This window comes from Aquila chrysaetos (genome assembly GCF_900496995.4).
Source record: "Aquila chrysaetos chrysaetos chromosome W unlocalized genomic scaffold, bAquChr1.4 W_unloc_2, whole genome shotgun sequence".
Classification (NCBI taxonomy): domain Eukaryota; kingdom Metazoa; phylum Chordata; class Aves; order Accipitriformes; family Accipitridae; genus Aquila; species Aquila chrysaetos.
In genome coordinates this window covers 3,207,012-3,441,564 of record NW_024470322.1, presented here as the reverse complement: position 1 = coordinate 3,441,564, position 234,553 = coordinate 3,207,012, and the positions used below count along the sequence as shown (strand labels likewise).

At 46.3% G+C, this 234,553-nt stretch overlaps 4 protein-coding genes across 4 annotated transcripts; 1 reads left to right on the top strand and 3 right to left on the bottom strand.

Moving 5' to 3' along the window:
* Positions 1–1,025: 1,025 nt before the first annotated feature.
* On the bottom strand, positions 1,026–6,374 carry LOC121232927 (histidine triad nucleotide-binding protein 1-like). The gene is given in 5 exon segments (XM_041121424.1): positions 1,026–1,368; positions 2,196–2,300; positions 3,733–3,762; positions 3,764–4,026; positions 6,203–6,374. Coding segments are annotated over 5 exon segments (735 nt in total). The 3' UTR covers positions 1,026–1,203.
* A 19,008-nt stretch (positions 6,375–25,382) lies between these two features.
* Positions 25,383–30,740, bottom strand: LOC121232926 (histidine triad nucleotide-binding protein 1-like). Its single transcript, XM_041121423.1, is given in 5 exon segments — positions 25,383–25,725; positions 26,552–26,656; positions 28,090–28,119; positions 28,121–28,383; positions 30,569–30,740. Coding segments are annotated over 5 exon segments (735 nt in total). The 3' UTR covers positions 25,383–25,560.
* Positions 30,741–59,368: 28,628 nt separating this feature from the next.
* Positions 59,369–64,724, bottom strand: LOC121232925 (histidine triad nucleotide-binding protein 1-like). Its single transcript, XM_041121422.1, is given in 5 exon segments — positions 59,369–59,711; positions 60,537–60,641; positions 62,074–62,103; positions 62,105–62,367; positions 64,553–64,724. Coding segments are annotated over 5 exon segments (735 nt in total). The 3' UTR covers positions 59,369–59,546.
* Positions 64,725–97,897: 33,173 nt separating this feature from the next.
* LOC121232966 (CDC42 small effector protein 2-like) lies at positions 97,898–223,169 on the top strand. Its single transcript, XM_041121539.1, has 5 exons — positions 97,898–97,980; positions 165,557–165,863; positions 209,535–209,636; positions 220,692–220,809; positions 221,848–223,169. Exons 2-4 carry the CDS (start codon positions 165,810–165,812, stop codon positions 220,788–220,790), a joined length of 255 nt encoding a protein of 84 aa, XP_040977473.1. The 5' UTR covers positions 97,898–97,980; positions 165,557–165,809; the 3' UTR covers positions 220,791–220,809; positions 221,848–223,169.
* Positions 223,170–234,553: the final 11,384 nt, after the last annotated feature.

The following is a 234,553-nucleotide window of genomic DNA, read 5'->3' as shown; positions in this document are numbered from 1 at the left end:
CCTAAAAGATGAGGGCTCTCAACCTCGAGGAGTTACCTAGGGCGGCATCCCGACCCGAGGGGAGAGTCCCTGACTGCAGACCCGCCGCTCCGAGGAGGACTGACTCAAAATGTCCTCCGGCGGGGCCCCATTTATACCCTTGTCGAATCTGATCTGTGGTTGTTTTATTCCCCATTGGCCAAAAGGTCAACACTTCCACGTACTGACGCGTGTCGGATTGGTCAGTTCGGCTTTCAACCTGCGGCCTCTAGGGTTTGGGGTTTTTTTTCCTCTCCTCCCTGTCCAGAGAAGTTTCGTTTCCTGTCGGGGTGGGCGTACCTGCCACACTGGGATGGAGGTAACTTTCCCCATAGCAGCCCTCATAGTGCTGTGCTTTGTAGTTGTAGCTAGAAGGGTGTTGATAGCACACCAATGTTTTGGCTACTGCTGAGCAGTGCTCCCACAGCACGGAGGCTGTCTCTCCAACCACCCCCACCCCCAAAGTCCAGTAAGCTGGGGGTGGGCAAGAGGTTGGGAGGGGACAGAGCCAGGACAGCTGACCCAAACTGACACAAGAGATATTCCACTGTGCTATGGAAGCACCACAGCTGCCGTTCGGACCGACTCTTTTCTCCTACCATATCCCTCCGCACCAGAAAAGGGATATCAACGGGGCCTTAGCACACAGCCATCGATAAAGCGCTCCAACAGGAGTTGGATGCTTCCACCGCATCGCACTGTGCCGAAACCACCCTTGTACGGCATGCCTGTAGCGTCACATACAGTATTTTCTAAAGTTTTAGCAGCAGCCTACGCTGGCTTTACGTACATTTGCGTACCACTTCCAAAAAGCTAAGAGTTTGCTTCCTGCACGACGCACGAGACGGCTAAGCGGTTCCAGCATCACGCTTCCAATGACTGGGCAAATCATTATCTGTCTATAGAACACTGTTAACAGACTGAAACGTTCCACATACTTACACTCCGGGGAGACACCATTTTAACTTGCAGAACTATTTCCCTCAGTAAGACGCACAAGACAGAGGTGATATCCCCATGCTAAATCTTTATTGTGCAACTGCTGCTCAAAGCTTTTATTACCTTCCACAGACACACGTCACAAAAAATTAGACGTCAACAGCGGCTACTAGACTGACGGGCAACAGACGAAATCCATTCAGTGGCGATTTGTACAGGTGCAGCAACTCTTGCGGTGCAAAAATCTTAGCCAGGCGGCCAGCCCAACTGACGGCCACCCAGAATATGTAGATGTACGTGACAGACAGACTGCCCGCCCTCGGGCCCTTCATCCACAACCATCCGGAATCCATTGGTCAGGCCCAGGTGAGCAGCACGCTTCTTGCCAACAATCATGAAATGCCCAAGAAGCTGGAGAAGGAAGCACAAACCCACAAATAAATAAAATAAAAAGCCACACACAAAGAGGGGAGAGGGCAGGAAGGGAAGGACTGAGAGCAGAGAACCACCCAGAGGAACCAGGTAGCCAATTCCTAGCAATTCAACCGTTGCGCTTCAAATTACCGTCTGTCCGCCCGCCTGCAACTGACATTTTCCAAGCAAAGCTACAAAGACCGATTATGCACACTGTGTGTGTGGGGGGGGGGGGGGGGGAGGGAAGAGCCACGCAGTTTTTTTCAAGCTGGACAGTAACGGACTACAAAACGGCCACAGAAGCTAAGTTTGTCTCCGGGTTAAAGCCCCCATTATATCTTCAGGCAACATAAGCAATTCTGGTGGAAAAGAAACTTTAGGCTGCCTTTTGCGTGGGTTTACAAAGTCTTTGAACTTGACTTTCACAGCCAAGAGCGAAGCATCCAGCACCTCTCAACCAGCTTTGCCCTTCCTCACCCCTGACCTGCCAAAAACCCCAAGCCCTCTTCTCCGTATTAGAGGAAGTACTACTACTCTTACTCTAAACCACGACGACAGGCATCAGACTGCGCTCCAAAACAACGCTGCATTTTGCACCAGAAGTACATACCCAGGGAGGAGCGTTGCTTTATATCGCTACTTTTAGTCAAAAAGCTCAACTCCGTTACAAGCTAGAGGCAAAAGATTATAGCGCCAGAAAACCCACAATAGCCTACTGCGTGTGCCCTATCAAGAGGAAAAGGGGGGATGGGAGAGAGAGTCTAGTAAATTAGGAACTAATTACAGGTACAGTTTAGCCCACAGAAAGCTTCCGCAGTACTTACAGATTCACCAGAACCTTCTGCGTCAGATAACCCGATAATTGGCTCCTCAGGCGTGACTAGGAAAAGCGTCGGAGCTTGGGGCGAAAGATCATGGAACGCGAGGCGCTGGAGGAAGAGTAAACAGTTAAAACGCAATTGGCTTCAGAGAAAGGCAATAGCTTAAGCAAATCAATACGCCCCACTGAACTCGTACAGAAGCAGATTGCCAGATACCCCAAACGCAAGCCGAAACGTTGATTTTTCTTACGCGATATTAATACTTTCTATACACAAAATACAACATATTTACAGAGCCCCCTCCAGAAGTGCACGCAAGATGATGGGGGCAAGGAGACGGGCCAGTACTTCAGATTAGCGACCTCCAGTATGTTTCAATTTGGGCTGATCGTTTCCTAAGCAGTTTTTCTATTCGATGTGGTCCACCACAGAGGCAGGAGACAAACGGCTTAACTGAACCAGCAAAGAGTTTGGTGAAGTGGAAGATCAGCGGCCATTCGTTTTCCACGCGACAGGGAGCTCAAGTATTGAACAAAAGCATAATCACAGGAAGCCTGCAAGCGCCTAGTACGAGCCTGTCTTCTGTATTGCACATAAACCCTACCTTCAAAAGCAGAAGGCATCCCTAACTGTTAATCTTCAGCATTTTAATAACAAAATTATACGGGATACTAACTTAAAGTTAACATCGTGTAGGCAACGGCTGCATTTTTTTCCCCACAGTCTAAGCAGCTCACTCTAGTTCCTAGCACGTTGTGGTGCACCAGCATCCGCGAACCTCGCAAGCATGCTGTTATCACGGTCCCACTTCACCACAGAAACAAGATCTGGGAAGCTTTTGCAGCCCGCAGGATGACCGGTTTCTAGCTTTTTGTTAAGAAAAATAAGAAAAGCTGTAATTCTTTGCTTTAATAATCCAGTTTGGGGGTTCAGAACCAAAGCCTAGCACAGCAGAGCTGTGAAATCTCTATAATGCTGTTACGAGGCACGTCGAGACCTGCATTTCTCCTATGCAGAACTAACTCATCGCGGTCGCTACTCTGGTTTCAAGACTATCATCCCACACGAGGCAGGACCACTCCCATCCCTCGGCAGCAAACTTTGCGCGACTTGCAGTGCCAAAGGGATATCAGGCGGCAGACGTCTGCGGCTGCCACCAAGTGCGTTACCGTCAGAGGCCCTCCTCTACGCACGCGCACGCGCACGCGCGCACGCACACGACGCGGTGGGGCTGGGAACCGAGGCGAGCCGGGCAACACCGGCAACCCGGTACGCGCCGCAGCAGCCGGGGGCGGGGGGGGGGTACCGAAGAAGCGCGACGTTTTAGGGATGGTGCAGTAGAGAGCGCCACAACCCAGAGAGGCCCCGTCCGTCCCCCGTCCCTCCAGCCACCCACCCACCCGCAGCAACGCCGCCACCCGCCCTGCCGCGCTCCCGGGCACCGCGCAACGGGTCCTCGGCTCAGGGTGCCTGCGAGCGCGGGGGGAGGGGGAGGGGGGGAAGGGAAGAGGAACCGCGCACAGAGCAAAGCCGCGGCTACCTCCTCGTCCTCGTAGATGACGTTGGCGGGGAAGCGCCTTGCCGGTGATCTTTCCGAAGACAGTAGTGGCGCCACCGGGCCGGGCGGCCCGCGCCCCAACAATCTCGCCAGCCACGACAGCGCCCGTTGTCGCCCCCGCGCTTCCTCCGCTCGGCCAGGCCCTCCGCGGCGCCCATTGGGCCGCCAGATCGCCGCCGGCCGATCCCGCGTCTCGATTGGCTGTCTCGTCTGTCGTTGCCGCTTGTCCCCGCCCCCTTGGCGGGTCCGCCCTCGTCGACCTGGCGCTTACCGGGGCTCAGGGAGTTTGCGTGCCCCCGGGGCGCGGAGGGATCCGACCGGGGCGCGGAGGGATCCGACCGGGGCGCGGAGGGAGACGACGTCGGGCGAGCCCGCGGAGGGATCTGTGCCGCGTAGTGCTCTGTGCCGCGTAGTGCTGCGACCCTGCGGGCGGGCAACGAGGTCTCAGAAGAGGCTGTTGTAGCTAGAAGTACTATTTCTTGTTATTTATTACCGCATCAAGTCCACCCCAAACGTGCTTGTGGCTTTTTGGTGCTGCTCCCTCCGGTCAAATGACTGCTTTTGCCGGGGCAGGGCAGGGCAGGGCAGGGCAGGGCAGGCCTTAACTTTTCAGAACATTTCGCAGAACCAACAGAAGTTGCTCTAAATTGTTCCCTGAAAGCCCCGCTCCAGTTGCAGACGTTTCTAAGCTGCACGCCTCCTGGGAGAAAATAAAATACAAAGCGTGTGTTCAGCACTGGTGGCTTGAGGGCTGGAGGGCAGATCAAGATAGGATTTGCGCTAAGCTGGGTAGGAGGCTTTTAGAAAAATAGGCAGTGCCCCCAAAGCTGCCCAAGGGTGGCCTGTGGTGCCCTGTGCCCCCGGGGATAGTGAGCAGTTTGATTGGTCGACACAACTGTATTGTAACATACATAAACCCTGCTTTCCTCTATATCGGGCTAAGGATATCCTTAGCCGCCTTTGTGGCAAGGGCACATTGTCGGCTCACGTTCAACTTGGTGTCCACCAGGAGCCCCCCACGTCCTTTTCTGCAAAGCTGCTTTCCAGCCAGTCGGCCTCCAGCGTATACCGGTGCATGGGGTTGTTCCTCCCCAGGTGCAGGACTTGTGTACGTTCAGGTTCCTCAGGTGGTCTCGAACCGGATCGTTTCCTACGATGGGAGGGACTTTGTTCCCCCAGTCCCTGCCTTGAGGTTCAGGGACTTGAGAGATGTGGGAACAGTGGTTGCCAGCGAAAAGGGAGGGAAAAAGTCGTTGAGTACCTCAGCCTTCTCCATGTCGGTTGTCACTAGATCTCCCGTCTTCTTTATCGGAGGGGGGTGGGGGTGGCGTACGTTTTCTTTACTCTTCCTTTTCTGACCAACGCACCTGTAGAAGCCCTCCTTATGATTCTTCACATCCCTTGCCAAATTCAGCTCCAGCTGTGCCTTAGCTTTCCTGATCCCATCCCTACACACCCGGGCAGCATCCCTGTATTCTTCCCAGGATGCGTGTCCCCGCTTCCACTGCCTATGCATTTCCTTCTTGCGCTTCAGCTCGACCAGAGGGTCCTTCCCCAGCCATGCTGGTCTCCTGCCTTCCTTGCCTGGTTTCTTACGCATGGGGATCGAGAGCTCTTGTGCGCTAAGAAAAACGTCCTTAAAGAGCTGCCAGCTCCCTTCTGCTCCTTCTGCACAGTGGCTTCCAACTCAAGACCCTCTTGCCCCGCTTGGTCAGGTGAATCCCATCAGCTCCCAACAGACCCGGCTTCTCACAGGTAGATCCGCGATCATAGAAGCCAAAACCTTGAGCGTGGCAGCAGCTACGCAGCCAGGCATTCACCTGTTCAATTCGTCTCCTCCTTCCTGGACCCCTTCCTCTGACTGGGAGGATAGAGGAGACCACCACCTGTGCTCCCGATCCTTTTAACATTGCTCCGAGGGACATATAGTCTCTTGGGAGGGTTCTAAGTTGCCTCGCCAGACCCTACGTGGAATAGTAGGAGCGGATGATAATCTGCAGGGTTCACCAGGCTCGGCAGCCTCTCAGTGACGCCACGAATGCGAGCTCCTGGTAGGCAGCAGGCTTCTCTAGAGAAATCGTCTGGACAGCAAATGGGTGCTTCGGTGCCTCTCAGTAGGGAATCTCCAATTACTAATACCTTGCGTGCTTTTCTGGCGGCGCTGGTTCTAATGCGGGTGGGTGGTTGGGTCAGCGTTGCATGGTTGGCTCGTTCTGGATCCTGTCCGTTACTCACATGGTCTTCAGTCTCCAACCCCAGAGCATCCTGTCTGTTATGTAGGGACACTTCAGGAGATGGGGGAGGGTTCTTCCTTCTACCCCAAGCACAGACAAGCGTCCAGTCTCCTTCATCTCGTGAGTGCCTTGCATCAGTCAGCTCGAGGTTGGATTCAGGCTTACCTTCCTCTTGCGCAGCCTTAAGGCAGGCTGTCGCTCAGCCCGGGACAGCGTACGATACCACGCGTCGATCCCCTGCTCGCGTTCCCGGATACCGCGCTGCCTGTCGAGCTCCTCTTGTAGCATAGTTACTTGTCCAAGGAGATCTTCCAGCTGGGCACGCTTGCAGCTATGACATCCACCGCTGCCTTCGGGTGCTAGGGGGACTTCCAGGTACTGGAGCTCCATGCGGCCCGAGGTCTAGACAGCTATATCAGTCCTTGGGAGGTCTGTTTGGGGGGAGACGTCAGCACAGGTAGGCTGTAGTGCTTCTGTTTGGGTTGCAGCCGCAGCCTTGCAGTTGCGGCAGGTGGACACCATTTTCTTTCAGCAGGTCACCTCGAAGTCCCAGGACAGAAGAGAAAGGGCGTGTCGTGGTTTAACCCCAGCCAGCAACTAAGCACCACGCAGCCGCTCACTCACTCCCCCCCCACCCAGTGGGATGGCGGAGAAAATCGGGAAAAGAAGCAAATCCACGGGTTGAGATAAGAACAGTTTAATAGAACAGAAAAGAAGAAACGAATAATGATAATGATAACACTAATAAAATGACAACAGCAATAATGAAAGGATTGGAATGTACAAATGATGCGCAGTGTAATTGCTCACCACCCACCGACCGGCACCCAGCTAGTCCCCGAGCGGCGATTCCCCGCCCCCACTTCCCAGTTCCTATACTGGATGGGACGTCACATGGTATGGAATACCCTGTTGGCCACTTTGGGTCAGCTGCCCTGGCTGTGTCCTGTGCCAACTTCTTGTGCCCCTCCAGCTTTCTCGCTGGCTGGGCATGAGAAGCTGAAAAATCCTTGACATTCGTCTAAACACTACTAGCAGCAACTGAAAACATCGGTGTTATCAACAATCTTCTCATACTGAACTCAAAACATAGCACCGTACCAGCTACTAGGAAGACAGTTAACTCTATCCCAGCTGAAACTAGGACAGTATCCACCCCTTATTCTATACCATTGACGTCATGCTCAGTTCCCATACCTTTAGTTACATCCTGGTCAGTCATTATCAGCTTTTCCATCCCTTTGAGACATATGAACAATGATATATATATATGTATACATACACAGAGATATCATCCCTTTAGTTTATGTGTTATGTTCATTAAATGTTCGTTGAGTTTATTTAGTTCCTGACTCTAGGCTCCATCTGTCATACCAGTCTTTCTGGGCAGGAGGAATGGTGCAAAGTCCTCTCAGTCGGTAGAGCAGAGTTGGGCTTCAGTGCAGTGTGACGAGCAGTTGACATTGGACGCAGCAGGAGGATGGTGTGCACCGTTGGATTGTTGCATGCTGGAGTCAGTTCTGGTTCCATCACTACTGTGTTTCATTCAGTTTTATCACAGTTTTTCTTGTTTGATCTAAGTGATTCTTACTATAGTACTATGGATATAGCATATAACAATTATAGTAATGATAACATACAGTAGCAGGGTTATATAGCAACTAATATCATACAGGTTAATTCTGGCTATTCTCACCTAAAATTAAATCCCCTTTAGGCACACATCGAACTTCCCCATCTTTTCGCATCACCCACCAAGTGCACCCAGGCCCTTGAGCAAAAGCAATCCCACGAATGGGTTTACCTTTGCCTGAGGCAGGAGTAACCCAGACTGTCTTCCCTAACATATTTTTTGTGTGCACTACAGGGACTTTATCCCCTTCTACAGTACGTAAAAATTCTGACTGGGCAGGGCCACCCCGATTGGCAGATCCTCTGGTGTTGACTAACCAGGTGGCTTTTGCTAAATGTGTATCCCAATGTTTGAAAGTTCCACCCCCCCATTGCTCTCAATGTAGTCTTTAACAGTCCATTGTATCGCTCAACTTTCCCAGAGGCTGGTGCATGATAGGGGATGTGATACACCCACTCAATGCCATGCTCTTTGGCCCAGGTGTCTATGAGGTTGTTTCGGAAATGAGTCCCGTTGTCTGACTCAATTCTCTCTGGGGTGCCATGTCGCCACAAGACCTGCTTTTCAAGGCCCAAGATAGTGTTCCGGGCGGTGGCATGGGGTACCGAATATGTTTCCAGCCATCCGGTGGTTGTTTCCACCATTGTGAGCACATAGCGCTTGCCTTGGCGAGTTTGTGGGAGTGTGATATAGTCAATCTGCCAGGCTTCCCCAAATTTATATTTCAGCCATCGTCCTCCATACCACAGGGGCTTTAACCGTTTGGCTTGCTTAATTGCAGCACATGTTTCACATTCATGGATAACCTGTGCGATAGTGTCCATGGTCAAGTCCACCCCTCGGTCACGAGCCCATCTATATGTTGCATCTCTTCCCTGATGGCCTGAAGCATCATGGGCCCATCGAGCCATAAATAGCTCACCCTTATGTTGCCAGTCCAGATCCACCTGAGCCACTTCAATCTTGGCAGCCTGATCCACCTGTTGGTTATTTTGATGTTCTTCAGTGGCTCGACTCTTGGGTATGTGAGCATCTACATGACGTACTTTTACAACCAGATTCTCTAGCCGGGACGCGATATCTTGCCACAGTGTGGCAGCCCAAATGGGTTTACCTCTGCGCTGCCAGTTGCTCTGCTTCCATTGCTGTAACCACCCCCACAGGGCATTTGCCACCATCCATGAGTCAGTATAGAGATAGAGCACTGGCCACTTTTCTCTTTCAGCAATGTCTAACGCTAGCTGGATGGCTTTCACCTCTGCAAACTGACTCGATTCACCTTCTCCTTCAGCAGTTTCTGCGACTTGTCGTGTAGGACTCCATACAGCAGCCTTCCACCTCCGATGCTTTCCCACAATGCGACAGGACCCATCAGTGAACAGAGCATATTGCCTCTCATTTTCTGGCAGTTTATTATACAGCGGGGCTTCTTCAGCACGCGTTACCTCCTCCTCTGGCGACATTCCAAAATCTTTGCCTTCTGGCCAGTCCGTGATCACTTCTAAAATTCCTGGGCGACTGGGGTTTCCTATGCGAGCCCGTTGTGTGATCAGTGCAATCCACTTACTCCACGTGGCATCAGTCGCGTGATGTGTAGAGGAGACCCTCCCTTTGAACATCCAGCCCAGCACTGGCAGTCGGGGTGCTAAGAGGAGCTGTGTTTCAGTACCAACCACTTCTGAGGCAGCTCAAACTCCTTCATATGCTGCCAATATCTCTTTTTCAGTTGGAGTATAGCGAGCCTCGGATCCTCTGTATCCTCGACTCCAAAACCCCAGGGGTCAACCTCGGGTCTCCCCGGGTGCTTTCTGCCAGAGGCTCCAGGTAGGGCCATTCTCCCCGGCTGCAGTATAGAGCACATTTTTAACATCTTGTCCTGCCTGGACTGTTCCAAGGGCTACTGCATGAACAATCTCCCGTTTAATTTGTTCAAAGGCTTGCTGTTGCTCAGGGCCCCATTTAAAATCATTCTTCTTCCGGGTCACTTGATAGAGAGGGCTTACAATCAGACTGTAATTTGGAATATGCATTCTCCAAAAACCCACAACACCTAAGAAAGCCTGTGTTTCTTTTTTATTAGTCGGTGGAGACATAGCTGCTATTTTGTTGATCACATCCATTGGGATCTGACGACGTCCATCTTGCCATTTTATTCCTAAAAACTGGATCTCCTGTGCGGGTCCCTTGACCTTACTTTCTTTTATGGCAAAACCGGCTTTCAGAAGGATTTGGATTATTTTCTTCCCTTTCTCAAAGACTTCTTCTGCCGTGTTGCCCCATACAATGATGTCATCAATGTATTGCAGGTGTTCCGGAGCTTCACCTTTTTCCAGTGCAGTCTGGATTAGTCCATGGCAAATGGTGGGGCTGTGTTTCCACCCCTGGGGCAATCGATTCCAAGTGTACTGGACACCCCTCCAAGTAAAGGCAAACTGTGGACGACACTCTGCTGCCAGAGGGATTGAGAAAAACGCATTAGCAATGTCAATTGTGGCATACCACTTGGCTGCCTTTGACTCTAGTTCGTATTGAAGTTCTAGCATATCTGGAACGGCAGCACTCAGCGGTGGCGTAACTTCATTCAGGCCACGATAGTCAACTGTTAGTCTCCACTCCCCGTTAGACTTTCGCACTGGCCATATGGGACTATTAAAGGGTGAGCGAGTTTTGCTGATCACTCCTTGGCTCTCCAGTTGGCGAATCAACTTGTGGATGGGAATCAGAGAGTCTCGGTTGGTGCGATATTGCCGCCGGTGCACCGTCGTGGTAGCAATTGGCACTTGTTGTTCTTCAACCCTCAGCAACCCCACAATCGAAGGGTCTTGAGAGAGACCAGGCAGGGTAGACAGCTGTTCAGTGCCCTCTGTCTCCAATGCAGCTATACCAAAAGCCCATCGATACCCCTTTGGGTCCTTAAAATACCCTCTCCTGAGATAGTCTATGCCAAGGATACACGGAGCCTCCGGACCAGTCACAATGGGGTGTTTCTGCCATTCATTCCCAGTTAGGCTTACTTCAGCTTCCAATACAGTTAACTCTTGGGATCCCCCTGTCACACCAGAAATACAGATGGGTTCTGCCCCTTTATAACTTGATGGCATTAGAGTGCACTGTGCGCCGGTGTCTACTAGAGCCTTGTACTCCTGTGGGTCTAACGTGCCAGGCCATCGAATCCACACAGTCCAATAGACCCGGTTATCCCTTTCCTCCACCTGGCTGGAGGCAGGGCCCCTCTAATTCTGGCCAGAGTATCCGGTATTCACTTCTCGTAAAATTGGCTCAGAAGTCCCTTCAAGAGGATCAGAAATAAGATCAGCCCTTCTACTCTGTTTGGAAACTGGAGCAGCATTTTTCCTAGTAGAATCCCCTTTTGTGGTGGTTTTTCCTCGCAGCTCACGTACCCGTGCATTTAGGACCGAGGTAGGTTTTCCATCCCATTTCCTCATGTCCTCTCCATGATCACATAGGTAAAACCACAGGGCACCTCGCGGTGTGTACCTTCTATATTCTCTCTCTTGGGCAGAGGAGCGCTCACTCCTAATAGCTGAGACATTGGTCCTTACAGGTGGGCAATAGGACATATCCTCTTTGAATTGTTGGAAATCCTCGGACAGCTTCTCCACAGCCGAAATGCAGGCTTGTAGGGAGGAGGAGAGATTTTCTTCGTATTGACGGAGTTGGCGAGCCACTTCATCCACTGTCGGTGCCTCTTCGTCTTTCCAGGTCATTATTGCCAGTGAGTTGGCATAGGACGATGGTGCGCTCCGTACAAATTTCCGCCACATGGGTCGTGTGCATTGGACTTCATCTGGATCTTTGGGTAATTGTGGGTTGTCCGGGTCATGATGAATCGTCTCTAGCACAGCTAATTCCCTCAGATATTGGATACCTTTTTCCATGGTGGTCCACTTGCTTGATTGACATATAACATCTTCCTTAAAGGGGTACCTTTCCTTCACACTTGACAAGAGTCGCCTCCAGAGGCTGATGGCTTGTGTTCCTCTTCCAATTGCCTTGTCAATGCCACCTTCCCTGGCAAGTGATCCCAGCTGCTTGGCTTCCCTACCTTCTAATTCCAAGCTATTAGCCCCATTGTCCCAGCATCGGAGTAGCCAGGTGATAATATGCTCACCTATACGGCGGCCAAAATCTTTTCGCATATCCCGCAGTTCACTCAAGGATAGGGACCGGGTTATTACCTCTGGTTCTGCCTCTTCCTCCTGTTCCCGTGATGACCCTGGTTCACCTTCATCCTTTGCTAAGCGAGCTGATTTTTTTGTATATTTCTTTTTCTGTACGGGGGCAACCGATACTGGTGCAGGTTGATCCGCTGGTTCAGTTGCAGTATCGCTCGCCGGGTTTTGGATAACCGCAGCGTCTGTCGCCAAGGTTTGGGCAGCAGCAGTGCTCGTTGCCGCGGCTGGAGGGGCTGCAGTGCCTGTTGCTGATGTTTGGGTAGCCACAGTTCTCGTTGCCAGGGCTGGAGGGGTCACGGTGCCTGTCACCAAGGTCTGGGTGGCCACAATGCTCATCATTTTGTTGTTAGGTCCAGAGACCTTCTCTTCCCCTTGAGGGTGCTGAGTTGTGTCGAACAGGGCTCGATAGGCATGGGCCAGGCCCCAGCACGTTGCAGTGATTTGTATCTCTCTGGAGCTGCCGGGGTGACAGCATACCTTTTCCAAATATTTTACTAGTTCTTCTGGATTCTGCACTTGTTCAGGGGTGAATTTCCAAAACATTGGAGGTGCCCACTTTTCTAAGTACTTGCCCATACTACCCCACACACCCTGCCACTCATAATTATCCAGCCTCGGGGCAGACCTCTGGGTGATCTTCTTAAATAGTTGTTTAACCTTAAACAAGAGCTGAACCACATTCAGGAGCATGCTAATTCCCAGCAGTAGGGCTAGGACCGTGCTGGTATCAACATCCCAAGAGTATTCAAATTTTTCAAAATTCCCAAACACCATTGTAACTGGACTGAAGGAGAAAGGAGAGGGGAAGAAAGGTATCCCACTCATAGACTGGTTTTCCAAGGAGGAAAGGTAAATGGTATAATTATTAATAGTTTCCCACAGATGGCTCCCGCCGTATAAAGGTGACAATGCTGAGTGCAAATACCGGATTAATTCCACAACTGATGACTTTATCATACCATAAACCAGTGTTATACAACACATCAAAGCGAAAACCTTAATCCACCTCCCACGGATGATAAGCAGCAGAAGAGGGACTACATACAGCAAGCGAGGTGATACATAACAGAACTTTAAAAACCAGAGCAACAACTCTAACACATAAATCAACATAATGACCAGCGACTATTAGACCAATATAATGAATGCTTATAACAATTTTGTTTTAACGAGCTCTGGTCAGGTTTGTCGTTATCTCAACCCTTCGTGCCCCACGTTGGGCGCCAAAATGGACTGTCGTGGTTTAACCCCAGCCAGCAACTAAGCACCACGCAGCCGCTCACTCACTCCCCCCCCACCCAGTGGGATGGGGGAGAAAATCGGGAAAAGAAGCAAATCCACGGGTTGAGATAAGAACAGTTTAATAGAACAGAAAAGAAGAAACGAATAATGATAATGATAACACTAATAAAATGACAACAGCAATAATGAAAGGATTGGAATGTACAAATGATGCGCAGTGTAATTGCTCACCACCCACCGACCGGCACCCAGCTAGTCCCCGAGCGGCGATTCCCCGCCCCCACTTCCCAGTTCCTATACTGGATGGGACGTCACATGGTATGGAATACCCTGTTGGCCAGTTTGGGTCAGCTGCCCTGGCTGTGTCCTGTGCCAACTTCTTGTGCCCCTCCAGCTTTCTCGCTGGCTGGGCATGAGAAGCTGAAAAATCCTTGACATTAGTCTAAACACTACTAGCAGCAACTGAAAACATCAGTGTTATCAACATTCTTCTCATACTGAACTCAAAACATAGCACCGTACCAGCTACTAGGAAGACAGTTAACTCTATCCCAGCTGAAACTAGGACAGGGCGGCAGGTACCGGCAGGGGGGGGAAGGGAGAGAAGGGGCCGCTGCAGTCCCACAGCCTTTTCCATGTCCTGTGTCACCAGGTCCCCCCGCCTCATTCAGCAGAGGGCCCACATTTTTCCATAGCCTTCCTTTTGTCACCTATGTACTTACAGAATCATAGAATCGTTTAGGTTGGAAAAGACCTTTAAGATCATCGAGTCCAACCTTCAACCATGCCCACTAAGTAGAAGCCCTTATAGAAGCCCTTCTTGTTGTCTTTGACCTCCCTTGCCAGATTCAATTCCAGGTGGGAATTCCAGCTTTCCTAACCTCAGCCCTGCGTGCTCGGACAATGTCTCCGTATTCCTCCCAGGTTACCCGTCCTTGCTTCCACCCCCTGCAGGCTTCCTTTTTGTGCTGGAGTTTGGCCAGGAGCTCGTTGCTCATCCACGCAGGCCTCCTGGCATTTTTGCCCGACTTCCTGCTCGTTGGGATGGACCGCTCTTGAGCTTGGAGGAGGTGACCCTCCAGTATTAACCAGCTTTCTTGGGCCCCTCTTCCCTCCAGGGCCTTATCCCACGGGACGCTTCCAAGCAGATCCCTGAAGAGGCTAGAGTCGGCTCTCCTCAAGTCCAGGGACGTGAGCTTGCGTTTTACCCTCCTCCCTCCTCTCGGGATCCTGAACTCCACCATCTCACGGTCACTGCAGCCAAGGCCGCCTTTGACCTTCGCATCCCCAACGAGCCCCTCCTTGTCGGTCAGTAGGAGGTCCAGCAGAGCACCTCTCCTCGTTGGCTCCTCTATCACTTGGGTGAGGAAGTTGTCGTCAATGCACTCCAGGAACCTCCTAGATTGCTTATGCCCTGCTGTGTTGTCCCTCCAGCAGATATCGGGGTGGTTGAAGTCCCCCGTGAGGACCAGGTGTTACGGAGGCACGCACAATCAAATCCAACAGGTGTTAAAGCTCAGATTTATTCTTCAGCAAAAGTTAGTTGGAACTCCGGTAACATTTTATAAAACCACAGGCTCAATGATGTAAAGAGTATTAATACTACACAGCTGACTTAAGAATCCTTAAGATATAAAAATGATGACTCAAAACGCGCATATCGCTCACCTAAAAGATGATGAGGGCTCTCTCCCTCGAGGAATTACCTCGGGCGGTGCCCCGACCCAAGGGGGAGCCCCTGACTGCAGACCCGCTGCTCCGAGGAGGACTGATTCCAACATGTCCTCTGGCGGGACCCCATTTCTACCCCTGTCGAATCTGATCTGTGGTCATTTAATCGCTATTGGCTAAGAAGGTCACCTCTGTGTACCTGGCACGTCTCGATTGGCCAGTTCAAATTTCAACCTGCGGCCTCTAGGGTTTAGGGTTTTTTTTCCTCTTCTCCCTGCCTGGAGAAGTTTTGTTTCCGGCTTGGGAGGTGGGGGGAGTGTACTGCCACACCAGGGCCTGCGAACGCGAGGCTGCTCCCATCTTATCTGTCTGTAGAGGGCCTCATCCGCTTGTTCTTCCTGGTCGGGCGGCCTATAGCAGACACCCACTAGAATGCCACCCTTACCCATCTTCTCTTCAGTCCTTACCCATAAGCTCTCAGTCGGCTCATCAGCCCTCTCCAGGCAGGGCTCCATGCATTCCAGCTGTTGTCTCACATAAAAGGGCCACTGCCCCTCCTCATCTTCCCAGCCCGTCCTTCCTAAAGAGCCCGTAGCCCTCCATTGCAACACTCCAGTCACGCGAGCCATCCCACCACGTCTCCGTGATCCCAACAAGATCGTAGCCCTGCAACTGCACACGCATCTCTGACTCCTCATGCTTATTCCCCATACTGCGTGCGTTAGTGTACAGGCACTTCAGAGAGGCACCCCCAGCATGTTGACTCCCCAGAAGGGGTTTTGGGGATTTCTCCATAATGGTGCCTTGTAGGCACTTCCTTGCTTACATGCAAATGCTGGAGGTGACCCTGCTTAAGCCCCGTTCTGGTGATTTTGTGATCCCTTCCTGTCACATCAACCCCTGCGCTTTGCTCAGTGACCCTGTCCGTCGCTGCCTCGCAGGGCTGCTGGTTACTCTCTCCCTCCCCTCCTCATTCCTAGTTTAAAGCCCTCCTAATGAGGTCAGCTAGCCTACTGGCAAAAATACCTTTGCCCCGCTTAGTGAGGTGGATCCCCTCTCTCCCAAGCAGACGCTGACCCACAAACAGGGGCCCATGGTCATAGAACCCAAAACCCTGTCACCAGCACCAGCTCCGCAGCCAATTCTTGGCCCGCATTATCAGTGCCCTCCTCCTCCCGCCCTTTCCCCTCACCGGCAGGACTGAGGAGAACACCACCTGGGCCCCCATGCCCTTGACTATCGCCCTCAGAGCTCTGGGGTCATTGCTAGGGGAAACCTGGACAGTATCAAAAGCATCATCGGTGCCCAATTCTCAGCTTTGGGTCTCCTTTGCTACTGAAATTTCAGTTACGGAAGACGGATTGGTACCTGCGCTTCAGTCAAATCAACATTCAGTCCTAATCCTTCCCGACAAAAGGGTCAGGAACTACATCTCCAGCCTTACTTATTGTCCTTTTACCCTTCACATCCTCAAGGCATTGCCTTCTCTAAGGCTCTGTTTTAATCAAGTTTAGCAAGACCAAGCTCGCATCTACTCCATGACCTCTTCATAGCTGTTCCTGGGTTTCCAATGCACACACACAAAGAGAATCAACGGGCTCCGCACATTTTCATCCCTTTGCACGCAGGAGTTCCAGTTCTTTATCACTTTTATTACCAAGTGAGAAAGAAAATGGAGTCAAGATCCTTTTTCTCACAAGAACCTCTTATTGCTCAGAAAGAAGGCTTTTTCTCTTGAAATTCCCCCCCTGCCCACCCAAAGTGACTGGATCCCCAGATATTTCCCGACTTTCCCTATCTCCAAAACGTCCTGTTCCTACCCCAGTCACTATCATTCTTTAAACCACCAACCCCCTTCAACTGCTACATGGAGGAATCTGCCTTTTAGGCTTTGCGATGGGTTGATGGGTTGACCTTGGCCGGCTGCCAGAGGCCCACCCAGCTGCTCTCTCACTGCCCCTCCTCAACAGGACAGGGAGAGAAAATAGGATGAAAAAGTTCCTTCAGGAAATATCCACCTGCCGGATCCACGGGCAGCAGGGAAATACCTGCCCCGGACAGCGTTTTGCCCTTTCTTAAATATGTTTCCACAGGGGCGCCACCAGCTTCGCCGAGTTGCTCAGCTTTGGCCTGCGGTGAGCCCGGTGCCTATCTGGCTGGGACCAGCTGTGTCCGGCACAGGGCAGACCCTGGCCTCTTCTCACAGAGGCCACCCCTGCAGGCCGCACCTGGAGCACTGTGTCCACTTCTGGTCCCCACAATTCAAAAAAAGACGCAGACAGACCGGAGAGGGTCCCAAGGAGGGCCACGAAGATGATCAAAGGGCTGGAGAACCTGCCCTATGAGGAAAGACTGAAGGAGTTTGGTCTTTTCTCCCTTGGAGAAGAGAAGGCTCGGGGGGACCTCATCACAGTATTCCAGTACTTAAAGGGTGGCTACAAAGAGGAGGGAGGCTCTCTCTTCACAAGGAGCCACATGGAGAAGACAAGGGGCAATGGGTACAAGCTGCCCCAGGAGAGAGATTTCATCTCGATACAAGACAGACTGACTACTGACTTCTTTTTTTTTTTTTTTTACAGTGAGAACAATCATCCACTGGAACAGCCTCCCCAGGGATGTGGTAGAGTCCCCATCGCTAGAGGTTTTCAAGGTGCGATTGGACAGGGTGCTAGATAATCTCATCTAGGCTCCCTTTCCCACAAAAGGATGGACCAGATGATCTTTCAAGGTCCTTTCCCACCTGGGCTGCTCTAGGATTCTACGATTCTTCAGTGGATCACTGTTTAATAATAACCCTTTGCTCGCTCTGGTTTGGAGCAAAGTATCGGCAACGTTGCCTGCGAGGCGAGACGTGAATTCCACCAGGCGCCACAGGCTTCTAAAACCTATGGTAATCGCCCAGTCTCTCTGAATGTATAAGACTGTCGTGGTTTCAGCCCAGCCGGTAACAAAGCACCATGCAGCCGCTCGCTCACTCCCCCCACCCCGGCCACGGTGGGATTGTTACCGAAATCCGGAATAAAAGTCCTTAACACCAATGTGAAGTTAAGAAGCAGGCACTTCGTTTATTGCAGCGCTGGGGACACGGGGGATTGCTCCTCCAAAGGCGTGTCCAACTTAGTATCAAAATCCATCAGTTTTTATAGACTTTTTATGTCAGGTCATTGTTACATAAGCTCTTTACATAAAAATGCATGCTATGCTCGCTCTTAAATTTAACCTGTATAATGATTGGTCCTTTGATTATATAACCTTATCAATATTCTTATTTAAAAACAATCATTGGTCAGTTACACTTAGCTCTACTGCTTGGAATCTTTGATACTCAAATCGAGATGGGAAGGGTAAGGGGTTTCCAAACAGCATAACTGGTGTCCATGACGGTTTCCTTAGTTTCTTGAAACAAAACATAGAAAGACCAGTAACTTCCTGGTGAGGTTTCTATGGTTAGCTATTTCAAACTTCAACAATATTAAGGTTCCTATAGTCACACATAACACAGTTCCTAAAGTTTCTATGGCTACATTTCAAACTTAACAATCCTATACATTATGCTTCACAATTTTACTTCTTAATCAAACCTAACTCTTCTATGTGATTAAATTTTGATTTCTTTACCAGAATATTTGCAACAGGATGAGGAGAAAATATAAAGGCAGGCTCGTGGGTCGACATAAGGACTGGGAGGGAACACTCCCCACTTATGGTCACGGGGAAAAGACAGGCTCAACTTGGGGAAGAAACAAAATCAATTTAATTTACTACAAATCAAATCAAAACAAGGATATTAGGAAGTAAAACCAAACCTTAGAACACCTTCCCCACACCCCTCCCTCTTTCCCGGCTCAACTCCACTCCCGGTTCTCTCTACCTCCTCCCCCCGGCGGCGCAGGGGAACAGGGGATGGGGGTTGGGGTCAGCTCGCCACACATTGTCTCTGCCGCTCCTTCCTCCTACAGGGGGAGGACTCCTCACTCGTCCCCTGCTCCACCGTGGGGTCCCTCCCACAGGAGACAGTCCTTCACGAACGTCTCCAACGTGAGTCCTTTCCGCGGGCTGCAGTTCTTCCCGAACTTCCCTGGTGTGGGTCCTTTCCGCGGGCGGATCTTCAGTCACACACTGCTCCAGCGCGGGCTTTCCCATGGAGTCACGGCCATCTTCGGGGGCCTCCGCTCCACCGTTCACCTCCATGGGCTGCAGGGGGACAGCCTGCCGTCTCACCGCGGGCTGCAGGGGCATCAACCTCCTCAGGCGGCCCTCCTCCCCCTCCTTCTTCACTGACCTCGGTATCTGCATGGGTGTTCCTCTCGCATTCCAATCCCCCTACTCCCTGCAGGTTCCCCTTCTTAAATACGTTATCCCAGAGGCACTACTGATGTACTTAAGAAATGATATACTTAAGGAGTGATGTACTTAAGAAGACCACAAAGGTCTTGTGAAATAAGATACCCTTTGTATACATAAGGCATGCCGTGCTAACGACTGTGCCCCTGAAGAAGAACTAAAAGACTGATAAGAAGGGAACATCCTACCCCAGGAGGCGCCTAAAAGTTGAAAAATTGCTAATAGCCATGAAGTCAGCAAAAAATCTTTGATAACTGGAGGAAAGGTAAAGGCGGCAGGGGGAGATCACGACCACCGACTCAATTCAAGACCAAAAGACTTACCCCCCCCCACTCTCCTTGAGCATGCGCTGTAGAATAAAAGAACACTGTACCTTTAATTCAAAGCGGGGAAACTTTAACCCAATAGAAACTGTACTAGATAAGCGACTACCAGTAATAGTTTTGGGGAAGAACTTTGAATATGTATAACTGAACCGTATAAATTGCTTGCCCGTTTAGGCATGAGGTGTGCTAGCTTTGTGGATTACCACCTAGCCCCCATCTTTGCGCAAACATGAATTGGAATAAAATACCTCTGCTCTGTGTGTATATTGGCGTTTCACACACCGAGTAAACGCCCCCACTTGTGGGACAACACTACCACCGTCACTGATTGGGTCAGCCTGGGCCGGAGGCGGGTCCGACTTGGAGCCGGGGGAGCTTCTAGCAGCTTCTCACAGGAGCCACCCCTGCGGCCCCCTCCCCCGCGACCAAAAAAAAACCACGCCACACAAACCCATAACAAAGCCATACCTAGCTTCTTCAAAATTCCCCCGCCCCCAGAAGCGGGAACACCTTCTAGATACCTTAGGGAGTTGATGCAGACAGAACAATAGATGTTACCTAGCTCAATCATTCAGTAAGCAAACACTGCACCAGTGCAGTTTCAAGGAAACATCATATGTCAGTTTCCATCTACTTCAGGTAAACCGTTTCCATCTCCTCCCCGGGAAGACTAAATAAAGGTGAAGTCCTCGGGTCACTTACACGCCCGTGTCACCAAACTTCACCCGATCGCTTGGGGATATAGAAGAGATGAAGACGCCTTCCAGTGGGCGTCTCAGATGCCTCAGTAACATAGGGTTCAAGGGCAACAAAGGATCGCCCTGCTTTCCCATGCCCATCTCCCTTTTCTAATGGCTGCTAAAGAAAGATGAAGTTTGCCGTCCCCCTGTGATGTAGTTTTGGTTTGGGTCTGGCTGGGATGGAGGCAACTTTCCCCATAGCAGCCCTCATAGTGCTGTGCTTTGTAGTTGTAGCTAGAAGGGTGTTGATAGCACACCAATGTTTTGGCTACTGCTGAGCAGTGCTCCCACAGCTGACTTATCCCTTCTAGGAATGCATACCATTTCCTAACTGTGGCCTTTTGGGCTACTCCCTCGGGAGGAGGCGACCCATTGAGGCCTGAGTTTAAGAGAGGGAAAGGGCCCTGTACTATAACATCTTGCGATGTGCGCAGCTTTTCAGCCTCCTTAACCGCTCTAGTGAGGGAAAGGACCCCCTTTTTCCCAATCTGAGTATTGTTCAGTCTCCTTAAATGAAGTGGAAGAGAATAATAAAGGCCTAGCTGGTCCTTGCGGTCCCTTTTGAAACACGCCACAGTACGAAGCATGTGCGGCAAATCCTCATTCCACCCTTAACGGGTCTCGCGGGTGCAACGGGCCTAGTCTCTGATAAGCCTTAAGCTCATCTTTCAAAGTGTTAAGGGCTTCCGTATGTTGCAAAGTCCAATCCCATTTCCTATTCTTTTGGAGCAAGTCATAGAGAGGCCGGGCAATCACTGAGAACCCTGGTATATGTTTTCTCCAGTAGCCCAAAGTACCTAGCAGCTGCTGTAATTCCGTTTTATTGCCCGGAGTCTGTCCCTTTTCAAAAGCTGATAAGAGTGTCGTCGGGTACCGCAACTGCTCCAGCTATCCACCATGCCCCCCAGGAATTTAATTTCTTGTCCAGGACCTTGACATTTAGAAGATGGAATGTCTAGCCCATTCTTGACTAACAGATTCCAGGTGGCCTCAGCCACTTGCCCTACCTGTTCCTTGTTATCCCCACCGACTAGGATATCATCTATATATTGATATATGTGAACACCTGATGGCACTTCCACAGCATCAAGAAGCTTGGCTAAAGCATTGTGGGCAATAGTGGGGGAATGCCTCTATCCCTGGGGAGGCCGATTAAAGGTGTATTGTGTCCCCTCCCAAGTGAAGGCAAACTGGGGTTTGTCCTCTTCCCTTAGGGGAATCATAAAAACCATATCCTTGACACCTAAAGCAGCCATCCATGGGTGGGCCGCGGCCTGTATTGCCGTTACTATTGAGGTTATGCTCGGAACAGCAGCAGTTAATGGTGGGGTATTACTGTTCAATCTCCTATAATCAATTGTTAGTCGCCACCTCCCATCCGGTTTACGGACTGGCCAAACAGGAGAATTATAAGGGGAATGTATGCGACTTGTGTCCTGGTTTCGGCTGGGATGGAGTTGATTGTCTTCCTAGTAGCTGGTGCAGTGCTATGTCTTGAGTTCAGTATGAGAAGAATGTTGATAACACTGATGTTTTCAGTTGTTGCTAAGTAGTGTTTAGGCTAAAGTCAAGGATTTTTCAGCTTCTCATGCCCAGACAGCGAGAAGGCTGGAGGGGCACAAGAAGTTGGGACGGGACACAGCCAGGGCAGCTGACCCGAAGTGGCCAACGGGGTATTCCATACCATGTGACGTCCCATCTAGTATATAAACTGGGGGGGTGGGGGCAGGGGATCGCTGCTCAGGGATTAACTGGGCGTCGATCGGCGGGTGGTGAGCAATTGCACTGTGCTTCATTTGTATATTCCAATCCTTTTATTATTACTGCTGTCATTGTATTAGTGTTATCATTATTAGTTTCTTCTCTTCTGTTCTATTAAACCGTTCTTATCTCAACCCACGAGTTTTACTTCTTTTCCCGATTCTCTCCCCCATCCCACTGGGTGTGGGGGGGGAGTGAGTGAGCGGCCGCGTGGTGCTTAGTTGCTGGCTGGGGTTAAAGCACGACAACTTGTGCTCTGTCTCTTCTCAAGATCGGTAATTGCTTCCGAAATACCCCGCTTGGCAGCGGCTGGCAGCGGGTATTGAGAGACACGGGTTACCTTAGATTGCGGTAGTGCAGGAGCAACCTGCAACGTTTTCACGTGGGTAGCCCCTGCCCCTCTGCCCCCAAAGCTCCACACCCTGCCATTGGGTAGGTACCACTGTTTGCCCGCCAGCACATCGAATCCCAGTATATTTCCCTCATAGGGGCTCAAAGCCACTTCCACAGCAGTCATTCTCTTTTCCCCAGGTAGCCAAAGTTGAGTTCGAGCTATGGGACATTTTTCTGCTGCTCCTGTCACTCCCATTATGTTTATAGTCTTTCTCGATGGTTTAATCCCTAGCTCATTAGCTTGTCGTTTGTTTAAAACACTAATTTGGGCTCCCGTATCAATTAAAAATTCTAAACTTATCCGCCTTGGACCCACAGGAATGTGTATATAAGGCTCCTTATCAGCAGACCATTGGCAAGAATTCACCACGCGCATTGGGCGGCCTGAACCCCAGACCGCAACTTCTAGTTTTTTAGCCCTTCCAACTCCCCTCGCAGTGCCGCGAAAGGGTTCAGTTTCTCTTCCCGAGGGGGCGGGGTTGCTGGCGCTTCCCTTTGGTCTCTAGTTTTCCCCTCCAGCAACTCCACCAGCTTCCGGATGCCGTCAGCGGCCTGCCCGTGCAGCACGGCTCGGGGCGCCCCCAGTGCCAGTGCCTTCCGCCAGAGATCATTCCTTCCGGGATCGTAGTTCCGACCCGGCCGACCCCGGGAAGGAGGCTCAGGCTCCCGGGGGGGAGGCCGTTCGGGGCGGCGTTTACGACTGGCTTGCCGGACCCTCCTGTTACCCTCCGCGCCACCGCTCGGCTCCGCCCATCCCATCTCGCGCCCGTGAACTACTATGCTGTGCAGTACTTCCGCCCAGGTCATCCCGTGCGCGGGCGGGTTCTGCTGATTACGCTCAATGGCCCCCTGAATTCTTTCTCTGAGGGACTGGACGTGTATTTTTAAAGCATCCGGCAGCCCTCTAATAAGGGGTCTAAGGGGTGGCGGGGGGCCACCGGTACAGCCATCGCTATCCCTTGCTGCCCTCTGTCGTACATGGCCTGAACACAGGCCGCCTCTTGCGCTCCCTCCGTTACCTCCGACAATCCCTTTACCCGGATAGTAACAGGTTCTCCTCTCTCCTTGGGGTCCACACCCCCAGCCCAATAGGCTACTCGGGACGTTATCGACTGATCACCCGCCGGTCCGTCACTCAAAAACACTCCCGGTCCCCAGAAACCCCTCGCTTTGTCATCACTCAATAGTATCCGATCTCCCCCAGTTCAAGAAACTCTCCACAAATACTCAGTTTTGGTTTCGCCCGGCTTGTGTGAAAACTTAGCTTGTAATTCACTGAGTTTGGGTCCCGTCCACCGTCCAAGGGGTCGTGCGGACAGCGGCTCGGGGGTTCCCACCGTGCGGACCCGTGTGCCTTTCTGTTTTAATAAGGGGTCGCACGTCCCTTTCCTCCAATTCCTCTACCCCTTCAGAGCTGTTTTCATCAGAGTCTCCCCAAATGTCCCCATCCCAATCCTCAGGGTCCGTGCCCGTAATTAACTTTCAGATTTGGGTAACACTGGGGGGCTTTTTTGCTTGCGCGAGCATAATTTCAATCTTTCGTTCTAATAGACGCGTCCGCTCCTTTTCTCGTTTCAATTCCGCCTTCGAACAACCTATTTCCCGTTGCTTTTTAGAATTATCCTTTGCCAGTCTGTCAGAATCATTATTTTGGTTTTGCGCTTGAATCAAGCAGGCGCCTAGGATGGCACACATACTGCCTTCGCCTTTGCCATCTCGACTATTTCCGCGGCATCGTTCTATTCTCTCCACGACCGCTGCCGGGTCGGACCACTTCTCCTTCGCCCATTCCATACCTGGGGGAGAAGGGCTACAGCCGTGCCTCCGTAATAATTCCTCTATTAACATCATCCTGCCGACTACGCCAATTTAATGTTACGGAGGCTCACACCATCAAATCCAACAGGTGTTAAAAATCAGATCTATTCTTCAGTAAAAAAGTTAGTTAGAACCACGATAACATTAGTGAACCACAGGCTCAATGATGTAAGGGGAATTAGTACTACACAGCCGACTTAAGAATTCTTAAGGTCTAAAAATGATGACTCAAAATACGCATATCGCTCACCTAAAAGATGAGGGCTCTCAACCTCGAGGAGTTACCTAGGGCGGCATCCCGACCCGAGGGGAGAGTCCCTGACTGCAGACCCGCCGCTCCGAGGAGGACTGACTCAAAATGTCCTCCGGCGGGGCCCCATTTATACCCTTGTCGAATCTGATCTGTGGTTGTTTTATTCCCCATTGGCCAAAAGGTCAACACTTCCACGTACTGACGCGTGTCGGATTGGTCAGTTCGGCTTTCAACCTGCGGCCTCTAGGGTTTGGGGTTTTTTTTCCTCTCCTCCCTGTCCAGAGAAGTTTCGTTTCCTGTCGGGGTGGGCGTACCTGCCACACTGGGATGGAGGTAACTTTCCCCATAGCAGCCCTCATAGTGCTGTGCTTTGTAGTTGTAGCTAGAAGGGTGTTGATAGCACACCAATGTTTTGGCTACTGCTGAGCAGTGCTCCCACAGCACGGAGGCTGTCTCTCCAACCACCCCCACCCCCAAAGTCCAGTAAGCTGGGGGTGGGCAAGAGGTTGGGAGGGGACAGAGCCAGGACAGCTGACCCAAACTGACACAAGAGATATTCCACTGTGCTATGGAAGCACCACAGCTGCCGTTCGGACCGACTCTTTTCTCCTACCATATCCCTCCGCACCAGAAAAGGGATATCAACGGGGCCTTAGCACACAGCCATCGATAAAGCGCTCCAACAGGAGTTGGATGCTTCCACCGCATCGCACTGTGCCGAAACCACCCTTGTACGGCATGCCTGTAGCGTCACATACAGTATTTTCTAAAGTTTTAGCAGCAGCCTACGCTGGCTTTACGTACATTTGCGTACCACTTCCAAAAAGCTAAGAGTTTGCTTCCTGCACGACGCACGAGACGGCTAAGCGGTTCCAGCATCACGCTTCCAATGACTGGGCAAATCATTATCTGTCTATAGAACACTGTTAACAGACTGAAACGTTCCACATACTTACACTCCGGGGAGACACCATTTTAACTTGCAGAACTATTTCCCTCAGTAAGACGCACAAGACAGAGGTGATATCCCCATGCTAAATCTTTATTGTGCAACTGCTGCTCAAAGCTTTTATTACCTTCCACAGACACACGTCACAAAAAATTAGACGTCAACAGCGGCTACTAGACTGACGGGCAACAGACGAAATCCATTCAGTGGCGATTTGTACAGGTGCAGCAACTCTTGCGGTGCAAAAATCTTAGCCAGGCGGCCAGCCCAACTGACGGCCACCCAGAATATGTAGATGTACGTGACAGACAGACTGCCCGCCCTCGGGCCCTTCATCCACAACCATCCGGAATCCATTGGTCAGGCCCAGGTGAGCAGCACGCTTCTTGCCAACAATCATGAAATGCCCAAGAAGCTGGAGAAGGAAGCACAAACCCACAAATAAATAAAATAAAAAGCCACACACAAAGAGGGGAGAGGGCAGGAAGGGAAGGACTGAGAGCAGAGAACCACCCAGAGGAACCAGGTAGCCAATTCCTAGCAATTCAACCGTTGCGCTTCAAATTACCGTCTGTCCGCCCGCCTGCAACTGACATTTTCCAAGCAAAGCTACAAAGACCGATTATGCACACTGTGTGTGTGTGGGGGGGGGGGGGGGGGGAAGAGCCACGCAATTTTTTTCAAGCTGGACAGTAACGGACTACAAAACGGCCACAGAAGCTAAGTTTGTCTCCGGGTTAAAGCCCCCATTATATCTTCAGGCAACATAAGCAATTCTGGTGGAAAAGAAACTTTAGGCTGCCTTTTGCGTGGGTTTACAAAGTCTTTGAACTTGACTTTCACAGCCAAGAGCGAAGCATCCAGCACCTCTCAACCAGCTTTGCCCTTCCTCACCCCTGACCTGCCAAAAACCCCAAGCCCTCTTCTCCGTATTAGAGGAAGTACTACTACTCTTACTCTAAACCACGACGACAGGCATCAGACTGCGCTCCAAAACAACGCTGCATTTTGCACCAGAAGTACATACCCAGGGAGGAGCGTTGCTTTATATCGCTACTTTTAGTCAAAAAGCTCAACTCCGTTACAAGCTAGAGGCAAAAGATTATAGCGCCAGAAAACCCACAATAGCCTACTGCGTGTGCCCTATCAAGAGGAAAAGGGGGGATGGGAGAGAGAGTCTAGTAAATTAGGAACTAATTACAGGTACAGTTTAGCCCACAGAAAGCTTCCGCAGTACTTACAGATTCACCAGAACCTTCTGCGTCAGATAACCCGATAATTGGCTCCTCAGGCGTGACTAGGAAAAGCGTCGGAGCTTGGGGCGAAAGATCATGGAACGCGAGGCGCTGGAGGAAGAGTAAACAGTTAAAACGCAATTGGCTTCAGAGAAAGGCAATAGCTTAAGCAAATCAATACGCCCCACTGAACTCGTACAGAAGCAGATTGCCAGATACCCCAAACGCAAGCCGAAACGTTGATTTTTCTTACGCGATATTAATACTTTCTATACACAAAATACAACATATTTACAGAGCCCCCTCCAGAAGTGCACGCAAGATGATGGGGGCAAGGAGACGGGCCAGTACTTCAGATTAGCGACCTCCAGTATGTTTCAATTTGGGCTGATCGTTTCCTAAGCAGTTTTTCTATTCGATGTGGTCCACCACAGAGGCAGGAGACAAACGGCTTAACTGAACCAGCAAAGAGTTTGGTGAAGTGGAAGATCAGCGGCCATTCGTTTTCCACGCGACAGGGAGCTCAAGTATTGAACAAAAGCATAATCACAGGAAGCCTGCAAGCGCCTAGTACGAGCCTGTCTTCTGTATTGCACATAAACCCTACCTTCAAAAGCAGAAGGCATCCCTAACTGTTAATCTTCAGCATTTTAATAACAAAATTATACGGGATACTAACTTAAAGTTAACATCGTGTAGGCAACGGCTGCATTTTTTTCCCCACAGTCTAAGCAGCTCACTCTAGTTCCTAGCACGTTGTGGTGCACCAGCATCCGCGAACCTCGCAAGCATGCTGTTATCACGGTCCCACTTCACCACAGAAACAAGATCTGGGAAGCTTTTGCAGCCCGCAGGATGACCGGTTTCTAGCTTTTTGTTAAGAAAAATAAGAAAAGCTGTAATTCTTTGCTTTAATAATCCAGTTTGGGGGTTCAGAACCAAAGCCTAGCACAGCAGAGCTGTGAAATCTCTATAATGCTGTTACGAGGCACGTCGAGACCTGCATTTCTCCTATGCAGAACTAACTCATCGCGGTCGCTACTCTGGTTTCAAGACTATCATCCCACACGAGGCAGGACCACTCCCATCCCTCGGCAGCAAACTTTGCGCGACTTGCAGTGCCAAAGGGATATCAGGCGGCAGACGTCTGCGGCTGCCACCAAGTGCGTTACCGTCAGAGGCCCTCCTCTACGCACGCGCACGCGCACGCGCGCACGCACACGACGCGGTGGGGCTGGGAACCGAGGCGAGCCGGGCAACACCGGCAACCCGGTACGCGCCGCAGCAGCCGGGGGCGGGGGGGGGGGTACCGAAGAAGCGCGACGTTTTAGGGATGGTGCAGTAGAGAGCGCCACAACCCAGAGAGGCCCCGTCCGTCCCCCGTCCCTCCAGCCACCCACCCACCCGCAGCAACGCCGCCACCCGCCCTGCCGCGCTCCCGGGCACCGCGCAACGGGTCCTCGGCTCAGGGTGCCTGCGAGCGCGGGGGGAGGGGGAGGGGGGGAAGGGAAGAGGAACCGCGCACAGAGCAAAGCCGCGGCTACCTCCTCGTCCTCGTAGATGACGTTGGCGGGGAAGCGCCTTGCCGGTGATCTTTCCGAAGACAGTAGTGGCGCCACCGGGCCGGGCGGCCCGCGCCCCAACAATCTCGCCAGCCACGACAGCGCCCGTTGTCGCCCCCGCGCTTCCTCCGCTCGGCCAGGCCCTCCGCGGCGCCCATTGGGCCGCCAGATCGCCGCCGGCCGATCCCGCGTCTCGATTGGCTGTCTCGTCTGTCGTTGCCGCTTGTCCCCGCCCCCTTGGCGGGTCCGCCCTCGTCGACCTGGCGCTTACCGGGGCTCAGGGAGTTTGCGTGCCCCCGGGGCGCGGAGGGATCCGACCGGGGCGCGGAGGGATCCGACCGGGGCGCGGAGGGAGACGACGTCGGGCGAGCCCGCGGAGGGATCTGTGCCGCGTAGTGCTCTGTGCCGCGTAGTGCTGCGACCCTGCGGGCGGGCAACGAGGTCTCAGAAGAGGCTGTTGTAGCTAGAAGTACTATTTCTTGTTATTTATTACCGCATCAAGTCCACCCCAAACGTGCTTGTGGCTTTTTGGTGCTGCTCCCTCCGGTCAAATGACTGCTTTTGCCGGGGCAGGGCAGGGCAGGGCAGGGCAGGGCAGGCCTTAACTTTTCAGAACATTTCGCAGAACCAACAGAAGTTGCTCTAAATTGTTCCCTGAAAGCCCCGCTCCAGTTGCAGACGTTTCTAAGCTGCACGCCTCCTGGGAGAAAATAAAATACAAAGCGTGTGTTCAGCACTGGTGGCTTGAGGGCTGGAGGGCAGATCAAGATAGGATTTGCGCTAAGCTGGGTAGGAGGCTTTTAGAAAAATAGGCAGTGCCCCCAAAGCTGCCCAAGGGTGGCCTGTGGTGCCCTGTGCCCCCGGGGATAGTGAGCAGTTTGATTGGTCGACACAACTGTATTGTAACATACATAAACCCTGCTTTCCTCTATATCGGGCTAAGGATATCCTTAGCCGCCTTTGTGGCAAGGGCACATTGTCGGCTCACGTTCAACTTGGTGTCCACCAGGAGCCCCCCACGTCCTTTTCTGCAAAGCTGCTTTCCAGCCAGTCGGCCTCCAGCGTATACCGGTGCATGGGGTTGTTCCTCCCCAGGTGCAGGACTTGTGTACGTTCAGGTTCCTCAGGTGGTCTCGAACCGGATCGTTTCCTACGATGGGAGGGACTTTGTTCCCCCAGTCCCTGCCTTGAGGTTCAGGGACTTGAGAGATGTGGGAACAGTGGTTGCCAGCGAAAAGGGAGGGAAAAAGTCGTTGAGTACCTCAGCCTTCTCCATGTCGGTTGTCACTAGATCTCCCGTCTTCTTTATCGGAGGGGGGTGGGGGTGGCGTACGTTTTCTTTACTCTTCCTTTTCTGACCAACGCACCTGTAGAAGCCCTCCTTATGATTCTTCACATCCCTTGCCAAATTCAGCTCCAGCTGTGCCTTAGCTTTCCTGATCCCATCCCTACACACCCGGGCAGCATCCCTGTATTCTTCCCAGGATGCGTGTCCCCGCTTCCACTGCCTATGCATTTCCTTCTTGCGCTTCAGCTCGACCAGAGGGTCCTTCCCCAGCCATGCTGGTCTCCTGCCTTCCTTGCCTGGTTTCTTACGCATGGGGATCGAGAGCTCTTGTGCGCTAAGAAAAACGTCCTTAAAGAGCTGCCAGCTCCCTTCTGCTCCTTCTGCACAGTGGCTTCCAACTCTTCCAACTCAAGACCCTCTTGCCCCGCTTGGTCAGGTGAATCCCATCAGCTCCCAACAGACCCGGCTTCTCACAGGTAGATCCACGATCATAGAAGCCAAAACCTTGAGCGTGGCAGCAGCTACGCAGCCAGGCATTCACCTGTTCAATTCGTCTCCTCCTTCCTGGACCCCTTCCTCTGACTGGGAGGATAGAGGAGACCACCACCTGTGCTCCCGATCCTTTTAACATTGCTCCGAGGGACATATAGTCTCTTGGGAGGGTTCTAAGTTGCCTCGCCAGACCCTACGTGGAATAGTAGGAGCGGATGATAATCTGCAGGGTTCACCAGGCTCGGCAGCCTCTCAGTGACGCCACGAATGCGAGCTCCTGGTAGGCAGCAGGCTTCTCTAGAGAAATCGTCTGGACAGCAAATGGGTGCTTCGGTGCCTCTCAGTAGGGAATCTCCAATTACTAATACCTTGCGTGCTTTTCTGGCGGCGCTGGTTCTAATGCGGGTGGGTGGTTGGGTCAGCGTTGCATGGTTGGCTCGTTCTGGATCCTGTCCGTTACTCACATGGTCTTCAGTCTCCAACCCCAGAGCATCCTGTCTGTTATGTAGGGACACTTCAGGAGATGGGGGAGGGTTCTTCCTTCTACCCCAAGCACAGACAAGCGTCCAGTCTCCTTCATCTCGTGAGTGCCTTGCATCAGTCAGCTCGAGGTTGGATTCAGGCTTACCTTCCTCTTGCGCAGCCTTAAGGCAGGCTGTCGCTCAGCCCGGGACAGCGTACGATACCACGCGTCGATCCCCTGCTCGCGTTCCCGGATACCGCGCTGCCTGTCGAGCTCCTCTTGTAGCATAGTTACTTGTCCAAGGAGATCTTCCAGCTGGGCACGCTTGCAGCTATGACATCCACCGCTGCCTTCGGGTGCTAGGGGGACTTCCAGGTACTGGAGCTCCATGCGGCCCGAGGTCTAGACAGCTATATCAGTCCTTGGGAGGTCTGTTTGGGGGGAGACGTCAGCACAGGTAGGCTGTAGTGCTTCTGTTTGGGTTGCAGCCGCAGCCTTGCAGTTGCGGCAGGTGGACACCATTTTCTTTCAGCAGGTCACCTCGAAGTCCCAGGACAGAAGAGAAAGGGCGTGTCGTGGTTTAACCCCAGCCAGCAACTAAGCACCACGCAGCCGCTCACTCACTCCCCCCCCACCCAGTGGGATGGCGGAGAAAATCGGGAAAAGAAGCAAATCCACGGGTTGAGATAAGAACAGTTTAATAGAACAGAAAAGAAGAAACGAATAATGATAATGATAACACTAATAAAATGACAACAGCAATAATGAAAGGATTGGAATGTACAAATGATGCGCAGTGCAATTGCTCACCACCCACCGACCGGCACCCAGCTAGTCCCCGAGCGGCGATTCCCCGCCCCCACTTCCCAGTTCCTATACTGGATGGGACGTCACATGGTATGGAATACCCCGTTGGCCACTTTGGGTCAGCTGCCCTGGCTGTGTCCTGTGCCAACTTCTTGTGCCCCTCCAGCTTTCTCGCTGGCTGGGCATGAGAAGCTGAAAAATCCTTGACATTCGTCTAAACACTACTAGCAGCAACTGAAAACATCGGTGTTATCAACATTCTTCTCATACTGAACTCAAAACATAGCACCGTACCAGCTACTAGGAAGACAGTTAACTCTATCCCAGCTGAAACTAGGACAGTATCCACCCCTTATTCTATACCATTGACGTCATGCTCAGTTCCCATACCTTTAGTTACATCCTGGTCAGTCATTATCAGCTTTTCCATCCCTTTGAGACATATGAACAATGATATATATATATGTATACATACACAGAGATATCATCCCTTTAGTTTATGTGTTATGTTCATTAAATGTTCGTTGAGTTTATTTAGTTCCTGACTCTAGGCTCCATCTGTCATACCAGTCTTTCTGGGCAGGAGGAATGGTGCAAAGTCCTCTCAGTCGGTAGAGCAGAGTTGGGCTTCAGTGCAGTGTGACGAGCAGTTGACATTGGACGCAGCAGGAGGATGGTGTGCACCGTTGGATTGTTGCATGCTGGAGTCAGTTCTGGTTCCATCACTACTGCGTTTCATTCAGTTTTATCACAGTTTTTCTTGCTTGATCTAGGTGATTCTTACTATAGTACTATGGATATAGCATATAACAATTATAGTAATGATAACATACAGTAGCAGGGTTATATAGCAACTAATATCATACAGGTTAATTCTGGCTATTCTCACCTAAAATTAAATCCCCTTGAGGCACACATCGAACTTCCCCATCTTTTCGCATCACCCACCAAGTGCACCCAGGCCCTTGAGCAAAAGCAATCCCACGAATGGGTTTACCTTTGCCTGAGGCAGGAGTAACCCAGACTGTCTTCCCTAACATATTTTTTGTGTGCACTACAGGGACTTTATCCCCTTCTACAGTACGTAAAAATTCTGACTGGGCAGGGCCACCCCGATTGGCAGATCCTCTGGTGTTGACAAACCAGGTGGCTTTTGCTAAATGTGTATCCCAATGTTTGAAAGTTCCACCCCCCCATTGCTCTCAATGTAGTCTTTAACAGTCCATTGTATCGCTCAACTTTCCCAGAGGCTGGTGCATGATAGGGGATGTGATACACCCACTCAATGCCATGCTCTTTGGCCCAGGTGTCTATGAGGTTGTTTCGGAAATGAGTCCCGTTGTCTGACTCAATTCTCTCTGGGGTGCCATGTCGCCACAAGACCTGCTTTTCAAGGCCCAAGATAGTGTTCCGGGCGGTGGCATGGGGTACCGAATATGTTTCCAGCCATCCGGTGGTTGTTTCCACCATTGTGAGCACATAGCGCTTGCCTTGGCGAGTTTGTGGGAGTGTGATATAGTCAATCTGCCAGGCTTCCCCAAATTTATATTTCAGCCATCGTCCTCCATACCACAGGGGCTTTAACCGTTTGGCTTGCTTAATTGCAGCACATGTTTCACATTCATGGATAACCTGTGCGATAGTGTCCATGGTCAAGTCCACCCCTCGGTCACGAGCCCATCTATATGTTGCATCTCTTCCCTGATGGCCTGAAGCATCATGGGCCCATCGAGCCATAAATAGCTCACCCTTATGTTGCCAGTCCAGATCCACCTGAGCCACTTCAATCTTGGCAGCCTGATCCACCTGTTGGTTATTTTGATGTTCTTCAGTGGCTCGACTCTTGGGTATGTGAGCATCTACATGACGTACTTTTACAACCAGATTCTCTAGCCGGGACGCGATATCTTGCCACAGTGTGGCAGCCCAAATGGGTTTACCTCTGCGCTGCCAGTTGCTCTGCTTCCATTGCTGTAACCACCCCCACAGGGCATTTGCCACCATCCATGAGTCAGTATAGAGATAGAGCACTGGCCACTTTTCTCTTTCAGCAATGTCTAACGCTAGCTGGATGGCTTTCACCTCTGCAAACTGACTCGATTCACCTTCTCCTTCAGCAGTTTCTGCGACTTGTCGTGTAGGACTCCATACAGCAGCCTTCCACCTCCGATGCTTTCCCACAATGCGACAGGACCCATCAGTGAACAGAGCATATTGCCTCTCATTTTCTGGCAGTTTATTATACAGCGGGGCTTCTTCAGCACGCGTTACCTCCTCCTCTGGCGACATTCCAAAATCTTTGCCTTCTGGCCAGTCCGTGATCACTTCTAAAATTCCTGGGCGACTGGGGTTTCCTATGCGAGCCCGTTGTGTGATCAGTGCAATCCACTTACTCCACGTGGCATCAGTCGCGTGATGTGTAGAGGAGACCCTCCCTTTGAACATCCAGCCCAGCACTGGCAGTCGGGGTGCTAAGAGGAGCTGTGTTTCAGTACCAACCACTTCTGAGGCAGCTCAAACTCCTTCATATGCTGCCAATATCTCTTTTTCAGTTGGAGTATAGCGAGCCTCGGATCCTCTGTATCCTCGACTCCAAAACCCCAGGGGTCGACCTCGGGTCTCCCCGAGTGCTTTCTGCCAGAGGCTCCAGGTAGGTCCATTCTCCCCGGCTGCAGTATAGAGCACATTTTTAACATCTTGTCCTGCCCGGACTGTTCCAAGGGCTACTGCATGAACAATCTCCCGTTTAATTTGTTCAAAGGCTTGCTGTTGCTCAGGGCCCCATTTAAAATCATTCTTCTTCCGGGTCACTTGATAGAGAGGGCTTACAATCAGACTGTAATTTGGAATATGCATTCTCCAAAAACCCACAACACCTAAGAAAGCCTGTGTTTCCTTTTTATTAGTCGGTGGGGACATAGCTGCTATTTTGTTGATCACATCCATTGGGATCTGACGACGTCCATCTTGCCATTTTATTCCTAAAAACTGGATCTCCTGTGCGGGTCCCTTGACCTTACTTTCTTTTATGGCAAAACCGGCTTTCAGAAGGATTTGGATTATTTTCTTCCCTTTCTCAAAGACTTCTTCTGCCGTGTTGCCCCATACAATGATGTCATCAATGTATTGCAGGTGTTCCGGAGCTTCACCTTTTTCCAGTGCAGTCTGGATTAGTCCATGGCAAATGGTGGGGCTGTGTTTCCACCCCTGGGGCAATCGATTCCAAGTGTACTGGACACCCCTCCAAGTAAAGGCAAACTGTGGACGACACTCTGCTGCCAGAGGGATTGAGAAAAACGCATTAGCAATGTCAATTGTGGCATACCACTTGGCTGCCTTTGACTCTAGTTCGTATTGAAGTTCTAGCATATCTGGAACGGCAGCACTCAGCGGTGGCGTAACTTCATTCAGGCCACGATAGTCAACTGTTAGTCTCCACTCCCCGTTAGACTTTCGCACTGGCCATATGGGACTATTAAAGGGTGAGCGAGTTTTGCTGATCACTCCTTGGCTCTCCAGTTGGCGAATCAACTTGTGGATGGGAATCAGAGAGTCTCGGTTGGTGCGATATTGCCGCCGGTGCACCGTCGTGGTAGCAATTGGCACTTGTTGTTCTTCAACCCTCAGCAACCCCACAATCGAAGGGTCTTGAGAGAGACCAGGCAGGGTAGACAGCTGTTCAGTGCCCTCTGTCTCCAATGCAGCTATACCAAAAGCCCATCGATACCCCTTTGGGTCCTTAAAATACCCTCTCCTGAGATAGTCTATGCCAAGGATACACGGAGCCTCCGGACCAGTCACAATGGGGTGTTTCTGCCATTCATTCCCAGTTAGGCTTACTTCAGCTTCCAATACAGTTAACTCTTGGGATCCCCCTGTCACACCAGAAATACAGATGGGTTCTGCCCCTTTATAACTTGATGGCATTAGAGTGCACTGTGCGCCGGTGTCTACTAGAGCCTTGTACTCCTGTGGGTCTAACGTGCCAGGCCATCGCATCCACACAGTCCAATAGACCCGGTTATCCCTTTCCTCCACCTGGCTGGAGGCAGGGCCCCTCTAATTCTGGCCAGAGTATCCGGTATTCACTTCTCGTAAAATTGGCTCAGAAGTCCCTTCAAGAGGATCAGAAATAAGATCAGCCCTTCTACTCTGTTTGGAAACTGGAGCAGCATTTTTCCTAGTAGAATCCCCTTTTGTGGTGGTTTTTCCTCGCAGCTCACGTACCCGTGCATTTAGGACCGAGGTAGGTTTTCCATCCCATTTCCTCATGTCCTCTCCATGATCACATAGGTAAAACCACAGGGCACCTCGCGGTGTGTACCTTCTATATTGTCTCTCTTGGGCAGAGGAGCGCTCACTCCTAATAGCTGAGACATTGGTCCTTACAGGTGGGCAATAGGACATATCCTCTTTGAATTGTTGGAAATCCTCGGACAGCTTCTCCACAGCCGAAATGCAGGCTTGTAGGGAGGAGGAGAGATTTTCTTCGTATTGACGGAGTTGGCGAGCCACTTCATCCACTGTCGGTGCCTCTTCGTCTTTCCAGGTCATTATTGCCAGTGAGTTGGCATAGGACGATGGTGCGCTCCGTACAAATTTCCGCCACATGGGTCGTGTGCATTGGACTTCATCTGGATCTTTGGGTAATTGTGGGTTGTCCGGGTCATGATGAATCGTCTCTAGCACAGCTAATTCCCTCAGATATTGGATACCTTTTTCCATGGTGGTCCACTTGCTTGATTGACATATAACATCTTCCTTAAAGGGGTACCTTTCCTTCACACTTGACAAGAGTCGCCTCCAGAGGCTGATGGCTTGTGTTCCTCTTCCAATTGCCTTGTCAATGCCACCTTCCCTGGCAAGTGATCCCAGCTGCTTGGCTTCCCTACCTTCTAATTCCAAGCTATTAGCCCCATTGTCCCAGCATCGGAGTAGCCAGGTGATAATATGCTCACCTATACGGCGGCCAAAATCTTTTCGCATATCCCGCAGTTCACTCAAGGATAGGGACCGGGTTATTACCTCTGGTTCTGCCTCTTCCTCCTGTTCCCGTGATGACCCTGGTTCACCTTCATCCTTTGCTAAGCGAGCTGATTTTTTTGTATATTTCTTTTTCTGTACGGGGGCAACCGATACTGGTGCAGGTTGATCCGCTGGTTCAGTTGCAGTATCGCTCGCCGGGTTTTGGATAACCGCAGCGTCTGTCGCCAAGGTTTGGGCAGCAGCAGTGCTCGTTGCCGCGGCTGGAGGGGCTGCAGTGCCTGTTGCTGATGTTTGGGTAGCCACAGTTCTCGTTGCCAGGGCTGGAGGGGTCACGGTGCCTGTCACCAAGGTCTGGGTGGCCACAATGCTCATCATTTTGTTGTTAGGTCCAGAGACCTTCTCTTCCCCTTGAGGGTGCTGAGTTGTGTCGAACAGGGCTCGATAGGCATGGGCCAGGCCCCAGCACGTTGCAGTGATTTGTATCTCTCTGGAGCTGCCGGGGTGACAGCATACCTTTTCCAAATATTTTACTAGTTCTTCTGGATTCTGCACTTGTTCAGGGGTGAATTTCCAAAACATTGGAGGTGCCCACTTTTCTAAGTACTTGCCCATACTACCCCACACACCCTGCCACTCATAATTATCCAGCCTCGGGGCAGACCTCTGGGTGATCTTCTTAAATAGTTGTTTAACCTTAAACAAGAGCTGAACCACATTCAGGAGCATGCTAATTCCCAGCAGTAGGGCTAGGACCGTGCTGGTATCAACATCCCAAGAGTATTCAAATTTTTCAAAATTCCCAAACACCATTGTAACTGGACTGAAGGAGAAAGGAGAGGGGAAGAAAGGTATCCCACTCATAGACTGGTTTTCCAAGGAGGAAAGGTAAATGGTATAATTATTAATAGTTTCCCACAGATGGCTCCCGCCGTATAAAGGTGACAATGCTGAGTGCAAATACCGGATTAATTCCACAACTGATGACTTTATCATACCATAAACCAGTGTTATACAACACATCAAAGCGAAAACCTTAATCCACCTCCCACGGATGATAAGCAGCAGAAGAGGGACTACATACAGCAAGCGAGGTGATACATAACAGAACTTTAAAAACCAGAGCAACAACTCTAACACATAAATCAACATAATGACCAGCGACTATTAGACCAATATAATGAATGCTTATAACAATTTTGTTTTAACGAGCTCTGGTCAGGTTTGTCGTTATCTCAACCCTTCGTGCCCCACGTTGGGCACCAAAATGGACTGTCGTGGTTTAACCCCAGCCAGCAACTAAGCACCACGCAGCCGCTCACTCACTCCCCCCCCACCCAGTGGGATGGGGGAGAAAATCGGGAAAAGAAGCAAATCCATGGGTTGAGATAAGAACAGTTTAATAGAACAGAAAAGAAGAAACGAATAATGATAATGATAACACTAATAAAATGACAACAGCAATAATGAAAGGATTGGAATGTACAAATGATGCGCAGTGTAATTGCTCACCACCCACCGACCGGCACCCAGCTAGTCCCCGAGCGGCGATTCCCCGCCCCCACTTCCCAGTTCCTATACTGGATGGGACGTCACATGGTATGGAATACCCTGTTGGCCACTTTGGGTCAGCTGCCCTGGCTGTGTCCTGTGCCAACTTCTTGTGCCCCTCCAGCTTTCTCGCTGGCTGGGCATGAGAAGCTGAAAAATCCTTGACATTCGTCTAAACACTACTAGCAGCAACTGAAAACATCAGTGTTATCAACATTCTTCTCATACTGAACTCAAAACATAGCACCGTACCAGCTACTAGGAAGACAGTTAACTCTATCCCAGCTGAAACTAGGACAGGGCGGCAGGTACCGGCAGGGGGGGGAAGGGAGAGAAGGGGCCGCTGCAGTCCCACAGCCTTTTCCATGTCCTGTGTCACCAGGTCCCCCCGCCTCATTCAGCAGAGGGCCCACATTTTTCCATAGCCTTCCTTTTGTCACCTATGTACTTACAGAATCATAGAATCGTTTAGGTTGGAAAAGACCTTTAAGATCATCGAGTCCAACCTTCAACCATGCCCACTAAGTAGAAGCCCTTATAGAAGCCCTTCTTGTTGTCTTTGACCTCCCTTGCCAGATTCAATTCCAGGTGGGAATTCCAGCTTTCCTAACCTCAGCCCTGCGTGCTCGGACAATGTCTCCGTATTCCTCCCAGGTTACCCGTCCTTGCTTCCACCCCCTGCAGGCTTCCTTTTTGTGCTGGAGTTTGGCCAGGAGCTCGTTGCTCATCCACGCAGGCCTCCTGGCATTTTTGCCCGACTTCCTGCTCGTTGGGATGGACCGCTCTTGAGCTTGGAGGAGGTGACCCTCCAGTATTAACCAGCTTTCTTGGGCCCCTCTTCCCTCCAGGGCCTTATCCCACGGGACGCTTCCAAGCAGATCCCTGAAGAGGCTAGAGTCGGCTCTCCTCAAGTCCAGGGACGTGAGCTTGCGTTTTACCCTCCTCCCTCCTCTCGGGATCCTGAACTCCACCATCTCACGGTCACTGCAGCCAAGGCCGCCTTTGACCTTCGCATCCCCAACGAGCCCCTCCTTGTCGGTCAGTAGGAGGTCCAGCAGAGCACCTCTCCTCGTTGGCTCCTCTATCACTTGGGTGAGGAAGTTGTCGTCAATGCACTCCAGGAACCTCCTAGATTGCTTATGCCCTGCTGTGTTGTCCCTCCAGCAGATATCGGGGTGGTTGAAGTCCCCCGTGAGGACCAGGTGTTACGGAGGCACGCACAATCAAATCCAACAGGTGTTAAAGCTCAGATTTATTCTTCAGCAAAAGTTAGTTGGAACTCCGGTAACATTTTATAAAACCACAGGCTCAATGATGTAAAGAGTATTAATACTACACAGCTGACTTAAGAATCCTTAAGATATAAAAATGATGACTCAAAACGCGCATATCGCTCACCTAAAAGATGATGAGGGCTCTCTCCCTCGAGGAATTACCTCGGGCGGTGCCCCGACCCAAGGGGGAGCCCCTGACTGCAGACCCGCTGCTCCGAGGAGGACTGATTCCAACATGTCCTCTGGCGGGACCCCATTTCTACCCCTGTCGAATCTGATCTGTGGTCATTTAATCGCTATTGGCTAAGAAGGTCACCTCTGTGTACCTGGCACGTCTCGATTGGCCAGTTCAAATTTCAACCTGCGGCCTCTAGGGTTTAGGGTTTTTTTTTCCTCTTCTCCCTGCCTGGAGAAGTTTTGTTTCCGGCTTGGGAGGTGGGGGGAGTGTACTGCCACACCAGGGCCTGCGAACGCGAGGCTGCTCCCATCTTATCTGTCTGTAGAGGGCCTCATCCGCTTGTTCTTCCTGGTCGGGCGGCCTATAGCAGACACCCACTAGAATGCCACCCTTACCCATCTTCTCTTCAGTCCTTACCCATAAGCTCTCAGTCGGCTCATCAGCCCTCTCCAGGCAGGGCTCCATGCATTCCAGCTGTTGTCTCACATAAAAGGGCCACTGCCCCTCCTCATCTTCCCAGCCCGTCCTTCCTAAAGAGCCCGTAGCCCTCCATTGCAACACTCCAGTCACGCGAGCCATCCCACCACGTCTCCGTGATCCCAACAAGATCGTAGCCCTGCAACTGCACACGCATCTCTGACTCCTCATGCTTATTCCCCATACTGCGTGCGTTAGTGTACAGGCACTTCAGAGAGGCACCCCCAGCATGTTGACTCCCCAGAAGGGGTTTTGGGGATTTCTCCATAATGGTGCCTTGTAGGCACTTCCTTGCTTACATGCAAATGCTGGAGGTGACCCTGCTTAAGCCCCGTTCTGGTGATTTTGTGATCCCTTCCTGTCACATCAACCCCTGCGCTTTGCTCAGTGACCCTGTCCGTCGCTGCCTCGCAGGGCTGCTGGTTACTCTCTCCCTCCCCTCCTCATTCCTAGTTTAAAGCCCTCCTAATGAGGTCAGCTAGCCTACTGGCAAAAATACCTTTGCCCCGCTTAGTGAGGTGGATCCCCTCTCTCCCAAGCAGACGCTGACCCACAAACAGGGGCCCATGGTCATAGAACCCAAAACCCTGTCACCAGCACCAGCTCCGCAGCCAATTCTTGGCCCGCATTATCAGTGCCCTCCTCCTCCCGCCCTTTCCCCTCACCGGCAGGACTGAGGAGAACACCACCTGGGCCCCCATGCCCTTGACTATCGCCCTCAGAGCTCTGGGGTCATTGCTAGGGGAAACCTGGACAGTATCAAAAGCATCATCGGTGCCCAATTCTCAGCTTTGGGTCTCCTTTGCTACTGAAATTTCAGTTACGGAAGACGGATTGGTACCTGCGCTTCAGTCAAATCAACATTCAGTCCTAATCCTTCCCGACAAAAGGGTCAGGAACTACATCTCCAGCCTTACTTATTGTCCTTTTACCCTTCACATCCTCAAGGCATTGCCTTCTCTAAGGCTCTGTTTTAATCAAGTTTAGCAAGACCAAGCTCGCATCTACTCCATGACCTCTTCATAGCTGTTCCTGGGTTTCCAATGCACACACACAAAGAGAATCAACGGGCTCCGCACATTTTCATCCCTTTGCACGCAGGAGTTCCAGTTCTTTATCACTTTTATTACCAAGTGAGAAAGAAAATGGAGTCAAGATCCTTTTTCTCACAAGAACCTCTTATTGCTCAGAAAGAAGGCTTTTTCTCTTGAAATTCCCCCCCCTGCCCACCCAAAGTGACTGGATCCCCAGATATTTCCCGACTTTCCCTATCTCCAAAACGTCCTGTTCCTACCCCAGTCACTATCATTCTTTAAACCACCAACCCCCTTCAACTGCTACATGGAGGAATCTGCCTTTTAGGCTTTGCGATGGGTTGATGGGTTGACCTTGGCCGGCTGCCAGAGGCCCACCCAGCTGCTCTCTCACTGCCCCTCCTCAACAGGACAGGGAGAGAAAATAGGATGAAAAAGTTCCTTCAGGAAATATCCACCTGCCGGATCCACGGGCAGCAGGGAAATACCTGCCCCGGACAGCGTTTTGCCCTTTCTTAAATATGTTTCCACAGGGGCGCCACCAGCTTCGCCGAGTTGCTCAGCTTTGGCCTGCGGTGAGCCCGGTGCCTAGCTGGCTGGGACCAGCTGTGTCCGGCACAGGGCAGACCCTGGCCTCTTCTCACAGAGGCCACCCCTGCAGGCCGCACCTGGAGCACTGTGTCCACTTCTGGTCCCCACAATTCAAAAAAAGACGCAGACAGACCGGAGAGGGTCCCAAGGAGGGCCACGAAGATGATCAAAGGGCTGGAGAACCTGCCCTATGAGGAAAGACTGAAGGAGTTTGGTCTTTTCTCCCTTGGAGAAGAGAAGGCTCGGGGGGACCTCATCACAGTATTCCAGTACTTAAAGGGTGGCTACAAAGAGGAGGGAGGCTCTCTCTTCACAAGGAGCCACATGGAGAAGACAAGGGGCAATGGGTACAAGCTGCCCCAGGAGAGAGATTTCATCTCGATACAAGACAGACTGACTACTGACTTCTTTTTTTTTTTTTTTTACAGTGAGAACAATCATCCACTGGAACAGCCTCCCCAGGGATGTGGTAGAGTCCCCATCGCTAGAGGTTTTCAAGGTGCGATTGGACAGGGTGCTAGATAATCTCATCTAGGCTCCCTTTCCCACAAAAGGATGGACCAGATGATCTTTCAAGGTCCTTTCCCACCTGGGCTGCTCTAGGATTCTACGATTCTTCAGTGGATCACTGTTTAATAATAACCCTTTGCTCGCTCTGGTTTGGAGCAAAGTATCGGCAACGTTGCCTGCGAGGCGAGACGTGAATTCCACCAGGCGCCACAGGCTTCTAAAACCTATGGTAATCGCCCAGTCTCTCTGAATGTATAAGACTGTCGTGGTTTCAGCCCAGCCGGTAACAAAGCACCATGCAGCCGCTCGCTCACTCCCCCCACCCCGGCCACGGTGGGATTGTTACCGAAATCCGGAATAAAAGTCCTTAACACCAATGTGAAGTTAAGAAGCAGGCACTTCGTTTATTGCAGCGCTGGGGACACGGGGGATTGCTCCTCCAAAGGCGTGTCCAACTTAGTATCAAAATCCATCAGTTTTTATAGACTTTTTATGTCAGGTCATTGTTACATAAGCTCTTTACATAAAAATGCATGCTATGCTCGCTCTTAAATTTAACCTGTATAATGATTGGTCCTTTGATTATATAACCTTATCAATATTCTTATTTAAAAACAATCATTGGTCAGTTACACTTAGCTCTACTGCTTGGAATCTTTGATACTCAAATCGAGATGGGAAGGGTAAGGGGTTTCCAAACAGCATAACTGGTGTCCATGACGGTTTCCTTAGTTTCTTGAAACAAAACATAGAAAGACCAGTAACTTCCTGGTGAGGTTTCTATGGTTAGCTATTTCAAACTTCAACAATATTAAGGTTCCTATAGTCACACATAACACAGTTCCTAAAGTTTCTATGGCTACATTTCAAACTTAACAATCCTATTGTCACGGTCCACTCGGTGGACTCGTGATGGTTCGTTTGCTACGATCTCGAAAGTGCAAAATTAAGGTGACCAACACCAAAGGGGATAGCAGTAATCACACAGTATAACTTTATTGTATTGCCTGTGAAGAGGCACGCGATAGTTAGAGATGGGTGAGAGAAAGGAGAAAAGTAAAGTTAAGTTTAGAGAGAGGAGAAAAAAGAGGTTATAGCTACCACCGCTGATCTCAAGACGTCCTAACGGTCCCGGGTCCAGCTAATGCTGCGTCGTCGATCGTCGTGGTCCTTGGTGGGGAAGCTTCAAATTCCCATTGTTCAGAAGTCATCTTTTATGCTTAGTAACACACCTTGCTCCACCTCTGCCTCAGGAGTCTCCGCCCTTCTCAGAATACAATTATCATATCTCCGCCCTTCTCGAGCGAGGCTATCACGCAGGCGCAGGGTCAGTGTCCGAGGCGTGGTAAGTCTTGGAGGCGGGTAGCCTTCGACCAGGAGGTGTGTTTTGGTATTATAATGAAGCAAAGTTCGTCTAGAGTTCATGATTTCTTCATCGATGTTATGGCAACAGGTGCAATCCATCCTTTTTGACAGTAGCTATGCGGTTATCTCTAGCGGTTCTAGCCAGGTACCTTCCAGGAGCCTTGTACCGCACATTCTGTTCTTGGGATTGGCCGCTGCGCTCCAAACAGGCCGTTGTCAGGTAACGTACTGTTCATGTTCCTGATGACAATGTTGAGACAATGCTGATTTTCTGACCGACTCTTACACCACCCTGTGGCTCAACATGGTCGTCAGGACGTCAGGACCGCTTGGTGGTAGCATGATAAAGAAGAGGAAGAAGAAAAGGAAAAGAAAAAGACAGAGAGAGAGAGAGAAAAGGAGAGAAGATAGAAAGGCATCTACAATTTATATCAATTACAATCAAAATTGTTTATATATATAAAAAAAAAGAAAATCAATGAGGTTTCAAAACATCAATTGATTTGGGAATATCCACATTGGATGGAACATCAAGCATATTATATGTGTTCAGTACAGACATCAAATGCGTTAACCGATTCATCATTCTCCAGGCTATGACATACAATACTGCAGACAAAGCTAAACTGATCAAAACCAATGTCAAGAGAACCACGATGGGGTGACACAACTTGTTCAGGATGCCTGTAGCAGTAGGCGACCATCCGAAAAGTGTGTCCCACCATCTATGTTCTGCATCCTTTTGCACTCTTTCTAAAACTCGGTGTATTTCTTTCACATTGTGATGAACAGTTATTAAGGTTTTCTGTCCGTTTTCCCTAATTTTCTCCAAAATCTCAACCAAATCCTTGTGTTGTAATAACTGTTTTACCAAAGTGAGATTCATTCCAATGGGTATAGGCAACAATTCATGAATCAACATATAGTTAGATTGCAAAAGTTGGTGAGATGTGACCGGGGTCGAATAGGAAAAGTCACATCCAACAATCTTAGTAAAATTACAAACACAAAAATTTGAATGGTTTTTAGTCTCCACAACTATCTTATCTACAGATAGAAAATCACAAACAGTCCTCAAACATACACAGCCTTTGCCGATATATATGAGTACTGTTTCAGGGTTTTCATTAGGATGAATCTCAAAGTGGCAAATATTTTGTTCAGTATCTAAACAAATATCTTGTGCCTCAATTGCATTGCCTTCACAAACAAATCCTTGTTGTTCTCGTACAATACAAGATTCCAAATTAACAGTTTGCCATTTTTCATTCACCTTTCGGGCCCATACTCTATGCTCAAAAGGATAGAGTATAGTTCCGTTGTGGTTCAACCCTAATACAATAACGGGATAAATTGGGTATATGGTAGCATTATATATAGTAAGCACAAAAGTTGTAGCTATGTTTGTAACGGGATCATAAGTAAAGTTTACCAGGTTCCACCAGGATTGGAGTTCCTTCTCAAAATCAGTGGCACTGTCCCAAATTATTTTCCGAATTTCAGTGGGGAGAGTGCCTTCTTCCCCTTCTCTTATAATTGAGGCGGCTACCGACTGCATCCATATTTGAGCCTGGATACAACTGAGAGCCAAAGAGACGTTATTTTGGATCACCCCAAGTGCATCAGTAATCAATTCGTGGTCCCTTACATTTACCTTTTCCCATTTTGGTAATATATTTGACAACAGCCACTGGTTAGTCCCCAAAGCCAATAAAGAAGACCGCAAAGGCTGTTGTAATTTAGCCAAATCACTAATTGAGGTAGCCAACTTGTTCATTATTACTTCCGAATCGATGCTATTTAAAACTCCCAATCCTGTACCCAAAACACCGGTTAGGTCTCTCTGTGTTCTTCTCATGGGAAGAGTTCGTTTTTGCAGCCAGGTTGTCCATCCCTCGTAAGAAGTCTTTAGGAAAGGTGAGCAAGCTGGCTGAATGTCTGAAACATTGTTCTGCATAGACAATTCAACTCGTTTGAGAGACCACGCCGGGTTAAACAACATTTGTTGTAGGCCCGTATTTCTGATCACATACGGTCCAATTTCAAAGATTTTTGGGCTGAACACAACAATTGGTTGGGTAGTAGGTATTACAACATCTATTTTAAATCCTCCCCAGTATTTAGTGTTATTTTTACCACACATAACTTTATAAGAGTATTGTACAGCTGTCAAGTTTAACCAACAGTCTAGGTTTTGATTTTTACACAACAAAATAGGGCCATGAGGTCCAATTCCATAACTGTTTGTGGATTCAATGTGAGATTCAGTGATCAGTCTGCATCTTATTGTGATGTTATTTCCTTGTACCACTGTAAAAGAGGGTATAACTTCATCTTTGTCAGTTAGCGTAAAGAGGGTATCTATGCCATCATGTGTAACTACTGCAACAAGCATCCTAGTTACAACATTCATTTTGAATTTAAATGTTAGGCCTGATAGTTCTCCGGTTGGTGGATTAGATCGCCAATTGCACACCACATAAACTGGCTTGGTCAAAGTGAAATTATACCAACAATCTCCTTGTTCCTTAGGACAGGATTTGGTGATTTCAACATTATTGGTACTTGGGTCTAGGGGGTAGTTACCGACATTCTTTTGACGGCAACATGTAATGAGAGAATCCTGTTTGTTACATCCCCATTCTATTGTAGGACAGAGTTTCGCAGTGATGTTGGAACTAGGGTCCAATAGATTTCCAGAGATGGTAATTGAAGAGGCTTTCTCATAAAGAGATCCTTCCACCTTTCTACATCCCACTTGGATTTTTTCTCCAATCATTCCAGTCAGGACACGGACCCAGTCTTTTTTGTCCCATTCCCCCCACTCAAGTGGGTGGTATACTTCAGAATCATGCATTACTACAGTGGCTAAGTTTGGGAGACAGTCTTTGGGATACTGTCCCATACTCCAAGTATACTGGACAATAGCTTGGGACCATGGCCATTCTGTATTCTTTTGGCTACAGATTAGTGGTAAAATACAAAAGAGTACTATCAATCTAGTTAAGTGATTCATAATTCATGCTGTTCTTGGCGTCCCTCGGAGTTCTTCTGCAAAACAAAAAGAAACAAAACTTGCCTCTCTGAGGCAAAAGAGATTAATACTATACAGAAAATTAAAATGATGGAATTATCCAGCGAGTATTTATCCGATGCTCCTTCCCTAGGGCATCGGATGCTACCCATGAGTATACATTCAGTGGGGTTTTTAATACCAGTGGCACACTTCCTACAGTGGGAAGTTCTACTAGGACAGGTTGTCCAGGGAAATGTGCTGGATTCTTAGAATCATCTGGTCCCTTTAATGAGGGAACTAGAGAGGGAGCCTTCGGGCAAAAGGCAGTAATTTTGGGGCATCCATTTACCCCCCATCTGTCATTTACACCTTTGACAGCTTCCCATAGGCGGGTATCCCAATTTCCCTCTTGTGGTTTCAAAAGTCGTTTTAAGAGACCATTTGTTCTTTCTACAATCCCATTGGCCTGTGGATAGTATGGAGTGTGGAAGACCCATTTAATCCCTTCGCTTCGTGCCCAATCCTGTACGATTTTGGCGGTGAAGTGGGAGCCATTGTCAGATTGTATTTCTTGTGGTTTTGGAAAAATTCCAAACCATTCACGCAGTGCTTTCACAGTTTTTTCTCCCGTAGCTTTGTTCAAAGCTTCGGCTTGGACTAGCCCTGATGTTATCTCCACTCCTACCAGCACAAAGCGTTTTCCTCCTGATTTCTTAAAGGGGCCTATATAATCTACCTGCCAAGCATCCCACAAGCCTTTACCGTCTCTTAAATGCAGAGGGTCATCCTCTAAGGGGTGTCTTTCGAGCCGTGTACGGCACTGTTCACAGGCTGATATGCAGGTTTTACATATTTCCCTAGTGACAGGCCAGCCCCGGGCAAGGGCTTCACGATACAAATCTTTAGCTCCTGTATGTTTACGTTTTATATGTAACCATTCTAGCAAACGACCCCAATCTTCTGTGATCTGGTCCTTTTGTACAGGAGCTAGTCTTGCTAATTCATCAGCTTTGTTGTTCCATTCTCCTGCCGAGCCCCCATCTACTTGATGAGAAGCTACCCATCCCACAGCAAAGTTCCCTTGTCTTGCAATGCTCAGGATTTCTTGCCACTTGTCCTTCTGCCACACTGAAATTCTGTTAACCTCCCATTCATTTTGCTCCCAGAAAGGGAGCCATTCAGTACATCCTTTAAACACTGCATAGGAATCAGTATATATATGGACAGGGGAAGCTGTTTGTGCTTCATGCTTGAAAACGCTCCATACTGCAATTAATTCTCCTACCTGGGCACTCCCTTCTCCCTCTGTTATTATCTGTTCTTTAGTAGTAGTGTGGAGGGCTACTGCCCGGTATTTCCACACTTTTCCTTCTCGCTTTGCTGAAGCGTCGGTAAACCAAGCATTCACTGACTGATCGTGGGAGAAAGGAGGGGCTACCTGAATAACTGAGATAGGTTTGTCTTGGCTGCCGTCCCGGCTTTCTGTTTCTTGGATAGCTAAGTTTTTTAAAGCTCCTTCAGTCACTGAGAAAAGGTTACAATAGTGTTCAATCTGGGCATACCACTTTCGTACCGAGGCTCTCTGGGCCACCCCGTCAGGAGGGGGGGTCCCGTTAGTGACTGCTTTTATAACTTTGAACGGGCCTCTTAGCACGATTGGTTGCTGACGTGTAATTTTCTCCACTTCTATGAGAGCCATGCTAACCACAAACAAACCTTTCTCCCATGCAGTATATCTCTTCTCAGCATCCTTAAAGCCACGGGAGTAAAATCCTACAGGGCGGGTTGGACCCTCAGGACCACGTTGCCAAATGTGTACTGACAATCCTGTTGTGGCAAACCCCCATTCTACCTGAAAAGGGTCTGTAGGGTGGATAGGGCCAAGAGCCTGATGAGCTGTTGCTTCAAAAATTAACAATTGCATTGCTTCTTCCTGAGAAGCAGTCCATTCCCATTTGGCCCGTTTTCTCAGCAAATCATAAAGAGGTCTGGCAATGATAGAAAAGTCTGGGATATGTTTTCTCCAGAATACCAATAACCCTAAAGCATGCTGCAAATCCTTTTTTGATTCAGGCATTTTAATCTGATCTAGAGAAGTGAGGGTGTCTGGTGGGATACATGTCATTCCCCCTTTCCACCAAATTCCCAAAAACTTTACTTCTTGTGAGGGTTTTTGGATCTTTTCTGGGGGAATTTGCAAACCCAAGTTCTCCAAATGAGAAATTATGTTCTGTTGGGTTGCCCCCACCTCCTTTTCTTCATCTCCACCCACGAGAATATCATCAATATACTGATAGACAGCTATGCCGTCGGCTTTTGGTATTTTCTCCAGTTCTTGGGCCAAAGCGTGGTGAGCTAGTGTAGGGGAATGTTTGTATCCCTGAGGCAGCCGAGTAAAGGTAAATTGTTGTCCCTCCCAAGTAAAAGCAAAACGATCTCTGTCTTCTGGTCGCAAAGGTATCATGAAAAACATATCTTTAACATCTATGGTTGCCATGATCGGATGAGCTTTCTCCTGAATTGTTATTACCAGTTCAGCCATATTAGGGACTGCGGCAGTCAGAGGCCCTGTGTTAGCATTCAGCCTTCGAAAATCTACTGTGAGCCTCCACTTCCCATTAGGTTTTTTCACCGGCCATACTGGCGAGTTGAAAGGAGAATGGGTATTTATCACCACTCCTTGTTCCCGCATCTCCTGCATGACTGGTTTGATACCTTCCTTTGCTCCCAGGGGGAGGGGATATTGTTTAACACTAGTTACTTTGCTAAATGGCAGAGGGGGTGCAGTTTGAAGTAGCCTGATGTTCAGCTGCGGTGTCCCAAAAGTCCACAACAATCCTTCTGAATCCTCCCACCCCCTTCCTTTAAGGGCATCTATACCTAACAGGTTAGTCGGAATGTTCCCAACCACCATGTCAATAGTGATTGTGCCTTCCTCTCCCGGCAGCATCAGCTTTACCGGAACAACGTTCATAACTTCTGTTGACCCTAGAGCATTCAAGACACAAATGTTTCGCTTAGAGGGAATCACCCCACACCTCTGTGCATCTTCCTCAGTCAGGGCAGAGATCTGTGCACCAGTGTCAATTAAAAAGGTTACGGGTGCACGCTTAGGACCTACAATAGCTGTAATCAATAAATCTCCTCTGTTAGTGTTAGTGAGCTGTCGGATATAAATCCATCCTCCGTTCCCCCGCCCACTGCTAAGGAACGGAGGTTCTAGTTTCCCTGCTGACTTTCCCCATTGCCCGTGCTCTCCGCGGGGGGGGGCTGTGGGCATGACAGGAGAGATTTCTCTATTTGACCCTAAGTGCTGTGGGTGTTGTTTCGGACCATACCACTTTGATATCAGTTTACTCAGTTTATTAAGGGGTAAACCATCCATTACATCTCTGGGAACTCCCTTTTTAATTCCCAAAGCCCACCATTGCTGTCGAGTCAGGGGCTGTCTTCCTCCTCCCCCAGTTTTAGAGTAGGAGTAGTCAGCAGCACTGGCGGAGTCAGTGAGAGCGGTTACAGTTTTACTAACAGATAGGGGTAGATCTTTAGCTCCTACTTGACGGATTCCTTTAGGTTTCTCCTCCAAAGTTCTCACAGGACCGTATTTTCTGCTATAATCTATCAATTCCTGTGCTACATCTCCCCACGTCCACATCCTTTTATGTTTTGAGTGGGAAGAAGCCGAGCTATGATTAAAGGGTGAATCCGTGCCAACATTACTTTCATCTCTTTTGCCTTTAATAAAGCTCTCCAACTTTTCTACAGGGTCTAAAGACGCTATGGTCCTTTGGAGAACAATCCCGGTAGATTTGAGTGATTCTGGGAGTCCCCTTATTAAAGGAGTCATGATTTCAGGATTCACCGGCAACATCATTGGGGATTCACATCCGGGAACTAACTTCCTTTCATGTATCATTTGCAGGCAAGCTGTTTTGTGCACACTTTCTAGCAATTGATCAACTGTGCCTGTGATTGCTAGGGGATCCCCCCTGTCTAAGGGGTTCAGCCCTCCGGCCCAATAGGCAGCCCGCTGGGTTAGGGACCATGGGGCACGTTTATCCCCTGTTGTTAAAAAGACGCCGTGGCCCCAGTAACCACTAGCTTCCCTTTCACTTAACTGAATTTGGTCCCCTCCAGTTAAAGATACACGCCACACATACTCTGTTTCGGATTCTTTGGGAAGGCGCCCATATTCTCTTTTCATTTTGGCCAATTCAGTGGGAGTGTATGGTATCTCTTTAGTTGTAATATGTGGGTCATTATCCTCATCATTTATATAAGTATATTCTGCTTTAATCAAAGGCCTCACTTGGGGGTTTTCCCTGAAGTGTTTCCTTGCTTCCTCTAGTTCCTTTTGGGGGTATACCTGACTTATTTGCCGAATACCTATCTTTTCCATTTTCATTTCTATCTCATTCAATGATTCAACAGACTTTGAAAGTTCTTCTTTCAAGGCATCTTTTAGACAGTGATTTTCTTCCTCCTTTTCCTCTGCTTGCTGTTTGTACAAGCAAATTACTCTTTCTTTCTCTGCTAACTGCTCTTCCAGGTTGGAGGTTGTTTTCTGCAAAAGTTGTACCAAATTTTCAAGGGATTCTATGATTTGTTTTTCCTGGCTACGCCGCTTATAGCGGTCTTCAATTGCTGCGACCAGGCTGGCTCCAAGAACTGCACAGATTATTGCTTTGCCTTTGCCTGACCGTGATCTAGCCTCATTCTGTATAGAAATCACTCGGTCTGTTACACTCTGTAAATTTGCCCAATTGTCTCGAGCCCACTCTTCCCCAGGCGGGGAGGGTCGAGCTCCATACTTTGCCAAGAGTGCATAAAACGAGCCAAGATTTTTTACTGATGGAGAGTTTTGATAACCATTCTTTTCAGTCATTTTTGTTGCAAAGGGCCAAACTCACTTCGGGGAGGTCAAACTTAGTTACACCACACACGCAACAACTGCTGCGTCGCCCTCCTCTTCCCCGAGTGGCTGAAGGGACCAAAACTCACTTCGGGGAGTCAAAACTTAGTTGCTCACAGGTGCAGACTTTCTCTGCTTGTCCCTTCAACTTCCCCGAGTAGTCAACCTCATCTAATGAGGACAGTTCCCCCTTTTGCACTAGGAGATCCTTCACTTGATCCTGATAGACAGAGCCCTCAATTCGAGTTTGGGGTGAAATACACTGAGGTGTGTGCGGTGTGCGGGAATCCCGAATCGCCCCCCTTGCTTTCTGGACACCTCTCACCCTTTCAGGTGTAGGGCCAGGTGCGGCTGGAACGAAACGTTCTTCCCCTGTTACAAACCACACAAAACCTGCACCCCTCTGTCTCTCAGGATCCTGTCCGTGACGCCAGTTTAATGTCACGGTCCACTCGGTGGACTCGTGATGGTTCGTTTGCTACGATCTCGAAAGTGCAAAATTAAGGTGACCAACACCAAAGGGGATAGCAGTAATCACACAGTATAACTTTATTGTATTGCCTGTGAAGAGGCACGCGATAGTTAGAGATGGGTGAGAGAAAGGAGAAAAGTAAAGTTAAGTTTAGAGAGAGGAGAAAAAAGAGGTTATAGCTACCACCGCTGATCTCAAGACGTCCTAACGGTCCCGGGTCCAGCTAATGCTGCGTCGTCGATCGTCGTGGTCCTTGGTGGGGAAGCTTCAAATTCCCATTGTTCAGAAGTCATCTTTTATGCTTAGTAACACACCTTGCTCCACCTCTGCCTCAGGAGTCTCCGCCCTTCTCAGAATACAATTATCATATCTCCGCCCTTCTCGAGCGAGGCTATCACGCAGGCGCAGGGTCAGTGTCCGAGGCGTGGTAAGTCTTGGAGGCGGGTAGCCTTCGACCAGGAGGTGTGTTTTGGTATTATAATGAAGCAAAGTTCGTCTAGAGTTCATGATTTCTTCATCGATGTTATGGCAACAGGTGCAATCCATCCTTTTTGACAGTAGCTATGCGGTTATCTCTAGCGGTTCTAGCCAGGTACCTTCCAGGAGCCTTGTACCGCACATTCTGTTCTTGGGATTGGCCGCTGCGCTCCAAACAGGCCGTTGTCAGGTAACGTACTGTTCATGTTCCTGATGACAATGTTGAGACAATGCTGATTTTCTGACCGACTCTTACACCTATACATTATGCTTCACAATTTTACTTCTTAATCAAACCTAACTCTTCTATGTGATTAAATTTTGATTTCTTTACCAGAATATTTGCAACAGGATGAGGAGAAAATATAAAGGCAGGCTCGTGGGTCGACATAAGGACTGGGAGGGAACACTCCCCACTTATGGTCACGGGGAAAAGACAGGCTCAACTTGGGGAAGAAACAAAATCAATTTAATTTACTACAAATCAAATCAAAACAAGGATATTAGGAAGTAAAACCAAACCTTAGAACACCTTCCCCACACCCCTCCCTCTTTCCCGGCTCAACTCCACTCCCGGTTCTCTCTACCTCCTCCCCCCGGCGGCGCAGGGGAACAGGGGATGGGGGTTGGGGTCAGCTCGCCACACATTGTCTCTGCCGCTCCTTCCTCCTACAGGGGGAGGACTCCTCACTCGTCCCCTGCTCCACCGTGGGGTCCCTCCCACAGGAGACAGTCCTTCACGAACGTCTCCAACGTGAGTCCTTTCCGCGGGCTGCAGTTCTTCCCGAACTTCCCTGGTGTGGGTCCTTTCCGCGGGCGGATCTTCAGTCACACACTGCTCCAGCGCGGGCTTTCCCATGGAGTCACGGCCATCTTCGGGGGCCTCCGCTCCACCGTTCACCTCCATGGGCTGCAGGGGGACAGCCTGCCGTCTCACCGCGGGCTGCAGGGGCATCAACCTCCTCAGGCGGCCCTCCTCCCCCTCCTTCTTCACTGACCTCGGTATCTGCATGGGTGTTCCTCTCGCATTCCAATCCCCCTACTCCCTGCAGGTTCCCCTTCTTAAATACGTTATCCCAGAGGCACTACTGATGTACTTAAGAAATGATATACTTAAGGAGTGATGTACTTAAGAAGACCACAAAGGTCTTGTGAAATAAGATACCCTTTGTATACATAAGGCATGCCGTGCTAACGACTGTGCCCCTGAAGAAGAACTAAAAGACTGATAAGAAGGGAACATCCTACCCCAGGAGGCGCCTAAAAGTTGAAAAATTGCTAATAGCCATGAAGTCAGCAAAAAATCTTTGATAACTGGAGGAAAGGTAAAGGCGGCAGGGGGAGATCACGACCACCGACTCAATTCAAGACCAAAAGACTTACCCCCCCCCACTCTCCTTGAGCATGCGCTGTAGAATAAAAGAACACTGTACCTTTAATTCAAAGCGGGGAAACTTTAACCCAATAGAAACTGTACTAGATAAGCGACTACCAGTAATAGTTTTGGGGAAGAACTTTGAATATGTATAACTGAACCGTATAAATTGCTTGCCCGTTTAGGCATGAGGTGTGCTAGCTTTGTGGATTACCACCTAGCCCCCATCTTTGCGCAAACATGAATTGGAATAAAATACCTCTGCTCTGTGTGTATATTGGCGTTTCACACACCGAGTAAACGCCCCCACTTGTGGGACAACACTACCACCGTCACTGATTGGGTCAGCCTGGGCCGGAGGCGGGTCCGACTTGGAGCCGGGGGAGCTTCTAGCAGCTTCTCACAGGAGCCACCCCTGCGGCCCCCTCCCCCGCGACCAAAAAAAAACCACGCCACACAAACCCATAACAAAGCCATACCTAGCTTCTTCAAAATTCCCCCGCCCCCAGAAGCGGGAACACCTTCTAGATACCTTAGGGAGTTGATGCAGACAGAACAATAGATGTTACCTAGCTCAATCATTCAGTAAGCAAACACTGCACCAGTGCAGTTTCAAGGAAACATCATATGTCAGTTTCCATCTACTTCAGGTAAACCGTTTCCATCTCCTCCCCGGGAAGACTAAATAAAGGTGAAGTCCTCGGGTCACTTACACGCCCGTGTCACCAAACTTCACCCGATCGCTTGGGGATATAGAAGAGATGAAGACGCCTTCCAGTGGGCGTCTCAGATGCCTCAGTAACATAGGGTTCAAGGGCAACAAAGGATCGCCCTGCTTTCCCATGCCCATCTCCCTTTTCTAATGGCTGCTAAAGAAAGATGAAGTTTGCCGTCCCCCTGTGATGTAGTTTTGGTTTGGGTCTGGCTGGGATGGAGGCAACTTTCCCCATAGCAGCCCTCATAGTGCTGTGCTTTGTAGTTGTAGCTAGAAGGGTGTTGATAGCACACCAATGTTTTGGCTACTGCTGAGCAGTGCTCCCACAGCTGACTTATCCCTTCTAGGAATGCATACCATTTCCTAACTGTGGCCTTTTGGGCTACTCCCTCGGGAGGAGGCGACCCATTGAGGCCTGAGTTTAAGAGAGGGAAAGGGCCCTGTACTATAACATCTTGCGATGTGCGCAGCTTTTCAGCCTCCTTAACCGCTCTAGTGAGGGAAAGGACCCCCTTTTTCCCAATCTGAGTATTGTTCAGTCTCCTTAAATGAAGTGGAAGAGAATAATAAAGGCCTAGCTGGTCCTTGCGGTCCCTTTTGAAACACGCCACAGTACGAAGCATGTGCGGCAAATCCTCATTCCACCCTTAACGGGTCTCGCGGGTGCAACGGGCCTAGTCTCTGATAAGCCTTAAGCTCATCTTTCAAAGTGTTAAGGGCTTCCGTATGTTGCAAAGTCCAATCCCATTTCCTATTCTTTTGGAGCAAGTCATAGAGAGGCCGGGCAATCACTGAGAACCCTGGTATATGTTTTCTCCAGTAGCCCAAAGTACCTAGCAGCTGCTGTAATTCCGTTTTATTGCCCGGAGTCTGTCCCTTTTCAAAAGCTGATAAGAGTGTCGTCGGGTACCGCAACTGCTCCAGCTATCCACCATGCCCCCCAGGAATTTAATTTCTTGTCCAGGACCTTGACATTTAGAAGATGGAATGTCTAGCCCATTCTTGACTAACAGATTCCAGGTGGCCTCAGCCACTTGCCCTACCTGTTCCTTGTTATCCCCACCGACTAGGATATCATCTATATATTGATATATGTGAACACCTGATGGCACTTCCACAGCATCAAGAAGCTTGGCTAAAGCATTGTGGGCAATAGTGGGGGAATGCCTCTATCCCTGGGGAGGCCGATTAAAGGTGTATTGTGTCCCCTCCCAAGTGAAGGCAAACTGGGGTTTGTCCTCTTCCCTTAGGGGAATCATAAAAACCATATCCTTGACACCTAAAGCAGCCATCCATGGGTGGGCCGCGGCCTGTATTGCCGTTACTATTGAGGTTATGCTCGGAACAGCAGCAGTTAATGGTGGGGTATTACTGTTCAATCTCCTATAATCAATTGTTAGTCGCCACCTCCCATCCGGTTTACGGACTGGCCAAACAGGAGAATTATAAGGGGAATGTATGCGACTTGTGTCCTGGTTTCGGCTGGGATGGAGTTGATTGTCTTCCTAGTAGCTGGTGCAGTGCTATGTCTTGAGTTCAGTATGAGAAGAATGTTGATAACACTGATGTTTTCAGTTGTTGCTAAGTAGTGTTTAGGCTAAAGTCAAGGATTTTTCAGCTTCTCATGCCCAGACAGCGAGAAGGCTGGAGGGGCACAAGAAGTTGGGACGGGACACAGCCAGGGCAGCTGACCCGAAGTGGCCAACGGGGTATTCCATACCATGTGACGTCCCATCTAGTATATAAACTGGGGGGGTGGGGGCAGGGGATCGCTGCTCAGGGATTAACTGGGCGTCGATCGGCGGGTGGTGAGCAATTGCACTGTGCTTCATTTGTATATTCCAATCCTTTTATTATTACTGCTGTCATTGTATTAGTGTTATCATTATTAGTTTCTTCTCTTCTGTTCTATTAAACCGTTCTTATCTCAACCCACGAGTTTTACTTCTTTTCCCGATTCTCTCCCCCATCCCACTGGGTGTGGGGGGGGAGTGAGTGAGCGGCCGCGTGGTGCTTAGTTGCTGGCTGGGGTTAAAGCACGACAACTTGTGCTCTGTCTCTTCTCAAGATCGGTAATTGCTTCCGAAATACCCCGCTTGGCAGCGGCTGGCAGCGGGTATTGAGAGACACGGGTTACCTTAGATTGCGGTAGTGCAGGAGCAACCTGCAACGTTTTCACGTGGGTAGCCCCTGCCCCTCTGCCCCCAAAGCTCCACACCCTGCCATTGGGTAGGTACCACTGTTTGCCCGCCAGCACATCGAATCCCAGTATATTTCCCTCATAGGGGCTCAAAGCCACTTCCACAGCAGTCATTCTCTTTTCCCCAGGTAGCCAAAGTTGAGTTCGAGCTATGGGACATTTTTCTGCTGCTCCTGTCACTCCCATTATGTTTATAGTCTTTCTCGATGGTTTAATCCCTAGCTCATTAGCTTGTCGTTTGTTTAAAACACTAATTTGGGCTCCCGTATCAATTAAAAATTCTAAACTTATCCGCCTTGGACCCACAGGAATGTGTATATAAGGCTCCTTATCAGCAGACCATTGGCAAGAATTCACCACGCGCATTGGGCGGCCTGAACCCCAGACCGCAACTTCTAGTTTTTTAGCCCTTCCAACTCCCCTCGCAGTGCCGCGAAAGGGTTCAGTTTCTCTTCCCGAGGGGGCGGGGTTGCTGGCGCTTCCCTTTGGTCTCTAGTTTTCCCCTCCAGCAACTCCACCAGCTTCCGGATGCCGTCAGCGGCCTGCCCGTGCAGCACGGCTCGGGGCGCCCCCAGTGCCAGTGCCTTCCGCCAGAGATCATTCCTTCCGGGATCGTAGTTCCGACCCGGCCGACCCCGGGAAGGAGGCTCAGGCTCCCGGGGGGGAGGCCGTTCGGGGCGGCGTTTACGACTGGCTTGCCGGACCCTCCTGTTACCCTCCGCGCCACCGCTCGGCTCCGCCCATCCCATCTCGCGCCCGTGAACTACTATGCTGTGCAGTACTTCCGCCCAGGTCATCCCGTGCGCGGGCGGGTTCTGCTGATTACGCTCAATGGCCCCCTGAATTCTTTCTCTGAGGGACTGGACGTGTATTTTTAAAGCATCCGGCAGCCCTCTAATAAGGGGTCTAAGGGGTGGCGGGGGGCCACCGGTACAGCCATCGCTATCCCTTGCTGCCCTCTGTCGTACATGGCCTGAACACAGGCCGCCTCTTGCGCTCCCTCCGTTACCTCCGACAATCCCTTTACCCGGATAGTAACAGGTTCTCCTCTCTCCTTGGGGTCCACACCCCCAGCCCAATAGGCTACTCGGGACGTTATCGACTGATCACCCGCCGGTCCGTCACTCAAAAACACTCCCGGTCCCCAGAAACCCCTCGCTTTGTCATCACTCAATAGTATCCGATCTCCCCCAGTTCAAGAAACTCTCCACAAATACTCAGTTTTGGTTTCGCCCGGCTTGTGTGAAAACTTAGCTTGTAATTCACTGAGTTTGGGTCCCGTCCACCGTCCAAGGGGTCGTGCGGACAGCGGCTCGGGGGTTCCCACCGTGCGGACCCGTGTGCCTTTCTGTTTTAATAAGGGGTCGCACGTCCCTTTCCTCCAATTCCTCTACCCCTTCAGAGCTGTTTTCATCAGAGTCTCCCCAAATGTCCCCATCCCAATCCTCAGGGTCCGTGCCCGTAATTAACTTTCAGATTTGGGTAACACTGGGGGGCTTTTTTGCTTGCGCGAGCATAATTTCAATCTTTCGTTCTAATAGACGCGTCCGCTCCTTTTCTCGTTTCAATTCCGCCTTCGAACAACCTATTTCCCGTTGCTTTTTAGAATTATCCTTTGCCAGTCTGTCAGAATCATTATTTTGGTTTTGCGCTTGAATCAAGCAGGCGCCTAGGATGGCACACATACTGCCTTCGCCTTTGCCATCTCGACTATTTCCGCGGCATCGTTCTATTCTCTCCACGACCGCTGCCGGGTCGGACCACTTCTCCTTCGCCCATTCCATACCTGGGGGAGAAGGGCTACAGCCGTGCCTCCGTAATAATTCCTCTATTAACATCATCCTGCCGACTACGCCAATTTAATGTTACGGAGGCTCACACCATCAAATCCAACAGGTGTTAAAAATCAGATCTATTCTTCAGTAAAAAAGTTAGTTAGAACCACGATAACATTAGTGAACCACAGGCTCAATGATGTAAGGGGAATTAGTACTACACAGCCGACTTAAGAATTCTTAAGGTCTAAAAATGATGACTCAAAATACGCATATCGCTCACCTAAAAGATGAGGGCTCTCAACCTCGAGGAGTTACCTAGGGCGGCATCCCGACCCGAGGGGAGAGTCCCTGACTGCAGACCCGCCGCTCCGAGGAGGACTGACTCAAAATGTCCTCCGGCGGGGCCCCATTTATACCCTTGTCGAATCTGATCTGTGGTTGTTTTATTCCCCATTGGCCAAAAGGTCAACACTTCCACGTACTGACGCGTGTCGGATTGGTCAGTTCGGCTTTCAACCTGCGGCCTCTAGGGTTTGGGGTTTTTTTCCTCTCCTCCCTGTCCAGAGAAGTTTCGTTTCCTGTCGGGGTGGGCGTACCTGCCACACTGGGATGGAGGTAACTTTCCCCATAGCAGCCCTCATAGTGCTGTGCTTTGTAGTTGTAGCTAGAAGGGTGTTGATAGCACACCAATGTTTTGGCTACTGCTGAGCAGTGCTCCCACAGCACGGAGGCTGTCTCTCCAACCACCCCCACCCCCAAAGTCCAGTAAGCTGGGGGTGGGCAAGAGGTTGGGAGGGGACAGAGCCAGGACAGCTGACCCAAACTGACACAAGAGATATTCCACTGTGCTATGGAAGCACCACAGCTGCCGTTCGGACCGACTCTTTTCTCCTACCATATCCCTCCGCACCAGAAAAGGGATATCAACGGGGCCTTAGCACACAGCCATCGATAAAGCGCTCCAACAGGAGTTGGATGCTTCCACCGCATCGCACTGTGCCGAAACCACCCTTGTACGGCATGCCTGTAGCGTCACATACAGTATTTTCTAAAGTTTTAGCAGCAGCCTACGCTGGCTTTACGTACATTTGCGTACCACTTCCAAAAAGCTAAGAGTTTGCTTCCTGCACGACGCACGAGACGGCTAAGCGGTTCCAGCATCACGCTTCCAATGACTGGGCAAATCATTATCTGTCTATAGAACACTGTTAACAGACTGAAACGTTCCACATACTTACACTCCGGGGAGACACCATTTTAACTTGCAGAACTATTTCCCTCAGTAAGACGCACAAGACAGAGGTGATATCCCCATGCTAAATCTTTATTGTGCAACTGCTGCTCAAAGCTTTTATTACCTTCCACAGACACACGTCACAAAAAATTAGACGTCAACAGCGGCTACTAGACTGACGGGCAACAGACGAAATCCATTCAGTGGCGATTTGTACAGGTGCAGCAACTCTTGCGGTGCAAAAATCTTAGCCAGGCGGCCAGCCCAACTGACGGCCACCCAGAATATGTAGATGTACGTGACAGACAGACTGCCCGCCCTCGGGCCCTTCATCCACAACCATCCGGAATCCATTGGTCAGGCCCAGGTGAGCAGCACGCTTCTTGCCAACAATCATGAAATGCCCAAGAAGCTGGAGAAGGAAGCACAAACCCACAAATAAATAAAATAAAAAGCCACACACAAAGAGGGGAGAGGGCAGGAAGGGAAGGACTGAGAGCAGAGAACCACCCAGAGGAACCAGGTAGCCAATTCCTAGCAATTCAACCGTTGCGCTTCAAATTACCGTCTGTCCGCCCGCCTGCAACTGACATTTTCCAAGCAAAGCTACAAAGACCGATTATGCACACTGTGTGTGTGGGGGGGGGGGGGGGAGGGAAGAGCCACGCAATTTTTTTCAAGCTGGACAGTAACGGACTACAAAACGGCCACAGAAGCTAAGTTTGTCTCCGGGTTAAAGCCCCCATTATATCTTCAGGCAACATAAGCAATTCTGGTGGAAAAGAAACTTTAGGCTGCCTTTTGCGTGGGTTTACAAAGTCTTTGAACTTGACTTTCACAGCCAAGAGCGAAGCATCCAGCACCTCTCAACCAGCTTTGCCCTTCCTCACCCCTGACCTGCCAAAAACCCCAAGCCCTCTTCTCCGTATTAGAGGAAGTACTACTACTCTTACTCTAAACCACGACGACAGGCATCAGACTGCGCTCCAAAACAACGCTGCATTTTGCACCAGAAGTACATACCCAGGGAGGAGCGTTGCTTTATATCGCTACTTTTAGTCAAAAAGCTCAACTCCGTTACAAGCTAGAGGCAAAAGATTATAGCGCCAGAAAACCCACAATAGCCTACTGCGTGTGCCCTATCAAGAGGAAAAGGGGGGATGGGAGAGAGAGTCTAGTAAATTAGGAACTAATTACAGGTACAGTTTAGCCCACAGAAAGCTTCCGCAGTACTTACAGATTCACCAGAACCTTCTGCGTCAGATAACCCGATAATTGGCTCCTCAGGCGTGACTAGGAAAAGCGTCGGAGCTTGGGGCGAAAGATCATGGAACGCGAGGCGCTGGAGGAAGAGTAAACAGTTAAAACGCAATTGCCTTCAGAGAAAGGCAATAGCTTAAGCAAATCAATACGCCCCACTGAACTCGTACAGAAGCAGATTGCCAGATACCCCAAACGCAAGCCGAAACGTTGATTTTTCTTACGCGATATTAATACTTTCTATACACAAAATACAACATATTTACAGAGCCCCCTCCAGAAGTGCACGCAAGATGATGGGGGCAAGGAGACGGGCCAGTACTTCAGATTAGCGACCTCCAGTATGTTTCAATTTGGGCTGATCGTTTCCTAAGCAGTTTTTCTATTCGATGTGGTCCACCACAGAGGCAGGAGACAAACGGCTTAACTGAACCAGCAAAGAGTTTGGTGAAGTGGAAGATCAGCGGCCATTCGTTTTCCACGCGACAGGGAGCTCAAGTATTGAACAAAAGCATAATCACAGGAAGCCTGCAAGCGCCTAGTACGAGCCTGTCTTCTGTATTGCACATAAACCCTACCTTCAAAAGCAGAAGGCATCCCTAACTGTTAATCTTCAGCATTTTAATAACAAAATTATACGGGATACTAACTTAAAGTTAACATCGTGTAGGCAACGGCTGCATTTTTTTCCCCACAGTCTAAGCAGCTCACTCTAGTTCCTAGCACGTTGTGGTGCACCAGCATCCGCGAACCTCGCAAGCATGCTGTTATCACGGTCCCACTTCACCACAGAAACAAGATCTGGGAAGCTTTTGCAGCCCGCAGGATGACCGGTTTCTAGCTTTTTGTTAAGAAAAATAAGAAAAGCTGTAATTCTTTGCTTTAATAATCCAGTTTGGGGGTTCAGAACCAAAGCCTAGCACAGCAGAGCTGTGAAATCTCTATAATGCTGTTACGAGGCACGTCGAGACCTGCATTTCTCCTATGCAGAACTAACTCATCGCGGTCGCTACTCTGGTTTCAAGACTATCATCCCACACGAGGCAGGACCACTCCCATCCCTCGGCAGCAAACTTTGCGCGACTTGCAGTGCCAAAGGGATATCAGGCGGCAGACGTCTGCGGCTGCCACCAAGTGCGTTACCGTCAGAGGCCCTCCTCTACGCACGCGCACGCGCACGCGCGCACGCACACGACGCGGTGGGGCTGGGAACCGAGGCGAGCCGGGCAACACCGGCAACCCGGTACGCGCCGCAGCAGCCGGGGGCGGGGGGGGGGTACCGAAGAAGCGCGACGTTTTAGGGATGGTGCAGTAGAGAGCGCCACAACCCAGAGAGGCCCCGTCCGTCCCCCGTCCCTCCAGCCACCCACCCACCCGCAGCAACGCCGCCACCCGCCCTGCCGCGCTCCCGGGCACCGCGCAACGGGTCCTCGGCTCAGGGTGCCTGCGAGCGCGGGGGGAGGGGGAGGGGGGGAAGGGAAGAGGAACCGCGCACAGAGCAAAGCCGCGGCTACCTCCTCGTCCTCGTAGATGACGTTGGCGGGGAAGCGCCTTGCCGGTGATCTTTCCGAAGACAGTAGTGGCGCCACCGGGCCGGGCGGCCCGCGCCCCAACAATCTCGCCAGCCACGACAGCGCCCGTTGTCGCCCCCGCGCTTCCTCCGCTCGGCCAGGCCCTCCGCGGCGCCCATTGGGCCGCCAGATCGCCGCCGGCCGATCCCGCGTCTCGATTGGCTGTCTCGTCTGTCGTTGCCGCTTGTCCCCGCCCCCTTGGCGGGTCCGCCCTCGTCGACCTGGCGCTTACCGGGGCTCAGGGAGTTTGCGTGCCCCCGGGGCGCGGAGGGATCCGACCGGGGCGCGGAGGGATCCGACCGGGGCGCGGAGGGAGACGACGTCGGGCGAGCCCGCGGAGGGATCTGTGCCGCGTAGTGCTCTGTGCCGCGTAGTGCTGCGACCCTGCGGGCGGGCAACGAGGTCTCAGAAGAGGCTGTTGTAGCTAGAAGTACTATTTCTTGTTATTTATTACCGCATCAAGTCCACCCCAAACGTGCTTGTGGCTTTTTGGTGCTGCTCCCTCCGGTCAAATGACTGCTTTTGCCGGGGCAGGGCAGGGCAGGGCAGGGCAGGGCAGGCCTTAACTTTTCAGAACATTTCGCAGAACCAACAGAAGTTGCTCTAAATTGTTCCCTGAAAGCCCCGCTCCAGTTGCAGACGTTTCTAAGCTGCACGCCTCCTGGGAGAAAATAAAATACAAAGCGTGTGTTCAGCACTGGTGGCTTGAGGGCTGGAGGGCAGATCAAGATAGGATTTGCGCTAAGCTGGGTAGGAGGCTTTTAGAAAAATAGGCAGTGCCCCCAAAGCTGCCCAAGGGTGGCCTGTGGTGCCCTGTGCCCCCGGGGATAGTGAGCAGTTTGATTGGTCGACACAACTGTATTGTAACATACATAAACCCTGCTTTCCTCTATATCGGGCTAAGGATATCCTTAGCCGCCTTTGTGGCAAGGGCACATTGTCGGCTCACGTTCAACTTGGTGTCCACCAGGAGCCCCCCACGTCCTTTTCTGCAAAGCTGCTTTCCAGCCAGTCGGCCTCCAGCGTATACCGGTGCATGGGGTTGTTCCTCCCCAGGTGCAGGACTTGTGTACGTTCAGGTTCCTCAGGTGGTCTCGAACCGGATCGTTTCCTACGATGGGAGGGACTTTGTTCCCCCAGTCCCTGCCTTGAGGTTCAGGGACTTGAGAGATGTGGGAACAGTGGTTGCCAGCGAAAAGGGAGGGAAAAAGTCGTTGAGTACCTCAGCCTTCTCCATGTCGGTTGTCACTAGATCTCCCGTCTTCTTTATCGGAGGGGGGTGGGGGTGGCGTACGTTTTCTTTACTCTTCCTTTTCTGACCAACGCACCTGTAGAAGCCCTCCTTATGATTCTTCACATCCCTTGCCAAATTCAGCTCCAGCTGTGCCTTAGCTTTCCTGATCCCATCCCTACACACCCGGGCAGCATCCCTGTATTCTTCCCAGGATGCGTGTCCCCGCTTCCACTGCCTATGCATTTCCTTCTTGCGCTTCAGCTCGACCAGAGGGTCCTTCCCCAGCCATGCTGGTCTCCTGCCTTCCTTGCCTGGTTTCTTACGCATGGGGATCGAGAGCTCTTGTGCGCTAAGAAAAACGTCCTTAAAGAGCTGCCAGCTCCCTTCTGCTCCTTCTGCACAGTGGCTTCCAACTCTTCCAACTCAAGACCCTCTTGCCCCGCTTGGTCAGGTGAATCCCATCAGCTCCCAACAGACCCGGCTTCTCACAGGTAGATCCGCGATCATAGAAGCCAAAACCTTGAGCGTGGCAGCAGCTACGCAGCCAGGCATTCACCTGTTCAATTCGTCTCCTCCTTCCTGGACCCCTTCCTCTGACTGGGAGGATAGAGGAGACCACCACCTGTGCTCCCGATCCTTTTAACATTGCTCCGAGGGACATATAGTCTCTTGGGAGGGTTCTAAGTTGCCTCGCCAGACCCTACGTGGAATAGTAGGAGCGGATGATAATCTGCAGGGTTCACCAGGCTCGGCAGCCTCTCAGTGACGCCACGAATGCGAGCTCCTGGTAGGCAGCAGGCTTCTCTAGAGAAATCGTCTGGACAGCAAATGGGTGCTTCGGTGCCTCTCAGTAGGGAATCTCCAATTACTAATACCTTGCGTGCTTTTCTGGCGGCGCTGGTTCTAATGCGGGTGGGTGGTTGGGTCAGCGTTGCATGGTTGGCTCGTTCTGGATCCTGTCCGTTACTCACATGGTCTTCAGTCTCCAACCCCAGAGCATCCTGTCTGTTATGTAGGGACACTTCAGGAGATGGGGGAGGGTTCTTCCTTCTACCCCAAGCACAGACAAGCGTCCAGTCTCCTTCATCTCGTGAGTGCCTTGCATCAGTCAGCTCGAGGTTGGATTCAGGCTTACCTTCCTCTTGCGCAGCCTTAAGGCAGGCTGTCGCTCAGCCCGGGACAGCGTACGATACCACGCGTCGATCCCCTGCTCGCGTTCCCGGATACCGCGCTGCCTGTCGAGCTCCTCTTGTAGCATAGTTACTTGTCCAAGGAGATCTTCCAGCTGGGCACGCTTGCAGCTATGACATCCACCGCTGCCTTCGGGTGCTAGGGGGACTTCCAGGTACTGGAGCTCCATGCGGCCCGAGGTCTAGACAGCTATATCAGTCCTTGGGAGGTCTGTTTGGGGGGAGACGTCAGCACAGGTAGGCTGTAGTGCTTCTGTTTGGGTTGCAGCCGCAGCCTTGCAGTTGCGGCAGGTGGACACCATTTTCTTTCAGCAGGTCACCTCGAAGTCCCAGGACAGAAGAGAAAGGGCGGCAGGTACCGGCAGGGGGGGGAAGGGAGAGAAGGGGCCGCTGCAGTCCCACAGCCTTTTCCATGTCCTGTGTCACCAGGTCCCCCCGCCTCATTCAGCAGAGGGCCCACATTTTTCCATAGCCTTCCTTTTGTCACCTATGTACTTACAGAATCATAGAATCGTTTAGGTTGGAAAAGACCTTTAAGATCATCGAGTCCAACCTTCAACCATGCCCACTAAGTAGAAGCCCTTATAGAAGCCCTTCTTGTTGTCTTTGACCTCCCTTGCCAGATTCAATTCCAGGTGGGAATTCCAGCTTTCCTAACCTCAGCCCTGCGTGCTCGGACAATGTCTCCGTATTCCTCCCAGGTTACCCGTCCTTGCTTCCACCCCCTGCAGGCTTCCTTTTTGTGCTGGAGTTTGGCCAGGAGCTCGTTGCTCATCCACGCAGGCCTCCTGGCATTTTTGCCCGACTTCCTGCTCGTTGGGATGGACCGCTCTTGAGCTTGGAGGAGGTGACCCTCCAGTATTAACCAGCTTTCTTGGGCCCCTCTTCCCTCCAGGGCCTTATCCCACGGGACGCTTCCAAGCAGATCCCTGAAGAGGCTAGAGTCGGCTCTCCTCAAGTCCAGGGACGTGAGCTTGCGTTTTACCCTCCTCCCTCCTCTCGGGATCCTGAACTCCACCATCTCACGGTCACTGCAGCCAAGGCCGCCTTTGACCTTCGCATCCCCAACGAGCCCCTCCTTGTCGGTCAGTAGGAGGTCCAGCAGAGCACCTCTCCTCGTTGGCTCCTCTATCACTTGGGTGAGGAAGTTGTCGTCAATGCACTCCAGGAACCTCCTAGATTGCTTATGCCCTGCTGTGTTGTCCCTCCAGCAGATATCGGGGTGGTTGAAGTCCCCCGTGAGGACCAGGTGTTACGGAGGCACGCACAATCAAATCCAACAGGTGTTAAAGCTCAGATTTATTCTTCAGCAAAAGTTAGTTGGAACTCCGGTAACATTTTATAAAACCACAGGCTCAATGATGTAAAGAGTATTAATACTACACAGCTGACTTAAGAATCCTTAAGATATAAAAATGATGACTCAAAACGCGCATATCGCTCACCTAAAAGATGATGAGGGCTCTCTCCCTCGAGGAATTACCTCGGGCGGTGCCCCGACCCAAGGGGGAGCCCCTGACTGCAGACCCGCTGCTCCGAGGAGGACTGATTCCAACATGTCCTCTGGCGGGACCCCATTTCTACCCCTGTCGAATCTGATCTGTGGTCATTTAATCGCTATTGGCTAAGAAGGTCACCTCTGTGTACCTGGCACGTCTCGATTGGCCAGTTCAAATTTCAACCTGCGGCCTCTAGGGTTTAGGGTTTTTTTTCCTCTTCTCCCTGCCTGGAGAAGTTTTGTTTCCGGCTTGGGAGGTGGGGGGAGTGTACTGCCACACCAGGGCCTGCGAACGCGAGGCTGCTCCCATCTTATCTGTCTGTAGAGGGCCTCATCCGCTTGTTCTTCCTGGTCGGGCGGCCTATAGCAGACACCCACTAGAATGCCACCCTTACCCATCTTCTCTTCAGTCCTTACCCATAAGCTCTCAGTCGGCTCATCAGCCCTCTCCAGGCAGGGCTCCATGCATTCCAGCTGTTGTCTCACATAAAAGGGCCACTGCCCCTCCTCATCTTCCCAGCCCGTCCTTCCTAAAGAGCCCGTAGCCCTCCATTGCAACACTCCAGTCACGCGAGCCATCCCACCACGTCTCCGTGATCCCAACAAGATCGTAGCCCTGCAACTGCACACGCATCTCTGACTCCTCATGCTTATTCCCCATACTGCGTGCGTTAGTGTACAGGCACTTCAGAGAGGCACCCCCAGCATGTTGACTCCCCAGAAGGGGTTTTGGGGATTTCTCCATAATGGTGCCTTGTAGGCACTTCCTTGCTTACATGCAAATGCTGGAGGTGACCCTGCTTAAGCCCCGTTCTGGTGATTTTGTGATCCCTTCCTGTCACATCAACCCCTGCGCTTTGCTCAGTGACCCTGTCCGTCGCTGCCTCGCAGGGCTGCTGGTTACTCTCTCCCTCCCCTCCTCATTCCTAGTTTAAAGCCCTCCTAATGAGGTCAGCTAGCCTACTGGCAAAAATACCTTTGCCCCGCTTAGTGAGGTGGATCCCCTCTCTCCCAAGCAGACGCTGACCCACAAACAGGGGCCCATGGTCATAGAACCAAGTGCATACTAAACCAACTTTCATTTCAGCATGTTCCTTTTTTTACTTTAGATGCAAGTATAAGAACACTGATAAGACTCGATTCCACAGAGACTTTGTACTTTTTAGTATCTCCTTTTCATTGTATATCAATTAATAATTTTAAGTCTTCCTTACACCTCTCCTTATAACATTTTCCAACTGTAAACAGACCCTCAGTATAGCGAGCTAAGTGAATTAAAGATCATTCTTTATAGTCAGCTACACTCTAATAGCAGCTCTAAATTCCTCTGAAGTTTAGTTCCGGTGAGATACTGTAACTAATGAGTCTTCATTATGAGCTAGTCCCAACTCCCACACATGCAAAATCGATACTCTAGCGTTATTGACTGCATTGGCTGATAAAGGTCACAAAATTTATCATTATAAACTCCAATTTTGTAAATGAAAAATGAAACATTTAGGATATATCTTAGAAGAAGGAACTCAATTTTTATCCCCAGATCGCATCCAAGCAATCCAAAATATTCCTTGGCCACAATCTCAAAAAAAAGGTGTGAGACTTTTTATGAGCTGTAGGATTTTGTAGACCGTGGATTGCTGCTTTTGGAGAATTAGCAAAGCCCCTCCTCAACAGTATACATCAGGATCAAGCAGAACCCTTGCAATGGAATGTTGACCAGATTACTGCCTTTGACAACCTTAAATGAGCCTTGTTGACAGCCCCTGCACTCGGCCTTCACCTTTCACCTTATACGTACATGAAAGAGAAGGAACTGTCTCTGGGGTACTGACACAAGAATTGGGGAGGGACAGTCAAGGCCTGTAATATATTACTCTATGCAATTAGATCCAGTCATATGAGGATCTATCCGTTGCATGCTTGCTGTGGGCACCACCGCTACTTTAATAGACAAAGTGAAAAATATAGTCCTAGAACACCCCCTAGAAGTTCAAGTACCTCATGAAGTTGAAACAATCTTGACAAATCATGTAGCTCAAGCCTTGTCCTCTCAACACCGTCATAAATATAAAGTAACACTTAACGGCTGACATCATTACACTGAAACATTGCAACGCTTTAAATCCAGCTTCCTTACTTCCACTACCCCATGAAGGACTTCCACATCATGACTGTATAGAAGTCATACAAGAATCTAGAAAAATAAGAAAAGACCTCCAAGATACCCCATCTTGCAAATCCAGCTTTGATTGTATATGTTGATGGCTCTTCATATTACCTAAATGGACATTGCATCACGGGCTTTGCAGTTACTATGGAAACCAAAGTGTTAATAAATGAGGTACTTAGCCCCAGACTAAGTGCACAAGCAGCCAGATTAATTGCCCTAAACAAAGCCTGTAAACTAAGTAGAGATAAATCAGTTAACATCTACACAGACTCGGATATGCCTTCACAATTCGCCAAGCCACAGGAAAGATTTGGAAACAAAGAGGTCTTATAACCTCAGTGGGAACACACATTTCGAACAAAGAACAAATAAAAGGACTCTTACAAGCACTCCTGCAACCTAAAGAAATAGCTGTAATACATCAACCAGCTCACCTTAAACCCAGCTCGCCACATACCAGAGGAAATGCTCTTGCTGATGCAGCTGCCAAAGCTGCAGCAAGACAATCCTTGACCCCAACTGACTGCAAAAGAAATTGAAAATCTGACGTCCATCCATGTATTGGGTTTCTGTGGTAAGGTTTTGGTAGCGGAGGGGCTACAGGGGTGGCTTCTGTGTGAAGCTGCTAGGAGCTTCCCCTATGTCCGACAGAGCCAATGCCAGCCCGCTCCAAGACAGACCTGCCGCTGGCCAAGGCCGAGCCAATCAGCGACAGTGATAGTGCCTCTGTGATAACATCTTTAAGAAGGAAAAAAAAGTTGCGGCAACACAGAAACTGCTGCCGGAGAGAGGAGTGAGACCATGTAAGAGAAACAACCCTGCAGACACCAAGGTCAGTGAAGAAGGAGGGGGAGGAGGTACTCCAGGTGCCAGAGCAGAGATTCCCCTGCAGCCCATGGTGAAGACCATGGTGAGGCAGGCTGTCCCCCTGCAGCCCATGGAGGTCCACAGTGGAGCAGATATCCACCTGCAGCCCATGGAGGACCCCACGCCGGAGCAGGTGGGTGCCCGAAGGAGGCTGTGACCCCGTGGGAAGCCTGTGCTGGAGCAGGCTCCTGGCAGGACCTGCGGATCCATGAGGAGAGGAGCCCATGGAGCAGGTTTTCTGGCAGGACTTGTGACCCCGTGGGGGACCCACGCTGGAGCAGTGTGCTTCTGACAGACTGCACCCCATGGAAGGGACCCATGTTGGAGCAGTTTGTGAAGAACTGCAGCCCATGGGAAGGACTCACGTTGGAGAAGTTCGTGGAGGACTGTCTCCCATGGGAGGGACCCCACGCTGGAGCAGGGGAAGAGTGTGATGAGTCCTGCCCCTGAAGAGGATGGAGTGGCAGAGACAATGTGTGATGAACTGATCGTAACCCCCATTCCCCGTCCCCCTGCGCCACTGGGGGGGTTAGGTAGAGAATCTGGGAGTGAAGCTGTGCCTGGGAAGAAGGGAGGGGTGGGGGAAGGTGTTTTGAGATTTGGTTTTATTTCTCATTACCCTACTCTGGTTGATTGGCATTAAAGTTAATTCTCCCCAATTCGAGTCTGTTTTGCCTGTGATGGTAATTGGTTGAGTGATCTCTCCCTGTCCTTATCTTGACCCATGAGCCTTTCGTCATATTTTCTCTCCCCTATCCAGCTGAGGTGGGGGGGAGTAATAGAGCGGCTTTGGTGGGCACCTGGCGTCCACCCACCACAATCCAATTACCACAAATTTACCAAAATCTCCCTGACGATGAAATATAACAATGGAAAACTATGGGGGCTCAACTCGGTGAAGCAGGAATACGGCGGGCAGGGGAGCACAACCTTCCACTACTACCAAGGCAATGTTACCTCCCAGTAGCTCGTCTAGAACACAGCCAGGGCCACTTTGGAACAACTGCTCTGGCTCAAACCATCTTGAAATGCTGGGTGGCTCTGGGGATCTACATTGCTGCTAAATGAATTACGTCAGCTTGCCTGACCTTTCAGGCATTTAATAACCATCATAAAGCCTCCCTCAAGGCCCAAGGAGGAAAGCCTTGAGTGAACTATCCCTTTCAAAGAATACATATAGACTTTGCAGAATTACCACCATCCCAGGGCTATCAATATATGCTTATAATAATAGATCAGCTTTCTAACTGGCCAGAAGCAACTCTATCAAGAAAAGCAGACATGGCCAGTGTAGTCAAATTTTTGCTGAAAGAAATCATTCCTAGATTCGGACTCCCTATTCAAATTGATTCAGACAGAGGAAGCCACTTCACCTCACAAATTATTCAAAACATTATGAAAACCTTAGGCATATACAAACACTTCCACATTCCATACCACCCATGTTCAGCTTTTAAAATAGAAAGAATGAACTCATCTTTAAAAATACTTATGGGGAAAATTTCTTGAGACCAACCTCAAATGGCCAGATGCTCTACCACTAGCTTTAATGCACATTTGGTGGCGACTGTTACAGTATACCAGACTGCCACCTTACGAAATTCTTTTTGAATGATCTATCCCTATGGCCACCAATCTATATCCTGCCACCCATACAAGCCTATTCGCTGGGGATGAACAGGTGACACGATATATACTAAATGTCCAAAAAACTAGAAGACAAAGTAAAAAATCAAGCCAAATTAGCACAGCCAATACCACTAGAGGGATAATTGCATACCTTTTCCCCAAGGGATAAAGTATGGATAAAGGTACATAAACGGAACAATGGTTTGTCTACAAAATGGAAAGAACCCTATCTTGTATTACTAACCTCTTTTTCTGCAATAAAGGTGGAGGGTAAAGATTTGTGGATTCATCACTCCCGTGTAAAAAGGGACCAGATGGCAAAAACTGATCCTACGACAGAAACACCTAATTCATGAAAATACGCCTTCACAAATACTTATTCAGAACCAATTGGCCTTAAATTACATTTTAGCAGCACGAGGTGGAGTACGTGCCCTAATTCATACTAGCTGCTACTTTTATGTCAGTCAAAATCAATGAATAAAGACTGATATTGGACAAATTGAAACTCATTTGCGAGTCCTACATGAAGTAGGACAAGAACGAACTTTTGATGCTTTAAATTGGCTAATGTCATGGTTTCCTAATATTGCTCAAGGGGCACAAAAGCTTATAATGTTCTTAATAATATTTGCTTTTGTTGTCTTTTATGTGAGTATTAAATGTTGTCTTTCTCTTTGTGATACTATAACTCCCAAGTATTATATTAAGTAAATAGGTTGTGAGGGACAAAAGAAGAGGAGAGACTGTGAAAGGCAAGATGCTAACTGCAATATGACTTGCTTAAAAGAATGATCACTACCTGAGACTAAGAGCTTTTACCTCAGGGTCAATGTGACATGAAGACCCAACCTAAACCAGCTCTCACCAGCTGAGAACCCCCCCATACCGATGATAAAGCAATAGTAGATTTGCCTTTCAAAAAAAACCTCAGGCATATAACTACAGCCAGAACAGCAATCGATCATAATCCAGTATAAAACCACTCCACCTGCATGGGACACGGGTTTAGAACAATGAAGATTAACACGCCACTGACTACACACCTGTCGTGGTTTAACCCCAGCCAGAAACTAAGCACCACGCAGCCGCTCACTCACTCCCCCCCCCACCCACTGGGATGAGGGAGAAAATCGGGAAAAAGAAGCAAAACTCACGGGTTGAGATAAGAACGGTTTAATAGAACAGAAAAGAAGAAACTAATAATGATAATGATAACACTAATAAAATGACAACAGCAATAATGAAAGGATTGGAATGTACAAATGATGCGCAGTGCAATTGCTCACCACCCGCTGACCGACACCCAGCTAGTCCCCGAGCGGCGATTCCCCGCCCCCCACCTCCCAGTTCCTATACTAGATGGGACGTCACATGGTATGGAATACCCTGTTGGCCACTTTGGGTCAGCTGCCCTGGCTGTGTCCTGTGCCAACTTCTTGTGCCCCTCCAGCCTTCTTGCTGGCTGGGCATGAGAAGCTGAAACAAAATCCTTGACATTAGTCTAAACACTACTAGCAGCAACTGAAAACATCAGTGTTATCAACAATCTTCACATACTGAACTCACAACATAGCACCGTACCAGCTACTAGGAAGACAGTTAACTCTATCCCAGCTGAAACTAGGACAACACCACATCTACACCACCTGCATGGGACAAGCACGTACTGATCTTGCATGGAACAAGTACATAATGATTATGCAAGCAATAGTAACTGATTAGCCCACCCCTTAACATGAGTACTTTGATTGGTGTATGCAACTGTATTGTAACATATATAAACCCTGCTTTCCTCTGTATCAGGGTCCTCCATGCATTAGGCTGGGGCACCACTATGTGCATAGCTAATATGAGAGAATAAATTCCCTTGGTAATTCTATGCTAAGTGTCTTTGTCTCCCTCCTCAGGTGGCAAAGAACTGACTTTTACAGGTGGTGTGGTTTCTCTTTTGCAGTTCAGCAGTGGGAGAACTGGCCCTTGCCATGGGGACCTGCAGGCAAATGAGCATGGCGTGCATGCACAGTGGGAAGGGAAAGGCAAATTGCAGAATGGATAAGGTTTGAAGGGACCTCTGGAGGTCACCTTGTCCAACCCCCCTGCTCAGTCATGGCCACCTAGAGCCAGTTGCCCAGACTATGTCCAGATAGCTTTGACTCTCCTCCCAGGATGGAGATTACACCACCTCTGTGGGCAACCTGTTCCAGTGCTCAGTCACCCTCACAGTAAAGAAGTGTTTCCTGATGCTCAGAAGGAACCTTCTGCAGTTCAGTTTGTTCTCATTGCCTCTAGTCCTGTCACTGGTGTCCTGGTTTCAGCTGGGATAGAGTTAATTTTCTTCCTAGTAGCTGGTATAGTGTTATGGTTTGTATTTAGTATGAGAATAATGCTGATAACACACTGATGTTTTCAGTTGTTGCCAAGTAATGTTTAGTCTAAAGTCAAGGATTTTTCAGCTTCTCAAGCCCAGCCAGCAAGAAGGCTGGAGGGGCACAAGAAGTTGGGAGGGGACACAGCCAGGGCAGCTGACCCAAAGTGGCCAATGGGGTATTCCATACCATGTGACATCATGCCCAGTATATAAACTGGGGGGAGTTGGCCTGGGAGGGATCACTGCTAGTGAACTACCTGGGTGTTGGTCAGCAAGTGGTGAGCAATTGCATTGTGCATCACTTGTTTTGTATATTCCAATCCTTTTATTATTATTATTGTAATTTTATTATAATTATTAGTTTCTTCCTTTCTGTCCTATTAAACTGTTCTTATCTCAACCCACAAGTTTTACATTTTTTCATTCCGATTCTCTCCCCCATCCCACTGGGTGGGGGGGGGAGTGAGTGAGTGGCTGCGTGGTGCTTAGTTACCGGCTGGGGTTAAACCACGACAACTAGGCACCACTGAAAAGAGCCTGGCTCTGTCTTCTTTGCACCTTCCCTTCAGGTAGTTGTACACATTGAGGAGATCTCCCCTGAGCCTTCTCTTCTCCAGGCTGAAGAGTCCTAGCTCTCTCAACCCTTCCTCATATGAGAGATCCTCCAGTCCCTTCATCATCCTTGTGGCCCTTTGCTGGACTCTCTCTACTATGTCCATGTCTCTCCTCTACCGGGGAGCCCAGAACTGGACAAAGGACTCCAGGTGTGGCCTCACCAGTGCTGAGTAGAAGGGAAGGATCACCTCCCTTGACCTGCTGGCAACATTCCTCCTAATGCAGCCCAGCATATCCTTAGCTTTCTTTGCGGCAAGGGCACATTGTTGGCTCAATTTGGTGTCCACCAGGAGCCCCCCATGTCCTTTTCTGCAAAGCTGCTTTCCAGCCAGTAGTCCTCCAGCATATACTGGTGCATGGGGTTGTTCCTCCCCAGGTGAAGGACTTGGCACTTCCCCTTGTTGAACTGCACAAGGCTCCTGCCAGCCTATGGAGGTCCCTCTGGATGGCAGCACAACCCTCTGCTGTATCAGCCACTCCTCCCAGTTTTGTATCATCTGCAAACTTAATGAGGGTACAGTCTGTCTACCCATCATCCAGACCGTTAACGAAGACATTGAACAGGATCAGACCTAGTATCAACTAGTATACCACTAGTTACTGGCATCCAACTAGGCTTCGTGGCACTGATCACCACCCTCTGGGCCCAGCTATTCAGCCAGTTTTCAATCCACCTCACTGTCTGCTCATCCAGCCCATATTTCATTAGCTTCTCTATGAGGATCTTATGGGAGATGGTGTCAAAAGCCTTCCTGAAGGTTAGGTAGACAATATCCACTGCTCTCCCCTCATCTTCTAGGCCAGTCATTTCATCATAGAAGATTATCAGGTTGGTCAAGCATGACTCCTCCTTGGTGAAGCCATGATGACCACTCCTGATGACGGTCTTGTCCTTCACATGCCTGGGAGTGGTTTCCAGGATTAGCTGCTCCATCATCTTCGCAGGGATCGAGGTGAGGCTGACCATCCTGTAGTTCCCTGGGTCCTCCTTCTTGCCCTTCTTGAAGAGTGACATTTGCATTCCTCCAGTCCTAAGCCACCTCTACCAACTGCCATGATCAATCAAACATTATGGAGAGTAGCCTCACAATGACATCTGCCAGCTCCCTCAGAGCTCGTGAGTACATCCCATCAGTGCCTATGGACTTATGTACATCCTTTTCGCTTAAGTATTCCCTGACCTGATCCTCTTCCACCAAGGGTATGTCTTCCTTGCTTCAGACTTTCTCCCTGGTATCTGGGGCCTGGGATTCCTGAAGGCTGGTCTTGCTAGTAAAGACTGAGGCAAAGAAGGTATTCAGTCCTACAGCCTTTTCCATGTCCTGTGTCACCAGGTCCCCCCCGCCTCATTCAGCAGAGGACCCACATTTTTCCATAGTCTTCCTTTTGTCACCTATGTACTTATAGAAGCCCTTCTTGTTGTCTTTGACCTCCCTTGCCAGATTCAATTCCAGGTGGGAATTCCAGCTTTCCTAACCTCAGCCCTGCATGCTCGGACAATGTCTCCGTATTCCTCACAGGGTACCTGTCCTTGCTTCCACCGCCTGCAGGCTTCCTTTTTGTGCTGGAGTTTGGCCAGCAGCATCTTGCTCATCCACCTAAGTTTCTGGGTATTGCTGGGCTGGATAGTCATCTCGGCAGCAGGGACCGCAGGTTTATATCTAGACGGCACAGGTCCCTTCTGACTTTCCTTCATCTCCCTGAATGAGTGAAAATGGGAACTGGACAATCAGAGGAAGTCCCAGTACCCCCCAAAAGGGACTCTAGGATATTATATGTATATGCATTATTCTCCTAAACCCTGCAGATATTTAGATAAATGGAATTTCTGGATCAAGGATAATCCCTCTAAGTATTTTCCTATAGAAGGTGCCTTTAGCACAGACAAAATAGTGTACTTGTGCTGGGTTGACCTTGGCTGGCTGCCAGGTGCCCACTAAGCCACTATATCACTCTCCCTCCATCAACAGGACAGGGGGAGACAATATGACGAAAGGCTTGCGGGTTGAGATAAGGACAGAGAGATCACTGTCCAATTATTGTCACAAGCAAAACAGACTCGACTTGGGGAAATTAATTTAATTCATTGCCAATTAATAATGGAGTAGGATAATGAGAAATAAGAACAAATCTGAAAACAACACCTTCCCCCCACCCCTCCCTTCTTCCTGGGCTCAACTTCTCTCCCAGCTCTTCTACCTCCTCCCCTCCCCGAGCAGAACAGGTGGATGGGGAGTGGGGGTTGTGGTCAGTTCATAATGGTTCATCTCTGCCCCTCCTTCCTCCTCACGCTCTTCCCCTGCTCCAGCATGGGGTCCCTCCCACAGGAGACAGTCCTCCACGAACTTCTCGAATGTGAGTCCTTCCCACAGGCTGCAGTTCTTCACGAACTGCTCCAGCATGGGTCCCTTCCACAGGGTGCAGTCCTTCAGGAGCACACTGCTCCAGCGTGGGTCCCCCATGGGGTCACATGTCCTGCCAGAAAACCTGCTCCAACATGGGCTCCTCTCCACAGGCCACAGTTCCTGCCAGGAGCCTGCTCCAGTGTGGGCTTTCCATAGGCTGTATCTTCCTTCAAGGTGCATCCACCTGCTCCGGTGTGGGGTCCTCCACGGGCTGCAGGTGGATACCTGCTTTGCCATGGACCTCCATGGGCTGCAGGGAGACAACCTGTGTCACCATAGTCTTCACCATGGGCTGCAGGGGAATCTCTGCTCTGGCACCTGGAGTACCTCCTCCCCCTCCTTCTTCACTGACCTTGGTGTCTGCAGGGTTGTTTCTCTCACATATTCTCACTCCTCTCTCCCAGCTGCTGTTTCACAGCATTTTTTACCCTTTCTTAAATATATTATCACAGGGGTGCTACCAAAGTCATTGATTGTCTCAGCTTTGGCCAGTGGCTGATCTGCCTTGGAGCTGGTTGGAACTGGCTCTGTCCGACATGGGGGAGGCTTCTGGCAGCTTCTCACAGAAGCCACCCCTGCAGCCCCCTACTACAAAAAACCTTGCCATGGAAACCCAGTACAATACTTAAGGAGCACCTTGGATTCCAAAGGACCTAAGGTACCCCAGTTTCAGTGGGATGTCTTTTTTTATTGGTACGAGGAGGCCTTGTACAAAAACAACAACCCCCCCCCCCAGAATCCCAAACCAGAAGTCTGAGAGGTGGGAACCAGAAGTGGGAAGATCCTTCCAGGAAAAATGAACATTGAAGTGGTACATGACTTGTGAGCATGGAGTGCCTCTAGGACAAGCGTGTGAGTGCATGCATGTTTGCCAGCGAGCATAAAGCTGCACCAGCTGGTGAGAATGGGACCCATGAAGCAGGTAAGAGAGCCTGGGATCCATGCAGGGGTACTGGGTGGACAGAGGGGTATGTGCCAGTACTCAAGGGATCCACGACTGTGATGTGTTTTTAAATCTAGAGTATCGTGTGTGCGCTTTCACTAGTGAACTTCTATCTCTGCCACCTGAAGGGGACTTGGCTGTCTATGCTTATGTTTTATGTGGGTCATATATGTATGTGCTGTTGAAGGCAGCACCTTGTCTGTGGCAGTCTGTGTGATTGGCCATGCCAGTGTCCTCTGTGTGTCCTGTGTGCATGTGTCTCTGTACTTTGGAAGTACAGCAAGAAGAGTAACAGATACACCCACCCTTGTTTGTGTGGCTCATTCAGTGACCCACACCAGCAAAGCAGGGGGATGATTGAAGCTATATGAAAGGATTAGTTTGTTCTAAATTTTCCTTTTGCACATATTTTTCATTCATTTGTCTATTCTCAATATAATTTTGAAATGGGATAGAATAGAATAGAATAGTTCAGTTGGAAGGGACCTAAAATGATCATCTAGTCCAACTGCCTGACCAATTCAGGGATGACCAAAAATTAAAGCATGTTATTATGGGCATTGTCCAAATGCCTCTTAAACACTGACAGGCATGGGGCATCAACCACCTCTCTAGAAAGACCTGTTCCAGTGTTTGACTAACCTCTTGGTAAAGAAATGCTTCCTAATGTCAAGTCTGAACCTCCCCTGATGCAGCTTTGAACCTTTCCCACGCATCCTGTCACTGGATACCAGGGAGAAGAGAAAAGCACCTCCCTCTCCACTTCCCCTCCTCAGGAAGCTGTAGAGAGCATTGAGGTCACCCCTCAGCCTCCTTTTCTCCAAACTAGACAAACCCAGCCACTCCTCATAGGACATGCCTTCCAGTGATAACAATGAAATATCTTAGTGAAGTGAAGAAGCTAATGTGGCAGTACACTCCCCCCACCTCCCAAGCCAGAAACAAAACTTCTCCAGGCAGGGAGAAGAGGAAAAAAAACCTAAACCCTGGAGGCCGCAGGTTGAAATATGAACTGGCCAATCGAGACGTGCCAGGTACACTGAGGTGACCTTCTTGGCCAATAGGGATTAAAATGTCCACAGATCAGATTTGACAGGGGTAGAAATGGGGTCCCGCCAGAGGACATGTTGGAATCAGTCCTCCTCGGAGCAGCGGGTCTGCAGTCAGGGACTCCCCCTTGGGTTGGGGCACTGTATACGGACAGGTTAAAAGATGGGATTTTGGTCCGTGGATGAACACTGGGGGAGAGGTAGATAGCCGAGGAAAACGCAGTCAGCACAGAAAATGGATGGTTTGTTGCCTGTTGCTTGGAATGCTGACCACGGAGATAAGAGAGCTGAGCAGTACTGGGGGAGGACGGGCAGCAGGCTGTCGCACAGCACAGCTGTGTGCATGATTGGCGCGTGACTGCTGGATGATGACAATATGCCGCATGTACAAAGCCCATGAACCAATAGACAGGGTGGCTATGGCTTGTGCAGCGCGCCTGGCCAGCGAGCGCATGCGTCATAGGCTCCCTATGTTACAATCGAGGCATGTTTTGGCACCCGCTGGCCATGTGTGCCGAAACCCGTTCCTCTGCAAATGTATAAATACCGGGATTTTTCCGAAGAGCATTGGGCTGGTGTACGGCAAGGCCACCGTTGCCTCTGTGGGGATGCCCACGTAAAGCTGGCACCTACCGATTGCTGGGCTGAGCTCGCGGCGCAAGACAGCACAAGAATGTACGGATGGTCCATCTTCCTTACAGTCCTCGGGTTGGTATGTTAACTTGCTTTACAAGATAGCCTTAGCATAACGCACATCTGTAGTTAATAAATGCTTGCTTTTTCCCCTTATAGTCAGTGTGTGTGTGTTCGCCTTCTTGGGAATCCTCGAAACCACCCTAAAACATAATTGGTGACGAGGATGGGATTCCTGTAAAGAAGGAGGCACACAGACACAAGTGGGTGGGACACAGATAGTGGAGCCGGTAGCTATCTGTCGGTGCGCCGCTCGGTTGCAGAGGGAGTGAATGGGAGACTCTCTGCATGAAGGATTAGAGAGAAATCTGATAACAAGATCTACCGCGGGACAGAGTCCTTGTTGCTTGAAACTGGAAGCAAAAGTTGAGCAGCTGGAGAATCAGTTGTGGGAGCTTAAAGCGACTACAGTCGTACAACAACAAACCAACCGTAAACCCCATTCCCGGTCCCCCTGCGCCGCTGGGGGGGGGGTAGGTAGAGAATCCGGGAGTGAAGTTGTGCCCAGGAAGAGGAGAGGGTTGGAGGAAAGGTGTTCTGAGATTTGGTTTTATTTCTCATTACCCTACTCTGGTTGATTGGTAATAAATTGAGTTAATTCTCCCCAAGTTCAGTCTGTTTTGCCCGTGAGAGTAATTGGTGAGTGATCTCTCCTGTCCTTATCTCCACCCACAAACCGTTTGTTATATTTTCTCTCCCCTGTCCAGCTGAGGAGGGGGGAGTGAGAGAACGGGTTTGGTGGATACCTGGCGTTCAGCCACAGTCAACTCTCCACAGTCTTTTTTAGTGCTGAAGCCCGGGAGTGTGAGGAATTTGAGATAAGGATAGTAACTGAGAGAGGTAACAGGCAAAACATGGACTGAACGCAGTTAGAGAGTGAAGAGCTGCATGACAAGTAGGGAAATGTTTGCTGTTGTAATTGTGGTGAAGGGATGAGGGGTAGATTGTGCGCAAATTGTCCACTTTTTCTCGGTGTGGTGATGATATTATTTTGATTATGGTGTGTGGAGAATTCTTTTTTGTTGATGTGAGTGAAGTTTGTGAAAACTGTGAAGATTTTGTGTGATGAATGTAGATTTTAATGATAATTCTTAAATATGTGATGCGGAGAGGCGAGGGGTGGAATGTATTGGCTTTGTGTGGTGAGGTTTTGGTAGTGGGAGGGGCGGTTACAGAAGGGCTTCTGTGAGAAGCTGCTGGAAGCTTCCCCTGTGCCCGACAGAGCCAATACCAGCCAGCTCCAAGACAGACCCGCCGCTGGTCAAGGCTGAGCCAATCAGCAATAGTGGTAGCACCTCTGTGATAACACATTTAAGAAGGAAAAAAAAAAAAAAGTTGCTGGGAGTGTATTTGGGCTCTCCTCCAGGCAGGGACGTCCGTGTATTTCATGTGGACGCACACACAAAAGAACAATCTGAAACACATTTGGGGAATGCACAAGCCGATGCCCTCGCAAAGATTCAATCAGTAAAGCTAGAGGAACAGAGTAACGCTGCATTAGCACGGTGGGCCCATGAGAAGGCCGGTCATGGAGGAAGGGACGCCACCATAGCATGGGCCAAGGCCCGGGGTGTACAACTTTCAGTAAAAGATGTACAAACATGTATTGCTCAATGTGAAACTTGCCAACTGCTAAAAAGACATCCTTATTTAGATCAACCAGTAGGGCGCATACGGCGGGGCACAACTGGGGGTGAAGTATGGCAGATTGACTATATTGGACCTTTGTGGGAACATAGGCGACAGCGCTATATCTGCGTAGCTGTGGACACATATTCGGGACTAGTAGTAGCAGTTCCCAGCCGCTATAGTAACGCACATACCACAATTAAATGCTTAGAAATGATAGAGCTCTATTATGGTACCCCTGTAGAGATCCAATCTGACAACGGGACGCATTTCAAAAACACCAGAGTAGCACAGTGGGCTAGTGACTGAGGAGTTACGTGGACATGGCATCTTCCTTACCACCCCCAGGGGGCGGGATTAGTAGAGCGCACTAATGGATTATTGAAAGAGCAGTTGAAGCGCTTGGGGGGTGGTACATTCACTGGGTGGGTAGACCATCTAACTGAAGCAGTACACATCTTGAATAACCGTATCATTGGCCAGAGCTCGACTCCCATCCTACGCATGAAGCAAGGGCAGATCAGAACCACAAAGGTTGCAAATCCAGGAATATCTGTCACACAAGGGACGGCCTTCACGGCTACACCCCAAGGCGGCGGATACACCGTGCAAAGCACTACAGATATAACCATGGCTAGCCAAGAGACGCGGTGGTTCTGCACCGATGTCATGCTGTACCCAGCCTCCAGCAGCTGTCTACGTTTATTGTGTTTGACCCCAGGGCTCTTGGCCCGGGGCCTAGTGTTACTGAATCCAACTCAGGAATCTGGAAAAAGACCACTCATATTTGGAATCAAAAACACCTCCTCGTGGGCGGTGATCCTACCTACCGCCCCATGGGTTCTGGTATATCATGTCCTGAATGCACCACCAACTACAGAGACCACGCAGTGGTTCGCTGGGGCGCGGGTATGGTATTGGCCCCCGTTAGGACAACCGGTTGCAGCTGAAGTTATAGCCGCTGATGACTCGCAAGCTGTAACTATTGTGGTGCAGGGAGAATCTGCATGGCGGCACGTGCCAGCACAGCACCTAACGCGACGGGAGTAGGGTATTATCCTGGGTTCAGCGGGGATAGAGTTAATTTTTACAGGAACCTGGGAGGTGGGGGGCATAGCCAGGGCAGCTGACCTGAACTAGCCAAGGAGCTATTCCATACCATGTGACATCATGCTCAGTATATACATGGGGAGCGGGCTGGGGGGAGCTCTCTCGACTTTCGGTGGGGGAAGCGGTGGACCGTCGGGTTCCGGGTGGTGAGCAGTTGCACTGTGCATCACTCTTTTTGTATATTCTTTCATTAGTACCGTTGTTGTTGTTGTAACTTCTCTTGTTTTGTGTTGTCCCAGTAAACTGCCCTTATCTCAACCCTCGAGGTTCCGGTTTTTTTTTCTTTTCTCTCCTCCGTCTCCTCCCTATCCCACCGGAGGGGGGCGGGAGGAGTGAGCGAGCGGCTGCGGGGTCCTTTGTTACCGGCTGGGCTGAAACCACGACAGTCCTTTTTTGGCGCCCAACGTGGGGCACGAAGGGTTGAGATAACGACAGATCTGGCCAGAGCATGTTGAAACAAATTTGTCATACGCATTTCTTATATTAGATAAATAGATGTTAGTCACAATGTTGGTTCATTTGTTTACATGGTGGCGTTTTGTAAGTTCTTATATGCTCTATGTATTGCCTGTAGTTATGTTTCTCACCTCTGGGAGAGTGATTGGGATTATCATTTTGCTGTACTGGGCAATGTCGACTTGTGAAATGATTATATCACTGGTCATGAGGTTAAGCTGGTATCTGTATGAGGCAGTGATATCATTTCCATACTTTGGGCACCTTCTATCGGATTTTATTGGTAATTACAGCCAATCCATGGGGAAGTTAGGGGGGGATACTTCCCCCCATCCATTCGCCTCCCTTCTCTCCTTCCGACTAATTACAAAAGCTTTTGAGAACTTTGAATATCCTTGGGATATAAGAAAGTAAGGTCAAGGGACCTGCACAGGAGATCCAGTTTTTAGGAATAAAATGGCAAGATGGACGTCGTCAGATCCCCATGGATGTGATCAACAAAATAGCAGCTATGTCTCCACCAACTAATAAGAAGGAAACACAGGCTTTCTTAGGTGTCGTGGGTTTTTGGAGAATGCATATTCCAAATTACAGTCTGATTGTAAGCCCTCTCTATCAAGTGACCCGGAAGAAGAATGATTTTAAATGGGGCCCTAAGCAACAACAAGCCTTTGAACAAATTAAGCAGGATATTGTTCATGCAGTAGCTCTTGGGCCAGTCCGGGCAGGACAAGATGTTAAAAATGTGCTCTGCACTGCAGCTGGGGAGAATGGCCCTACCTGGAGCCTCTGGCAGAAAGCACCCAGGGAGACCCGAGGCCGACCCCTGGGGTTTTGGAGTCGGGGATACAGAGGATCTGAGGCCCGCTATACTCCAACTGAAAAAGAGATATTGGCAGCATATGAAGGAGTTTGAGCTGCCTCAGAAGTGGTTGGTACTGAAACACAGCTCCTCTTAGCACCCCGACTGCCAGTGCTGGGCTAGATGTTCAAAGGGAGGGTCTCTTCTACACATCACGCGACTGATGCCACGTGGAGTAAGTGGGCCGCACTGATCACACAATGGGCTCGCATAGGAAACCCCAGTCGCCCAGGAATTTTGGAAGTGATCACGGACTGGCCAGAAGGCAAAGATTTTGGAATGTCGCCAGAGGAGGAGGTGACGCATGCTGAAGAGGCCCCGCTGTATAATAAACTGCCAGAAAATGAGAGGCAATATGCCCTGTTCACTGACAGATCCTGTCGCATGGTGGGAAAGCATCGGAGGTGGAAGGCTGCTGTATGGAGTCCTATACGACAAGGTGCAGAAACTGCTGAAGGAGAAGGTGAATCGAGTCAGTTTGCAGAGGTGAAAGCCATCCAGCTAGCGTTAGACATTGCTGAAAGAGAAAAGTGGCCAGTGCTCTATCTCTATACTGACTCATGGATGGTGGCAAATGCCCTGTGGGGGTGGTTACAGCAATGGAAGCAGAGCAACTGGCAGCGCAGAGGTAAACTCATCTGGGCTGCCGCACTGTGGCAAGATATTGCTGTTCGGCTAGAGAATCTGGTTGTAAAAGTACGTGACGTAGATACTCACATACCCAAGAGTCGGGCCACTGAAGAACATCAAAATAACCAACAGGTGGATCAGGCCGCTAAGATTGAAGTGGCTCAGGTGGACCTGGACTGGCAATATAAGGGTGAGCTATTTATGGCTCAGTGGGCCCATGATGCTTCAGGCCATCAGGGAAGAGATGCAACATATAGATGGGCTCGTGACCGAGGGGTGGACTTGACCATGGACACTGTCGCACAGGTTATCCATGAATGTGAAACATGTGCTGCAATTAAGCAAGCCAAACGGTTAAAGCCCCTGTGGTATGGAGGGCGATGGCTGAAATATAAATATGGGGAAGCCTGGCAGATTGACTATATCACACTCCCACAAACTCACCAAGGCAAGCGCTATGTGCTCACAATGGTGGAAGCAACCACCGGGTGGCTGGAAACATATTCTGTACCCCATGCCACTGCCCAGAACACTATCCTGGGCCTTGAAAAGCAGGTCTTGTGGCGACATGGCACCCCAGAGAGAATTGAGTCAGACAACGGGACTCATTTCCGAAACAACCTCATAGACACCTGGGCCAAAGAGCATGGCACTGAGTGGGTGTATCACATCCCCTATCATGCACCAGCCTCTGGGAAAATTGCGCGATACAATGGACTGTTAAGGACTACATTGAGAGCAATGGGGGGGGTGGAACTTTCAAACATTGGGATACACATTTAGCAAAAGCCACCTGGTTAGTCAACACCAGAGGATCTGCCAATCGGGGTGGCCCTGCCCAGTCAGAACTTTTACGTACTGTAGAAGGGGAAAAAGTCCCTGTAGTGCACATCAAAAATATGTTAGGGAAGACAGTCTGGGTTACTCCTGTCTCAGGCAAAGGTAAACCCATTCGTGGGATTGCTTTTGCTCAAGGGCCTGGGTGCACTTGGTGGGTGATGCGAAAAGATGGGGAAGTCCGATGTGTGCCTCAAGGGGATTTAATTTTAGGTGAGAATAGCCAGAATTAAGCTGTATGATATTAGTTGCTATATAACCCTGCTACTGTATGTTATCATTACTATAATTGTTATATGCTATATCCATAGTACTACAGTAAGAATCACCTAGATCAAGCAAGAAAGAACTGTGATAAAACTGAGCGAAGCGCAGTAGTGATGGAACCAGAACTGACTCCAGCATGCAACAATCCAACGGTGCACACCATCCTCCTGCTGCGTCCAATGTCACCTGCTCATCACACTGCACTGAAGCCCAACTCTGCTCTGCCGACTGAGAGGACTTTGCACCATCCCTCCTGCCCAGAAAGACTGGTATGACAGATGGAGCCCAGAGTCAGGAACTAAATGAACTCAACGAACATTTAATGAACATAACCCATAAACTAAAGGAATGATATCTCTGTGTATGTATACATATATACATATATCATTGTTCATATGTCTCAAAGGGATGGAAAAGGTGATGATGATTGACCAGGATGTAACTAAAGGTATGGGAACTGAGCATGACATCAATGTTATAGAATAAGGGGTGGATACTGTCCTGGTTTCAGCTGGGATAGAGTTAACTGTCTTCCTAGTAGCTGGTACGGTGCTATGTTTTGAGTTCAGTATGCGAAGAATGTTGATAACACTGATGTTTTCAGTTGTTGCTAGTAGTGTTTAGACTAATGTCAAGGATTTTTCAGCTTCTCATGCCCAGCCAGCAAGAAGGCTGGAGGGGCACAAGAAGTTGGCACAGGACACAGCCAGGGCAGCTGACCCAAAGTGGCCAACAGGGTATTCCATACCATGTGACGTCCCATCTAGTATAGGAACTGGGAAGTGGGGGCAGGGAATCGCCGCTCGGGGGACTAGCTGGGTGCCGGTCGGCGGGTGGTGAGCAATTGCACTGCGCATCATTTGTACATTCCAATCCTTTCATTATTGCTGTTGTCATTTTATTAGTGTTATCATTATCATTATTCGTTTCTTCTTTTCTGTTCTATTAAACCGTTCTTATCTCAACCCGTGAGTTTTGCTTCTTTTTCCTGATTTTCTCCCCCATCCCACTGGGTGGGGGGGGGAGTGAGTGAGCGGCTGCGTGGTGCTTAGTTGCTGGCTGGGGTTAAACCACAACACGTAGTCCAAGTAAGTTGTTTCCCTTGCCAAGTAAAAGCAAATATTGGTTGGCTCTCTTCATCAGTCGGAATACTAAAGAAAGCTCCAGTAAGATTAAGTACTGTAAAATACTGCACCCATACTGGAATCTGGGTTAAAATCAAACTAGGGTCTGGTACCACAGGGTGTGGGGCAATTACATGCTCATTTACTGCTCGTAAATCTTGAACAAATCTATATTCAGGATCTCCATCCTTATCCATTCTGTTTGCTTACTGGTAAAATTGGGGTATTATAGGGGCTATGACACTCTCTCAAAATCCCTTTTTCCAAAAAATGCACAATTTGTTTTTCAATGCTGGCAATAGCTTCATTTATAATTGGATATTGCCGAATTGAAGGAGGAGTCCCTCCTTTTGTTTTTATCACAACTGGTTCAGCAGATTTTAATAATCCTACTTCATCTCTTGATGTACTCCAAAGTTCTTTGGGAACTCCAGCTAATTCAGGTGGTATTTTTGAATCACTATGTTTTTGTTCTTTAACTTCAATTACTTCAGAACCCATTATAATTAATTGGATTCCTGTAGGTGCCAAGGAGATAAACGTACTAAATTCCTGCAAAAGGTCTCGTCCCAGCAGAGAAACGGGAAAGTTTGTAGAAATTACAAATCTTCCCCAAACTAATTTTCCATTCAAAATAACTGGCAGAGGAGTAGACAAATATTTTATCTCTTCTCCTACCACCCCCTTTATCACCACAGTTGCATTTGACACCTGGGGGACTTCAAAATTTAACAAAGACAATGTCACTCCCGTGTCTACTAGGAAAGTAACAAGAATACCATTTACCTTTGCAGAAATCTGACCGCGCTCATCTACCTTGATTCCGACGGGTTCCATTGTTTTTAGTTCCCAGAGAAGAGGAGTACCATTTCTTTACTGCGAATGAGGTCATGGTGGTCTATCAGGTGGGGGTCCTCCTTGGGTTACAACAGGTCTCAGCGGGCACTCTCTTTGCATATGTCCTAAATTTCCACAATAAAAACACTCTGGAGAGTTAGCATATTGAGAAACAGGAGGGGCTTTACCTTGCGCTTCTCTTCCCCTAAATCTTCCCCGAGTGAATCCTCGAATAAATCTCCGACCTCTCATTCATGGATTAAAATTCTGAGTAATTGCTGCTGCCAACAATCCAATTTCTCTCTCCTTCTCTTTCCGTTCTCGTTTTAATTTCTCCTCTTCCTGTTTTTGTTTCTCTTCAACTCTCCCATCAAAAACAAAGGCAGCAATACTTAGAATTTTAGCTAATGTCTCACCCTGCCAGCCTGGGATATGTTTCCTGAAATATTTACTTATGTCTGGAGCAGATTGATCTACAAAAACACTAATAGCTAAAGGCTCCTGGAAATTGTCACGGGTCATGCCTCCATATTTCATCAAAGTTGCTTTCAATTGTCCCCAGTAATCACTTGGATGTTCATCAGGTTTCTGCCTACATTCTAAAACCTTTTTCCAATTAGTTACTCTCTCACCAGCTTGGCGAACTGCCTCTATTAATTGTTGAATGGCAGTTTGATGAGCCCTAGCTCCTTCTGTAGTTGTAAGATTCCATTGTGGATCTTGTTCAGGCCATGGATTTAACCCCTGGCCTCTCTGAGCAATTTCTTTATCCTTTTGGAAAATCTTTTCTCTTTCCCCTGGCTGAAATAATTCTCGCAGCAAAGTCCTCATATCATTCCAATTGGGGGTATAATCAGTGACAATTCCCGATAACAATTGAGCACATTTTTCTGCATCATCATGCAGCTGAGGCATCTTTGACTGCCAGGCTACTAAATCACCTTGCTTCCAAGGTTCATGTCTCATTATTGCAGTTACTGGAGAAACTTCAACAGGTGCACCTGGTCCTGCTCTCAGGTTTCGGATGTAATCCAAATGCATTGGATACGTACCAGCACTTTTTGAGAAAAGCTCAGTTTCCTCAGCCTCAGGGGCCGAGGGAAGTAAACTTTTCCTCATTTTCAACAAGGGAGTTTTTCTCCTTTGTTGTGCCCAATTATATCAAATATACCAATAATCAATATCTTGACTTCCAGAGTCTTCCAAAATCATTCTCAAAAATTTTTGCTTATGGGGTTTAAATGTTCCCTTAGGTCCGTTGCTTCTGGAAAGGTGGGGATCGGTTCCCTGGGAGGTGGAGAAGGAAGAGGTATAGGTGCAGGACAAGGAGGGGGCAGAGGTAAAAAAAAAAAAGGGGTTTGAAGGAGGAGGAGGAGGGCGTGCATCAAAGGATACGGCTGATGGTTTTTCTCGTTTCACAGCAGCCTCCAGCTGTGCCAGCTTTTCTATTACTGACTGCAACTGCTGCGAAGTGAGCTCCGGCCCCTCTTCATGCTCTTGAGGCAACCCAGGCCTAGACGGAGGCAACGGAGGGTATATGCTAGGTATAATTTGTTCATGTTGAGCGGCGGCATCTGGGGGCTGTTTTCTCGTAGGTGGATTTTTACTCGCTTCCTGATTCTGTAGGGTTTCCTTTAAGCGTACGGTTAGGGAGGCTTGGGAACTGTCAGATGGCTGATTAATATCGGCAGTCCCAGGGAGTGGAGCAGAAGTCAAGGGCACAGGAGCAGGCGGACAAGCTCCAGGAAAGCCAAAAGTCTCTCTCGCTGCATTGTTTTTCTCCCCGCATTTCCCCTTCGCTTGCGGTTGGAGAGAGAGCAGCAAAAGCAGACGCAGCCACTTTACTATCTGCTTTCATTTCTTGCAGAGTTGTCTTAATTAATTTCCATAAAGTTGCAAGACCTTTAACTTCTTTAGACCCGTCACTAATTTCATCCCATAGGGAGGTTCTGATAGCTTCCCAGGTACTAAGCTCAAAAGCTGTACCCACACTAATTAAAAGGTTTCTGTCCTTGCTCCATTGTAAAAGCCACTTTAAACAAGCTTCATCATATTTTATGCCTCTCTTTGAGAGTATATGTTGGAGGAGCTTAACTACTGCTTCTTCTTCTTTGGAAAGCGTAGACCCCATCTCCTCCCCTGACCGCTCACCTCCTTTACGGGCGAGTCCTCACCTCGACGGGCGAAAAAACGACAGCGCTGTCTTATCTGCCTCTATGGGCACACCAGCCCGTCTTTCAGTCGGGATCCTCCCGTCTTCCTCTTATCCTGCCATTCGTTCTCCAAACGTAGCGCAGAATTTAGGGGTCCCTGTTCGGGCGCCAATTGCGGGAGCATAATCATGGACTCAACAACAGATCAATATGATCATAGTTGAAGACCCTTTACTAGAGCATCAGACATCATTTTATACATTGGTTACATCCGTACATGCGTTTAGCTATTTTACTATTGGTTACACACATTATTCATGCACTGTCCACGCGCCTAGTTACACTTAATGATTGGTTATATCAACACTGTACACGCGCATAAACATAAGACATAATTGGTTATACTAACTAAAACATGCGAGACTTGTCTCAGTCTAATTGGTCAAGATAAACTGCTGAATTGAGGTTCTTTGTGCCAAGTTCCCTTTATCGTGGAATGCGCACCTGTGTTCTTCTAATTGGTATCTTTCTTTTTTTGTCTTCTTGTTTATTCTGTTCAAGGCCTTCTAAAGGCGTCTGGAATGCTCTTGCGACCGTTAGCTAAATATGTGTCCACAGATTTCTATTTGATGTATTTAATATTCTGACTAAGAAGCACTCTGGCACACAGGGTGGGAAGAATCTCATTTATCATCGAAGGTTCATATAAATATTAAGTTAATTCTGCTTGGCCATTTTTCATGCTTAGGTAAGGCCCTGAGGATAGCAGTAAAAGAAGTTGTTTTTGAAAGATAAAGTTATTGCCTATTACTAATTTCGGATATGGAAGAAGTATTTAGTAAAAGTAGTCAGTAATGTGGGTAAATGTCACTGGGGAAAGAAATTAGGAGAATGATCATTATTTAGTCAGGAGGAACACTAGATACTTGGGAAGTGGTAAAGGCAACATGACTGTGCTCTTGAGGAAATAGCTGTAATAAAGCAGAGTACAAACTGTTGGTCAGAGCACATTTGTCCAACTCAGTGCAATCTATTGATGGTTTCATTGATTTTATTACAAGCATGGCTGGCTCTATACACAGTTTGCTCTCACACACAACATGATTAGTACTTTGTTAGTAACTGTGGCAGCTAAATATGCACCATCCCTGCCAAAAGCAGCCTGGCACATGACTGTCTTTTGACAACTATTTGGCACATTCTTTTGCAATGTAGATGAATCTCCCAACTGTGCTGCTGTGTTACCGAAAAAGCCAGTCGAAGAAACTCTCTAAGACTCAATTTTGGAATTTTAGAAAGCAGGCATTCTTTTATTGCAGTGCTGGATGCACAAGGGATAGTTCCTCCTAGCGTGCATACTGCTACCTACAGCAAGCAAAGCTTATATTGTTCTAATATATACATATTCATTACATTTCCCGGAATTGTCGTACATATTCATGTTATTTCCCAGAAATTATTTACATAGTGTCCGCCCTTTTGGGCATGCGCTATTAAATGGGTCGGTGGTCTTTTGGGGTCTTCGAAACCCTCTGGTGGTCATTTTCTTGGTGTCCACTAATTGAACTCTCCCTTAAGGCATGTGCAGTGCGGGTCATCCCAGGTGGTTCATCTCTTCTTCCCAGTTAGCTGGTCCTGGCAGGTTTTAATCACAAAGCTCAGCAGAACTTAAGGCTTCTTATCTATTTGTGCATACTGTTAACAAAGCTCAAGGTTTTCTTACATACCAAAAGTTTCAAAGTCGCTCAAGCAAGCATAAATTAAGCACTACAAAAATACAATGGAGTCTTTCAACTCCAGCCTTTATTCAAGACATCAGCTGGACCTGGTTTGGAGAGGTTGGCTTCTGATGGGTTTGTGCTACTGGGGCTACTCAATGTGCCTTTTGGCACTCTAGTGTGTTGGGAAATTTTTATTGTACCCCTGAGGTGAATTAAATGCACATTTGTGCTTAAGTATAAAGATATTTAATGAACAATGCATTGTACAGAGTCCTACCACCATAAGTGGTTCTACAGGGAGTCTGCAGAGATGCGCATGAGATGATTCGTTTTATACACTTGTGCCATCACCAATCATATCATTAGGAGTTAATACCGTGTCATTTCTTATTTTATCACATCAGTAAGGGAATTTATGCTCCCTTATATGGAATTGTTCTGTCTCTGTGTCCTGGTTTCAGCTGGGATAGAGTTAATTGTCTTCCTAGTAGCTGGTACAGTGCTATGTTTTGGGTTCAGTATGAGAAGAGTGTTGATAACACACTGATTTTTTCAGTTGTTGCTAAGTAGTGTTTAGTCTAAAGTCAAGGATTTTTCAGCTTCTCATGCCCAGCCAGCGAGAAAGCTGGAGGGGCACAAGAAGTTGGCACAGGACAGAGCCAGGGCAGCTGACCCAAACTGGCCAAAGGGGTATTCCATACCACGTGACATCATGTCTAGTATATAAACTGGGGGGATTGGGGGGGGGGGGATTGCTGCTTGGGGACTAACTGGGCGTTGGTCGGCGGGTGGTGAGCAATAGCATTGTGCATCATTTGTATATTCCAATCCTTTTATTATTACTATTGCCATTTTACTATCATTATCATTATTAGTTTCTTCTGTTCTATTAAACTGTTCTTATCTCAACCCACGAGTTTTACTTTTTTTTTTTTTCTGATTCTCTCCCCCATCCTACTGGGTGGGGGGGGAAGTGAGTGAGCAGCTGCGTGGTGCTTAGTTGCTGGCTGGGGTTACACTCTGGCATTCCTGCTTCTAGGCAGTTTAACTGGTTCTGTAGTTAAGCCTTCTTGCCAGCAGGCCAGATCATTCCTGGGTCATGAATTACCACTGCTGAGCAGTTAAAATTTGAATTTCCCCTTTGTCTGCTGAGATACAGGGAAAGGGATATGTCCAAAACTATGAAGTTGCACCAGAACCACCCAACGCAGATAGCTGTGTATGCACATGCTTGACACATCCTTGTTCTGTGAGAGGAATTGCTGTGGGAAGCAGCTCAAACCATGTATCATGACAGGGGATGATAAAAATGCCACAACTCTCTAAGAAAATACAGTGGTATTCCTAATACGGTCTGGTGGGTTAACCTTGGCTAGATGCCAGGTGCCCACCTCAGCTGGACAGGGGAGAGAAAATATAACGAAAGGATTGTGGGTCAATGTCATGGTTTAAGCCCAGCCAGCAACAAAGCACCACGAAGCCACTCGCTCGCTCCTCTCCCCTGGCCCTGGTGGGATGAGGAGGAGAAAAAGTAAAGAAACACTTGTGGGTCGAGACAAGGACAGGGAGGGATCACTCACCAATTATGGCCACAGGCAAAAGACAGACTCAACTTGGGGAAAAACAAAATCAATTTAATTTACTACAAATCAAATCAAAACAAGGATAATGATAAGTAAAACCCAAATCTTAAAACACGTTCCCCCCACCCCTCCTTCCTTCCTGGCTCAACTCCATTCCCGGTTTTCTCTACTTCCTCCCCCTGGCGGCACAGGGGGACAGGGAATGGGGGTTGCGGTCAGTTTGTCACACATTGTCTCTGCCACTCCTTCCACCTCAGGGGAAGGACTCCTCACTCGTCCCCTGCTCCACCGTGGGGTCCCTCCCATGGGAGACAGTCCTCCATGAACTTCTCTGGCATGGGTCCTTTCCGCAGGCTGCAGATCTTCAGGCACAGACTGCTCCAGTGCAGGCTTTCCCATGGAGTCACGGCCATCTTCGGGGGCATTCACCTGCTCCGGCATGGGGTCCTCCACGGGCACAGGTGGGCATCTGCTCCACTGCTTACCTCCATGGGCTGCAGGGGGACAGCCTGCCATCTCACCACGGGCTGCAGGGACATCACCTCCTCTGGCACACCTCCTCCGGCACACCTCCTCCAGCACACCTCCTCCCCCTCCTTCTTCACTGGCCTTGCTGTCTGCATAGGTGTTTTTCTCACATTCCAATCTCCTCCCCTGCTGCAGGTTCCCCTTCTTAAATATGTTATCCCAGAGGCACTACCACCGTCGCTGATTGGGTCAGCCTTGGCCAGAGGCAGGTCCGACTTGGAGCCGGGGAAGCTTCTAGCAGCTTCTCACAGGAGCCACCCCTGTAGTCCCTCCTCTGCTACCAAAACCCTGCAACACACAAACCCAAAACAGTCGAGATAAGAACAGGGAAATCACTCAGCAATTACTGTCACGAGCAAAACAGACTCGACTCGGGGAAATTAAATTTATTGCCAATCAAATCAGAGCAGGACAATGAGAAATAAAAGCAAATCTTAAAACACCTCCCCTCTACCCCTCCCTCCCAGGCTCAACTTCACTCCTGGTTTTTCTACCTCTTCCCCCTGAGCAGCCCAGGGGGATGGGGAATAGGGGTTGCGGTCAGTTCATAACGCTTCGTCTATGCCCCTCCTTCCTCCTCACGCTCTTCCCCTGCTCCAGTGTGGGGTCCCTCCCACGGGAGACAGTCCTCCACAAACTTTTCCAATGTGGGTCCTTCCCACGGGCTTCAGTTCTTCATGAACTTCTCCAGCATGGGTCCTTTCCACGGGGTGCAGTCCTTCAGGAATGGACTGCTGCAGTGTGGGTCCCCCGCGAGGCCACCAGTCCCACCAGAAGACCTGCTCCAGTGCGGGGTCTCCATGGGGTCACAGCCTCCTTCAGGCACATCCACCTGCTGTGGCTTGGGGTCCTCCACGGGCTGCAGGGGGGCAGCCTGCCTCACCATGGTCTTCACCACGGGCTGCAGGGGAATCTCTGCTCTGGCACCTGGAGCACCTCCTCCCCCTCCTTCTTCACTGACCTTGGTGTCTGCAGAGTTGTTTCTCTCACATATTCTCACTCCTCTCTTCCGGCTGCTGCTGCGCAGCATTTTTTTTCTCTTCTTAAATATGTTATCACAGAGGTGCTACCACTATAGCTGATTGGCTCAGCCTTGGCCAGCAGTGGGTCTGTCTTGGATCCAGCTGGCACTGGCTCTATCGGACATGGGGGAAGCTTCTGGCATCTTCTCACAGAAACCACCCCTACAGCCCCCCTGCTACCAAAACCTTGCCATGCAAACCCAATACACGTGGACAGTGCTTTATGGGAATCATTAATGTGTCAGCAGGTTTGGCCTAAGATTCCTGCGATATTCCTATAATTCACATGTTCCTGCATTTGGCCAGTAAGAGCTGGAAGTTCTTACTTATGTCACATGTTTTAGATGCACAATATTGAAGTGACATATTGCATGCTTGTCCCCCTTCTTGGTCTATACACTTTAAAACAGGATGATGTTTCTGCAGAAAGTTTGCTGTGTAAATATGCCTACTCACAAGACCTCCTTTTAACTACATAGTTTTCTGCATGAGCTGTTCCTCAACAGAATTTCTGTTGACATGTTTTCTTCAGTAGTGCTTTGCTCCTTCTCCCAAACATTTTTCAGGAGTGAAGTCCTGAGAAAGAGTGCTTAATAAAGAAAATGAGCTTGTGGTTAGACTGACTGGATGTACTGGGTCTGGCTGGGACAGAGTTAACTTTCCTCATAGCAGCCCATATAGTGCTGTGCTTTGCATTCATGGCTAGAACAGTGCTGATGATGCACCAATGTTTTGGCAGCCTGTGGCAGGTACACCCACCCTGATAGAGAGCAAAACTTCTCTGGCCATGGAAAAGAGGAAAAAAAACCCTAGAAGCTGCGGTTTGGGGGTTGAGCCGCCCCGTCCACACAGTGGGGTCAAGTTACAACCACCAGGTACACACTTCGGTCAGGAATAAGGAAGTGTTGGCCCTCGACCAAGGAGGACTAACGTGACCTTATTTGACCACAGATCAGATTCGACTGATAAACGGAGCCCCGCCAGAAGGCAAATTGAGTCGGTCCTCCTCGGAGCAGCGGGTCTGCAGTCAGGGACTCTCCCCTTGGGTCGGGACGCCGCCCAAGGTAACTTCTGCAGGTTGAGAGCCCTCATTTTTTAGGTGAGTGATATGCACATTTTGGGTTACCATTTCTAAAGCTTAAGAATTCTTAAGTCAGTTGTGTAGTATTAATTTCCCCTTACATCATTGAACCTGTGGTTCACTAACGTCGGAGTTCCAAACGGTTTTGATTGAAGAATAAATTTGTTCAATTTAACACCTGTTTAATTTGATTGGATGAGCCTCCATGACATTACCTTGAGGCTGTCTCTCCACCACCCCCACCCCCAAAGGCCAGTAGGCTGGGGGTGGGCAAGAGGTTGGGAGGGGACACAGCTGGGACAGCTGACCCCAACTGACCAAAGATATTCCATACCATATGATGTCATGCTCAGCAATAAAAGCTGAGAGAAGGGGGGGACATTTGTGGTTAAGGTGCTATGTGTAATGAGGTTCTGCTTTCCAGGAAGTGGCTGGACATCACCTGCTGATGGGAAGTAGAGAATAAATTTACTCTTTCTGCTTTGCTTCTACACATGGCCTTTGCTTTTCTTATTAAACTGCCATTATCTCAACCCACAAGCTTGTCCATCTTATTTTCTCCCCCTGTTCTGTTGAGGAGGGGGAGCAAGAAAACAACTGGGGGAGGGAGGGCTAGCAGCCAGCCAAGGTCAACCCACCACACTAGATCTGTGCTCAAACTCTGGATTAAATTTCTGGGTTTACCACATACTACATGTATGACCTGAGGCAAGGTACACTGCCTCTTTATACAGCAATTTCTCATCTTGAAAGTAGGGATAATAATATTTTCTCTACATGACAGGATTCTTGTGAAGTATAGTTCATTAACAGTAATGAGAAGCTTAAATAGAATGGTAACAATGTTTGCAACAGTTCTTTGTATTCATCAGATGACACTCCATCATCTAATCATGTGCAAGTGAAACACCATCAGTAGGGCATAGGGCTGGGACTGGTGGTTTTCAGTGGCTGGTTTTCAGTGGCTGGATCTGTAAAAGGGAAGATGAGTGACTAGATCTGTGACCTGATTCAAACACCCCCCACACAGTCCTTCAGAAAGCAATTCAGAAATAACCACATCTGGTATTTCAGTGGCACAAACAAAGGCCTCTAAGAAAAATGTCCAAAATCATAAAAAAGAGTCTGTAAAAATAAAAAAAAAAGGCAAGAGAACAAGGAAAATCAATTGAAGGCATTGCAGGAGCACTCTTATGCATTGCATTGTCAGTTGATACAGCTTTTATTAAAGACATGAAACCTATATTGTTAATAAGCCTAAATATCAGGTGTATTCATGTAGACTAAAAAGAGACCAAAAGTTTTTTAATACTTTTTGATATGTTTGATAGCCTTTTCAGACTGTTTTATAACAGTTTGCTGATTTAGGTATAGACAAGGAAACTTTCCACTCTATAATTGGTCTCTGTGTCTCTTTCTCTGTGATACTGTCCAAGTTCAGCTTAGTGGAAACTCTTTTAACACTGCAACATTTTCAGTTTTACCCATGCAGCTGAACCATACATGGTCTGTAAAATAAGGACAACTAGTACACAAGTAAGATGGAGGAGGACGGCAGCTTCTCTTAATTTGGAGGACTGGAACACAACAGAACTGAGGTATCTCTGGGTATAGCTGCCACCAGTTCCTTGCCACTCAGTGGGAAAGATCTGATCCTGCACATTGGTCAAGTTTCATGTTTGAGTCATGCTTGCCACTTTTAGTGGCAAAGTGAAACCTTTTTTCTTCTCTTTTAAGGACAATATATGGTCCAATCTAATGGAGTGAGGTCTGTTCAAGAGTCACAGTGGTGCAATACCTATTTTGAATCAATAAGAGCTATGGGTGTGGAACACTCAACAGGAGCCCTAATCATTCTGCAAAGTCAGGTTTGTATTGCTGCCATAGACTGAAATCCTAATCCTACAAGGGGGATAAGTAAGATGGGAAAGTTCATCAACTTACAAAGAGGGTTTGCTGCTGTAAATAGCCTGAGGTCATAAGCCAGAGCATTTGGTCATGGTTTACATTTTCTTTTCTTGAAGGGCTGACATGGATCATATCAGTTCTCATGAACGTATTTCACACGTCTCTCAAGGTCTTATGAATGCCAGAACAGAATTAACTGTTTTTTATGCTATCCTGGGATGTGCTATTTCCTGACAAAGCAAAGGTGAGCATCTGAGCAGGTGAGATGACTCCCTCCTCTCCTTCCTCCAGATTCTTCTCTCAGTTGACTTCAGGAGGAATATGGAATGCTGGCTTCATCCAGCTCCCTAACTTCATGGACCTGAAAGGAAAGGAGAGGAATCCTACTCAGGGAGAAGGATTCTCCTCCTGGCTGGACAGAGAAAGCTCTCTGGTGGACAGGGAGAGTTTGTCCCCAGGACCGCACATGGCACCAGCCAAAGTCCGATTTCCTAGGTGGTTCAAATGCCCTGTTAAGATGATTTTAGAAAACACTTTTAATACAGGATGGGGCAGATGTCAGGAAGCTCTAGGAGTGCCTTGCTGACCAGGGCCCATGGTGATGAGAGCCGTGTAGGAGGAACATACCCCACATAACAGACCACAGCTAGGGAGGAGCTGCCAGGCCTGCTCCCACTGGCTGCCCCACCGCCGCCCACTGACTCACCCCGCCGCCCCGGGCTGGCAGCGAGGGGCCGCAAAAACGACGATATACCCCAGGCCGCACCGGACCTTGCTGGGCCGTGAGGCCCACAGACACTGTGGCTGCCCCACCCAGCCACCCCCGGGGGGCTCCTGCAGCTCCCCGGTGGTGCCGCGCGCGGCATCAGGGAGCGCTGCAGCGCCAGCTACCTCACCAGGCCCTGGCGCTGCAGCCACGTCCGGCGGCGGTTTGAAAGTGCGGCAGCGGAGGGGCGGGTTGTATATAAGGGCTGACAGGACAGAGCAACTCCTTTAGTTGCTGCTTGCGTCTCATTTATTCGCTGTCTTCCTCGTCGTGCTGAGCCCAGCCGGTAGCGTGGAGTGAGCCGGCCTGGTGGATCTGTTCCCATCGTCGCACTAGCACCACTGAGGTCGCCATTTTCACCTCCTCCCCACCCCAGACCCTCCCGGCCGGGCTCGCAGCGCGGCGGGGGGAAGGCGCTTCGCCGGCGGCAGCAGGCAGTGTTTGGTGCTCAGCTGCGGTAGGAGAGTCGGCCGGGAGGGCGAAGAGAGGCTAGCGCCGCTCCTGCCCGTTGCGTGTGACCACCCGGCCATCACCAGCCTCCTCCATTGATTTCGCCTCTATCCTCCTCCACCCCTCCCTAGCACCGTGGAGAAGGGGCACGGGACTCCCGAAAGGAGGGGGAGAAGGTACCAAGGAGAGGTGGACAAGGAGAGACTGCCACTGCGGATAGCGGTGAGTGACGGGGACAGGGATTTGGGTTCCCCCGCCAGCCCAGTCGGCGGTTTTACCACCCCCTCCTTCCCCCGTGAGCCCGAGGAGCGGCCTCGCCGGCCTGCCCGCCATCAGGGGTGCTGCTGGCGCCGGATTGGGCAGGGTGCCGTGGAGCAGGTACCTGCGGCCGGCAGCGAGTTGGGCTGCGCCTCGGGCACCGGAACCGGTTGCTCCCTTCCCCTGGGCGGGGAGCTGGCAGAAACCCAAGCCCCCCTCCCCCCTCCCACGGACCGGAGCAAGGGGGTAGTCCCGGCAACCTCTCCCTGTGGAGTCTCCAGCCTGCCGGCGGCGGCTCCTTGCCGAGGAGCCCACCGGTATCTTCCGTACTACAAGCTCTCAGCCCTGTGACTGGGCTGGGCGAGCTCCCCGCGAGCGGCGGCAGGGCCGCCGAGGCCCGGGTGAGGCGTTGTGAGGAGAACAGCCCCCTTGCAGGGGTACTTAACCTCAGAACAGGTAGGCTCTTTGTCAACAGTGCGGTGAGCGATGCTCTCGAGGCGTTTTAAAAACCGTTTTCTTCTGATACTTTAACAACAACAACAAAAAAACCCCAAACAAACCAAAAAAAGAGAGGCAGGCAAGAAACAGTGTTTCTGGTAGATTATAAAAATTAGGATGTTAGTGGGTGGGTTGGTGGGGTAGTTTTTGTGTTGTTTTGTTTTTCCGGGGGGAGGTAGATGTGAGAGCAGACTGTGTTGAGGGAGGGCAAGTGGTGCTTTGAACAGGTTGCTCGGTGGCAGACCTATGGGAGGTCAAGGCTGTGCGGGGGCCCTGAGCACGGCCTGTGCTGAACACAGGGTGTGGTGGCCTGCTGGGGATGCTGCGGTGCCTCCCTCCCGAGCAAGAGGCACGAGTGTTTGTTACCTCCCCCCCTCGCATTTTAAAATAACGGTATAGCTTATTGTACAACGGTGTGAAATGCAGAATGTCACTCTGAAGAAAAATTCCTTGAAGCTACCTATTAAACCAAGTGTCTAAAGGCCATTGGGGATGTAACAGTGAAACTCATTTTGTATCCAAAGAGCTAAACTCTTATTTTAACAAGGTGGTTTGAAATGTGGGGCTTGTCTTGGATTAAGCATTTAATTTTTAGTCTGTTATGTAGTATATGTAACTTTATGCTTTTATCAAAATTATAAATCTTTTATAGGCCCATCAGTTTTTGGGACTTCTAACTCTGAAGTCAGATGTGAAATAGATCATAAGCCTTCTGATCTTGTTTTTGAACTTGGATGGAGTAATTTATTTTTTTTTTACTTTTCAAAATGAGAAACTTCTTAGCAATTTAAACAAAACACTGAACATACCTTTCTCACACCCATTCCAAATATCCTTCTTGTACTAACTGCTTAAAAAAAAATAAAATCTAAAAGAAATTTGTTTGTAAAGTTGGGGGGGGTTGCTTTAGTTCTATTTCTTTTTTTGTGTGTGAAGGATCCTATCTAATGCTCAAGGTCTGAGTTTTATTGTGGTCTTTTTTTTTTTTTTTTTAAAAATTGAATCAGTGTATAAGGAACTCTTGTAAATATAAGGTAACACTAGTATTACAGTTGAAAGAAGTAATTGGGGTTAGAATGTGTTCTTGCACTCAAGGCACATTTAGTTATTGACATTTACTTAGGTCATCTGATTAATATTAGTTCTGTGGAGATGTGTGGATGTGTTTCTGAAAGGTACGTTTTTCACTTTCTCAAAACAGATACAATTTTGAAAGACAATAAAATAAGTGAATTTCTGTTGTAATGATTGGTGTGTTTTTTGAGGGGGAGAGGGAATATTGAAGATGAAATTACAGAAAGTGATCTTGCAAATGCTTATGACTTATTAAGTAGCAATTCAAATAAGCAATGAGGTCCTTTACTGTGTATAAGTTCTAGTATGTTGTATTTGGTTTACATGGCAAGGTTGTTTTTTTTTTTGGGGGGGGGGGGTGGCTTCTGTGAGAAGACATCAGGAGCTGCCCCCATGTCAGAGACAGTTTAAGCTGGTTCTGAAATGGACCCACCACTGGCCAAAGCTGAGCCAATCGGCAACTTAAGTAGTGCTTCTGTGATAACATATTTAAGAAAGGGTAAAAAAAGCTGTGCAGTGGCTGTGGGAGAGAGGGGTGAGAGAAACAGCCCTGCAGACACTAAGGTAAAGAAGGAGGGGGAGAAAGTACTCCAGGTGTCGGAGCAGAGAGTTCCCTGTAGCCTGTGGAGAAGACCATGGTGACACAGGCTGTCACCCTACAGCCTGTGGAGGACCCCAGGCCAGAGCAGTTGGATGTGCCCTGAAGGAAGCTGCAGCCCATGGAGAACCCATGCAGGAGCAGGCTTCCTGGCAGGACCTGTGACTCCATGGGGGACCCACACTGGAACAGTCTGTTCCTGAAGGACTGCACCCTGTGGAAAGGACCCATGTTGGAGCAGTTTGTGAAGAACTGTCTCCTGTGGGTGGGACCCCATGCTGGAGCAAGGGAAGAGTGTGAAGAGGAAGGAGTGGCAGAGAGAGACAAAGCATTATGAACTGACTGCAACCCCCATTTCCCCTTGTGCTGCTTGGGGAGGGGAGGAGGTAGAAGAGTTGGGAGTGAAGAAGGGAAGGGTGGAGGGGAAGGTGTTTTTTAGTTTTATTTCTTGCTATCCTACTCTCTTACAATTAATTGGCAATAAATTAAATGAATCTTCCCCAAGTCGAGTCTGTTTTTTGCCCATGATGGCAATTGGCGAGTGATCTCCCTGTCCTTATCTTGACCCATGGGCACCTGGTGTCCAGCTGAGGTCAACCCACCACATATGGGCATAAAACTAATTGTGTGTGAATATTTACATTGTCCTCTCAAATTTAATTTCCCCTATTAGCTTGGGTAAGAACTTACAATATGGATATACTTGCCTGGATAACTAACTTTTTTTTTTTTTTTTTTTTTTTTACTAGTGGGTGATTTTTTTCTATGTACTTTCCATGTTGAAAGAGTGGTCTCCTTTCCAAGCATAGAATCAATTGTGCTGTATTGAAGAAACTTCCTGCTGAAGTTTATATAACTCTATACCAAAGATACATAAATTGGAAATATAAAAAAAAGTAGTGTATGGTCTGTGAAATATTTTAATTCATTTGTACACCAGATGAATGAAGAACACTGAAACTAGTTTGTAGTCCAGAAATGTTGCAGCTGTATTGTATGTTATCTTTGACAACTTTTAGTATAACTTTTAGATAACTGTTTAGTGACAACTTAAACTATCATATAACAAGGCAAAATAAATTATTTTGAAGCATGCTAGTAATGGTGACCTTGTGAGCATGTCAGCTCTGTGGTGGTTTGCAGTATAGCAGTTTGAGCAAAGCTTGTGGAGAAGGTAGTTTTTTACAACAGGGAAAAGAGTTAGAAATGTTTTGAATGTCCTTTCATGGTTATTTCTGTCCAAAACCAGTTAAGTTGCTTTAGAAACTGGAAGGAGAGAAATTCAGTGTGTATGTTTGTTTTGAGTGACTTCCTGCATTTTTTGTGGCTTTTTTTTCCCCTAGGTATCAGAGCATTCACTGCACTGATTAAATCATTACTCAGAGTAGTGACAAGAAATCAGATCAGGACATACAGAGGTGTCGCAGTAAACAAGAAATGTTAAACATGTTGGTTTTTTTTTTTTTCTCCTCCCCAGCAAGAAGTGTAATTGACTATGTTTTACATCTCTAGAAGGAGTAATGGTTTGTGGTGATGAAATAATGTTAATCAGCATTTGCTGCTATAATTCATTGCCCACTGGGTAGCAGTTAGTGTAATACCTGGTAACTTGAGCAAACCTTTAAGAGGTTGTGATGTTTATATACCAGACTTTTTGACCCCCCAAAGGTGTGTGTCGCAGGGGGGGAATTTAAAAATGAGAGAGGGGTTTGGATTGCTTAAAGAATCACCTCCAACTGTATTAGCAATAGAAAAATTATTTAATAGAAATTTGTATAAAAGTGCGACTTCACAGAATTCACTGGCAAGGTTCACTCTATTACTTAGTACATGGATGAAATGCACACAGGAAAATTAAATCAGAATCAAACTAAACTTATGTATATAGGGACCAAAAACGTAATAGGGTAAAAGGAAATGTGGGAAAGGGTAAGGGAGACCCTCCCGTTGAGTCACGAGGTTCAGAGAAGACCCCCTTGCTTTCTAAACTCCTGTTGGAGTCCAGGTGCGGCTGGATCGACTCCTAGTCCCAGACTTGGTCAACGGTTTATATCTAAAGGGATTATGAATATAATAGAAGCCTAAAATTCATTCACAGTTGAATAAAAATCATGACTGAAATTTAAGTATAAATTTGAAAGTATTAACTTATATCTTATAATATACTTGCTATAACTTACTATAGACTATTCAGGTTAGTACACATGTGTGCATAAAGACACTAAGAGAAGTACATATAAGAGAGTAAAAGAGAATAAAAGAGAGTGGAAAAGAGGTATACCTGTTAAAAATTCCCCTCGAGGTCAGTGAAAATATTCACGTCGAATGCTTCGGCATTTGTCTCAACGGGAGAAGGGTCAAGCTTCAAGGAGTGAAGAGAATCAGCCCAGGTCGTGTTGGCTTTTGGCGACAGACCTCTGATTTTCGCAAACTGGACAGCTTGCGAGCTCTGAGAGGTGTCCCACTCAGAGGGAGATGCTGGTCACAGCCTGGTGCGGTCCAGGAGAGCTCAAAGGGCCTCACTTAGTACCGCTGTTTATAGGTTCAGGAGATGATTGACTTTTGTCATCAACAAATTTCTAGAATCCCAGCTGTGCTGGAAAATTCCGAGACTGTTGGAGAATAACTCAAAACATAGATACGGGATGCTCCAAGATTGTCAGGGGACGATTGTAATGTCTCAAGGCTGTTATGAGAGAGAACAGGCTATCTCTGCTCCCGTCCCCCTGCCTTTGCCAGGCAGCAGGAGTCCTTGAGACACACAGCATATCTCCCTGTCTTAGCTGTGTAAGAATTCCTGGCACAGTCAAGGGTCGCTTAACTGCCCGACTCATTACACTTATGCTAAGGCCTAGTGAGCCTTCCTGAGTTCGTAAATCAGCCTGGAGAGGGGGAAAGAAATGCACCACCACAGTGGGGTGTATGGGGTTGTCCTGGTTTCAGCTGGGATAGAGTTAATTGTCTTCCTAGTAGCTGGGATAGTGCTATGTTTTTGAGTTAGGTATGAGAAGAATGTTGATAACACACTGATGTTTTCAGTTGTTGCTAAGTAGTGTTTAGGCTAAAGTCAAGGATTTTTCAGCTTCTGATGCCCAGCCAGCAAGAAAGCTGGAGGGGCACAAGAAGTTGGGAGGGGACACAGCCAGGGGCAGCTGACCCAAACTGGCCAAAGGGGTATTCCATACCATGTGATGTCACATCTAGTATATAAACTGGGGGGAGTGGGGGTGGGGGGATTGCCGCTCGGGGACTAACTGGGTGTTGGTCGGTGGGTGGTGAGCAATTGCATTGTGCATCATTTGTATATTCCAATCCTTTTATTATTAATATTGTCATTTTATTAGTGTTATCATTATTATTATTAGTTTCTTCTTTTCTGTTCTACTAAACCATTCTTATCTCAACCCATGAGTTTTACTTTTTTTTTTCCTGATTCTCTCCCCCATCCCACTGGGTGGGGGGGGGAAGTGAGTGAGCGGCTGCGTGGTGTTTAGTTGCTGGCTGGGGTTAAACCACAACAGGGGTTGTGGTGGGTTATCCTTGGCTAGCTGCCAGAGACTCACCCAGATGCTCACACACTCCCCTTCCTCAACAGGATGAGGGAGAAAATAGGATGAAAAAGCTCCTGGGTCAAGACAGACAGGGAGATCACTTACCAATTAGTCACAGGCAAATTAGACTCGATTTGGGGAAAATTAATTTAATTGATTGCCAATTGGGGGGACAAAAAGAAAATAACACCTTTTCCTCCCCCCCTTCCCTAGGCTCAAGTTCACTCCTGACTGATCTACTCCCTGCTTGCCCCCCAGCAGCACAGGGGAATAGGGGTTGCTGTCATAGAACTGTAGAATGATTCAAAGCCCTGTTGAACCTGATCTTGAACACTTCCAGCAGTGGTGCATCCACAACTTCTTTGGGTAGCCTGTTCCAGTGTCTTACCCTCCTCGTTGTAAAGAATTTCTTCCTTATTTCCAATCTAAATCTACCCTCTTTCAGTTTTAAACTGTTACCCCTTGTCCTGTTGCTACAGGCCCTGGTAAAAAGTCTCTCTCCATACTTTCAAACTGATTTTTCCTTGTATTGTAACAGGGTCAGCTGTCCCACCTGTCCCCCCCTCCCAGCTTCTTGTGCATTCCCACAGCCTACTCACTGGTGGGGCAGCATGAGAAAGAGGAGGCCTTGATGCTGTGTAAGCACTGTTCAGCAGTAGCTAATACATGTGTGTGTTATCAACACTGTTTTGGTCACAAATCCAAAACATATCACCATGTGCTACTATGAAGATAATTAACTCTATCCCAGCCAAAACCAGTACACTTTTCCATTCTAGTATCAGTACATATCACTTCATTCACTGAAGGTCTAGAGTATCGGGGTGGGGGGGGAAGGTGGAAAAAACTTTCTTCTCTCTTCTGGAGATAGTGTAAAAATGGTAGTGAATTTTGGGAGAGAAATGCTTTTATACTAACAGACAAGTAGAGTTTATTGAGGAAACCCTTATTCCATTCATTTCTGGCACTGAAAGCTTCTCCCGCATTTCTGCAATACAGTCTTGTTGCCAGAAGTGCTAGCCTAAAATGTTAGCAGACTGCATTTATGGTTGTGTTTGTTTCTGGATACCACTATAGTAAAGCCAGTGTATCTTTAAAATCCGAAATGTCTTTTCTATTGCCTTGGTTTTGTACTGTATGGTTTTCATATTTGTTTCATGGACTGTCTTCTGTGCAAGATTTTAATGGTTTTAGCTTCCTGAAAGTGTGTAAGGAAGTAAGTTTTTAGATTTATACACCATATTTGCGTAACTTTTGTATGACTATTTAATTTTCAATGTAATTAATTCAGGAAGTTGGAGCAAGGGCAAAAGAGTAGTTAGTTCACTTACTTAATTGAAATTGAATGTGCTCTGCACAATTTAAGGGCAAAGGTGTCATGACCCACTCAGAAGAGGAGGGTGAGTGACTCGGATTCGCAAATCCCCAGCAGCGTGGACTAAGGTGAGACAACTCTCAAGGTCTGTATACAAACATTTATTAGATCCCCACAGTGATTAATATACATCTTAAACTAGGTTTTCAGATAATTGGTTAGGTATATAACAAATTATGGCAAGTTGTAAGGTACGCTTTGTGTTACTTAACAACTCTAAGAGAAAAGAGAAACAGAGGGAGAGAGGGAGAGAGATGAAGAGATCACCGATCCTGGTTCCAGCGTTGGTCCAGCCAACAGGGGGTTTCTGGTTTGTAAGAGCACTCTTCTGCGGATTCCCCCTTTTTCCTCCTTTTCAATGGCACCTATCTTCCCCCTTTATGTTCCTCCTTATCAGTACGACCTGCCCTCCTGCTACGGTGGCAGTTTCATTTCAGGTTCTCCCTCCCTTCCCCCAGGTGACATGTAGCATGATTTGGGTTGAGAGACAAGTGCTGTAGTCACATATGTTTAGTGTGATCTCCATAATCTTCGTTAGCATAACAAGCTTCACAAGTTGCACCAGAGCAGAACTGTCCTGTCTCCACAGGGCTTCCTCCTCCAGCCGCATCCTTTGCTATTCCTCCCACATGGGTAGCCTTATCAGTCCACTGAGCACAAGGCCTGCATTATTCAGTTCAGGGTACTTGTGTTTGAGACATTTCTCAGAAAGGCTCTGAGGGCATCTGCTCCCCTCTCCCCTTATCTTTACCAAGTTTTGTCTCTCACCATTGTTCGTGCTTCCCTCAGGCTGCTTCTCTCAATCTTTGTTTTGGGGAGTTAAAAGTGTCTCCTACAGCAGGAGGATGGGGAAGTCCAGTGTGTACTAAAGGAGATTTAACCTTGGAGGAAAATAACCCATGATTTGAGTTGGATGTTATAGGAAGTACTACAGAAGGAACCACCCAAACCAATGGAGAATGAGCCTTGCAAGAAATGGGACAAGCATAGTGATGACCCAACATGAGCTGGTTTTGGTACCCAGCAACACAACACACCGCCTCTCCTGTCCTGAATGACCACTGTAACAGATGGAGCCCAAGTCATGGACTAAATGAAATTAATGGATTTTTGTGGACATTTGGGGGATGGCCCATAGAATAAGGGAATTATATTTGTGTATATGTCAAAGGACAGGGAGGAGGGTGGTGGCTAATGAGGATGTATTGGATAGTGTAGGACCTGAGCATGATGCAAATGATTTGGAATTGTGGTGGAGATTGTACTAGGTGAACTAGGTCTACCTGGGATGGAGTTAACTTTCCCCAAAGCAGCCCGTATGGTGCTGTGTTTTGCATTTGTGGCTAAATACACCAGTGTTTTGGCTATTGTTGAACAGCATTTGCACAGCATCAAGGCTTTATCTTACCCCGGCAAGTAGGCTAGGGGTAAGCAAGAGACTGGGAGGAGATACAGCCAGGACAGCTGATCCAAATTGGCCAAAGGGATATTCCATGCCACTGACGTGCAGAAACAGACTCTACAATCAGTGAGATTGTAAAGTTAGGTATGTTTATTCAGCGCTGGGCAGCACGGGGGGTAGTCCCACCAAAAGTCGTGCGTGCCCGACTCGGCAGTTCGCTTCAAATTTATACAGTCAAGTGTTACATATACATGGAGTTTCGCAATACGCCTATACAGAGGCATGATCTATCCCTGCTTCATATTAAAATTAGTTCCAAAAAGTCACAAGGCCGGTCTTGGCTGGTTTTTGGGGTCGACTGCTGCTTCTTATCAGGGACTATCTCCTGCCCCAGTCAGCCTCAACAATGCAAACATTAAGCATCACTTCTCATCCCCTTGGGCCAACAATGCAAACATTAAGCATCACTTCTTATCCTCTTGGGCCATGTCTACCTCTACTGAAATTTCTTTAACTTCATTATAAGTTAGATAATTATTAAACAGTTCTTATCTACATCCATATATCTACTATATCTACTAAGGTTCCTTTGGCTCCCCTTTCAGTCCCCCCTTTTCTAGAAAATAGTAAATTCTTTTACTATATCCAACTCTAGTACTTCTAATGCATTGTTTCCTTATTTAGCATTCTCTCAAAATATTTGTTGGACTCGAGTTTTCGTCGCAACTGATTCTTTTTCCATTCGCTGTAAGAATCCCCTGTGCTTTGGAAACACCATAAGCTGCATCGAATTGTTGTACAAAGGATTATGAGCAGAAAAATGATTACTATTGCTGTCACAAACAGTTGTTTTAGCCATGTTAAATTTGGCAACCAGGAAGTTAGTTTTTCCCATACCTCAGAAAATCCCCATGATGTGTCATCCATAGTGATAAGATGTAACTCCTTAGAAATTTCCCAAATCTTTCCAATATCTGTCTCTACTTGCTGTCTTTCATTTAAATAAGCACAACAGCTTTGATTCTCGGGGCGTGCCGAGGGGCGTCCACTCCGCAGTCGGTCCCGCAGCCGAGCAGAGAGTCTCCTGGCTGGCTTGCCAAACTGACGTGTGGAAACAGACTCCACAGTCAGTGAGACTGTAAAGTAGGTATGTTTATTCAGCGCTGGGCAGCACGGGGGGTAGTCCCACCAAAGTCGTGCGCGTCTGACTTGGCGGTTCACTTTAAATTTATACAGTCAAGTGTTACATATATATAGAGTTTCGCAATACGCCTATACATAGGCATTACCTATCCCTGCTTCATATTAAAATTAGCTCTAGGAAGTCATTTCCATAGTCTTCTCTCAACTGTGCTTGCGTAGTGCCTCCTTATGGTGGTCGTCTGGTGGTTGTGAAGATGAAGGCTGTATGTCTTCTTCACGGTGAACTCTTAACCTTCTGTCCTTGCGCAGACTCAGTTGTCTCTTGGCATTTGTCCAAATCACAAGGTCGGTCTTGGCTGGTTCTTGGAGTCACCGCTGCTTCTTATCAGGGACTATCTCCTGTCCCAGTCAGCCTCAACAATGCAAACGTTAAGCACCACTTCTCATCCTCTTGGGCCAACAATGCAAACGTTAAGCACCACTTCTCATCCTTTTGGGCCACGTCTACCTCTATTGAAATTTCTTTAACTTCATTATAAGCTAGATAATTATTAAACAATTCCTATCTACATTCATATATCTACTAAGGTTCTTTTGGTTCCCCGTCTCATATGCACACCTCCCCTTCCTTTGTGGTTAACATATCTAATGCAAGGCGATTTTGTATCGTTATCTTTGCCTAGAGCGTCAGCAGTAGAATTGGCTAAAGTCTCGACCACCGCTGATACATTGATTATTGTTTTTTCCAATTCAGATACTCCAAGCATTGGGAAAAGTCATCGTACCACACTGTGGAATGTGGTGCCTCGTTCTATAAGAGGGTTAGAGGTTCTTTTAGTCCTTGTGTGGTGCCATGGGGATCGGAAAATTCCCTGTAATTTTCCTAAGATAGGGAGTGTTTGTGGGATTATTATTCCCTCTGTGCATTCTCCCCACCAATCGATAGGTAAATTCTTATGTACCTTCCCGTTTGCACAAAGGTACCAACGCCCGTCAGGGAGATTACAATTGGACGGCTCCCGAGGAGGAGGAAGATAACAACTCCCTGTTAGATTTCCCCATCCTGTATTAGCTATCCCTGTAGAGTGTGATTCATTACATCGAAAGGAAGTTCCATTCAGTGTCCCAAGAAAACTAGAAGTTTTGGGGCGCATCATTACGGGGTCTCCCCCTCTGCTTCTTTCTATGTCTTTTAATCTCTAAGACCAATTGTATTGATCATTATTATGTGGGTCTCTGTTATCCAGATCAAGTTTATACTTCACTATAGTTCTGGAACCATTTCCATATAAACAAGTATAGTTGGCAGTTCTATTCAATAGTGTTTTAGTGCTGTTTGTTCTGAGGGGGACACCAATAAACGGGAAGGTTTCTCCTTGTCTGGGTATTAAGGTACACATCCAACAGCTTGATACATTAATATCCTTTGCTAGCTCCTGGTTATATCTGACAAACAGGTTTTCATCCCACGCCTTACACAGAGTCCCCACAACTCCCCATATTACCGCGTAAAAACTAAATGTCCATCAGGTTTTGTGGTGACTTTCCATGGAGTTTTGGGTGTCTTTTTCACTCTGGTGTGATGAATCCAAGCGTCCTGTTCCTTGATTCTGATTGCAGTAAAGGAGGTGAGTAGTACTTGGAATGGTCCTTCCCACTGTGGCTCCAGGGTTTTTTCTGTAAGAGACTTTACATATACATAATCCCCAGGTTGTATATTATGTATAGGTCCATCCAAACCTCTCCCTCGAGTCCCAGCTACATGCTTCCTGATTTTATTGAGCTGCTTACTCAATGCTACCATGTAAGAGGTCACAATTTCGTCCCCAGCTTGCACAGACACCCCTTTCAGTATTTAATAGGGTCGTCCATACAAAATTTCAAAGGGGCTCAGTCCTTCCCTCGCCCTAGGTCTTGTTCATATACGCAAGAGGGCTAAAGGGAGAGACTGAGGCCATGTCAAATTTGCTTCTTGTCCTAATTTCACAATTTGCTGTTTGATTAAGTGGTTCATTTTTTCCACTTGACCACTCGACTGGGGGTGATATGGAGTATGAAGCTGCCAATCTATACCCAAATGGCAGCTAATTTGTTGTACTATTTTTGAGACAAAATGTGGTCCTCTGTCAGAGGAGATGGTTGCTGGAACCCCAAAGCGTGGTATTATCTCTTGCACCAGTATTTTAGTTACCTCCCGAGCTTTAGCCGTTCTTGTTGGGAATGCTTCTGGCCAACCTGAGAAGGTATCAGTTAATACTAGTAAATATCGATACCCCCCTTTTCTTGGAAGTTCTGTGAAATCAATTTGCCATTGTTGTCCAGGCTTATTGCTTTTTTCCAATCTAGCCCATTTCCGGCTTGGGGGTATTCTTAGGATTAGTCTGGAGGCAAAGATCACACTGTTGAGTCACCTGTCTCACCGTGGTGTATAAATTTCTAGCCACAATTTCTCTTATCAAATGATTATACAGAGCGTCTGTTCCCCAATGTCTTTTCCTATGTTCCTCCCGTATCAAATGACATAATAAGCAAGAGGGAATAATTAGCTTTCCCTGTGGGGTATGAGCCCATCCTTCTTCATTATATGACCCTCCTAAATCTGTCATAAGCTTCTGATCTTCCCTGGTATATTCTGGCTTACCTTCTAGGGAGATTTGCCTATCAGGAATTAAGGCCCCTTCTATTTTTACCTTTGTTTTGGCCACTTGTTTTGCCTCTCTGTCTGCTAGTTCATTCCCTTTTTCCAAATCTGAGCTCACTTTCTGGTGTGCCTTAATGTAGCAGTGCTACATATCAAGGTGCCGCGATTAGATCACTGGTCGGCCCGGACCAGGGAAGGGACAGATAACACACATGGTGTGAGTGCCAACTCCATCTTTTATTGCGCAGTTAATTCCTTTTATACTAACAACGGTAGGTGGGATTACTGATATGTCATAGGGAGGCGACGACTAGCCTTCTATCTTTCCGTGACATCGCGAGATCTTCCGAACGCTGTACCCTACATCTCCCCCTCCTCATGTCCAACTAGCTCCCATTGGTTACACACACTATTCATGCACTGTCCATGCGTCCAGTTGCACTCAATGATTGGCTGCATCAACATTGCACACGCGCATAAACATAAAACATAATTGGTTATACTAACTAAAACATACGAGACTTGTCTCAGTCTAATTGGTCAAGATAAACTGCCAAATTGAGGTTGGTTGTGCCAAGTTCTCTTTATCGTGGTATGCGCACCTGTGTTTTTCTAATTGGTATCTTTCTTATTTTTGTCTTCTGTTTATTCTGTTCAAGGCCTTCTAAAGGCGTCTGGAATGCTCTTGTGACCGTTAGCTAAATATGTTCCCACAACAATTCCCCCTCCCTTTTTCTATTAGAAGAGCATTGACAGATTTAGTCACCACCATCCGCGAACTCAGCCCAGCAATCGGTAGGTGCCAGCTTTACGTGGGCATCCCCACAGAGGCAACGATGGCCTTGCCGTACACCAGCCCGATGCTCTTCGGAAAATCCCGGTATTTGTACATTTGCAGAGGAACAGATTTTAGCACACGTGGCCAGCGGGTGCCAAAATTCGCCTCAGTTGAAACATAGGGAGCCTATGGCACATGCGGTCGCTGGCCAGGCGTGCCGCACGAGTCATAGCCATCCTGTCTATTGGTTCATGGGCTTTGTGATGTGGTTGCAGTGCACAGAGAATCTTGACCTGTTATGTTGGCTAAGGTGACCTACAAGATATATGAACACAATTAATTCAACACAGTAAAAGCAACATTATACCTAATAAAATACACAAGAATAAAAGAAACCCCGATTTTTAACAAAGATACAAACCAACTCCTAAGTCCCCATCCCGCAGCTAAATGCTCCAAGCCGAAATGACAGTTTTCTTAATTGCTATAAAGGTCTTGCAGCGCCTTCTTGCTTCTACAGTTCTGTTATCTTGTTTATTAATTGCTCCAGCGTCAGAAATTCGTAGCAGATACCCAAGACGTCACAAGCCAGGAAAGGATAACAGCAATCTGTAAAGAAAAACACTCAAACACTACGAGGTTAGGGCAGGATGAACCATACGACTAGGGACCCATTTCAGTAGCCCTTCAGGCGTCTGTACACAGGCGTACCCCCGCCTGAGGCAAAGCAGCTCAAACGGTCCGTCCCATTGGCATGTCTGGGGATCACGCACATGGACCAGCGGGTAGGGGCCTTTCTCTTCCGTACTCGTAAAATGTCGTTGCGCCGCCGTCTGGTCCAGGTCCCCCCGAATTGTCTGATTTAATGAAGTTAACGCAGTTAACAGGAGACGCTGTGTACGGAGAACAGGTGAATTATCCCGTAAGCAGGAGGGCTCCGCCTGGTCCCCCTCCCTAAGACGATCTAGCAGGGTCTTTAAGGTTCGATGTGCTCGTTCTACAATGGCCTGGCCGGTGCTGTTATAAGGAATGCCATGTACAAGGGCTATACCCCAGGTTGCACAAAATCGTTTCACCTTTTCCGCAGTATAAGCTGTACCATTATCCGTCTTGATCTGTCGTGGAATCCCCAGTTGGGCTATGCAAGCACGCCAGTGTTGTACAACCGCCAAGCTATTCTGCTTCCTGTGCGCTGTAGCGAGTATATATTTACTATAGGTGTCTATGGTAACATGCAAATACTGTAGTGGCTTAAAGGGAGCATACTCCGGTCCACTCATGTTGACTGCGGGCTAGTTATGCTAACTCTAAATAATCAGGCTCAAAGAAATGTTCCCCCATTTTCTATGAAATCTCCCACAATTTCCCCTTTTTTTTTTTTTTTTTTGTGCAAGATTCCCTTTATTTCACAAAAGAATCCAACTTATATATGTTTCAACAAAGATCCAGAAAGTACTAACGACTCACAGCCAATACTACTAGCACAGGAGGGCATATCTGGCCCAGCTGGGATGTTTGCCAGTCCTCAGAACAGTTAAAGATAGAAACATTCCATAGACATACTCGTGACTGTCTTCAGCCACATCTTCCCAGGCCTACACAAGGCCATCCTAAAACCTGACCTTGTAAAACTAGTTCTTCAAAGGCTTGGCAAACATGCAGCACAACAAATTCTAATGGTCACTCTTGAAAACAAATGCCCGGTGTTCCGAGCTGCTCCCACATCGCCCCCTTTTTTGTTTAGGAACATCAGATTCACGAGGAAGGCAGCGAGGACTCTAGCTTCGAACTGACGCAATCCTCGTACTGCTCCTCAGGTGATTCTGATTGCTGCAAACACACAAATGATTGATAATTCTCCAATAGCAATACAAATTCAGATACACAAATTTAAACCTTCAAACCATGTTTTTGGATTTAAGCATTCAACAGTATTAGACAATTCTTTGAAAAACACCTTATTCTGCTAATTTCGTATATTTCCCATTTGATCTTGTAATATCTGTGCAAGGTCTTAGGTCTCTCCTGCAATATTAGTAGCAAATGCACCTTGCAAATGTGCCTTCACCTAATTCCAATCACATACACTTTCATTCCCTTGTAAAGGAGTTACACAGAGCCCTTGTTTTTGAAATTCCCAATTGCAATGTAATTTCATTCTATGTTATAATGCATTCTGTCTATGTGATGGGTTGATCCTGGCTGGACACCAGTCACCTACCATAGCTATCCTATCACTCTCTCCTCCACAGCTGGACAGGGGAACGGGAAATGAGGTTTTGCTGTTAGTTCATCACACATTATCTCTGTCACTTCATCCTCCTCAGTGGCAGCACTCATCACACTCTTCCCCTGTTCCAGTGTGGGATCTCTCCCACGGGAGACAGTCCTCCACGAAGATCTTCAGCATGGGTCCCTTCCATGGTGTGCAGTCCTTCAGGAGCACACTGCTCCAGCGTGGACCTCCATAGACCGCAGGGGAACGACCCGTCTCACCATGGTCTTCACCACGGGCTGCAGGGGAATCTCTGCTCCGGCGCCTGGAGCATCTCCTCCCCCTCCTTCTTCACTGACCTTGGTGTCTGCAGGGTTATTTCTCTTAGATGTTCTCACTCTTCAGCTGCCATGTCTGTGTGTTCCGCAACCGCATCTCTCTTCCCCCTCTCCAGCCATTTGTTTTCATTAATTTTTTTTTTCTGTCTCTTCCTCTCTCTCTCTCTCTTTTTTTTTTTTTTTATTTTTATGCAAGCCAAGTTACATGAAATGCTTTTGCAATCATACGTTCAACTATTTTATGATACGTGGTACAATCATTACAACTGCTAATATTACAATTAAAATAACTAAGCCATGCATAAGCAAATCTTTTAATCATCCCGTAATTCCCAAACTTGTTAGCCATCCAGTTAAAGCTGTCAGTTATCGTGAGCCTTTTACTGTGAATCATATTAATATCGGGTGTTAGTAACTTAAGTTGTCCGAGGCTACATGGCCTCCTGTTAAGTTGTGATGGAATTCCTCTCTCACGCTCTATTCCCACAAATTAAAAATATCCGCGTAGGTAAAGCAGCTGGAATAGAAAAAAGAGTGTGATATTCTGGAATAGATATAGTTACACCAAGCTGTAGCATTTCTATATACAGGCAAAATAGCATTTATATTCTGACCCTTTTGAGTGGTGTTATGGGTGTAATTAAACATCACACAGGGATTCATGATGACTGATCCTAAGAACTCTAACTCTTGAGGTTCTTGTATTTCTTGAGGCAGGTGTGCATACAACAGGAAAAGTAAACATGGTATCTCCTTGCTGTAGAGCTTTTTCTCGACAGCGTTGCATCAAACTGTGTATTTTTTCCCAAATTATTAAGTGAATCGTCACGGATTAGACAGAGGCACAGAGTTAGAGGGAGTAGCAGGAGAAGGAGATACAGGCAGTGCAGCAAAGCCAGGTTCCGTTGTAAGTTCTGCAGACCCTGGAGAGGGAGTACCAGGCGATTGGGGTGGGGGGGTGGGGGACGGCGGCGGCACGGCAGCGGTCCCGGCCGCGCAGAGGCCGCGGGAGGCAGCGGTGGAGGTAATGAGGGATATAATTCCGGCTCTTTTTCAGAGTCCACCCTGCCTGATACAAAAGAATTATTATCAGAATCAGAATCCTGCTCATTAGCGGCCTGCTTACAGACTGCCTCCTCAAAAGCAGTATCAGGCTGTACCCGCCTGCAAAACTTGTTGCAAGGCCGCCACTATCGGACGCGCTTCCCGGTGTTGCTCTCTCTGCAGTACCTGGCGTATCATGTTGCCTAGCGACGAACCCGCTGGCAAATGAGAGACAAGCGCTGCGCTCTGTGGGTTAGCTTGAGCCCTAGCACATTCAAGCACAATCGCCTCTTTAGCCGCCTCCGGGAGGTTTGCCGCCTGCACAGCAAGCTGAAGCCGATCTAAAAAGGCAGTAAACCTCTCGGCAATCCCCTGCCGAACTTTCACGCAAGGGGGGTCCGCTCTATCCATGGCCGCGACACGCCCAAGTGCGGCCAAGGCAGTTGTTGCAAGTGCCGTAAAGTCACGCCCGCGTATGCCCTGTGCCTGTGCCCGAGGCGTTGCAAACCGTCCCTCCCCATGAGCTGCCGAACCACCCGCCGCAACTCCTCTCATGGATACTGGGGGGGGGGGGGGGGGCGCATCAGGTCCTGCTGGTGCCGCCTCTACAGGAAAAACCTCCGTCTCCGCCGCACCCTCCGTGCCCATGTCCGCAATCAAAGACGGACCACTCTGCGAGCCCCGCTCCACGGCCGCCCGCTCCGTCTGAGTCCGACCCGCTGTCCCCGAGGGCGCCGTCCCCGCTGTCCCCGAGGGCGCCGTCCCCGCTGTCCCCGAGGGCGCTGTCCCCGAGGGCGCTGTCCCCGAGGGCGCCGTCCCCGCTGCTCCCGAGGGCGCTGCACCCGCAGACACAGCAGCTCGCGCCGCCAACCAGCATGCCTCAGCCTCCCGTCCCGCCGCGACCACCTGCTCCACCTTCCCCCAACTCTGCGATCGTTCAGCAGCTCCGCGCTCGGATCGGAGCAAGGACTCCCGAATCTCTCCCCAATTTGGGGGGCTCAAAACTTATCTAGGAGACTCAATGTCCCCCCGGCGCAGCATCCATTGGATGCATTCGCCCGTGGGGCCCCTCCTAATCGAACTGCGGGCACCCACCTCATCAGGTAACACCTTTAATACCTTAATCGCTTGCGCAAGCTCCATCGTCGCCTGTGCGACCAATCACGTCGGGGTCACCACTATGTAGCAGTGCTACATATCAAGGTGCCGCGATTAGATCACTGGTCAGCCCGGACCAGGGAAGAGACAGATAACACACATGGTGTGAGTGCCAACTCCGTCTTTTATTGCGCAGTTAATTCCTTTTATACTAACAACGGTAGGTGGGATTACTGATATGTCATAGGGAGGTGACGACTAGCCTTCTACCTTTCCGTGACATCGCGAGATCTTCCGAACGCTGTACCCTACACCTTAATATGCATAATTGCCACTTTCTTAGGGAGCTGGACAGCTTCCAGTAACTTCAGAATTTCTTCTGCGTGTTTGATATTTTTCCCCTGGGAGTTCAATAGTCCTCTCTCCTTCCAAATTGTTCCATGTGCGTGTACAACTCCAAAGGCATATTTTGAGTCTGTATAAATGTTCACAACTTTGCCCTGGGCCAATTCCAGGGTGCGGGTTAGAGCAATTATTTCTGCCTTCTGTGCGGAGGTGTTCATGGGCAAAGCCCCTGATTCTATTACCTCTTGGCTGGTGGTGACGGCGTATCCCGCATGTCGATTACCATTTAGGACGTAACTGCTTCCGTCTGTGAACCAAGTTTCCCCGTTTTCCATGGGGCTGTCTTTCAGGTCTGGGCGGCTGGCGTATGTTGCTTCGATGGTTTCCAAACAGTCATGATGTACTGGTTCTCCTGTGTTCCCGCTGAGAGAAGAAGCTGGGTTGACAATGTTAGTGACTACAATCTCCACATCATCCTGCTCTACCAATATAGCTTGATATCTCAGGAATCTTTGTGGAGAGAGCCAATGTCCACCCTTTGCTTCCAGTACTGCTGATACTGTGTGAGACACCAAAACAGTCATTTTCTGGCCCAGAGTAAACTTTCGGGCTTCCTGTATGTTCAGTATCACAGCTGCAACCGCCCGCAGGCATCCAGGCCAACCTTTTGCAGTCGTGTCTAACTGCTTAGAGAGGTAGGCAACTGCCCGTCGATATGGACCCAGGTTTTGTGCTAATATTCCCAGGGCAATGCCCTGCTTCTCGTGGGAGTAAAGAAGAAACGGCTTACTCACATCTGGGAGTCCTAAGGCCGGGGCCGACATCAAAGCCTTTTTCAGTAGCTCAAAGGCTCGTTCGGTCTCCTTGTTCCACTCAAGGTGTTTCTGCTCAGTGGCTGTCAGCGCATACAGTGGTTTAACAAGCAATCCATAATTATAGATCCACAATCGGCACCACCCCATCATTCCCAGAAAAGTCTGTAACTCTTTTACTGTCTGAGGTCTCTGAGTTTGGCATATTGCCTCTTTACGGGCCTGTCCCAAAGTTCTTTGTCCCGCACTAATTTCATAGCCCAAATAATTCACTTTGTGTTGCATTACCTGTGCCGCCTTCTTGGATACCTGGTACCCTTGAAGTCCCAGGAAATTCAGCAGACTCACCGTCCACATTATACAATCTTTCTCTGTCTTGGTGGCAATCAGGATATCATCCACATACTGCAACAGCTTTCCCTCCTTCAGACGGGGTGTCCCAGGATTCTGTCTTTCGGAAGCTGATTGCCGAAAATGGTAGGACTACTCTTAAATCCTTGTGGCAACACTGTCCAAGTGAGCTGGGTCTTTCGACCACTCTTGGGGTTTTCCCATTCAAATGCAAATAATTTTTGGCTGGCCTCATGGAGAGGGAGGCAAAAGAAAGCATCCTTCAAATCTAAAACAGTAAACCAAGTCAATTCAGGTGTTAATACGGTCAACAGGGTATATGGGTTCGCCACTACTGGGTAAAGATCTTCAGTTATCTTATTCACTGCCCATAAGTCTTGGGCCACCCGATATGACCCATCGGGCTTCCGAACAGGTAATATAGGGGTATTGAATTCAGACTCACACTCTTTTAATAATCCCAACTGCAAAAATTTTTCTATCACCGGCCGGATTCCTTCTCTGTCTTCCTTCTTTAGGGGATATTGTTTAATTCTTACTGGCTTTCGGCCTTCCTTGATCCTAACTTCAACAGGTGGAGCACTTTTCGCTCTTCTAGGTGCATTGATAGCCCATACCCCTGGGTACACTTGGTTTAAGATGTCGTCGTTAATGCTTCCTTCTAGGGGGAGACTGGTTAAGGTTAGGCTCAATATTTGAATATATTGCTGATCTTTTACCTCCAGAGTAATTTCTCCCTTTTCAAATACAATTTTTGCTCCCAATTGTTCCAACAAGTCCCTTCCCAAAAGTGCCTTTGGGGAGTTGGGCATATATAAAAATTTATGAATGCCCCACTGTTTTCCTAATTTATATTCTAAAGGTTTACAAAAATATGACTTTTCACTTTGGCCAGTCGCTCCCTTCACCATGACATAATCATCTCCCAGGGGCATCAAAGCTTGATTCAGAACCGAGTATGTTGCTTCCGTATCTACCAAAAATTCTACCTCTTGTTGTGTTTTCCCTAGCTTAATTATAACCAGTGGATCCGCTAGGGTAGATTCCCCAGGTTCCCGTCAATCTCCCTTCACATGGGCTACCGTTCTTCCTGTTTGAGCCCTCTGATCCTCCTTCTTGTTCTTTGGGCATTCCTTTTTCCAATGACCAAATTTCTTACACAAAGCACATTGATCCTTGCCCAGTCAGGGCAAGTCTCGTCTAGGCCCTCTTCCTCTTTCTTCCTGGATAACAGCCATTAATTTCCTTTGCCCCTGCCTATATCCTTCTTCTCTGTTACTAAATACTCTCCATGCTTCATCCAATATTTCTAAATTCCTACCCTCTGTAGGGCGTAATTTCTGAAGTTTGTGCCTTATATCCCCTGTAGATTGACCCAAAAACAGGGAGACCAATTGTTGTACTCCTACCTCTGACCCAGGATCCAGCGGTGTGCTGCGGCGCATTACATCCCTCAGTCGATCCAGGAATTCAGATGGAGACTCGGAAGGACTCTGTTTGACTGCATATAAAGCTGACCAATTTATAGTTTTGGGGATTGCCCTCTCCGTTCCTTTTGTAATCCACTCCTGATACCCCTGCAATCTTTCCATATGTGCAGATCTATTAACATCCCACTTTGGGTCTTGGAGAGGGAAATATTCCTTAATGTCCCCTCCTGTGATCTTATAATGATCTTCAGCAAGGTTCCCTGCTGTTTTTAAAATCAGCTGTTTCTCTGTCTCAGTCATATATTCCAATAATAGCTGTATATCCTTCCAATCAGGGTTATGCTGTTTTACAATAAATTGGAAATGCTTAGTTACACTTACCGGATCACTCCTATAATCTTTTGCAACCTTTTTCCATTCCCCTAGGTCAGCAGTAGAAAAGGGTACTTTGCTGTCCGGGGAGGGGGGTCGGAGTTCTGTCCGAGTCTGCATCCTGTTCCTGTGGTCGAGGGGGAGGCTTAAACAAATCAATAAGCTTTGTACATCTTTGTCCAATACTACATGCCGAACAGCACCGCCTCAGTTTACCTCTAAGCTCCTTGTTGTTTTCTTGCTCAAGTGCAAGCACCATGGGGTCCTGTGGGGGTACCATTCCACAGTCCCTTTGCCACTCCGGATGGTTTCGGAGGGTGAAAAACATGTCTGCATATGAAACCTCATCCCATTTTCCTTCTCTCCTTAAAAACAGCATTAGTTGTAATAGAGTGTTATAATCTATTGACCCATTAAGTGGCCACTTAGCATCACCTTCTAACTTATACAATGGCCACCATTGATTGCAATATTTAATAAGGTTCTTTTTATTTTCCGTACCTCCGGTCCCAACAATATCTTTCCAGCGGGCAATTACACAACCCAGAGGACTCTTCCTCAATATTCCCCCTTGATTGTTTCCCATTTTATAACTTCTCCTTTTAATAAGCTTCCATGCAAATCGTTTCTTACACCTCTTTATAGTCTTCTCCCAGTTTTCCTCCCACTCGTCCCGAATTTCTGGGATTAAATTTTCCTTTCCACACACCAATTTCACTATTTCGGCTACCTTTCCAACCACAAACAATCTCAACTGTATACGTAGCCCGTCCCCTCTTATCCCAGGGAGTCCAAACCCGACACTCAGGGCATTCAATATCCCCTCCACAATCTATTTGCAACCTGTGTTTACACCACACACATTCCAGGACATATGAGGGCATACACTCATTTCCTGGATGTAAAAGACACCATTCAAATACCCATATTTATGCGATGCACCATACAGGGACTTTCTTATACCAACACTACACAATGATTAATATAATCAAACTCAAACTTACAACTACAACGCTAACATATAAATTCAAGTTGCAAGTCATCAGGGAGTCACACTTTTTCGTCTCCGGCCGTACCCCTTGTGGAGTTATGAAACTGCGGATCAGAACTCCACACACGCTCCGCAGCTGAGCTGCGTCTCTTTTACTCAAACATTCAATCCACAGTTTTAGACATTTACACATTAACAAGCATATATACGCATATAAATCTCAACATAACATTTTCACATACTCACACAAAATCTTTAACATTAAATTTCCAAACATTCACATCATACAATCATCGCTCCAGTTGACAACCTTTCAGCAGCTGCAGAAATGTACCAAGCGCAATTGTGAGGGGGTCTGCTTACCCTTCTCCTGCCTCTGATATACCAGTCATCGACGTCCTGGCTCCTGATACTGGGATGCAGCGGTCACCCTGGATTTGCTCGATCTACCCCCAAGATCGCTGGCGGCTGCTCTATCAGTCAGCAAATCCCCCCTTGTTACCATACAGGGTACCCTCCTCCCATACGGGGACTACGCTGCACGCCAGATGTCTCTGCACGATTTACCAGCTGCCCCGGCCTGTACCTTTACAGGCTCCCTTTGTGACACATACGGTTTGGTCCGCGGCTCCCGTGGTGAGCGGCTGGCAGCGGAGGCTCCTCCAAGGAAAGTGCTCGGGGCGCGCCGAGGGGCATCCGCTCCGCAGTCGGTCCGCAGCTGAGCAGAGAGTCTCCTGCCTGGCTGGCCAAACTGACGTGGGGAAAACAGACTCCACAGTCAGTGAGACTGTAAAGTAGGTATGTTTATTCAGCGCTGGGCAGCACGGGGGGGGGGGGGGGGGGGGGGGGGGGGTAGTCCCACCAAAGTTGTGCACAGTCAAGTGTTACATATACATGGAGTTTCGCAATACGCCTATACAGAGGCATGATCTATCCCCGCTTCATATTAAAATTAGTTCCAAAAAGTCACAAGGCCGGTCTTGGCTGGTTTTTGGGGTCGACTGCTGCTTCTTATCAGGGACTATCTCCTGCCCCAGTCAGCCTCAACAATGCAAACATTAAGCATCACTTCTCATCCCCTTGGGCCAACAATGCAAACATTAAGCATCACTTCTTATCCTCTTGGGCCATGTCTACCTCTATTGAAATTTCTTTAACTTCATTATAAGTTAGATAATTATTAAACAGTTCTTATCTACATCCATATATCTACTATATCTACTAAGGTTCCTTTGGGTCCCCGTTTCACCATATACTGTCATGCTCAACAGTAAAAACTGGAGGTAGAGGAAGAAGGGGATGAGGTATTTTGGCTTCCAAGGTGGCCGTTGCTCTGAGACTGGCTGGGCATCAGTCTGCTTCTGGCAAGTGGTGCGTGATTGCCTTTTCATCGCTGTGGTTTTTTTCCCCTCTTTCCTTCACCTATTAAACTGTCTTTATCTCAACCCATGAGTTTTCTCAGTTTTGCTCTTCCTATTCTCTCCCCTGTCTTGCTGGGGGAGGGGAGTGAGCAAGCAGCTGTGTAGGTGCTTGGCTGCTGGCTGGGGTCAACCCATAATGTTGTCCCAAAAGTGGGGTCGTTTACCCGGTGTGCGAAATGCCAATATACGCACAGAGCAGAGGTATTCCAATTAATGTTTGCGCAAAGATGGGGGCTAGGTGGTAATCCACAGAGCTAGCACACCTCATGCCTAAACGGGCAAGCAATTTATACGGTTTAGTTATACATATTCAATTTCCAAAGTTCTTCCCCAAAACTATTACTGGTAGTCGCTTATCTAGTACAGTTTCTATTGGGTTAAAGTTTCCCTGCTTCGAATTAAAGGTACAGTGTTCTTTTATTCTACAGCGCATGCTCAAGGAGAGTGGGGGGGGGTAAGTCTTTTTGGTCTTGAATTGAGTCGGTGGTTGTGATCTCGCCCTGCCGCCTTTACCTTTCCTCCAGTTATCAAAGATTTTTTGCTGGCTTCATGCCTATTAGCAATTATTCAACTTTTCTGCACCTCCTGGGGTAGGATGTTCCCTTCTTATCAGTCTTTTAGTTCTTCTTCAGGCGCACAGTCGTTAGCACAGCATGCCTTGTGTATACAAAGGGTATCTTATTCCACAAGGCATTTGTGGTCTTCTTAGGGTGGCTTAAGTACATAATTTCTTAAGTACATCATTTCTTAAGTACATCGATAACACCACTGAAGTATAGCACCTCAGTTTTTGGATTGTCAGACTGAGACATCAGGGTCATTCTGACAGGGATACATGGCATGGGTATCTCCTCTATAGACCCTCTGTCCTAGTCAACCTAATCAAAATATATATCAGCTGTGTCTTCCTTTGCAATGGTAAAGAAGAGGGCAAGGCACATTAACTGATTCCTCTCTAGACCTTCCTCTCCAGAAATTTGAGTCACATGCTTGAATGGAACCTCTAAAATCATAAGGCTGGCCTTGAGTTTACTATTTTACATCATTCCCGCTCAGGTTACTCCCTGTATTCCTAGCTGTTTTCAAGTGATCTTTCTCAGTCCCCAGCCCTTTTATTTCTTTCTGTTCCTGAACTACTCATATTTTTGCCTGTCCTCCCATTCCTACACTCTTTTCCCCAGAATTCTTTGCCTTCCTTTCCTTCTCTGAATTAACACTTTATACTACATTGCAAAATGATGCTATACTTCTGTTGCATTAAAGCGTAAAGGAATTTTGGCAGAAAATAAAACCCCTTGTGTTCCAGCTTATCCTTGTTGCAAATTTTCTGATAAAGAAATCAAAATTTAATCACATAGAAGAGTTAGGTTTGATTAAGAAGTAAAATTGTGAAGCATAATGTATAGGATTGTTAAGTTTGAAATGTAGCCATAGAAACTTTAGGAACTGTGTTATGTGTGACTATAGGAACCTTAATATTGTTGAAGTTTGAAATAGCTAACCATAGAAACCTCACCAGGAAGTTACTGGTCTTTCTATGTTTTGTTTCAAGAAACTAGAGGAAACCGTCATGGACACCAGTTATGCTGTTTGGAAACCCCTTACCCTTCCCATCTCGATTTGAGTATCAAAGATTCCAAGCAGTAGAGCTAAGTGAAATTGACCAATGATTGTTTTTAAATAAGAATATTGATAAGGTTATATAATCAAAGGACCAATCATTATACAGGTTAAATTTAAGAGCGAGCATAGCATGCATTTTTATGTAAAGAGCTTATGTAACAATGACCTGACAGAAAAAGTCTATAAAAACTGATGAATTTAATGTTAAGTTGGACACGCCTTTGGAGGAGCGATCCCCCGTGTCCCCAGCGCTGCAATAAATGAAGTGCCTGCTTCTTAACTTCACATTGGTGTTAAGGAGTTTTATTCCACATTTCAGTAACGTCCTCAGATGTCAGAGGGGCTGGGGGTGGCTAGGTTTAGTTTCTGAGTAATGTCCAATTCAGCACTATAAGTCTGATCGCGTAACTATCACGATGACGGATGCACTTATAGCACACTGCACTCTCGGCTTAGTCGTGTTCAACGCACGAGAATTACCAGACTTAGGGAGTTTGGTTGCGTTAACGAACTATCATGACTAGATTAATGAGCAGTGCAGTTTATTAAAGCAACAGTACAGGTTCTTTTGGATTGCCGGTGATAAATACACTGTCTGCAAAGCACGTGCAATTGATAATACAGTCGACTACAAGCGCATAAAATTATGAAAGAAAAGAGCTCTAAAGAATTCTAAGTTTCCCGGGGAAGCACTCGGTACAGCCGAGTGTTCGAATCCCACCCAATAGGCATCCTTATGGGGGGGAAGAGAGGTTCAGCCCGTTGACTGATCCCAGAAGTCAGCGATGTCCTCCCGACTTGTCTATAATGGTGTCTTCCCTAATAGTCTTTTTCTTTTTGGGTCTTTTTATCCTATTTTTCCTTTTAGGAGGAGCTTGAGTGACTCTAGTGTCGTGGTTTCAACCCAGCCGGTAACAAAGGACCACGCAGCCGCTCGCTCACTCCTCCCGCCCCCCTCCGGTGGGATAGGGAGGAGACGGAGGAGAGAAAAGAAAAAAACCTGGAACCTGGAAGGTTGAGATAAGGGCAGTTTACTGGGACAACACAAAAAAAGTTACAACAACAACGGTACTAATGGAAGAGTATACAAAAAGAGTGATGCACAGTGCAACTGCTCAGCACCCGGAACCCGACGCTCCGCCACTTCCCCCACCGAAAGTTCAGAGAGAGCCCCCTCCCCCCGGCCCGCTCCCCGGTTATATACTGGGCATGATGTCACATGGTATGGAATAGCTCCTTGGCTAGTTCAGGTCAGCTGCCCCGGCTATGCCCCCCCCACCTCCCAGGTTCCTGTAAAAATTAACTCTATCCCAGCTGAACCCAGGACATCTAGTCATACATACCTTTACTTTGATTGGTATAAAGTTCTCTCGCTTTGCTTTTAAAGGTATATGCTAGAAAAAATTCAGAGCGCATGCTCCGTGGGGGGGTGGTTGCACCTTGGAGGTGGGTAAATTTTGGGATGGAGGTGTGTTTTGGTATTATAATGAGATTATAATGAGCAAAGTTCACCCAAAGGACATGGTGTTGCATATCAGTACCCCAGAACTAGGCACGTGTGATATAAATCAGTAGTAGGGCATTAGGTTGACAGAACCCCCATTATTTTACCTCCTTGCTTCAGTGGATTCAATGCAGGGACCAACCGTTCTCATTGTTATCGTTCCAGTTCCCTATCCCTGCAATCACAGAGCCTGGCCATGGCATCTCCACTCTGCTCCACCTTCCGTGTTACTTTTCAGAGTCAGCATACCAAGCTCCCCTGGTGCTGGTAACATCTAAAGTTGCAGGTTATGTTGCTTAGGGAACTACCATGGAACCGATTCTTCACGTGTCCACTGCATTCCACCCTGGAGGTTCACCTTCCTTTGATGGGGGCGGGGGGTGTCATATCGATGAGTCACCTCCAGCAATCATTCCACAACTTCTTATTGGGTTTTCCCTTTCCTACCTCAAATTTTCTCCCTTTCTGTCTGTGAGAAAGTTAGCATGTTTGTCAGAGTCCAATACTCTGATACTGGACAAGATTATACTGGGTACTATTGAAAGGCATTTAAAGAATAATGCAGTCCTCAGGCACAGTCCACATGGGTTCACAAAGGGAAAGTCCTGTCTAACTAATTTGATCTCCTTCTATGATAAGGTCACCTGCCTAGTGGATGGAAGGAAGGTGGTGGATGTAGTTTTTCTGGATTTTAGTAAGGCTTTGATACTGTCCCTCACAGCACCCTTCTGGACAAGTTGTCCAACTGTGAAACTTTGTTTCAGATGCCCATTTGTACGAATACATATTCATTTCTTATTACTGCTGTCTCTTGTACCCAGTATGTTTATATCAGTCTGTGTTCCAATTCTTTCATTCTTAAAACTGGGTCAAACAAATCACTGAGGTGCAGCTGGGTTGTACTGTTGTCCCACAAATGGGGTTCATTTACCCGGTTGGTGTGCAAGCCAATAACACACAGAGTCGAGGTATTTTCAAATTAATTTCATTGATGTGCATGAATGGGTGCCTGTCTCAAGACAGCACACTCTTGTCTCAAAAATTCTCACATTTATACACTTAACTAATTGTCGTGGTTTCAGCCCAGCCGGTAACAAAGGACCACGCAGCCCCTCGCTCACTCCTCCCGCCCCCCTCCGGTGGGATAGGGGGGAGACGGAGGAGAGAAAAGAAAAAAAAACTGGAACCTCGAGGGTTGAGATAAGGGCAGTTTACTGGGACAACGCAAAAAAAGGTTACAACAACAACGACGGTACTAATGAAAGAGTATACAGAAAAGAGTGATGCACAGTGCAACTGCTCACCACCCGGGACCCGACGCTCCGCCACTTCCCCCACCGAAAGTCGAGAGCAGGGGAACCCTCCCCCCGGCCCACTCCCCATGTATATACTGAGCATGATGTCACATGGTATGGAATAGCTCCTTGGCTAGTTCAGGTCAGCTGCCCCGGCTATGCCCCCCCCCACCTCCCAGGTTCCTGTAAAAATTAACTCTATCCCAGCTGAACCCAGGACACTAATACAATATATTCATTGTTATGTTCCGTAATGATTGGTTCTCTCTTCTTTGCCTTTCATGTAAATTAGTGCACAGACTCTGTCTTCTTCCTCCACTGTCTTCTTTTGAGTAGGTGGTATCATTTGAGTAGGTGGTCAATGAGTCGGTGGTCGTGATCTCCCCCTTTAGGAATTACCTTTTGCCTACTTCTTCCCTGATCTTGGCAGTTCCAAGTGGTTCTGTTATAAATTGAGTCTATTAACCGTAATGATCAATTGAAATTTTTATTAATTATAGTAAGCAGGATACGAGCAAAAGCAGCGCTGGGCGACAGGGGAGTCTCCGCTCCACCAACTGCCGTGCTAAACAGTTTAAACAGTCCCTTTTTATACATCTTTACTTCCGTGTTCATGAAGTAATGGAGATACTCTGCGCGTGTTTCAGTTATTGTTAGGGGGTCGTTTTCTGTTTCCTGATGGTCGTTGAGGCTGAAGATTGAAGTCTTCCTCAGTTATTTTCGGATGACCTTTATTTTGCTGTGTTGTAGTTTTCAGAGTTGTTTTTCAAGAGTCTTCAGCAAACAATCTTGTGATTTATCGTTTACTTCAAGGTGTATGTTCAGTTTTAATCTCTGTTTCCTGTCAGCTTTAGTCTCTGTTTCCTGTTAAGCAAAGCCCTTCAAGAGATAGCTTATGCAAGCACCTTTTGGTGAATTATATGGTTGTTTGAGAAACAAATATGACCTTTAACAATTCCCCCCTTTTTCTATTTATCATTTGTTTATCAAACATTACATTTTATAGAATTTTGACTATTTTCATCTTCTCCTACATAGTTTTCGCTTTCTTCATCACTTATAGTTTCAACCGGAATATAATTAGTTTTTAATAATAACAGTTTAGTTGTATCAAAGCGATCTTGAATTGTTTTCAACAGATATTTAATAATACATGGTCCAAAGGTTAGTCCTAACATTAACAGTATTATAGGACCTGTTAAAGTAGAAAGTAGGGTAGTTAACCAAGGGGAAACATTAAACTTATTTTCATACCAGGATTTATTAGCTTCTCTTTCCTTTTTCCTTTGTTCTAGTCTATTCTTCAATTCCAGCATTGAGTCTCTTACAATTCCTGTACGATCTACATATGAACAACATTCTTCTCTGAGGGCTACGCACAGCCCTCCATCTTTTAAAAACAATAAATCCAAACCCCTGCGGTTTTGTAACACTACCTCGGATAGTGAGTGGACGGATTCTGCTAGATCATCAATGCCTTTCTGTATTCTTTCTAGGTCTTCATCAACCGCCATTTGTAAGTTTTGTATTTCTCTTCCTTTGACTAGAGAGGCTACCCCTGTCCCTACTCCACTTATGGCAAGGATAGTGGCAATAGTGATGGCGGTTATGGGTTCTCTCTTTTGTCTATTTCTGTCTTTTTCAAAATATTGTATTATTTCTTCAGAGGCATGGTACATAATTCTGGGTATAATTAACACCTGAATACAAAATGTTTTCTCATAATCAAATAAAATTAAAGATAAACAAGGCATAATTCCAATATCTGAACAGACCCATTTTGCTTTACCAGAGGGTATTGCCCATTTTGATCCTTGGATCTTATGCTGTGAAATCGCATAATTGCTAATGGTTTGGTTACATAATGGTTGATAGTTTATGGGTACTCTACCTATACATCGACCTTGTCCAGTTACCATCTGTAAGGTTATTCCCCGAGTGCGATTCTTTTCTCCCCAATCACATTCTTGGGGGTTTGTTCCATTTGACCACCGAATTTTACTTGTTTTTCCTATTGCTTCAAAATAGGGTGGTCTTACGTTATAACATAACCAACAATCCTCAGTCAGATCTGGTCTAGTTGAGTTCAGTGCTAAATAGGAAGTTTGCATCATACCCCACAAGGGGTCTTGAAGTTCAGATTCGTGCACCATGACTGCTAAGGGTATCTCTTGAGTAGATTCGTGATTTTTGTTGGGCAAAGTTGGTAAAACCGGATTCAAGATTGGATTAGGTCCAATGGGATAAGGATCATGTGGCAATGGTCTTTTGGATATCATAAAAATTCCTCCCCTATCGGGGCCGGGTTCCCAGTATCTAATTCCCCAATATTTTCCTGCTAACCACTGGTCGTTTTCCGGATCTTTAATTACTATGCTTATGTTTTTGCAGTATCCTTCATCATTACAATGTCCATATATATGCCCATCGTGTCCTATAGTAGGTCTCTCACACCCTTTAGGCATCCATTCTATGCTCATATGTTTGTCCCCAGGTGTGCTCCAGTCGGAAGCCCAAGTTTCGCATCCCCAATAGCCACAATAAAAATGACCCGGTTGGTTACAATAACCTTTCCCAAAATTAGATGCAGGACATATATAGATTGGCTTACACAAATCAGCTTTATCTTTACGGTTTCCAATAATTAACTTGGTTAAAGATACCGTAAAGTTAACTTTCCCTGGAGTAGTGATTACCTGGACTGGTTCCTCCATCTGTAAGTTAGATATTGTCCATTTCATGGGTTCATGGGGATTTCCATTTATTGACAAAGGTATTATTAAAATGATAAGTATGCCAAAACAAAAGGTATTAATTTTAAGTTTTAACACCCCTTTACCAACCTTGAGGCAGTTCATCCATCGCTGCTTGTGCATCCCATGATTTGAGCTTTTCTCTCCACTGTTTGTTTCTCCTCTGCCTCGCTCGTCGACTCGGTTGCCTCGAGCCACGAGGTATTCCATCTTCTTGGCAGCAAGAGTATTCTTCAGGAGAGTATTTATTTCGCCTTGTGTATCTGTCCACATAGGCATTCCACTTTTTAGCTTTTACTAATGGGGCACAGCACGGTATTGTTTGAACTCCCCGTCGGCACTGGACAGCCACAATCTCAGTCACAAAAGGGACTGGTTCATTTGAATGGTAACAATAATATTGGGGGTGTATTCCTTTAGTAAAGATGTCCCACCATTGAGGGGATCCTTCTATTATTTCTTGTTTCAATTCTAATTTTTTTAATTTCCAATCTGTTAATAGTCTCTCGAATCTGTAACACTGTCCACAAACACCATTAGGAGGATATCCGTCGTGACAGTGTGTCCACCATTTATCTTGGCATACTTTACACTTAAAACATACAAATGGGTAACAATTGCACTGTTTGTCGTTACACCTTAATCGTATATTATGTATATATATATTACCTATTTCTACCCACTTTCTATATTCTATGTTGAGTTGCATGGATGATTAACAAATGCCGCGAGCACACTTAGTATACTTCCACAAATAATATACTAACAATGATATTCCTATTGCAAATAAAAAGAATATTATACACTTTACGCCAAAAGGTAATATTGAGATAGGTTCTGTCAGAGTCCTTATCATCACTTATCTTCGTAGAGTCAGCTTCGTATCACCCGGTGTGCTAACTATTTTCCAATTCGGTGGAGTTACTGGTCCTTTAATTCGACTGGCATGGGTCCACCCTCGTTCAGCAGTTCTGACAGCTGTTTCTGTAGTAAGCAGAACAAGGTAAGGTCCTTCCCATTTAGGTTTTAAGCTTTCCTCTTTCCAAGCTTTCACCATCACCCATTCTCCTGGTTCAATATTGTGTATTTTTAGATCCAATGGCGGTCGTTGCACTAAAAGACCTTTTTTCCATAACATGTTTCTATGCTTAGACAATAGGGATATATATTCGTTTATCATATTGTCTCGTATTAATACATGATCTTGTGGTTCTTCTATTCTATAAGGCATTCCATACATCATTTCAAAGGCTGAAATTCCTAGGTCCGCCCTAGGCCTTGTTCGTAATATTAATAAGGCCATAGGTAAACATTTTACCCATGATAGTTTAGTTTCAATGATTAATTTTGTTAATGTATTTTTCAATTCTCCATTCATTCGTTCTACTCTTCCTGAACTCTGGGGATGCCATGGAGTATGATGTTCCCACTTAATCCCCAGGATATTTGTTAAATCTTGTACAATTTTTGACACAAAATGAGGTCCTCTATCCGAATCTATTACCTCGATATTTCCATATCGGGGTATAATGTGTTCCAATAACGTTTTTGTGACCTGATTAGCAGTTGCTCTTGAAGTAGGGAATGCCTCTACATATTGTGTTAAATGATCTACCATTACCAACAAATATTTATAACGTCCAACCTTAGGTAATTCTGTGAAATCAATCTGAACTCTGGTAAATGGTTTATATGCGGGTGGCCGTCCCCCAAAAGACTTCCCTTTTATACGGATTCTATTTACTCTCTGACAAGTTCTACAGGTAGCTGTTATGGTTTTAGCAATATTATATATTCCTATACATGAATACATTTGTTCAAAATAGTCTACTAGTGCTTGCGTTCCCCAATGTGTTTTCATATGAATTTTTGTTAGAATCGAATTGGCCACTGCCTTAGGCAAAACTTCTCTGCCATCAGGTAGGATCCATTTATTATTTATCTCTTGTACTTTCATTTCTTTTAGTTTCTTGGTTTCATATTGTGAAAAACTATAAAGTTTTACACTATCAAGATTATTATTCAGAGTCATTGTCTTATTTCCTGCCACCCTTTTAGCTTCTTGATCTGCAATATTATTCCCTCTGATTTGATAAGATAGTCCTTTTTGGTGTCCCTTAACATGGACTATGGCAATTTGTTCTGGTTCTCTTAAGGCAGTTAACACTTGTTTAATAAGTTCAGGGTGTATTAGGTCTTTTCCTTGTGAATTTACAAAACCCCTTTCTTCCCATATTTTTCCAAACGTATGCACTACTCCGTAGGCATATCTTGAATCGGTATAGATAGTACCTATTTTCTGTGATAAGTATAGTAACGCTCTCCAAAGAGCATACAATTCACACGCCTGAGCTGACCAATTAGCACTTAAAGGTCCTGATTCTATTACTTGAAAAGTTTCATTTTCCATTTTTATTACCGCATATCCAGAAATCCTTTTTCCTTCTACTATTCTCGAGGAGCCGTCAACAAACAGTTTTTCTCCCTGCTCTAATTCTTCCTCTTCCAAGTCCGGGCGTATTTTTGTTTGTTGCTCTATTGCTTGAAAGCAGTCATGAATCAGTAATGAATTTTCTCTAGGGTATAAAAATTCTGCAGGGTTTACGGCTCCTGTAGATTTTATGGTCAGTTTGGGTGACTCTATAAGTATCCCTTCATATTTCAAGAGTCTACTATCTGTTAACCACTTTTCGGCTTTCTGTTGTAATATCCCTCGTATATTATGAGGTGCGTATAAAATGATTTCCCCATTAAAAGTTATCCGATTTGTCTCTTCTAGTAATAAAGCAGCAGCAACAATGATTTGTAAACATGTTGGCCAGCCCCTACTAACTGGGTCTAATATTTTTGAAAGATATCCTACGGGTTTCTTCTGACCGGCCCATTCTTGAGTTAATACTCCAAAGGCAGTTCCTTCATGTACATTCACAAACAGATGAAAGGGCCGTTTTAAATCAGGTAAGCTTAGTACTGGGGCTTGGCTCAATTCAAGTTTCAATTTCTTAAATTGTTCTTCTTCTCCTGGTGTCCACTTAGGGACTTTATCTTGAACTAATTGATTATACAAAAATTTGGTTTTATAACTATAATTTTCTATCCACTGTCTACAATATCCGAATAGGCCTAATACCTGTCTAATCTGTCTTTTGGTCCTGGGCATATTTAACTCCAGGATCCCTTTAATTCGTTCTGGGTCCAATATCTTTTTCCCTTTGAACAAATAATGCCCTAGGTATTTGACCTTTTCCTCTACAAACTGCAGTTTGTCTTTTGAAACTTTTAGGCCTTTTTCTGCCAAAAAGTTTAATAATTTCACGCTATCTTCTAATACTTTGTTTCTCGATTCTCCAGCTATTAATAAATCATCTACATATTGAAGCAAAATATTCTCGGTTTGTACGTGAAAGTCTTCTAATAATTTTTCTAAAGCTTGTCCAAACAAATTGGGAGATTCTGTGAACCCTTGAGGTAACACAGTCCATCTCAATTGTTGCTTTCTATTTGTCTCAGGATCTTCCCATTCAAATGCAAAGTAATCCCTACTTTGTTTAGCAAGGGGACAAGCCCAAAATGCATCTTTTAGATCTATAACACTATACCATGATTTCTGTGGTCCTAGTTTACTGAGTAGGGTATACGGATTAGCTACTACCGGAAAGCGTGTAATTGTTCTTTTATTAATTTCTCTTAAATCATGTACTAATCGGTACGTTCCATTGGGTTTCTTTACCGGTAAAATAGGAGTATTAAAAGGGGACATGCAGGGTTCCAATATTCCCTGTGCTATTAATCTGTCAATTTCTGGTTTTAATCCTCTTCTTCCTTCGAGTGATAAAGGATATTGTTTAATCCTGACTGGGATATTCGGGTTCTTAATTTGTATCTCGAAGGGAATCATATCAAGTTTACTTATGGTGTTCGGTGAATACCATACATCAGGATTTATCATTTCTTCATCTGTAACATTTAAAGGATATATTGATACCTTTAATTTCTTATCTTCTACTTTGATTTCCAATTTCAATTCTATAATTAAATCTCGTCCCAATAAATTATATTCTGCTTCAGGGACGAGAAGGAGTTCACCTATTCCATATATATTATTTGTTTCAAATAATACTTCCTTAATTTTATTTACTTCAAACGGTTCTCCCTTAGCTCCAATGACTTGGACCTTTTCAGGAGACAATTTACAACCCATAGGTAATTGTCTAATTGTTGATTTTTCAGCTCCAGTATCTATTAAAAAGGTGAACTCCTGTTTTTGGGGACCTATTTTCAATTTTATCAAGGGCTCTGGATGACTCCGATCCCCTAAAAGGTAGAGCCCCTGACTATCCTATTCTGATTTTACAATCTCTTCATCTCTGATCCTCTGCCTACAATTCTTTTTTTATATGTCCTTTCTTTCCGCAATAAAAACAACATCCTTGTTCTTTCCTTATATTTATCTCAGCGTCTGTTCCCTTTGATCTATAGTCTCGGGACGCCACCTTTTGTCCTTCTCTCACTGCTGCAACCATCATTTTTATCTGTCTTCTATGGCTTTCCTCTTCTCGTCTTACATATACCTTCTGAGCTTCTCGTAATAATTCATCTAATCCCCTGTCCTGCCAATTTTCCAATTTTTCGATTTTCTTTCTTATATCTTCCCAGGATTTTGCCACAAATTGAGTTTTTAGAAGGGCTTGTCCTAAGGGTGTGTCAGGATCTAGCCCTGAGTATAACTGGAGTGCTTTTCTTAAGCGCTCCAGCCAGTCAGTTGGACTCTCATCTTTTTTCTGTCTTTCATTAAAGGCCTTATTGATGTTTTGACCACGAGGGACAGCTTCTCGGATACCCTGGATTACTATAGTTCTTAAGTCCTGCATATGGACTCTATGATTTGGATCTTGATTACTCCAATTAGGTCTTTGAAGTGGCCATTTAGTATCAGCTTGAGGTCCTTGGGCATGTTGTATATCCCAGAGCCTCATTCCTGCACGCCGGATCATCTCTCGTTCTTCGGTTGTAAATAAACGAGTAAGTATTGACTGCATTTCGTCCCAGGTGTATATATTAGGACCTAGAAACTGGTCCAATCTCTCGGCCACTCCTATGGGGTCTTCTATTAGATTCCCCATCTCCTCTTTTTTAAAATCTCTAAGATCAGCCGAATTTAAGGGAACCGATATAAACCCTATTTCAGGTTGGGCTCCCCCTATAGGTATTTCCCTTAAAGGGTATATTTGAGTAGTTCCTTTTTGACTACGAGTTCTGGGCCTTGAAGGGGGAGAACCTGGGTTCGGTTCTGATGGCAAAGCAGGTGCCTGGGGTATCGCTGGTGCCTGTATGGGTGGTGGGGCATATGGAGGTGGGACTAAGAGACTCTCTTCCAATTCCTCTTTTCGTTTTTCACGTTTCTCTTTCGTTTCACTAACTGGATAGAGAGACATTGTGTCTTGTGGACATTGTATCCATATTTTTGCATAGTCACTCTCTTCTGGGTTGAATGGTGTTTTAGTATTAACCCAGAGATTTAGTTGCTGCCTTACCCAATCTTCCTCTGACCCATATACTGGCCAATATACAGATTTAGAAATCTGTTTCCCTCCCCAAACTTTTGTACAATAACTGATCATTTTATGTTTCTTTTTCCCAGACGTTCCAGGAAAGTTTTTCCAGTTACTCAGAATATGTCCTAGGGGCGTATCCTTAGGTACCTTGGGTAACCCACCCATGGGAATCGAAGGCTTACTATTCTTCGAACCCATCTTCTGGAATACCTTCTTTCACACACACACACGTTCCCCTTGTTCCTGGCCCAGTCCCTCGCGGGAGTTGGGAAACGCAGTACTTAAGGGTCCACACTCACTTGATTCAGTATATCGAACCTCTCAATTAGCGTATTCCAGGAAAACCCGACCGAACGATATCCCGCGTTATACTCACGCGTCCCTACGCCTCCTGCGTCTTCGTCCGGACTTTCGTGCACAAAATTTATGGGATCTTACCGGTTCCTTTTTGCTCGATATCCTTTAATTTAGGTTCGTCGGTAAGGATTTTAGTAAAAAGAAACAGCCTCCTCAGAGCCGCAAAAATCTTGCGGGGCGCCCCCCTGAAGGACTGTATCCCAACTCTTCCTTATCCGAGTCACGGCACCATAAATTGTTATAAATTGAGTCTATTAACCGTAATGATCAATTGAAATTTTTATTAATTATAGTAAGCAGGATACGAGCAAAAGCAGCGCTGGGCGACAGGGGAGTCTCCGCTCCACCAACTGCCGCGCTAAACAGTTTAAACAGTCCCTTTTTATACATCTTTACTTCCGTGTTCATGAAGTAATGGAGATACTCTGCGCGTGTTTCAGTTATTGTTAGGGGGTCGTTTTCTGTTTCCTGATGGTCGTTGAGGCTGAAGATTGAAGTCTTCCTCAGTTATTTTCGGATGACCTTTATTTTGCTGTGTTGTAGTTTTCAGAGTTGTTTTTCAAGAGTCTTCAGCAAACAATCTTGTGATTTATCGTTTACTTCAAGGTGTATGTTCAGTTTTAATCTCTGTTTCCTGTCAGCTTTAGTCTCTGTTTCCTGTTAAGCAAAGCCCTTCAAGGGATAGCTTATGCAAGCACCTTTTGGTGAATTATATGGTTGTTTGAGAAACAAATATGACCTTTAACAGTTCTTCAAGGTTTGTTGACCAGACCACAATCCATTACCTTTTCTGACATAAACATAAAGCTCCATTGTCTAGTAGTTAGTTCCTAAACCCTAAATCATGTCTAGTTATTGTTTCCCTATTTTAAGTATTAACTGATGGGGTCTGTACACAGGACTTTAGCAGCTCCCTGGTTATTTCAATCATATTAGACATATTAATTGATAACAATTTCCCCCCTTTGAGACTTGTGAAGTCTTAATATACTTGAACAAGTCTCATTTTCTATCTCTTATTAATACATACGATTGAGATACCTGTCTCATGATGATACTCTTAAGACTTCCAAACAAAAATCACTATAATAACTAAAATGATTAGGTTCTGTAGTAAAGTCTTGTCGTGGTTTCAGCCCAGCCGGTAACAAAGGACCACGCAGCCGCTCGCTCACTCCTCCCGCCCCCCTCCGGTGGGATAGGGGGGAGACGGAGGAGAGAAAAGAAAAAAAACCCTGGAACCTCGAGGGTTGAGATAAGGGCAGTTTACTGGGACAACGCAAAAAAAAGTTACAACAACAACAACGGTACTAATGAAAGAGTATACAAAAAAAAAAAGTGATGCACAGTGCAACTGCTCACCACCCGGGACCCGACGCTCCACCACTTCCCCCCACCAAAAGCCGAGAGAGAGAGCAGGAGAGGCCTCCCCCCGGCCCACTCCCCATTTATATACTGGGCATGATGTCACATGGTATGGAATAGCTCCTTGGCTAGTTCAGGTCAGCTGCCCCGGCTATGCCCCCCCCACCTCCCAGGTTCCTGTAAAAATTAACTCTATCCCAGCTGAACCCAGGACAAGTCTATAGCCATCCAGTCCTGGAGAATTCAAACCCATGCAGGATTTTATTCAACCACGCTGTCTCCATTGCCTCTCTTATATTTCTACAAGATTACTTTACCACTGGACTGTGGATTCCAAGGGGTATGCAAATCCCATTTAATACCCAAAAATCTAGAAGCTCCCTGTACTATTTCTACAATAAAATGGGGTCCTTTATCAGAAGAAAAACCTTCTGGAATACCAAACCTAGGGATAGTTTCTTTTAATAAGGCCTTAATTACTTCTCTAGCCTTGTTGGTACGACATGGAAAGGCCTCTGGCCAACCCAAAAAGGTATCTACTATCACCAATAAGTATTTGTATAAATTACACCTTGGTATTTCCGTAAAATCTATTTGCCAGTACTCCCCAGGAGTTATTCCTTGTTTCACAACTCCTCTAACTGTCTTGGTAATTTTTGGATTAGTAGCACAACAAATAGCACATCTTTTAACTATTATATCTGCTAGATTTTGCATTTTTGGTCCTACAACATATCTTTTTGGCAGTCAATACCAATGTATTTGCTCTTGAATGTATTTCTTGATGTAATCTTTTAAGTAAAATTTTCATCATATTTTTGGAAAGTAGCAATTGTTTTAAAGGTGTCACCCACCATCCCTGATCATTTTTAGAACAATCTAATTGTTCTGCCAATTGATCTTCTTTCTCAGTATACTGTGGCTGAAATTAAGGCTCCTTCAGATTTTGACTCTTTTAGAGCTGCTTCTTTTGTCGCTTGATTTGCTTTTCAATTTCCCTTTAGAATTTCACTGTTTCCTCTTTGATGGGCTTTACAATGTATTATTGCAACTTCCTTGGGTTGAAGAACTGCCTGTAAAAGTTTCATTATTTTTTTTCCATATTTAATTGGGGTTCCTTGTGAGCTTAGAAGTCCTCTTTCTTTCCAAATTGCTCCATGTGCATGCACCACTCCAAAAGCATACTTAGAATCAGTATAAATATTGACTCTTTTTCCTTGGCCAAGTTCCAAGGCTTGTGTTAATGCTACCAATTCTGCCTTTTGGGCAGAAGTATTATTAGGCAGAGATTTAGCTTCTAAAGTTTGAGTAGATGTTACCACAGCATATCCAGCTTTTCGCCTTCCTTTCAATACAAAACTGCTCCCATCAGTGAATAGCTCCAACTCCACATTAGGCAAGGGTTCATCCTGCAGGCTAGGTCTACTGGAATACACCTGTTCAAAAGTAATCAAACAGTTATGATGCATCATTATCACTTTGCTATTGTTCTAGCTCTTTAGCCAATATGTTACTAAACAAAGTGGGGCTATTCTTGTGCCCTGTAGTTGGATTTTCCCATTCGAAGGCAAAGATTGTCTGGCTTTGCTTATCCACAGGAATACAAAAGAAAGCATCTTTCAGGTCCAACACTGTAAAATAAGTGTTACTGTCAGTGATTGAAGCAAGGAGAGTGTATGGATTTGGAACCACAGGGTGAACATCTACTTTTCTCATAAATTTCTCATAAATTCTGTACCAGTCTATACTCTGAAGAATGAGGTTTCTTTGCAGGTAAAATTGGAGTATTATATTCTGATTAGCATTCTCGTAGTCCATATTCCAAAAAGGAGTTTATCATAGGTTCTAAGCCCTTTCGGGTTTCTAGCTTAATAGGATATTGTCTTTTTCTTACTGGCTGGGCTCCCAGTTTAAGTTCAGTCTTTACCGGAATCACATTCTTCACTTGTCCAGGTATCTTTGATGCCCATACCAAAGATATAACTGCGTTTAGTACTTCTTCTGGAATATCCATTTCTTCATCAGGATTCTCTTCAGTTATTAAACATATCTGGGCTTTCCAAGCTGTCTCTGCAGGAATATGCAACTGAATACAGTCTTCAGAAAATGTTAGTTGTGCATTCAACTTACAAAGTATGTCTCATCCAAGCAGTGGTAAGGGGCATTCTGGCACGTAGAGAAATTCATGTGTTAATTTAGTATCACCAATTGAACACTCCATAGTTTTTAAAAATGGTCTTAAGGTCTTTTTCCCTGTCACGCCAACAACATTTATCTTAGTTTTACTTAAGTGTCCTTTACAACTAGTTACTACAGAATGTGTGGCTCCACTATCAACTAAAAAAAATCTATTATCTTATTCCCCAGCTTAACTGGAACCAGAGAATCAGCTGGGGAGTTTTTAATAGATTCCTCTGGTCCCCTTCAGTCTAACCCAATCTCTGCCATTATTTCAATAGTTTCCTCTTTCCTTTTTCTCTGATCATTAGAGAGATTAGGGCATTCCTTTTTCCAATGTCCCTCCTTTATACAATATGCACCTTGGTTTGTTCCTAAAGAGATGTTGTCATTTTCTCTATCATAACTTCCGTGTCCTTGAAATCCACCTCTTCTACATCCCCTTCCTCGCCCTCTACTTCTCCCATCATTTAGGGCAGCTACTAGGGATGCCTGAATCTTGGCCTGTCCTTGTTTTTCCTTCTCAGCCTCCTCATCTTGATTATTATATACTTTGTATGTAATGGATAACAACTGTGAAATTGTCATTCCATCTGCCCCTTCTACTTTTTGCAGTTTTTTTCTAATATCTATTGCAGCTTGACCAATAAACAACATATTAAAGAACTTCAAATTGCTGGGATCTTCTGGATCTAAATCAGTCCATTTTTGTGCCACTTTGCACAATGTCTCATAAAAAGCAGAAGGGGTCTCTTTATCCCTTTGTCTGACTTAATATAATTTGGATACTATGCATCCCTTTATGATTGTCTTTGATATGATCCAATTGTTGTCCCTCAAATGGGGTTCGTTTACCCGGTGTGCAAGCCAATAACACAGAGAGTTGAGGTATTTTCAAATTAATTTCATTGATGTGCATGAATGGGTGCCTGTCTCAAGACAGCACACCCTTGTCTCAAAAATTCCCACATTTATATACTTAAGTAATACATATTCATTATTATTTCTCTAAATGATTGATTCTTTCTTCTTTGCCTCTAATGTAAATTAGTGTGCAGACTCTGTCTTCTTCCTTCATTGTCTTCTTTTGAGTAGGTGGTCAATGAGTCGGTGGTCGCAATCTCCCCCTGTAGGAATTACCTTTTGCCTACTTCTTCCCTGATCTTGGCAGTTCCAAGTGGTTCTTCAAGGTTTGTTGATCAGACCACAATCCATTATCTTTTCTGACATAAGCATTCTACCTGTCTACAAAGCCCCATTGTCTATTCTTTCTTCCTAAACCCTAAATCATGTCTAGTTATTGTTTCCCTATTTTAAGTATTATCTGATGGGGGGGCTGTACACAGGACTTTAGCAGCTCCCTGGTTATTCCAATCATATTATACATACTAATTGATAACAGTGCGACCAACTCATTCAACTTGAATATTTTGTTTGCATTTTGAAGTGGAGCACAGCTGATCCAGATTGAACAATATCAGTGTCACAGTCACATTTGCGGTCATTTTTCACAGTAAAGTGCAACATGAGAAACAAAGTCACTGAGCTTTTGTGCTGATGGAAGCCATAAAGTAGAAGAAAGCTAGAAAACCAAGTTCATCAATAAGAAAATTACAATCATGGAAACCAACTTTCTTTATATCTGTCTGTCTATATGAAGAATGTATTATCCAAAAAGTAGGATGGGAGAGTGCTTCAGGGAAATTGGTTGATTGTCTAAATTAGTCACTTTAACTGGTTTGTTCTCCTGCTGTGTAATGGGAAAGCGAATGTAAATGAGGCTCAGAAAGAAGTGATGCTAGGAAGTGTAATTAGAAATACATCTGTATCATGTTCAGTTAATGTATTCTGAAATATTGAATATACACTCTGAGAGATCTTCCATTTTTGAGGTTTTATATTTAGACTTCTAAGTAGCTGTGGAATGTACTTTGTAATGATCTTATAAGTATCTCTAACAGATGGGAAAGTTCTGTCCTATAATGCTTTTTCTTTCTGGATGTAGGGTCATATGCCACAATCTTTCTCTTAAATTGGCTAAGCTTATGTACAGTGTGAAACATGACATCCTGAAAAAAACTGTACGTTTCCTGCTCTTTTTCCCCCCACAGTGGTTTTTGCAATCATATTTTTGTGTCTTTCATTTGATTTTTATGAAGGAAAAAAAGTCTGCCATTTTGTAATCAAGCCACAAAAATTTGGGAAGCCTAAGAGTAATTCTGGATTCTACTACCATGAATAATCATGTCCACAAAAAATGCCCCAAGCCCAGGTGGTGTGTAATGCTCAGGACAAAGTGCCATCTGCAATTAGAATGCTGAAGAAGAATGTCCAGAGACTGCTTCAATGCTGACATCCCATTTGCCGGGAGAGGCTTGGGGGAGTGTTAATAGTCCTTGGCGCAATTTGTTTAGTGCTTGCATCCAACTACTGATGCTAGGACTCTCTCTCACTCCAGTAACTGACACCACAGGCCTGGGGCTCCTATGCCCCCGGTCTGACTCCAGTTACTGGCCCCATATCCACTTGTGCCAGTCCCCCCAGTAGCTGACACTTAGTCCTTGCAGCACACACACACAGGGGATAGAGAGTGAGATTACACAGAGATAGTAAAGAAAGGATGTAATAAGAAGATATAAGAAGATAGGACAGGCCGTGGTGATCAGGTGCAGGACTCAGCCAGACAAGCATACTAACCGGCCTTATTTTACACCTGACGGGTCCTTTTTGTACCCCTTTCTTTGTATTCCTCCTTTTGTTCCTCTCCAATCCCCCTTCCCCTGCACATTCCCTCATCAGTTTGCATAGTTCCATCCACTCTTCCCCCCACCTCCCCCAACGTCCTGGACGCTCAGATTTGCATCCTTATCAGTTACAAAGTCTTGGTTTGCATGCAGTTTCTTGATAGCCCATCAATTAGTGCAATTCTCAAGGTTTGTTTCTTGTCATCTTTGTCTCCCTCTATGTTTGCCTGTTAAGTTTGTGTATTCTGTATATTTTGTTTCTGGATTTCCCCTTTTCCTTAGTATCCCATTTGACAAGGTTCTCGATTAGATAATTTACTGAAATAAACATTCCCACATACCCTTATCAATTAGTGTGATTGACCAGGTTTGGTTCTCATCACTGCCTCTTCCCCTTACTATTTGTCAGTCATGTTTGTGTCTCTGTATGTTCTTGTTTATGGCTTCCCCCTTTTCTTATTATCCCTTTTTGCATTGAAAGGGTTCTTGACCAGATACCCTTAAAGGAGCAGACACTCCTTCCACATACCCTTACGTTGCATAGCCTGCTTCTCAGAAATCTGGCAGGCTTTGAAGAAAGTTGGGTATTTGGCACTTATGTTTTGGGAAGCTTTTGTCATAAGGCTTCTAACTCCAAATGCCACAAGAGACTGGATCATAGATGGACACCTTCTTTGACTTGGAAGACCTATGGTGATTGCATGCAATTTTGTAAGGCCACAGGATTCCTTGTGCAATTGTTCATATGTAAATAGTCATGATTGAGTGGCTGGAATTGTTCAAGTACTTTCTGGTGGGTGGGTGTGGGAACGCTCTGTTCTCACTATGTGCCCTCTGAGAAAAAGATAATTAAAGCATTTATGCCTCTCTCCAAAGACTTGCGTTTCAACAGGAGTTGGCCATGCAGCTGTAACCCTAGCAACAAGGCTTTAGGAAAAAGAATTAGGGCAGCTTTCCAAAAGAGAGAATCTCCACATTTGGAGATGAGCAAATGAAACTGGTAGCATGGTATTTATTTAGGAATTAAAGGAAGCATAGAAGAACTTATGTATCTGCTTTTGTTCCTAGGTTTATTTTTGGAACTTTAACAATTGAACTGAAATCCCCATTTTTAAAATATTTTTTAAAATAAACAGGTAAATCAATGACTTAAGACTTGGCAAGGTCTTTATTGTTGTTACATTTAACTGTATCCTAATTTCTGGTATTGAACATAACACTGTAAGTATGTTCTCATAAAACCAGTAAAAATCCTTAATTTTTTTTGCAACTTTTCAGTCTTCATGTGAGAGTGTATTTGCTGAAGCATTCATAGTGCTGTTTGATACAGTACATAATTCATTGTCACCAGTTAACTAATATGAAGGAATTCAGTTGGAATTGATTTTTGTGGTATGGATGCACATTTTGGTACGTTTCAGAAACAGTGGTTTAAGAAACTAATTTCTTGTAAAAATTCACAGGACTATTTGAAAGTGTTGTGGTTTAACCCCAGCAACTAAGCGCCACGCAGCCACTTGCTCACTCCCCCCCACCCAGTGGGATGGGGGAGAGAATTAGGGAAAAAAAGTAAAACTTATGAGTCGAGATAAAGACAGTTTAATAGGACAGAAAGGAAGAAAAAATAATGATGATAAAAAAAATGACAATAATAAAAGAATCGGAATATACGAAACAAGTGATGCACAATGCAATTGCTCACCAATTGCCGACTGATGCCCAGTTAGTTCCCGAGCAGTGATCCACTCCCCCTGGCCAACTCCCCCTAGTTTATATACTAAGCATGATGTCACATGGTATGGAATATCCCTTTGGCCAGTTTGGGTCAGCTGCCCTGGCTGTGTCACCTCCCAACTTCTTGCACCCCTCCAGCCTTCTGGATGGATTTGTATTAGTGCTTATGAAAGGGTTATACTTATTGTAAAAAATGTTTTCGAGAGAAACTAACTATAAATGTTTCATTTGTAAGGTGTGGCAATCTGATCTATTTGCATGGGAAGTACTGAATGAGTTGGGGGTAACGCTACTGATGTGACTGCTGTGGAAAGTGATTCACTAACTACAGGTCTCACCGCATGTTTGGAAGAGAAGGGGTGTTTGTTTGAGAGAGACTGAAAAATGAATACCTGCCCTGGTTTTGGCTGGGATAGAGTTAATTTTCTTCCTAGTAGCTGGTACAGTGTGTTTTGGATTCAGTATGAGAAGGATGTTGATAACACACGGATGTTTTCAGTTGTTGCTAAGTAGTGTTTATACTAAGTCAAGGATTTTTCAGTTTCCTGTGTGCTGCCAGCAAGCAAGTGTACAAGAAGCTGGGAGGGAGCATAGCCAGGACAGCTGACCCGAACTAGCCAAAGGGATATTCCATACCATAGAATGTCATGCTCAGTATATAAACTGGGGGGAGTTGGCCGGGAGGGGCAGATTGCTGCTCAGGCATAGGTCAGCAGGTGGTGAGCAATTGCATTGTACATCACTTGTCTGTTCTTGGGTCTAATTTATCTCTCTTTTTTTTTGTTATATTCCTTTTCATTACAATTATTGTTATTATATTTGTATTATTATTGTTCTTATTATATTTTATTTCAGTTATTAAACTGTTCTTATCTCAACCCACGAGTGTTGCGTTAAAGGGTAAAGAAGTTTGGCAGAAAATAAACTCCCTTGCATTCCAGCTTGTCCTCAGATATCAGAGGGGCTGGGGGCGGCTAGGCTTAGATTGAGTGATGCCCAATTCAGCACTATAAGTCCGGTTGCGTTCAATATATTGAACTTTCACAATTACAGATGCACAAATAACACACTGCTTTCAATTTAGTCGTGTGCAATGAATTGGAGCAGCCAGACTTAAGGAGTTTGGTCGTGTTTAGCAAACTATCACAGCTAGATTAATGAACTGTACAGTTTATTAAAGCAACAGGAGTACAGGTTCTTTTGGATTGCTGGTGATAAATACACTGTCTGCAAAGCACGTGCAAATAATAATACAGTCGACTATAAGCACATTATGGAAAAACTCTATAGAGATTTCTAAGTTTCCCGGGGAAGCACTCTGTATGACTGAGGGTTTGAATCTTACCCAATAGGTGTCCCTATGGGGGGGAAGAGAGGTTCAGCCCGTTGACTGATCCCAGAAGTCAGCGATGTCCTCCCAACTTGTCTATAATGGTGTCTTCCCTAGCATTCCTCCTCTCTTAAGCCCTTTTATACTATTTTCTTATTTTTAGGTGGAGCTTGAGTGACTCTAGTCATACATACCTTTATTATGATTGGTGTAAAATCTCCTTGCTTTACTTTTAAAGGTATAAGCTAGAGAAAATTCAGAGTGCGTGGTCATGAGGGGTGGTCGCACCTTGGAGGTGGGTAGCTTTTGGGATGGAGGTGTGTTTTGGTATTATAATGAGCAAAGTTCACCCAGAGGACATGATTTAGCGTGTCACTACTCCAGAACTGGGCACTTATGATATAAATCAGATGTAAGACAATAGCGTTGACAGAACCCCATTATTTCACCTCCTTGCTTCAGTGGACTCAATGCAGGGACCTTCCATTCTTGTTCCAGTAGTTCCAGTTCCCCATCCCTGCAGTGATATCACAGAGCCTGGCCACGGTGTCTCCACTCCGCTCCACCCTCCGTGTTGTTTCTCTTAGAGTCAGCATACTAAGCTCCCCTGGTGCTGGTAACTTCTAAGGTTGCAGGTTACGTTGCTTAGGGAATTATTATGGAACAGATTTCTTGCATATCCACTGCATTCCACCCTGGAGGTTTACCTTCCCTTAAGGGGGAGGACACACATATCAATAAGTCACCTCTAGCAATTATTCCACATGTGAGTTTTACTTTTTTTTTCTCCCCCCCTCCAATTCTTCTCCCCATCCCACTGGGAGCGAGGAGGAGTATGCAAGCAGCTGCATGGTGCTTAGTTGCTGGCTGGGGTTAAACCACGATAATACCTTACACAAAATGATCTGTGACTGAGTAGCAGACAAAGAGGGCTTTGGGGAAGTAACTGCTTATTGTGTGTAAGGACAGCAGCAATATCTGGCCTTCACACTGAACCTGGCATGAGCCATCACTCCTGCTTTCTTAGGAGAAACAAGGAAATCAAATCCATATAGGAAGCAAGTATACCTTGTAAGTGAAGGTGCTGTTATTGTATCATGTTCATCTAGTTACTGAAGAAAGGTGACATAAAAAGATTGGTTATTTCAGTTCTGTTTTCCAGCATTTTGACAAATGCAGTACCCATTTTTTGGCGAGATATTTACCAAATTTCTTGGTTTTTCTTCTGCTCTCTTACCTCTTATATGCAGTCTCTAACATCTATGCTACAAGCTGTTTGTATGTCAGAGCCCATAGCAGCAGATCTGATTTCTGGATGTTTTTTGATTTGACTAATATGCTGACCTGGGGCAACAACGTCAGGAGCACATTCACTTCTGCAGGCTCTGCTTACAGATGCAATGATGTCCTGCACAGGAGCAGAGTGGAAAGCTGGAACAGCAACATCTTAAATTGTTTGAGTAAGATTTACTGGAGCTTGATTGTAGATGGGATGAGTTATTAATTCATTGTTGCTTTTTTTTTTCTTTTTACCTTCTCGGCTTGCTCTGTATTAAGCCTGTGCAATGGAAGAGGACTGAAGGTAGAGGTTGAGAAGAATGTGTTCCCCCACAGGGTATATTTGTTGACTTGCTATTAAAGTGCAAAGGGGAAGTCTGACACCTTGAGTTTCAAATTACGTAATTGTCAAGTAGTATTTTTGTGAGGGGTAGGAAAAATAAGGGTACTCTTTTGGGCTGGGTTGAGATTTGAATCTGAACTTTAACATTAGATTTAATAACTGTATCTTGCACTCTTTTGCAAAAGTTGCTAGTGAAAGCAAAGTTATGAATTTAAAGAGCTTGAAATCCCGTTTAACAGCACTTTCTTTTAATTGAGAAAGAACAGCCCTGATGAAAAAACATGTTAAAGAGCAACTATAACACTGATCTAAATGCATGTTTCTTATACCTTAATCTTTTAGGTAAAAATTTATATCCCAGGCAGAAGAATTTGTGGGTTTTTTTGTTGTTCTGTGGTGGTGTTTTTTTCTCTGTGTGTGTGATTTCTCCCCTCCTTGAATCTGCTGACAAAGAAATCCCGTGTATATTTGGAAACAAGCATTTGTGTGGCATTAGGAGATGTTCTCATTTAAAATAGGAAAACATTGCATAGTAAACTGAATTGTCACATTACAACTGTTTGAGAATTTAGTCAAAGTGTGGTCCCTCAAACGGGGTTTGTTTACCTGGTGTGCAAGCCAATAACACAGAGAGTTGAGGTATTTTCAAATTAATTTCATTGATGTGCATGAATGGGTGCCTGTCTCAAGACAGCACACCCTTGTCTCAAAAATTCCCACATTTATATACTTAAGTAATACATATTCATTATTATTTCTCTTAATGATTGGTTCTTTCTTCTTTGCCTCTCATGTAAATTAGTGTGCAGACTCTATCTTCTTCCTCCACTGTCTTCTTTTGAGTAGGTGGTATCATTTGAGTAGGTGGTCAATGAGTCGGTGGTCGTGATCTCCCCCTGTAGGAATTACCTTTTACCTACTTCTTCCCTGATCTTGGCAGTTCCAAGTGGTTCTTCAAGGTTTGTTGACCAGACCACAATCCATTACCTTTTCTGACATAAACATAAAGCTCCATTGTCTAGTAGTTAGTTCCTAAACCCTAAATCATGTCTAGTTATTGTTTCCCTATTTTAAGTATTAACTGATGGGGTCTGTACACAGGACTTTAGCAGCTCCCTGGTTATTTCAGTCATATACGTATTAATTGATAACAAAAGTAGTTGCTGCTCATTTTTCATTTGAGTTGATTTAAGTCTGTTCTACAGGCAGCCTTGATTGTACCCTCCAGCAAAACCCTAGTGACTCATCTCTAGACCTTTCATTGGAAAGGATTATACAAATGAAATATTATGATGTTATTAAATTATTTACAAAAAAAAACCCCAGAAATAAGAGAAATGTGAAGGTAGCACAGACTTTTTTTTTTTTTTTGAGCAGAGAAGATTTAACTAAATTTTACAGCCTAAATTTTCAGTAATTATGGAATTTCCCAGCAGTTCTGTAGTGTGCAGAAAGGCTCACCAGAAACTTGTAAAGGTCAGCATGAAGATATTTGCTAAATATATATACTTGAAAGCAGTTACAATCTCTTCTTTAAATGTGGCTGCAAAATTCTAGGAGCTCAAGGTAACTGGGGAAAGGGGCAAAAGTATCCATAGGACCCGAGGAAACAGGGCATCTTCTCTCAAAGTTCAAAAATGTGCAGTTTTATGTCTTTTATAAAATCAGAATGCTAGTTTGGGCTATCTTTATCTTTCTAAAACCTTTTTCTGTTTTAGTCATTTGCCACAGGAAACTGTTTCTAAGAGGAAATGAGGCTGTCGTGCTGCTTATTGTTTAGGGTCTCCAAAACGCTGAGATCCCTGCAAATGACAAAGTCCTGCTGTGTTTAAATGAGACCGCTGTGTTTAAATGAGACCACTGTGTTTAAATGAGACTATGCTTGTGTGTTAAAGTGAAATGTTCCAGACCATGCTTATGTTTTAAAGTGAAATATGTACCAGGATGATCCTTCCAAATACCTAATATATATTTATCTTGTGGTCTAGGGAAATAAGTACTTACCAAAACAAATAACTCTGATAACTAAGTTAACCTGTCGGAAGAATAGAATAAGACACTAGGCCATGGAGAATGGCTTAGGTGATGTTGGCAAAGCGATTTGCCAAGCTTAAACTGGGAAGCATCTGATGTTAAATCCATCATGATCTATGCCTTGTAATTTATTTCACTGTGTCTGTGGCTTGTTCTGCAGTCTTTCAGTATAGTTGACAAAAGTCATGGAGTAACTTGAGGATACTTCCTGATGTAATGAGCTGCAATGGTTGCTGCTGCCATTTCCCTTAAAGCTTCATAGTGTAAATAACAAAAAGATTGCTCATTGTGCTGGCTGTCTGGAAAACTTCTGTAGCTGACCTTGAAAAAGAAACTTGCGTTTCTCTGTTTCAAGTAAACAAAGGGGTTTGAGTCATGTGACAAACACTTGAGTCCTCATGCTTATATTTATAGAGAATCTTGTTTGGTGTGGCAGCAGCATTCTTTTCATACTGAGGAGACTGAAGTATTGCATTTCATATATCTGTATGTCCTGGGTTCAGCTGGGATAGAGTTAATTTTCACAGGAACCTGGGAGGGGCCACAGCCGGGACAGCTGACCTGAACTAGCCAAGGAGCTATTCCATACCATGTGCCATCATGCTCAGTATATAAATGGGGAGTGGGCTAGGGGGTGCTCTTGGATTTTGGTGGGGGAAGTGGTGGAGTGTCGGGTTCTGGGTGGTGAGCAGTTGCACTGTGCATCACTCGTTTTGTATATTCTTTTATTAGTACCGTTGTTGTTGTTGTAACTTCTCTTTTTGTGTTGTCCCAGTAAACTGTCCTTATCTCAACCCTCGAGGTTCCGGTTTGTTTGGTTTTTTTTCTTTTCTCCTTTCTGTTTTTCCTCCCAATCCCACCGGAGGGGGGCGGGAGGAGTGAGTGAGCAGCTGTGTGGTCCTTTGTTACCGGCTGGGCTGAAACCACGACAGTCCTTTTTGGCGCCCAACGTGGGGCACGAAGGGTTGAGATAACGACAGATCTGGCCAGAGCGTGTTAAAACAAATTTGTCATACGCATTTTTTATATTACTTAAATAGTCACTAGCGACAATGTTGGTTCATTTGTTCACAGGGTGGCATTGTGTAAGTTCTTATATGCTCTATGTATTGTCTGCGGTTACGTTTATCATCTCTGGGAGAGGGATCAGGATTATCATTTTGCTATACTGGGTAATGTTGATTGATGAAATGATCACTGGTCATGAGGTTAAGCTGGTATCTGTATGCAGCAGTGATATAATTTCCATACTTCGGGCGCCTTCTATTGGAATTTATTGGTAATTGCACCCAATCCATGGGGAATCAGGGGGAAATACTTCCCCTCGTCCGTTCACCTCCCTTTTCTCCTTCTGGCTAATTACAACAGTTTTTGAGAACTTTGAATATCCTTGGGATGCGCAAGCCAGCATGCTGTTAGTGCTATGTCTCCTGAATATGTTTCAGGTCTTGTTTAGGGCTACAAAAAGGCTCTTTAAGAGTACCACCCAGAGATCTGCCCCAAAGCTGGATATTCATGGGTGGCACGGCATGTGGGAGGATATGGGCAGGTATCTAGAGAACTTCTCACCCCCAGTGGCTTGGAATTTCACTCCCGAACAACTACAGAACCCTCATGAAGTGGTAGAATATTTGAAAGGAAAATGCTGTGGCTATTCCAGAGATGCACAGCTTACTACACTGCACTGTGCTGGGCCCTGGCCAGTATCTACCAAACACTGCTTGATATTAGGCAGCGCCCTCAGGGGGAAGAGAGGGAAAACAGAGCAACAGGCACCATGGCTACCCCAGCCCTGGCGACAGGCACTGCAGCTAAACCAGAGAACCAACCTGTGCCAGTATCACTCACCCCTATACAGAAGAAGAAACAGACAAAGAAATCAGTTTGCTTAGTGAAGGATGAAAGTGAACCAGGGTCATCGCGAGAACAGGAGGAAGAGGCAGAACCTGAAATAATCACCCGATCTCTATCCCTGAGTGAGTTGCGTGACATGCGAAAAGATTTTAGCCGCCACCCAGGTGAGCACATTGTTACCTGGCTGCTCCGATGCTGGGATAATGGGGCCAGTAGTTTGGAATTAGAGGGTAGGGAAGCCAAGCAGTTGGGATCTCTGTCTAGGGAAGGGGGCATTGACAAGGCGATTGGGAAAAAAACACAAGTCCTCAGCCTCTGGAGGCGACTTCTGTTAGGTGTGAAGGAAAGATACCCCTTCAAGGATGAAGTTACATGTCACCAAGGCAAGTGGACCACCATGGAGGGAGGTATCCAGTACCTGAGGGAATTAGCTGTGCTGGAGGTGACTTACAATGATCCGGAAAATGGGCAGTCACCCACAGATCCAGATGAAGTCCAATGCACACAACCGATGTGGCAGAAGTTTATACAAAGTGCACCACCAACCTATGCCAACTCATTGGCAGTAATGTCCTGGAAAGAAGGCTATGGACAAATGGTGGACGAACTGGCTGTCCAACTCTGGCAATATGAAGGAAGTCTCTCTTCCTCCCTATGGGCCTGTGTCTCAGCTGTAGAGGAATTGTCCCGAGAGTTCCAGCAATTCAAAGTGGATATGTCCTACTCCCCACCTGTACAGGCCCGCATTGCAGCTATTAGGAGTAAGCATTCCTCTGCCCAAGAGAGAGGAGATAGAAAGTACAAACGACGGGCTAACCTGTGGTTTTACCTGCGTGACCATGGAGAGGACATGAGGAAGTGGGATGGAGAACCTACCTCAGTCCTGGATGCACGGGTACGGGAGTTGCGAGAAAAAGCAATCAGAAAAGAGGATTCTTCTTGGAAAAATGCTGCTCCAGTTTCCTGTGAGCAGTCCCCCAGACAGAGTAGAAGGGCTGATCTCATTTCTGATCCTCTTGAAGAGACTTCTGAGCCAATTTTACGAGAAGTGAATACCGGATACTCTGGCCAGAATTAGAGGGGCCCTGCCTCCAGCCAGGTGGAGGAAAGGGATAACTGGGTCTATTGGACTGTGTGGATTCGATGGCCTGGCACATCACACCCACAGGAGTATAAGGCTCTAGTGGACACTGGTGCACAGTGTACCCTAATGCCATCAAGTTATAAAGGGGCAGAACCCATCTGTATCTCTGGTGTGACAGGGGGAACCCAAGAGTTAACTGTATTGGAAGCTGAAATGAGTCTAATGGGAATGAGTGGCATAAACACCCCATTGCAACTGGCCCAGAGGCCCCATGCATCCTTGGTATAGATTATCTCAGGAGGAGATATTTCAAGGACCCAAAAGGGTACTGTTGGGCCTTTGGTATAGCTGCCTTGGAGATGGCGGGAATTGAACAGCTGTCCGCCTTGCCCAGTCTCTCTGAGGACCCTTTGGTTGTGGGGTTGCTGAGGGTTGAAGAACATCAAGTGCCAATTGCTACCACGACGGTGCACCGGCGGCAATATCGCACCAACCGAGACTCCCTGATCCCCATCCATAAGCTGATTTGTCAATTGGAGAGTCAAGGAGTGATCAGCAAGACTCGCTCACCCTTTAATAGTCCCATATGGCCCATATGGAAATCTAATGGGGAGTGGAGACTAACAGTTGACTATCGTGGCTTTAATGAAGTTACGCCACTGCTGAGTGCTGCTGTTCCAGATATGCTAGAACGTCAATACGAACTAGAGTCAAAGGCAGCCAAGTGGTATGCCACAATTGACATTGCTAATGCGTTTTTCTCAATCCCTTTGGCAGCGGAGTGCAGGCCACAGTTTGCGTTCACTTGGAGGGGCGTCCAGTACAGCTGGAATCGACTGCCCCAGGGGTGGAAACACAGCCCCACCATTTGCCATGGACTGATCCAGGCTGCACTGGAAAAAGGTGAAGCTCCAGAACACCTGCAATACATAGATGACATCATCGTATGGGGCAACACGGCAGAAGAAGTTTTTGAGAAAGGGAAGAAAATAATACAAATCCTTTTGAAGGCTGGTTTTGCCATAAAAGAAAGTAAGGTCAAGGGACCTGCACAGGAGATCCAGTTTTTAGGAATAAAAAGGCAAGATGGGCGTTGTCAGATCCCCATGGATGTAATCAGCAAAATAGCAGCTATGTCCCCACTGACTAATAAAAAGGAAAAACAGGCTTGCTTAGGCGTTGTGGGCTTTTGGAGAATGCATATTCCAAATTACAGTCTGATTGTAAGTCCTCTCTATCAAGTGACCCGGAAGAAGAATGATTTTAAATGGGGCCCTGAGCAACAACAAGCCTTTGAACAAATTAAGCGGGAGATTGTTCATGCAGTAGCCCTTGGGCCAGTCCGGGCAGGACAAGATGTTAAAAATGTGCTTTATACTGCAGCCGGGGAGAATGGCCCTACCTGGAGCCTCTGGCAGAAAGCACCCAGGGAGACCCGAGGTCGACCCCTGGGGTTTTGGAGTCGAGGATACAGAGGATCCGAGGCTCGCTATACTCCAACTGAAAAAGAGATATTGGCAGCATATGAAGGAGTTTGAGCTGCCTCAGAAGTGGTTGGTACTGAAACACAGCTCCTCTTAGCACCCCGACTGCCAGTGCTGGGCTGGATGTTCAAAGGGAGGGTCTCCTCTACACATCATGCAACTGATGCCACGTGGAGTAAGTGGGCCGCACTGATCACACAATGAGCTCGCATAGGAAACCCCAGTCGCCCAGGAATTGTGGAGGTGATCATGGACTGGCCAGAAGGCAAAGATTTTGGAGTGTCGCCAGAGGAGGAGGTGGCACGTGCTGAAGAGGCCCCGCTGTATAATAAACTGCCAGAAAATGAGAGGCAATATGCCCTGTTCACTGGTGGGTCCTGTCGCATTGTGGGAAAGCATCGGAGGTGGAAGGCTGCTGTATGGAGTCCTACACGACAAGTCGCAGAAACTGCTGAAGGAGAAGGTGAATCGAGTCAGTTTGCAGAGGTGAAAGCCATCTAGCTAGCGTTAGACATTGCTGAAAGAGAGAAGTGGCCAGTGCTCTATCTCTATGCTGACTCATGGATGGTGGCAAATGCCCTGTGGGGGTGGTTACAGCAATGGAAGCAGAGCAACTGGCAGTGCAGAGGTAAACCCATCTGGGCTGCCGCACTGTGGCAAGTTATTGCTGTTTGGCTAGAGAAGCTAGTGGTAAAAGTACACCACGTAGATGCTCATGTACCCAAGAGTCGGGCCACTGAAGAACATCAAAACAACCAACAGGTGGATCAGGCCGCTAAGTTTCAAGTGTCTCAGGTGGATCTGGACTGGCAACATAAGGGTGAGCTATTTATGGCTCAGTGGGCCCATGATACCTCGGGCCATCAGGGAAGAGATGCAACATATAGATGGGCTCGTGATCGAGGGATGGACTTGACCATGGACATTGGTGTTCAGGTTATCCATGAATGTGAAACATGTGCTGCAATTAAGCAAGCCAAGTGGTTGAAGCCCCTGTGGTATGGAGGGCGATGGCTGAAATATAAACAGTGGGAGGCCTGGCAGATTGACTATATCACACTCCCACAAACCTGCCAAGGCAAGCGCCATGTGCTTACAGTGGTGGAAGCAACCACTGGATGGCTGGAAACATATCCTGTGTCCCATGCCACTGCCCAGAACACTATCCTGGGCTTTGAAGAGCAAGTTTTATGGCGACGTGGCACCCCAGAAAGAATCGAGTCAGACAATGGGACTCACTTCCGAAACAACCTCATAGACACCTGGGCCAAAGAGCATGGCACTGAGTGGGTGTATCACATCCCCTATCATGCACCAGCCTCTGGAAAAATCAAACGATACAGTGGACTGCTGAAAACTACACTGAGAGCAATGGGGGGTGGAACTTTCAAACATTGGGATACACATTTAACAAAAGCCACCTGGTTGGTTAACACTAGAGGATCTGCCAATCAGGGTGGCCCTGCCCAACCAAAACTTCCACATACTGTAGAAAGAGATAAAGTCCCTGTAGTGCGCATGAAGTGTATGTTAGGGAAGACAGTCTGTGTTAGTCCTGCCTCAAGCAGAGACAAACCCATCCACGTGATTGCTTTTGCTGAAGGACCTGGGTGCAGTTGGCGTGTGATGCGGAAGGATGGGCAAGTTTGATGTGTACCTCAGGGAGATTTGATTTTGGGAAAGAATATCCCGTGAATTAGGCTGTATGATGTTAACTGCTAAATAACCTGCCAATGTATGTCATTGTATCTATAGTGTCTATATGCCATATCAAGGGTATTACTGTAAGAATTACCCAAATGACTGAAGGATGGACTTTGAAACCGAGCCAAGTGCAACAGTGATGGAACTTGAACTGGCGCCCAGCGATTTCCTCAAGATCATCATCTTCGACCTGCAGACCAAAGGCGTGGGTTGCACCAAATGTACCAGCCGCAAGCTCCAGAGGCAGCATGCAACAATCCAACACCTCACACCATCTCTCCTATCCTGAAGGACAACAGATGGAGCCCCAAAGTCATGGACTAAATAAAATTGATGGACACATTAGAGGGATGGCCCATAGACTAAGGGAATGCTATTTGTACGTGTGGAGTGTCCATATACATATATATATGTATATAAGACAAGGAAAGTGGTGGTGATTAATTGGGAAATGTAGGATCTGGGCATGATGTAGATGGTATAGAATAAGGGGTGGATAATGTCCAGGGTTCAGCTGGGATAGAGTTAATTTTCACAGGAACCTGGGAGGGGCCACAGTCAGGACAGCTGACCTGAACTAGCCAAGGAGCTATTCCATACCATGTGCCATCATGCTCAGTATATAAATGGGGAGTGGGCTAGGGGGTGCTCTTGGATTTTGGTGGGGGAAGTGGTGGAGTGTCGGGTTCTGGGTGGTGAGCAGTTGCACTGTGCATCACTCGTTTTGTATATTCTTTTATTAGTATCGTTGTTGTTGTTGTAACTTCTCTTTTTGTGTTGTCCCAGTAAACTGTCCTTATCTCAACCCTCGAGGTTCCGGTTTGTTGGTTTTTTTTTTTTCTTTTCTCCTTTCTGTTTTTCCTCCCAATCCCACCGGAGGGGGGCGGGAGGAGTGAGTGAGCAGCTGCGTGGTCCTTTGTTACCGGCTGGGCTGAAACCATGACACTGTGTTATTCAGGACCTCTTATGTTTATCAACAGAAGTATTGTATGTCTAATGATTGTTTTGGCATGAGAAATACTATGCTCACAGCACTGTTCATTTTTCAGGTTGGCTTAGTTTTTTGGCTCCCTGCCTTTAGGGCAGAAGGTCGAAGACGTGGAGAGAAGCAGCCAGTATTTTGATGTGTGTGTTTTGGTTTTGTTTCCCTTTCTTACTTGTTTGCAAGTAGATGATAACTTACTAAAAGATTGCTTGGGGATAATATGCCTCTGATCTGTACCACACTTGTTGACTTGTGATATTTCTTTGGGGATTAGTAATTGGGATTATAGCAATACATTAATGTGCTGCCAGAGGTGCTAAGTATCTTGCCAATCTTGTACTGAAGTTTGTAAAGCTGTTGATAGCCAGATTGCAGTCATTCTGGTTACACCAGCTTCAGTTTCTCCCAATAACAACAATTTATTTGTTAGGGTTTCAATATCAAATGAATTAAATGTTCCTGTACCAATTCTACCCAACAAAGTTTGGATGATATATCTTTTAGTTCTATGTCCTATTGGTCTATGATTTTTGTAGCCACCAATCATAGAGAGGGTCACTATAAACAACACAATGGTTTTTATGGAAAAATTGCCTTATATTATTGTGTTGTTATCATTGTTTACAGTTAGAGTGTAATTCTCATGAGCCACTAACATACGATTAGTTGCCTTACATGTCTGTAGTACCCATTTCACTTTATTGTTAAAACCATTTGCAGTTTCCCATCCGGTGTTATTACATATAGTTAAATTCAGATTAACTTTAGATCTTAGAGTTAGTGTAACATTATTACCTGCGATCAATCCCTGACCTTGTGCTAATACAGATGGTATTCCTCCTGTAACTGGTTTCAAAGATGGCTTGTGACTGATGTTCAACACCTGAGTTTTTCCATGGGCAACATGAAAAGGCAGATCCTGTTAGAATCATAGAATCGTTTAGGTTGGAAAAGACCTTCAAGATCATGGAGTCCAACCATCAACCATGCCCACTAAACCATGTCCTGAAGTGCCTTGTCTATGTGCTTTTTCGAATACCTCCAGGGATGGTGACTCAACCACTTCCCTGGGCAGCCTGTTCCAATGCCTGACAACCCTTTCAGTAAAGAAGTTTTTCCTAACATCCAATCTAAACCTCCTCTGGTGCAACTTGAGGCCATTTCCTCTTGTCCTATCACCAGCCACCTGACAGAAGTGACCAGCACCCACCTCACTACACCCTCCTTTCAGGTAGTTGTAGAGAGTGATAAGGTCTTCCCTCAGCCTCCTTTTCTCCAGACTAAACAACCCCAGTTCCCTCAGCTGCTCCTCATAAGACTTGTGTTAGATACAGGTTTAGGGGGTGTGTTCCCATGCCGAGAAGGTAACACCACATTTTCCTGTAAGAGAAGACACCTAGGTCTTCGACATAATCCAAGCCTCAGTTATGGTTAACTTGCTCCCCTTAGTGTCTACAGCATGCCATATTCCTTTTCCTTTCTATAACAACAGAGTCACCCAGATCCATCCCCGAGTTGGGTGTTTAACCACAACCTCATCTCCAGGACTTAGGGTTTCACCTCTGTTTTAACAGGAATTTGTGCAGCCATTGATACGAATCACTTATCTATGGGCCTTCCCATGGGAGTTTGTTGCTTATTTAGCTGACTTACAACTTCTCACAAATGGGATCCCCATTCAGAAGCATTAATAGATTCACTCCTGTGTAGTTGTTTTAGTAGTCCATTCCACCTTTCTGCTGTCCCATTACTTTGACGTTGATATGGTAGGTGGAAAGTCTATTGTACTCCATTTGAAGCACACTAAGTTTGCACTTCTTTATTTTTAAAATGTGATCCATTATCAATTTTTATTTCTCTGGGCAAGGGAAAAGTAGCAAACAACTGGTTTAAACCAGCAGTGGTTGTCAGACCAATTGCAGCCTGGGTGGAGTGCATGTTCCCTATACCACTATTTGTACTCCTGTTTCCAGCCTTCAGGTGTTTGCTTGTATTGGGTCTGGCTGAGATGGAGTTAATAGTCCCCATAGCAGCCCTCATAGAACTGTGCTCTGCATTGGTAGCTAGAAAGGTGTTGATAACACACCAGTGTTTTGGCTACTGCTGAGCAGCGCTGGCACAGCATCAAGGCTGTCTCCCCAACATTTTTGCCCCCTCCCTCAATGGCAGGCTGGGGCAGGGCAAGATCTTGGGAGGGGACATAACCAGGACAGCTGACCTAAACTAACCAAACAGATATTCCATACCATATGACGTCAGCTCAGATATAAAAGCTAAGTTAAAGGGAGGCGGAAGGGAAGGCATTTTTTGTCTTCCGGAGCAACCACCACGCGTACTGAAGCCCTGCTTCCCAGGAAGTGGCCAGACATTGCCTGCTGATGGGAAGTAGAGAATAATATAATTTGTTTTTCTTTGCTTTCGCGCGCGACCTTTGCTTTCATTTTATTAAACTGTCCTTATCTTGACCCACGAGCCTTTTGTTATATTTTCTCCCCCCTGTCCAGCTAAGAAGGGGGAGTGATAGAGCGGCTTTGGTGGGCACCTGGCACCCAGCCAGGGTCAACCCACCACATTGCTTTAAAGGATCAATACAATCTACTTGCCAGGTTTCCCAGAGTAGTTTACCTTCCCTGATATTGACAAACTTATCCTTTTGACATGGACTGTACCACTGTTTGACAAAAATGGCATGAGTCTACAATTTGTTTTGCCAGAGCTTTTGTCACAGGCCATCCTCTCCTTGCAGCCTGTTGAAACAAATCATAACTCCCAGTGTGTCCTAGCCATTCCTGTAACCACTTACCTAGCCGTTCTGAGGCAGAATTTTGTAATACAGTTTTTTTCTAGCCAAATGATCAGCCATCTGGTTCCACTTTGCTTCAGGGGTTTTATGTTTTTGGTAGGCAGATACATGCCCTATGGATATGCTCTTAGATTGAGCTATGTCATAAATCTTTTTCCAGTGTGTTCTTCCCCATGCGTTTCTACCATTTACTTGCCAATTCTTTTTCACCCAGTTCTCTAGCCACTGGGTGGTACTGGCCCACACAACATATGAGTCTGTATAGACCCAAGTGGCTCCTTGCTCCAGGGTCATTTCCAAAGCTCTGAGCTCTGCCAGTTGGGCCGAGCTGTCGATTTCATCTGTGAAAGCTTTTCTGGTCTCTACCAATATAGCTGCAGCTTTACCTCTCTAGTTTCCCCATTTGCTTGACACTCCCGTCTGTGAACCAAACTCTTCTTGGTCTCGCTGTCCCAGGGTAAGGCATCAGTTAACAGGGAGGAGGGCAAATGGGAGTATTCAATAGGCATCCCAATTTGCTCTATACTTTCTGATAATTTGTTTTCTGTATTCATCCCATCACTTGTCACTCGGTAATGTATAGACAAAGCCTATCGCTGCACAGTAGTTTTCTGTGCTACCCCTAAGGGTAACGGCTTACCAGCTAAAATTGCTTTTAAAAAAGGAATAAGCACACATAGCTTGTTTTCCCTTTCTTGAGTCTGCTTTTTTTCTTCAGCAGATCATAGAGGTCTTGCTAGATACTGAATCCAGGAATATGTGACTTCCAAAACCCAAAAGTTCCCAATAAAGCTTGCAATTCTTTTTTGTCAGAAGGTGCTGGAATGCTTTGTATCTCTTCTAATGTAGATTCTGATACAGTTTTACATCCTCCTATCCATCAGGAACCTAAAATTGTAACCTCTTGACTTGGTCCTTGCCATTTTGAGTTGGGAATGCTAAGATTTAGTTCTTGTAAATGCTGGACAATAGCGTTCACACTTTGGCAAACCACTTCCTATTCTGGTCCTCCGATTAGAATATCATCTACATATTCTAAAATTGTTACTTCAGGTGGGAGGATGATTGATTCTAGTTCTTTAGCTAACATGGCATGAGCAATTGTGGGGCTATGTTTAAAACCTTGGGGTAGATGATTAAAGGTACTCCAAGTAAAATCAAACTTTGGTTTGTCTTGCTCTTGTATTGGGATCATAAAGAACATCTTTTATATCTAACACTCCTATCCATGGAAAAGCACATTCATTTATTGTATTAACTATATCTACTATGCTAGGAACAGCAGCTGTTAAAGGGCCAGTTACTTTATTCAAAGCCCTATAGTCAACAGTCATATGCCATGTCCCGTCTGTTTTTTTAACAGGCTGTACGGGGCTGTAATATGGTGAATGTGGGGTTTTTTTTGTTTGGGTTTTTTTTTTTTGTTTTTCTACAATACCCCCTGTCCTGGTTTCAGCTGGGATAGAGTCAATTGTCTTCCTAGTAGCTGGTATAGTGCTATGTTTTTGAGTTTGGTATGAGAAGAATGTTGATAACACACTGATGTTTCAGTTGTTGCTAAGTAATGTTTAGTCTAAAGTCAAGGATTTTTCAGCTTCTGATGCCCAGCCAGCAAGAAGGCTGGAGGGGCACAAGAAGTTGGGAGGGGACACAGCCAGGACAACTGACCCAAAGTGGCCAAAGGGGTATTCCATACCATGTGACGTCATGCCTAGTATATAAACTGGGGGGAGTGGGGGTAGGGGGGATTGCCGCTCAAGGACTAACTGGGTGTCGATCGGCGGGTGGTGAGCAATTGCATTGTGCATCATTTGTATATTCCAATCCTTTTATTATTACTATTGTCATTTTATTTAACTTCTTCCTTACATCTAATCTAAATCTATCCTCTTTCAGTTTAAAGCCATTACCCCTTGTCCTATCACTACACGCCCTTGTAAAAAGTCCCTCCTCATCTTTCCTGTAGGCCCCCTTTAAGTATTGAAAGGCCACAATAAGGTCTCCCTGGAGCCTTCTCTTCTTCAGGCTGAACAACCCCAACTCTCTCAGCCTGTCTTCATAGGAGAGGTGCTTCAGCCCTCTGATCATCTTCATGGCCCTCCTCTGGACTTGCTCCAACAGGTCCATGTCCTTCTTGTGTTGGGGACCCCAGAGCTGGGTGCAGTACTCCAGGTGGGGTCTCACAAGAGCAGAGTAGAGGGGGAGAATCACCTCCCTCGACCTGCTGGTCACGCTTCTTTTGATGTAGCCCAGGATATGGTTGGCTTTCTGGGCTGCAAACACACGTTGCCGGGTCATGTTGAACTTCTCGTTAACCAACACCCCCAAGTCCTTCTCTGCAAGGCTGCTCTCAATCCACTCATTGCCCAGCCTGTATTTGTGCTTGGGCAAAAATGTTGTGGTATACTTACCATGGCCCAAACAGTGGAGCTGTCAGCTCCCCTAGCATTTAAATCGCCTTGCTCCAAGTGTTGAGTGATACTCCCTAACTTCGGGGGTGGGCAGGGAGCTGGTGTGGGTCCTGAGATCTGCTCCTGGGCTTCTCCTACTAATTGTTTCAGCACTGCAGTCAGCAGACCTTGCAGTTGCTGCCTCATTAACCCTTTAACTAAACATTTTTGCCAAACAGAACTATGTTTCTCCGATGCACTGTCTGGAGGGTCTTTGCCTTTTTTTTTTTTTTTTTTTTTTTTTACTGGAATCGAGGATGGGGGGGCATTGTGGCTGGGCTTAACTGCTTGCATGTTCCTAACCTTTACCTTGGAGCTTGATGTTTCATATAAGGGTAAAGCAGACATCTGCTGCAGAACCGTCTCCCATCAAGTAGCTGCATTTATTCCTGTCATTGTAGAAAGGGTGAGCAGTTTCAGCGCTGCAGCTGCTCACTTTAGGAGAAACCCCAGTCCTAGTAGTAAACCTTGAGCCTCATCCATGGTGAGGGTAACCTAATTTGCACCTTCCCCCCATATATGGGCCATCCATTCTAGGGGTGTTTCTCCAGTCTTAAAGGAAAATTTAGTTTGAAGATCAGTTAACTCCATGAAGGTAAAACTTCTCACAGTTGTTTGACGGGGTGCACCTGGTGTTTGTTCTACTTTTATCATGGGAGCAACCATTTTTACATTATTTTCTTCCCGTGGATCATCTGAATCATTGTGAGGAGGATCAGGATCAAGCCAGATATCTCCTGACCATTCACCATCATTGGTGTATATAACAGCCATCATTTTAACAGGGTCTATTTGAGTAGACTGTAGTAAGCGATCCCTACGCATGTGAGCATTGGCTATGATCTGAGGCTCCAATTTTGATTCTAAGAACCTGTTCTGATTTTCTGTGTATGTTGTGTTTTATACATCGTATTATCTCTTATAATTGTTTCTTTCTCTGTAGAATGTTATAATTACGTGTCTCCTCCTCTAACTTCTCCACAACTGCTCGCAAGCAACTTCCTAACAACCAGAACAAGCCTGCTTTCCCCTTTCCTTTCTTCAAATTATTAGAACCTTTCAATTTTTCAAATTTATTCTAAATATCTCTGGGATCAGTGTAATGTTGTTCTACCCATGAAAAATCTCAGATAGGATATCTCCATGTCTCTTTTTAAAATTTATTGCCTAGCTTTTTCCAGTCTTTGTTAGCACTCATAATGATTTATACCCTCTAAATGGTAGCAGTCCCATCTGCAGCTAGTCTTATCACTACCCTTCCTTAGTCACAGCATGTGTTGCCTCTCTTAGTCTCTTATTCATGGTTGTAATGCTAAATCAGAAATCCCATTATTGCTGAATTGTTAGTAAATAACATTTACCCTCAGGAATATCCTGTGACACCAATTAGTGTCAGAGTCCAATACTCTCTGACCAGGTTCTTTTAGTTATTCCACATGAGGAGGGTTTAATGTTTAATATCAAATTTACTTATTTGATATATTTGGTGTTACATGGGATTTTGATTTAGTAGAATAATACAGCAGTACACTGAAATCACAACACAAGCATAATATACCAATTGCAATATACAGTTTAATCACAGTACAAACATGATTCCTATTACTGGTCTTTATATTCTTACTGTCATGATGCTGGGCATCCTCAGCTGCTGGGGAGGAATACATGGGTTGAAGCCAGCTCAAGCCCATTGCTCTCTTCAAAGCTCATTTTGTTGATTGCTCAGTTTTTATACTTTATGTTGAGCTGAGCCATGTATATGCTTCCCCCTCATGCTAGTCTGTCTAGCTCAGGAAGACATTACTCTACTAGTTACCTCAGGGAAAGCTGATTATACAACCTGATGACCATATATATGGTACAGCCATATATCTAAACAAAGGTTACCTACTGTGGGGATGTGCCGATCGGTCACATTTTCTTGTAAATAGTCTAATTCCCTCCCCTCCCTCATTTCCCAACTAATTCTCCTGAACTGGGTCTTTGCACTATTCATTCAATGTGGATAAGCAAATACTGTAGGGCAACATGACAGCAAAATTGAAATGCTAACAATGTGAAAACATATGTAACTTCTTTTCTGTGTTAGCTTACAGTGATAAGATTTTATTTCTCGCTGCTAACATCTGCTGTAAGTAAATACTACATTGATCATTTGAGAATGCAATATTAAGTGAGTCTTTTCTTCCTCACCATATGTGTATGGAGGAGAGAAGTATAGATGTTCTTCAGGAAGGGATGAGAAAGCAAGAGGTAGATAGGTGCAGTGTCTGAAGACTAAGCCAGGCTAGCATAGAGACCTGGACAATGCAGGGGCAAGAGCAGGAAGCATGGCCTCCCCTCTCAACAAAATGCATAGGAATGGGAGTGAAAAGGGGCTCTCTAGCAAGAAGAGCAGTGCTGTTGTCTTATTAGTTGTGGTGGGTTGACCTTGGCCAGCTGCCAGACACCCACCCAGCTGCTCTCTTATTCCCCCTCCTCAACAGGACAGGGGGTTGAAAATAAGATGAAAAAGCTCATTGATTTAGATAAAGACAGAGAGATCACTTACCAATTACCATCACAAGAAAAACCATACTTGACTTAGGGGAAATTTTATTTATTAATTTATTTTATTGCTACTTAAAATAGATTTGGATAGTAAGAAACAAAGACAAATTAATACAACACCTTCCCCCCCCCCCCCCCCCCCATTTTTTCCAGGCTCAACTTCACTCCATCATCAACTCCTCTACTCCCCCCTCTGTCTGAGAGCAGCATGGGGGGTGTGTGTGGGAATGGGGGCTTGCAGTCAGTACATAACAGTTTCTCTCTGCTGCTTCGTCCTCCTCACACTTTTCCCCTGCTCCAGCATGTGTCCTCTCCGCAGGCTGCAGTCCTTCAGGAGAATTTGCTCCAGCGCAGGCTCTCCACAGGCCACAATTCCTTCAGGAAATATCCACCTGCTCCAGTGTGGTCTCTTCCACAGGCTGCAGGGGAATATCTGCTCTGATGCCTGGAGCACCTCCTCCTCCTCCTTCTCTGACTTTGGTACCTGTTTTTTCTCACACTTTTTTTTTTCCCCCCTCACTCCTCACTGCCTGTGCAGTGTTTTGCTCTTTCTTAAATATGTTTTCACAGAGGCTCAGCTTTGGCCTGCAGTGAGTCCATTGCTGGCTCTGTCCAGCACAGGGCAGCCCCTTACCTCTTCTCACAGAGGTCACCCCTGCACCTCCCCCGCTACCAAAACCTTGCCACGGACACCCAATACATTAGTGCTGGTCAATAACTATATTATTATCCAAGCACCTAGTTCAAATCACCTTAAAGGGCTGATAATTTGCCTCCTTCACAGTATGGAAGAGGTGGATTCAGCAGAACAGAATCAATTGGTTTGCCTGTGTCACCTCCTCTTTCTAATTTTTTTCTTTTTTTTTTTTTTTTTTTTAAGCTCTATCTCCTATCTGCATTGCTCCCAGGGTTTGACATACATGCTTCACAGTGCAGTACTGCAGGGAGAGCAGAGGTGGCACAAAGAGGAAAAGTACAAGAGCTTGAGTATCTGGCAGCTTGACACACCTTGAGGGCAATTGCTTTGTTTGTTTTAAATACTGGCAGTAATATGAAAAGTACACAGAACTCTAGCTAATATCAACTTAAGCCTTAACAGCAAATAGCCCAAGTTTCTTGAGTTAATGGGAGGGGAGGGAGATGTTTACTGGTTTGTGGTTAACTTTTTCCAAATTACTGACTCTTCCCTTCCCCCAATATCTTTATTCCATTCTTAAGTGTTGAGCTCTACCAGATAGATTATCCTACAGAAGCTAGATACATAGACAAGGCTGATTTTTTTTTTTTTTTTTGTTAACAAGTATTTGAAACAAGAATATGTGGATGGCATAAACATCAAAGTAGACTGTAAAGTAGGAAAAGTTTCTATCAAATCTTGATTAATTTATAACCCCCACCAACAGAATATTTTGATTGTCATCTTGGAATACCATACATAATGAAAATAATAGTAAAAGGCAGGTGGTGTATGACTTTTCCCCTCTGGTTGCTTTCTCCTATTGAAAGGATTAAAGATACTATTTCTGCTGTATTTTGCCTTTGAAAAAGTGAGGGAGCTGTGAAAAAGTTGTTTGAGAAGGGGGGAAAGTTAATTGGGGGGGGGGATAAAGCTTATATACAATCCTGCTCTGAGTTATTACAGAAATAAAGGTGCATATTTTTAACACAGATTAATTAATCAACAGAACAACTTTCTAAAGGAACCAATGGATTCCCCATAATTCAGTATCTTCAAGGTAGATTTGGATGGCTGTTTAGAAAAAGATTCCAAATCAGACTAGAGGTTAACTATCTTCATTTTCATTCTGCTATAACTTTAATTTCTTTTGTGTACAATACTGGACAACAACATTAGAGAGGCCTCATCAGACTAGAAAAACTATCAGTCCACTTATCATAAATGCTGTTTTACATCTAAAAGTTTTAGTTTTTGTTTAATTCAGCTGGCACTTGTTCATACAACAAACTTTCAAAATTCAAATTTTTTTTCCTTGAAGTTTAAAAAAAAAAAAAAAAAGACCGAGTTTGGCTAAATATGAAACAGTAGAAGCATTTCAATAAGGTCATTAATTAATGACTAGTATATATTTTTATTTGTTATTTTGACTGATTAAAAATAATAAGCTACTTTCAACTCAGCAGTGCTTGACAAAGAGCAATCTTGCAAGGAAATGCAGATTTGTAACATGGTGACATACTTAAAAACATTTACATTAGTAAATAGGATGGTGGTGTTCCTCCAGGTGTGGTGGGTTGACCCTGGCTAGCAGCCAAGAACCCACATAGCCGCTCCCCCCCCCCCGTGAGATGGGGAAGAAAATCGGAAGAGCAAAAGTGAGAAAATTTGTGGGTTGAGATAAAGATAGTTTAATAGGTAAAGCAAAAGCTGCACATGCAAGCAAAACAAAATAAGGAATTTATTCATTATTTCCCATCGACAGGCAGATGTTTAGCCATTTCCAGGAAAGCAGGGCCTCAGGACACATAACGGTTCCTTGGGAAGACATACACCATAACCATGAATGTCTCCCCTTCCTCCTCCTTTTCTTGAGCTTTTATTGCTGAGCATGATGTCATATGGTATTGAATATCCCTTTGGTCAGTTGGGGTCAGCTGTCCCCCCTCTCAACTTCTTGTGTACCCCCACAGCCTACTTGTTGGGGGGTGTGTGAGAGACCAAAAGAGTTAATGTCTCAAACATTGTGGTGGGGCAAGTTCTGCTTAAAGACAAACCCTGCACAGCAAGGAACCAAGGTGAAAAGCCCATCAGCTCAGACATCAGCAACAGGAGGGGGAGGGCATGCTGGAGGGTGCACAGCTCCCTGTTCTGATACAAAGATCAAACAATGGCAGTGTCTGCAGGGAAGGAGAAGTTACTCCACAAAGGACCCCCAAGCCCAAAGGCTCACAAACTGCTCATTAACCTGAGGAGGTTACACTCTCTCCACTGTGTAATTCAAGATGTCATCAAGAAATCACTGGCGTGTGTGGCTGGCTGTGAGTGTGAGATTCCGTATCTTCTTTCTTTCTGATGTAATTTACTTCTTTCTTTTCAGGTTCACATAACTCTAGGAATCAAAGAAGCATATGTAACACTTGTGTGGTGCTGGGACCAGTCTTCTGAAAGAAGACTCCAAAATAATCAACCTGTTTATCCTGAGACTGAGTTTTCTTTGGAAAAAAGCTCAACAGAGAAACTTTTCACATTGGAACCATTATAAATCAATCTAAAGAAGTTGCTACTTGGAGACACTTTTGCAGAGATTGAATCCTGCTTTTCATCTGTGTTTGCACTTCAGACTGTAAGCAATGAGTGAGTTCTGGTTGTGTTTCAACTGCTGTATTGCAGAACAGCCTCAGCCTGTAAGTATGAGTATTGGAACTGTTTTGTGTATAATTCAATACATTGTTCAATTTTTTTTTGTTTGTTTGTTTTAGCTTCTTAAATTAGTGCTGTTGGACTAAGCCCAGTGAGAATGAAGGAATTAACTACCATCTTGGTTTAGCTGTGAAAGAGAAGAGTCTGATCTAGACTGTCAGAGACATTTTTCTATCCTTAATCTTAAATGTCTGAAGTCTTTGAAAAGTCTTTATATATTTGAACTGTAGAGAGGGAGGAAGGAGAAGGGGAGGGTGAGAGGGAGGAGGACCTAAACTGTTGCTCTAACATCTGCCAAAAAGCAGGTGGAAATCTGGAAATGTCATGACATCTGATATTGTTTATGGCTTATTTTCCTGTGTGGCTGGACAATAGTGAAGGAAGGAAATATTGCTGTTAAGAAATATAGGGTAAAATCCATTCCTCCTCTGCCTTTCTAAGCATTAATTTAAATGAAGTCAGAAAGAGGGTGGGCAAGAGGGAGAGCGACAGAGCAAGGAGGCAGGTGGGTGAGAGAGCGGGGGCAGGGAAGAGGGAAGGAGCACAAGCCAGGGAGAGCGGGCAAGAGCGAGAGGGAGTGGGAGGGGAGCAGGTGAGCGGGGGAGGGAGCGTGAGAGAGGGGGGGTGAGAGTGTGCAGGTGAGGGAAGCATAAGGGGGCGAGAGAGGGAGGGAGAGAGACTGAGGGAGGGCGAGTGCAAGTGCAAACAAGGGGGGAACAGGAGCATGGGAGAGAGCGTGAGTGCATGTGCGGGCGAGCAAGCAAGGGCACGAGAGAGCAAGAGCAAGTGGAAGTGAGAGCAGGAGAGCACGGGTGAGTGCTTGAGAGTGAGCGAGAGGGAGAACAAGCATGGGGAGGGAGAGGGTGTGGTCGCGTGAGAGGGTGGGGGCGAGCGAGAGGGCGGGGGCGAGTGAGGGGGGCAAGAGAGCGACAGTGAGCGGGGCAGGGGGCGAGCGAGTGAGGGAGGGTGAGAGGGCACAAGTGAGCGGGGGCGAGGGTGAGCAAGGGAAAGGGAGGGCAGGAGGGCGAGGGTGGGCGGGAGGGCGTGCGTGAGTGGGAGGGTGAGGGCAAGCAAGAGAGTGAGGGAGAGGGAGGGTGAGAGGGCAGGCGAGAGGGGGAGGGTGAACAAGAGAGGGGGCAAGGGGTTAAGCAGGGGCAAGTGGGCGAGGAGGTGAGTGGGAGCAAGGAGGCAGGCGAGGGGGCAAGTGGGCAAGGAGGTGAGTGGGAGCAAGGAGGCAGGCGAGGGGGTGAGCTGACTGGGGGCGAGGAGCCAAGCGAGACTAAGGAGGTGAGCGCGAGGAGGAGATGGACTGGGGGAGGAGGTGAGTGCAGGCAAGGGAGTGAGGAGGTGAGCATGGGGTGGCAAGCGGTAGGTGATAAGCGCCAGGAGATGAATGCGAGCATGAGACTTGAGGAGATGAACGCGAGGATATGAGCGTGAGCAAGTGTGAGGACACTAGCAACAGGGAGGGGATGAGAGAGAGGAGATGAATGCACAAGGGAGAGGAACAAGATGAGTACAAGGATACAAGCATGAGGGGGAGAGAGAGAGAGAGAGAGAGGAGACAAACGTTAGAAGGCAAGCTGGAACAAGAGAAGGAGTTGAGTACGTAGTGGAGGGGGGAGGGGGGGAGACTATCGAGAATGAGAGCAAGGCAGCTCAAGCGAGAGACCAGGAGGCAGCGGGGAAGAGAGGGAGGAAAAGAGCACAGGCAAAAGAGGAAGAGAGGGAACATGAGACGGCAAGAGCGAGTGAGACAGCAGTTGTGAGACAGAATGAGTGCGAGACCGTGAGAGCGAGTGAGTGCGAGTCAGTGAGAGCAAGTGTGAGATTGAGTGAGATGGCAAGTGCAAGACTGAGTGAGAGAGGGTGAGACAGTGAGCGAGCATGAGACAGCGAGTGTGAGACAGCATGCAAGAGGAGGCAAGCACAAGTGAGAGACTGAGCATGTGTGTCACTGTTGGAGTGAGCTGGAGCAAGCGTGAATGGTCAAAACAGTGAGATGAGCGCACGCTTGAGTGAGCATGAGATGGAGAGAAAGATGGTGATCACTAGATGGAGCAAGAGCGAGGCAGCAAGAGAGTGACACAGTCACAAGCATGAGACAGTGGGACTGCAAGCAAGTGCAAGCAGGTGAGAAAATGAGCACAAGGTGTCAGCACGCGTGAGAACAAGCGCAAGATGATGGGAGTAGGCACGAGATGGCAGGTGACACACTGAGCACGAGACAGAGTGAGCAAGGTAGCGAGAATGAGAGAGGCAGTGAGATGGCATGAGTGAGCCAGAGAAAGCTAGATTTGGAGGGAGAGAGCGAGTACCACAGATTGAGCAAGAACTAGAAAGAAAGAGACTGAACAACTGAGAGACGGGGGAAGAGAGAGAGAAAGAGAGAGAAAGAGGGAGAAAAGGGAGTGAGACAAAATTCAGAGATGGAGACAGAGACAGAGAGACAGCAAGAGAGTGGGAGTGTTAGGGAGACAGAGCGAGAGAAGGAAACGGCAAGCAAAGGTACAACAGATAGTGAGAGAGAAAGAAAACTCAGAGACAGAGAAGAAGATGTTAATTGATCTAGTGGTTCAAGCAGAATACCTGAAGGTTATGGGGTTTACTGCAGGCTACAACACTTAGGTGTTTTCATAATAGCAAATATGTACAAACTGTAGTCCCTGGTTTCTCTAATTTGTCAAGTATGTGTTTTGGATAGTGGGTTGTTGGTGTTTTGCATGTGAGGTTTTGGGGAGTGATGTGCAGAAAACAGACTTCACAATCAGTAAGATTGTAAAGTAGGTATGTTCATTCAGCGCTGGGCAGCACGGGGGGGTAGTCCCACCAAAGTCGTGTGCGCCTGACTCGTCAGTTCGCTTTAAATTTATACAGTCAAGTGTTACATATACATATAGTTTCACAATACGCCTATACATATGCATAGCCTGTCCCTGCTTCATATTAAAATGAGTTCGGAGAGGTCATTTCAATAGTCTCCTCTCAACTGCGCTTGCGCAGTGCCTCCTTATGGTGGTCGTCTGGTGGTCGCAGAGATGAAGATAGACGACTCCGTCGCCGCTAGTAACCTCTTTTCTTGCGCAGGCTCAGTGGTTTCTTGGTATTCACCCAAGCCTCAAGACCAGTCTTAGCTGGCTCTTGGGGCCAGCTCCTGCTTCTTATCAGGAACTGTCTCTGCCTCATTGGCTGGTTCTTGGGGCAAGCTCTTCTTATCAAGGACTGTCTCTGCCTCAGCTAATTTCAACAATGTAAGCACTAAACATCATCTTTCATCCCCCTTTATTATATCTACTGAGATTCTTTTGACTCCCCTTGTCTCAGGAGGGTGTTGATTTTTTGGTTTGGATTTTTTTTGTGAAGGGAACAATCTGCTTCATTGTTGCAAAAACTGATCGACTTCTGGAATATTTTCCTGAGATTAATGCTTGCCCAGGATGATGTTAACTGCTTTGACATCCTCTGAGGAAAGACACTACAGTATACTGTAAAATACAGAGGTCTTGGACATTGATAAGTAGGTCTTCACAGGGCATGTGTATAAGCACTGTGAGTTTTTATTGAATGTAGTGCAGCTTAAATGTTTTGGCAAACACTTATTCTAGATAGATTTTAAATATGAAAACTATCTTATTTCTAAAAATTGACATCAAGCAAGTAGTTTAGATATGGAAAAGCTGATTAGACTTAAGAGATGTATTAAAATACAAGAGGAATTTCTGAAGTGCATAATACTTACAGTGAAATTACTGCAGTGTAAAAATCTGCAGCAACGTATTACAAATATGAGGGCCTCTTGATTATCCTTTGAAGACAGTAAAATTGGTCTCCTTGTATGCTGCTTGCATCATGCTTCATTTCACCAAAATGATCTTCTGCAGTATTTAGATCACTCTCTCGCTCTCTCTTGCACACTCTCCCTCTTTGAACTTTACACTGGTTTAAATATTTTTGTATTTAGTTTGTTTGATGTAAGCCCTTCTGTTCACACTATCTGAAACATATTATTTTAAATGATAGGAAAAGTGATCAAGTACTTAGGATATCTTAAATTACATAATAACTTATTGTTGTGGGTTAACCCTGGTAGGCAGCTAAGTACCACACAGCTGATCACTCGCTCCCCCCACAGTGGGATGGGGAAGAGAATTGGAAGGGTAAAAATGCAAAAATTTGTGGGTTGAGATAAAGACAGTTTAATGGTGAAGCAAAAGCTGCATGCACAAAGCAAATTGAAGGAATTAATTCACTACTTCCCATTGACAGGCAGATGGTTAGCTATTTCCAAGAAAGCAGGGCTTCATCACATGTAATGGTTACTTAGGAAGACAAATGCCATAATTCTGAACTTCCCCCCTCCCTCCTCCTTCTCCCAGCTTTTTTTTGCTGAGCATGATGTCATATGGTAGGGAATATCCCTTTGGTCATTTGGGGTCAGCTGTCCCCCCTCCTAACTTCTTGTGCACCCCTGGCCTACTGTCACCACCCGGGCTGGACAGACCAGGGAGTCATGTTGAATTTGTAATTCCCTCAGGCTAAATTAAGGTGAAACAACACCAAATGATCAATTAAACATTTGATTCATAGCAGAAGCAAACTGAACTTGGGAGGCATTGTTGTCCCACAAGTGGGGGCGTTTACTCGGTGTGCGAAACGCCAATATACACACAGAGCAGAGGTATTTTATTCCAATTCATGTTTGCGCAAAGATGGGGGCTAGGTGGTAATCCACAAAGCTAGCACACCTCATGCCTAAACGGGCAAGCAATTTATACGGTTCAGTTATACATATTCAAAGTTCTTCCCCAAAACTATTACTGGTAGTCGCTTATCTAGTACAGTTTCTATTGGGTTAAAGTTTCCCCACTTTGAATTAAAGGTACAGTGTTCTTTTATTCTACAGCGCATGCTCAAGGAGAGTGGGGGGTGTTATAGACGCTCGTGACAAATTGGAGGAGCCAATTTGTATTAAATAAAAGATCAAATTTATTAGCAAGCGATAAAAGAGCAAAACAGCGCTGGGCGGCCGGGGAGACAGTGCTCCGCCACAAGCTCGCACCCAAACTGGGGAAGAGCCTCTTTATTTATACAGTCTTTTTAGTCCCTGATACGTGACGGCTGGCTGGTATCTTCGGTATCTTGTGCCATCAGGTGTTAAGTGGTCGTAATTTGCCTTCAGGTGGTCGTTGGGATGAAGGCCGAAGTCTTCCTCAGCTGTTCTTTAGGTGACTCAAGTCCCATTCATGCTCTGTAAACGTCTCTCTACATATGCTAATCATCGGTACTCATGGTCTTAGATAAGTGAAGAATATCCCTACCTCCACATGCGATTTCATGAACAAAGTTAACCCGTTCATTACAATCCCCCCTTTTCTATTTTATCCTGATTTTGTTCATTAAATCGATCTAATACTTCTTTTGCCCGCCCGAGGATAGGATTAATTCCTTCATCCTCTATTTGTTCATATTGTTTTCGTAACAGCATTAAGTGTGCAGCTTCTAAGCGCCCTTTAACAATAGCGATCAACTTATTAAAAATGCATGGCCCAAAAGTCAAAAATAAGATCAACAAGATAAGGGGTCCTGTAATAGTTGACAATAGGGTGGTTCACCAGGGTGAATAATTAAACATAGACTCATACCAGCTCTGTTGTGCTTCCCTGTCTTTCTTCCGTTTTTCTAACCCCTCCCGTAGCTTGGCCATTGTATCTCTAACTACTCTAGTATGGTCAACATATACACAACACTCTTCCTGTAGGGCTGCACATAACCCCCCCTGCTGCATGAACATTAGGTCTAAGCCCCGTCTGTTTTGTAATACTACTTCTGATAAAGACCTAACAGACTGTTCTAGGGCTGTCATGGCTTTTTCTATCCTAGCCAAATCCTCGTCGACTGCTATTCTTAAGGATTGAAATTTTTGATTTTGTTGTACGAGGGAGGTTATTCCTGTACCAGCTCCAGCAGCTCCGACTGCTATGAGGGTTGCTACCGTGAGGGCTGTCAAGGGCTCACGTTTTTGTATGTGATGGGCCTGAGTAGTTTGATAGTCATAAACAAAATCTTCAGGATGGTAAATAAGCTTAGGTATTACAGTTACTTGTATACAATATTCAGTTGTCTAATTAAAGACCTTTAGGGATATACAAGGTGTAACCCCAGTTTGGGAACAAATCCACTTAGTATTATCTGCAGGAATTAACCACTCAGCTGTTAATTCTCTTGATTTGTGAATTGTGTTACACAGGTGTCGTTTGTCTTTTGGGACATTCCTTATACATCTTCCTTTTCCTGATACTTGGGACATTGTTATCCCTTGCTTACGTCCAGATTCCTTATTCCATAAGCACTGAGCTGGGTTTGTTCCGTTGGACTTTTTAAAACTACTGTCTACCCCAATAGCTTCATAAAAGGGCGGTCGAATGTCATAACACAACCAACAATGCTTAGTTATATTAGGGTGGGTGGCATTCAGTACCTAATAACTGGCTTGGAGCATATCCCACAATGGATTGATTCTTGTTGATACGCCCGAGATATTGTTTTTAGCGATGTCTATATTAGGGAGGATAGTAGCAGTCTGTACAATACTGTTACTATCATCTTCCTCTGTTACAACTGAATTTGGTCCTACACCAGAGGGTTCATTTGGCACCAGCTCTTTCCTTATCGTAATTATTCCCCCTTAATCTGCGCCTGGTTTTTAAAGTCTGACTCCCCATGTTCTCTCGGTTAACCAAGCAGGATCTTTCGGGTTGGTTGCATTAATATAAATATATGGGCAATTTCCACTCCATAGTCCTGTTTGGCTTCCATCCCAACCATGTGAAGCAGGTGTACATCCATGAGGCCCCCACCTTACAGATAGGAATTTATCTGGACCTCCCCTAGGAATCTAATCAGAAGCTATAGTTTTACAACCCCAATAAGCACAATAGTAAGAGTCGGGATCGTTGCAATACCCCTTTCCAGGGTTAGAACTGGGACAAAACTAAAAGCCTAAGTTATGTAGACATGGGTTCCTGGGTATGATTTGACATAAGGATTGATTAAAGCTTGGGGCCCCGGCAGCAATTACTTGCTGTAGTATCTTTTGATCCTCCCACCTATAGAGCGTCCATTTGTAAGGTTGGTGGGGGTTCCCTTTGTCTTGGGTTGTCCCTATTAGCATTAGTAACAGTCTTATCATCCAAGTGCTTAATCTCAAGTTTGAGAAAAGTGGTGTCCCTTTACCCTTGCGACAGGTATTCCGAGGGTGCTGATAATCATTTTGATTTTTGTCTTCATCCCTGGTGAGAGATGGGAGACTTTGGGGAAGCTCTGAGGATGTTTTATTTGGGAGTAATAAGTCAAGAGGCTCCGTGAGCCTTCTCTGGAGGTAGTTCATCAACCTTAATCCCCACAGCAGTACGTCTCTGCCCTCTTCTCTGCCTACTCTGTTGCTTAGAGCAGTGAGGTGTACCATCTTCTCGGCAGCAGTCGTATTCTTCAGGGGAACCTCCTTTATATTTACTTTGTTTTGACTTATATGCGTCCCAGTTTGTATCTTTCACTTCCCAAGCTCCCCACCCCACTCTGACCACTGTTCGTCTGCGGGATACTTGTATTATTTCAGCCTTCGTTGGGCATACCTCATTTACATAAAGACAACACCTCTCAGGGTTTATGCCTTTAGCAAAAATATCCCACCATTCTTTGGAGTCTTTTATAATTTTTTTCAGTTGATATTCCCATACATAATGCTTGCTCAATTAATTCCCGTTCGTAATTATAACATTCGTGGCAAATGTCACTAGGGGAATACCCATAGGAGCAATGTGTCCACCACTTTTCTCTACAAAGTTTACACCTGTAACATATAAAGATAACATATACAGTGAGGATTTTTACAAAAGACAGTCTCACTCCTCCACTTTTCTTCGGAACTTGATTTTCAAGCTGTCAGGGTGTGATGGGTTGACCCTGGCTGGTTGCCAGGTGCCCACCAAAGCCGTTCTATCACTCCCCCTCCTCAGCTGGACAGGGGAGAGAAAATATAACAAAGAGCTTGTGGGTCGAGATAAGGACAGGAGAGATATCACTCATCACTTACCGTCACGGGCAAAACAGACTCAACTTGGGGAAATTAACTCACTTTAATACAAATCAACCAGAGTAGGGTAATGAGAAAAAAACCCGAATCTCAGAACACCTTCCCTCCACCCCTCCCTTCTTCCCAGGCACAACTTCACTCCCGGCTTCTCTACCAACCCCCCCCAGCGGCACAGGGGGAACGGGGATGGGGTTTACGGTCAGTTCATCACACGTTGTTTTCTGCCGCTTCATCCTCCTCAGGGGGAGGACTCATCACACTCTTCCCTGCTCCAACGTGGGGTCCCACCCACGGGAGACAGTCCTCCACGAACTTCTCCAACGTGGGCCCTTCCCACGGGCTGCAGTTCTTCACGAACTGCTCCAGCATGGGTCCTTTCCACGGTGTGCAGTCCTTCAGGAGCACACTGCTCCAGCGTGGGTCCCCCACGGGGTCACAAGTCCTGCCAGAAAACCTGCTCCGTGGGCTCCTCTCTCCACAGATCCGCAGGTCCTGCCAGGAACCTGCTCCAGCGCAGGGTTCCCACGGGGTCACAGCCTCCTTCGGGAAACCCACCTGCTCTGGCGTGGGGTCCTCCACGGGCTACAGGTGGATATCTGCTCCACCGTGGACCTCCATGGACTGCAGGGGGACAGCCTGCCTCACCATGGTCTTCACCACGGGCCGCAGGGGAATCTCTGCTCCGGCGCCTGGAGCATCTCCTCCCCCTCCTTCTTCACTGACCTTGGTGTCCGCAGAGTTGTTTCTCTTACATGTTCTCACTCCTCTCTCCGGCTGCCGAATCTGCCTGTCCCAACTTTTTTTCCTTCTTAAAAATGTTATCACAGAGGCGTTACCGCTATCGCTGATTGGCTCGGCCTTGGCCGGCGGCAGGTCCATCTTAGAGCCGGCTGGTATTGGCTCTCTCTCGAACACAGGGGAAACTTCCAGCAACTTCTTACAGAAGCCACCCCTGTAACCCCCCCCCGCTACCAAAACCTTGCCAGCAAAACCAATACACAGGGTCTTTGGTCGCCTCTCAATGAGAACTCCGAATTGGTCCTTTGATCCTGCTTGCATGAGTCCATCCTCGTTCTGCAGTTTGGACAGCAGTTTCTGTGGTAAGTAAAACAAGAAAGGGCCCCTCCCACCTAGGAGTGAGAGAGGATTCTTTCCAGGCTCTTATTAATACCATATCACCTGGCTTTACTGAATTTCAGGGGTTGTTCTTCTTTGGTGTCCCTTAACATGTACCACAGTTATTCGCTTGGGCCCTCTTATTGCTTGTCCTGACTTCCTTTTCCCTGTTATTACTCGAGATGACCCATCAGCGAATAACTTTTCTCCCTCTCTCAATTTTACCTCTTCCAGATCTAGCCTAATTTTTGTTTGTTCTTCAATGGTCTGAAGGCAATTATGTGTTAATTCTTCTTCAGGACCCCCATACAAAAATTGCGCCGGATTTTGCAAGTTCGTTGTTCCGATCTCCAATTTAGGGGAATGGATTAGGATCCCCTTATATTTTAAAAGCCTAGCATCAGTGATCCATTTTTCAGCTTTTTGTTGGAGAACCCCTCGATTATAAGGGGAGAACACCCTTAATTCACTTCCAAACGTTATCTTATTTGCTTCTTCTACTATCAGGGCTACAGCAACAACTGCTTGTAAACAGGTGGGCCACCCTCTACTGACGGGGGTCTAATAATTTGGAAATGTACCCCACGGGTCTCTTTTTTCCTGTCCACTCCTGGGTCAAAACCCCGTATGCTGTCCCCTCCTCAGTGGCCACAAATAAATAAAAGGGTCTTTTCACATCAGGCAGACTCAAGACAGGGGCGTTAACTAGATCGGCCTTGAGACCCTCTTATCTCTCTTCATCTTCCGGGGTCCATTTAAGCAACCCATCCATAGTTAACTTTTGATACAAAAATCGTGCTTTCGCACTAAAGTTTTCAATCCACTGCCTATAATACCCAAATAGCCCCAACAATTGTCTAATCTGTCGTTTACTCCTCGGGGCTTTCAGTGATAAAATTCCATTTACTCGTTCGGGGTCTAACTTCTTAGTCCCCTTGCTTATCCAGTGTCCTAAATATTTTACCTCCTCTTCCACAAACTGTAGTTTTGACCGTGATATCTTGAGGCCTTGAAGGCTCAAAAAATTTAACAACCGTATGCTTTCTTTTCTGACTGTCTCTTGATCCTCTCCTGCCAACAATAAGTCATCCATATACTGTATTAGCACGACCCCATCTTGCAACCGGTATTCCCGTAGAATCCAGGGCTTGTCTAAATAAGTTTGGGGATTCCGTGAACCCTTGGGGAAGTACAGTCCACCTTAACTGCTGTTTCCTATGAGTGTCTGGGTCTTCCCACTCAAAGGCAAAATAATTTCTACATTCCTCCTTTAGAGGGCATGACCAGAATGCATCCTTAAGATCTATTACGCTATACCATTGGTTTTCGGGCCCCAATTGACTCAACAGGGTGTGTGGGTTTGCCACTACCGGGAACCGGCTGACAGTCCGTTTATTGATTTCTCTTAGGTCATGCACCAGCCAATAGCTACCATCGGATTTTTTTTACTGGTAAAATCGGGGTATTAAAAGGGGACATGCAGGGTTCGAGTACCCCCTTTCTCAATAGTCTTTTAATCTCGGGTTTTAGTCCCCTTCTCCCTTCATTAGATAAGGGATATTGTTTAACTCTCACTGGAATCTCGGGGTTCTTAATAACCACCTCAAATGGTTCAATCAAGCCATTCCATTGGGGTCTCATCTTTTTCCTGTGAGCCAGATCCCGATTATTCCAGTTTGGCCGATTTAAGGGCCATTTTTGATCCGTCGCCGCGCCAGTCTGATGTTGCTGGTCCCACAGTCTCATCCCAGCCCCTCTAATCTTGTCCCTTTCTTCTACGGTAAATAATATGCCCAGGATAGACTGTAATTCATCCCACGTGTACAAATTCAGTCCCAAGAATTGATCCAACCTTTCGGCTACCCCCAGGGGATCATCTAACAGATTCCCCATTTCCTTCTTAAATTTTCTTACATCCCCTGTATTAAGGGGGACTGCCACATACCCCGTTCCCGGTCCCCCCTGTTCATCCTCACCAGGCACCAACATTTCCCGAAGAAGGAACAATCTTTCCTTTCTTCGTATTATTTTATTACGTGCAGACCTTCTGGGAGGGGGTGCCGGGGTTGAGGAATTAGGTTCCGAATCTGACCCCCCCTGGGCCTGGGCTATTTCCTGGCCTTGGAGTGGGTCCTGAGGAGGAGGGGCCTGAGGGGCATAGGGAGGGGGCCAAAGGGGTCCTCATCATCTTTTCGAGGTTTATCTGGTCTGTTTTCCCTTAAGGCAAAGAGGAATGACATTTCCCAGGATTGGGAAATCCATAAGGCAGCATATTCACTTTCCTCTGGGCTGGCTGGTGGTCTCTTCTTGTTTACCCATATATTTAATTGTTGACACACCCAATCCTCAGAGGACCCAAACACAGGCGAGAGTACATGAGGATTGCTGAGAGGTTTTTCACCCCAAATCTCAATACAATAACTAATCATCTTTTTCCTTAGACCTATCCTTTCTCCTTGGTGAACTGTCTCAATATCTTAACATCAGGCATATGGGACTATCTGGGGGTATGTCTGGTAACTTATTTCCCTTCCCCATCCCCATGGGTCCAGAGGGCTTGCTTTTCCTCTGCCCCATCTTCCGAGGTGCCTTTATCCACACACACACATTCACTTCCCCTCGGTCGTGACTCGCTCCCTCGCGGGCTACGAGAACTGCACTACTGGAGGGTCCGCACTCGTGTGATCTCAGAGAGACCTCTCACACAATCGCACCTCGGGATAACCACCCCAACCAAACGGCTCACGTTTTATATACTCACCCGCTCCTGGGGTCTTCGTTTGGTCTTCGTGCACAAAATTTAAGGGGTCCTGCAGGTTCTTTTGCTCAGTTATCGTAATTTAGAGGGGTTCGTGGGTCCAGGGTATGGCGGCGGCACCTCTTCAAGACGGGGCTATCCGGGGATAGGGCGCCTCCCCGCTTGAAAGGGTCCGCACCAAAGAACCTGGATCCGAGTCACGGCACCAAGTTTGTTATAGACGCTCGTGACAAATTGGAGGAGCCAATTTGTATTAAATAAAAGATCGAATTTATTAGCAAGCGATAAAAGAGCAAAACAGCGCTGGGCGGCCGGGGAGACAGTGCTCCGCCACAAGCTCGCACCCAAACAGGGGAAGAGCCTCTTTACTTATACAGTCTTTTTAGTCCCTGATACGTGACGGCTGGCTGGTATCTTCGGTATCTTGTGCCATCAGGTGTTAAGTGGTCGTAATTTGCCTTCAGGTGGTTGTTGGGATGAAGGCCGAAGTCTTCCTCAGCTGTTCTTTAGGTGACTCAAGTCCCATTCATGCTCTGTAAACGTCTCTCTACATATGCTAATCATCGGTACTCATGGTCTTAGATAAGTGAAGAATATCCCTACCTCCACATGCGATTTCATGAACAAAGTTAACCCGTTCATTACAGGGGGGGTAAGACTTTTGGTCTTGAATTGAGTCCGTGGTCGTGATCTTGCCCTGCCACCTTTACCTTTCCTCCAGTTATCGAAGATTTTTGCTGGCTTCATGCCTATTAGCAATTATTCAACTTTTCTGCACCTCCTGGGGTAGGATGTTCCCTTCTTATCAGTCTTTTAGTTCTTCTTCAGGGGCACAGTCGTTAGCATGCCTTGTGTATACAAAGGGTATCTTATTTCACAAGACCTTTGTGGTCTTCTTAAGTACATCACTCCTTAAGTACATCAGCATAACAGTAGGTGGTGAGGTTTCTCACAACAGGAGCTGGCATAGAACTACCTCAGTAACCCCTGTAACCCATGATAACCATATACATCAGTTGTATCTTTTCGTTTGGAATTTGGAGATCTAATTTTTCTAGGTGAGCAATTATCTGTGTTTGGGTTTGTCCCACTACCTTGGCATCAGGGCTGCCAATTAATACATCATCAATATACTGGTATACTTTAACCCCTTCTGCAGGAGTGATTTTGGCGAGCTCTTGAGCCAATGCATATTGAGCAACTGTCGGCGAGTGCCGATATCCCTGGGGGAGACATGTAAAAGTGAATTGTATCCCTTCCCAAGTAAAAGCAAAGCAGTCCCTATCTGTTTCCTGCAAAGGGACCATAAAGAACATATCTTTTACATCGATGGTGGCTAGGATCCGGTGGGCTTGTTCTTGTATTGTTGTGATCAGCTCTGCCATGTTAGGCACCGCAGCTGTTAAGGGACCTGTATTAGCATTCAAGCGCCGATAGTCAATTGTTAACCGTCATTTTCCGTTTGGTTTGCGGACTGGCCACACCAGAGAATTGTAAGGCAAGTGAGTTGGGACAATTATACCCTGTTCCCATAGCTCAGTTATTACAGGGTGTCGTGGTTTAACCCCAGCCAGCAACTAAACACCACGCAGCCGCTCACTCACTCCCCCCCACCCAGTGGGATGGGGGAGAAAATCGGGAAAAGAAGTAAAACTCGTGAGTTGAGATAAGAACGGTTTAATAGAACAGAAAAGAAGAAACTAATAATGATAATGATAACACTAATAAAATGACAACAGCAATAATGAAAGGATTGGAATGTACAAATGATGCGCAGTGCAATTGCTCACCACCCGCCGACCGACACCCAGCTAGTCCCCGAGCCGCGATTCCCCGCCCCCACTTCCCAGTTCCTATACTAAATGGGACGTCACATGGTATGGAATACCCTGTTGGCCACTTTGGGTCAGCTGCCCTGGCTGTGTCCTGTGCCAACTTCTTGTGCCCCTCCAGCTTTCTCGCTGGCTGGAGATGAGAAGCTGAAAAATCCTTGACTTTAGTCTAAACACTACTTAGCAACAACTGAAAACATCAGTGTTATCAGCATTCTTCACATACTGAACTCAAAACATAGCACTGTACCAGCTACTAGGAAGACAGTTAACTCTATCCCAGCTGAAACCAGGACACAGGGGCAATCCCCTCCCTCACCCCTAACAGCAAGGCATTAAGGTTTCACATTGACTATTTTTGAAGGTGGGAGTGCAGGCGACGACTGCAAAAGCCTCATTGAAGCTGCAGGGAGTCCGAACTTCCATTCCCTCCTCTTGGAGTCTATCCACGCTCTCCCTTTCAATAAATCGAGACCCAAAATGTTTGTTGGTAGCGGTCCCAATATCATTATAGTTTCTGTCACATTCTCATCTCCTGGTAACCAGCACTTGACCTGGGCATTGCCTGGGGCTGAGAGTTTCCAAAAACATCTGTTACCCAAATTTGTTTCTTGTCAGCAACTATGCCATTATGGTTGGCAACATCCATTCGGAGTGCCGACACCTGAGCACCTACCTGTATCTACCAAAAACGTGACTGGGGTCTTAAAGGGGCCTAGGGGAAAGGTAATTAACAGGTCCCCTTTATCGCTTTCTGTGAGCCTTCTCAAATGGACCCACTGGCCGTCCCCTGGTTCACTTGTTGGGGACAGCAGAGGGGGTTTCCCGACTCAGGGACATCCAAATCAATCAGTTCAGCCCCCTGAGGAGCAGATGGGGCCATGTCCCTGGGTTCCTGGGATGGAGGAGAAAAGTCTTTAAAGTTTGAGGGAAATAGGGCCCCTTTGATTTTGTCCCAGCCTTTCACCAGACCTTCCAGGTTGGGAGTGGGCAACCCGTCCATCACCTCCCTGGGGATTCCCTTTGAGATACCCTCTGTCCACAGTGCATATCTTTTATTATCGGGAGGCCATGTTGGTCTGCCTGGAGGAGGGGATCAAATTGTGTGCAGACCTGGTTTTTGTTTCTCCATTCCCTTCCACCCTCCTAAAGTCTGCTTTGGATTTTGTCTCTCCCTGACTGATGAATCCCATCCGTCTCCCATAATTAATCAATTCCTGTGCTACTTCTCCCCATGTCATCTCTGGGGGGCCTCCCCTTCTTCGGGGTCAGGGTGTTCTCAAGCGATCTTGTAATTGCACCACATACAATTTCAAGGCATCAGGCAGTCCCCTTATAAGAGGATGCAACCTTTCAGGGTCTGTCGCATATTGCATGGGGGAGGGCTGTTGCGGAACCAGGAATCGATCATGCATCAGCTGGAGACACGCAGCTTTTTGTATACTCTCCAAAATGTGACCCACCTTAGGCATTTTAATTGAAAAGGGGTCTCCCCTCTCCATAGGGTCCAATCTACCTGCCCAATATGCTACTCTTTGGGTCAGGGACCACAGCTCTCTATTGTCATTTGTAGTTAGGAAAAACCCCGGACCCCAATATCCCCTTGCCTCATCCACACTTAGGAGGATACGGTCACTCCCAGTAAGGGATACTCTCCACACAAACTCAGTTTCTGTTTCTCGGGGTCCCTGGGAATATTCTTCCTGAATTTTGGCCAAATTGGTGGGGGAATAGGGGACGATGCGGGTGGTAACTTGTTGGGCTCCTCCTTGACCACCATCCACAGTCTCAGTCTTAATCAAAGGCCGCATTGTGGCTTCCCCCGTCCCAGGAGAAAATATTTCCCTTGTACGTCCTAGGTCTTCAAAAGGGTATGATTTTGATTCCTTTTCACCATCAGAGTCTGCACCCACATTTTCTACAGTGATCTGGGAGCAGCTTTCATCTAGTTGCTCTCTTAATACCCTTTCCCACTCCAGAGCCTCAGTCAAAGCAGTATGTAGTCTCTGGTTAGCCACTCGCTCAGTGGTGAGTTGGTCGGAGAGGCTCCTTATCTCATTTTCCAATTGCTCCTGCAAAGCCTTCACCAAGTCTTGAAGGGATTTTATCATCTCCCCTTCTGCTTGTTGGGCCATGCATTTGTCCTGTTGTGCTGCCACCAAAGTGGCTCCTAAAACCGCACAAACCAACGCCTTCCCTTTTCCTTGCTTCAACCTTCGTTCTTTAGCCAAAATGAAAATTCTGTCCCCTACAGCTTGTGGATCATGCCAATTGTTATGGGCCCAAGTCATACCAGGGGGAGAGGGCCAGGCATTGTAGCCCTCTAATCCCTTCAGGAGAGGGGTACAGTCTACAGTCTGACCTCCCAGGGAGGCCATAATGAACACACAATTACAGGGATCAGGTGCTTTTAGTAGTCCTCTGAGGACTATCTCTACACTTGGACCTCCCAGGGAGACCAAATGGAATCAGATTAAGTCCCCTGAGGACTGTCTCTACACTCAGATCTCCCAGGGAGACCGCAACAAAATCAGATTGAGTCCCCTGAGGACTGTCTCTACACTCGGGCCTCCCAGGGAGACCGCAACAAAATCAGATCGAGTCCCCTGAGGACTGTCTCTACACTCGGGCCTCCCAGGGAGACCACAACAAAATCAGATCGAGTCCCCTGAGGACTATTTCCCCTTGTGTATGACTCCTCTCAGAGAGGGGCCACAGTAAGGACCTGGTCCCAATGATCGTTTTAGCAACACTGAGGGAATCCTGCCGACTATGCCAAAAATGTCACGACCCAGAATGGACAGACCAGGGAGTCGCTTGAGTTCGGAATTCCCTCGGGCTACATTAAGGTGAAACGACACCAAACGATCAGTTAAACATTTTATTCATGGCAGAAGCAAACTGAACTTGGGAGGCATAACAGCAGGTGGCAAGGTTTCTCACAACAGGAGCTGGCATAGAACTACCTCAGTAACCCGTGTAACCCATGGTAACCATATACATCAATTCAGGGAATAAGGAGATCCCTCCCGTTGAGTCACAAGGTTCAGAGCAGACCCCCTTGCTTTTCTAGACTCCCTCTCAGAGAGGAGCTTAGGGGTGGCTGGATCTACTCCTAGTCCCAGACTTGGTCAACGGTTTTATGTCTTAAAGGGATGAGGTGTAGGCGTTATGGAAAAGGAAAGAGAAAGAGAGAGAGCAAGACAGAGAGAGAAAAAGGAAGAGAGAAAGATTTCACCGGTCCTGGGTCCAGCCTTGGTCCAGTCAGTCTAAAGGTCCAGTTCCGGTGGGCATGCGTGTGTGGGGCTTCAGTTTGTGTCCTTTTATCTCCTTTTATCATCCTTGCCCCTCCTTTGGGCAGGCACTTGAACTTATTAGGCCAATTAGGTGTAACCTTCACGCGGTGGACTTGGGGGTTGTTTGGGGAGTAACTTCCCCTTCCCTGCAGACGTGGCCATTGTTTGATCTTTGTATCAGAACAGGGAGCAATGCACCCTCCTGCACCCTTCCCCTCCTGTTGCTGATGTCTGTGCTGATGGGCTTTTCACCTGTGGTTCCTTGCTGTGCAGGGTTTGTTGTTATGCAGAGTTCTTCTTTAAGCAGAACTTGCCCCACCACAATGTTTGAGACATTAACTCTTTCAGTCTCTCACATCTACTCGTTGGTGGGGTGGGGTGAGAAGCAGAAAAGGCCTTGACTCTGTGTAAGCACTGTTCAGCAACAGCTAAAACATCTCTGTATTATCAGCACTTTTTCAGCACAAATCCAAACCATAGCACCATACAAGCTACTATGAAGAAAATTAACTCTATCCCAGCCAAAACCAGTACACTTATGTTCTGGAATTGGTCAGGTCATATTATTTCTCAGTGAAAAAGAAAGAAAAATTATGAAAGGAATGAGAAGATTTTCTTTGGGTTTGGTGTCCTTGGTTTTTTTTATGTAATCAGACAGATAAAACTTTTCCTTTGAAGTTTACTGTGAAATACAACCTTAAAATCTTTTACCATATATTATTTTGTTGCTTCATAAAATGTACGTCAAATGATTACATTTTACAAGGAAAAGCCTTTTAAAATAAGTAAAACTTCCAGTTGCCAGGGCTACAAACTCAGTCTGCATTCAGAGAGTTCAAGCAGGGTCTATTTCCCACATTGGCACAGTATGTTTTCTGCTATTAATCCCTTTGCTTCAGCTCATTGGAATTTAGTAAATAATTTCGTCATAGAATCATAGAATAGTTTGGGTTGGAAGGGACCTTTAAAGGTCATTTATTCCAACCCCCCTGCAATGAGCAGGGACATCTTCAACTAGATCAGGTTGCTCAGAGCCCTGTTCAGCCTCATCTTGAATGTTTCCAGGGATGGGGTTGTCAGGGCCAGCCCGATTGGCACCTTAAGTCTATGGGCCATCCCTATAAAATGTCTGTTGAGTTCATTTAGTCCATGACTTTGGGCTCCATCTGTCATAACAGTCTTTCTGGGCAGGAGGGATGGTGCGAAGCCCGATACTGCTCTGCCGACTGTATTCCAGTAAGAATAACCACCATCATTTTGGGGAAATTCCTGGATGGTTATCCAATAACAAAGTTTACAGATACCTTTAGGGGACCAGGACAGATAAAAGTTACTGAAATAGAAAAGGAAAAGGATCAAAGACAGGGAATGCTCCTTATAAGTATGCTGTGGGCTGCAGATAGCAGTTATCTGGAAGGATGAAACTTTTTTGGACAGGGGTGGGTGGGGGTGTACATTCAGCAAGGCAGTGAAGAGAGGGATATGGAGTGAACACCAGAGAGATAGTAAGAAAGATGTGAAAAGGAGCACCACAGCCTTCTCATTTTCAAAATAGTTTCTAATGTGTTATTTTCAAACATTTGAAGTGAAAGAGGCTCTGGGAAGCTCTCTATAGGGCAACTATAAAGCGATAGTCTGTCTTTTACTAATTCCATATTAGACAATTCAGATTCTCCCCATTAAATTGAGACATTTCACATTGATTCATTTCTTCTTGTCCTAAATTATTTTGATATGGTATGCAGCTGTCCTTACTGTAAAATATTGAAGCTATCAAGAACACGTAGACTTAAATGACTTGGACAGCAGTTGTAGAAGGCTACTCTATAGCCTGTGTCCATGAATCTTTGGGCACTTTATACCCAGAACTTTGGGGAATTTCAGTGTGTCCTGGTATCGGCTGGGATAGAGTTAATTTTCCTTCTAGTAGCTGGTATAGTGTTATGTTTTGGATTTAGTATGAGAAGAATGTTGATAACACTGATGTTTTCAGTTGTTGCTAAGTAGTGTTTAGACTAAGTCAAGGATTTTTCAGCTTCTCATGCCCAGCCAACAAGAAGGCTGGAGGGGCACAGGAAGTTGGGACAGGACACAGCCAGGACACCTGACCCAAAGTGGCCAACAGGGTATTCCATACCATGTGATGTCATGCGCAGTTGTATTGGGTCTGGCTGAGATGGAGTTAATTGTCCCCATAGCAGCCCTCATAGTGCTGTGCTCTGCATTGGTAGCTAGAAAGGTGTTGATAACACACCAGTGTTTTGGCTACTGCTGAGCAGCGCTGAGCAGCGCTGGCACAGCATCAAGGCTGTCTCTCCAACATTTTTGCCCCCCTCAATGGCAGGCTGGGGCTGGGCAAGATCTTGGGAGGGGACATAGCCAGGACAGCTGACCTAAACTAACCAAACAGATATTCCATACCATATGACGTCAGCTCAGTTATAAAAGCTAAGTAAAGGGAGATGGAAGGGGGGGCATTTTGTCTTCCGGAGCAACCACTACATGTACTGAAGCCCTGCTTCCCAGGAAGTGGCCAGACATCGCCTGCTGATGGGAAGTAGAGAATAACATCATTTGTTTTCCTTTGCTTTCGCATGCGACCTTTGCTTTCACTTTATTAAACTGTCCTTATCTTGACCCACGAGCCTTTTGTTATATTTTCTCCCCCCTGTCCAGCTGAGGAGGGGGAGTGATAGAGCGGCTTTGGTGGGCACCTGGCACCCAGCCAGGGTCAACCCACCACAGTCCTTTTTGGCGCCCAACGTGGGGCATGACAATGACAGTTTTGCATTAAGCGTGCTATAGCTAGTTATTAAGTGGCAAGCTCCTGTGCAGGTCATGGAGTTTGTTGGCTGCTTGCTTATCTCTATTTTGCTGAGTTTGGGAGCATGGTAAATACAAATAATGGCTATGTGCTTTGCCCTGGCACTGATGGCTTTGCTGTGCTGTGGGAGCTATCTTGTGGAGGAGATGAGGGAATACATCTCCCTCTCCCTACCTGGCATTGATGTGAATGGTTTTATTATGCAGGCTCCCAAGGTCCTTATTCACACTTATGTGAGCTGTTCAATACTAATAATGAATACTGGTGGTATATTATGGGTATTGTGGAATCTGGTCTCGTCCTGGTATAAAAGAAGACAAGTTTTGGGTGAGGCAATACTGAAATGTGCCCTCAAGCGACCGGTCCCTGGGTGGCAGGGTATATGGAAGGATTTGGGCAGATTCCTAGGACGTTTATCACCTCCCATAACCTGGGACTTTACACCCAAACAGGCAAGCAACCCTGGCAAACTGACGTGCCACCTGATAGAAGGGTGCCTTGCCTATCCCAATGAAAACCAGCAGCTTCTCGCACTGTACTGGGGCCTGGCCTATGCCTACCAAGCCATAGTTCAGCACTCTCAGAGGACTGTGGTTGAGGCAGGGACCCAGACTGCATCTGAGGACACCATGGTTGAGATAGGGACCCAAACAACAACAACTACAGTAATTGCCCCAGTAGTGAAAAAGAAACAGTGGACAAGGAGATCAACGGGTCCATATCATTGATTAGTAAGGGAAGAAGAAGAAGAGGAAAGGTTTAATCTAGAAGCCGGTCCTTCGACAAAGAAATTGGAGGAAGGAGTGAGAGAACTTAGACAGGAAGCAGAAACTACCCGGTCCCTGACCTCCTCAGAACTTCGGGACATGCGGAAAGACTACAGCCGCCAGCCAGGTGAGCGGATTGCTGCCTGGCTGCTCCGATGCTGGGATAACGGGTCCGACAGTCAGCAACTGGAAGGCAAGGAAGCCCAACAGCTGGGATCCCTTACTAGAAACTGGGGAATTGACAGAGGAATTGGAAAAGGAGCAGCAATTTGCAGTCTCTGGAGACAGCTCCTCTCAAGTGTGAGGGCAAGATATCCATTCAAGGAAGATCTTGTGAACTCCCCAGGAAAGCGGACTACCGCAGATGAAGGCATCCAGTACCTGAGAGAGTTAGCAGTGGTGGAAGTCATCTACAGTGATCTAGATGATGAGGAGGTCTCCAAAGATCCAGAGGATGTCCTGTGCACACGGGCCACGTGGAGAAAGGTGATTCAAGGTGCCCCAGCGTCATATTCTAACAGCTTGGCAGCAATGTATTGCCCAGATATGGAAACACCAACTGTGGAGAAAGTGTCGTCTTGGCTCCAAAACTTTGAAGAAAATCTCTGTGTCTCCTCATCCCTACAGGACAGTGCCTTGGCTGTTAGGGACGCCCCAAGAAATCAGTCCTCTCCTGCCCCGGTCAGAGGGAAAGGGAGCCCGAGGCATATGCCGCATGGTGCACTCTGGTTCTTCTTGCGTGACCAAGGGGAGGACATGAGGAAGTGGGATGGTGAACCCACCTTTAAGCCGGAAGCCCATGTACGTGAACTGAGAGGGAAGACAGCTGTTAAGAAGGGGTCACCCAAGAAGAAGGCTGTCAGCGTAGTTGCTGTAGAGACCCAAGAAAGCAATCAGCGATCCTCCAGGCATAGAAGAACTGAAACCACGTCCCTTGATTCTGGTGAGGGGACTTCTGGTCTGGCACTGCAAGGGTCAGACAGTGAATACTCTGACGAGGAACAGCAATAGAGGGTCCCTGCCTTCAGCCAGGAGAAGGAAAGGGATGACCGGATATACTGGACTGTGTGGATTCGATGGCCTGGCACATCAGACCCACAGAAGTATAAGGCTTTGGTAGACACTGGTGCACAGCGTACGCTGGTGCCATCAGGGTACAGGGGCACAGAACCCATCTGGATCTCTGGAGTGACAGGGGGATGCCAAGAATTGACTGTATTGAAGGCTGAGGTGAGCTTGACGGGGGACAAGTGGGAAAAGCACCCCATTGTGACCGGCCCAGAGGCCCCTTGTATCCTTGGCATAGACTACCTCAACAGAGGGTACTTCAAGGACCCAAAGGGGTACCGATGGGCTTTTGGTGTAGCCACTGTAAACACAGATAAGATCAAACAGCTATCTACCCTGCCTGGCCTCTCGGAAGATCCCTTCATTGTGGGATTGCTGCGAGTTGAAGAACAGCAGGTGCCAATCGCTACCAGGACGGTGCACCGGCAGCAATATCGCACAAACTGAGACTCCCTGGCTCCCATCCATGAGCTGATTCATCAACTGGAGAGCCAAGGAGTCATCAACAAGACTCATTCACCTTTTAATAGTCCTATATAGCCAGTGCAAATGTCTGATGGAGGATAACAGTAGATTATCGCGGCCTGAATGAAGTGACACCACCACTGAGTGCTGCTGTACCAGACATGTTAGAGCTCCAATATGAACTGGCATCAAAGGCAGCCACGTGGTATGCTACAATTGATATTGCCAATGCGTTTTTCTCCATTCCTTTGGCAGCAGAGCGCAGGCCACAGTTTGCTTTCACGTGGAGAGGTGTCCAATACACCTGGAATCGACTGCCCCAGGGGTGGAAGCACAGCCCTACCATTTGTCACGGACTAATCCAAACTGCACTGGAACAGGGCGATGCCCCTGAACATCTACAATACGTAGATGACATCATCGTGTGGGGCAACGAGGCAGAAGAAGTGTTTGAGAAGGGAAAAAGAATAATTCAGATTCTTCTGAAAGCTGGTTTCTCCATAAAGAAAAGCAAGGTCAAGGGACCTGCACAGGAGATTCAGTTCTTGGGAATAAAATGGCAGGATGGATGCTGTCATGTGCCTATGGATGTGGTCAACAAGATAGCAACTATGTCTCCACCAGCTAACAAGAAAGAAACACAAGCTTTCCTAGGCCTTGTGGGGTTCCAGGTTATAGTCAGCTTGTGAGCCCTGTCTATCGAGTAACCCGGAAAAAGAACTATTTTGAATGGGGCCCTGAGCAACAACAAGCCTTTGAGCATATCAGACAGGAAATAGCTCATGCAGTAGCTCTTGGGCCTGTCCAGACAGGACCAGATGTGCAAAATGTACTCTACACTGCAGCTGGGGAGCATGGTCTCACCTGGAGCCTCTGGCAGAAAACACTAGGAGAAACCCCAGTTGGACCATTAGGGTTTTGGAGCTGGGGGTACCGAGGATCAGAAGCCCACTACACCCCGACTGAAAAAGAGATACTAGCAGCCTATGAGGGGGTTCGAGCCGCTTCAGAAGTTGTTGGTACAGAAGCATATGTCCTCTTGGCACCAGGATTGCCCGTGCTACACTGGATGTTCAAAGGAAACATCCCCTCTACACATCATGCAACCAGCGCTACATGGAGTAAGTGGATAACATTGATCATGCAACGAGCTCGACTGGGGAAATCCAACCGCCCAGGAATTCTGGAAGACATCATGGACTGGCCAGAAGGCAGAGATATTGGAGCATCGCCTGAGGAGGTGGCTCACACCCAAGAGGCACCACCATATAATGAGTTATCAGAAGACGAAAGGCATTATGCTTTGTTTACTGATGGATCCTGTCATGTGGTAGGGAACCATCGAAAGTGGAAAGCTGCTGTGTGGAGTCCCACACGACAAGTCGTTGAGGCCACTGAAGGAGAAGGTGAGTCAAGTCAGTTTGCAGAAGTGAAAGCCATCCAACTAGCCCTAGACATTGCTGAACGAGAAAAGTGGCCTTTGTTCTATGTCTATACCGACTCCTGGATAGTGGCTAATGCCCTATGGGGGTGGCTACAGCAGTGGAAGAAGACCAATTGGCAGCGCAGGGGTAAACCCATCTGGGCAGCTGCATTGTGGCAGGACGTTGCTGCCCGGGTAGAACACATGGCTCTAAAGGTACATCATGTAGATGCTCACATGCCCAAAAGCCATGCCACTGAAGAACATCGAAACAATGAACAGGTAGACAAGGCTGCCAAAATTGAAGTAGCTCAGGTGGACCTGGACTGGGAGCATAAGGGTGAGCTATTTGTAGCTCGATGGGCCCATGAGACATCGGGACATCTAGGGAGAGATGCAACATATAGATGGGGTCGTGATCGAGGGGTGGACCTGACCATGGAAGCCATCACACAGGTCACTCATGAATGTGAAACATGTGCTGCAATCAAGTGAGCCACCAGAATAAAGTGTCCCTGGAACAGAGGGCGCTGGCTGGGTTTTCGATATGGCGAGGCCTGGCAAATTGACTACATTGGACCACTGCCACGAACACGCCAAGGCAAGCGCTACATATTCACCATGGTAGAAGCAACTACTGGTTGGCTAGAAACATACCCTGTAAACCATGCCACTGCCCGAAACACCATCTTAGGCCTCGAAAGGCAAATTTTGTGGTGACGTGGTACCCCAGAAAGAATTGAATCAGACAATGGGACTCATTTCCGAAATAACCTCTTAAGCTCCTGGGCAAAGAAACACGGCATTGAGTGGGTGTACCACATCCCCTATCACCCGCAATCATCTGGAAAGATTGAGAGATATAATGGACTGTTAAAGACTATGTGGAGAGTGTTGGGCAATGGGGCATGGAAGCACTGGGATATAAATTTAGCAGAAGCTACTTGGCTAGTTAACACCAGTGGATCTGCTAACCGTCCTGGTCCTGCCCAAACAAAACCCCTACATACTGTGGGAGGAGATAAGGTCCCCGTAATGCACATGGGGAAGCGGCTGGGGAAGGCCGTGTGGATTTCTCCTCCCATGGGAAAAGGCAAACCCATTCGTGGGATTATCTTTGCTCAAGGACCTGGGTGTACTTGGTGGGTAATGCAGAAGGATGGGGAGACCCAGTGTGTGCCTCAAGGACATTTAACCTTGGGGGAAAATAATCTGTGATGTGAGTTGTATGTTGTAGGAAGTAATGTATCAGGAATGACCTGAACCGCAGAGGAGTGAACTTCACAAGGAACCAGACAAGTGCAACAGTGACCCAAACCAATCCGGTGTTGGTGCTCAACGATCAAACATACTGCTTCTCCTGTCCTGACCACTCATCTTGATGGATGGGGCCCAAGTCATAACCTGTGTGTGAACATCTGGAGGAGTGGAAGAAGCCCATGGAATATCTATCTGTTAAAGGACAGGGGATAGTAGTTAATAAGAATGTATAAATCTGTATGTTGGGTATAAAAGTGGTTGAAGTATGTAGTTACAGTTGTAACTGTTGGTAAGAAGGTATTTCAGTAATGAGAATTAAATACAATGGCGTGGTTAGAAGATATATGTACATTAAATTATGTGGGACCTGAGCATGACACAAATGGTATGGAATAAGGGGTGGAGATTGTATTGGGTCTGGCTGAGATGGAGTTAATTGTCCCCATAGCAGCCCTCATAGTGCTGTGCTCTGCATTGGTAGCTAGAAAGGTGTTGATAACACACCAGTGTTTTGGCTACTGCTGAGCAGCGCTGGCACAGCATCAAGGCTGTCTCCCCAACATTTTTGCCCCCCTCAACGGCAGGCTGGGGCTGGGCAAGATCTTGGGAGGGGACATAGCCAGGACAGCTGACCTAAACTAACCAAACAGATATTCCATACCATATGACGTCAGCTCAGTTATAAAAGCTAAGTAAAGGGAGATGGAAGGGGGGGCATTTTGTCTTCCAGAGCAACCACTACGTGTACTGAAGCCCTGCTTCCCAGGAAGTGGCTAGACATCACCTGCTGATGGGAAGTAGAGAATAACATCATTGGTTTTCCTTTGCTTTCGCACGCGACCTTTGCTTTCACTTTATTAAACTGTCCTTATCTTGACCCACGAGCCTTTTGTTATATTTTCTCCCCCCTGTCCAGCTGAGGAGGGGGAGTGATAGAACGGCTTTGGTGGGCACCTGGCACCCAGCCAGGGTCAACCTACCACACACCAGTATATAAACTGGGGAGAGTTGTCCTGGGGGGGGATCGCTGCTCGGGAACTAACTGGGCATCAGTTGGCAAGTGGTAAGCAATTGCCTTGTGCATCACTTGTTTTGTATATTCCAATCCTTTTATTATTATTATTGTCATTTTAATATTGTTATTATTATCATTATCAGTTTCTTCCTTTCTGTTCTATTAAACTGTTCTTATCTCAACCCATGAGTTTTATTTTTGTTTTTTCCAATTGTCTCTCCCATCCCACTGGGTAGGGAGGAAGTGAGTGAGTGGCTGCGTGGTGCTTAGTTGCTGGCTGGGGTTAAACCATGACATAGTGAAACAGAGAAGTGTTTGTAGATGGAGGTGAGGCACAGAGACCATGCAGGAAATCTGGGAAGAGTCAGATGCATATTCTGTGCCTTGATTGTGGGAGCATGCTTTTGAGTGGTATAGTCTGATGACACTGTGGTACAGGGATCTCTTAAAATCATCTGATAAGATCAGAATTTGGCAGTTGTCATACTGATGAACCATCTGTTCAAAACCAACTTTTTTTATTGGCACAGCTGCGAGAGTCCACTGGAGACCCATCTGTTGGTAAAAAGGTATCTGACATTCACGCTATAAAACATGGAGTGGCGTGTGTTTTTTATTTTAGCTTAGTTTTATTTTTTAAATTTAGGAACAATAGATGTTTTCTTATCAGTGATTATGATTGAGTTCCATGTCCATATCTCTAGTTGATGGGCAAAATGGAGTTGTCTGCCTATCTTTTTAGGTTTTATATGGTTCCATTTTCTGAAAAGCACAAGGAAAAATATTTACTATAAATAATCTACATATTATGCACCCAGTTTGCAAATTCCGAGTCTGTGATGCTTTAGAAAACTGTTTTTGTTCTGTTTTGTTTATTGCTTTTTCTCCATTCTCTGATTTATTTTTTTTAACTGTTTGTGATTGTAAATCTGTAGCAAATAGATGATGTTGACTGTGTTGTCTTTTTGGTAGAAGCTAACTACATTCATGGAACTGGGAAGCAGTTACCTTGAAGTTACCATTAATGCAAGAACCTGTAGGAGTTTGTGATGTCTGTGGTGTTTCGTGTTCCAATGCCAAGCTTCATTTTTTTTGCTCACTACTCAAGAACCATCTTTTCCTATTCCATCTTTCTTAAGAAGCTCTTGAATATAGGTTTATTCTGGCAAGTCCAGTAGATCTGACATACTAGGAAATCCACTAAACTTCCTGCATTTCTCCAATGGATCCAACGTCAGAATTACCAGTATTAGATTGAAAGAATGGTGTCCAAAAAAAGTATGCAAATAGGAGACATTTACACGATATAAATTCTGCCATCAGAGTCATCAGTTAATTATAGATTAGTTATATCCATTGAGTTCATAATTTGTTAAAACTTGTTACTAAACCATGGAAAGACATGAAACTTGTGGAATAGGAAATTAATTTAGCTCATTAGCTGGACTAAACTGATAGTTGAGGTTTCTTTTTCAGTGATGTTGAATTTTTGTTGAAGACAGACTATTGCTGTTGAAATTGAATCCATTTCTGTTGCTGGAGTGGGGGAGAACCTATTTGTATTCCACAGCCTCATTAATTGCATGCTATGTGGGGAAAATGTTGGTCAGTAATAGCTTAATGACTGCTGTATAACATGGTATGGAATCATGACTGCGTACTTATTTCCTTTGCACTTTGCTTTCTTTTTATGTCCAAGTTAAAAATTTAACTTTGAACTAATGGAGGAAATTCAGGCCCTCCAAAGAAATAGGGAAAGCAAGTCTAGTCTGAGAATGCATCTTCCCAGACATGTTAGATTAGTGTGTTTGCTCTAAGGATAATGAAATAACTATATTCACATAGAGAGTTGTCATGATACTCTGTCATGACTACTTAAGATACTTCCCTGGAAAATCAGTGTACTTGCTCCTTTTTTGCACTTTTATTTAGTTTATCATATAGCATCCTACACAAATATAGCACAACGTTTTTATTGCTTCATTCTTCTGTTGTGGACGGAGTGACGCACTTCACTCGGAAGAGAGAAGTAGCAATATGTTTATTGATATAAAACAGCAATTTAACAAAGTTTGATAGTAAATGTGACAGTGGCTTAACAAGATTTGATGGCAAGGTTCACTTGGTATTTACTGCATAGAGAACAGGGTCAGACAAAACTGTCAGGGAGACCCTCCCGTTGAGTCACGAGGTTCAAAATGGACCCCCTTGCGTTCTAAACTCCTTCTCAGAGAGGAGTCTAGGTGCGGCTGGGTCCAGACTTAGTCCCAGACTTGGTCAACGGTTTATGTCTAAAGGATTCTATATGTGCAATCAGTCCTTGATATCGCTTAGCTGAGATTTCAAAGTTTAGCATGCTATCAATCACTTACCGAGAATCTGTTGCAGCAAGGACTCTCTCAACCTTGAGGAGTAACCTTGAGAGGCATCCCTACTCAAGGGGAGATCCTGGCATGCAGCCTGCTGCCAGGCAGGAGAGCTCAACGGGCCCTGGGCTGTCCACTATTTATGGAGTAAGATAATTGACTCATAGTCATATTTGCATACCGACTACAGATGTTAGCTTCTTTCAAATTTGGCTTGAGTTGAACATTGACCAGCACTGTGGTTAGGTGGGTGCATTGTTCAAATTAGTCCTTGGCTATTGTGTTGCTATCTGTCTTCCCCGAAACCACTTTGACCGGATGCAGCCATCACGACCAGACACATCCATTAGGTTCGCCACTGGTGGTTATCGCTTGATCAGGATTATGGGAAATACAGGTCCGGTTGAGGTGGGGGGTGGAGCACACCGCCACAATCCCACCTCCCTTGAAGTAACTGAAGACTACAGAAATTCTGAACTTCTTTAAGCCAGCAGATTTCCATGCTTCATTCTTCTGAATTCCCATAATTTCCCCTATATATGGTTAGTGCCATGTACTGCGTATGTCTGGGATGAAGTTAATTTTCTTCATAGTTGTCCATATGGTGCTGTGCTTTGCATTTGTGGCTAAACAGTGTTGATAACACACCAATGTTTTAGCTATTGCTGAACAGTGCTTGCACAGCATCCAAGCCTATTCTGTTTCTGACTCTGCCCCTGCAGTGGGTAGGCTGATGTGGTGGGTTAAACCTGGCTGAATGTGTCCTTTCACCTTAATGTAGCCTGAGGGAATTTGAACTCAACACAGACTCCCTGGTCTGTCCAGCCCGGGTCCTGACAACCCTGACCAGCAACTAAGCACCCACCAGCCACTCCCACACTAGCCCTACCAGTGGGATGGGGGAGACAGTGGGAAGAGCAAAAGAGAGAAAAAAACCCTCATGGATCAAGATAAAGACAGTTTAATAAGTGAAGGGGAAAAAAACCCAAACACCCCCCCCCCCCCCCCAAGTGATGCAAAGACAATCACTCACTGATACTTTGAGTAAAGACTGGAGTTAAAAGACTCCATTGTATTTTAATTTGTGCTTGCTTGAGCGACTTTTTGAAACTTTTGGTATGTAAGAAAACCTTGAGCTTTGTTAACAGTATGCACAAATAGATAAGAAGCCTTAAGTTCTGCTGAGCTTTGTGATTAAAACCTGCCAGGACCAGCTAACTGGGAAGAAGAGATGAACCACCTGGGATGACCCGCACTGCACATGCCTTAAGGGAGAGTTCAATTAGCGGACACCAAGAAAATGACCACCAGAGGGTTTCGAAGACCCCAAAAGACCACCGACCCATTTAATAGCGCATGCCCAAAAGGGCGGACACTATGTAAATAATTTCTGGGAAATAACATGAATATGTACGACAATTCCGGGAAATGTAATGAATATGTATATATTAGAACAATATAAGCTTTGCTTGCTGTAGGTAGCGGTATGCACGCTAGGAGGAACTATCCCTTGTGCATCCAGCGCTGCAATAAAGAATGCCTGCTTTCTAAAATTCCAAAATTGAGTCTTAGAGAATTTCTTCGACCGGCTTTTTCGGTAACAGTTTTGGCGACCCAGATGGGACACTGCTTCTAGACCTCGATGGATACGTGGGATTACGGGACCTCCAGCCAGCACCGAGGGATTCTCGGGGAGAACCTCTAATCCCCGGACCAAAGAGCTCGAAGTAAGACCCCTGGTAAGTTTAAAGGCATTCTCTCTGTTGGTTTTTGGTCGCCTGCCCATAAGATGCAGTGAAAGCTGTGCAGGGTTGGGCTAGAAAGGTACCTATTGGATTTGTTTTGATAAGCCCAGGTTCTGGTTTGGTAAAAGGGGTTAAAAGTCCCCAATTTGGTTAACTGTCTTGATTTGGTCTCTGAATTATGATTTGGTTATCGGAACTTGGCTATTGGAATTACGGATTTGTTTCTGTTTACTTGGATCATATAGTCGTCTTGCTACTCATATTTAATATGAGTGGGGGATCATCTAAGGGAGGCATCCTGAAAAAGTCACCTTTGGGGTGTATCTTGAAACACTGGAAACAGATTGCCGGACCCCCGGGTGGGGTCTCGACAAGGGAAAATTTGATTAAGTATTGTAATCAATGGTGGCCACTGTATAAATTGGATGATGGGGAAAAGTGGCCTATGAATGGTACATTAAATTATAACACCTTATTACAATTAATGTTATTCTTGAGGAGAGAAGGAAAGTGGGATGAAGTGTTGTATGCGGATATGTTCTTAATGCGGTATAAATCTTGCACCTAGTGATCCCCTCGTTTTAGCTTTGGAAAAGGAGAAGGATGAGTGTTAAATTTCCCTGAGCAGAACTAGCACAACAGGCTGGAGAAAAACACAAAGGATCAAAACTGGGACTATAACAATGTAGGAGACTGAGCCGTTTGTCAGACAGGGCTCTGAAATTTAATAGAAGCCATTAGGGCATGTGGGGAACTAGGGGTAAATTGGACTAAAAGTGCAAGAATGCAGGCAGAGACCTGATGAGCGTCCCAATAATTTTTGGGGATGACTCAGACAAGCTCTGCTAACAAAATTTTAATGATGCACTCGCAATTAGTGTCCTTGTGGATCAAACAGCCCCTGATTTAGAGAAATATTTTGAGTGTTGCTGTGTTTGTATAAGATGATGTCGTGGTTTAACCCCAGCCAGCAGCTAAGCACCACGCAGCCGCTCACTCACTCCCCCCCACCCAGTGGGATGGGGGAGAAAATCGGGAAAAAGAAGCAAAACCCACGGGTTGAGATAAGAACAGTTTAATAGAACAGAAAAGAAGAAACGAATAATGATAATGATGACACTAATAAAATGACAACAGCAATAATGAAAGGATTGGAATGTACAAATGATGCGCAGTGCAATTGCTCACCACCCGCCGACCGGCACCCAGCTAGTCCCCGAGCGGCGATTCCCCGCCCCCACTTCCCAGTTCCTATACTAGATGGGACGTCATATGGTATGGAATACCCTGTTGGCCAGTTTGGGTCAGCTGCCCTGGCTGTGTCCTGTGCCAACTTCTTGTGCCCCTCCAGCTTTCTCGCTGGCTGGGCATGAGAAGCTGAAAAATCCTTGACAGTAGTCTAAACACTACTTAGCAACAACTGAAAACATCAGTGTTATCAACATTCTTCACATACTGAACTCAAAACATAGCACCGTACCAGCTACTAGGAAGACAGTTAACTCTATTCCAGCTGAAACTAGGACAGATGAGCACAAAGAAAAGCAGAAAACTGAGCAGAAAAAAAAAAAAAAAGAAGAAAAAAAGAGGAGCAAAGCAACAAGAGGCTGATTTACTGGCAGCCCCTTTTGCAAGGAATTTACAAGTGAGATAAGGATTAGGAAGAAAGATGATCAGGTACAGGGTCTGAACTAAGACCTGGAAAAAGGGAAGGAGAATTGGAAGGAACGCTGCAAGAAAATGTTGCTATTGTGGAAACCTGGGATATGTGCAGCGAGAAAAATATTTTTCTAAACATGTCCCTGAATGACCAGGGAAGTCAATGGATGAGGTAGTACATTTGGCTACAGTGGTCAAGAAGAGGAAAGGGTTAAGGAAGAGGGATGTTAAAGGAAAGAGGAATCAAGTGTGTTTGTGGCTGTGCTGAGAGAAGCATTTGAAGTAAGCAGGGGGAGAGGACTGACAGGGACCGGAGGAACCTCTCCCAGCGGAACCTCTAGTTAAAGCAAAGCTGGGAGATGAGGAAATAGAATTTTTAGTCGACACTGGGGCTACATATTTGGTCTTAAATACACTAGAAGGAAATTTAAGTAACAAAAGCATAAATGTCATTTGTGCGACAGGGACTCGTGAGACCTGGCCATTTTTCAAACCCCTGAAATTTAAACTTGGAAAACAATGGGTTACTCACCAGTTTTTATATTTGCCAAATTCTCCGAAAACCTTTACTGGGTAGAGATTTACTTGAAAAGGTAGAAGCTGAAATCAGATTCAAGGATGGGGAAGTTGAAATTTTAATCCCAGAATCTAAATATGTTGAAGCCACAGCCTTGTTGTTACAGGATACAAATCCCAAAAGGGACAAGATACCTCGAGAAACAGAAGATGCAGTGATTCCCATCGTTTGGGCAGGAGAAGTTCCAGGAAGGTCTAAGAGAGCGGAACCAGTAAGAATTGATCTAAAACCAGGATCATTACCAGTAAGAATTAAACAATACCCTTTAAAATTAGAAGCGAGAACTGGCTTGATACCAATAGTTCAAAAATTCTTGAAATATAAGTTGCTGGTAGAACGTGAGTCACAATATAATACACCTATCTTACCAGTAAAGAAAGCTAACGGAAAAGATTATCGTTTGGCTCAAGATCTTAGAGCAATCAATCAGATAGTGCAAGATATACATCCCGTAGTTGCAAACCCGTATACATTACTAACTACCCTCACCAGCGAACAAGGCTGGTTCACGGTTTTAGATCTGAAAGATGCCTTTTTCTGCATCCCTTTGGACTCTAAAAGTCAGGAGCTTTTTGCTTTTGAGCGGGAAAATCCTGAAACAGGGCGAAAGACACAATATACTCAATATACTTGGACTGTTCTACCACAAGGCTTCAAGAATAGCCCAACTATTTTTGGAAACCAGCTGGCGAAGGAATTGGAGATTTGGAGGAAAGAAATGGACAGGGAACTGTATTACAATATGCATTACTACATGGGATAAACTAGATACTTCAATTTGTAATCCCTGTATAGCATCAATGGTTCTGTTTTCAATGTCTTCTATTGCAGCTGATATATTTACAATTGCCTTTTCCAATTCACTAACTCCAAGCCAAAGGGAGAAACCATCTGACAAAAGTATGGAATCCTGAGGAACGATCTGCAATGGTATTATGAGCCCTCCTGGTTCGTTTGAGAAGGGTCCTCACCCATCTGATCTGTTTATGTAGTTTGTCAGTTATTGTCATATTGGGAACTACAGCTCCCAATGTACATGCTCCTTGCCAATTGGGAGGTAGTACTTTCTGAGTATGTATTCCACATAACCAATACCAACCGCTTCCTTCTGGGACTGGGAGGCCAAAATAATTTGATGTATCTATATGACTTAGTGCGGGCCTCCAATATGATCCTGTTCTGTTACATCCTGAGAAACATCCTACAAAAGTTCTGTCATTTCATTTGGCAGTGTAATTATAACACCCATCATCTCCAGGCTTAAGGGAATGGGAACTTAGACAGTCATTACCTGGCCCATATAAGCATACAGTGGAATTCAGATTATCTCTTATCATGGTGACTTGCAACTTTTCTTCTTGTCTTTTTTTAAAAAGACTTGGCCACCATGCATTGTCTGGATGTCCCATACCATATTGTGGATTGTTAAATAATGATGTTTTTATTGACAGTGGCACTCCTATCAAGGGTACGATTTGGCCTTGTCCTGAAGTTGGCATTTGGGTACAACTCCAACAATCACTTCTGTCGAGTATTCGGGTTATATTCTGTGTTAGGATTAAATGGAGGTTTTGATTCCAAGATGATGTCTGGCACACTTGACTCATTCCTACCATAATTGTTACAAAAAAACCATAAAATACAGTCATAACTTTTTCAATTTCAGTTTAAGGGGAACGTATTGGGTTTGTGTGGCAAGGTTTTGGTAGCGGAGGGGGTTACAGGGGTGGCTTCTGTGAGAAGCTGCTAGAAGCTTCCCCTGCGTCCCATGGGGCCAATGCCAGCCGGCTCCGAGACAGACCTGCCGCTGGCCAAGGCCGAGCCAATCAGCGACAGTGGTAGAGCCTCTGTGATAACATATTTAAGAAGGGAAAAAAAGTTGCGGTGGGCACAGGAACTGCCGCCGGAGAGAGGAGTGAGACCATGTAAGAGAAACACCCCTGCAGACACCAAGGTCAGTGAAGAAGGAGGGGGAGGAGGTACTCCAGTCACCGGAGCAGAGATTCCCCTGCAGCCTGTGGTGAAGACCATGGTGAGGCAGGTTGTCCCCCTGCAGTCCATGGAGGTCCACGGTGGAGCAGATATCCACCTGCAGCCCGTGGAGGACCCCACGCCAGAGCAGGTGGGTGCCCAAAGGAGACTGTGACCCTGTGGGAAGCCCACGCTGGAGCAGGCTCCTGGCAGGACCTGCGGATCTGTGGAGAGAGGAGCCCACGGAGCAGGTTTTCTGGCAGGACTTGTGACCCCGTGGGGGACCCACGCTGGAGCAGTGTGCTCCTGAAGGACTGCACCCCATGGAAGGGACCCATGCTGGAGCAGTTCGTGAAGAACTGCAGCCCGTGGGAAGGACCCACGTTGGAGAAGTTCGTGGAGGACTGTCTCCCATGGGAGGGACCCCACGCTGGAGCAGGGGAAGAGTGTGAGGAGTCCTGCCCTTGAAGAGGATGAAGTGGCAGAGATAACGTGTGATGAACTGATCGTAACCCCCATTCCCCATCCCCCTGTGCCACTGGGGGGGTTAGGTAGAGAATCCGGGAGTGAAGCTGTGCCCAGGAAGAAGGGAGGGGCGGGGGAAGGTGTTTTGAGATTTGGTTTTATTTCTCATTACCCTATTCTGGTTGATTGGCAATAAATTAAGTTGATTTTCCCCAAGTCGAGTCTGTTTTGCCCGTGATGGTAATTGGTTGAGTGATCTCTCCCTGTCCTTATCTTGACCCACGAGCCCTTTGTTATATTTTCTCTCCCCTGTCCAGCTGAGGTGGGGGGGAGTGATAGAGCGGCTTTGGTGGGCATCTGGTGTCCAGCCAGCGTCAACCCACCACAGGGAGACTTTTGTTCAACTGTCCATGTGGTTGGAGCCCTTCTAATCCTGGAGTAATGAATCCACGGCCCTTTCCCTTGGAACTTGACAGCTGTGTAAGTTGTCAAGAGTACTTGGAATGGTCCTTTCCAGTTTTCAGTCAGCGGCTCTGAATTCCACAACTTGATGTAGACCCAGTCTCCAGGTTGAAATGAATGGGCTGGTGTATCCAGTTTTTTTTCCCCTTCACTTATTAAACTGTCTTTATCTTGATCCATGAGGGTTTTTTTCTCTCTTTTGCTCTTCCCACTGTCTCCCCCATCCCACTGGTAGGGCTAGTGTGGGAGTGGCTGGTGGGTGCTTAGTTGCTGGTCAGGGTTGTCAGGACCCGGGCTGGACAGACCAGGGAGTCTGTGTTGAGTTCAAATTCCCTCAGGCTACATTAAGGTGAAAGGACACCAAATGATCAGTTAAACATTTTATTCATGGCAGAAGCAAACTGAACTTGGGAGGCATAACAGCAGGTGGCAGGGTTTCTCACAACAGGAGCTGGCATAGAACTACCTCAGTAACCCATGTAACCCATGGTAACCATATACATCAATTCAGGGAATAAGGAGAGCCCTCCTGTTGAGTCACGAGGTTTAGAGCAGACCCTCTTGCTTTCTAGACTCCTTCTCAGAGAAGGGCCTAGGGGCGGCTGGATCCACTCCTAGTCCTAGACTTGATCTACAGTTTTATGTCTTAAAGGGATGAGGTGTAGGCATTCTGGAAAAGGAAAGAGAAAGAGAGAGTAAGATGGAGAGAGAAAAAGGAAGAGAGAAAGATTTCACCGGTCCTGGGTCCAGCCTTGGTCCAGTCAGTCTAAAGGCCCAGTTCTGGTGGGCACGCATGCGTGGGGCTTCAGTTTGTGTCCTTTTATCATCCTTGCCCCTCTTCTGGGCGGGCACTCGAACTCATTAGGCTAATTAAGTGCCATGAGCAGTTTGTGCTTTCAGGACATTTGGTAAAAGGGGTTGCTGGGCTTGGGTGTGGTTTGGGGAGTAACTTCTTCCCTGCAGGCTTGACCATTGTTTGATCTTTGGCCATGCATGGTGAGCTGTCCTGCTCAGCATATCAGAACATGTATCAGAACGTGGAGCTGCACAGCCTCTTGCATGCCCTCCCTGTCCTGTTGCTGATGTCCTGTGCTGATTGGCTGCTTTTCACCTGTGGTTCCTTGCTATGCAGGGTTCATTGTTATGCAGAGTTCATCATTAAGCAGAACTTGCCCCACCACAATGTTTGAGACATTAGCTCTCAATCTCTCACAAGGGTCAACGCATCGCATTCCATTATCAGATTTCAGTTAAAACTGTAAAGAATGCTCTGTGAAGAACTGATCTTGAAGCAGTAATTGCAGAGAGGTGCACACCTTTTGAAGAACAAGCAGTGATAACAATGTTGAATGCTTCTCAGGGTTGTGCCTTATGTAATGACTGCTTGTTATATTTTGCAGAAGACCTGCAAAACAGGTTATAACCTTGTCAAACAGATGGAAAAGAAGGCGGAAAGACTTTCTGAACATTATTGTTACCGAAATCCGGAATAAAACTCCTTAACAGCAATGAGAAGTTAAGAAGCAGGCACTCCTTTATTGCAGCGCTGGGCACACGGGGGATCGCTCCACCTATCGTGTGCACCTGTCTAGTCTAACTGTGCAGGTTAAATACACACCTGTTATACATATTCACTAAATTTCTAGAAAATGTTATACATAATCATTAACTTTCCTAAAGGAGACCTGAGGGATGACCCCATTGCTCTCTACAGCTTCCTGAGGAGGGGAAGTGGAGAGAGAGGTGCTGATCTCTTCTCCCTGGTATCCTGTGACAGGACGCATGGGAATGGCTCAAAGCTGCACCAGGAGAGGTTTAGACTTGACATTAGGAAGCATTTCTTTACCGAGAGGGTGGTCAAACACTGGAACAGGCTTCCTAGAGAGGTGGTTGATGCCCCATGCCTGTCAGTGTTTAATAGACATTTGGATAATGCCTTTAATAACATGCTTTAACTTTTGGTCATCCCTGAATTGGTCAGGCAGTTGGTCTAGATGATTGTTGTAGGTCCCTTTCAACTGAACTCTTCTATTCTATTCTTGTTGTATTGTCTTTTTTATTTCTGCAATGCTATCATTTCCACGTGCACTGGTAGGATCACCTTTTAAATATGTGACTTAGTATGAGTAGAATGTGAGAGATTGTTCCTGCTTCCTTTGTATTGATAATAACTCCTTTTCGCCTTGACTTTATGAGAGCAAGCAAAGACTGACTAGATCATAATGTATTGTGGGATGTACTTCTTCCAGTGACCTACCTAAATGAACTGGATGAACAGTTTTCCAAAGATGACAAATTTGGGAGCTTTGCGGAACTCCTCACAGGTGTAGGAGGTGGGATGGCCACTGAAGCAAATTTGTGATTCCATGCTTATGAATGTTTCTCTATGCTGTGAAATGGAGTACCTGAGGCTGTCAGCACTTACATTCCTTACTGCTGACCTTTCTGGTAATCCTCCCATTGGTATTTCCTTGCTACGTTATTTTTCACCAGTATGAACTCATCATTATCTCTGGGTTCTCCTTGCTGCTCCAAAGGCATCCTGACCAGTTGCTTCATCAGTATGTATCTCATGAATTTATTCTGTAGTGGCAAACAGCAAATGTTTTGGAGATAATAATGTAAGTGGCCATTCTCTGATTGCAGAAAGTCATTCTGCGAAGGAGCCCTTTAGAGCATCCAGCTGGATCATTCACTTCTCTGTTCACCAGGGAAAGTTTCCCAGTAAGGAGTTAGCAAGTACATTGAACCAGTCTTCTTTAGTTACCTTCTTGCGGAAAGTCATGATGAGCCTGTTTTATAAGAGTAATCATTTAATAAAAGGAAAAAATTATTTTTTGTCTTAGCTAGGCTTCTGATCCTGCAAGCCATTAGGAAGCTCAATTAAAGCAATCCTGCCAGAGAAATGTGACCCAATTTAGCCTCATATGCTGCTGGGATACCCAGTTCTACAATGTAATAGTATGGATACGTTGTTTTCCATAATCTGCATTACTTTTAAGGGTTGATTTAATGGCTTTTTTAAAATAGTCTTAAAATTAAGGGAAAGACTGATACAAGACTGGAAAATGAATCTCAGGAAGTTGATGTTTTTACTGTGCATCGGTTAAGGTGCCAAAGCATGATTTTATTATTTTTCCTGATGTTGTATCAATGTTGTTTGTTAAAATACAAAATATGTTTCTCATTATTTTATTCAGAAAGGAAGATTGTAAAGCACAGGGATTATGCCTCAATAAATGTAACTTTTTAGCTTTTCTGCATGTGTGTCTCTGTGGCAAGCTTACAAATTTTGTGTTGAAATATCTTAACAATCTGTTATTTTGGCTTTTCTGTTATAAAGACTAATAGAGATATTCTTGCAGAGTGAGCAGAAATGATGACAGTTTGTCCTAGTTTCAGCTGGGATAGAGTTAATTGTCTTCCTAGTAGCTGGTACAGTGCTATGTTTTGAGTTCAGTATGAGAAGAATGTTGATAACACTGATGTTTTCAGTTGTTGCTAAGTAGTGTTTAGACTAAAGTCAAGGATTTTTCAGCTTCTCAAGCCCAACCAGCAAGAAAGCTGGAGGGGCACAAGAAGTTGGCACAGGACAGAGCCAGGGCAGCTGACCCAAAGTGGCCAAAGGGGTATTCCATACCATGTGACGTCACATCTAGTATATAAACTGGGGGGAGTGGGGGCGGGGGGATTGCCACTAGGGGACTAGTCCTGCTGGCCACACTATTTCTGATACAGTCCAGTATGGTATTGGCCTTCTTGGCCACCTGGGCACACTGCTGGCTCATATTCAGCCGGCTGTCAACCAGCACCCCCAGGTCTTTTTCTGCTGGGCAGCTTTCTAGCCACTCTTCCCCAAGCCTGTAGTGTTGCATGTGGTTGTTGTGACCCAAGTGCAGGACCCGGCACTTAGCCTTGTTGAATCTTAAGATATAAAATGCCAAGACAACATATAGCTGGGTAAAGAGCATTGCTGTGTGGGAAGAAGAGCTGACAGCCTTTCTTGTGTATAAAATAGACATGATGAAATGATAAATGACAGCAAAAAGGTGTCATATGAGGGAATTTCAATAAAGAAGCATTGTTTTCAGAAACTGTATGTTTGCAGTACAGCAATAACTTCTCCTTGAATTGCTTTAGTTTCTACTATGTATCGCTTTATGTTTAGAAAGCACCTTCCTAATCTGTACCTGCAATACCACTTTCTTTTGAGAGCTGATGATACTGAAATTCACGGCCTGTAAATGAATACTCTCTAAGACTCGTTTTGGAGTTTTAGAAAGCAGGCATTCTTTATTGCAGCGCTGGATGCACGGGGGATAATTCCACCTAGCGTGCATGCCACAGCTTCAGCACAAACAGGTTATATGGAGTAACTAATTACATATTAATCAGATTAGTATACATATACATAAAAATGATTGTAACTGATTATCATAGTACTGCCTACATCCGATCATGCACAATGGTTCTCCATTTGAGTCGAAGGGCTGTTTTTACAACCACCGACCCATTTGAAATTCTGTTGGCTGACCTTGAAGTCTTTGTTCTTCATCCTTGTTCTTTGATCTTGGAGCTTAACATGGTTTCAGTCACATATGGTCAGTTTCAATATTATTCTTATCTAATGTACAGGAACATCCAGTCATAAGAGCAAAGAACTGCAAAATTTATGAGTAACTACCTCTATTAGTTAAGTACTTGGCTACACTTTTGTCTATTGTTTCAGTCATAGTATTATATAAGATTTCTAATAATTATTTACCAAATCTCACCTTTACAGTCATCTAGCAGCAAACCAGTTTCCATGGCTGGTACAAAATATTAAAACCATAAAAATATTTAGACATACCTTACAGAATGTATGGACATATGCTATCACTGATAGAAGCTTTTGTAGAGCTGGGATGGAGGCTTCAGCAATTAAAATCACCATAGGCTTTGGGAGTAAGAGAGCGGATCATTTGAAATGGTGTGCATCAGTTATATTTCACTCAAACGTGGATTTAGGGTATGTACCTAGCCGATATCTTGTAAAAATCTGGTGTAGATTAAGCAGAACATGCTTTTCTCTCTGCTAAACAGGAGACACTTCTTTGCCCTTGATCCCCTGGGTATATAGGCTACTACTTGCAGTGACTTCGGGATATCTTTGTATGCTGTTTTGTGTTTGACTTCATTTAGGGCTTCTACTTTTAACAGCTTCCAGAAAATTAATTATCAGCCTGCTTGGATCTAAGTGACATAATTTGAGGTTTTTATGATATATTTGAGACCCTACATTACTTGATGTTAATCTGCATGGGTTTTTTTGTTTGGGTTTGTTTTGGGTTTTGGGGGGTTTTTTTGAGAAAGGATGTCCTGGTTTTGGCTGGGATAGAGTTAATTTTCTTCCTAGTAGCTGGTACAGTGTGTTTTGGATTTAGTGTGAGAAGAATGTTGAAAACACACTGATGTTTTAGTTGTTGCTAAGTAGTGCTTATCCTAAGTTAAGGATTTTTCAGTTTCCCATGGTCTGCCAGCAAGCAGGTACACAAGAAGCTGGGAGGGAGCATAGCCAAGACAGCTGACCTGAACTAGCCAAAGGGATATTCCGTACCATGTGACATCATGCTCAGTATATAAACTGGGGGGAGTTGGCCGGGAGGGGCAGATCGCTGCTCAGGCATAGGTCAGCAGGTGGTGAGCAATTGCATTGTGCATCACTTGTTTTTTCTCTTGGGTTTTTTTTTTTAGATAAGTAAAATAAAATGTAATAGTAACAGTAATAATAAAGTACATCTTAACAGGAGCAAAACAGTTGGTGTTGAGGAACCAAGGTAAAAATTAGATGCGTTTCAGGGTTTAATTCAGACTGGCTCACCTAGTTCTCTGGCCTCAATGTCCATTAACAATTTGAGTGTATCAATCAGCTAGGAGAGTGTCTTCCAGTTCAGCTTCATCCAAAAGAAATCCAGTTTATGCACTCTAAGATTACCCTGAAATTCAAATTGAAGCATAGTAGACAGGGACTGGCAAAGTCCCTTCAAAAATATGCTCCTGATCCAAGCTAAAACCCTAATGTAAACAAAAACTGAGTGCTCCTGCAGCAAAAAAGCATCAGTTTTATTTGCTTTTAGAGTGAACTGCTTTGGGGTCTTTGTTTAGCAGAGCATTTAAATATTGTTCCATTGCTTCAAAGAGATCACATCAGTGGGCACATGCCAAGATGTAACTGGCTTCTATGGCCTCTGATAAGAAACTTGCTTAAGATAAGAATCAGGGTTCGATGGTGATTCACTTTAGTGGTTACTGGTTCACTAGCTGATGAGTGAAGAATCATTTACAGCCATTCACAAGATCCAGCATTTTAATACTGTTACTGCTATACCAGCATTCTTAGCAAGAAGTAAAGAAGAAAATAAGTTGAGTTGCTCAAAGAAAGAGTTCAGTTCTCTGCATATCAAAACCCCAGCATTTCAAAACTCCATTAAAACCAACAGTTCATGGATGTATTATTTGTACACACAAATGCCTTTGGCTTTCTGTTATTCTACAAAAAAAGGCAATATAAAATAAACTACAAAACTGAAAAAATTTTAAATGTTTTAATTGAGGGAGTTGTGTGTTCCAGTAGCATGTGACTTTCTAGAGATTCTTCCCACTTTAGAATAAGGACTACAACACTGACAAACTGTCCCAGCATTTTACAATATTACATCGTGTAAATATAGTAACTATGTATTTAAAATAATCATTACGCCTGGTGGAGATGCTCCTAATACTGAATATTTTAGATTAGGAGTTTTCATCCAGTGTAAACATAAACTGGGTATGAGATGCCTCCACTCAAGTTAGTCACATATGTTTTGCTATCCTATATCATGCATAACTTAAGAAACAGTTAGCTGTATATATGTGAGTTTGACTTCTAGATTGAAATATTAATGCATTGGGACATGGCTAGAGATTCTTTTGTAAATGTTTATGTCTCTGAAATATATCAGTTTTCTGTATTTGAGACATCTAAATTAATTTCCATGAACGCTTTCTCTTTGAAAGCCCTTGGAAACTACATGACAATGTTTTTATAGCTATGGTTATTTCATTTGGTTGATCCTGTCAAATTAGTTGGGGATAGAGAATTCACTACTAGTTTAGGTATAAAACAGGTCATTTTGTTTTGCTATTCCTGTGTGAGTAGTTTTGCTTCCTCCCACCCCATGACTGTTAAATACTGATGCAATAAGGAACTGAAATCTGCTTTTAGCAATAGCAAAAAGGTACAGGAAAGGATTAAAAGTGTTTTTTATTTGCCTTCTAAGCCCTGTAATGTATTGTCATAGCTGCAGGCTCTGATTCATAAAGATTCAATTGTGGCTGTGTTTCAATAGCAGTGAGTCCATTCATGAGGCATGTACCTTCCTATCTGAGTCTGGGTGTTCTTAAGATCTTATTGCTGACTAGAAATGGACATTGAGCAGACTTTAAGTCAATGGGAAGCTTTTAATTGATCTTCAGTAATTTCATAGCTATTAGACTGTATTTCGTTTAACATACTGTAAATTGAAATATTCATATTGTGCTCCATGACTGTTCTCATCTTTTAAATACAGGATACTGGCTTGTAGTGGTTGCAGGCTGTGTGGTTCACTCTACTTAAGCTTACTGCCTCTGGCCTAAAAGATGAGGATAATATTTTCCATTTTATTCCTCTAGATGCAATGTTCAGCTGGAGGCAGAGAGACAAAGCAACTTTTACTAGAGGAAGTCCTTACTGCTTCTAATTTCTCATTTACCTGCTATTACATGAATAAAAACTGAAGCCATGACTCTGACAAAGAGGAGACAGAAGTTAAGCTATTCTTACATTATGTCTCATGGCACAGTAATCAGAGTATCCTTAGGATCTAATCTGGCATCCTGTCTTAATATCACCCTACATCTATCTCTGCAGCTCTCGCACTACAACCATGCAGAGTGAAAGTTATCTGAGTATACAGGCTCCACTGGCTGTGACTGAACCTGATCAAATTCAAGGCATTATTCTGCACATCACAGTGAAGTATGTTACTAGAAAAATGGGCATAAGTTCCTATGCCAAGGCAACTCAAACTCTGTAAATTAGCTGTTTATTGCACTCTACTAATGCTCTTTGACCCTTAATTCTTGTTTTGAATGATTAAACCTCAAATTTGACCTATCATGTTTAAATACATATATAGACAGAAGCCACCGTGTGGAATGTTACAGATATTGTTACAGTGAAATGTAGTAAGGTTATTTATGAATGTTTGGTTGGTTTAAATGTTAGGAGTGATATCAGTGCTGGTCTAACAATCTGCTATATAGATCCTCCAAGTAAAAACAAAGCACATTGGACTCTGCCTTTTGATCCTATGAAAATATCCTATGGTGTATGACATAATCTATGGACAGTTAACTTATACATGTATGTCAAACATTGTTTTTTTAAATGAATCTCAATCAGATGGTTTCTTTACCTGCCTTTCAGAAAAGACGACGGCGGATTGACCGAAGCATGATTGGGGAGCCAATGAACTTTGTTCACACGGCTCATGTAGGATCAGGAGACCTATTCAGTGGAATGAACTCGGTAAGCATGAGTGGATGAAGAATATTTAATCTTTGATACAATATGGGAACATGACTATTATGGCTGAAGCAATTAGTTGAAGGAGTGGTTCTCAACTGAGTTATAAGAGTTTCTGTAAAGCTGAAAAACAACCTGCTAGTGTCTTAATTACAAGAGTTAACCACTTGCATTCAAGATTATGGAATATCATATTAAAAATTCCTATGTTTATTGACAATACAAAGTACATTTTTTATAAATTGTACAAGGTATATGTAGAGTACTTCTTAAATTTATTCCGATAACATGTATGAACTAAAATTGCGGTATATTTTAAAATATACTAGAGTATTTCACAAAAAAATCCTTTTAAAGTATCTTATAATTCCCATTAGATTTCTTATTTTTTTTTTAAATGTTGTTTATATAAAACTCTGTAACTTTCCTTAGTTTATGGTTCATACAAATATTCTTATTGTGTGTACTTATTGAGGTTCTCACTATTTGCGATGTGAATTATTTCCAGAGCAAGCAACACTGATGTCACAAATGGAGTTCTGTGGCTTCCTGTAGATGATAGGAACTATAAGTATTTTTATATCTTTGAAAGTGAAAAACAGAGGCTAAGAGTGGTGAGTTAGCCTTTGCCAACAGCCAAACCCCACCTAGCCACTCACTCACTCCCCTTCCTCAATGGGACGGGGGAGAAAATAGGATGAGAAAGCTCGTGGGTTGACATAAAGACAGGACATCACTTACCAATTACTGTCATGGGAAAAACAGACTCAACTTGGGGAAAATTAATTTATTGCCAATTAAAATAGATTTAGATAGTGAGAAACAAAAAGACAAACATTAAAACAAGTTTTCTCCCCCCCTTTCCCAGGCTCAACTTCACTCCTCCTTGACCTGCCCCAACGAGCAATGTGTGCATGTGGGGGGTTTATGGTCAGTACATAGTGGTTTCTCTCTGCTGCTCCTTCCTTTTCACAGAATCATAGAATGGTTTGGGTTGGAAGGGACCTTCAAAGATCATCTAGACCAACCCCTCTGCCATGGGCAGGGACATCTTCAACTAGATCAGGTTGCTCAAAGCCCCATCCAACCTGAACTCGAACACTTCCAGTGATGGGGCATCCACAACTTCTCTGGGCAACCTGTTCCAGTGTCTCACCACCCTTACTGTAAATTGTTTTTTCCCTATGTTCAATCTAAATCTACCCTCTTTCAATTTAAAACCGTTGCCCCTTGTCCTGTCACTATAGGCTTTGGTAAAAAGTCTGGCTCTCCATCTTTCTTACAAGCCCCCTTTATATACTGAAAGGCCGCAATAAGGTCTCCCCAGAGCCTTCTCTTTTCCAGGCTACACAACCCCAACTCTCTCAGCCTTTCGTCATAGGAGAGGTGTTCCAGCCCTCTGATCATTTTTGTGGCCCTCCTCTGGACCTGCTCTAACAGGTCCATGTCTTTATTGTACTGGGGACCCCAGAGCTGGATGCAGTACTCCGGGTGGGGTCTCACAAGAGCAGAGTAGAGGGAGAGTCCTTCTTTGCAGGACTGCTCTTAATCCATTCATCACTCAGTCTGTACTGATATTTGGGATTGCTCCGACCCAGGTGCAGGACCTTGCACTTGGCTTTGTGGAACCTCATGAGGTTCGCACGGGCCCACTTCTCCAGTCTGTCAAGGTCCCTCTGGATGGCATCCCTTCCCTCTAGCGTATCAACTGCACCACTCAGCTTGGTGTCATCCGCAAACTTGCTGAGGACACTGTCTATGTCATTAATGAAGATATTAAACAGTACCAGTCCCAATACGGACCCCTAAGGGACACCACTCGTTACTGGTTTCCATTTGGACATTGAGCCATTGACTGTACCGATGCGGCTATCCAGCCAATTCCTTATGCATCTAATAGTCCATCCATCAAACCCATATCTCTCCAATTTAGAGGCCAGAATGTTGTGGGGGACCATGTCAAAGGCCTTACAGAAGTCCAGGTAGATGACATCAGTTGCTCTTCCCTTGTCCACCAATGCAGTCACTCCATTGTAGAGGGCCACTAGAGTAGTCAGGCACGATTTGCCCTTGGTGAAGCCATGTTGTCTGCTTCCAATCACCTTGCTGTCTTCCATATGCTTCGACATGTCTTCCCAGGAGGATCTGCTCCATGATCTTACCGGGCACAGAGGTGAGGCTGACTGGTCAGTCATTCCCAGGGTCCACCTTTTTAAAAATGGGTGTGATATTCCCTTTTCCCCAGTCACTGGGGACTTCGCTTGACTGCTATGATTTTTCAAATATGATGGAGAGTGGCTTAGCAGCTACATCTGCCAGTTCCCTCAGGACACTGGGTCCCACGGACTAGTGTATGTTCAAGGTTCCTCAGGTGGTCTCGAACCGGATCGTTTCCTACGATGGGAGGGACTTTGTTCCCCCAGTCCCTGCCTTGAGGTTCAGGGACTTGAGAGATGTGGGAACAGTGGTTGCCAGCGAAAAGGGAGGGAAAAAGTCGTTGAGTACCTCAGCCTTCTCCATGTCGGTTGTCACTAGATCTCCCGTCTTCTTTATCGGAGGGGGGTGGGGGTGGCGTACGTTTTCTTTACTCTTCCTTTTCTGACCAACGCACCTGTAGAAGCCCTCCTTATGATTCTTCACATCCCTTGCCAAATTCAGCTCCAGCTGTGCCTTAGCTTTCCTGATCCCATCCCTACACACCCGGGCAGCATCCCTGTATTCTTCCCAGGATGCGTGTCCCCGCTTCCACTGCCTATGCATTTCCTTCTTGCGCTTCAGCTCGACCAGAGGGTCCTTCCCCAGCCATGCTGGTCTCCTGCCTTCCTTGCCTGGTTTCTTACGCATGGGGATCGAGAATTCTTGTGCGCTAAGAAAAACGTCCTTAAAGAGCTGCCAGCTCCCTTCTGCTCCTTCTGCACAGTGGCTTCCAACTCCTCCTGTTTGTTACCCATGCTGCGTGCATTGGTATAGAGGCACTTCACCTGGGCTGTCGACCGTGTCACCTTTTTGGAGGATCAAGCCCCAGTTCCTTTGCGGCATTTCTCAGGTGTTCCCCTGTTGGTTCCTAAGGCATCAGCAGCCCCTAGCTCTTCTCTGTTGCTCAAAAGTCCGTCCCCTTCCCCCGCTGAGTCTAGTTTAAAGCTCTGGTCGGGCATGGGTTCTCCACAGGCTGCAGTCCTTCAGGAATATCCATCTGTTCGGTGTGGGTCCTCCACAGGCTGCAGGGAGTATCTGCTCCAGTGCCCGGAGCACCTCCTCCTTCTCTGACCTTGGTGTTCCCTCTGTTGTTTCTCACTCTTTTTGTTCCCTCCTCCTCTCTCTCCAGTGGTTTTGCCCTTTCTTAAATATGTTTTCAAAGAGGCATCACCACTTTGCTCATTGGCTCAGTTTTGGCCTGCAGTGGGGCTGTTGTGGAGCCTGCTGGAACTGGCTGTATCTGGCACAAGGCAGCCCCCCACCCTGCAGGGGTGGCCTCTTCTCACAGAAGCCACCCCTGCAGCCCCCCTGGCTACTAGAACCTTGCCACATATACTAAGATAGATATTGAAAATGACCTTATGAGAATAGATTTATTTTGTACTACTTCATATTTTCTGTGAAATGTCAATATATTTTTAAGGTCAGTAATACATGATCTAAGAAAAGGGTGGCATATAGATAATGATGAAAAATACTTCTTGACCTTAATAATCCCCTTTAAAAGAAAAAAATTGTTTATCCATTGTGGATTTTAGCAAAGGGGAAGACAGTTTTCTGTCAGGGATATTAGAATAGAGCTGTAAAGAAAAAAAGTCAGTTTTAATGTAGGCAAGTGAGGTCATTTGTAGCTTCCTAGAAACTAGTTTGATTTTTTTACAGCTTATTGCGATCAGAAAAAACTTTCGTAACTCAGTAATCATTGGGGAAGGGCAAAGCTGAGAAATCTGACATGTCAAACAAAGTACCAGGTTTTCCCTGAAACAACATTATGGATTGGAAGTAATTTATACTAAAACATCTGTAAGCAAGTTAAATAGACAAGCACAGTTTCAGCTTGATAAAATTAAATTAATGCTAATTATCTATTTAATGTAATATATTACATTAATATTTAAAGCTATGTGTAAATTGAAATAATGAAATGAGTGAGTGAGTGGTATTCTTAATAAAATTTTAAAAATGCATGGCTTTTTGCTTTTTAGATGTTTGCTGCCCTTCCTGTGAGAACCTTTCTGATTCTCACAGCTGAGCAGCCTCATGGGAGGCTTGCGTTGGTTGCCTGAAGCTTTACTCTTTCACCTCAGACTTTTTCCGCTACTTGCCCTCACCTTTGCCTTGCATAATACCCAACTCATCTCCAGATAGTAGATAATCATTATTGTCTCTACAGGGGCTTTTTCTTTCATTTTAACATTCATAACTGGTTGTATTTCTTTATCTTTTTTCTTTTGGATAATGTGCTGCATCGATGACTAGAGTGATTTTTCTGATCCCAGATAAGAAGAGACAGTATGCAAAAAATAATTATTTTCTCTCTCTTTTTAGAATCACAAATCTCTACTTTTTCACATTTGCCTATTTTCCTGCCTCTTCCTTGGTGACTCACTGTGGTAATATTTCATCCAGTCTCTGTGTTAATTCTTGACAGTGTAAATTCCAAGATCACAGTCTTCTCTTCATGTGTTTTTCTGCTGCTTAACTTCCTTTATAGTATGGACGTTATACTATGTGAACTTACTTCTGCCTTCTCTCTTCTGAATATCTTAGGAAGACCTCCTGCAATTTCATTAGCTTTTTCCCATATAAACGTGGGAATAAATTCAGTATCTGCTCTGCACCTTTTTCATCAGCATTGTTCTTTATTATATATCCTCATGCTTCTGAGTACAGTAGTTTTCTGACTACTGAAATATTTTAGTTTTGTTTGCCTTCTCTGTAGAGAACTGTGCTATTTTGTCAGAGGTAAAATTATACAGTAGGAACCCTCTCTGCACTGTTCCCTTCTCATTCCCATCACCTTCTTTCTGTTTTATCTTTGTATTCCATAGTGAAGTGTCTCACTTTTCTTTTTCTGCTTTATAATCCTCAATTTATCCTTTGATTTCATGTATTCCATTATTTTCTTCTTTTCTTAGTTTTTCTCTTCTTTACTTAGTTTTCTCTTGTTTACTCTCTCAAGGACCATCTTATTTCCTGGTTTTAAAGGGGAGGGAAGAAATTAATTAGCTAGATATGCAACACAACAGATTGTATGATGTGATTTTTGGTGTGATCCCTTCCAAAATTCTTGAAACCTTATCCTATCTAAATTAGACGTAAACCAGAAAAGAACCTTTGTAATTATGTATCATCATAGGGAAGGCAATGGTATCTTTGAAAAAAAAAAAGCATTTCATTGTGCTTGTTCTTGTATTTTAGACTGCCTAAAAAGGAGGGTCCTTCAGAAAGAGTGCCACCTTGTCAGTCCACAATTCTGTTAGACCTGCTTTTTGGTCAGTGTTTTTGACATTGTATGTGTCCTACATAAATTTTCATATAGAAGATGGCCACTGAACTACTAATGCAGTCAAGCTTACATTTGCTGGAGTTTATTTTAGGTGCAACAGCCTCCGTATTTTAGACTGATACTTCTTTACTTGCTAACACAAGCATGCATATGGGGCGGCAGGCGAACCCCCTCCTTGCCTACCTCGCCTTCCCAGGTGCCTCTGTACAACAGGTATGAGGCTCTGGATGTGGAAGGCCAGTCAATGGATGATGTGGATGTCGGTCCATCTACACCAGAGGTGTCGCCAAGGTCAGAAAGGCCTACCCCCCATATCACAAACACCTCCATGACAAAGAAAAGACGGGTTATAGTTGTAGGTGACTCCCTTCTGAGGGGAACAGAGGGTCCAATATGCTGGACAGACCCTCCTCTTAGGGAAGTCTGCTGCCTCCCTGGGGCCCAGGTTAAGGACATCACTAAGAAGCTTCCTAGCCTGGTATGGCCCTTGGACTAATACCCATTACTGGTCTTCCATGTGGGTGGTGATGAAGCTGCAACGCATAGTCCAAGGGCAATCAAAAGAGACTTTGGGGCCTCGGGATGATTGGTAAGGGAATCTGGAGCACAGGTTATTTTTAACTCTATCCTTCCATTTGCGGAAGAAACAGACTGACCCAGTCTATTAATACATGGCTCTATGGCTGGCGTCACCGCCACAATTTTGGGTTTTTCAATAATGGGATGGCCTACATGGCACCAGGCCTGCTGGCGTCAGATGAGATTCACCTTTCTCAAAGGGGGAAGAGGGTCTTTGCTCATGAGCTAGCAGGGCTGATTGACAGAGCTTTAAACTAGACTTGAAGGGGGGAGGGGGATAATATCAGGCCTGCCCATGACAAGCTGTGGGATGACATGCCAAGGTTAGAGGGACGGGGTGCTAGGTGCCCTCAGCCTGTTGCTCCGAGACGTGCTGGGTACACTGGAGCACACTTGAAGTCTTATGGAGATGAGCCAGGGGCTCCTGAGGTAATAGGAGCCATCAGGGAAACACCAGTGAAATACCTCAAAGGAATTAAGCGGTGTTCCTCTAAAAAGGTGACACATCTGACAGCCCAGCTGAAGTGCCTCTACACCAATGCACGCAGCATGGGCAACAAACAGCAGGAGTTGGAAGCCACTGTGCTGCTAGAAAGCTATGACCTAGTTGCCATTACTGAAACTTGGTGGGACAAAGCCCATGACTGGAGTGCAGCTATTGATGGCTACAGGCTGTTCAGAAGGGACAGGCGAGGAAGGAGGGGTTGCCCTCTACATCAAGAAATGGATAGAGTGTGAAGACCTGTCTCTGAAGAATAGCCACAAGCACATTGAAAGCTTATGGGTAAGAATTAGAGACCGAGGCAACAAAGGGAACCTTGTGGTTGGTGTTTACTACAGGCCGCCCAATCAAGAGGAGCCTATTGACAAAGCCTTCTTACTCCAGCTCCAGGAGGCATCGCGCTCTCGGGCTCTCATCCAGCTGGGGGACTTCAACCACCCCAACATCTGCTAAAAAGTAGCACGTCAAGCTGTAGGCAATCCAGGAGACTCCTGGAGTGCATCGAGGATAACTACTTAAGCCAGGTAATAGACAGCCCTACCAGAGGGGATGCGATACTGGACCTGTTGGTCACCAACGCAAGTAAGCTAATGAGAGGTGTCAAGATTGGAGGCAGCCTGGGCTGCAGTGATCATGCACTGGTGGAGTTCGCAGTCCTGAGGGATATGGGACAGGTGAAGAGTAAAGTCGGGACCCTGAATTTTAGGAAAGCAAACTTCCAGCTGTTCAAGGAGTTAGTCGAGAGGACCCCCTGGGAAACTGCCCTCAGGGACAAGGGAGCAGAACAGAGCTGGCAGATAAATCTTTAAGGATGCTTTCCATAGAGCGCAAGAGCTCTCGATCCCCAGGTGTAAGAAATCAGGAAAGGAAGGCAAGAGACTGGCATGGATGAGTCAAGACCTGCTGGTCAAACTGAAGGGCAAGAAGGAAATGCACAGGCAGTGGAAGCAGGGACAGGTATCCTGGGAAGAGTATAGGGACACTGCCCGGTTGTGTAGGGATGGGGTCAGGAAGGTCAAGGCGCAGCTGGAGCCGAACTTGGCAAGGGACGCAAAAAATAAGAAGGGCTTCTATAGGTATGTCAGCCAGAAAAGGAAAGTCAAAGCAAGCATACCCCCCCCGATGAACACAACTGGCAAACTGGTAACAACGGATGAGGAGAAGGCTGAGGTACTCAACAACTTTTTTTGCCTTAGCCTTCACTGGCAACCTCTCTTCCCACACCTCTCGAGTGGATAGACCTCAAGGCAGGGACTGGGGGAGCAAAGTCTCTCCCACTTTAAGAGAAGATCAGGTTCGTGACCACCTGAGGAACCTGAACATACATAAGTTTATGGGACCTGACGAGATGCATCCCAGAGTCCTGAGGGAACTGGCTGATGTAGTTGCCAAGCCACTCTCCATGATATTTGAAAAGTCATGGCAGTCAGGTGAAGTCCCTGGTGACCGGAGAAAGGGAAACATTGCACAGATTTTTAAAAAGGGTAGAAAGGACCCTGGGAACTACTGACCTGTCAGCCTCACCTCTGTGCCTGGAAAGATCATGGAACAGATCCTCCTAGAAGCTATACTAAGGCACATGGAGGACAGAGAGGGGATTCAAGACAGCCAGCGTGGCATCACAAAGGGCAAGTCCTGCCTGACCAACCTAGTGGCCTTTTATGATGGAGTGACTACACAGTGGACAAGGGAAGAGCTACAGATGTCATCTACCTGGACTTCTGTAAGGCCTTTGATATGGTGCCCTACAACATCCTTCTCTCTAAATTGGAGAGATATGGATTTGATGGATGGACTGTTTGGTGGATGAGGAATTGGTTGGATGGTTGCATCCAGAGGGTAGTGGTCAATGGCTCAATGTCCAGATGGAGATCAGTGATGAGTGGTGTCCCTCAGGGGTCTGTATTGGGACCAATACTATTCAATATCTTCATCAGTGACATAGCGGGATCGAGTGCACCCTCAGCAAGTTTGCAGATAACACCAAGCTGAGTGGTGCGGTTGACATGCCTGAGGGACAGGATGCCATTCAGATGGACCTGGACAAGCTCAAGATGTGGGCTCATGTGAACTCCATGAGGTTCAACAGGGCCAAGTGCAAATTCCTGCACCTGGGTCAGTGCAACCCCCAGTATCAATACAGGCTGGGGGATGAAGGGATTAAGAGCAGTCCTGAGGAGAAGGACTTGGGGGTACTGGTGGATGAAAAGCTGGACATGAGCCAGCAGTGTGCGCTCACAGCCCAGAAAGCCAATCGTATCCTGGGCTGCATAAAAAGAAGCGTGGCTAGCAGGTCAAGGGAGGTGATTCTGCCCCTCTACTCCACTCTCGTGAGACCCCACCTGGAGTACTGCGTCCAGCTCTGGAGTCCTCAGCAGAAGACAGACATAGACCTGTTGGAGCAGGTCTAGAGCAGTGCCATGAAAATGATCAGAGGGCTGGAGCACCTCTCCTATGAGGAAAGGCTGAGAGCGCTGGGGTTGTTCAGCCTGGAGAACACAAGGCTCCAGGGAGACCTTATTGCAGCCTTTCAATACTTAAAGGGGGCTTATAAGAAAGATGGGGACAGACTTTTTAGTAGGGCCTGTTGCGATAGGACAAGGGGTAATGGTTTTAAACTAAAAGAAGGTAGATTCAGACTAGATATAAGGAGGAAATTTTTTTATGATGAGGGTGGTGAAACACTGGAACAGGTTGCCCAGAGAGGTGGTAGATGCCCCATCCCTGGAAACATTCAAGGTCAGGCTGGGTGGGGCTCTGAGCAACCTGGTCTAGTTGAAGATGTTCCTGCTCATTGTAGGGGGGGGGTTGGACTAGATGACCTTTAAAGGTCCCTTCCAACCCAAACTATTCTATGATTCTATGATATGTGAGACTCAGGTACCAGAGAGATTCTTTTAAACTTTAGAAGTACTCATGAAAATTTACTCTTTAGCCTTGCAATTTGTGTTGATATAACGTTCCTTTTTCAAGTAATGTAGGTAAGTTGTCAGTTAGAAGGTGACATGCCCTGGAGATGTGTCTTTCTATCTGTTTCTCTAGAGGTAGGGTTCATTCAGATGAAATTAATGCAGTCATTAAGTCATCCTTCTAAATACATTTACCTGTAGATTATTTTCTGAAATAGGGTGATTACATTCAAACGTCTTTTGCCCCAAAGGCCAACAGAAGATGCTGTGATCATCAGCTTGGTGAAATGTGAAAGTTTTTAAACCCTACCCCAGGAATGGGGTGGTACACTCCCTCCACATTTCCTTATTGTGTTTGTAGTCTCTGGTGTCAGACCCACTAGAGCATTGCATCTGAACACTTATCCATGAAGAAAAACTTGAACGTAACATTGCTTTACTGCAGCTGTGTTGCTTATTTGAATAAATCACCAAAGTAGAAGATGGTGTCTTTGCAGACAGGGAAAATATCATGCAAGCAACTTGAAGATATATCTCCAGCAGTTTTAATACAGCTTTCTAGTGTTGTTTTGAGGTCTCTATGAAGGAGCATACCTGAAATAATTGCAAGTAGTGCCCTGCAGACATAGGCTTCTTACTGCAAGTGCAATTTCTGAAGCTGTAGCTTTAAGTACTTTGTGTTCACTGTGTACTTGTTATGTACACTCTGAGGTGTAAAGAGAAAAAGGCCAAACCTTTAAGATTGGAGCTGTCTTCCTGCAGGCACTAGGAGATGATTATTTTGACTCATGCAGCACAAGCACAAAAGAACTATGGAGTCTTTTCCTTTTTATTGATAATGACAATGAAAGCCGGGGGGGGGGGGGGGGGGGGGTGTGTTTTTTATGTATTTGTTTGCTTCAGCTTAAAAATGCCTTCAAATAAAATAGTTTCAGAGAAATTGATAGATTGAGTATGGTTTAAAAAATAAATGCCACGCTGATTAAAAGAATAGTATCAATCAAGGAAAAGTAAGTTCATGCCCTTAAACAAAAACCAAACAAAAAAATCTTCCACACACCAAAAGGGCTCCTTTTTTTGTTTAGAAAGCCCTATTTTAAATGTTCTAAAATTAGCCATACAGTTCAGTTACTATGCAGATATTTTATAAATTATTACATTTTTAATGTAATGGTGTTAACTTCACTGGTTTATCATACTTGGCAAAAAATATTTTCCATATAACAAGCTAAATTGCAGCTTGTCAGATAGAGTGGAGTTGGATACTGATAATATTTGATTAATTTTCTTGATTAATCAAGCAGCTCAATGAAAGCCTGAATCAGCCAGTTTTCTTTGGGATAGAGGAAAAACTTCTGCATCAGCACCAGTTCTTCCATCTCTCCTGCTGAGCTGCCTGCAGAAGTGAATATTCCAGAAAGCCTACACTGCGTATGTCCTCAGGCAAAAGTAGTGTAGCTTTAATGGTGAGAGAGTACTTGAAAAATAATTAAAAAAAATAAAACCAAAAGCAAGAAGATGCTATAGTTCACTTCTGCCTGCCTGCCTTGTTTTCTCTGACTCTCTTTCCCTTCTGTTTCCAGGTAAGCTCAATTCAGAACCAAATGCAGTCCAAAGGAGGCTATGGAGGTGGCATATCTGCAAATGTTCAGATGCAGCTTGTAGACACTCAGGCAGGATAACCTTGGGGAAACCTTTCCGGTAAGTATTACTGTCTGCTTTTTAGGCACTGGTAGAGTAGTGAGGTGTCCTGGTTTCAGCTGGGATAAAGTTAATTTTCTTTCTAGTAGCTGGTATAGTGTTATGTCTTGTATTTAGTATGAGAAGAATGTTGATAACACTGATGTTTTCAGTTGGTGCTAAGTAGTGTTTAGACTAAGTAAGTCAAGGATTTTTCAGCTTCTGATGCCCAGCCAGAAAGAAGGCTGGAGGGGCACAAGAAGTTGGGAGGGGACACAGCCAGGACAACTGACCCAAAGTGGCCAAAAGGGCATTCCATACCATGTGATGTCATGCCTAATATATAAACTGGGGGGAGTTGGCCTGGGGGGGATCGCTGCTTGGGAACTAACTGGATGTCGGTCCACGGGTGGTGAGCAATTGCATTGTGCATCACTTGTTTTGTATATTCCAATCCTTTTATTATTATTGTCATTTTATTATTTTTGTTATTATCATTATTAGTTTCTCCTTTTCTGTTCTATTAAACTGTCTTTATCTCAACCCACAAGTTTTACCTTTTTTTTTTCTGATTCTCTCCCCCATCCCACTGGGTGGGGGGGGGAAGTGAGTGAGTGGCTGTGAGGTGCTTAGTTGCTGGCTGGGGTTAAACCACGACATGAGGAAGAACATCCTGCCACATATCGTAATTAGCTCCCTATAAACAGCTGCATCCTTATGATGCACAATTTTAAAATGCATTTCTGGGTAGAACATTCAATATCGTGTGAGCATGTTGATTTTTATTATGTAACGAACAAGACATTAATAGTTAAGTCCTGACCGCAAATCTGTCCTTAAGCCTGTTTTATGTCCAAGATATTATTGTAGGAAAATCTTTGCAAGTGAACTTAGCTGTATACCAAATTTCAGAATTTTGTGATATAATTAGGATACTGTTTTTGCAACAGTTCAATTTAATTAAGGAAAATATGTGTGGTGTTAAATATGTTATGGTAGGAAAATCATCATTATCAAAATGTTCAAAACTCAGTTTAATGTGTGTTTTCTGTGTTACAGGTTTATGTGAGTTCCTGTATCTTCTTTCCTCTTTTGCCTTGGTGACTGCTTTGAGTTCACGATGAGAGAAGCGATGGCTCATTGTTCACACTTTGTGATTACTCCAGTGAAAAGTTGCTGTTGTGCTCTGATGATGCCATTTATGAGATTGGTCCTACCGTGCCTTTCAGTGACACGCACACATAGGCCTCCTACCAGTACTATGGACCTAGAGCTGTTTAGGATCGGGTTTAGCAGTTTGTTAAAGCAAATTAAAGCACCAACCTTAGCTTCCATCATCAATACCTAATGCACAGCATTCTGTTACTCTTTATTCTTTAAATATTTTCTCCAATCAAGTAATTTAGAAATGAGTAAATTTCCATTAATATTTTTAATCTCTCATTGTTCATATCCATTTTTGAAAGGCCTGGGCCCCAGCAAGCACAAATTAGTATTTCATACAAAATCAGCAGAATAGATGACCACATGCTTTGTGGAGTTGATTTGTATGGTGGCCTGTTTGGTGCCAGAAGAAATTTAAATTGCTTACTGCAGACTGATGATACTGTTGTTGGTGAAAAATTTAGCTGTGACATGTCATGGCTGTTTCTGAAAAAGGACTTGTATCTTATCTGCTTCAGAGTTAGGTCTTTATTTTAAGTTTTATTCAACTGGTCTTGAAATAATAAAGAGAAAACTTGCATTTATAAGGCGTTTGTTATAAATGTTCAGTATATTTATTTTGAAAGAGCTGACTTCAAGACTGTAAACTGGTGTAGTATCTAAGTATTGTGGAAGTGCTTTAGTCTATTTAAAAAATAAAAGAATCATGTTTGGCTGCTTCTTTCTTTTTACAATTTTTCTTAATTTTAGGTTGTATGGTCATTTCCAGTAGCAGTATGTCAGACTGTCTGCAACATTAGCTGAAAATTTTAGTAGCCCTCTCTAAGTAGTTGGCAGTTTCTGTGTACTAAATATTTAGGGGGCATGGAAGTTGCTAAGAGCAACATACTAATCTGGCAGATGCCAGTGAAAACAACATACAGGGTGACTTTTTATGAAGTCAGCAAAAAGCCTTTTGCTCAGGTTCCAAAGCATGTTTCTCTTTCACAAATTGTGAAAATTGTATTTTGATATTGCACTGTTTTCGAATTATCTCTGTAAATTGTCCTTTTTCTCCTTGTTGGTGGTTTGAACAAGTTGGTGGTTTGAAACCTGACTGAGTTAAATTTTTATGTGGAAAACAATTATCCTAACAACTAAGGCATAACTGAGCCTAATAGTTTCCATTTTTATACATAAACACACATGTTTATAAATAAAGATTGCTTCATAAATGAGTCTTTATTCTCTTCCTCTGCTTTCCCTGATTTCACATTGCAATAGTTATCCAAATGATTTAAACATTTATGAACCTACCTACTCTTCTCCTCAGTTCACAAAGAGCATGCAGAATACAAGGGCTATGGAGGTAGCTAGCCTTCCCTAAGTTGTATTCCAGTGGTAGGTGTCAATTATCTGGTTGAATAGTTCCAGTTAGGTTGGATAGTCTTCACTGATAAAGGTAGTGATTCTTGATGACACAAGATCAGATGTTCAGTTGTCTGGGGTACATAAACACATAGCAAAGCAATGACATTTTTAGGGGTCAGCATTTCTGAAGCCACTTGATCAATGAGTCTTAAATATACTATGATTACAGAATGATTTGAACTTTGTCATCAGTAAATGCAGCTTAAATTTACTTGCCAAAACTCTCTTGCATTCCTCAAAATATCTTCAGATCAATAGCCAGAAAAAAATTGACATATTTTTATAAGACATACTTCTTTGTACATTGTGTTCATTCTTTAATAAAGTCAGTTCAGTGCTGGCTTGTAGATATTAAAAGGAAAATATTGACTTTGATTCAATAAATGTTTTTCTTTCAGTTAGTAGCCTGCTCTTTTTTCTTTTTCATTAGTTAGATTTGCATTAGAAAAAAACATGCAGCCTACAGACAAATTTGTGGTGAAAATTCTCTGAAGAGTAATCTGTTAGTGTGATAAGAAAGTAATTTTCAGGCTTGAGTTTTTCATGCCACTTGACCTTTCTGTTGCCAAAGGGATTAAACCTTAACTTTATTAGCAGTTTTATTTCATTGATTTAATATGTTTACCAGGGGCCTCTGCAAGGATCTCAGAGAGTTTTCTTACTAAGAAATAAATTGGAAACCTTCCTACAGGATTTCTTCACTTTTGACTGCAACTAGTATGTGTGTTTCCTTGCTTACTCTTGATTGTGATGCAGATTATTTTACCGTGGGGATCAGTAGAAGATAAATTAAATACATCATCATAGCAATGTTGTCCCAAAACAGGGTTCTTCACCCACTGTGCAAAGAGATGATAACACACAGAGCTGAGATATTTATTTCATGTCTGCGCAGAGATGGGTGCTAGGTGGCGACTCCACAAAGCTAGTTGGTATACAACTAAGTTCACTAGCTACCATAGGAATAGGAATGGAAAGTCCTTACATTGAATCCATTGAAGCAAGGAGATGAAACAATGAGGTTCTGTCAATGCTATTGCCTTACTGCTGATTTCTATCACAGGTGCCCAGTTTTGGACTAGTGTCAAGAAAAAGTGTGTCCTTAGCTAATCTAGCTTGATTTTACTGTTAAAAATGACACCCACTTGTGCATAATGAGTATGTAAATGTAAGACCACCTTAATATGTTAGGTAAACTTCTAGACATGCATAGAAGCATTTTTGTTATATAAATTGTTTGTAATGAATCATGTATTTTGTTACCATTTTTTCCTTGATCCTGATGTATATATAAGACCTGATTGCATTTCAAGGGTGTACTGGCTGTCTTAGTGTCCTAGTTTCAGCTGCGATAGAGTTAACTGTCTTCCTAGTAGCTGGTACGGTGCTATGTTTTGAGTTCAGTATGTGAAGAATGTTGATAACACTGATGTTTTCAGTTGTTGCTAAGTAGTGTTTAGTCTAAAGTCAAGGATTTTTCAGCTTCTCATGCCCAGCCAGCGAGAAAGCTGGAGGGGCACAAGAAGTTGGCACAGGACACAGCCAGGGCAGCTGACCCAAAGTGGCCAACAGGGTATTCCATACCATGTGACGTCCCATTTAGTATAGGAACTGGGGAGTGGGGGCGGAGAATCACCACTCGGGGACTAGCTGGGTGTCGGTTGGCAGGTGGTTAGCAATTGCACTGCGCATCATTTGTACATTCCAATCCTTTCATTATTGCTGTTGTCTTTTTATTAGTGTTATCATTATCATTATTAGTTTCTTCTTTTGTGTTCTATTAAACTGTTCTTATCTCAACCCCTGGGTTTTGCTTCTTTTTCCTGATTTTCTCCCCCATCCCACTGGGTGGGGGGGAGTGAGTGAGCGGCTGCGTGGTGCTTAGTTGCTGGCTGGGGTTAAACCACGACAGTCCATTTTGGCTCCCAACGTGGGGCACGAAGGGTTGAGATAACGACAAACCTAACCAGAGCTCGTTAAAACAAATTTGTTACAAGCATTCATTATATTGGTCTAATAGTCGCTGGTCATTATGTTGATTTATGTGTTCTTAGAGTTGTTGCTCTCGTTTTTAAAGTTCTGTTATGTATCACCTCGCTTGCTGTATGTAGTCCCTCTTCTGCTGCTTATCATCCGTGGGAGGTGGATTAAGGTTTTTGCTTTGATGTACTGCTGTATTGGCTTTGTGTGGCAAGGTTTTGGTAGCGGAGGGGGTTACAGGGGTGGCTTCTGTAAGAAGCTGCTGGAAGCTTCCCCTGTGTTCGAGAGAGAGCCAATACCAGCCGGCTCTAAGACGGACCCACCGCTGGCCAAGGCCGAGCCAATCAGCGATAGTGGTAACGCCTCTGTGATAACATTTTTAAGAAGGGAAAAAAAGTTGGGACAGGGGGTAAATGGCAGCCGGAGAGAGGAGTGAGAACATGTAAGAGAAACAACCCTGCGGACACCAAGGTCAGTGAAGAAGGAGGGGGAGGAGATGCTTCAGGCACCGGAGCAGATTCCCCTGCGGCCCATGGTGAAGACCATGGTGAGGCAGGCTGTCCCCCTGCAGTCCATGGAGGTCCACGGTGGAACAGATATCCACCTGCAGCCCGTGGAGGACCCCACGCCGGAGCAGGTGGGTTTCCCGAAGGAGACTGTGACCCCGTGGGAACCCCGCGCTGGAGCAGGCTCCTGGCAGGACCTGTGGATCTGTGGAGAGAGGAGCCCATGGAGCAGGTTTTCTGGCAGGACTTGTGACCCCGTGGGGGACCCACGCTGGAGCAGTGTGCTCCTGAAGGACTGCACACCGTGGAAAGGACCCACGTTGGAGAAGTTCGTGGAGGACTGTCTCCCGTGGGTGGGACCCCACGCTGGAGCAGGGGAAGAGTGTGAGGAGTCCTCCCCCTGAGGAGGATGAAGTGGCAGAAGATAACGTGTGATGAACTGACCGTAAACCCCATTCCCCATCCCCCTGTGCCGCTGGGGGGGGTTGGTAGAGAATCTGGGAGTGAAGTTGTGCCTGGGAAGAAGGGAGGGGTGGAGGGAAGGTGTTCTGAGATTTGGTTTTATTTCTCATTACCCTGCTCTGGTTGTTTTGTAATAAAGTGAGATAAATTTCCCCAAGCTGAGTCTGTTTTGCCCGTGACGGTAATGGGTGAGTGATCTCTCTCCTGTCCTTATCTCGACCCACAAGCTCTTTGTTATATATTTTCTCTCCCCTGTCCAGCTGAGGAGGGGGAGTGATAGAACGGCTTCGGTGGGCACCTGGCAACCAGCCAGGGTCAACCCATGACAATTGCATAACACTGGTTTATCGTATGATAAAGTCATCAGTTGTGGGATTAATCCGGTATTTGCACTCAGCATTGTCACCTTTATACTGCGGGAGCCATCTGTGGGAAACTATTAATTATACCATTTACCTTTCCTCCTTGGAAAACCAGTCTATGGGTGGGGTACCCTTCTTCCCCTCTCCTTTCTCTTTCAGTCCAGTTACAATGGTGTTTGAGAATTTTGAAAAAGTTGAATACTCTTGGGATGTTGAGACCAGCACGGTCCTAGCCCTACTGCTGGGAATTAGCATGCTCCTGAATGTGGTTCAGCTCTTGTTTAAGGTTAAACAACTATTTAAGAAGATCACCCAGAGGTCTGCCCCGAGGCTGGATAATTATGAGTGGCAGGGTGTGTGGGGTAGTATGGGCAAGTACCTAGAAAAGTGGGTACCTCCAGTGTTTTGGAAATTCACCCCTGAACAACTGCAGAATCCAGAAGAACTAGTAAAATATTTGGAAAAGGTATGCTGTCACCCCGGCAGCTCCAGAGAGATACAAATCACTGCAACGTGCTGGGGCCTAGCCCATGCCTATCGAGCCCTGTTTGACACAACTCAGCACCCTCAAGGGGAAGAGAAGGTCTCTGGACCTAACAATAAAACGATGAGCACTGCAGTCACCCAAACCCCGGCAATGGGCGCTGCGGCCCCTCCAGCCCCGGCAACGAGAACTGTGGCTACCCAAACCTCAGCAACACGCACTGCAGCCCCTCCAGCCGCGGCAACAAGCACAGCAGCTACCCAAACCTTGGCAACGGGCACTGCAGCCCCTCCAGCCCCAGCGACAAGCACTGCTGCTACCCAAACCTTGGCGACAGATGCTGCGGTTATCCAAAACCCGGCGAGCGATACTGCAACTGAACCAGTGCACCAGCCTGCACCAGTATCAGTTGCCCCCGTACAGAAAAAGAAATATACAAAAAAATCAGTTTGCTTAGCGAAGGAGGAAGGTGAACCAGGGTCATCACGGGAACAGGAGGAAGAGGCAGAACCAGAGGTAATAACCCGGTCCCTATCCTTGAGTGAGCTGCGGGATATGCAAAAAGATTTTGGCTGCAGTATAGGTGAGCATATTATCACCTGGCTCCTCTGATGCTGGGACAATGGGGCTAATAGCTTGGAATTAGAAGGTAGGGAAGCCAAGCAGCTGGGATCGCTTGCCAGGGAAGGTGGCTTTGACAAGGCAATTGGAAAAGGGACACAAGCCATCAGCCTCTGGAGGCGACTCCTGTCAAATGTGAAGGAAAGGTACCCCTTCAAGGAAGATGTTATATGTCAATCAAGCAAGTGGACCACCATGGAAAGAGGTATCCAATATCTGAGGGAATTAGCTGTGCTAGAGACGATTCATCATGACCCGGACAACCCACAATTACCCAAAGATCCAGACAAAGTCCAATGCACACGACCCATGTGGCGGAAGTTTGTATGGAGCGCACCATGGTCCTATGCCAACTCACTGGCAATAATGACCTGGAAAGATGAAGAGGCACCAACAGTGTATGAAGTGGCTCGCCAACTCTGTCAATACAAAGAAAATCTCTCCTCCTCCCTACAAGCCTGCATTTCGGCTGTGGAGAAGCTGTCCAAGGATTTCCAGCAATTCAAAGAGGATATGTCCTATTGCCCACCTGTAAGGACCAATGTCTCAGCTATTAGGAGTGAGCGCTCCTCTGCCCAAGAGAGACAATATAGAAGGTACACACCGCGAGGTGCCCTGTGGTTTTACCTATGTGATCATGGAGAGGACATGAGGAAATGGGATGGAAAACCTACCTCGGTCCTAAATGCACGGGTACGTGAGCTGCAAGGAAAAACCACCACAAAAGGGGATTCTACTAGGAAAAATGCCGCTCCAGTTTCCAAACAGAGTAGAAGGGCTGATCTTATTTCTGATTCTCTTGAAGGGACTTCTGAGCCAATTTTACAAGAAGTGAATACCGGATACTCTGGCCAGAATGAGAGGGGCCCTGCCTCCAGCCAGGTGGAGGAATGGGATAACCGGGTCTATTGGACTGTGTGGATGCGATGGCCTGGCACGTTAGACCCACAGGAGTATAAGGCTCTAGTAGACACCGGCGCACAGTGTACTCTAATGCCATCAAGTTATAAAGGGGCAGAACCCATTTGTATTTCTGGTGTGACAGGGGGATCCCAAGAGTTAACTGTATTGGAAGCTGAAGTAAGCCTAACTGGGAATGAATGGCAGAAACACCCCATTGTGACTGGTCCGGAGGCTCCGTGTATCCTTGGCATAGACTATCTCAGGAGAGGGTATTTTAAGGACCCAAAGGGGTATCGATGGGCTTTTGGTATAGCTGCCTTGGAGACGGAGGGCACTGAACAGCTGTCTACCCTGCCTGGTCTCTCTCAAGACCCTTCGATTGTGGGGTTGCTGAGGGTTGAAGAACAACAAGTGCCAATTGCTACCACGACGGTGCACCGGCGGCAATATCGCACCAACCGAGACTCTCTGATTCCCATCCACAAGTTGATTCGCCAACTGGAGAGCCAAGGAGTGATCAGCAAAACTCGCTCACCCTTTAATAGTCCCATATGGCCAGTGCGAAAGTCTAAAGGGGAGTGGAGACTAACAGTTGACTATCGTGGCCTGAATGAAGTTACGCCACCGCTGAGTGCTGCCGTTCCAGATATGCTAGAACGTCAATACGAACTAGAGTCAAAGGCAGCCAAGTGGTATGCCACAATTGACATTGCTAATGCGTTTTTCTCAATCCCTCTGGCAGCAGAGTGTCATCCACAATTTGCCTTTACTTGGAGGGGCGTCCAGTACACCTGGAATCGATTGCCCCAGGGGTGGAAACACAGCCCCACCATTTGCCATGGACTAATCCAGGCTGCACTGGAAAAAGGTGAAGCTCCAGAGCACCTGCAATACATTGATGACATCATCGTATGGGGCAACACGGCAGAAGAAGTCTTTGAGAAAGGGAAGAAAATAATCCAAATCCTTCTGAAAGCTGGTTTTGCCATAAAAGAAAGTAAGGTCAAGGGACCTGCACAGGAGATCCAGTTCTTAGGAATAAAATGGCAAGATGGATGTCGTCAGATCCCAATGGATGTGATCAACAAAATAGCAGCTATGAGTCCACCAACTAATAAAAGGGACACACAGGCTTTCTTAGGTGTTGTAGGTTTTTGGAGAATGCATATTCCAAATTACAGTCTGATTGTAAGCCCTCTCTATCAAGTGACCCGGAAGAGGAATGATTTTAAATGGGGCCCTGAGCAACAACAAGCCTTTGAACAAATTAAACGGGAGATTGTTCATGCAGTAGCCCTTGGGCCAGTCCAGGCAGGACAAGATGTTAAAAATGTGCTCTATACTGCAGCCGGGGAGAATGGCCCTACCTGGAGCCTCTGGCAGAAAGCACCTGGGGAGACCCAAGGCCGACCCCTGGGGTTTTGGAGTCGAGGATACAGAGGATCCGAGGCTCGCTATACTCCAACTGAAAAAGAGATATTGGCAGCATATGAAGGAGTTTGAGCTGCCTCAGAAGTGGTTGGTACTGAAACACAGCTCCTCTTAGCACCCCGACTGCCAGTGCTGGGCTAGATGTTCAAAGGGAGGGTCTCCTCTACACATCACGCGACTGATGCCTTGTGGAGTAAGTGGATTGCACTGATCACACAATGGGCTCGCATAGGAAACCCCAGTCGCCCAGGAATTTTGGAGGTGATCACGGACTGGCCAGAAGGCAAAGATTTTGGAATGTCGCCAGAGGAGGAGGTGACACATGCTGAAGAGGCCCCGCTGTATAATAAACTGCCAGAAAATGAGAGGCAATATGCCCTGTTCACTGGTGGGTCCTGTCACATTGTGGGAAAGCATCGGAGGTGGAAGGCTGCTGTATGGAGTCCTATACGACAAGTCACAGAAACTGCTGAAGGAGAAGGTGAATCGAGTCAGTTTGCAGAGGTGAAAGCCATCCAGCTAGCGTTAGACATTGCTGAAAGAGAGAAGTGGCCAGTGCTCTATCTCTATACTGACTCATGGATGGTGGCAAATGCCCTGTGGGGGTAGTTACAGCAATGGAAGCAGAGCAACTGGCAGCGCACAGGTAAACCCATCTGGGCTGCCGTACTGTGGCAAGATATTGCTGTTCGGATAGAGAATCTGGTTGTAAAAGTAAGTCATGTAGATGCTCATGTACCCAAGTGTTGGGCCACTGAAGAACATCAAAATAACCAACAGGTGGATCAGGCTGCCAAGATTGAAGTGGCTCAGGTGGACCTGGACTGGCAACATAAGGGTGAGCTATTTATGGCTCAGTGGGCCCATGATGCTTCAGGCCATCAGGGAAGAGATGCAACATATAGATGGGCTCGTGACCAAGGGGTGGACTTGACCATGGACACTATTGCACAGGTTATCCATGAATGTGAAACATGTGCTGCAATTAAGCAAGCCAAGGGGTTAAAGCCCCTGTGGTATGGAGGGCGATGGCTGAAATATAAATATGGGGACGCCTGGCAGATTGACTATATCACATTCCCACAAACTTGCCAAGGCAAGCGCCATGTGCTTACAATGGTGGAAACAACCACCGGATGGCTGGAAACATATTCTGTACCCCATGCCACTGCCCGGAACACTATCCTGGGCCTTGAAAAGCAGGTCTTGTGGCGACATGGCACCCCAGAGAGAATTGAGTCAGACAACGGGACTCATTTCCGAAACAACCTCATAGACACCTGGGCCAAAGAGCATGGCATTGAGTGGGTGTATCACATCCCCTATCATGCACCAGCCTCTGGGAAAATTGCGCGATACAATGGACTGTTAAGGACTACATTGAGAGCAATGGGGGGTGGACTTTCAAACATTGGGATACACATTTAGCAAAAGCCACCTGGTTAGTCAACACCAGAGGATCTGCCAATCGGGGTGGCCCTGCCCGGTCAGAATTTTTACGTACTGTAGAAGGGGATAAAGTCCCTGTAGTGCACATAAAAAATATGTTAGGGAAGACAGTCTGGGTTACTCCTGTCTCAGGCAAAGGTAAACCCATTCATGGGATTGCTTTTGCTCAAGTGCCTGGGTGCACTTGGTGGGTGATGGGGAAAAGATGGGGAAGTCCAATGTGTGCCTCAAGGGGATTTGATTTTAGGTGAGAATAGCCAGAATTAACCTGTATGATATTAGCTGCTATATAACCCTGCCACTGTATGTTATCATTGCTATAATTGTTATAGGCTATATCCATAGTACTATAGTAAGAATCACCTAGATCAAGCAAGAAAGAACTGTGATAAAACTGAGCAAAGCGCAGTAGTGATGGAACCAGAACTGACTCCAGCATGCAACAATCCAACGGTGCACACCATCCTCCTGCTGCGTCAAATGTCACCTGCTCGTCACACTGCACTGAAACCCAATTCAGCTCTACCAACTGAGAGGACTTTGCACCATCCCTCCTGCCCAGAAAGACTGGTATGACAGATGGAGCCCAGAGTCAGGAACTAAATGAACTCAACGAACATTTAATGAACATAACCCATAAACTAAAGGAATGATATGTCTGTGTATGTATACATATATACATATATCATTGTTCATATGTCTCAAAGGGATGGAAAAGGTGATGATGATTGACCAGGATGTAACTAAAGGTATGGGAACTGAGCATGACGTCAATGGTATAGAATAAGGGGTGGATATTGTCCTAGTTTCAGCTGGGATAGAGTTAACTGTCTTCCTAGTAGCTGGTATAGTGCTATGTTTTGAGTTCAGTATGTGAAGAATGTTGATAACACTGATGTTTTCAGTTGTTGCTAAGTAGTGTTTAGACTAAAGTCAAGGATTTTTCAGCTTCTCATGCCCAGCCAGCGAGAAAGCTGGAGGGGCACAAGAAGTTGGCACAGGACACAGCCAGGGCAGCTGACCCAAAGTGGCCAACAGGGTATTCCATACCATGTGACATCCCATCTAGTATAGGAACTGGGAGGTGGGGGGCGGGGAATCGCCGCTCGGGGACTAGCTGGGTGCCGGTCGGCGGGTGGTGAGCAATTGCACTGCGCATCATTTGTACATTCCAATCCTTTCATTATTGCTGTTGTCATTTTATTAGTGTTATCATTATCATTATTAGTTTCTTCTTTTCTGTTCTATTAAACCGTTCTTATCTCAACCCGCGGGTTTTGCTTCTTTTTCCCGATTTTCTCCCCCATCCCACTGGGTGGGGGGGAGTGAGTGAGCGGCTGCGTGGTGCTTAGTTGCTGGCTGGGGTTAAACCACGACACCTTCTAAAGTTTACTGTTGAAAATAAATATTCATTAGACCTTTCAACTTTGTTGTCTGTAGTGTCCTTTAAAAAAAACAAGGGCGGGGGGAATAGTTAAAGTACACACACAGCCTTGCAGTTGGTTTGTAAGTTTTATTTACAGAATACATTTATGAAAATCTTTACAAGAGATGCAGGTCTGGGGCTTCTGAAACATAATTTGAGTAGCTCTTGTCATGGGGAAAGCTCCATATTCATATTTTACAAAATGCATTACCATCTCATCATTCTGAACTAATGCATTAGAATACAGTTTAAAAAGCTGTTCAAAAGGCAATCCCTTGTTATGGTGACATAGGAAAAAGATGCAGTGGTATCCACAGGCTGTGGAGAGGGGATGCTGAAGTTGCTTCCTCTGGAAAGCAATGTCCATAGTGTTGTGTTTTAAAAAGGACATGATGTTTTCAGGAAAGTGAACGTTGTTTGGGGGATAGCCATCAAAAAACTCTGCACAGTTTTGATCTGCCAGGAAATTGCTAGCTGTTCTCAAAATCAGGTTGCAGTGGTTTTGCTAGGGTTTGTTTGCTATCCACATAGAGGGCCACAAAATTTATTGCTGCTAAACCCAGTTATCTACACATCCAATAAAAACAAGTTTGCCCCATGAACATATTTTCCTGCTTACTGACACAACTGCCAGATGGTATGCTGAACAATTTCATGCCCACCCAATCCACCACATATTTAGCGTTTGCCATAAGTAACACCTCAGCATGTTCCAAATACACCGCAGGTGCCACCTGCACTTTCTTCACAAACAGCAAGGCATTGGTAATAACCAGCTTGCAAGCCCCTGACACTGGAGAGGTCATCAAACAAAAGCTATGTTTGCTGCGTGTCAGCCTAATGTTTACATCTGCACCATTCAACAAAAGTTTGTCAGTCCCCTTCTCACAATTTCAGCTACTATGAAAATTTCTCATAACCTTTCTCAAATCTCTCTTTAGTTCTAGACACCCTGACACGGTCTCCCTATTCAAGCAGAGGCAGAAATTCTTTAATTTTAAGCACATTCCCTGTTACAGTTTCCAAACCCTTGCAGAGTTTAAAGGGTTCATTCATGTCCACAGGCCTGGATCTGATAGTTCAGTGGAAGCTATGGTTATAGTTCTTTATAAACTCCGACAACACATCAATGTAGTAAATAGTGTTGCGTGATTGTATTGAGTTTGTACGGCAAGGTTTTGGTAGTGGGGGGGTACAGGGGTGGCTTCTGTGAGAAGCTGCTAGAAGCTTCCCCTATGTCTGACAGAGCCAATGCCAGCCAGCTCCAAGATGGACCCGCCGCTGGCCAAGGCCAAGCCAATCAGCAACAGTGATAGTGCCTCTGTGATAACATATTTAAGAAGGGGAAAAAAAAAAAACTGCTGCGAAACAGCAGCCAGAAGCAAGGAGTGAGAAAAACGTGAAACAACTCTCCAGACACCAAGGTCAGTGAAGAAGGAGGGGGAGGAGGTGCTCCAGGTGCTGGAGCAGTTCAGTTTTGATACTTTATGTTTGGGCTGAACCACATATACACTTTGTCCTTCCATGCTAGCCTGGCTAGCTCAGGAAGACATTACTCTCTACTAAT

Coding starts and splice junctions, on each gene's coding strand:
- LOC121232966 (XM_041121539.1), top strand. CDS start 165,810: ATGAGTGAGTTCTGGTTGTGTTTCAACTGCTGTATTGCAGAACAGCCT. Junction 165,864..209,534: donor TTGCAGAACAGCCTCAGCCT/GTAAGTATGAGT, acceptor CCTGCCTTTCAG/AAAAGACGACGGCGGATTGA. Junction 209,637..220,691: donor TATTCAGTGGAATGAACTCG/GTAAGCATGAGT, acceptor TTCTGTTTCCAG/GTAAGCTCAATTCAGAACCA.